The following is a 268,055-nucleotide window of genomic DNA, read 5'->3' as shown; positions in this document are numbered from 1 at the left end:
TGATTATAGAATTTTTCAAATGTACACAAAAGTAGAGAGAATCGCTTATGAATCCCCATCGAGTCATCATCAGTTTCAAGAATTACCAATATTTTCCCAATCTTGTTTCATCTATCTTCTACCAACTTTGTTTGTTTTACCAGATTGTTTTAAAAGAACTTCCAAATATCCTGTCTTTCACCTATAAATACCTCAATACATCTTTTTAAAAATTTTTTTTATTGAAGTATAGTTATAGAAAATGTTGTGTTTCAGGTATACAGCAAAGTGATTCAGTTTTATATATACATATATATGTATATAAACATATATATATATTCTTTTTCAGATCTTTTCCATTATAGGTTATTACAAGATATTAAATATAGTTCCCTGTGCTATAGGTCCTTGTCGTTTATCTATTTTATATATAGTAGTGTGTGTCTGTTAATCCCAAACTCCTAACTTATCCCTCTCCCCCCTTAACCAGTTGACAAAGTTTATTTAAAGGGCCAAGCAGTAAATAGTTCACACTTGGCAGGCAACCCTCTCTCTGTTGCAACTACTCACCTTTGCTGTTGTAGCACGAAAGTCACCATAGACAGTATGCAAGGCCATGGGCAGGATGTGTTCCAATAAAAGTTTATTTTTATCTGCAGCTATTGTTTGCTTAACCTTGCTCTAGCAGATAAGGATTTTTTTAAAATCATAGCTAAAATACCATTATCATAGCAAATGAAATTAATGAAAAGTCCTTAATATCAACTAATAACAGGTTCATTTTATTAAAAATCTCCCTAGCTGTTTCAAAAAAATATTTTACATTAGTTTTTTCAAGTCAGGATCCATAAAGGTCCATATGTTTACACATGCCTGAAACATCACTCTAGTCTCTTTTAACCTATACTGTTTCACCCATACACACTTTTTTTCTATGACATTTATTTGTGGAAGAAATTGAGTCGTTTTTCCTACATAGTTCCTCAATGAATTTAGCTGGTTGAATATTCATGGTTATGTTTAATTTGTTCTTATATTTTCCATATTTCCTGGAATTTGGTAGTTAGACCCAGAAGATAATTAGAGTCAGGTTTAATATTTGCCCAAGATAATTTATGTAGCCAGTCTCCCAAAGGAGAATTTAGATGTGGAAAATAATACACTGAGATTCCAGCTCCAGTGATCAGTAATGAGACTAGATTATAATTGCACACTTGGCATTAGTTTTAATCACCCACTCCCACCTCAAACCCCCAGAATGACAGAAAATTACTTCTACAAAGAATTGGGAAACAGGAAAGAATATCCTTGGTGAACCGGAAATTATGAGGCAATTCTGAAAGACAGAAAACAGATGGGATCAGACTAAAAGAGAGAATAGTAGCCCAAAGCAATTGTAGAAGAGGACTGATGGAAAAGGTAGGAAGGGTTCTGGGGGAGCTCCAAGCTCAGAAGGAGCAGATAAAGGGGCAAGAGAGAATCTTAGCGTTAATCAACACTAGGGTGGAGGCTACCATTGCCAATGAGAGTACACAGACTTAGGGGGAAGGGAGCCAGCTCAAACCCTGGCCTGGCTCTGCCTCTGACCAAGGCTGAGGCAGCCATTGCCAGCACGCACATTCCTGCCCACACTTGGGAGGAGGGGAACTAGCTCCAGGTAGGAGACCACCGAAACCAGCGGGAGCGAAACCAGCTGAGTAGTGTGGCAACAGCCTCACTGGCCCTGACCCAGCCTCTAACCAAGTCACACATACCAGGGAAAAAGTGAAGCCAGCACAACAGTGCAGCCCCAAACCCTCAGGCCCTGGCTGTGATGCAACCAAGGGAGAGACTACCACCACATCTGGGAGAAACCCAACTCCCTCAGGGCTCCTGCTTCAGCCCCTTGGGTCCCAACTCCACTCCCGACAGGGTGATAACAGCCACTGAGCATAGGAGAAGCTCCAGCTTGCACCTGCCTCTGGCTCTAGCTGCTCCAGCTCCAGCCCTACCTCCTACCAAGGTGGGGCTGCCAGCACACCTGTGGGAAGACATGCTCATTTCATATCCAGCTCTCCCACCAAAGCCACTGGGTACCAGAAACTGTACAGGATTCTCCATTCAAGGACACCCCTTCAAGACCACAATAAGTAACTGTTTCACTAATTTCATGGGGACAGAGAAAGTTAAACAAATTGAGGAGACAAAGGAATTTGTTTAAAATGAAGGAACAAGAAAGAAAAAAACCCAAATGAAGCAGAGATAAATAATTTACCAGATAAAGAGTTCAAAGCATTAGTAATAAGAATGCTAACTGAACTTGGGAAAAGAATAGATGAACATAGTGGAAATTTTGACAAGGAACTAGAAAATATAAAAAAGAACCAGTCATCACTGAAGAATACAATAACTAAAATGAAAAATATACTAGAAGGAATTAACGGCAGATTAGTTGATACAGAAGAACACATAAGTGACCTAGAAGACAGAATAATGGAAATCACCCAATCAGAATACAATAAGAAAAACAAATTTAAAAAATGAGGATACATAAGGATAGCTTAAGGGACTTCTGGGACAACATCAATCATACTAACATTAGCATTATAGCGGTCCCAGAAGGAGAGGAGAGAGAGCAAGGGGTAGAAGGTGTATTTAATGAAATTGTGGCTGAAAACTCTCTGAACCTGAGGAAGGAAATAGATTTCCAGGTACAGGAAGCACAGAGAGTCATCAAGCAAGATGAATGCAAAGAGACCCGTATAAGACATCTCATAATTAAAATGACAAAAGCTAAAGAGAATTTTAAAGGCAGCAAGAGAAAAACAAAGAGTCACATATAAGGTAACCCCCATAAGGCTAACCGCTGATTTTTCTGCAGAAACTTTGCAGGCCAGAAGGGAGTGGCGTGACATATTTAAAGTTTTAAAAGGAAAAACCTACAACTTAAGATACTATACCTTCAAGGTTATCATTCAGAATTGGAGAGATAAAGAGCTTCTCAGAAAAGCAAAAACTAAGAGTTCATCAGTACTAACCCAACCTTAAAAGAAGTGTTAAAGGGGCTTCCCTGGTGGCGCAGTGGTTGAGAGTCCGCCTGCCGATGCAGGGGACATGGGTTCGTGCCCCGGTCCGGGAAGATCCCACATGCCGCGGAGTGACTGGGCCCGTGAGCCATGGCCGCTGAGCCTGCGTGTCCGGAGCCTGTGCTCCGCAACGGGAGAGGCCACAGCAGTGAGAGGCCCGCATACCGCAAATAAAAAAAAAAAAAGGAAGTGTTAAAGGGTCTTCTTTAAGTGAAAAAAGAAAAGGCTACAACAAAAAAATAAGAAATCATAGGAAAGGAAAAATTCCACTGGTAAAGGCAAATATATAGTAGAGGGTGTGGATCAACCACTTAAATAAGCTAGTATGAAGGTTAAAAGACAAAAATTATAAAATCAACTGTAACTACAATAAATAGTTAAGGGATAAACATAAAAATGTAAAATATGATATCAAAAACACAAAATGGGGGAAGAGAGTAAAAAATGTAGATCTATTAGAATGTGTATGAACGTAAATGACTACCATTTTAAAACTAGTAGATATAGTTATAGTTCAATGTATATGAAGTCCACGGGAACCACAAATCTAAAACCTATAATAGATACACAAAAACCAGAGAGAAAGGAACACAAAGATAACACAAAAGGGGCTTCCCTGGTGGCGCAGTGGTTGAGAGTCTGCCTGCCGATGCAGGGGACATGGGTTCGTGCCCTGGTCCAGGAAGATCCCACATGCCGCGGAGCGGCTAGGCCTGTGAGCCATGGCCGCTGGGCCTGCGCGTCCAGAGCCTGTACTCCGCAAAGGGAGAGGCCACAGCGGTGAGAGGCCCGCGTACCGCAACAAAAAAAAAAAAAAAAAAAAGATAACACAAAAGGAGTCACCAAACCACAAAGGAAGAGACTAAAAGAAGGAAAGAACAGAGGAGAACTACAAAAACAATGAGAAAACAAGTAACAAAATGGCAATAAGTACATACCTATCAGACATTACTTTAAATGTTGACAGACTATATGCTCCAATCAAAAGACATAGTGTGGTTGATTGGATTAAAAAATTAGACCTGTCTATATGCTGCCTACAGGAGACTCACTTCAGAGCTAAAGATAAACAGAGACTGAAATTGAGGGAATTAAAAAACATACTCCATACAAATAGAAATGAAAAGGAAGTTGGGGTACCAATACTCTTATCAAAGTAGACTTTAAAACAAAATAGATAGATAGATATAGATAAATGTACATGTGTTCTATATACTAACCCACTGGTAGGACCTAGAAGTCGTGACACCCAAATAGCAATGAACACAACTAGTGTCCAGATTGTTGCTTCTAAATACCATTGCCAGAAGGAATGAGGGCTCCTTGCAGAAGTGACTGATTTTAAGATTAGGGCAGGAGGGAGTTCCCTGGTGGCTTAGTGGCTAGGATTCCAGGCTTTCACTGCCATGGCCTGGATTCAATCCCTAGTTGGCAAACTGAGATGCCACAAGCCATGTGGCACAGCCAAGAAAAGAAAAATACCCCTAAAAAAAAAAAGACTAGGGCAGGAAAAATGCAAAATAAACCTGGAGCACCTTGTGTTGACAGAAGGTAATGAAGTGCTCAAAAACAAACAAAAAAAAGTTGGGGACATGTCAGAATGACACAGAAGCCAACCTGAAAGAACTCCCAAATGGTTAAAGCTGGGAGAAATTTAGCAATAAAATAAATAATGAAACTTAAAGAATAAAGTAGATATCCGTGATTCCATACCAAAATAAATGTGATTAAATATACAAATAAATGATGGAGATGAGATAACACTTCCTTATAGGATAATCCAATTAAGAAGTGTAGAAAAATGCAGGAAAAAGAAAATGGCTATGAGAACACCAGAGTAATAATTTTTACAGACAAGATCCATCAATTAATGCTAAAATTAGTGGGTGACAGTTTAAGGACAAACAGGATGTTTGTACAGTTTCAAAGTATCTCCCCTTGAATGTTTATTATTACAAAGGGAAAGTAGTCATTTAAAGTGGAAAAGCCTCCAACACCACCTTAACCAGATAACTAAACCTAACTTCACCAGTAACAAGACATATTAACATCCTGTATCCCCTCATACAATGTCTTGAGAGGGTTTCTTCACCTATGTGATATTTTTCCTTAATATGCATAACCTCAATCTCATCATGAAGAAACATCAGACAAAATCAAATTGAGGGACATTCTACAAAATACTTGACCAGTTCTAGGAATAAAGTTGGAGGAACTAGTGAGACCCTATGAGAATTAGCTTAGGAGATTCTATCCTAGGTTGAAGGACTAGGAAATGAAAAATGTTTGAAGTTACAGAGATAATCAGTAGAGGTACTGATGGGGATGGAAAAAGATATTCCATGCAAATGGAAATCAAAAGAAAGCTGGAGTAGCAATACTCATATCAGACAAAATAGACTTTAAAATAAAGACTGTCACAAGACACAAGGAAGGACGCTACATAATTATCAAGGGATCAATCCAAGAAGAAGATATAACAATTGTAAATATTTATGCACCCAACAAAGGAGCACCTCAATACATAAGGCAGATGCTAACAGCCATAAAAAGGGAAATTGACAGTAACACAGTAATAGTGGGAGACTTTCACACTCCACTTACACCAATGGATAGATCATCCAGACAGAAAATTAATAAGGAAACACAAGCCTTAAATGACACATTAGACCAGATAGACTTAATTGATATTTATAGGATATTCCATCCAAAAGCAGCAGAATACACTTTCTTCTGAAGTACACACGGAACATTCTCCAGGATAGATCACATCTTGGGTCACAAATCAAGCCTCGGTAAATTTAAGAAGATTGAAATTGCACCAAGCATCTTTTCCGACCACAATGCTATGAGATTAGAAATCAATTACAGGGAAAAAAAACTGTAAAAATCACAAACACATGGAGGCTAAACAATACGCCACTAAAGAACCAAGAGATCACTGACGAAATCAAAGAGGAAATCAAAAAGTACCTAGAAACAAATGACAACGAGAACACGACAACCCAAAACCTATGGGATGCAGCAAAAGCAGTTCTAAGAGGGAAGTTTATAGCAGTAGAGGTGCTGATACCATTGATAATGGAAGGAGGTAGAGAACAAGGTAGAGAGTATTGTAGGTGAGCCAACTCTTCGTTTATCCTAGCAGGAAGTCAGATAATGTCGGATTGATAAAACGAGAAACAATAGTATAGGCATATTGGCTTGATTGACGCTGACACCTTCAGAAGACCTAAAAACAGAAATAGTAACAAGGGACAACCTCAGAGACATTGTACTAGAGGAAGAGAAGTGTAGGTCAGGCGATTTGCTTCTCATTATAAACACTGATTATATTCATATTCTTTAAACTATGTGCATTAATTGCTTAGATTATTTAAAAAACTAAATAACAGGGGGAGGGGCAATATAGGGGTAGGGAATTAAGAGGTACAAATTATTAGGTATAAAATAAGCTACAAGGATATATTGTACAACACAGGGACTATAGCAAATATTTTATAATAACTATAAATGGAGTAGAACCTTTAAAAATGGTGAATCACTATATTGTACACCTATAACATATAATGTTATACATTGACTATAAAAATAAATTTTAAAAAATACAAAAATAAATAACAGATAGTATTCCATAAAAATTGGGACTCCTATGTTTTTGAAAGACTCAGAATAAAATTGTTTAAAAATCAGATGTTCCCCATGCATAGAAAATGAGATTTAATAAAACAAGGAAAAAATTATTTGTGCAAATTTTTTTCAGAAAACTACCTATTGCACAAATGAAGTACACGTGTCTTTCTGAGAGCATCTTTTAAATGATCACATAGCCTTTGTTTTTGTAAATGAGAAAAAAACAACAGAAATGATGTGGGAAATTGTTCCTTTTGTGCTTGAGTCACATGAATTTTTATTCAGCCAGCAGATGGTAGACCAGATGTTGGATAATATGTTCTGAAAATGACCTTGTTTTATTAAGTGATGATAAGTTAACCATTATAGAAATAGAAGACTTTCCAGCCTAGAATTCTCATGGAGGCTTTGTATTTGCAGTAATCGCACATTGTTTTCATGTTTGCTAAAAATGCCATTATCTTCTTTTCTGTATTTTTATAGAATATAAAATTTTGTGTATGTGCTTACATATACACATATATCATACAATGCAGTCCCAGTTAAAACACATCTTATCTAGCACCTTTAAATAATTGCAGTTTAACATTGGGTAGATTATTCCATCCAATTGTTTAATGTATTAACCTGACCGCAGTGTAAATAGAGCTCACAGCAGAGAAACCAGTGACACACTCCTGGTTTATGTCCTAATATCTGGGCAGACTCATGACTCAAAACTCACATTTGTTACAAAAGACATGAGTTATCGCCTCCAGTTCCATATTTCTTTTGAAATAAATAACCAAATCTTGCGGTTTGTGATAGGGCAGATGTTTGGTAAGAGTGGGAATTGCACAAGAACCTTCTGCAACTTCTAAAGAGATCCTAAATTACTCAGTCACTCATTCAGCTTAGAAACAAACATTATATAGAGCAGTATTTCTCACTCTGATTCTGTGATCAAGGATCCTTTTTCATTTCAAACTGAGCAGAGAATGATACTGTGACCAGAGAATGATACTGTGTTTTATAAAACACAGAAGCACACGCTTAGATGTTATGGCAATGTCCACCTGCCATTGCAAACCAGGACCGGTCTGCAGAGCCCCTAATAGAGAGGACCGTACATTCAGAAATGTAGATTTCAGTCTCAGCTTTGCCACAAACTAAACCAAGAGCTTCTGGGCCAGTTGCTTAACCCTCAGGGCTGCTGCGAAGACCAAAGGAGTTTTTATAGATGACAGCTTTGTAAAGAGAGGAGAACTATATTCATATTAGTTATTATTCTGAACCTCTCTGGACCTCAATTTCAATCAGACTCCAAGAGAATTGAAGGAGTGATCTGTATAGTACTTTAAACTTTAATGATTCTGTATATTGATGCATTTGTTTAAATAAAGCCAGAAGGGTGGACAGTGTATGGATACAGTGTAGTGCCAAGAGGTTTCTAGGAGCTGGGCATAGAGCAGATCGTGCCTGGCCCGTTCTGTCTCCTCCCCCTTGGCTCCCTGGGTTGACTGATAAGAAGACATCCGAACAAAGGCTGCTCTTGGACACTTACAGGCTCCACTTGGAAGAGAACTTTTGTGAATCCTGACCAGCAAGTTGGCCACGGGACTTGGCATTACCACGGGAGTAAGAAGTCCTACATCCCACCACCCAGTCCCCTCCATGAGGCCTTTTTGTCCAGAGGAACAGTGTCCTGCCTTGATTCTGCCTTGTTGCTTGTAAACTTCTTCCCCAGTGAGAAGGCCCTGTTTCTCAGCTACAGGGAAAAGAGTCTACTCCAGCTAGTTTAAAAGTAAGGAGTTCATCAGTAGCTCCCCCAGTCTCTGGAAGAGCAGGAGGAGCCGACTCAGAGGCCACAAAACCAGGAGTCTGCAAAAATGAAACCTGGATTGTCACAACAGAGAACCGTTTCAGCGAAACACCACAGGACCCTGCTCCCCACCACTGTTAAGAACTGTAATCCAGAAACCCACTACCTTTGCCCCAAAGGACCAGATGCTTCTGCCATATGCATGCTGAAAATACCATCTCCCCAAACACGGCCACCTCTCTCATTGCTCCAAGTTTTCCAGGATGATCTGCTCCATTTTCATATGGACATGCCGTAGGCCACCACCAACCTGTCTCAACCAGTGAGAAGGAAGCCATGTAGGCCTTAAAAAAAAAAAAACCCAAAACAAAAACAAAGCAAAAAAACAAACTCAAACAAAAAACCCATCCCGTAGCATTACATATAGGAGGTAATCAATGACACAGGTTGATGAGTTCACTGCTGATACTGATCATGACTTTGCTTATGCTGATTCCACTGCCTAGAAATCTCTCCCACATTCTTCACTTGTGCTTTGAGATTCCTCTCAGGTATCATCTCCTCTTGCAGGACTTCTGTGACCTCCCCCATCCCCTCCATGCTCAGTGCCCATCCTCTGCGCCCCCCAAAGCGCCCTGTGCTTACCTCTGCCACAGCACTTACCACACCGTGAAGTGAACTGCTGACCTTCTAGGCCCCTTGAGACCATGATCTCCTCAAAGGCAGGGGCTATGGTTCATACATCTCTAGCCACAGAGCCTAGCACAGTGCCTGGAGTACGGTCGGCACTTCACACGTGCTTGCTGAAATGCAACTGTGATTTAAATTGATTTTTTAACTATCCTTTGGCTTAAGGTCAGCTGGGCCCGAGATTTGTCAGGAGCTCGCTAGGCTGGGAGAAAGATCTGAGCTGCTCATCATCTGTGTAGCTGATTAAAGCAGCAAGCCAACAAAGAGAGCGAAGCCTCTGATCATTTACTGAGATGGTACAAGAGTCTGAGACCAGAGAAAACACCACCTCCCCCTGTTGCATTTTCCCCCATGGAACAGCACACCTGTTAAGGGTCAGGGGGACCAGCACCGATGGCATCATCTCACCGTTGAGGGAGCCTCCAACAAAAGGCTCTGGCTGTCAAGAGAGGGCAAGGGAGCAGGGCCAGGAGTGGAAAAGTACTGGGTCCTGGGTCAAAATGGGGTAAAGTGTCTTCAAGTTTTCCTCTTCCTCCTCCTGATAAGGAGGTCTCCACAGAAACACCTGGAGGGATTCTCTAGCCAAGGCTTCAGATAAAGAGACCTAGGAATGTAGGCACGGGGCCAGGAATGCAAATGTGCAAACAGTACGAGTGGCCTGAGGGCCTGAGTCCTTGACTTCACCTCCCTCCAGAGATAGCAGTGCACGACCTGTGCACCAGGCCTGGTGTAGGGCGGGCAACGTTCCCTGTGAGGCCTGCCAGGAAGAGCCTATGGAACTGCCTACGGGCGGGCCTGAAAAAATTCACACATAAGTTTTTAACTAGGACCCAACCTCCTCAGTATTAAAAAACCAAAACACAGAAGCAATAACCTAGAACGTCACAGCTGCCTCCCAGGCTTTCCAGGGATGTGCACACGGTAGTATATCCCTCTAGGGACAAATTGCTGAGAGAGGCGTCCAGACCCATAGCTCAGCTAAAGGGAAGGAGGAATGCATGCTCCTGTAGTTAATCAGGAGAGGCCAACAAAACTGACCTAGAATTTACCTATACCTTGGAAAAACTGATGCAGTTCTTCTGTAAAAAAGAGTAATTAAGAAAAAAAACCCAAAAGTTAATATGTGAGTTTTTTCTTCTCAACACCAACAGCCAATTCTCTGACACCAACTGGGTGACCAACAATTCAATTCTATTCTGACAGTAGCTACCAACTTAGCACCGACTCCACAGGTTAAGGGCTTGGTCTCACAAGACTGTCTCCACAGCAGTTGCCTGTCACAGGTGCCAGAGGGCCACCCATATTCTGACTGAAGCTGTAATCCAGAGGTTCCCATGACTCCCTTCTCAGGGTCCATAATTTGCTAGGACAATTCACAGAACTTGAGAAAACACTTTATGTTTACCAGTTTATTATTGTTAAAAAGAAACAACAGGCCCCAAATGGAGTCATTTGTGCTAAGCCCATGTCACCGAAGTAAGACTTAATACCTAACCTATTGGAACTATAGTCCCAACCCCTCAGGAAACTTCAACTAGTCGACCTGGAATTACCTAGTCAGCCCTAAGTGAGGTAATCCTCCCTATAGGCTCTTCCATTCCCTTTAGGAGGTGACCTTGCCTGAAATAATGCATTCTTTGCTAATAATTTTCCCCCTTTCTGCCTTTAAGAATCTTTCCTTTTGTACAGCTTAGCAGAACTCCCTTCTATTTGCTAGATGGGATACTGCCTGATTCATTAATTGTTTAATAAAGCCACTTTGATCCTTAAATTTACTTAGTTGTATTTTTGTTATTTAATAGTTTGATGGCAGCAGCGGGACTGAGGGAGACTTTCGACAGCTTCAAAGACAAGGAGAAACACAGGAGTGGTACCCTGTGACCTGTTTGAGTTCACTGTCTTTCTCACCGTTTCCAAGGCCCACGGGTAAGTCCCTTCTTGGTTCTCAGCTCTGCCCTCCTTGCACGGAGCTCCTAATCTAATTGGCTTTTTCCATAGTTACTTATTTGGTTGGAAACCCCAGCCCTTGGTTTTGTCCCCAGATCCCCAGTTCCACGTCGGGAACTGCAGGTAGTTATTGGCCAGAGTTGGGCTGGGTCTGACTTAAAAACCGGACTAGATCTGGATTCAGACTAGATCTGATTTAAATGGGACTGGGTTCAGTGTGAGGCCTTGAGTGAATAAAATTTTAAGTAAAGGCTACAGCTAATGGGAATCTCAGAAGAAAAAAAAAAAATCACAGAATTGGTGAGCATGGGAAGAGCATTTAATAGAAGCTGTTAGAATATTCACCACCTAACCCAAAGACTCTGGTGTTAGGACAAGTTGGTCACAGAATGGGTTAGATCAACACTAGGTCACCTGCCAACCTCAAGAAAATTTCTGTGCTGTGAGGTACCCTGCAAAACACCACACAATCCCCAACCCAGGAGCACATCCCTTTTATGTATTATTTTGGCTCTGAAAGACCCAAAACTTTCTCTTAAAAAAAAAAAAAGAAAGGGAATCCTTAAAACCCAAAGAGTTAAGCATGCCACCTTCCTACATACCTGCTTAAGAACTGTGGTCCAAGAAGCTATAAATATCTACCAAAAATGGTCAAAATCTCTCTAAAGACAATCTAGAATTTTGTGTCCTGAGAACTTGCCTTGGTAACCATCAGGTTGGGGGCCCCAAAATATGGCCAGACAGAAATGTGGCTAGATATGCCTGGGCAGAAATGTGGGTTGAACGCCATTTGGTAAGGGTCCTACCAAACTGCCGCCGGCCCTCAGGGAAATCACAGTGGCCACTACGAGGAATGTTCCAGTTGGATAATATCATTTAAGAAGTGCATTTAAACACAAGGGATACATATTTTAATTGGTATGAAGAAGCCTCCAAAATTCCAAAATAGCCCATTAAAAGATTCATTGCAAAAGGCTAAAATGAAAAAAGTAAGGACATAAAAGGTACCTAAAACAAAAGACTGTAGGACTGATGTAATTCCTACTGCTCCGCTCTATCCTCATTTATTTGAGGACTTATTCTAGCAATCCTCTGTCTGAATTGCCTTTCTATGCTGAAAAGACTTATTAAACAGTTACCTTTCAAAGAGCTTGGCCTGACTTTCTGCCTCCCTGGGACATGCAGGCTGTTGGTTCTTTCTTTTGGCTATCTTTGGGAGTGACTCGATCTTGAGAAGGCAGTAGTACCTTTTTCACCCTCTTTGAGGATGCCTTTGGGTCCATGAAGTTGTTTAATTTTGCTAGAAATATGTAGTTAGTCCTGGCTGAAAACTGACAAGACCGTTAAAAGAATTTTTAAGTAGCTCTGTGGTCAAAAGTTGCTCAGAGATTAGAAGCTGATATTCAGATCCTGATAGGAATTTTTTTAAAGCCTTCTCCCCTAAAGAAATGAAAGATAATGCAGTTGGATGAGTAGATCAATCCATAATATCATTTAAGCCTCAACCCAATTTCTTATGGAATTGAGAACAACTGTCAAATCTTTACAAACCTAGGAAGACAGCTCTAGAGGCAATTCCAAAGTTCACTGTTCCTTTTTATCAATCCCCAAACCTCCCCGATTTATCTTCAAAAGCTTGTAACTGACATTGTTTCCCTCTGTCTCTGAGATGTACATGTTGAAGCACAAACTTCAGGGAAGTAATTCTTATCATAAGAAAAATGAAAGGGGGAAGATCATTTGAAACAGGATCAAGAAAAAAAAAAAAACCCCAACAACTTAGATCCAACTTCTTCAATGACTAGTGAAATGAGAACTATTAGGTCTCTTTGTGTTTGGCTGTGTTTCTGTGTTGTAGATGTGTGGCATTTACTACCTCTGGACGGTGTTACTAAAATTAATAGTTTGTAAAAAAGCTCTATTTAATTGGCTTAAGTGCTTCTGTAAATTTAGTATTCATAAAAATTCTTATAAATATAATAGAGACTAACCGAAATGCGTTTCAGGTTCACGTTATCTGGGAAAATATTCAGTATTCACGCTAGTTTAAGTTTGCTGGTTTAATGAAAGCAAGCATGTCTTTAGGGTTATCAACGTTAAATGTAAAACTTTTACTCTACCTGGGTTTACTAATCAAATAAGGTCCTATGATCTCTGTTACAAAATTTGTCTGCCAGAAAAATAACTTTGGATGATGGATGACTGTCTACTGTCCCATGAAGTTCTTGTGGGTAGCTTAACCTAAATGTTGAGAACAAATAAATTAAATAAATAAGAGTTTCTAGGTAAACTTTCTAAGCCATTTTTTCCAAATCTTTCTGATAACCTAAAACCTTAGAACTTTGCTAAGTTAAATTAAATGAGGGAAATTCATTGAATATTTAGATCATTTCTAAATAAAAGACTGAAATATTAATTACTGACATAAGTTTATTCACTTTCTGTTTCCTTTTTTATAGAGGAATTAGACATGCTTGGATCCATTAGTAAACACGTTTTGTGCCAAGCTGAGAAATTTACTATAAAAAGCATGCCTCCAGAAATTACAGAAAGTATAAATTTGCCAGGCCACAGAATGCTAATATAAAGGACCATTTACAATTGCTTACTTCTTAGCTTTTACTAAAAATTAAGGGCTTCTAAGGATTAAAAATAATTCTAGTATATGTGATTGAAGCTACAAGAAAAGATACGTGTTTTCAGTAAACTAGGTATAAGGAATGGAAATGCATTTTGTTAAAGGAAAAGAAAGTAATTTTGTCCTGGCTGGGAATAAGGGAAAAAATAGGACAAAAATGAATCCAAAATGTATGCATGCAAAAAGAAAATTTGGAAGTTTGTGGAACAGGAATACTCGAAAAAGAATTTTAGGTGTAGTCAGGACAGTCTATGAATTAAAATAAATTTAATTAAGTAAATGAGCTTTCATATCAAAATTAAGCTGGTTCAAAATTATAATTTGGTTTTCTCTCTCTTTTTTACAAAGTTTTCTTGAACTTTTGGTCTGCTTTTGATAATAACAGATTGTAAAAGATTTTTCTTTATCTTTTAAGTTACGTACCCAGAAAACAAAGATTTTGTCTTTTATCAAAATAATTTCCTGTGCTTCATGTTATCTTTATCATTGGATCTTTGATTACTTAAGTAAACCTATCTTCTCAGTATTGAAAAGAGATAAATTTTACTCAGAAGTGTATAATTTTCTTTATTTGCCTCTGAAGTCTTTGTCACTTTGGTTAAGTAGATAACTGAGTATAGTTTCACAGTGACCTATGATCTTATATTTGACCAAGTGCTTTAAAACATTTTTGACAAACTTTTCCAAAATTCAAATTCTAAATAATGTCTTCTTGACCTTGAACTAATTTGGGTTTTTCCAACTTAGAAAAACCCAAGTTAGAACATCTGAAAATATTCATTCTTTCTCCTTATAGAAAGAGATATGTTACACTAATTGGACTTATCCGGCATATTAAATTACATGAGAAGCATTGTTAAATAAGTGATGATCAACCTTAGGTTATATTATGTGGGTGAATGTTACTAATATAAGTGTTATAGACATTGTATAAAATTCCTAAAATTCAAATATGTCCTGCCATAATGTTATCTGTCATAAATCTAGTTATCTTGAAATGTTATGTGTCACAGAAATAACAAGAAATTTTCTTGTCAATTCCATTATAATGAACTTTCATCAGATCTTTAACAATGGGCATTTTAAGCCTTTTGTCATTTACAGGCAATTGTTGTTTACTACAACAATTTTGCAAAAGTGTTCCTACAAAGGTGTTTGAGCTTTAGAAAAATTCATAGAAAGTACTCTGACAGGTACTGTAGAATACAGGTTTCTGATCACTTTAAGATCATAAAACTGAACTGGGTAAAAATTTCCAGAATTACTGGGAAAACAATTCAAGCAGAATAAGAATTAATAACATGAGGTTAAATGAAATGATGAAGATGATTATAAGTTTTACGAATTTTGCTCGTTCTTTTATGTTTTGCTTTTCCAGATTTAAGGAAACTTTTCTCTTAAAGCTATCAAGAATTTAGTAAGATACGCCTTTGGAAACAAAGATGAAACATTTACTTTTTCTTCCTACCTAATCCCTCTAGAATTTGCAAACTTGTTAAGTATTCTTTTCATGGCAAAAGAGTTAGTTATTTGCCAAATTCGGTAAGAATCTGTTCTCCTTGTAACAGAACACAGTTGGAAATACTGACTATATCAACAAGGCTTTGACTGGAGTATCAAATTTGAGACAGATATGCATAGACTCAGATATGACCAGACAGCTTTAAGGAACTGCTTGAACTTTGGATTGGCTACGTGACCAGGAGAGATTTTTTAAGAGTTCGATCTATTATTCCTTATAAAAAGTCCTAGCAAAGCAGTCTTTAAGAAGCTTATATGGTCAAGCACTATAGTCTTGCTGCACTCATGTAAATAATCAGATGAGGTTTAATGCAAATAAATTAGTTTTATTTTGATTAAAAAATGGGGGCAAGTGTAGAAAAAAAAGTTATTTTTGTGCCTTTTTAGATATCAGATTTTAGTCTTTAATGGTTTTGCTATCTCCCTGTAAACTGGACTGGATCCTGAATTCTTCTAGTTTCCTCAAACATCTGGCTACAACTTTCCAAACTAATGTTTCTCCCACCCTTCTAATTTAGAATCACTAAGAACAGAGGCTACTCTTGAATCTCCTTAGAAGGGACTGTACCAGGTCCTCCTTGCTGCCCAGATGGCAGCCAGACTCAATCTCCAGTCCCTCTCCTCTCCCCAGAGGTGGAGGGAGGGGCAAGTCTGAAAGTTCTAACCCTCTAATCCCCTGGTTGGTTTTTCTGGTGACCAGCCCTCATCCTGAAACTATGGAGGGGCCCCCAGCCTTGGATCATCTCATTAGCATACAAAAGATACTCTTAACTGCTCAGGAAATTCTCAGGGTTTTAGGAGCTCTGTGCCAGGAACAGAAACAAAGACCGAATAGTTTTTTTTAATTATATCACTGTCAGGCTTGCTGAGGGGGGACATCTTGGGAATAGAATTAGGAGCTAACTTGCAGCTCCCAGAAACTGCTATCTTAAATATGATGCTCAACAGATGGAAGATAGTAGTAGCAGTAGTACTTATACTCATTATTTATGATTGTTGACTGGGTACTGCATTGATTCCTAGGACTGCTTGGAGCAAAACCATAAACTTGGTGGCTTAAAACGACAGAAATTTATTCTCTCACGGTTCTACATAACCGGCATCTGAAATTAAGGTGTCTGGGGGTTGTGCTTCCTCTGAAGTCTCTGAGGGAGACGGTTCCTCATCTCTTCTAGTTTCTGGTGGAGTGATCTCTGCCTCTGTTTTTACATGGCCTTCTCCTCTTCTCTCCAAGTCTATCCTCGTTGTCTCTTGTCTCTTAAAAGGACACTTGTCATTGAATTTAGGGCCCATCCAGATAGTTCAGAATGATCTCCTGTCAAGATCTTTAATTTAATTACATCTGCAAAGATTCTTTTGCCAAATAAGGTCACATTCACAGAACATGGACATATCTTGGGGGCCATGATTTGACCTACTATAGATACATCTTGCGCTACTCATATAATTTCAAAAGGGGGGCACAAGCCTTCCCCTTTTACTTTATTCATTCGCAAGGCAGAGAAATTTAGACACAAGTCTGGATGAAAGCCAGTGTGGAACCAGAGAGCATCCCTGCAGGAGACATGAATGCAGATCCTTGTTCTTTTCTTCCTCCTCTTGACTCTCTTGCTCCAGACTTCTGTGACCAGGAAGGCCCAGAGGACAAGGGTAAAATCCATCGAAAAGTACCACACTGCTCGCTGCTGGAGATAGGAAATGATTAGGCTTTAGGTGAGAAGGGTGAAAGAAATTGAGATTCCTAAGTCCAGCTCCACTCATAAGAATGGCAGATCGGATAGAAATTTGAACGCCCCTCTGCCATTTTATCAACACTGTCTCATGAAGTTTCATGGCGATACTGCATTTTGTAACTGAGAAAACTATGGCTCCGGGGACTTAAAGCAACAACTTGCCACTACCAATTGGTGGAGACAGGGCTTGAAACCAAGGCTGCCTGTCTGCAAAGTCTCTAAATGTGTCAAGCCCAGCAGGGAAATTGAATAGCATTCTGTGAAGAATGGTGATACTCAGCGGAAGTAGCCGTCTATGGAGTTGTAAGGGGAAAACCTCCTAACCACAAGACATCTAAAACTGTGGGATAACCATTTCCCTTTTTCCAGAGATCTTACAAAATTAGAAAGGCCTTTTCTGGGACTTCCCTGGTTGCACAGTGGTTAAGAATCCACCTGCCAATGCAGGGGACACAGGCTCGATCCCTGGTCTGGGAAGATCCCACATGCCGCAGAGCAACTAAGCCCGTGCACCACAACTACTGAGCCTGTGCTCTAGAGCCCGTGAGCCACAGCTACGGAGCCTGCACGCCACAACTACTGAGCCTGTGCTCTAGAGCCCCCAAGCCACAGCTACTGAGCCCGTGTGCCTAGAGCCTGTGCTCCACAAAAAGAGAAGCCACTGCGATGAAGAGTAGCCCCCGCGCACTGCAACTAGAGAAAGGAAAGACCCAATGCAGCCAAAAATAAATAAATAAATGAATAAATAAAGATCATTCACTTATTTTAAAAAAAAAAAAAAAAGAAAGGCCTTTTCCCAACTCATCCATTTCTGTCTGCAACCCCAGCTTTCTTCAGTTTTCCTATGTTTGTTAAACATAGCTACTAGGGATATCCTTTAATTTAATCCACTACAACCTCTTAAGTAACCATTATCCTTGCTTTACAGACTCTGTAGCAATAAAGATGAGCAATTTGCCTCACATTAAACAAGTACTGAAAGTACAGGCCAGTATTGGGACATAGGTTGCCCAGATACCAAAGCCAATGACAGAATTGAAACTTTGGGGTTATTATTCGCTCTCTCTTCTCAGTACTACTCATTTGGCACTTGTATTTATTCTTTAATCATATTGGAGATATATGTACACAGTCATCATTGATTGGTCTAAAAGTTTCTTGCAGGCAGGACATTTGTCTTACACCTCCTTCACTCTTCTGTCACGCAGATACAGAAGTTTAGAGAGATAAGTTTCTTCTATACTTCTCTGGGCTGGATATCTTCTTTCTGTTCTCCAGATCCAATCTGCCTAGAATGGCGGCATTGAGGATGAGAAGCAGTCAGATCCTCGGTGTATTCTGAAGGCAGATCCAGCAGGATTGGCTGACAGTTTAGAAGTGGAGATAAAAGAGTGAAGGTCAATTCGATCAACTGAAGGTATTTGTCCTGAGGAACTGTAGGAAAGGAGTGGCCCTTTACTAAGCTGAGGAGGACTGAGGGAGGAGCAGTTTGAAGGAATCAGTAGAGGTGATAGCAGTGCTTGAGCGTGAAAAGAAGATGGGGTCAAATCACAGAGGGCCTTGAACTTTACATTCATGGCTTTGGCCTGGTTTTTGTAAAGTAACGGGCGATCAGAGAATGACACAAAGGAAGAGAAGTCTACATCAAGGAAGATGCAATAAAATGGCAGAGAACAAAAAGCCTCTTTCCTTTTCAGCATCTGTGAGCACACTGTTACCAGAGTCATGTACCTGGTATGAGAGCAATGAGAATTTGAAAATCCAAATAGAGAATCGACAGGATTTAGTGACTGATTAGAACTGGGGGATGAGGAAATGGGAAAAGTCAAATGGAACTCCAAGTTTTTGCGCCATTATGAGTGGAAGATATTACATCCCTGGTGGAACACAGAAGTTCTTTTACCTCCGGAGACATGACGTTGAGTATGGCTTTTGAGCTTTTGCAGGGTGGTGACCTTGTTTTATTCACCCAAATACATCCCAAGCGCATGATAGGAAGCCAAAAGTATTTGTTAAGTATTTTTAAATGATTGAATAAACAAATTAGGAGATGATGGAACAGATTGGAACTTAATGCTAGAATGGAAATGATAACAAGACACTGTAAACTTAAATATTTGCAAGGTATTACTTGAGGTCTGTAGTGTAAACCCTGACAGATGTTTCTTTTTTTCTTCTTTGTACTGCAAGTGCCTGACTTACGCTTTGATTGCTGAGGCAACCATTTCAAAGGCAGATATCCCGAATAAACACACGGCCAGCCACATGACTGGATAAGAGCCAGACACCTCCCTGCCCTGAGGCTCCTTTGTCTTAGAGGTCTTGACTGATTTCAGTAGCTGACCATTGGAACCACTTGTTTTTTCTCTTCTCACACTTTAAATTCCTGCTCTTATGTTTTAAAGTGACTGATAAAGAGTGAGCCTGCAAAGCCCTAGGACCCCTACCCTAGACCCCAGTAAAAACAGGACGCCAGCCTCTCAACTGTCTTTCTCTACCCGTGACCGCACTGTGCGGCCCCTGGTGTGCTGTGTAATTTCTAGGTCCTGTAAGCAGTGAGGCTTTTTTTTTTTTTCAGAGTTTCCTGATGGTTATTGCTGAAGGGCATCTTGAGATCACAATAAGAACCACAACAATAACATTGGTTATTGATAGGCTGAGACCAGCACAGACAAGGTCACTAAGACAGATGAAACCTCTGTGGAAAATGAAGGACGAGAACAGGAACTTGAGGTCCCCTGCCTATAGAGGCAGGAAGCAGAAGGTCAATGAAAATGAGTGAAAGAAAATAAGAGGTGGCCTCATAAACACCAAAAAAGGAGGATGTTTGAAAATAGGGACCTGTCACCTGAGCCAGACACTGCAGGGGGCAAATCGAATCCAGATTTACATTAAAAAATCAATGGTATGGCAATGAGCAGTAGACTTGGGAACTTCAAGAAGTTCCTGGAGAATGGGGGAAGGGCTCGCTATCAGATGGGAAAAGACTCCTGCCTGCCCTGAGACCTTGGTGTATCCTTAAAATCATAATTTACGTTTTAGCAAAGAATTCCTCCTACAGAATGCATGCCGACAGAGAGAATTACAAAGTCGTGCTGCAGTGCTGGGTCTTTGGGACCGTCTGCTGACGTCCTCCCCTTTGCTCTAGACTTTGTGCCTCAGCGAAACCCCTAATGACTACATGTCATGGATATTTGGGACCTGTCTTTGATCATTTAAACTATGATTACTGAATCCACAAATGGCGGAGGTCTTCTGTATATCAAAGGAAACCACTCTGGAGCCTCCTGATTAAGATCTAACAAGGGTTGGGTAAAGGCTTTTGCTACATGCCCAACAAATCTACCTGAGTCAGTGGTTCTTGGTCTTTAATTAGATTCCCAAGCCTTACTGTAGCAATTCTGATGTCATAGAGACCAGGACTCTGTATTTTTGATAAGGATCTCAGGTGATTGTGATGCTGGTGGTTGTTAGAACTGGTATTTGTGATATAATCAGAACTTTCCTAATGTTTATTATTTTTTTAAAAAATAATGCCCTGAGAGTTGTGTCTAAGTTTGTTTTCTTGCTACAATTTCAATCTTAGACTAGTGATCATTCTTTCCTATGTCCTGTAGAGTTCTCTCTCTTTTTTTTTTTATACAAGGAACTGGATTGTTTTAACTTGGCTCCAAAACCAAGGAGAGGATTTTGAAGGAGGACACAGGGTGGCCCTGAGGACAAGGGAACAATCTTAGGTATGAGCTCAAAGATGCGTCTCTCAAGCATGCATGCCATCAGCTCAGGGTCTAGCCCTTTCACCTAGCTCCCCTTGACTACCCAGTCGCCTGCCTCATAACCAGGATGAGGATCCTCTGGACTAACCCCAGGTATGAGGGCCCCGAAGGGCCAGAGCAGGATTTACTCCACTGTCACACAGCCCTTTTCGACTTGGGTTCATCGTCTAAACCACAGGATGCAGAAAATTATTTGAGTGACTATTTTCTTAATTCCCCCAAAGATGGTACATAACTAACTCCGTTCTAGATGCATGAGAGAGGTTAACTCATTACATGCAAAGGACGTCTTTGGCCCTTTAGGGCTAGATTTTCTCAAGGAATCCTGTTGAAAAAGTCTGGAAGATATCTGGGATACAACCATACTCACTCACCCTTGTTAGGCTTCTACACTCCTTAGAAGTGAGTCCTAAGAGAACACTCACCCCGACCCTGGCTCCCGGTGGAAAACTTCGTCACTTAATTGTCATACAACTTCTAATTGAAATCAAACTAACGTCTGTAAATTGGCCCTTATATTAAAATCCTTTTTTTTTTTTTTGGCCATGCCACGCAGCATGGGGGATCTTAGTTCCCCTACCAGGGATAGCACCTGTGACCCCTGCAGTGGAAGCGCAGAGTCTTAACCACCGCCAGGGAAGTCCCTAAAAGTCATTTTTAATTTGGCAAAGCAATATATACTAGGTTCCGTTCCATACATAAATATAAATAATGTAGAAAATGAAATTGATGTGGCCTACTTTAAATGCCTTAGTATACATTGGAAGCTCCACCCCACAACTTTGCTGAGAGAAACATGCATTATAAAAGGCCGCATCCCACAAGTTGTGAGAAGTAGCATTTTCAGTATCACGGAGTTCTAAGTATTGTCAAAGTTCCCTTATGATTTCTTCTGTCATCCATGAATTATTTAAATGTGTATTTTAAAATTTTTTAAATGTTTGAGGGAGGTTTTTGTTACCTTTGTGTTATTGATTCTGATTTAATTTTATTGTGATCTATTAATTCTTTGTAAGTTGTGGATACTTGCTTGATAGCCTAGAACGTGCTCGATTTCCATAAATGACTCTAGTGTGCTCGAAAAATAATGTGTGCATTCTTTATGCAAGATAAATATTTTTGTTGCTGGCTCTGCCAACAGGAGGGGCATTTAAAACTCCTACTAAAAATAGTCCCTTCCTGTTTTTCAGTGTAAATGGAAAAGAAATTCCTTTCTGTGCAGCAGCATGGCCCTTTCTACATGCTTTTAAATACACCCCTTTCCACTACCCTTCTTAGTGTTCCCTATGGTCTTAACCTGTTCACATCTAACACCATCCAAGCTGCACTACTATTAGCTGTTCCAGTGAATGTGGGAGACATTCAGTCTTTTTTCTCTCATGCTACTTTTTTCTAACTTTCTATTTCTTTATTCCATGAGTAGCACATTTTTATTCTAGAAAATTTTGAAATCACAGATAAAGCAAAAAGAAAATAAAGAACATCCATGTTTTCACATAGGTTTCTTTATATAGGAAAACCACTCCTAATATTTTATATATACATCCATACTTGTGCATCCACACTTAATTATTTTATGTAAATGGATAATATGCATAATACTCTGAATTTATGTTAATATGATTTATCTAGCTCTCAAAGGTTCAGAGATATCCCACTTTCACAGCCAACGTGGCACTAATAATTTGGCAGGTATATGTTCCCTTGCTAATTTCTTTCCCCTGATGTCTCAACATGACCTCAGCTTATGATGCTGCCTCAGCAGGTGGTATTTGTGTCTATTCCAAAATACATTCTGGTTAGATGCTTATCTGCCTAAGACCTACCCCTGTTGCCCGAGATCTCATCTTTCAAATAACCGCAATCATGAGAATTTTTAAATCTAAGAAATCACACAGATTGAGGTTTTGAAGAATCAGAACAGGAAATTGAGTCCATGTTCTGAACCAGGCAGCCGCCCACTCTAGCTAATTCTTTTTGTTCTGACTTCAGGAGCTCAAGACAACTGCTTAGCCTGCCTATATGGAGCATGTGTACCAGTCACGACAACATGGGTATTTCAGTTTGCACGAATTTCCTATCTCTTATTATAAATGAATGCATTGTAGCTTTTACTTTCATCTCCTCTTTTTATTTTATTTATTTACTTATTTATTTATTTGTGGCTGCGTCAGGTCTTCACTGCTGCGCACGGGCTTTCTCTAGTTGCGCCAAGCGGGGGCTACTCTTTGTTGCGGTGTGCGGGCTTCTCATTGCGGTGGCTTCTCTTGTTGCGGACCCCGGGCTCTAGAGTGCAGGCTCAGTACTTGTGGCACACGGGCTCATTTGCTCCGTGGCGTGTGGGATCTTCCCAGACGAGGGATCGAACCCGAGTCCCCTGCATTGGCAGGAGGACTCCTAACCACTGCACCACTAGGGAAGTCCCTCATCTCCTATTTTTAAATTGAAGCAGTCCTCAAGAGATTGGTCTTCTCTTATTAGCTGACAATCAACTTCCTGCACCTTCAAAGCTGAGGACCATGTGACATCACTTAGGCAATTTCATCACTGGTAGTACCCTATCTGGGCTCCCAGCCAGGAGGTTCCTTGAGATACATTGTATCACTCTGTCTACAGCAATTCCTGCTAAGTTCCACTCCCAATGAAACAAAAGTTTTGCCTCATCCTTGTATTATCACTTAATACCTTACTCTTTACATATCATTTGAATGATAGGCCAATGAATTTCATATAACTTTTTAGTAGTACAATTTTTTCAACTAAATAAAGCATGGAATTCTCGTGCTTTTGAGTAAACTGTGTGGACAGAGGAACTTCAAAACCTTTCCCCTGTCTGCCTCCTCTTTCTTCTTTTTATTTTTTACTTTGTTTTATTTATTTTTTTTTATTGTGGTATAGTTGTTTTACAATGTTGTGTTAGTTTCTACTGCACAGCGAAGTGGAGTTCCCTGTGCTATACAGCAGGTTCTCATTAGTTATCTATTTTATACATATTAGTGTATATATGTTAGTCCCAGTCTCCCAGTTCATCCCACCCACCCCCCTCTCCCCACTTGGTGTCCATACGCTTGTTCTCTACATCTGTGTCTCTATTTCTGCCTTGCAAACTGGTTCAATTGTACCATTTTTCTAGATTCCACAAATGCGCACTAATATACAATATTTGTTTTTCTCTTTCGGACTTACTTCACTCTATATGCCAGTCTCTAGGTCCATCCACATCTCTACAAATGACCCAATTTGTTCCTTTTTATGGCTGAGTAGTATTCCATTGTATATATGTACCACATCTTTATCCATTTGTCTGTCAATGGACATTTAGGTTGTTTCTGTGACCTGGCTATTGTAAATAATGCTGCAGTGAACACTGGGGTGCATGTATCTTTTTGAAACATGGTTTTCTCTGGGTATATGCCCAGTAGTGGGATTGCTGGGTCACATGGTAATTCTACTTTTAGTTTTTTAAGGAACTTCCATACTGTTCTCCATAGTGGCTGAATCAATTTACATTCCCACTAACAGTGCAAGAGGGTTTTCTTTTCTCCACACCCTCTCCAGCATTTATTGTTTGTAGATTTTCTGATGATGCCCATTCTAACCGGTGTGAGGTGATACCTCTTGGTAGTTTTGATTTGCATTTCTCTAATAATTAGTGATGTTGAGCAGCTTTTCACGTGCCTTGCGGCCATCTGTTTGTCTTCTTTGGAGAAAAGTCCATTTAGGTCTTCCACCCATTTTTGACTGGGTAGTTTGTTTTTTGATATTGAGCTGCATGAGTTGTTTGTATATTTTGGAGATTAATCCTTTGTCAGTTGCTTCATTTGCAAATATTTTCTCCCATTCTGAGGGTTGTCTTTTCATCTTGTCTATGGTATCCTTTGCTGTGCAAAAGCTTTTAAGTTTCACTAGGTCCCATTTGTTTATTTTTGTTTTTGTTTCCATTACTCTAGTATGTGGGTCAAAAAAGATCTTGCTGTGATTTGTGTCCCGGAGTGCTCTTCCTATGTTTTCCTCTAAGAGTTTTATAGTGTCTGGTCTTACATTTAGGTCTTTAATCCATTTTGAGTTTATTTTTGTGTATGGTGTTAGGGAGTGTTCTAATTTCATTCTTTTACATGTAGCTGTCCAGTTTTCCCAGCACCACTTATTGAAGCAACTGTCTTTTCTACATTGTATATCCTTGCCTCCTTTGCCATAGATTAGTTGACCATAGGTGCGTGGGTTTATCTCTGGGCTTTCTATCCTGTTCCATTGATCTATCTTTCTGTTTTTGTGACAGTACCATACTGTCTTGATTACTGTAGCTTTGTAGTATAGTCTGAAGTCTGGGAGCCTGATTCCTCCAGCTCCATTTTTCTTTCTCAAGATTGCTTTGGCTATTCGGGGTCTTTTGTGTTTCCATACAAATTGTGAAAGTTTTTGTTCTAGTTCTGTGAAAAATGCCATCGATAGTTTGATAAGGATTGCATTGAATCGTAGATTGCTTTGGGTAGTATAGTTATTTTCACGATGTTGATTCTTCCAATCCAAGAACGTGGTATATCTCTCCATCTGTTTGTATCATCTTTGATTTCTTTCACCAGTGTTTTATAGTTTTCTGCATACAGGTCTTTTGTCTCCTTAGGTAGGTTTATTCTTAGGTATTTTATTCTTTTTGTTGCAGTGGTGAATGGGATTGTTTCCTTAATTTCTCTTTCTGATCTTTCATTGTTAATGTATAGGAATGCCAGAGATTTCTGTACATTAATTTTGTATCCTGCAACTGTACCAAATTCATTGATTAGCTCTAGTAGTTTTCTGGTAGCATCTTTAGGACTCTCTATGTATAGTATCATGTCATCTGCAAACAATGACAGTTTTACTTCTTCTTTTCTGATTTGTATTCCTTTTATTTCTCAAATAAACAGTCTAACCTTATACCTAAAGGAACTAGAGAAAGAAGGACAAAGAAAACACAAAGTTAGTAGAAGGAAAGAAATCATAAAGATCAGAGCAGATATAAATGAAATAGAAACAAAGAAAACAATAGCAAAGATCAATAAAACTAAAAGCTGCTTCTTTGAGAAGATAAACAAAATTGATAAACCGTTAGCCAGACTCATCAAGAAAAAGAGGGAGAACACTCAGATCAGTAAAATTAGAAATGAAAAAGGAGAAGTTACAACAGACACCACAGAAATACAAAGCATCATAAAAGAATACTACAAGCAACTATATGCCAATAAAATGGGCAACCTCGAAGAAATGGATGAATTCTTAGAAAGGTATAACCTTCCAAGACTGAACCAGGAAGAAACAGAAAATATGAACAGACCAATCACAAGTAATGAAATTGAAACTGTGATTAAAAATCTTCCAACAAACAAAAGTCAAGGACCAGATGGCTTCACAGGTAAATTCTATCAAACATTTAGAGAAGAGCTAACACCCATCCTTCTGAAACTCCTCTAAAAAATTGCGGAGGAAGGAACACTCCCAAACTCATTCTATGAGGCCACCATCACCCTGATACCAAAACCAGACAACGATACTACAAAAAAAGAAAATTACAGACCGATATCACTGATGAATATAGATGCAAAAATCCTCAACAAAATACTAGCAAACAGAATCCAACAACACATTAACAGGATCATACACCATGATCAAGTGGGATTTATCCCAGAGATGCAAGGATTCTTCAATATATGCAAATCAATCAATGTGATACACCATATTAACAAATTGAAGGATAAAAACCACATGATCATCTCAATAGATGCAGAAAAAGCTTCTGACAAAATTCAACACCATTTATGATAAAACTCTCCAAAAAGTGGGCATAGAGGGAATCTACCTCAACATAATAAAGGCCATATATGACAAACCCATAGCAACCATCATTCTCAATGGTGAAGAACGGAAAGCATTTCCTGTAAGATCAGGAACAAAGCAAGGATGTTCACTCATCTTCATCTTGGAAGATGAATAGACAGGCCAGTGGCATAGAATAAAACCAAGTACTTACTTTATGTTTATTTCCATATTGAATATGTATGCTTTCATATTTAGTCGCACAAACCTGCCCCTCTGATAACATAATTACACTTACAAAAATAATAACAGGTAACATTCATTGGGCATGTAGCATGGTAAGTAGTTTTATACCCATTAGTTCATTTAATCCTCAAAACAACGCTGCAGGGTTGCTATTGTTATTTTGAATTTTCAAATAAAGAAACTGATTTCAGACCTACACATATGTTGTATTGCTTATATTGCCTAGCTCAGCACAGGCCGGCAAGTCTTCTGTTTCACCTATGGCACGAGCCCCACAGATCAAATGTAGCCCCAAAGCCCCGGTACACTGTGGTGGCCTGCAGCTGTCTCCATATTTTCTTCAGGCTCTCCCTCTTCTCAGTAACTGTATACTGTTGCATTCATGAAGGTTGTCTCTAATTAGGCTCACAAAATCCTATGACCTAAGAAATTAGGCTATGAAGGAGAAGAGTACAATATGGCCGTTGAGCAGGTTTACATGTTTTGCCAAGAGTCAAGAACGAGGCCAAAGATGGAGAACAGAACATAAACACTTGATAACGTTAGGTTGAATTCGGGGTAAAAGGCAAAGAGAAGACAGAAGGACCAGACACAAGTGGTGATGTTGATCTTGCATGATGAGAAGAAGAATTCCTCCTTTACTGTGACAGCCTGGAATGACAAGATGGGCGGAAATCCAGGTGCTGTGTAAGCTTGCAAGAGGGAAGATGACATTTTGACTTCTACTTTCTCTCTGTAGTAGGAGGTGGGGCCATCTGCTCAGAACAAGGGAAATAACAAGGGAACTAGGAAGAGAGTGAAGAAAGTCTGAAGCAGTTTGAAGGGAGAAAGCCAACTGACAACCATAATAGCTTGGCTAGGTAGAGTTGAGGGTCCGTTTGAGGTTGAGACTTATGAATACTTAACGGCACCAAACTTTTCTGCTGGTTGGTTTTCTCCTTCAGAGCTCAGACAGTGGAGTGGAGACCCAGACCAAACATATAGCTGGATTCATCCAGGTATTTTGTCAGCTGGGTTAAGCTGGTAATTATGATGCCTTTAAGAATGTCTCATTAGGTCCACAGTGATGCACGGTCGTCCTGCTGAAGCTCCAGCAACTCAAAGGTGCCAGTTCAGGCTTTTTCAAGGCAAACCATTACAATGCAAAGAGTTTCATTTAGAAAAGTATGAACATAAAATAGAACCATAGCAAACCTTCACCACATTAAACAACAAAGATCTAAGGACTCAGCTACTTTGACATGTATATATATACTTTTAACATCTTTATGGGAATATAATTGCTTTACAATGGTGTGCTAGTTTCTCTAATGGAGAAACTTGTGCTTTCATTTATCTATGTTATATAAAATCTAAAACTATCTTACTCACCACCCTGTCTCTGGCACCAAGCACATTACCTGACACATGTTAAATATATAATAAGTGTTTAGTGAATGAATGTTACGATATGACTTGCTGTTGAGATAATAAAATTATTCTTAGAAACCAGGGTCTTGGATAAGATGACTCAACATCATAAGGATAGTAGTTCTCTCTAAAGTAACATAAAATGAACACAAAAATAAACAAATTCAAATTTCAGTAAAATACCAACAAAAGTTTTTTGGAGTTAGATAAGTTTTTATTAAAGTTAAGTTTTATTAAAGTTCATATGAAAAAATAAACATTCAAGAGTAGATAAAACAGGGAATTCTCTGGCAATCCAGTGGTTAGGACTCTGCACTTCAACTGCAAGGGGCCAAGATTCAATCCTTGGTCAGGGAACTAAGATCCTGCATGCAGCGTGGCATGGCCAAAAAAAAAAAAAACATAGATAGCACAACACAAAAAGAAACAAAAGTAAAGAGGACTAGCTCAATCAAATATTAAAATATATTACAGAGCCTCTATAATTAAAACAATGTGGTAATTGGAAGATGAATAGACAGGCCAGTGGCATAGAATAAAACCAAGTACATATGGAGATTAGTATGGATAAAGACGGCATCTCAAATCATTTGTAATAAAGATGGACTTTTATAATAAATGATTCTGGGATAACAGCTAGACCACTTGGAAAAAAAAATTATATGCATGATGAATGGTACATTTACTCATGAAAATGAGTACATTCACTCATGCATATGAGTAAACTTCAAATGCATGAGGAAAATAAAAGTAAAAAACAAAGACATACAACTATTAGAATAAAACATGGGTAAACTCTTCTTTAACATTAGTATAGGGAAAACATGTGAAATTATCAAAATTATTAAATTATCAAAATCCAGAGGCAATAAAATTAAAGATTCATAAATGTGACTATGCAAAAATACAAAATTTTGCATGGCAAAAAATTCACCATAAAAAAAGCCAAAACACAGCTACAAACTGGGAAAAAATATTTGCAACACATATTACCAATAAAGATCTAGTATCCGTAATACATGAAGACCTCTCAAAATTTGAGGAACAAATGACAAAAAAACCTAATAACAAAATGAGAAAAAGCTATGAACAGATAATTAGCAAAAAGATATAAAAATGACTCAAATATATGAAATAATGTTCAAACTTATTCATAGAGATATGTAAGTTACAGTAATGCTGAGATACCAACTTTCACCTGTCAGATTGGTACACATTCTGTTGAAAAGGCCTTGTGGAAGCAGGCACCTTCTTATTTGGTGGTGGAAATACAAACAGGTACATCCTTTTGGTGGGGAATTTGGCAAACAAGTTAGTATAAGAAAACTACCCATGTACTTACCTTTTGACCCAGCAATCCCGCTTCTAGGATTTCCTAAAGATGCACTTCCAACAATATGAAAATAGATATGCACATTGCACCTTCGTCTGTAATTGCAAAATATTGGAAATAACCTAAATGCCCATACATTGAAAACTCTTTTAAAAACTATGGTAATCCAGAAAATGCTGTAAGAAATAATGGTCTCTATGAACTGCCATGGATATATATATATATACTTTTTTTTTTTTTTTAACATCTTTACTGGAGTATAATTGCTTTACAAAGGTGTGTTAGTTTCTACTTTATAACAAAGTGAATCAGTTATACATATACATACATATGTTCCCATATCTCTTCCCTCTTGCATCTCCCTCCCTCCCACCCTCCCTATCCCACCCCTCTAGGTGGTCACAAACCACCGAGCTGATCTCCCTGTGCTGTGCAGCTGCTTCCCACTAGCTATCTATTAGGTTCTTCATGATCTTTTTTTTTTTTCTTAGATTCCATATATATGTGTTAGCATACGGTATTTGTTTTTCTCTTTCTGACTTACTTCACTCTGTATGACAGACTCTAGGTCCATCCACCTCACTACAAATAACTCAATTTCACTTCTTTTTATGGCTGAGTAATATTCCATTGTATATATGTGCCACATCTTCTTTATTCATTCATCTGTTGATGGACACTTAGGTTGCTTCCATGTCCTGGCTTTTGTAAATAGAGCTGCAATGAACATTTTGGTACATGACTCTTTTTGAATTATGGTTTTCTCAGGGTATATGCCCAGTAGTGGGATTGCTGGGTCGTATGGTAATTCTATTTTTAGTTTTTTAAGGAACCTCCATACTGTTCTCCATAGTGGCTATATCAATTTACATTCCCACCAACAGTGCAAGAGTGTTCCCTTTTCTCCACATCCTCTCCAGCATTTACTGTTTCTAGATTTTTTGATGATGGCCATTCTGACCGGTGTGAGATGATATCTCATTGTAGTTTTGATTTGCATTTTTTTAACACCTTTATTGGAGTATAACTGCTTTACAACGGTGTGTTAGTTTTTGCTTTATAACAAAGTGAATCAGTTATACATATACATATGTTCCCATAGCTCATGGATATATTTTTAAGTGAAACAAGCAAAGTGTAAGAGTATTTAGTATGATATCTTTCAGTAAGAAAAAAGGAAAAAATGGGTATATCAGCTTATTTATAAAAAAAGAAACAGGAAGGATTAACCAAAACCTAATAATACTGGTTATATACAGGGGGTAGATGGGGATGGAGTGTAAAAACATGTGGGAATTGGAACAAGATAAAAGGGAGGGGAGGGGAGGTGTGACAATTCTCTGAGTATAACATTCTATGTCCTGACCTTTAGAACCACGTAAAGGTTTCATCTACTCAGAAAATATATATAATTTATAAACCAGGATTAGGGAGGGAGAACAGACTAAAACTGGAATAACAACAGTGATAAAGGAACTTAGATGTATTACAAATTAATGGCATAACCACGATGAAGGAGTTGGCAAGGAAGAAAATGAACAAACAAGGCAGGGGAGCAGGGACGGGGGAGGGGAAAAAGGAGGGAAGGAGGCAGGAAAGAAACACATTCACCAAATTTTGCCTAGTGTACAAAAGTTAATTTGTTATAGTGTACAAAATTTGCATAGTGTACAGAAGTTAATTTGTAAATAAAACTTCTAGATGAAAACATTGGGCTTCACCAAAATTAAGACTTTCTGCTCTTTGAGAGGCACTGTTAAAAGAATGAAAAGACAAGCCATAGACTGCAAGATAACTTTGCAGATCTAATATCTAGTAAAAGTCCTATATCTAAAACGTATAAAGTGGGACTTCCCTGGCAGTCCAGTGGTTAAGACTCTGCACTTCCACTGCGTGGGGCATGGGTTTGATCCCTGGTCGGGGAACTAAGATCTTGTATTTCACGTGGCACAGCCAAAAGAAAAGAGAAAAGAATAAGGGAGGTAAGAAGGATAAGAAGGGAAGCAAAAATAAGTCATTCCCTAGGCCATCAGATCCTAGTGTCAACAAGAGTTGCTTGATGGAAAACATAATGGCTCAAAAGGCAGAGTGTCGTTCTCTTAAGAGCTTCAGGATGTAAATACATATGTGAAGCTAGTGAAGCAAAATGTGGTTGAGAGGAAGAGCCAGGGACCAATCTTGGAGATCCAAGAGCAAGCTCATTGCTTTTACCTAGCTCATTGTTTATTTGCAGAGACTCAGTGGAGTCTCTTTTTTAAAGCTTGGGGCATTTAAAGTCATTACTCCAGTGGAATGATTGCATGACTGTCTTCCACACTGTTATGTAATCCACCTAAGCTGGAATTCAATTCCATACAACCCAGGTACCCTACTGTTTTGGGCTACTCTGGGGGAAAACAAAATTCATTTATGACTTTCCCTTGATTTCAAGGTGTTTAAGGAAAGTACAAACACATAAAACACACATGAAATAGAGAATAAGGGCCAAAATTAGTGGTATAAATAATAAGTGCAACAATAGTTCAGGGAAGGAAAAGGTCAATATGGATGAAAGCAGCTTCAGAGTAGAGCTCATTCCTCCCTCTCTGAAACTCATAGAACTCCTACTTGCATTGGCACTTAGTATTATTCTGTCTTGCATTGTAGTGATTTGTGTTCTTACCTAAATCCCACTACAAGATAGTGAGTTCTTAATCCAAGACAGTAGCCACAAACTTTCTAACCGGAACTCTTACAGTATCTAGCACAAACTTACTTTTTACCAGGTGTTCCAAAATGCTTGTTTGAAGGTGTCTGATTTGGGCCTAGAGCTGACCTTTAAATGATAGATTGTTTGGAAAGGAAGAGAGGAAAGGGATAAGCTAGGAGAACAATCTCATCAAAAATGGAAAGAAAGGGCAAGATATTTCAGATCCAGTGGTCAAGCAGGAGGGGGTTCACCCAGGAAAGATAAAATGAGATAGAAAGGCATGTAGAGTCATATTGCTAAGGCTAAGTTATGAAATTTCAACTTTCTCATATGGGCTGGTAACTTTCAACAACACAGGCTAGGGGAAGTTCTTCTGAGGTTTTTGAAATCCCAGCCCAGAGAAGATCAGGTTGATAGCAGGACATTAAGCAACCATGATTATTCTGAAAATGCTTCCTAGATGATTCATACACCCAGCTTTTGCTTCTGGCCATCGAAAGGCTTTGAAATAACAGCGTAACAACAACTACGAAAATTATATGAATGGAACTGTTGAAGCGTTTATTCAAAGTGAAAAGGCTTGATCTGAAATATACTTTATGTGTCAAAGTGTACAATAGCCAATTTAAAACTCCTGATTCTAGTTCGAATCTAGTAAGAGGGTTTGTTCAGTCAAGACACCTTCAAGTATTTTTTAATATAAAATGATATTTCCTATGGATATTGCAAAATTAAAAGTTTAGATGAGAAAGCTGCCACATTCTTGTCATTGAATTTTGGGAAAATACTGACAGGTGGGGGGAAAAATCACCCCCAAGCCCACCATACAGAGACATCCATTATAATATGCTCACCTAATTTTTTTATACATCTTCATTGGAGTATAATTACTTCACAATGCTGTGTTAGTTTCTGTTGCACAGCAAAGCCAAACAGCCATATGCACACACAGGTCCCCGTATCCCCTCCCCCTTCTTTCCTTTGCTTAGCCAGCTTCGCTTCCCCATCCGCATTTAACAATGATATCCATTTGGGTAGATAACAATGTATATATAAACGTGTGCAGTAGAACAAACCTGGTTATCATACAATTTGCAATTGATTCCCTTCCTCCCCCCGGTCACCATTATTCATTGCATTAACCTTGCAAACGGGTGTCTGTGATATTAAACTATTTCATTTTGGGACTCTTTTCATAGCATTACCGTAGGGTTTCCATATATATCCACTTTATCTTAACAGTGTCAATGCAGTTGGGCTCCCCATGCAGTTTTTACTTAGTGGAAGCCGTGCTTTTTTTCTCCACTCCATGGCCCATGCTGTCATCCGGCATCAGAACAAAGCTCTAATGGCCCCAAGTATCAAAAACTCCTTGAAATCTGTTTCTTCTGCTTCTGCCTGAGACCCCTTTCTCTTTCAAAAGCTGAAACCAAGTTAACAAAGCAGGCAAATTATGGAAGAGACACCATGCTTTTCTCTCCATCCCCTCATCCTTCTCTCCACCTGCTCTGCTTTCCCCCAGCTGCCCACACACAAACCTGCTTTTCCAGTTTCCTTCCTCAGTACAACCCGATTCAGGCAGATGGGTACATGTGGACTCATGCATTCACCAGACACATCCAAACATGAATCCTAGTTTAGCTCAGCCAAAGGACCCACACTACCTAAGCATAATTTAAAATATTGATCATTCCCTAGAAGAACAGTGAGAGAATGAGCTTCATGACTGCTGATAGATTGCCCCTGAGTCACTTGCTTTTCATAGCCAATTTTTAAAAACATGATGCACTATTCAAGAGGGGTTGTCAGGATGTAGAAAATCATTGCTCAGTTTACTTGGCGATGAAAATGGCCATTATGGTTTTTATGCAACTTTCCTTCCGTTATGTAATTCTTGTTGAAATACTGTTTCAACCAAATTACTTGGTAGCAAGTGCTGAGCAGGAAATCACCTACAAGTTATCAACCACAGCAAGGACTCAATCTGGGTTGTACTGTGAAGAATGCAGCTTGAGAAATACACCTTGTGTCACTGGGCAAGAAGGGGAAGCAGAAAAAAACACAGTCTTGCTAATGGAATCACTGAAGGGCAAGCTGCTGCCTAGGTTGAAGACTCCACCCGAGAATACAGAACCCACTCAATTCCTAAATGTGGGGTGCTGAAGTTATTAAACTGACTGAAAGATTCTTCTCTAAATTCTTCTCTAAGTATATCAAAGTAATTCTTTCAAAAATGATTCCTAGAAGTTCTATTTTCTAAGTCCTTAAACATTTGCTACCATAACACATGAACTAAAATTAACTCAGTATAAAATTTCATGGTCACAACGTTTTCTCTCAACAGAGTCTGCAGATGATTCTTCAACGGCCACATCAATCTGATTTTTACTATTTTGCAGGTAACATTTTCCACTTTCCCTTCACTGGAACGTTCACAGTTCCTTTTTTTTTTTCCCCCCTTATGTACCAATTCAGAGACTACTATTTTCTTAATAGTTGGTATGCAGTTACCCCTAGGGAGAGACTTACCTTTGTTGAGCAAAGGTTTTGATAAGCCTAAAACGTAAAGGTTTAACCTCCAGGACCAGGGCCCATAGACTGATGGGTTTAGGCTTGAGAGATGGGGTATATTTGACTGAACATGTCATGTGCCTATGAAGCTAGCCCCAGCCAAATGTGATCCCCATGATTTGATTTAGGTGAAACATTTTTGCCAAGACTACTACGTAGGTGATGTTGTGCACCTCCCATCACATCATATCAGGAAAAAACACTAAGGTTTGTTTATTCAGTTCAGGAAAGTTTTCTTGATAGTGTTTTGATCAGTGCTTCTATTCAATATTTAATTTGATTTAATCTTCAGTAAGAATATCATTTTTAGGCTGGACTTTAAATTCTTTTGTGTCTCTCACCTTGACATTCCTTTTCCTTTTTATCTTTCCCCTCTAATTTTTGGAGGGCCTCATCAATTTTTCCTTCAAATGACTGACTCAGTTTTCAACAGTGTCAGTTCCTGCTCTTTGCTATTAGCCTCCAATGGAAATATCAATTCTACTATGAAATTTTTAGTTTTCTATCAACCTTTTCTTATTCTATCCATCTCCCCTTTCATCTCATGCATTTTCTTCTCAACCTGTTTTTCTTTATAAACATTCTTCTCTTGGGAAAGAGAGGCTATTTTCTCATATCCTATAGAATATGCTAAATTTTTTTTCTAAAATTCCTTTAGGTGCCTAAAATTGGGAGCTTCTAGAAATCTGAGCTTTCAGGGTGATGTTCCTTTCCCCTCGGTCTGCAATATTTTTCAGACTCCATGTTGTGGAGTTCTGGTTCTTGTTTCTGATTTAAATTGAAATCTTTACATTGAAAGAGCTAGCAGACAGTGTATGTTTCTCAACAGAGACAGTATTCAAATTTCTCTTGGCAACACTCCTCAGAACTCCCTTCTCAAACTGCAGTTTTCTGAAAGATTGATATGCACAGTTTATATCAAAATTCCCTGTATCCAGGAGATGTTCATCTAATTTACTCAGCTAGACTGAATTAGGATCTTTTCCAAGTAGCATTATCTTGAGTTTTGACCCCGGGTTATATTTACATGTTAATTTGTAGCCACTTTCCAAGAATTAACTGCCTATGATTTGTGTTCTTTCTGTCTTCGTTTGAAAATTATCAATAGCAAACTGGACTCACCAAATATTGATCAAGCACTTTTCATTTATTCATTGTTACACACCATTCAGGCTTAAATCCTTCCTTATAACCTGAAAGAAGATCGGGGACATTTAACACAGGAATATTTTGCATCCGTAGTCAAGGTTAAACACCACTAAGAAGGGGTTGTGTTTTGCTAATTGTTTTTATTTGGCATTTGTACTTCTGTCTGTAGAATGAGGAGAAAATGCTAAGATGTTAAGAGTGGGAGAAGAAACGTAAATTGAGGAACTTGGTGGCAGCTACTCCAGGATATAGCCATTTAATTTAGAAAAGAGGTAGAAAAAGAGAAATCATGAAAAAAAAAGAGCTGTCAGGCAAAAAAAGATTACATCCCTTAAACAATGCAGAAAATGTTCTTGGCCCCAAAAGTATTCAGGAGTGCCTTTCTCAGCCTCTTTGGAAGTAAAGATGGAGACCAAGATGCCTGTCAGCAGGGTAGAAAGTGTATAGTTGTCATCTGTAGAAAAAAAAATAATAATAATAAACCATCTAATTAGTATTCAGCTTGTACAGAAACTTCTCTCTTAACCTCTGCTCCTTCTGCTTCAGTCAGGCTTGATTCACATCTCGCCCCTATACCATTGTCCCAAAGCCAAGACATGCTAGTGGCCTTACGATCACTGACCAATGGCAGCCCCACTTTTCTGTACCCAATTTACAAGACACCTGCAGTCTGGAAATTATAATGGATTGCAGCCTTTTTAAAGCACGAGCAAATGAGTCGAAGAGAGGATAGGCAGACAGCACAGAATTGCACTATAAGTCATCAAGGGACTTCCCTGGTGGCGCAGTTGTTAAGAATCCGCCTGCCAATGCAGGGGACATGGGTCTGATCCCTGGTCCGGGAAGATCCCACATGCCATGGAGCAGCTAAACCCGTACACCACAACTACTGAACCTGCACTCTAGAGCCCGCGAGCCACAACTACTGAGCCCACGTGCTACAACTACTAAAGCCCATGCGCCTAGAGCCTGTGCTCCGAAACAAAGAGAAGCCACCACAATGAGAAGCCCACGCACGGCAACAAACAGCAGACCCCGCTCGCCGCAACTAGAGAAAGCCTGTGTGCAGCAAAGAAGACCCAACGCAGCCAAAAATAAATAAATCAATTAAGTAAAAAAAAATAAGTCACCAAAACAAGCTCCGCAGGCATCAGGCTTGAGCCCAGGATTTCTGAGGAATGTCCATTTTTTTCTTTGGTTCTGCAGCAATTTGAACTCAATATTCTGATCCCCAAGTACCAAATGATCGGTTTAACGACCAAAACAACCTGCACACACACAAATGGAGGAAAAGAACAAAAAAGAAAGGGAAAATTAACTACGGAAGTAAATACACAGAAGAGAAGTTGAATAGTAGTCTAAAATATTACCCTACACACTTTTCTTCTGAGAAATTCATGTTTAACTTAGTAAATTTTGCACTACTAGGTTAATTCGGAGAGGCTGAGGCTTATTGCTCAAGGAAGAAGAAAACAAAAAGACCAAAGAGTAAAATTTGTGGTCTTGCGTAGACACAAACCATAATCTTCAAAGCCATTAAAATGTAAGGTCTGTGCACCTGAGAAAGAAAAATGTTTTGAAATATTCAAAAGCTTGGCTTGGACGCTTAAAAGGCACAGTTGAAATAAAAGGGCATAAAGTATATTCAAGAGCAATAAAGTGGAATAAGGACATATAATAAGGTATTTAGTAGATAATAAATGTCTGTAAGGTAATAATTTATAAGGATGTATAATAACTCTTATCCAAGCAACTAAAATGTTTGAAGAGTGGTTAAGAGAAATACACAGCAGTTTGATGCAAGGACCAGCGCCATCCTTCCCCTAGGGGTTGAGTTGCCTATTTGATGGGTGGGGTAGGATGTGGGAACATTTGGTAATAGGAACTCCAGTTAGGTCTAGAGTTACCAGAGCAGAGGAGGTTATGTTTAAACTTTCCAGAATGTAGCTCATGAACTTGCAAGGAGTTAGGTCTCCTACATGACATCTGAGTTGTAGAAAAGCAATGACCGAAGGTGGCATCTGGGGAGACTGGCTGACACACACCAAGTCGGAGTATCTTTGACTCCCTACTCCACACACTCCCCCACAGGGCTCAGGTGGGTCTGATAGTGAGCCAGAGGGCCCAGAAGAATCCAAGTCTGGTTGGAGAGGTTGCCAAGAGTACCAAAAACAGCTGGCTGACTTCCAAAAAAATGTGTGTTTTATTTCCGTACTGAGAGGTGACATCCCAGCTGGAGGCTGCATTTCCCAGCCTCTTCAGCATCTAGGTGTGGCAGTATGTCTAGTTATCGCCAGTGGAATGAAGCAGGAGAACTTTCCCATATTCTTTCCCCTTCTCTGGCTGGAAGAAAACATTCCAAGACCCCGAGTGATTGTTCCTGCATACAGTTTGACAACCACAATGAATTCACAAGGGGTACCTAGGATATACTAAATATTCACAGGAAATAATGTTATCAGTAGGACATACCACAGGGGACTAAAGGGGGCACCTGAGATATTATAAATCTTTGAGGAAAACATAGTACCATCTGGGACACCGAGTACATTACTACTTCTAAATTGTTTGGCCCTAACTAATTAATGAAAGAAACTGTTAGATATTTCTTTGGGCCTGCAGCCCCAAGATTGTATTACTGAGACGCTCGGGGCACTATATGAGCGAGGAAAGATTAGAACATCTGCCTTAGAGAATGGTGGAACCACAGGTGAAAGGACACTGGATTCTTACATTTCTACATGAAAGAAAGCCAGCAACTAAGCAACTCCCACATTGGTCTGGAATATGAGTCAGAAATACATTTTGGTTGCATTAATCCATTGAACTTTGTCATTACCTAACTAATACACAGAGCACATAGGAATCCAGGCCTGAGGCCAAGAGCCTCAGATGTCAACAGTGGATTCCTGCCACTGTTGTACCACAAGGAGGACGGAAGAGATGAACTTCATCTCACTGGAGTCCACCAAGCCAAGAAGATGGCTCACAGAATAGATGCCTCCTATTCAATGCCCAGTCAATACATAAGCCCCTGAAATGACGATCAGCCTCAGGAAAGGGGGAAAGAATAAGGAGGAGGTGAAGTTTGCTTAGAATTTAGCCCAAATGAGACGGAGTAACCTTAAGTTTGGTATTCTCAAATTTCTACCATCGATGGATAAGTGTTTGAATGCTAAGCTAATCATACCTTTTGGAAAAAAAACAAATTTACATGATGTACATTTTATTCTGGAACTGTAAGATTTTGAATCCACCACATATATGTTACAGCAAGGGAAGAAACATAGACAGAGGCCACTGTCTCTGTTTCTACAACTGGTCCCCCAGCTCTAGTTATTCATGACTTCTCTTTTCCTGTTCCCTTTGCTTTGGGCCAGCATCCCAGCTGGTTGGCGTTCTTTGCCTATTGGAGTGAGGGGCCTGAGTCACTGGAGGGGCGGCCTAGGAGAGGTGACAGCACTCTAGTTAACCTTTTCAGGAGGACATGGTGATACAAGGGACTCTCCTGAGCTCCTTCTACTGCCCCCTCCTGCTGAGTAGCAGTGCTATATTCATTCAATTGTCAGGCTCACTCACTCTGACCAACACTACAATCCTATTCTTGCCCGTTTCCTTCACAGGAGCCCAATAAAGGCCAGGCAGAAATTTAAAATTCCAATTCAGTGAAACAGTTATTGTGTCTCTTGGTGGAAACATATCTCCTCCCTTGCTCACTGAAACTTCAAAACCAATAGGGTCCAGATTCATGAAAAATTGGTAATAGGAACTGGGTAATGAGTGGTGAGTAGCCCAAACCACACGTGTCTATCTGCTACAGAAGTGATAAAAACATTGCACAGTCAACGTCTTCTTTGGTCCCCCTCCCCTCAGCTTTGCTGAGTTTAGCTGCTCATCTCCCTCCTGGATATGTAAACTGACAATTTAAAGAAGGCAAGATCTATCATCCTCGAATTCAGTGATTCTCGACTGAGGGCAACTTTGCTCCCTAGGGGAACGTGTGGCAATGACTGAAGACGTTTCTGATAGTCACAACTTAGAGGGAGGTTCCAGTGCATAAAGACCAGAGGATGCGTAGGACCACACCCACAACGAAGAATTGCAGTGGTCCAAAATGTCTCGGCACTGAGGCTGCTAAACTCTGATCCACTTAATTTGTTTACATGTATAACTTGCTTCCCGCACTAGAACGCAAGCTCTGTGAGGGCAGGGACTTGGTCCTGTTTACTGTTCTGTGCCTGGAACGTGGAATTCAGCAAGTATTTGATGACTAAATAATAGATGAATGAGTGTCTCTGCATCTTACACATGATCGCATCCAACCACTTGCTTCTTGGATTGGAAGGGTTATAAGGTGAAGGAGGGTGGTGGAGGGTAGCATGACTGAAATATTTGGGGTGACACAACTTCCTTTTTAAATTTTTTTTATTATCTATTTTATACATATTAGTGTGTATATGTCAATCCCAATCTCCCAGTTCATCCCACCACCACCACCCCGCTTTCCCCCCTTGGTGTCCATATGTTTGTTCTCTACAACTGCGTCTCTATTTCTGCCTTGCGTTTTTCTAGATTCCACATGTATGCGTTAATATACGATATTCGTTTTCCTCTTTCTGACTTACTTTCTGACTTCCCTGAATGTCCTATTGTAGCTCTCTTCTCGACATGGCACAATCAAAATGTTCATCATTTTCCTTCACTATTATTTTCTAACTTAAAGAAAAACGGACATTGCAATTTTTACAGTGTCCTCAATTCCTTCATTCATGTCTATTCATTACATGATATTATCATCCAAGTACTGTGATAGGTGTTGTCACCAAACAAAATTATGACTTAGGACTCGTGTTTAACATTTTGCACAGAGAGTTGATGTAACTGTTCTGTATCTCTTCTAGCGATTACAAATGTGTTTCCCCTTCTAGGAAATGTGCCTCTTTTCCTCCCTTCCCATTAACACTTCAGTTAAGCTTGGAAGAAAGATGGAGAAGAAGGGAGTGTCTAGGCCCCCAGCTGGGTTCCCTCACAGACCCTTAAGCAGAGCTTTATTGCGGCAATAACGTCAGCTTCCAGTACCTGTTTATTTACACAGTTTTATCCCTACTTGCCTGTCATAGACATGCTGTTAATGGTCTTTATATCACTGGTACCTGACACAAAAGGTGGGCTCAACAGATGCTTACTGAATAAATAAAATGCCTTTTGCCTACTTCACAGTGTCACCCAGGGCACCCTCTGCCGACTTCACAATGTTACCCAAGGCATAGTTTTGCCTACTTCACAATGTCTCTTTCAACTGGTCCTGCACAGAAATGGGGACTTCACAGGGGGTTTGGAGATATATCTGGTTTCAGACCCATCTGAATCACTCGCCAGTGGTGGATCCAGCCAATGAAGAGAAAAGCAAACGATCCAAAGTCTTGAGCAACAGTCAACGGATTTAGGTTAAACAGCCTGAGATGGAAGGGCACTGACCTGGAGTTAGAAGGACCAGTGAAGACCTCTCCAGAATGGCGAAGAATCGGAGCTGCGTGTAGGCAGGGGTATGCATCTCTCCACGGCCAGGGGGTCTCCTCCCAGCTGCTGCAGACGAGTGGCCGGCCCTAGAGGCTAGCCGTGTGGAGATGAACTGATTTGTTCCAGCCCAGGGCCGCCAAACCGCCCGACGAGTGAGGGGAAAGCAGCACGTAGCCTCGGCAGGCCCCAGAAGTTGAGCAGGGGAACTGTCCCAGCCCTGCCCACAGGGCGCTAGAGGGTCAGAAAGGTCCCGCCCTTCCCCGACTGGGGCCCAGCAGGGCGAAGGTTGTCGTCAAGGCCACGTGAGCCTTCCTCGCCTCTAAAAGCCCCAAACAGGTCGGGCTCATGAGAGAGGAAAGTTAAGGACGCTCCAACCTCTGCATCGCTGCGCCCCACCACCGGCAGCAGAACCGCTCTGCCAACAGCCGCCTGGTCCAGCCGAGCGGAGATCGCGGCCGCCAAGCGATGTCCCGCCGCAGCCCGGACGGGAGCCTCGGGCTGCTCTCGCCGCCGGCCCTGCTGCTGCTGCTGCTGCTGCTTCTGGCCGCCGTGGTGCCGTCGGGCCTGGCAGGTGAGCAGCGCGCCCCGCGGGCAGCCCGGGCGGGGGGCGCCGGGAGGGGCCCTGGACGCCCGCGCGCTCCACGCTGAGCCCATGCCGCTCGGTGAGTTCCAGAGTCGGGTCAAGTTTACTTCCCGCGGGTGTGTCCGTCTGGCTTCTGGGTGGACGCCAAGGAACGCGCTTCTGCCGCGGTTGCTCCAGCCCTGCTGGAGCTCGGGGATGGCCCCAGACGAGGGCATAGGGTGTGTGCTTCTGCGAGCTTAAGAAGCGCTGGCCAGAATTCCTGGCAGACAAATCGGTTCGCTCCTGCACGACTCTTGGCTTTGCTGAGCCTTGGCTGGTCCTAAAAGCGTCAGCCAAAGGACATCTGAATATATTTATTCGCACCATAGAGAGGTATGATCCCAGAATGCCACTTTTTTTTTTTTCCTTAATTGACAATGACTTTGGTTTAAAATGATGAGAAGTGCAGCCTGGTATTGTCAGTTTGATATGTGCCAGGCAGCGTGCGGAAGGATGTGTGTTCTTTCATATAATGCTCACTACAATCCTAAGTAGGCTTATTATCCCCATAATACAGATGAGAAAGTTTGAGACTGAGAGATTTCAGTAATTTGCATAAAGATACACAGCCAGTGAAGGCAGAGCTGAAGTGCAAAAGGCCATTTACTTGACTACTCCCCTCTTAGTAAAACAGGTTTTAAAACTGTTTTATTCCTACAGGTATGGACACTGACCCTTTGCCTAAAAAAGAAAAAAAAAGTTTGGGCTTTGTCACTTTCATTCCCAATGAGTAAAACCAACATTAAGTTAAAAAAAAAAAACTTGAAAGACTTGAAAAGTAATATTAAGAGAGGATTCATTTCATTTTATTTCCTAATCCCTTTTCTGTGCTGACCTTGTGAAAGACTAGGGTGGGGTTTGGGAGAGCAACCCCTTCCTAAAAGCACCTACTGGTTCTTGTTCCTCCACCTTCCTTCAGCAAGTGTGTGCAGTCCAGATTTCAAGACCTTTGCTTTCGCAACTTGCCCACTTATCATTCTTAAATATTTCCAGTCTTTGAAGCTGCCTGGGCTTCTGCGCTCAGAAGTGACCAATCCCAGGCTCCTGACCCATGATTTGCCTGCACAGTCTGGAAGTGGTGGAGTCCCCATGCCACCCCTTAGCCCATTGAGACTGCTTATTAGGACACACCTGGGACAGGCTAGGGAGCGCCCTGGAAATGGAAATGGCTTCTGTGTCTGGAGTGCTGGCGGAATCTTCTCTCCCTTTTCTGTTCTTCTTTTGGATTATTGGGATTGTTTTAAATGTTTCTGTAGATGTGAGGGGCAGCCTAAGGAGTGAGGTGGAGACGTTGTTTTTCTGAAGATGGGGCACCGTTTATTCAAGAAAATATCAGCCAACAAGAAACAGCTTCTTAAACTGAGCTCCCCAAATAAGAAGCTGAAGCCATGCCAGGTGGAGGGAGTCAAGGCAAAGAGTGAGGGCACTTCTGCTGCAACTGGTCCTGATGGCACTGTGCCCAGCCATCCAGAAAGACGTCTTATCATGGCATTGATAAGGAATGGTGATGCCCACCCCGACTGTCTCAAAAGATGCGATCTCTGTTTCCTTTGTTCCACCCATATTAACCTGTATTCTAGTGCAGCTTTTGGGGTCTTTGTCTTACCCTCAACTGCTGGACTGCCAACAACTTTTGGGCAGAAAATGGGGCCTTTGCTACCCCTTGCTTTCCATGTTCTCTCTGAAATGCCCAGCTCAGTACTCAGCATTTAACGAGTGCCCAATAAACACTAAAGGGATTGTATTTTCAACCCCCTGGAATGAATTTTGTATCTGCTAACATACACCTCTTTATCCAAAACCAACTTCCTTAATTTTTGAAAGTTACGTTGTAGTTTCATTATTCTAGAAATCGGCAAACAACTACCAATTCATCCTAGCCATATATTTCAAACTATTAAAGACTTCAGACATATAATCGCATTGCCTTTATCTTTCCAGACTTTCAAGCCCCACATGTGTTTTTAGGATGTCTTGTATAATTTTTCTTTTCTTTTCTTTTTTTTTTTTTTTTTTTTTTTGCTGCATAGCTTGCAGCTCCTACCAGGGATTGAACTCGAGCCCTTGGCAGTGAAAGCTCGGAGTTCTAACCATTGGACCACCAGGGAATTACCAGTTTTTCTAAGTCGTATGTATAGTGCAGTCAGGTTGTCACCAGGGAAAGAGGTGGGTTGGTTGCCAAGAGACTCGTAAGGTGGCATGTGCCTTGTAAAACTGGTTCCAGATCTGGCCCCGGGACTTGCAGGGCTAGACTCCACAAATTCATTCTTTCCAGTTCTCCAGAGCTGATCAGATACAAGGAAGCTGATTTGTCCTGATAAACACACGTCTATTCATCAAAATACTAATTGTTGTTCATTTTTATCAGACTGGTTATTTGTGTAGCCTGCTCCAGGCACATCCTCACTGCAATCAAACTACACAAGATAAAAGAATATCAGGGATTCTTAGGCTGGGGACCTGATTCATCTGCATCTCACTAGGACTGGACACTTCAGTCAGCCCATGGGTCCTCCTTACCAGACACTGCTTGCCCAAAAACCTGGTCACCAACTCCTTTTCCACTCTCCCATGACTCACCAGTGCCACGTGAGACTAACAGATTGCCTCTCTAAAGAAGCTAATCCCTTTATGTGGCTGTTGAGGAGTTTACAGTCCTGGGAGTTGTTCAGTCTCCTTAACTGATGTAGCAGACCTATGGCTGAGGCCAATCTCAATTGATCCTTTATCTCTGAGAACTTTCTTGTTTCCAGATTCCCTGAGGAAGTTGCTCCATATGTTCACTCTTTCTATGGCAGGTCTTCATTCTTGGAAGTCAAGTATTAGAGAGATATGATGGAATTCCAAGACAGAAGCTGTAGAGCCAGACTGCCTATGTTTGAATCCTGGCTTCAATACTTACTAACCACATGACCTTCGGTCAGTTATCTAACCTCTCCATGCCTCAATTTCCTCATCTGTAAAATGGGTATTATAATAATATCTATATCATAAGTTTGTTGTGAGGAACAGTGCCTGGCACATAGTAGGGGCTATAAAATTGACCAGCCATTGGAATTGCTTTTCTCTGAAAAGGCGTCGTGGATCTCTTGATAAGGCAAAAGGATTGCAAAAAGATTGTTATAAAAACAGAATTTTTTCTTAATCATGGCCTAACATTGGGGTCCATACCAGCACATTAAGCAGCTGTTTCAGAAAACACTTTCCTTGGTTATAACTGTCTGAAATCATCTTGATTATTTTTGCCACAGTGCAATTTTTATTAACCATGGCTGCTTTAGAATTTCCCAACACTTTTCTGTCTTTCTGAGACTCACTAAGTCTTCCTACAGCTCATTCCCATTGTCTTAGTGTTTTAGACCCAAAAGAAGACAGTGCTCTGTGTGAACTCAAACATTTTCTTGTGCTCTTTCTATACTAGTTTTTTTTAATGTGGTATCTTTTTTTTTGAACTTTTTATTTTATATTGGAGTATAGCTGATTAACAATGTTGTGATAGTTTCAGGTGCACAGCAAAGTGACTCAGACATACACGTATCCACTCTCCCCCTAACTACCCCCCCATCCAGGCTGCCACATAACATTGAGCAGAGTTCCCTGTGCTATACGGTAGATCCTGGCTGGTTACTGGTTTTAAATATAGCTGTGTGTATATGTCAATCCCAAACACCCTCACTATCCCTTTCCTCCACCCTTAGCCCCTGGTAACCATAACTTCATTCTCTAAGTCTGATTCTGTTCTGTAAATAAGTTCATTTGTATCATTTCTTTTTACATTCCGCATATAAGCGATATCATACAATGTTTCTCTTTCTCTCTGTGACTTAGTTCACTCAGTAAGACAATCTCTAGGTCCATCCATGTTGCTGCAAATGGCATTATTTTATTCTTTTTAATGGCTGAGTAATATTCCACTGTATATATGTACCACATCTTCTTTATCCATTCCTCTGTTGATGGACATTTAGGTTGCTTCCATGTCTTGGCTATTGTAAACAGTGCTGCAGTGAACATTGGGGTGTGTGTATATTTTCGAACCATGTTTTTCTCTGGATATATGCCCAGGAGTGGGATTGCAGGGTCATATGGTAGCTCTATTTTTAGTTTTTTAAGAAACCTCCATAGCGGCTGTACCAATTTACATTCCCACCAACAGTGCAGGAGGGTTCCCTTCTCTCCACACCCTCTCCAGCATTTATTGTTTGTGGACTTTTTGAAAATAGCCATTTTGACTGGTGTGAGGTGATATCTCACTGTAATTTTGATTTGCATTTCTCTAAAACTTCGCGATGTTGAACATCTTTTCATGTGCCTCTCGGCCATCTGTATGTCTTCTTTGGAGAAATGTCTATTTAGGTCTTCTGCCCATTTTTTGATTGGGTTGTTTGTTTTGATGATATTAAGCCACATGAGCTGTTTGTATATTTTGGAGACTAATCCCTTGTCGGTCACATCATTTGCAAATATTTTCTCCCATTCTGTGGGTTGTCTTTTCATTGTGTTTATGGTTTTCTTTGCTGTGCAAAAGCTTTTGAGTTGAATTAGGTCTCATTTGTTTATTCTTGTTTTTATTCCCATTACTCTGGGAGATGGATCGAAAAAGATATTGCTGCAATTTATGTCAGAGAGTGTTCTGCCTATGTTTTCCTCTAGGAGTTTTATAGTGTTTGGTCTCACATTTAGGTCTTTAATCCATTTTGAGCTTATTTTTTTATATGGTGTTAAAGAATGATCTGATTTTATTGTTTTACATGTAGCTGTCCAGTTTTCCCAGCACCATTTGTTGAAGAGACTGTCTTTCCACCACTGTATAGTCTTGCCTCCTTTGTCATAGATTAATTGACCATAGATGCATAGGTTTATTTCTGGGCTTTCTATCCTGCTCCATTGATCTATATGTCTGTTTTTGTGCCAGTACCATATTGTTTTGATTGCTATAGCTTTGTAGTGTAGTCTGAAGTGAGGGAGCCTGATTCCTCCAGCTCCGTTTTTCTTTCTCAAGATTGTTTTGGCTATTCGGGGTCTTCTGAGTCTCCATACAAATTTTAAGATTTTTTGTTCTAGTTCTGTGAAAAATGCCATTGGCAATTTGATAGGGATTGCAATAAATCTGTAGATTGTCTTGGGTAGTATAGTCATCTGGACAATATTGATTCTTCCAATCCAAGAACACGGTATATCTTTCCATCTGTTGGTGTCGTCTTCAATTTCTTTTATCAGTGTCTTATAGTTTTCAGAGTACAGGTCTTTAGCTTCCTTAGGTAGGTTTATTCCTAGGTATTTTATTCTTTTTGATGTGATGGTAAATGGGATTGTTTCTTTTTTTTTTTTTTTTTTTTTTTTTGCGGTACGCGGACCTCTCACTGTTGTGGCCTCTTCCGTTGCAGAGCACAGACTCCGGACGCACAGGCTAGCGGCCATGGCTCATGGGCCTAGCCACTCTGCAGCATGTGGGATCTTCCCGGACCGGGGCACGAACCCATGTCCCCTGCATTGGCAGGTGGACTCTCAACCACTGCGCCACCAGGGAAGCCTGGGATTGTTTCTTGAATTTGTCTTTCTGATCTTTCATTGTTAGTGTATAGAAATGCAACAGATTTCTGTGTATTAATTTTGTAACCTACAGCTTTACCAAATTCATTGATGAACTCTAGTAGTTTTCTGGTAGTGTCTTTAGGATTTTCTATGCCTAGTGTCATGTCATCTGCAAACAGTGACAGTTTAACGTCTTTTCCAATTTGGATTCCTTTTATTTCTTTTTCTTCTCTGATTGCTGCGGCTAGGACTTCCAAAACTATGTTGAATAAAAGTGGTGAGAGTGGACATCCTTGTCTTGTTCCCGATCTTAGAGGAAATGCTTTCAGCTTTACACTGTTGAGTATGATGTTAGCTATGGGTTTGTCATATATGGCCTTATTATGTTGAGGTAGGTTCCCTCTATGCCCACTTTCCAGAGAGTTTTTATTGTAAATGGATATTGAATTTTTATCAAAAGCTTTTTCTGCATCTATTGAGATGATCATATGGTTTTTCTTCAATTTCTTAATGTGGTATATCACACTGATTGATTTGCAGATATTGAAACATTCTTGCATTCCCTGGAATAAATCCCACTTGATTGTGGTATATGATCCTTTTAATGAATTGTGCTTTCGAATTGCTAGTATTTTGTTGAGGATATTTGCATCTATGTTCATCAGTGATATTGGCCTGTAATTTTCTTTTTTTGTGATATCTTTGTCTGATTTTTGTATCAGGGTGATGGTGGCTTCATAGAATGAGTTTGGGAATTTTCCTTTCTCTGCCATTTTTCAGAACAGTTTCAGAAGGATAGGTGTTAGCTCTTCTCTAAATGTTTGATAGAAATCGCCTGTGAAGCCATCAGGACCTCGACTTGTTTCTTGGGAGTTTTTCAATCACAGTTTCAATTTCAGTGCTTGTGATTGGCCTGTTCATATTTTCTATTTCTTCCTGGTTCAGTCTTGGTCTATATGTCTATTTTTGTGCCAGTACCATCTAAGAATTTGTCCATTTCTTCCAGGTTGTCCATTTCATTGGCATACAGTTGCTTGTAGTAGTTTCTTATGATCCTTTGTATTTCTGTGGTATCAGTTGTAACTTCTCCTTTTTCATTTCTAATTTTATTGATTTGAGTCCTCTCCCTTTTTTTCTTAATGAGTTTACTAAAGGTTTATCAGTTTTGCTTATCTTTTCAAAGAACCAGCTTTTAGTTTCATTGATCTTTGCTCGTCTCTATTTCATTTATTTCTGCTCTGATCTTTATGATTTCTTTCCTTCTACTAACTTTAAGTTTTGTTTGTTCTTCTCTAGTTGCTTTAGGTGTAAGATTATGTTGTTTGAGATTTTTCTTTTTTCCTGAAGTAAGATTGCATTGCTGTAAACTTCCCTCTTATAACTGCTTTTGCCACATCCCTTAGGTTTTGGGTCATTGTGCTTTCATTTTCATTTGTCTCTAGGTGTTTTTTGATTTCCTCCTTGATTTCTTCAGTGATCCATTGGTTGTTTAGTAACATATTGTTTAGCCTCCACGTGTTTGTGTTTTTTACAGTTTCTTTTTTTCTTGTAGTTTATTTCTAATCTCATAGTGTTGTGGTTGGAAAGCATGCTTGATATGATCTCAAATTTCTTATATTTACCAAGGCTCTCTTTGTGGCCCAGCATGTGGTCAATCCTGGAGAATGTTCTGTGTGCACTTGAGAAGAATGTATATCCTGCTGCTTTTGGTTAGAATGTTCTATAAATATCAATTAAGTCCATCTGGTCTAATGTGTTATTTAAAGCTTGTGTTTCCTTATTTGTTTTCTGTCTGGACGATCTGTCCATTGATGAAGGTGGGGTGTTAAAGTCCCCAACTATTACTGTGTTACTGTCGATTTCTCCCTTTATGGCTCTTAGTATTTGCCTTATATATTGAGGTGCTCCTATGTTGGGTGCATATGTATTTACAATTGTTATATCTTCTTCTTGGATTGATCCCTTGATTATTACATAGTGTCCTTTTTTGTCTCTTGTAATAGTCTTTATTTTAATGTCTATTTTGTCTGATATGAGAATTGCTACTCCAGCTTTCTTTTGATTTCCATTTGCATGGAATATCTTTTTCCATCCCCACTTTCAGTCTCTGTGTCCCTAGGTCTGAAGTGGGTCTCTTGTAGACAGCATATATATGGGTCTTGTTTTTGTATCCATTCAGCCAGTCTGTGTCTTTTGGTTGGAGCATTTAATCCATTTACATTTAAGGTAATTATCGATATATATGTTCCTATTACCATTTTCTTAATTGTTTTGGGTTTGTTATTGTAGGTCTTTTCCTTGTCTTGTTTTCCTGCCTAGAGCAGTTCCTTTAGAATTTGTTGTAAAGCTGGTTTGGTGATGCTGAATTCTCTTAGCTTTTGCTTGTCTGTAAAGCTTTTAATTTCTCTGTTGAATCTGAGTGAGATCCTTGCTGGGTAGAGTAATCTTGATTGTAGGTTTTTCCCTTTCATCATTTTAAATATGTCCTACCACTCCCTTCTGGCTTGCAGAGTTTCTGCTGAAAGATCAGCTGTTAACCTTATGGGGTCTTGCTCTTGTGGGCAGGGATGTGCTCAGTAAAACTTTAGTCCACTTGTCTGTTGATGGATGTGGCTGTGTTCCTTCCCTCTTGGTTGTTTGGCCTGAGACAACCCAGCACTGGAGCCTACAGGCTGTTTGGTGTGGCAGCCTCTGGGAGGGCTCATGCCAATGAGTATTTCCAAGAAGTGCTGTTGTCAGTGCCAGTGTCCTTGTCCCTGTGGTGAGCCACAGCCGTCCCCCCCCAACCCCCTCACAGGAGACCCTCCAACACTAGCAGGTAGGTCTGGTTCAGTCTCCTATGGGGCCACTGCTCCTTTCTCCTGGGTGCAAATGCACACAGGCCTTTGTGTGTGCCCTCCAAGAGTGGAGTCTCTCACTGTGGCTTCTCCTTTGTCTCTGGATGTGGGTATCTTTTTTGGTTGGTTCCAACGACTTACTGTTGATGTTGTTCAGAAGTTAGTTGTGATTCCAGTGCTCTTGCAAGAAGGGGTGAGTGCATGCCCTTCTACTCCACCATCTTGAACCAATCCAAGCTCTATACTAGGGTGCTTATAAGAATGTATACAAGATAAGTTCCAGAAATGGGAAGAGCTTCAACTAAAGTGATACATAGGGAAGAAAAGGAAATAGATAAAAGCCTGAGGACTTGGTAAATGGCCAGGAGGGATGACTTCCAGATCAAAGTGGTGGATGTTTCTTGCCTTTATCAAGGTGAGAACTAAAGGAAAAGGCACTTTTTTGAGGACTGGGAACAGGGTGACTTTAGTTTGGGACACATGGAGTTTGGAATATTTTGAGAAAATTTAGGGAGGTTCTCTCATAAAGATTAACCTACACATATTTTGACCGAACATTTATTGTAGACTTTGACAGGGCAGAGACAAGCGTAACACCACGTTTATTGATTAGACCTTAGCAAAAAACTTTTTTTTCAAATAGATAAGTTCCAGAAGAATTTCTGGGAGAAGTACTTATGAATCTTTATTATTAAATTTTGTTTCCTGGTCCTGAATCTGATAGCAAAGATCAAAAACTTTCTCTGGAAGAAAATTTAAAAGATCTTCCTTCAGTATTGAAATTGAGGTAGAACATTTTAAGTAACTATTTCATGGTGATTTACTTTCCATGATATATTAACTGTTTATCACGTGAACTTCATCTTGGGTCTTGGTTCTGACATGCAAAATAGAAACTTTAGTTTTCACACTTATTTAGACATTATTTTTACTTTTGTCACCTGTTATGTTTTGTTGGATTCCAAATTTCAAAGCATTACTATTGAAATAGCAAAAAAGGTAGTAGCAACAATAATGGAATGAATCTCAAGGGATTAATTTTGTTTAACATTTAAGAGTTTTTTAAAAAAATGCATTTGTTTCACCTTTATTTTTAATAGAGAAGATTCCAGTTGCTCCTACAACTTATATTTCACAATCTTTTGATAATTTGGCTTTAAGATGTGGCTAGAAAATGTATTAATAATGTTATTATGTAGGTTTTTTGTACTACTGTGAAACAGGAATTTACTTAATGTGGTTAAAAAATGAAACTAATAGAGGTAGTGAAATTATGAGGAAACCTTGCGTCGAAAATTTGAAACTCTCTGTCTGTATAGACAACAGATATGTTATCATCTTCTTGGGGAAAATTGTGCAAGTCTCTTGATTGAGAGAGACAGGCTTGCTCTGAAATTTGTCCTTCAGTCTTGCACACACAGCTACAATTCCAATATAAGGTAGTGTCGAGTTACTCAAACCAGACCTAAGATATCAAAATTCTAATCTGCAATTAGAAATTAAGAATTAATATACTGTAGATGTGATGTGAATCTGTCTCCAATGGTGACCCTCCAGCCAGTGTGAAAGTTGGGGATTTACGTGGCCATATAATAAAGCATTGTGTTAAGCCCAAAGGAGCCAATACAATGAAATTTAAGATGCTACCCCTCATTCTTAAGAAGTTTGTAATGAAATTTATTGGACCAAATACACACAAATACATATAACTGAAGAGTGATCTAGATGAGCAGTGAGCTGGGTGCCGAATCAGAATGGGGCAAAGTTGACTTTCTGTTGATAAGACTTTTGGCAAGAACTCTGAGTTAAGCCAGCAATGAAGAATAGGTACATTTTTAGGAGATGAAGGAAAGAGATCATTCCAGAGCCAAGCAAATCTCCAGCATTTTAATGTATTAGTATTTTGTTTCCTTGAAGCTCTTTTTTTTTTTTTTTAAAACTAATCCCTTTCAACCTGCCTTGTGTATCAGGCACATTATTCATCCCACCTCACATCTTCTCACCCGCCTTTTATTCTAGTTTCTCGTATATAAGCTGAGGCACCTCACCTCAGCCAGACTGCAGGAGCCCCCTGCTTTCTACCTCAGAGCTCCTCCGAAATCATAACTGTTTAGCACTGGAGCATGTGCAAACCTGAGAGTGAAGGATTTAGCACCTCATTTAACACTCCCTTTGACCTATGTGGGATGGGAGCAGTTGGATAAATGCTCCCTCTTCCATCCCTGGGATGGGATCTTCAGAGGCTTATTCTGCACACCTCTTTGGACCATCTCAAAATGCACCCTCCTGCTTTCCCTCCCTCCCTGTTTCACTCTCCTGGCCCCCTACTCCTGTTCTCTGGGAGCACTTCCCCAAATAATTCTCCTTTCATCAACAATCCCAGGCTCTGATTTCTGGAGGGAGTGAGAGCTAAAATACCTACTTACAGTTTTGCTGCCTAGAGGTTGATTATTCATGAATCAGTTATTTTCTTAATGACTCTGATGAAGAGACAAAGCAAATCTAAAACAAGGTATCAATTTACTGAAAGCCCTTTCGAAGAAGGAAAGGTGCAAAGCCAAGGTACACAGAGGGATGCTGAATGACCATGCTCATTGAGCATAAAAGAGAAAAGCAATTCAAGGATCACAGTCAGTAAACTATTAGCTAAAACCAATCTGGATAGATTAAGTTGCAATTTTATTGTTTTTATATTTTTCTCTGACATATTCTGCCTCTGCTTTCTCATGCTTCTTTTTTTCTCTAACTGACTGACTACATCAGGCAAAAATTGTATTGCTCAGGGTTGAAAACTACTTCCTCTTTCATAAATGAGGTGCTAGCAAACTTAGGTTCCAAATATGGGAAAGAGTGATTTAGGCCACTTATGATTATTTTACAAATTCTAAGACAGGGTTAGGAATTATTTTTCAACTGAAAACAATTAACTCATAGGAAATATTAGAATAAACAGGTAAATAAAAGAAATTCAATTTGGGTGTTTGGGTTTTTAGAGAGAAATAGGAAAATGATGGGACCTCTTTCATCTTTATTTACAGAAGAAAAATACTCTGCTTTTAGAAAGTAATATTCCCATTCATTCAACAAATATTTATCAAGTGCATTGATTCTAAGGATGTTAATGTTAAAAATGTTTAAATCTGGGACTTCCCTGATGGCGCAGTGGTTAAGAATCCTCCTGCCAATGCAGGGGACACAGGTTTGATCCCTTGTCCGGGAAGATCCCACATGCCACGGAGCAGCTAAGCCCGTGCACCACGACTACAGAGCCCGCACTCTAGAGCCCATGCTCCGCAACAAGAGAAGCCACCACAATAAGAAGCCTATGCACCGCAGCGAAGAGTAGCTCCCACTTGCCACAACTAGACAAAGCACGTGCACAGCAATGAAGGCCCAACGCAGCCAAAAAAAAAAAGTTTAAATCTCATTTTCATTTTCATGACTCCAGAGAAAATATCAACACGTGGCCCTTGTCCCTTGGGCATCTGAACGTCCTCTAGGCTCCTTACCCAAGCACGAAGACATATGACTTGAGTTATTTTAGATTAACTTCCGTGAATGTTCAGATAAATTTCACTTTTGGGTCAAGAACACACACAATTAAACGAGATTCATCAAAGAAACATTACTGTGCCAGCTACAGCACTCCCAGGATATAGGGTCATAAGCAGAAGAGGTCCCTGCCTTCACAGAGCTTGTATCGAGCTAGACTGAGATTAGAATTATGTGATATTTTTCTACCTTTTTGCTATTGCCCTTTCCACACCATTCGCCTCACAACATGATGTTTTTTTAAAAATAGAAAAGCATAAGGCTTAAATTATTCGAGGATTTAAGAAAATCAGAAAAAAGCATGGGACTGGGCAACCAGGAAGAGTTGATACATGGAGAAAACATTGAGGAACGGAGGACATCAATTAGGGGTAGCAGGAGAAACTCAGATTTTGGCTTAATTCTCAAAGCATTTGCTAAATTGGTCAGTGTGGGGCTTCCCTGGTGGTGCAGTGGTTGAGACTCCGCCTGCCGATGCAGGGGACACGGGTTCGTGCCCCAGTCCGGGAAGATCCCACATGCCGTGGAGCGGCTGGGCCGGTGAGCCGTGGCCGCTGAGCCTGCGCGTCCGGAGCCTGTGCTCCGCAACGGGAGAGGCCACAGCAGTGAGAGGCCCGCGTACCGCAAAAAAAAAAAAAAAAAAAAAAAAGTAAATTGGTCAGTGTGTTAGCAGTAAATTTTTCTCATTGAATTCTCTTGAGGACTGGGTAAAAGATTTTTTTTCCATGCATGGGGGCACATGAGTGTCAAAAAAGCACAGATTTACAGAAGTTTATTATTTGTGGTCAGAAAAGTAGGTAGTACCAGTAACAGTGAAACAGCCACCCTTTTTCATTTCCTACAAAGCTCACTGGAGGTGAGGGTGGGAGAGAATGCATGAGAAAAGCTGGAGAGGGGCTGAGGCTGTGTCCCAAAATCAGTTTGGAAAACATACTTATTATATTTGGGAGGAGAAGAAAGGACATATCTATGGATGATGCCAACAATTGTCCAACTGTGGTCAATTGACTTAGTAACAGTTAGACTCATTCATCACCAGCAGCCTGTTGACATGTATTCTGCGCCTGCCTATGTTTATCAGTGCCATTACTTCCACGTTACCGTTTTTAAAGAAATCCAATATGGATTTCAATATGGTCATGACTCAGTTCAGAATAAATTGACTTTCCTGCTCAAGATCATTCTTTAAGGGTCATAATCAGCATTAGCTGATTAGCGTCTTGACCAAGTCCCAGTGTATCACCCTCTTGGGCCAAGGTGCCACGATGCTCTAGTATTAAGTTTCTAATTTTAGTGCTAATTTTCATAGACAATCTTTGCATCAAAAAAGATAAAGTACTGAGTCAGTTTTGAATGTGGAAAATAGATAACCATAGATAAATATTTAATCTGAGCTTTATAGTATCTTAACCACTAAAAACTTAGTGTGTCCGAAACTAAACTCATATTCCCTCCCAGACCTGTTTCCCATCTGCTCCCTCTCTCAGTGATGATACAACAACCATCCACTGAGTCACAGCCTAGAATCTGAGTCGTTCTGGCCTCCTCCCACGTCTTTGATGACCTTAATAAGTTTGTCTTTAACCTGAGCAGCTGTACAGTAGTTTCTTAGGCAGAGAGATAAATGCACTACATACCATTTCTTTTCTTCATTTCTTCTTTTTTCTTTTCTCTCTCTTCCTAAGTCTTCCTTCCTTTCACAGATGTTTATTGAGCACCTGTTGTGGGTCAGACACCATATCAAGTGCTGAGGAAACAATCTCTGGCCTCGAGTTCACAGGCTAGAAGCAGGGGCAGACATATAAATTACGTTACAATGTGATAAAACTGGAAGAAGACCTGCTTTCAAGGTACCTGGAGCTTGTAGAGCAAGTCAGTCCCTACAAAGGGGGTGTTGCTTCCTGAGTCTTAAATAGCAATTTTGAGATTGCTAGGTATTTCACAAGGGAGAAAATGTCAGACATAGGAAACAGCATATGCAAAGTCAGAGGTGCTGGACCAGCTCATGGCAGGTTGGAGAGCTGTGTGTGCAATGGTTTCAAGATCACAAAGTGCATGGAGTGGTGGATGAAACTAGATAGGTAGGCAGAAAGCAGGTCATGAATGTCAAGAGGGTAAGTCAAAGAATTTTAATTCTAGGAAGTAGAAGCCATTGAAGATTTGGGGTAATTAAGTAAACAAATCAGTTTTGCATTTTAGAAAGGTCACTCTGGCAAAGTATGAACAATGGTTTAAAGGTCAGAGAGACCTGGGAAAAAAGCCTCTTCATAGTTCAGAAACTATGAGAAAACTCTTTGCATTGCTGTTTATCAAGAAGATCCAGACTACTTATGGAAATGTTTGCAATCTGTGAAAAGGCCAACCTACCCTGGAATTAAAGTTGTCATGGTCATAGATGGAAATTCAGAAGATGATCTTTACATGATGGACATCTTCATTGCAGTCATGGGCAGGGACAAATCAGCCACTTAGATCTGGAAGAACAACTTCCACATGAAGGGTCCTGGTGAGACAGATGAGTCACATAAAGAAAGCTCACAACATGTCACCCAGTTGGTCTTGTCCAACAAGAGTATTTGCATCATGCAAAAATGGGGTGGAAAAAGAGAAGTCATGTCCACGGCTTTCAGAGCACTGGGACCAAGTGTGGATTATGCACAGGTTGGTGATTCAGACACCATGCTTGACCCTGCCTCATCAGTGGAGACAGTAAAAGTTTTAGAAGATCCCATGGTTGGAGGTGTCAGGGGAGATGTCCAGATTTTAAACAAGTGTGATTCCTAGATCTCCTTCCTCAGCAGAGTGAGATACTGGATGGCTTTTAACATAGAAAGGGCCTGTCAGTCTTATTTTGGATGCGTCCAGTGCATCAGTGGACCTCTGGGAATGTACAGAAACTCCTTACTGCATGAATTTGTGGAAGACTAGTACAATCAAAAATTTATGGGCAGGGGACTTCCCTGGTGGTCCAATGGGTAGGACTCTGTGCTCCCAATGCAGGAGGCCCGGGTTCTGTCTCTGGTTGGGGAACTAGATTCCACATGTATGCTGCAACTAAGGATCCTGCATGCCGCAACTAAAGACACGCGTGAGCCAAAAATAAATGATAAACAAATAAATATTTAAAAAAAATTATGGGCAGCCATTGTGGTTTTGGAGATGACAGGCATCTAACAAACTGAGTGCTGAGCCTGGGCTATGCAAGAAAATACACAGCTCGATCCAAATGCCTTACTGAAACACCTAAGGGATATCTCAGATGGTTAAACCAGCAGACCTGTTGGAGCAAGTCCTGCATCCGAGAGTGGCTGTACAATGCAATGTGGTTTCATAAACATCACTTGCGGATGACCTATGAAGCAGTCATCACTGGGTTCTTCCCTTTCTTTCTCATTGCCACAGTAATCCAGCTCTTCTACAGGGGTAAAATTTGGAACATCCTCCTTTTCTGGTTAACTGTCCAGTTAGTGCGTCTCATAAAATCATCTTCTGCCAGCTGCCTTAGAGGAAATATCATCATGGTCTTCATGTCCCTCTACTCAATGTTATACATGTCAAGTTTACTTCCCGCCAAGATGTTCCCAGTTGCAACAATAAGCAAAGCTGGGTGGGGCACATCTGGAAGGAAATCCATTGTTAATTTCACAGGACTCATTCCAGTATCAGTTTGGTATACAGTCCTCCTGGGTGGTGTGATTTTCACCATTTATAAGGAATCTAAAAAGCCATTCTCAGAATCCAAACAGACAGTTTTAATTGTTGGAACATTGCTCTATGCATGCTATTGGGTCATGTTTTCGACACTGTATGTGGTTCTCATCAAAAACTGTGGCAGGCGGAAGAAGGGACAACAGTATGACACGGTGCTTGATGTACGATCTTACATTTGATGTTTGTAGTTACAGATGCAGACACACACAAAACCTTACTTCCTCTAGGGACTGTATGGTTGTGGCATCAGATAATGCCACCAAAGGAGACACATCACTGCTGCTGGGACTTGAACAAAGACATTTGTATGGGTTTATTTTAATTCTGCCAAAGTAAAATGATACATGAAGAAGAAGAACTCACATTTAATCTGATACTTCTATGAAAATGGGAAGAATTCTTTGTTTATGCACTTTTTCCTTATTGTACATCCACCTAACAGTGTTTTGCCCTATATACCTCACTAGTCATGCTTTATGTGGGTAACCATGGAAGAAGAGGATTTTGGAAGCTCAAGGAAAAGTTCTTTCAACATATACAACCTAACTTATGGACTGTGTTGATGCTAATTTTTTTTTAAGGAAGGGTTTTCTGTTTAACTCTACCAAATGAAAGGCTGAAGGAAATTTTACAGGCTGTTGTCTGTGCTATATTTTTATATAATTGTACTGTGTTTTAAAATTTTGTATGCAAATTTTAAAACAAATTTTGTATACTTTATATTTTACTTCTCTGCCAAAATACACCTGTTCTTCCTTTTTTTTTTTTTTTAAATAAAATAGGTTCTGAAAAAATTCATACTTAAAAAATTTCTACCCAAAATGTGAAGCTTGGTTGATTTATGTTGTTCATGATAGAAAGAATAAAATGTTTCTCTCTCTCTCTCTCTTTAAAATTGAATAGTTTGTTTCTGTGAAAAAGTATTTAAACTTTCAATATTTTAACTTTTTTTCATTTCTTTAGAAAAGGCCAATATACCTGTCACACTTTGGGAGGAGAAATTCATACTTATGTGTACAAAAAAGAAGTCACTGAAAACCAAGGCCAAAGGGGTAGAAAAGTACAATTTTTTCATAAGATTGAAAAAAAAGGGAATGCTAGTTCTCAAAAGAAAACACTAGGCATCCAGCAGTGGACAAAATCTGGGTATTAAAGATAGTCTTTGGAGATTCTCACAGTGTTTTCCCAGGCTAAGTAAAAAGGAAAGTGGGAAAAATTATCTGTACAATTTGGACAAATACAAAGCAGTTCATCATTTTGTTCTGTGACCTGTATTCACTGGATCCTGTCTATATATTGAACATACTTTACCTACCCTTTTTTTTTTTCCAGCTTGTCAGTTCACTTTACATGTTAGTATGAGGTTTATACGGGTGAGTGGGATAAATTATAATAAGGCTAAGGCATACGGATTTAAAATTGGAAGAATCAAGCTCCACATGTCCTCTTTAACTTGCTAGGGAAGATTTTTTTCTGAATTATACAGATAATTGCTTCATCTCTTCTGTTCCTGGCCTACATAAATGTGTTTACATAGTAGACATGATATCAAGGCTTAATAGTTATATCAAGAATTGGCACAGGGCTTCCCGGGTGGCACAGTGGTTGAGAGTCCGCCTGCCGATGTAGGGGACACGGGTTCAGGCCCCGGTCCGGGAAGATCCCACATGCCGCGGAGCGGCTGGGCCCGTGAGCCATGGCCGCTGAGCCTGCGCGTCCGGAGCCTGTGCTCTGCAACGGGAGAGGTCACAGCAGTGAGAGCCCCGCGTACCGCAAAAAAAAAAAAAAAAAAAAGAATTGGCACATAAAAAATTGATGGACCAGGTATCCTCAGTCTTGTTAATTTAGCTACTCTGGGGTCTTAGTTATCCAGTTTGACTTTTGACATGACCCATCTTGCCTTGTAGCTGGTGCTGTGTAGACCTGTGTTTAAAAACAATTGAACACATGAAGAGTCGCATAAAAAGTATTGTGAGGAAGCATAAATGGGGAGAAGTATTCAACCATGTGTTTCTTGCCTTTCTGCTTCCTTTTTATGCAGACACCTATATTCCATCCATCCTGCTTAAGAAAAAACTGCACATTCTACCTTCAGAGTACAAAAACTTACATAATGTTCTACAACTTAGACTCTCACTGATTGGAGAGCTTGTGAGAAACGAACAGACCATGCCATTAAATGAGACTAAAACTTGAGTTTGCCTTTTTGACTTTTTATGTTCTAAGTTAAGCTTTGATAACATTCAAATGTCAATTTCTCTCATTCTCATAAAACATGGAATTAATTGCCTATATTTATTCTAGCAATTATTCAATGTATTTCCAGTGTAGGATGTACAGTATAATTGAATTTTTTTGTAAATAAGGTATTTTTGATAAGGAAAAACAAAAAGAATTAAGCAGGAGAGATAGGATAGAAAGTGAGAGAATACGGGTGCTTTGGTCCAACTATTGAGGGGGATGGAAAGGGTTGCAGACCAGGGATGTGAACCCTATTCTTGGTTGAATGACAAGGTGGGTGAGAGCTCCAGCTCCTGCCTTGCCCAGAATCCCATCTCTAAGGATGAAGCACTTAGACCCACCTCTTTGATGCTCCAGCTACGCCCCTACCTTTGACCTGGTTCTTTGTGCTCTAGGCTCATCCCCCTTGGTCAAGGCTTTGGTATTTTCCCACTTGTAACAAGGACAAACTATAGCGTGGCAGATTTCCCAATTCTGTTGTAACAGAACAGAACTCTTTAAAAGCAAATGTGCTGGAATTGTTGGTTACAAAGAAAAAAAAATGTATCAGCAGTTCAGTTCAATGACATCCTATCATTATTCGTTTTTCTTTTTTTCCAGGGGTCTACTATGCAACTGCATACTGGATGCCTACTGAGAAGAGAATACAAGTCCAAAATGTCCTAGACAGGAATGGGGATGCCTATGGCTTTTACAATAACTCTGTGAAAACCACAGGCTGGGGCATCCTTGAGATCAGAGCGGGGTACGGTTCTCGATCCCTGAGCAATGAGATCGTCATGTTTGCAGCCGGCTTTTTGGAGGGTTACCTCACTGCCCCGTAAGTACCCAGTCGTGGTGGAGAACTGCCAGGCAACCTCTGTCCTTTTCTTTGCCCAACAGTGGTTTTTTCTTCCTGGCATTGTACACTAGAATTGAAAATTTGCCATGGTTTTTCTCATACGATAGAAAGATTATCAGAATTACATTTGAACCTGTAGTAGTCATACCTGCCTAGAAGGAGCAAAGCCCCCAATTGTGACACATTTTAAAATCTTTCCCTCTCATGAAACTCTTTTAAAAGACTGCTATGTCATTTCATCATACTAGTCATTTATTGTCAGGTAGAAAGCAAATGGAGGTGGTTTGGCTCTTTGAGGACCACAAACAGAGAAGATTAATTCAAAATAAAAATAAAATGTAAGAGCATTTATTTTCAACCATCTTAGAACAATACTTTCAAGTGGGGGAAGATTTTAAATTGAAATTTTAATGTCTAACATGAATGTTCTTTCCAACTCTATTGTTATTTAATTCTTGTGTTCTTCCCTTGTCTTATGGAAATAACAAAATATGTACTTATAATAATGCAATCATGACTCATCCTTTTTAGAGAACAGATCTTTGAGGAAAGGAAAGTTGCAACTCATTTAAACAAGCCTCATTCTTCCTTTGATATAAAATGTCTTGAGGACGTGGTTTTCTTCTTTTATGCTCTGTGACCTAGATTGTTGAGTGCAGTTTAACCAAACCTTATTTTGCACTGTTACCATCTTAGTCATAGTAAATGCAGTGCTGATCTTAATCTGTTTATGATTACTGGCAATTGTATCAAATGTTGAATGACTAATTGCTGGACTCTGGCTGCTCTTTTTTAAAATTTAAACGAAAAATTCCTGGTTTTGTTTTTATGCCAAATTTTTGTTACCTTACCATACAAGTCCCCTTAATAGGGGACTCTCAGTTTGGAGATGTAGAAAACTTTATAAACTAAATACGATTTAAAAAACATGTTTAAAACTGTATTCAACATGTAAAAATCTGAACTTCTTCTTTTCCCCTACAAATCTTTATTTCGGGATCCACTGGTTTCTGACTGCATTCTTGAAATTGAGTTGCAAGTTTGGAGAAATAATTCAGATTGAAGTTGTGTGAACGTAAATATATTCAATGAAGTCATGCATAAGATACATATGAGTTATTAAGGGAAGCTATGTAACTTGAGTGGAGCATCTCTAATCTGTGTTAGAGATGCTAACATAGATTGAACGTTGAGAGCCTAAGCTTGTCTTCCTTGGACTTTGTCATCAGTACTAGAGAGCTCAGGGAGTTTGACCGAGGAGACTTCTGACAAAAGTGACCCTTCTGTTATTCTTATGTCTCAGGAAAACCTAAGTTTTAACATCTCACTTTGGGAAGTAGCTTTATGATTTCTGCCTTATTCATAATATAAAGTACTGACCTATCCTTGAGTTCCTTTATCCATAACCACAAGCTGTGCGGCTAAATAAATAAATAAATGCTACTATGTAAAAAAAAAAAAAGAAAGAAATACAACCAAAACCATCTTTAGAAGGGCATTTCCCAGAAGCTCCTTTTCAGAGGCTGTCATTCTGACTGCATTGCTGAAAAGTCCAATAAGTAGGGGAATTTCTGAATCAGCATGCATTCAAAGGCTCTGCTCTGTGCTTCACTCAAAGCTCAGAACAGTGGGATGTGACCCGGCAAGCTTAAAACAGACCCCTGGCAGTGGGTTGGGGAAGAGGGAAGAGACAGAAGTGGTTACCAGTTTCCTGCCTTCCTCTTCTGATATGGTCTAGGAGGTGAAGGCTTACTACACATTCTGTTGCCCAAGAGTTTAATTTGGAGGAAGGAGAAATGCCAAATGGAGTAAAGAATCAGGGCTCACAGAGACAAGAGCTCTGGCAGGGAGACAGGGCAGAGGGGAGGCTGGAAGAATTCATGTGCTTGAGACTCTCAGACCCAAGGCGCCACCCAGGAAGGACTGCACCAATAGGCACCCCGTGCACTGTCTCAACTGAGCAGAGAGGCAGTGGGGCTCCCTCCGAGCAAAGGTATCCAGCATTCTCTGAAGCAAAGCAGAAGAGCTTAAAATGTCAACCCTCTGGAAGTTGTGACTGTAGCCACAAACCAATGGCGGAGAAAGAATACAGGTCATAGGCTAGAGTTTTTTGTTTTCAGCTACACAGGGACAGTTGTATGAGAAGCAATAGCATCTTCATACAGACATCATTTTATCAATTTAAGACATATACTGCTGGGGACTGTTTTGCAAAGGACAATTCCACGTACCAAGACACAGCCTTGGAGCCAGGGCAGAGAAGGTGAGTTTGTGCCAGAGGCCAAAAGAAAGAACTGCCTTGTTTTCCTCTCATCTTGCAGAGCTGCTCAGGCAGCTGCCAAGAGCAGTGGGAAGTATAGGGCTGCCACGTTTTCCCACATCACCACATTTAAAATGCAGTGGTGTGCCTTATATTCTGCCGCACTTCGGGGGGAGATGTGTGAAAGGACGAACATCGTGCGATGAACGACTGAGATAGGCAGATAAGGACGTTGGTTTGACGGCCTCAGAAAATATAATTTGCTTTTACCAACCTATGAAACGCTCGAGAGACCAAATCAAAACACAAAGAAATACGCTCAAATCCTCCATCACTGCCTTCGAAGCACGCAGCAATTTGTTGCTTCTTTGAGCTTTTACGACACTTTTACGACACCTTCCCGGGCCCGCCCTCTGTCCTGTATCCGGAAGCTCCTGGCGGTGTACGTGCGCGGCTCCTGCAGGGTTATCTCGCCGTGCGCAGCGGAGGCAGATCCACCAGGGCCACAGCCTCGGGTAGGCATTCACAATTTTCAGGAGCTTCTCTCGCTGTCTTGCTCTTCTTCACACTCTCTTCTCCCTCTTCTTCCACTGCCCCACCCCCGGCCCCTGAGGAGCCCCTCACTGCGTGATGCACCACGCAGACATGCATTCGGAGGGCCCCCTGAGGCTTGCTGTGATGCCCCTTCAGCCTCCCGCACAGCCCCATCCTAGCATCTCTTAGAACTGTGATTCCTGAGAGCCAGATGCTGCCTCTTCCGTCTCCACCTATCAAAATCCTGCGCAGGGCTTCCCTGGTGGCGCAGTGGTTGAGAGTCTGCCTGTCTATGCAGGGGACACGGGTTTGTGCCCCGGTCCGGGAAGATCCCACATGCCGCGGAGCGGCTGGGCCCGTGAGCCATGGCCGCTGAGCCTGCGCGTCCGGAGCCTGTGCTCCGCAACGGGAGAGGCCACAACAGTGAGAGGCCTGCGTACTGCAAAAAAAAAAAAAAAAAAGATCCTGCTCAACCTCCAAGACCCATCTCAGATGCTCTCTTCTTTTTGTTTTATGCCTTTTTTTGAAATTACAATATTTTGTATTGTGTGTCAATATGATGCTACATCATATAGCTGTTAGAAATGACCTTTTTTTTTTTTTTTTTTTTTTTGCGGTACGCGGGCCTCTCACTGCTGTGGCCTCTCCTGTTGCGGAGCACAGGCTCCGGACGCGCAGGCTCAGCGGCCATGGCTCACGGGTCAGCCGCTCCGCGGCACGTGGGATCCTCCCGGACCGGGGCACAAACCCGCGTCCCCTGCATCGGCAGGCGGACTCTCAACCACTGCGCCACCAGGGAAGCCCAGAAATGACCTTTTTTAATACATCTTTATTGGAGTATAATTGCTTTACGATGTTGTGTTAGTTTCTGCTGTACAACAAATTGAATCAGTTATATGATGCTCTCTTCTTGATGAAGCTCTTTCTGATTCCATTTCCACTGGATCAGAGCCCCATCTCTCCCCTCCACCACCTGTTAGTGCCTTGAGGACAGGGTCCCCATCTTATTCATCTTTATATACCCCAGGCGCCTGGCATAGCACTTCTGCCCCCCCCCCCCCACAGTGGTTACTTAACTACACGCTTATGAAGTTTAATTGAATCCTGTTGTTCCTGTTTTATGAGAGATGAATCGGAAGTGTCAGCTACGTATTTCCATGTAATGCATCGTCTAGCAGCCTTGGCCAAATGGAATTTCTGTCTTCATTTTTTTTAACTCTACTGGGTGGCTCCCTAACAGTTGCAAATTAAGAGTCTCTGATGCTCACTAATGATGTAAAACCTGATAAATAGTCATTGATAGTCAATAAAATAAGTCAGGAAACCTTTCTGGAAAGAATGGTGATGGGGGTGTGAGGACCTGGTCTGCTCTAGTTTTTAACAAAGTGGCTGATCTCTTGTGTTGCTGAGGCACATGTAGAAATGACCTCCTCTGGAATTACCTAGCCAGTTTGGATGCCACAATTCAATGCGACACACCCTCGTTATACTACCTTGTGCCGGGCTCTGGGGATAGAGAGACAGTGGGGAGTGAGTTCCTGAGTACTCTCCCCACTCGTTTTAAGGTAATGTGTTGACACAGCAGTTGGTAAAACTATGATGAAAAGAGGTTCTAGCAAGATTATGGCACAAGTAGAGAGACTAGTCAAAGGCGGAACCTTTTTGGGTGTTTGTCTTACCATCGAGAGATACTTCAAGAATCTCCTCCGTACCCCCCAACTTGCTCCTTCTGATATTAGAAACTGAATATGGCTCCAGGTCAAGGCTGTAGCCAAAGCAAAGATAAGTAAGACACAGTCACACCCTCAAAATTATCAAATGACCCATCAGTTGGTAATTATTTGGGACTTAACATGAAGCACAAAATAGTGATGATGATGATGATGATGATGACGACTAGCATTTATATTTATATATATATACACACACATACACACATATATATAATTTAAAATATGCCGGGCATTGTTCAAAACATTTTATATATGTTAAATTATTTAATCCACAGCCACGCCGTGAGGTATATATTATTACTATCCCCATATTACTGAGAGAAAACTTGGGCACAGAGAGGTAAAATAAGTAGCTGAAAGTCACAGAGCTAGTTAGCAGCAGCCAGAATTGGAGACCAGCTGTCCAGCTACGGAGTCTGTGCAAATGCACACACACACACACACACACACACACAAGTGGATTAATCACAATGGGAAATACTAAAGGAGCCTGATACGGTGTCAGACCCAGGAAGTAGGAAGTTGAAACAACTAGGAAAGAGTAGGAGAGATCACCTGACAAGCACTAAATGATATGGTATTAACATAATGCAAAAAGACGCAGGGAAAAGTAGGTGTCCATATGTCTTTGTGATTGTCACAAAGTGTGTGTGAGAGATGGAAAGATGGGCAAAGTCTCGGCCAACTTAGGAGGAAACTTACTGACTTTACACACCACAGGAGCTGAAACGAAATCTAACACATCCTTGACATGGAGACTGGTCTTGGCTCTGTTCGATGAGAATTCGGAAGCATGGTGAAGTTGGGAATCCTGCTTATGGTTGTAGAGCCTACAAGGAGTGGATCAAGCTTTGAGTTCAGAATTCAAAGCCTCTGCTCTTATCTGCTGTCCTGTGTTGCTCCAGCACGCTAAGGTATAGGGCCCCAGGCTCAAAGATCAGAGAAGGGCCTCAACCTTCGCAAAGGTATAGGGCCCCAGGCTCAAAGATCAGAGAAGGGCCTCAACCTTCTCAGGGGACTGTGAATGGATTATGTTCCTCAGGGCCTCTGGGTGGGGCAGGGTCAGGTGAAGCCTCCACTTCTGGTCTCAAGGTGCAGGTTTCTCTTCCGCAGCTCTGAATATCAGAATCAAAAAGTTTAGCCCCTCCCCCTCCCCCCCAAAAAAGAAAGAAAAAATATTAGTAATTCTGGCCTAGTTACCCTCTTTTATCTACATCTGTCTTTACCGTTACATGGACCTCCACAGCAACCACCCCCAAGTCAGGATGAATGTTCCTCTGTTTCAGGGTTTCTCAACCTCAGCACTTTTGACGTTTGGGATTGAATTATCCTTTGTTGTGCATTGTAGGAAGTTGAGCGGCATCCCTGGCCTCTACCCACTAGATGCCAGTTGCACCTTCCACCCCCCTATTGTGACAACAAAATATGTCTCCAGACATTGCCAAATGCCCCTTGGAGGGAAAAATCACTCCGGTTGAGAAACAGCCCTATATTGAAATAGAATGAAAAATCGAGAGGATCTGGAGCTCTGGGTGGAGCTGGGCAGGGTGCAGTGATGGAGACTTTAGGTAAAAAGTACGAATTTTTGTATCTTTACCTGAGTGCGCATTGGTAGGTCAATAGCCCACAAATTATTTTTTCCCAAAACAGAGAACTTTATTTCCATTTAAATCATTCTAATTTTAAGAGCCCATTCCTCCTCATGGCAGGAAATGTTACCATAGTCATTTCTATAGGGACAAAATCTCATTGAAACTGAGTCAATTCAGAATGTTCCAGTCCTCTTCCAAACACTTTTTTCCAGAATGGATTGGTGTTACTGAGGCATCTTGGAGGGAGGGGGGATGTTTAAGCAGTGGTTGTCCTGTGTCCTTCTCTGGCACGTTTACTGAAGTGGAACAGTCTCATTGAGTCTTTAGCTGGGGTGTTTCCCCACCTGACACCTGATGAGGCTTCCATGGTCTCCCTGGTCTCCAGTTGCAAAATCAATGCCATTGAGGTTGCAGTAGTCACCCCAAGTATAAGTCCTCTGCCCCCAGGAGGTCCATCAACTCCCAATGTCCTCTTATTCCACCCCAGGCCAGACAAGAAAGCCTTTAGCTGCTCCCTGAAACTCATGGAGGGGGGCAGGGGTGCTGCATTTGGCTTCTGAGCCCAGACAGTCCTGGCAGCCGTCTCTACTTCCCCATGCAACCTCGGAGGGAAAACTGAAGGGCTTTTGCTTCCCTAAGCAACTAAATCAAGCTGTCCCACTCACCTGGAGTTTCTGCATTCCATTCACCTGAAATATGAGGCCAGGGCAGAGGGTCCCTTCCCTGTCAGCCACATACCTGTCTAGCTTTATTGCTGTTCTTTCCCTCAGTTTTAGAGATGATAGAAAAGGGGCCAACTTGATAGAAGAATAGGTGTGGCAGCATAAAAGATATATAAACAAATATGATAATTCAATTTTAAAAAAATATTTACAGATAATTTGAAGGAAAAGCACTCATGAAGTTTGTTGAATTCAAGGACCATAAACTAAAAAATTTCAAAGGATTTTAGTGTTCTTTGCCTCACTGGCAATAAAACTCTATTCGCATCAATTTCAGTTCTGGAAACTATTAGATAAAGATATCTAAAGTTCCACAGTGCTGGGGGCCAAATTCCCATTTTTGGAAGCCGAGTCACCTCCTGCTTACAGTGCTGACCTCTAGGTCGATAAAAAGCATCAAATAAAAACCAGAACTCAGACTTTAGGTAAACTTCCAGTCCAGAGGGTGCAAGGGGCTCACAATTTGACCCACTTTGCTCCAAACTTAGAGCAAATAGTAGATAAAATGTATAGAAAGAGAGCATCATGGTAATATAGCTGGACCCCCCAAACAAGATTAAAGATCTCTTGAACCAGAAATGAAGCAGAAAAGCACTGGGGTCTGGATCTGCTGGGCCCTTGGCATGAAGCAGGCAGAGACAGCCACCCCGGCTGGTGGGTGAAGGCCTCTGTGACCTGAGGGAGCTGAATCAAGGCTGGGAAGCAGAAGTAACCTTGCTGCTTTGGACTGTTTGGAAAATAGGAGGCCACAGAATAACTTCTGCTGATGTGCACTCTGGTGTAGAGATTTATAAGAAACCGTGAGCTTGACGGGAGGCGGGGTGGGCAAAAGAACCAAATCATCCATGTGCTGGTTCCAGGACACATATACGTGCAGCATTCCATAGGAAAGAAGTCCCCCAGAGCCGCTACAAGACCTGGTTCTCAGGGAGTCTGATGGAAGTACCTAGAAGGAAATGAGAGGCAAGAAAGAGGGAGGGAGAAAGGAAGGGGGTGGGGGGGGAAGAATTTAAGAATGTAAACAAACACATAACTTAAAATGCCTGAATACCAAGTTCAAAAAAGCACAAAGACATTTTTTTCTTAAATTCCATATATATGTGTTAGCATACGGTATTTGTCTTTCTCTTTCTGACTTACTTCACTCTGTATGACAGACTCTAGGTCTATCCACCTCATTACAAATAGCTCAATTTCGTTTCTTTTTATGGCTGAGTAATATTCCATTGTATATATGTGCCACATCTTCTTTATCCATTCATCCGACGATGGACACATGAAGAACCTAGGGATAAGACAGGAATAAAGACACAGACCTACTAGAGAATGGACTTGAGGATATGGGGAGGGGGAAGGGTAAGCTGTGACAAAGCGAGAGAGAGGCATGGACATATATACGCTACCAAACGTAAGGTAGATAGCTAGTGGGAAGCAGCCGCATAGCACAGGGATATCAGCTTGGTACTTTGTGACCGCCTGGAGGGGTGGGATAGGGAGGGTGGGAGGGAGGGAGATGCAAGAGGGAAGAGATATGGGAACATATGTATATGTATAACTGATTCACTTTGTTATAAAGCAGAAACTAACACACCATTGTAAAGCAATTATACTCCAATAAAGATGTAAAAAAAATGATAAAAAAAGCACAAAGAAACTGCTAAGAAAAAGCAAGATCAATAAAGTAAGTCATTAATACACTCCAGATGAATTTTGTAGATGGTTTAACAAAGACTTTAAATATGCTTAAGGTACTCTAAGTTTTAAATGAAGGAAAACTTGGAAATTCCCTGGTGGTCCAGTGGTTAGGACTATGCGCTTTCACTGCCGAGGGCGCAGGTTCAGTCCCTGATTGGGGAGCTAGGATCACTCAAGCTGCAGGTCCCAACAATGACAACAAAATATGTGTATACACACACACACACACACACACACACACACACACACACACACACACACACATATATGAAGGAAAACTTGAAAAATTTATGGAACAAAAAGGAAGAAATAAGACAGGTAGATATTTTAAAAGAAACTGCTTGAAATATCATAAATGAAAATTATGGAAATTAATTTTTAAAAATATCAATAAGTGGGCAAACCCTGGTCTAGACCAACTCAGAGAAATAATTTCTGAATCAGACATTAGTATTGAGGGATTTATACAGTACACTGCCCCAAAAGAGAAAGGGGTAAAAATAATGAGAAAGCAACTCCAACATATGTCTATTAGGAGTCCCAGAAAAAGAAACTGGAGGGAATTGCAGATAAGCAATAGTTGACAGGGTAACAGTGAGAATTGATCAAAATTGAGAAAGACACGAGTCCTTAGTTGGAATACACAGCCTATTAAATTGCTACAACACAGGATGAAACTACAGAAATTTGAGGATAAAGGGAATACTTTTAAAAGCTATCAGAAAGAAAAACATTGATTTCAAAGGCATCTCAGCATGACTGCCAGCATACCTCTCATTAGCAACAATAGACCTAGAAGGTGAGGATGATATTTTTAAAGTACTGAGGAAGAATAACTAACTAGAGTTTTAAAACCGTTTAAATTATCCAAGAGCAAGGGCAAAACAAGGATATTTTTAGATATATAAGTTAAAATATTTTACCATTCACAGACTTCTAATAAACTATTATAGGACATACATTAACAAAAATAGCAAGAGGGAACATTTGGGATATAAGGAACAATAGTTAACACAAAAAACAAAGAAGTTAATAAAATTTGATTGTAAAAGTTAAACAATAAAAATTATTTTAATATTTTTTTAATTGAAAAGGTAAAACTAAATCTTCGAACAATAACATGATGGGTGATGTCAATGGGTAAAGCTTGCTAAAATATGTATGTTTGGAGGAGGAGAGAAATAGAAAATTCATTTAGATTTTATATAAGAATTCCCTGGCAGTCCGGTGGGTAGGACTCCATGCTTCCATTGCAGTGGGCACGGGTTGATCCCTGGTCGAGGAATTAAGATCCTGCATGCCACGTGGTACTGCCCCCCCCAAAAAAGTCATTTATATTTTATAATAAAATGCATAATAATGAATGTTTTCACAATTTTTAATGATGATCACTAATGGAATAGAAATGCAGCTGACCCTTGAACAATGCTGGGATTAGAGATGCTGAGTCCTCACCCCCAACCCTGCACAGTCAAAAATCCTCATGTAGACTTATGGTCGGCCCTCCATATCCAAAGAGTATGTATTTGCTGAAAAAATCCATGTATAAGTGGACCCTTGCTGTACAAAGTCATGTTGTTCAAGAGTCAATTGTACATTTTATATAAAGCTTCTAAATTAGCAGAAGTAAAAAGAAGGATAATGAAAATGTTATTTAAACAGAGAAACCATAAAAGAGAAACAAAAAAAAGGGATGGTAAATGGAAAACAGAAGGAACTGCAGAAATAAATCCAAGTATATGAAAATCACAACAGATGTAAATGGATTATTTTCATCAATTCAAAAACGTTTAATTGAGGAGATGTTGTTCAAGGATACAGACTTGCAGCTAGTAGATAAGCCCTGGAGAGCCAACACACAGCATAGTGATTATAGTCAACAATACTGTATTATAAACTTCAGAGTTTCTAAGAGATTAGATCTTAATTGTTCTTACCACCAAAAAGAAATTACAATTACGTGACATGGTAGAGGTGTTAGCTGATGCTATGGTGATAATCACATTGCAATATATAAATGTATCAAATCATTATACAATGTTGTATGTCAATTGTAGCTCACCAAAAATGTTTACTGTATAGCGTATGAGGGACATTTAACTTTTTAAATAAGTTTTAAAAAATCTCAAATAGCCAGTAATGCTGAGGGGAATGGAAATTAAAACACAGAATCATTTCACATACAACAGACTGTTGAAAATTTGAAAGTCTGACTGTGCCAAGTGTTGGCGAGGGTAAGGAGCAAGGAGAGATCTAACATGTAGTTGGGGAGAACGTAATTTGGTACAATCACTGTGGAGAACAATTTGGCAGTATCTAGTAACTATAGATGTATAGAATATTCAACCCAGAAATTCTACTTTTATATGTATATGTATATATACACATACATACTAGAAAAACAAATGTGTAAAAAGAGACATTTACAACAATGAAGTTGCACTGTAATAGCGGAAAATTAAAAACCAGTTAAATGTCTATCATAGGACTGCATAAATGAATTTTTATATAGTCATAACATGGAATACCATCAACACATGAAAAGAATAAGTTTAAGCTGCAGATGATAACAGATAATTCTTTTAAAATATCATGTGGAGAAAAATAAACAAGTTAGGGTGGTAGATAGTATGATCTTATTTATATTTGTCCTGAAACATTATTAATAATAATATACATTATTTATGATTAAATATATATATAGAGAGAGATGGTATAAAAATGTGCATGAGAACAATAAATCACTCATTCAAGACTGCAGTTGCCTCTGGGGAGAAGGGAGGACAGTTAGTGTCAGCGGTTGAACTCTATCTTATGTTTTATATCTTTTTTAAAAAATATGAAGCAAATATGGCAAAATATAATGATTTTATATAGTTGGGTAGTGGATACTTGGGTGTTTGTTATATTCTATGCTTTTCTATATGTTGGGAATATTTCCCAATTTTATTTTTTTATTTTTTTAAAATTTATTTATTTATTTATTTTTGGCTGCGCTGGGTCTTCACTGCTGCGCGCGGGCTTTCTCTAGTTGCGGCGCAGCGAGCAGGGGCTACTCTTTGCTGCGGTGCGCGGGCTTCTCATTGCGGTGTCTTCTCTTATTGCAGAGACCTGGCTCTAGAGCACAGTCTCAGTAGCTGTGGCGCACAGGCTTAGTTGCTCCACGGCCTGTGGGATCTTCTCGGACCAGGGATCGAACCCTTGTTCCCTGCATTGGCAGGAGGATTCTCAACCATTGCGCCACCAGGGAAGTCCCAATATTTCCCCATTTTAAATTGTGCATTTGATTTATAAAAGAAGATAGGGAAGGTTTGCCATAGGGAACATCCCAGTTAGCCAAAATACTGGATAATTTACTGTGATGGGAAAATCCAAGAAGAAAAATGGAAATGTAACAATTTTCATCTCTCCTTTCAGACATATGTTTGACCACTTCACAAACCTCTACCCACAGCTGATTAAGGAACGTTCCGTGTTGGATAAAGTACAGGAGTTTTTAACGTAAGTATTCCTCTTTCTTTAACGTAAGCTTTCCTCTTCTCATTGCTGTTGAGGCTTCAGGGCTTGAATCTGTCATTTCAAACAGCAATTTCTCCTTCACCAATTTCTTTTCCATCTCTTAGGCAGGACTCTGGAGTAATTCTTGTAGTTAAGTATAGCACCTTTTGGTGATGGCATGAAAACTGGTTGTGGACAAATGCCTTCTAATTTGTGCTCTTTCAGAGGTCAGGTTGAATATCCCATTATCAATTGCTGACGCAGCTAGAGGAAGATCTCACCAGTGCAAGACAGGCAAAGTCAAATCCCCGGATCCCTTCCACCTGGGGGCTCCTCTCCTTGCAGAAATCATTCCTTCTCCCTCTGAAAGGTGCTTCCATTTCATGGACTTGGTGACTCTTCTTAGCTGGGAAGTTAGCTCATATCTAAAGTTATAATTCTTAACATCCTCTGAGAATATTTCCATTTTAGTAAAGTTTTCTGAAGACTAATAATTCTCAATATTCAGAAAATATGTTTTATATTTGTGGGATGACAGACTATGAGACTAATTTGGGGATAAAGGAGCTCTTGGTTTGGCCCTCCAAATTATATACTAAGCAACCCCTTCATCGGATGCTAAGGTCCTACAGAGCATCTGGGCTAGATCCCATGAAGCAGTGACACTGTATTTTTAAATTGATCTAGAGATAGCCTGAACACATCAGAAATAGCTTTTAGTATACAAATTTATATCAACTCATCCTGCATAAAGTGCAGACAACAAAAAGAGAAGAGAGAATGAAAGGACTATTAAAAAAAAAGACTTTTTCCTAGGACAGAGGCATTGAGGCTGTTATTAGCGACAACTGGAATAGGGCAAACCATAAACTATGAAAATGATCTGAGAGAAATACAAATACAAACCACCCTGTCCTTAAGAGCTTTTGTTTTTTTCCTGTTGTTTATCACTTCTATCTACAAAGTAAAGTTAATCAACTTGTCCTTACCGATTTAGTGAAACATGATTTTATATAAGATATATTTGAACCAGTCTATCCTCAACTTTCTTAGGTCTCAGTATCACAGATAAGTAAATATTACACCTGTGTTTCTAGATAGTTCTAGATAGAGCATGGGGGAAGTTATAATGGAAGAGTCCTAGTCCTTGGGAGAAATTGAAAATCACTTAGGATTTGCTCTGATATCCTTTCAAAGTGATTGGAATGTTATAAGATCCAGAATTTAAATTATACTAGCTAACATAAGTATCTGAATATATAATCTCTAAATACCTGGGTTTAATTTAGCTTTGGATGAACAACCATGGAGACCTCTAGTACAAATCTAATTTGTCTTCCAGGAAGCAAGATCAGTGGGCCCGGGCTAACATCAAAAATTACAAGGATGACCCGTTTTGGAGACACACAGGCTATGTTATGGCACAAATGGATGGGCTATATGTAGGGGCAAAGAAGAGGGCTACAGTAGAAGGAACAAAGGTAAGATCTTTTAAAAGCTACTCAGGATTTATATGGTATGGCAAGAATATTGAAAATTATCTTTAAAATTATTGATACATTCCAATTAAGGAGAAGATCAAATTAGGACTAGAGAATAAATTTCTTGCACAGAAGAACTGTCTTATCTATCTCATTGCTAGCACCTGACTCAGTGTCAGGTTAACTCACAAATAAACCAGCTTGTTGCTGTGTTCTTTCAGTCTCATTCATGCTATTCTCTGGGGTAGGTTAAAGAGCCCCATATGAATGTACTGGCTATTTAATTAACCTAATAAAGCAAGTATTTTAGACAATACGTTTGTTAAGAAAAATGTCTAAGTTTTATAAAATGTACAATAATATTCTATGATTATATATTATTATATATTATTATGTATAATATTCTATTTTTTAAAAACTGTGAGGTGGGTAATAGGAGTTTATTATTTTTCCTTAAACTGTGCATATACATCTTTATTCTTTCATATGTATGGTATCATTCTTAATTTTTAAAATAAAGGCAAAATATTTAAAAGCAAATTACAAACTGAAAGATATATTGCAATTCATCTCGGAGACAATGAACTAATCTCTCTAATACTTAAAGAACTCTTAAAAGTAGGTAAACAAGAATAACCTGGTAGAAAAACAGATAAAGCACATTCACAGTTCACAAAAAATAAATCCAAAGATTTTTAAACATATGCTCAGCAGTGCTCATGGTAGAAGAAATGCCAGTATAAACTACAGTGAGATACTGTTTTTCACCTATCAAACTGGAAATAAACTAATTGTTTAATATGTTGTTAGGCTGTAATAGTATAATTGAAATAAGCCCTATGAAGACAATTTGGAAATATCTATTAAAATCAAAATCATTTCTAGAGCTCTGTCCCACACACAGACTCACACACATACAAAATGATGTGTCCAAGTCTGACTATTGTTACATTATTTATATTAGCAAAAGACTAGAAACCACCTGAAAGTCTACCAATAAAATACTGGTTAAAAATATTATAATGCATCCATTCATTGGAATACTATTTAAAAGAATGAGGAAGATTTTTATATCAAATATGGAAAGGTCCCCAAGATATGAAAAGATATTAAGAGAAAAAAATCAAGGTGAAGAGAAGTACATATAACACACTATCGTTTATGTTAAAAAATGTATTTGTAAGACATTTTTAGAAGTCTAGAGATACGCAAGAAACCAATAAAAGTGGTAGTAAGCTGGAGACAGGGTGGGTCTTGAGTGAACAGAGGATAGGAATGAAGAGAATTTCCACTATAGATCTTATAATTAAAAAAAATATTGAATAATGAATGGATTACTTATTCAAAAACAAAACAAAGAGAATGTTTATATAAATAAATAATCAGGTGTTTTTTCTTTTCTTGCTTTTGCTTTTGTTAAAATTGTCATGTGTATTTGTCTTCTCACCACCTCTGCCCGAAAACCAATTTGTTTGTAGATGCCTAGCCCTGGGCGACTCTGGTGGTTTGAATCTTGCTGGAGCAGTGCTCTCTAGTTAACACAGAGTTCATGTTCAAGCCTGATAATTGCTTCAGGTTTAATGCTGTCAAGTCTGTTAGTCCTGTTTTAAACATACGATCAAAATCAAAAGCACCTTAGTTGAATATTTTCGCTGTAAAGCAGTGCTTCTCAGCTAAGGATGACTTCTCACCAGAGGACATTTTGCAATGCCTAGGCATTTTGGGTTGTCAAAATTGGGAGGGTGCTACTGATATCTAGTGGGTAGAGGCCAGGGACGCTGCTAAACTTCCTACAATGCCCAGCCCCCCTGCCCAAAAAGAAAGACTTATTTGGCCCCAAATATCACTAGTGCCAAGACTGAAAAAACCTGCTGAAGAGGAATGCAAGCAGAGGGCTCTGTTCATTTTACTCTCATAGGACCCACTCCCCAGATCTGTGGCTAACAGGCTAAAATGTCTCACAAACTATAAAGTAATAAAAATCATTTTATAAACTACAATAAAATCTAGTGTATCTGTTACATTAGGGAACTTTCACAAAGGAGTAATGTAATGGATACCTAGCAACAGGAGCCCTCACAATAGAAAATGACATCTGAGTGTCTGAAATCAATGTTAAGTGCTGTCTCTCTCTTTTCCCAGCCCATGACCCTGTTCCAGATTCAGTTCCTGAATGCTGTTGGAGATCTGCTGGACCTGATTCCCTCACTTTCTCCCACAAAAAACTCCGGCCTGGAGGCTTTTAAGAGATGGGACATGGGACATTGCTCTGCTCTTATTAAGGTGAGACATGCGACAGCCTTTCTCTTCGTCCTTCTTCTGGTCCATATGGACTTTTTCTATATGTCACCCAAGTATGGTAACATCTCATCACTCCCAGCTATAGTTACATATCAGCTCATGGGTTCCTCTGTCATAGAAGTTAAGAACTAGAAGGAACTGATGGAGGGAATTGGATGTACATGATGTTACCCGTTTCTTCCATCATTTTTCCCATGCTGTATGTACCTGCCACTCCCACCATCCAGAATCTTCCATTTTGGAAGCTAGGACAGACTCTGTTTTGTGCACATTAAAGGTTAATTTTCCAGTAACAAAAATAGCAGTAAACGCCTTAATAGACATAATCCCTCTACACTTCCTACATTTGTAGTCAGTTATCTGTATACTTCACTATGATTCTGGCTATAGGTTCTTCCTGGATTTGAGAACATCTTTTTTGCTCACTCAAGCTGGTACACGTATGCTGCCATGCTCAGGATATATAAACACTGGGACTTCAACATCATTGATAAAGACACCAGGAGTAGTCGCCTCTCTTTCAGCAGTTACCCAGGTAAATAAATTTAGAGAGACATCTGAGTACTCTGAGTACTATTACAGGATAAAACCTTAGTGATTTAACTGGAATGGAAGAAGAAATGTTTAGTGATTAGCATACATTAATCAAAATTGGTTTTTAGAGTGCTATGAAATATAGCTCTAATACTTGTATTTAATAGAATGTCATAAACTATGTTAATAGGGTTGACAAAACTTTACTTCAACAAATGCCAATTGAGTATTTAAGCACAAGGCACTTGCCTAGGCTCTGCAGTAGAATCAAAGATGAACGAGGTAGATCCTGTCTCAGCATCTCCTTGAGAGCCTGTCTCCATTTCTCTTTTTTTATGATTTCTTTTTTTTAATTGGAGTGTAGGTGATTTATGCATTTCTCTTATTCTTTGCAATATCCACAGCAGTTTACCTAGTATGTGGCACCTAGTACTTAATAAATTTTTGCTGAATGGATGGGTGAATGAATGTACGAGCTTATAGATCTTACACAGACAAGATAAGTACTATACAGATAAGAACAATATTATTACTGGATACTGTTTAGGCTACAAAAGAAGTGTAAGAAATGTTGTGAGTATTCAAAATAGGGACAACTCACATCTGATTGTTGGGAAAAGGAAAAAGGTGGACATTTGAGATGAACCATGAGCGATGACTAGAATTTGAGCAGGTAGAGATGGATGGGAAGGATGATCTTTGTAGAGTTGGGATTGCAAACTCCTATACCTAAAGGAGACAGAAGATGATGCAAATGAATAAAGGGGCTGGTATAAGAAAATAGAAATGGAAACAATTTTAGCAAATACATGGTCCACTGACAGGGAGCCAGTCAGTTCCCACTGACTATTGTCACCCAGCCATGTGGAGATCAGTATTTCCATATCCTCTAGCTTCTCAAGAGAGAAATATGGACTTGAAAAACAAAACCCCAAAACGTGTGTCTGCTAGCTGGAATTGCCCTCAACTGCAGGTTTGCACCCTCTTCAGGAAACATCATGAGCAAAGGCAAAGGGGAAATTCTTACCAAACATCTAAGTGTCCGATGCAGATGTGATGTGGACACTTTTGACCTTTAATTACATATATGCAACTTACAGGGCGGTTATACCAACCACCTGTCATATCTAGCTTTGTAAGAGTATTTGTGTCAGAGTATTATTGTCCCTTCTGGCACTGTTGTTCTTGATAATATTAACATCACCCTATTGGGAATTCTGACCAGGGGAATAAAGTGATGTCTTTCTGTCCTTGTGACCTGATCCTTCCTTTGAGACCACTTTGATTTCATCTTTGTCATAGTTTGCTTAATTGTTTTAGTACTGAGGGGGACTGAGAACTCCTTTCTCCAAGTTAGACTGTGCTTCGATTCTTCTGTGTTCCTTTGCACTGAAATGTAACGACGGCAAGATACTGGGACAGTCAAATATTCGTACTCTTCCTCTTGTTTGTGATAGAATGCAAAGTCCAGCTGTTACCTGAAACTTTTGCTTTGAAATCTCTGCAGAATGGTGTTCTTCCATAGTCTTAATAGTCTTGAATCCCAAAGGTAGTGGTGGAGAAGGACGTGGAGGGATTACCTGTGAAACTTTTGACCTTGCTCATATTTGCATATATATCTTCCAGAATAGATAGATTTAGAAGTAGACATATAGATAATAGAGCTCTTTTTTTTTTTTTTTACTCCAAGATGTTTTTGCAGGAGCCAGTGGAGCAATGTCATTCATAATTTCTCTAACTGGACTGCTTTGTTCTTAACAGCAAACATGTCGAATTTTATTTATATTACAAAGAATTGTTTAGTTATGGGATCAGCCACACGGAATTCATTGCATAGACATAAAACTAAGCTTTACCATGAACTTTATGCCATGTGTATGTGCTGTTGATGCCAGAAATAAGCTAGGTGACTTGTTGTTTTTCTTTGGTGCAGGAGTACCGTGATAGATTGAGTGGGTTAGGAGCGTGGTGTCAGTTTTGTATTCAAAGGGGCAGGACCTGGAGGCTCTTCCTGATACGGACAAGGATATTAAGAGTTATTGAGTCAGAACCGATAGATCAAGTCATGATATAATTTATTCAGCTACAATTTTCTATTAAAATGTCCTAAGCAGAGTATTTGTGATGAAAAACAGGACAAATGCAGCCCCTATTCTAACAAACTTTACATTCTGGTGAAAAATAGACACAAATAAAAAAGCAATGACTAAAGTGTGATTTGGGTAATAATAGAGAAGCCTAGTTTGGGGATGAATAGATAGCTTTTAAGAGAAAGTAAAATTTATGTTGAGACACAAAGGCCAGTGTAAATTCCCTGGGATAATGGGGTGATAGAATGTTCCCTGTGGAACAAGCAGCACATGTAAAGGCCTATGGGCAAGAGGAAGTGCGGAGAAGGCCAGGGAGAGGGAATGAAGGGCAGTGCAAGACCATTAAAATGACAAGTGAAAGTGACATTAATAGATTTGCATTTTAGAATTACAAAATGTCTGGCCCACGAGAGGAGGACTGGAGAGGCTTCCCACAGAACATGTAGAAGCCTGAGGCAACAGTCCAGGCAACTCAAACCACATAAAGTTTTGCAGATGGTCAGTCAATATACGGATGGAAGATTGATATTGTAATAGTGTTCCTGTTGTCCTTGCCAGAATCCTTGAGGGATAATTGCCTAATAAGAATTGTTGGAAGGGCACTCCCAAAACTGTACTCTAGCATAGAATAGGAGGAATAATAGTCATCCTTCACAATACAGTCATCGATGTTGCAAAAGGATTTGCAGACCCCAGCTCACCCAGGCTTATCTAAGCCAGTCTCATGCTCTGTGTTCACGAGAGTCCCAGCTGACTCCGTAAAAATACAGGTAGTTATTCAAGGAAATAATATAATAACCTCCATCCTAATCTGGAAAGGATTTACGGTGGGGTCCAAGGTGGCAGAGTAGGAAGATTCTGAACTCACCTGCTCTCACAGGCACATTAAATCTACAGCTACATTTGGATCATTTCCTCTGAAAAAGATCTGAAAGTGAGATGAGCTGATTCCCACAACAGAGAATGAAAGGACCACACTGAGACAGGTAGGAGAGGTGGAGACATGGTCTTGCAAAAGACCCCACTTTGTTGTGTGCAGCAACACGCGATAAGGAGGGATCTCATGAGACAGGTGCTTCTCCAGGAGGAGCAAGGGATTGGTGACGCCCACCAGGCACCCCAGCCCCTGCGATCCGCACCAGAATGATGAGCTCCCAAAACGTCTGGCTTAGAAACCCAACGGGGCTGATGTCCAAGGGTACCAAAGTGCTATAGGAGACTGAGATTCCCCCAGTAAAGGATTTGCATGTGGCCTTACACACCCCAAGACCCAGCAAAATAGCAACAGTTTGGAAAGTGCCAAATGTGAGGAAGATTCATTTGCCCATCTAAAGGCTGGAGGGGCCGGGGACAGCCGAAACGGTCTGCAGGCAGAGGCACTGGCGGAAGCCATTGGCGCATTCTCCACCTAGCGTGCTAGCACAGGTGGGTGAGCCTGGATGCAACACCCTCCCACTGCCTAGCGAAGCGGGCAGCGGTGAGTGGTCGTTGCAGTGTCCTACTTCCTTGCTGAAGTCTGCACGTGCAGTGGTTGCAACACTCCCCTGCCCCCTGGGGGGGGCTGAAGAACTGCCTTCCTGAAGCCAGTGAGCGGGCCCCATCCCCTCCACTCTCCAGCTGCCCTGCTAAAGCCAGTGAGCACTTTCAGTCCACATAGGGGACACCTCTTGATCCCCCGGCCTTGCTCGCCAGGGGCCCTGGCATTCCTGAGCTCCACAGGACGGTAACGGTCAGAAAGACAGCTCTTGGCAGGCTACCACGCCCAGGGCACTGCACAGACAGCAAGCTGAAATAAAACCCAAGTATCCCTGTGAAAAAGACCTATTTACTTAGCCTGATGCTTCAGCTTCAGACAGACTTCAGGTTTCCCACGCATCTAGAGGCTAAGGAGACATTGCCAGGAGACATAAGCTGGGAGACACCATCCTTGTACATCCCCTTGGCCTCACTACAGCTCGGCAACACTTCCCAGGTAAAAAGCTTATTCACTTGTCTGGAGCCCCAGTTTTTGCAACTGTCACTAGGCCCTAGGCTGCCAAAGGTCACGCTTACCCTTGGGCTTAAGCGTCTACTTTCACCTGTGTTCTCAGTGCAGTGCTGCTTCCTTTCTACCCAAGGGCAGCAGGGGAGGTGACAAGTGAGCTTTACTCCGTATGCTCCCCCACTGACCCCTGTGGCAGTCATGGCACCCCCTGCAGGCTCTGCACCACGTGTTCAGCAGTGCTGTGGGGAGGGCTGGCCCTGGCCCCTAAAAGGGCTTTAAAAACCTTGCTTTCGGGCTTCCCTGATGGTGCAGTGGTTGAGAGTCCGCCTGCCAATGCAGGGGACACGGGTTCGTGCCCCGGTCCGGGAAGATCCCACATGCCGCGGAGCGGCTGAGCCCGTGAGCCATGGCCGCTGAGCCTGCGTGTCCGGAGCCTGTGCTCCGCAACGGGAGAGGCCACAACAGTGGAGGCCCGCGTACCTTGCTTTCTAACACAACCAGGCCTTTGTAACAGATCTCATGCCTCCAGCTGATGAGGTGACTTCCTGCTTTCACGAGTCGGTTACAAGTTGGATGGATATTCTGTGGAGCAGCTGAGACTGCTCATCTGCCTCTTGCCTCAGGCTTCTCACCTCTCCTACCCACAGGTGGGAGTGTATCAAAGGTAGGGGTATAGGCAGCATGGATAGAGATCGCATTCTAGGAGAGCACTGATTATAGCATAAGAAGTCTGAGAGAAGACAGACAAAAGTTGGAAATACGTTGATGTATGTTTACTGTATAAAATTCTGAATGTAATTAATGACCAGGAAAAGAATTATCATTCACATTTTTCTTAATACTGTGGGTAAGACTTGCTATTGTGGTCATGATTAACAAAGCACAGTAATGATTTCTGAGACAGTCATTAGAATTCAGTATTCATAGGCGACATGATAAACGTTGAAGAGTCATTAAGTAAATGGTGTTAAGGAACTGCAGAGGCAAAGAAATCTATGTTGTTTCAGTGCAAACAGGTCACAAAGAGTCATGGCTTTGAGAGTAATAATAGTATTGCTGCTTTTTTCTCATGAAGGGAGATATAAAATTTTCCAGAAATAATGTATCGGACTATAAAGAATACAAAGAGGTGGTACCTGGACATTACAAAGCATCTTCACATACGCTGATTGGGTGATAGACAAATACATTAGTATGTTTCTCTGCTCATTATTCTAAATCTTCATTAATAAATCCCTACACTTCACATGGGCCCTTGAATTTTGTCATCTATTTCTTAATCAAATTGTTTATTTAGGCAGGGGCCCTGCAAAAATTACTTGCCTGAAGCTCTGAATACTCTTAAGAAAGGTGGCCCTGTATTATTGAAGCAAAAAAAGAAGGTTTTGAATAGCCATGGTCTGTTTTACCTAAGAGGTGATAGGGCAAAGAAAGATAAAAGCCCTGGCCAGTCCTCCGCCAGGATACTGTATACAGACAACTCTTGATTTGGCTGTGCAGTCAAGAATCCCATAGGGAATGACGGCATTGAAAAGGTGGGCATTACCACTGCATGAACACTGCAGTGCAGAGATCTCCTTACCATCAAAAAGAACACAAATAACAAATGTTGGCAAGGATGTTGAGAAAGGGAACCCTCGTACACTGTTGGTGGGAATGTAAATTGCTGCAGCCACTGTGGAAAACATTATGGAAGTTTCTCAGAAAACTAAAAATACAACTACCATATGACCCAGGAATTCCACTCCTGGGTATATATCTGAAAAGAACAATAACACTAACTTGAAAAGATACATGCACCCCAATGTTCATAGCAGCATTATTTACAATAGCCAAGACATGGAAGCACCCTAAGTGTCCATCAACAGATGAACGGATAAAGAAGATGTGGTACATATACACAATGGAATATTACTCAGCCGTAATAAAGAATGAAATCTTGCCATTTGCAGCAACATGGATGGACTTGGAGGGCGTTACACTAAGTTAATTATTTCACTTATGTCAGACAGAGAAAGACAAATACTATGTGATATCACTTATGTGGAATCTAAAAAAATACAACAAACTACTGAATTTAACGAAAAAGAAGCAGACTCACAGATATAGAGAACAAACTAGTGGTTACCAGTGGAGAGGTGGGGGAGGGGTTTATAGGGTAGGGGGAGTGGGAGGTACAGACTATTGGGTGTAAGATAGGCTACAAGGATGTATTGTACAACATGGGGAATATAGCCAATATTTTGTAATAACTGTAAGTGGAATGTGACCTTTAGAAATTGTATTAAAAAATAAAAATAAATAAAATTTGTTCATGTCAAGAAAAAGATCTGCTGATTTCCATTGCATTGAAGGTTTAAGTCAATCAGAGATAATCAACCTGTCAGTAATACTGAGTCTTCCAGCCCACAAATATTGTTTCTCTATTTATTTAGATCTTCTTTAATTTGAGCGATGTTTTGTAGTTTTTAGTATATGGGTCTTACATACCTTAAATTAATTTGAATCCTAAATGATTTTTGATGCTACTATAATCAGAATCAATTTTTTAGTCCTTTTTCCAATTGTTCATTGCTTGTATATATGCATTATTATCTATCGCTACATAACAAATCACCCCCAAAATTAGTGACTTGAAATGACAGTAACCATTTAGTATCTCATAGTCTCTATGGGTAAAGAACTTAGATAGGGCCCAGTGAGGAGAGCTTGTCTCTACTTCACTATATCTGGAGTTTTAGCTGAAGACTCAGGAGACTGAGGGGCTGAAATCTCTGGTAACTTAACCAAAGCTAAAGGATGTACTTCCAAGGTGACTCACTTCCATGGTCAAGAAGATGGTGCTGGGAAATTGATTCCCCTCCATGGGCCTCTTCACAGGACTGCTCAAGTATCCTCAGGGCAGGATTCCTGGTTTCCCCCAGACCAAGTGATCTGAAAGAACACGGCAGAGACAGCAATACCTATTATGACCTAGTCTCAGAAGTCATATACTCTCACTTCCACCACATTCTATTTGTTAGAAGGAAGTTATTTTGATCAGCCCACATTCAAGAAAAGGAAATTAGAATCTATCGTTTAAAGGGAAAATTGTCAAGGAATTTGTGGAAAGTTAAACACCACCACAATATAGAAATATTATTTTTTTGTATATTTACTTGTTCTCTTGAGAACTTTCTAAGTTAATGTATCAATCTAATAGCTTTTTGTAGATTTCTTGGGATTTTTCTAGTTACATAATCAGGCCATCTTTGCATAAAGACAGTATTACTTCTCTCTTACCTTGTATGTCTTTGTTTTCTTTCATGAATGTACTGGATAAGACCTCCAGGACACTGTAGACTAGAAGTGGCATGGAAATCTTTGCCTTGTTCCTGATCTTAAAGGGAAAAGTATTCAGTCATTCACCATTAAGTATGATGTTAATTGTAGGTTTTCTGGATACCCTTTATAAGGTTAAAGAAGATCCCATCTCTTCCTACTTTGCTTAATGTTTTTATCATGAATGAGTGCTGCATTTTGTGCAGTTCTCAGCTTCTATCTATGATCATGTGATATTCATCCTGTATTAATATGGTGAGTTCCACTGATTAATTTTCAGATATTAAATCAACTTGGCATTTCTGGGATTAACCCCACTTAATCATAATATATTATTCTTTTTTATTTATTTTTTATTCAACATACTAATATTTTGTTAAGGATTTTTTCATCTAGTATTCATGAAACATATTGGACTGTGGCTTCCTTTTCTTTTAATTGTTTTGGTATTGGGGTAAGCTTGTTCTTATAAACTGAGTTAAGAATTATTTTTTCCTTCTATGTTTTCTGAAAGAGTTTGTGTAGGACTGCAATTATTTTTTTCTTTAAATGTTTTAAAGAATTCATTGACTAAGCCATCTAGACATGGAATTTTATCTGTTGGAAAGTTTTTAACTATGAGTTCAATTTCTTTCATTAATATAGGTCTATTCAGGTTTTCTAATTCTTCTTGAGTCAGTTTTGAAAATTTGTGTCTTTCAAGGAATTTGCCCATTGACTCTAATTTATCATGTTCATTGATATAAAGTTATTTATAATATTTTTATTTACTTTTTAATGTTGGTAGGATCTGTAGCTAAGTACCTTTAATCATTCATGATATTATGTCTTTTTTTCTTTATCTGTCTAGCTAGAGGTGTATAAATTGTATTGATATTTTCCAATAACCAGATTTTCTTTTCATTGATTTGTTTCCTATTGTCTATTTTTCTTCCTCATTGATTTTCATTCTTATCTTTGTGATTTTCTTTTTCTCTACTTACTTTGTGTTTAATCAGTGTAGTTTAATAGAGAGCCAAAGGTTTTGGCAGGGACTAGCTGAGATTTTAGAGCTAACTCTCTCTGTGGTTTTCTTGTTTCTAAGGTTTTCTCTAACTTTCCACTTGTTCTTCCAGCTCTGGGCTTTGCCCTTTGATAGCTGGAGCAGTCTGAGCTGTGTGTGAGCTCGGAGCAGAGCACCCTCTGTCAGAGTTGCAGCAGATTTGTATATCTCTCCAGTAAGAATTCGGTCTTACAAGGGTAAATCTCTCAATTCTTTCTGGTTTTATCCCAAGCTCTTTGGCATCTCTCACATCCTTGCATAGTTAGTGGTCAGCCAGGAAACTAGGCAGAACTTATGTTCAGATTTTGGATCTCTGCTCTTCTATACTTCTCTCTTGCTTTCAAAATTTCCCCCTTTGGGACTTTCCTGGTGGTCCAGTGCTTAAGACTCCCTGCTTCCACTGCAGGGGGCATGGGTTCGATCCCTCGTCCAGGAACTAAGATCCCGTATGCTGCGTGATGCAGCCAAAAAAAAAAAAAAAAAAAAATTCCCCCTTAATTTCTCAGATATCTACAGCACTGAACTTCGCATACCATCTCAAGTCACTATGGCTGCAGTTCCCCACCACCAGAGCTGGCAGTGGGGGATTAAGGAATGCACTCAAGCAATGAAGCCACATACTCATATTCTTTTTTAAAAAAATTTTTGTTTGTTTGTTTTGCCGCACTGTGCAGCATGCAGGATCTTAGTTCCCCCACCAGGATTGAACCTGTGGCCCCTGCAGTGGAGGCGTGGAGTCTCAGCCACTGGACAACCAAGGAAGTCCCCGTACTCATATTCTTAACTAATAGGATCACTGCTCAGTTTTTCCCTGCCTTTGGTCATTTTCTAGTACCTTCAACTAGTTATTTTACATAATTTTATACAGTGTTTATCCTTTTTACTTGTGGGAGAAATCATCAAATTTCTTTGTGCTGCCACTGGAATACTCACCCTTGGTATGAGCATTTTTATTGCCTTTTAATGCGTTTTACCCAAATGTTTTCCATATTAACAAAAGTATCGCAAGAGCTCCTGGTCGAAGCCTTCGCTAATTTTCAGGCTGAGTCAGCTACCCCTCCTTTCAGCTTCCTCGGTGCCTCGTGCACAGCTTCTTCAGAGCCCAGGTTCTGTATTCATGTCTGCATCCTCAGGGCCAGCAGAGCCTTGCACGTTGTAATCACTGAACAAATATTTATGCAAGGAAGGAGAAAAGGAAGGAAGGAGGAAAAGATAATGGGAAGAAAAAAGAAAGGAAACAGGCAGACAGGTTACAGATAACCCCTTCTGATGTGGACAGGTGGAAACTGGAGAAAGACAGACGGGAAATGCAGTGAGAGGTGGAGGAGGGGCTGCCTGAGAGAGCATCATCTATCAACATATCACAAGCTCATTGTTTTCTCTTCATCCTGCCCTCCCTTTTATACCCTTGATTTGAAAAGAAGAGTCCGAGATGTTCATGAATTGGTATCAAGGCATCTCAGATGCAAACCTGTATGTTCAGCACAGGGATTGGACCTTGAAGCCAATCCTTTGCAGCCACCCTGACTATGAATGACATGAATAGGACCCAGCTAGTTTTATGGGAATTGGGCAGCACCCAAGATTTAAGTAAGTTACCTTAAAATCGTTTCTGCTTAACTTGTTATTGAAATAAAAAGAAAAGTAATGTTTGTTTAGCTTCTATTTATGTGCCTGGCGTTATAACTGACACCCTGTGTATGCATAATACACATTTGGTGTGTATCATGTCACTTAATTTTCATAATAAACCTAACAAGGAGGGTATTGTATCAGCATTTTTCAAATAAAAAAACAGGTTCAGGGAAGTTAAATACCCAGCTCAGGAGTTGGGCACTGGGGTTCAAACACGATGTATCTGACTATAAAATACCCAGTGTTCGTTTTCAGAAATGGTTCTGTTTGTATCTAAGTTAAATGGCTAACGCTAAAAGAGCCATGAACTCAAAGGACCTCCTGGGATGCCAGGTGGGTGGAGCTTTTGTGTGGGAACAAAGTGTTTTAATTGAGGATTACAGTAAATAATGATGATCCCTAGGAGGCTGAGGCTTCATGCTTAACTATCTGTAAGTGGAGCTCTCTGGAACACACTTAGTGTGTTTCACCCAGCATGCATGTGTTCCTACTTTGCATCACATCTGGGCATCCCATCACCTCCCACACACATGTACATACCCCTTAAATTTTCCTCTGGAGCTTGCTAAAAATGCGGATTCTAAAGTGCCATCCGTAAGAATTCTTATTTAGTTGAGCGGGGCTGGTGCATTTGTAACAAGCACCCTAGGTGATTCTAACATATTGGGTCCAAGCCCATCCTTTCAGACTCTGGCAGTCTTTCTGGTCTGGGTAGCCATGACTTTGCTCAGCCTTCTCCTGTTTGAAGTTCAAATACTTGAAAGTAGGTGCACAGGGAGATAAAAGAATAGTCTCAAGGCCCCAAGAAAATGTCGTCAAGTCTCCTTCGTAATCCATAATGTTATTACTTTCATGTGTTATTAAATTGCCTCTGTAGTTGTAAACATTTTTAATGTAATTGTATAATTACTTTTATTAATTTCATGTTACCTCTTTTATCTTAGATCCTTTGATCATAAGGCTGAAATATATACAAACAATCTGTGATTTAACACATGCCAAGATTCATATCTTCTGCCTTTAAAAAGTAGAACCAAAGGAGAAGAAATAAAAGTAGAACTAGGGCATCCATTCCAAAGGACCATAGATAGATTTTGTAGCACTTCATTTCTGCTTTCCTAAGTATCAATACCTTCCTTTTGTTTTGTATTCCTCTTTGGCACCATCCCAGGATATTGATGACTTCTGCCAGGCCACAGCTGTCTTGAACATCTTTCCCCACCTAGCTAAGGAAGCTTCCTGCCTTCTATCTTTCCAGAAATCCCACCTTATTTTCCACACTTTTCTTGACTGACTGGTCATAAGGTGATTTTCCCCAACTCCACCCTGTCTAAACATGCAACCCCCCATGATTTACTCTCTTCCCAATTGCTTTGAATGCATTTGCTCTATTGTGTAGAAGTGTTGTCACTGTTTGCCATGACTACCTATCTGTTTCCCTCACATCTGTCAGGCGTATGTTGTAGTGGAAAAGGCATGTGTTGAGGTTCAGTCCTAAATTTATTCCTGACAATGCTGTTTATTAGCTTTAAATAGCTAAATATTTTTTAAATTAGCTCATCTAAGTGCTCTTTTTGTGAAGATCAAATGATAGTATCCATCCTTCTAAAGCAGGGTTTCTGGTGTGTCATAGGTACACAGTGAATGTTAGTGACCACCATCTCTTTCTTCCTTGGATTTAACAGTTATTTATTGAGCACCTACTATGTGTCAAATCCTTTTCTGGCGCTAGAGTGAACAAGACAGAAAAAGTTCCTGCCCTGGTGGAACTTACATGCTATGGGATAGATGGAAAAGGAAACAGTAAACAAGCAAATAATATAACCTAAAATAAATAATTTATTATTGAAGAAAAACAATTTTATGTGGATAATAACAGAATATTGGTTAAATGTAAGCCACCTCTTCATAATTACTTTCTATAATCTTTAAGAGATTATTATTATTATCTTAGAATTAGAATTATACTAATTCTTTTATTTGGACCACTGCAGGATATTCAAACTCCCAAGTATGGCTTCATGTGCTTGACTATCTAATAGTATGAATCCTTCATTGATCACCTTCCTATTGCAGGATTAAGCAGAAATCTGCTAAAAAAAAAATACATACTTGATAGAAGAATAATTACTGGAAAGTGAAGGGGAAATTTATTGGTTCCAGTTAGGGTCTTGGCAGGAAGAGAAGTAAATGAATGCCATTCTGGAAGGTAGGAAGACTGAGTCCATTGCAGAGTAGAGTAGACAGAATAAACGGCTGGAGGATTTCATGTCCTGGGGTAACAAGGAGAGCACAGGCTGCCTTTTCTTAGGCAGGAAGCGGAAGATTTTCCAGCTGTAGACAGTAACCTTACATAGGAGTTCTGGTGGAGACTCAGAGGGGAGCAGAGGTGGGCAGAGAGGGCAGTCTGGGCATATGCCTTTTGAAGAAGCTCCTGAGGGAATTCTGATACAGTCTCTGGGCTGAGACCCATTGCACAGTGCTTGAGATACAGTAAGTGTTTAATAAAAATCTATTGACTGTCAGACTGGCTTAGAGAAATCAGACAGCCCAGCATAGGTGGGTGCTTTTCACAGGTCTGAGAAGTGATACAGTTCCTCTTCAGCTGTGGGAAAAAGCTGAGCAGAAAGGCTGAGTATGGCGCCAAGATGTTATTTTGTTTTTTCTCTTTTTAAAAAAAAAGAAAGAAAAGAGTTCCCAAAGTGTCACATCCATCTGTGTTAAAATCAAATGGCAGGGCTTCCCTGGTGCCGCAGTGGTTAAGAATCTGCCTGCCAATGCAGGAGACATGGGTTCGAGCCCTGGTCCAGGAAGATCTCACATGCCACGGAGCGACTAAGCCCATGCGCCACAACTACTGAGCCTGTGCTCTAGAGCCTGTGAGCCACAGCTATGGAGCCTGCGTGCCACAACTACTGAGCCCGCGCACCTAAAGCCCGTGCTCCACAACAAGAGAAGCCGCCGCAGTGAGAAGACCGCGCACCGCAACGAAGAGTAGCTCCCGCTCTCTGCAACTGGAGAAAGCCCGCAGCAGCAGTGAGGACCCAGCGCAGCCAGAAATAAATAAATAATTTTTTTTAAAAAAGAGAGAAAAGAATCAAAATAAAATAAAAAATCAAATGGCAGTAAGACATTTCAAAGCAAAATATGTTGTATAATTGGATTATTATTATTATATTAGCTACTGCTGAACCTCCAAATTTTGTGCTGGAAACGTGATTATTATTGCTTTTGAGTCCACACGTCAACTAAATGGTTCTTTCTGGTGTCTCCGCTGGGCACATCGTGGGTCTGAGGTTGGCTGGGGTTGGGTGTGCAGCTCTGCTGACCTTGGATGAACTCTGTAGCACTTCGGGGGACTGGCCAGCTAGAGGCTGGCCCTCCTGCACGTGGTCTCCCATCCCAGAGACCAAATTAGACTGGGCTGGTTTACACTGCTGTAACAGGGTTACAAGAGGTGAGAAGAAGTATGCAAGGTCTCCTGAAGCCTAGACTCAGAAGTGGCGCATTTTGTTAGCCGAAGCGAGTTCCGGATCCAGCTCAGATCTAAGAGATGGGGAAACAGACAATGCCTCTTTCTGGGAGATGTTGCAAAGTCCCGTTGCTGAGTATGGATAGAAGGAGGGGTGAGGAAATGCAGCACAGCTATTTTTACAATCATAATCCACGCTCCTGACCCTGAGTTGTATGTCATTTATGTCCTTTGTCAACGCTGAATCTACTCTTTTGGAAGGAAGGAATGTGTGTGGTCTTCAGAGGTTTGGAGCAGCTAATGCATGTGATATGCAAATAAGCACATTTTAAGTTTTTTATTTTATTTTTTAATGGTTTATAACATGGTATAAGTTTTTTGTGTACCTACGTATTATGTTTCGACTTCTCTATATACTACAGCATGCTCATTCCCAAAGGTCTAGCTTCCATTCCTCACCATGCAGTTGACCCCCTGTATCCATTTTGCCATCCCCCTGCCACCCTTCCCCTCTGGTAACTGCTGCTCTGTTCACTGTATCTATGTGTTTGTTTTTGTTTGGTTTGTTCACTTATTTTTGTATTCCACATATGAGTGAAATCATATGATATTTGTCTTTCTCCATCTGACTTACTTCACTTAGCATAATACATTCTAGGTCCATCCATGCTGTCACAAATGGCAAGATTTCATCTTTTTATGGCTTAGTAGTATTCCATGATACACACACACACACACCACATCTTCTTTATCCATTCATGTGTCTATGGGCACTTAAGTTGTTTCCATATGTTAGCTTTTTTTTTTTTTTTTTTTTTGCTGGTACGCGGGCCTCTCACTGTTGTGGCCTCTCCTGTTGCGGAGCACGGGCTCCGGACGCGCAGGCCCAGCAGCCATGGCTCATGGGCCCAGCCGCTCCGCAGCATGTGGGATCCTCCTGGACCGGGGCACGAACCCACGTCCCCTGCATCAGCAGGCAGACTCAACCACTGCACCACCAAGGAAGCCCCATATGTTAGCTATTTGTAAAGAATGCTGCAGTGAGCATAGGGCCGCATATATCTTTTTCCAATTAGTGTTTTCATATTCTTTCAATAAATACCCAGAAGTGGAATAGCTGGGTCATATGTTAGTTCTATTCTTAATTTTTTGAGGAACTTCCATATTGTCTTCCACTGTGGCTGCACCACTTTACCTTCCCACCAACGTATGAGGGTTCCCTTTTCTCCACGTTCTGTCCATCACTCTGGAAGGAGAGAACCATTCTGACAGGCATGAGGTGATATCTGACAGGCATGAGGTGATATCTGACAGGCATGAGGTGATATCGCATTGCGATTTTGATTTGCATTTCCCTAATAAGAGTGATGTTGCACTTCTTTGTATGTGCCTGTTGGCCATCTGTATGTCTTTAGAAAAATGTCTTTTTTAGCTTCTCTGCCCATTTTTAAATTGGGTTGTTTGTTTTCCTGTTGTTAAATTGTATGAGTTCTTTATATATTTTGGACATTAACCTGTCATTTGATAGATGATTTGCAAATATCTTCCCTCATTTGGTAGGTTGTCTTTTCAATTTGTTAACGGTTTCTTTTGCTGTGAAGAACCTTTTTAGTTTGATGAGGTCCAATGTGTTTATTTTTGCTTTTGTTCCTCTTTCCTGAGGAGACATATTCAGAAAGATATTGCTAAAACCAATATCAAAGAGCATCTTGCCTATGTTTTCTTCTAGGAGTTTTATGGTTTCAGATCTTACATTCAAGTCCTTAATCCATTGTGAGTTGATTTTTGTGTATAATGTAAGATAGTGGTCTAGTTTCATTCTTTTGCATGTGGCTGTCCAGTTTTTCCAACACCATTTGTTAAACAGACTATACTTTCTCCATTGTATGTTGTTTGTTCCTTTGTCATAAATTGATTGTCCATGTATATGTGAGTTTATTTCTGGGCTCTCAATTCTCTTCCATTGATCTCTGTGTTTTTCTGCCAATATCATGCGAAATCAAGGAGTGTGACACCCCCAGTTTTGTTCTTTTTTTCTCAGGATTGTTTTGGCTATCTGGGGTCTTTTGTAGTTCCATATAAATTTTAGGATTTTTGTTCCATTTCTGTGAAAAATGTCATTGGAATTTTGATAAGGAGTGTACTGAATCCATAGATTGCTTTAAGTAATATGGACATTTTAATAATGTTAATTCTTTCAGTCAGTGAGCACAGAATATCTTTCCATTTGTGTCATCTTCAACTTCTTTCAACAATGTCTTATAGTTTTCAGTGTACACGTCTTTCATCTCCATGCTTGAATTTATTCTTAGGGATTTTATTCTTTTTGATGCAATTATAAATGGAATTGATTTCTTAATTTCTCTTTCTGCACAACAGATTTTTGTATACTGATTTAGTACCCCGAAACTTGACTGTATTCATTTATTATTTCTAATCGTTTTTAGGTGATGTCTTTAGGGTTTTCTATACATAGTATCATGTCATCTGCAAACAGTGACAGTTTTACTTCTTCCTTTCCATTTTGGATGCCTTTTATTTCTTTTTCTTGCTTAATTGATCTGGCTAGGGCTTGCAATATTATGTTGAATAAGAGTGGCAAGAGTGGATGCAGAAAAAGCTTTTGACAAAATTCAACATCCATATGATAAAAACCCTCCAGAAAGTGGGCATAGAGGGAACATACCTCAACATAATAAGGGCCATATATGACAAACCCACAGCTAACATCATATTCAATGGTGAAAAGCTGAAATCATGTCCTCTAAGATCAGGAACAAGACAAGGATGCCCACTCTTACCACTTTTAGTCAACATAATATTGGAAGTCCTAGCCACAGGAATCAGACAAGAAAAATAAAAGGAATCCAAATTGGAAAGGAAGAAGTAAAATTGTCACTGTTTGCAGATGGCATGATATTATACACAGAAAATTATAAAGATGCTACTAAAAAACTACTAGAGCTCAACAGTGAATTTGATAAAGTTGCAGGATGCAAAATTCATATACAGAAATCTGTTGTATTTCTATACACTAACAACAAACTGTCAGAAAGAGAAATTAAGGGAACAGTTCCGTGTACAGTAGCATCAAAAAGAATAAAATACCTAGGAATAAACCTATCTAAGGAGATAAAAAGACCTGTACTCAGAAAACTATGACACTGATGAAAGAAATTGAAGACCACACAAACACATAGAAAGATATACCATGTTCATGGATTGGAAGAATTAATATTGAAATGACCATACTACCCAAGGCAATCTACAGATTCAATGTAATCCCTATCAAAATACCAAAGGTATTTTTCACAGAACCAGAACAAATAATTCAAAAATTTGTATGGAAACACACAAGACCCTGAATAGCCAAAATAATCTTGAGAAAGAAGAACAGGGCTGGAGGAATCATGCACCCTGACTTCGGACTATACTACAAAGCTACAGTTATCAAAACAGTATGGTATTGGCACACAAAAAAAACAGATACATGAATCAGTGATACAGAATAGAGAGTCCAGAAATAAACCCACACACTGATGGTCAGTTAATCCACAACAAAGGAGGCAAGAATATACAATGGAGAAAAGACAGTCTCTTTAATAAGTGGTGCTGGAAAAACTTGACAGCTACATGCAAAAGAATGAAATTAGAACATTCTCTAACACCATATAGAAAAATAAACTCAAAATGGATTAAAGACCTAAATGTAACACTGGAAACCATAAAAGTACTAGAAAAAAACATAGGCAGGACACTCTTTGACATAAACTGTAGCAATATTTTTTGGATCTGTCTCCTCAGGGAAGGGAAACAAAAGCAAAAATAAACAAATGGAACCGAATTAAACTTTTGCACAGCAAAGGAAACCACTGACAAAACAAAAAGAGAACCTACTGAATGGGAGAAAATATTTGCGAATGATATGACTGATAAGGAGTTAATATCCAAAATATATAAACAGCTCATATAACTCAACATTAAAAAAAAACCCAACTTGATTAAAAATGGGCAGAAGACTTGAATAGATGTTTTTCCAACAAGACATACAGATGGCCAACAGGCAGATGAAAAGATGCTCAAAATCATCAATCATCAGAGAAATGCAATTAAAACCACAATGAGATATTACCTCACACCTGTCAGAATGGCATCATCAAAAAGAACACAAATGACAAATGTTGGTGAGGATGTGGAGAAAGGGAACCCTTGTACATTGTTGGTGGGAATGTAATTGGTGCAGCCACTGTGGAAAACAGTATGGAGGTTTCTTAAAAACTTAGAAATAGAACTACTATATGACCCAACAATTCCATTCCTGGGTATATATCAAAAAAAACAAAAACACTAACTTGAAAATATACATGCACTCCAATGTTCATAGCAGCATTATTTACAATTGTCAAGATATGGAAGCAACCTAAGTGTCCATAAACAGATAAATGGATAAAGAAGATGTGGGATATATATATATATATATATATATATACACACACACACACACACGCGCGCACACATATATGATGGAATGTTACTCAGCCATAAAAAAGAAATATTGCCATTTACAGTATTACTAGAATCTTCCCTCTTGATACTGCTTTTGCTTCATCCCATAGATTTTGGTAAGCCATATTTCCATTTTCATTTGTGTCTGATTTTTAAAAATTTCTCCTTTGATATCTTTGTTGACCCAATAATTGTTCAGTAGCATGTTGCCTAGTTGCCACATATTTGTGATATTTCTGGCTTTCTTCTTGTAGTTGATCTCTAGTTTCACACCGTTTTGATTGGAAAAGATGCTTGATATGATTTTAATCTTCCTAAATTTATTGAGACTTGTTTTGTATCCCAACATATGGTCTATCCCTGAGAATGTTCCACGTGCACTTGAGAATAACGTGTATTCGGCTGCATTTGGATAGAATGTTTTATATATGTCTATCAAATCAATCTGGTCTAAGGTTCATTTAAGGCTGCTGTTTCCTTGTTGACTTTCTGTCTAGATGATCTATTCACTGATGTAAGTTGGGTATTAAAATCACCTACTGTTATTTTGTTGTCTCCCTTTAGGTATGTTAATAATTGCTTTATATATTTTGGTGCTCCTATGTTAGGTCAGTATATATTAATAACTGTTATGTCTTCTGGACGAATTGTCTGCTTTACCGTTACTTAATGTCCGTCTTTGTCTCTTGCTACCATTTTTGCCTTGAAGTCTGTTTTTTCCCATGTGGGAATGGCTACACCCACTTTCTTTTGGCTGTCATTTGCTTGGAGTATCAACTTCCATTCCTTCACTTTGAGCCTGTGTTTCTCTTTAAAGCTGAGATATGTCTCCTGGAGGCAGCATATAGTGGGGTCTTATTTTCTAATCCATCCAGTTATTCTGTGTCTTTTGATTGGTAAAGTCAATCCATTCACATTTAAGGTGATCGTTGATAGATGAGGACTTAGAACTGCTATTTTATCTTTTATTTTCTGGTCGCTCTGTATCTCCATTGTTCCTTTTTTTTTTTTTTAACATCTTTATTGGAGTATAATTGCTTTACAATGGTGTGATATATAACAAAGTGAATCATTTATACATATACATACATCCCCATATCTCCTCCCTCTTGCGTCTCCCTCCCACCCTCCCTATCCCACCCCTCTAGGTGGTCACAAAGCCCTGAGCTGATCTCCCTGTGCTATGCGGCTGCTTCCCTCCATTTTTCCTTTTTCCTTGTGTTTCTGTCTGCCATTTTAGTATGGTGGTTTTCTATGATGTTTTTCCCTATTTCCCCTTGTTTTTATGTTTCCTCTCTCTGCTCTAGATTTGTGTTTTGTGGTTACCATGAGATTTGTATGAAACCTATCATGGATAAAATTGTTCTTTTTCTGCTGATAGTATCTTATCTTCATTTGCCTACATGCGTTTCTTCCTTTTCCTCTCCCCTTTTTACTTTTTTGTCGTCTTAAATTATTCCTTTTTGTGTTGTTTGTTACTAAATTAAAGTAGCTAGAGTTATTTTTACTGCTTTTTTCCCTTTAATCTTTATGCTGTAATTAAGTTTTTAACAACCTATTCTGATATAGAATAAGTTGCAATTTTTTTATTCTGTCTGTCCAGTTACCATTTTACTCAAAGTTTTGTGTACAGTACTTTTCCCTTTTCATTTCAGGTAGAAGAGCTTCTTTCAACGTTTCTTTTAAGGCACATCTAATGTTGATGAGCTCAGTCAGCTTTTGTTCGTCTGGGAACGTCTTTATTTCTCCTTCATATCTGAAGGATAACTTTGCTAAATAGAGTATTCTTGGGTGATGGTTTTTATCTTTCAGTATTTCGAGTATGTCCTTCCACTCTCTCCTGGCCTGCAGAGTTTCTGCTGAGAAGTCTGCTGATAGACTGATGGGGATTCCTTTGTAGGTTACCATCCTTTTTTCCCTGGCTGCCTTTAGAATATTCTTTCTTTGTCATTGACTTTTGACAGTTTTAATATACCGTGTCTTGAAGAAGGTCTTTTTGTATTGAGGTAATTAGAAGTTCTCTTGGCTTTGTGGACTTGTCCATCCAGTTCCCTCCCCAGGTTTGGGAAGTCCTCAGCTATTATTTCTTTAAATAAACCCTCTGCACTCTTCAGTCTCCCTTTTCCTCCTGGGATACCCATTACCCTAATGATGCCCTTCCTAAAAGAGTCAGATGGTTCTATAGGATTTCTTTACTTTTTAGATCTTAATTCACTCTCCTCTTCTCCCTGTATCATTTCCAGATTTCAATCTTTAAGCTCACTAATTCTCTCTTCCATGTGGTCTGCTCTATTTCCAGTGCTTTCTAATGCATCCTTCATCTCATTTATTGAGTTCTTCAGCTCCAGAATTCCTATTTGGTGCTTTTTTTGAATTTCAGTCTCTTTGGTAAAGTATTCCTTCTGTTCATTCATTTCATTCCTGAGGTCATTGAACTGCCTTTCAAAGTTTTCTTGTAGCTGGTTGAGTATCTTCATGACAGCTATTTTGAATTCTCTATCAGATCACAACATTCCGTGACTTTAAATTTGGTTTCTGGAGGACTGTCATTTTCTTTTTGTGGTACTGTGTTACCGTGGTTCTTCATGGGGCTTGATGAGTGCTCCTCTGCCAGTGCATTTGAAGTGGTGAACATGTTTCTTCTTTAGGTAAAGCTTTTTTTTTTTTTTCCTCACTTGCTTGTAGCTATTCACTAGGTTAGTAATTAGGTGCCTTTCTTTTGTTTCCCAGTAGGTGGCGCTATAGCACAAGTTTTTGGTTTCTCTTACCCGCGCTGGTTATTTTTGAGAGCTGGCACTTTCCACCCTCCACTGTCCGTGTCAGAGGTGTCGCCTGGTGCCCTCCTTGTCACTATTTCTGTCTCCAGGGTTGTCGGTTCCTTGCTGCTGCCGGTGTTGCTGACAGTGCCACCTGGGGCACGGAGATGGCCAGCACTGCCTTCACCGTCCCTCTGGTTCCACCTACTTTATGTGTTCCAGTCCACCCACCCTTAGATGACAGAGATGTGGAACTCTCCAGCATGCTGCTGTGTTGGGCCGAGGAACCTTTGTTGAGTCATGGAAGTTTTACTGGTTTTACTGGTCGTAGATTGAAGGGGAGAGACAAAGGGAGTGTCTCACACCCCCCATGATGTTGATGTCACTCTGCCAAATGGGCACATTTTAAATACATTTGATAGGATCGTAAGGGTAAACTTTTCTGTGTTTTACTAAGCAGTAGGTCTAAATGGAATCAGAGGAAAGTGGTCCTTGTTCATGTTTACAATTCAAGCGGTCACATATTTTTTAAGTCCTGAAAGATGCTTTATTAACGGTAAGGGTTCTCTTATTTCTTGATTAAATTTAGCAAGAAGCTTACTATGAAATGTTACTTGCTGGCTGGCTTTCATACTGAAGTGTTTCACTTTACCCTGATCTAAAATAGTGTGCCTTCCAAAGCTACTAGTGACAGATAAGAGTAGGAATACAACTTTACACAGTCAAGGAACATTTGTTTCTCTTATAATGCACTGTTCCAGGACTTTGTCCCCTCTCTGGGCCTTTTCCATTTTTTAATCTTAAACTCTGAACTATAGAGTTAAACTCCTTGACTAAAGTTTTCTGTAAGACAATTTATCTTCTTTGTTTCAGAACTCTGGGTGGCCTACATTTCTTTTGTCTTCAACAAACAGTCTTGCTCTTGAATGAAGGACTGCTCCTTTCATGTTAGTATTAGTCACTCACACATATGAAAGAATGCCTGCCCTCTTGTGTCCATAGAGACTGCTACAATAAGGAGTGAATTAGCAAGTTTATCATGCCAGAAATACAGAGTTCTCTCCTGTGGAGATTTGTTACCAGAGTTTGCTCAAGGCTGCCAAGTATGGCTGTACAGTTCAAACACTGCAGAACAACCTCAGCCCAAGAGCTGAATGAACAGTCATTGAGGGACTTCCCTGGTGGCGCAGTGGTTAAGAATCCGCCTGCCAATGCAGGGGACACGGGTTCGAGCCCTAGTCCGGGAAGATCCCACATGCCACGGAGCAACTAAGCCCGTGCACCGCAACTACTGAGCCCGCACTCTAGAGCCCACGAGCCACAGGTACTGAAGCCCTGGCACCTAGAGCCCTTGCTCCCCAACAAGAGAAGCCACCACAGTGAGAAGCCTGGGCACCACAAAGAAGAGTAGCCCCTGCTCACCGCAATTAGAGAAAGCCCGCGTGCAGCAGTGAAACCCAACGCAGTCTAAATAAATAAATAAAATTTTAAAAAAAGTCATTGAAATTCATCTCATACTTTGCTTGTCAATCACGCCTCCTATGTCTAGACTGTGTCTTCTCAGAGGGGTTGCCCATTAAAATTTCATTCAAGGCTGCCATCCCCTCATAAAGCTTTGCACCACCTGAAGTGTGCCTCCTTCTGTCATTTATGCAAATCTCTGTATTGGCTAATGACAGCCTCGTGGAGGCTCATTGTGAGTTAGTTGTACACTGCTCTCATCATGTAACTTTGCTACTCAGAAATTTCCAGGAATTAAAATTCAGAATTGGAGGTGAATGACATCACATAGTCCCAGGTTATCAGAGGAAGGGAATAAGGAACAGAGAGGCAAGAGAAGTGCTAAATTTGTTGGTGGCGATGCAGGGAACTAAAAGGCCGGCCTTCTGACTCCCAGCATATACGCTCTGAAGTCTTAGGCGATCCCGTTGTTTTACCCCACCCCACCTATCCCTGTCAGGTCTAGAGTAAATGCACAATAGTTTGTTTGTTGAGTGAATGAATGAATGACTGTCTTTGCCCGGCTTCCCAGAACACGCACTCTCCTGTGCTACATCTACTGCTGTGCACCTTCACTCATAGTATTGTTCCCACCTGTGATGCTCACTGCTCTCTACCTGGTCAGCACTTACACCAGCTTCAAGACTCAGATCCACTTCCTCCATGAAGCTCTCCTCTTCCAGCCTTCATTAAGCCAGAAGAGGGAGCGCCATGGAGGCTGAGCATAGGTGTTCAGACTTAGCAGAAGAGCCCTGGACTGGATCAAGGACCTGCATTCCAGGCCCAGGTCTGCCAGGAGCTGGCTCTGTGATCCTGGATAGATCCCATCACCTCTCCTCTCGGAGCGCCATTGGTGTTGCTCAGTGCAGGACATGCATAGTTCTAGTGAGGTGACATTAGGGACTTCCTGAAAATGTATTTTCTTGCATGTTAATAGAAATGTATTTGCTTAAATGTACTGGTTTTGGGGGGAAAAAGCCCCCAAAACATTAGACCCATGGTTCCTTGGATATTATTTTATGTGATAAGGCTAAGTATTTTAAGTTTAAAAAGAGAGCTCATGTAAGGAAAAATATTAAGTAAAGCATGATACAAGTAGTAGTCAGACATGGCAAAAATAATAAAGTAGTATAAAAATGGTGGGAGTTTGCAAAGCCCTGGAGGAGCTCACCACCCTGGTTCCTTTTAACTCTCCCTGGGCTCTTCTCTGACCTTAATGTAGCACCGCCAGTTTGTCCATCACTGTTAGTTACTGACGACAATATAGCCTCTCTCGTTGTTACAGCTGTGTCTGATATTCCTTGATCTCTACCACACTCATCACAAAATAAATCACACAATAGGCCTTTAAAAAAGACTTGTGGGCTTCCCTGGTGGCACAGTGGTTAAGAATCCGCCTGCCAGTGCAGGGGACACAGGTTCAAGCCCTGGTCTGGGAAGATCCCACATGCCGCGGAGCAACTAAGCCCGTGCACCACAACTACTGAGCCTGCGCTCTAGAGCCTGCGAGCCACAACTACTGAGCCCGCATGCCATAACTACTGAAGCCCACGTGCCTAGAGCCTGTGCTCCGCAACAAGAGAAGTCACGGCAATGAGAAGCCCACGCACCGCAACAAAGAGTAGCCCCCGCTCGCCGCAACTAGAGAAAGCCCGCACACAGCAGCGAAGACCCAACGCAGCCATAAATAAATAAATAAATAAATTCATTTAAAAAGAAGACTTGTGGCTCTGCTGATTTTCCAACATTTGTAAAACACATTGACCCAGAGTGTCAAAACCATGTTCACTTTTATAAATGTAGATACTTTTTCTACTTAAAAAAATTAAGTAGACTCATTACATAAAATGTGGAAAATACAGAAAAGGAGAAAGAAAGAAGGCATCCGTATTCTTACTGTCCAACAATGAATCCTGCTAATATCTCCCCCTAATTAAAAGTTTTCCTGGAAAATCCTAGCAAGTGAGGATCTACTCTATTCGTCATTTTGGAAACTTGGAATAGTCCCAAGTTAATGTATTCTTGTCATCCCAAATCATAAAATCAAAAATTTTCAATGGCAGATCCAGGGATGGAGGTCCACTGGCACCTTTAGAAACGGCAGTTGAGTAACTGCCACAGAGGGGAACCAAGGCTGGGAGAGGATAATAATCACGGCCACTGCAAAACGCACTGTGTACACGAAGCTCTGTGCTAACACTGATGGCTCAGTATTTTGCATATGTGTTACGCTGATTTGTATATTCGTGTTTCCTGTAGGGTTTTTGGAGTCTCTGGACGACTTTTACCTTCTCAGCAGTGGTTTGGTATTGCTGCAGACCACAAACAGCGTGTATAATAAAACCCTACTGCAGCACGTGGTACCCAAGTCTCTCCTGGCCTGGCAAAGAGTCCGGGTGGCCAATATGATGGCAAACGGAGGCAAGCAGTGGGCAGAGGTCTTTTCAAAATACAACTCTGGTAAGTGGCCCTGCAGAGTAACTTTTAGGCATGTACGTACGTTTAGATCTGGAGTTAACCAGTAAAGCCATACCCATGCCCTGTCTTCATGTCTCCCGATATTTCAGGCACGTATAACAATCAGTACATGGTCCTGGACCTGAAGAAGGTAAATCTGAACTACAGCCTTGGTAAAGGCACTCTGTACATCGTGGAGCAAATTCCTGCCTATGTAGAATATTCTGAACAAACTGATGTTCTGCGGACAGGTATTTTCTTCATGCTAGAAGTCTGGAAGTCTGGTGTGTGTGTGTGTGTGTGTGTGTGTGTGTGTGTGTGTGTGTGTGTGTGAGTGATGGGTAATATGTGCTGTGTGAATGTATGATGCGGGGAGTATATGGTGGGGAAGGAAGGAGGGGAATGCCGTTGCTAGTCACACAGGGAAAAGAATGACCAGGTTCAGCACAACATGTAAAACCTGCCCCTCAAACTCTTACGTGACAGCATGATCTACCTTTATGCGTAGACTGGGACAGAGCCAGGCATTCACAATCTTATGACTACTTATGGTTCCAGTATTACCTTCTCTGCTGGGTTCCCAAGTAAAATTTTAGTTCAGCAACTATTTATGGGAGTGCTACTCCGGCCAGGGACTGGAAAAGCGTGGATGTAGAATCCCCAACACACAGTCTGATAGGGAAGCAAGGCACCTAAAGAAGCTATTAGAGCCCAGAAAGCAAACAGCAGTGATGCGCTCTGGTGTAGCAAACCTGGTGGTGACGCCGTCAGTGGGAGGGATGAGAGAAGGCGGTTCTGGAGGGCAGGGTCACAGCCCAGACGTTGGAAGTACTGGTTTTGGAGTCACATTGCCTTGATTGGACTATCTGTTCCTCAAAATCTTATCCACTCTGTCCAAGCCTCACTTTCTTCATCTGTAAATCCTGACAGTAATGGTACAGGTCCCTAGTCACTTATTCGTAATTACAAAATCTCAAAACTCTGAAAGTTCTTTGTTCCTTTGTCTTTTGTCCTAGCTCACTTGTGGTAGCCAAGTATGACCTGATCTGAACTCACTCGGCAGCAAAAACTAACTTGAACTATTTATGGCCTCTATTTATTCCCTCTCCTCTGGAGAGAATTTATACGTCAGGCTACAGAGTTATCAATGTCTTTGATTATGAGGGGCTCCCCACAGAGACTGCAACATCATCTGTAATTTACACACCATTGCTGTTCTACAATCTGGAAAACCCTGAGTTCTGAAACACATCTGGCCCCTAAGAGTTTTGCGATGTGGGAGTGTAGACCTTTGCAATTTCACAGGGTTGTCACGATAATTAACTGAGATAATTTTTGTGGATTCTTGAGCACATTGCCGACACTTGGCAAGTCCTAACATCTTGCATTGAACGTAGTGCTCAGCACACATAAGAAGTCCTCACTGAATATTTGTTAAATAAATGAAAGAGAAGATGATGTCTGCGTGGAGGTTTACAGGCTAGAAAGGAGCTCAGCCATTTGACAAGGGGACAAGGTCAAACAAATAGAGGCATGAAGACCATGGTGTGAAGGAGAAACTATTAGCCCAAGACAGCTAGAGAGAAGGCTGTGACATGGAAGATAGGTAGTCAGAGGAAAATACAGCCTTTGGATCCTGATGAGCAGTCAGTTTAGCCTTTATACAAAGTCCAGAGATAAACCCATGAACCTATGGTCACCTAATCTACGGCAAAGGAGGCAAGAATATAAAATGGAGAAAAGACACTCTCTTCAATAAGTGGTGCTGGGAAAGCTGGACAGCTACTTGTAAAAGAATGAAATTAGAACACTCCCTAACACCACACACAAAAATAAATTCAAAATGGATTAAAGACCTAAATGTAAGACTGGACACTATAAAACTCTTAGAGGAAAACATAGGCAGGGAAAACATAGGCAGAACACTCTTTGACATAAATCACAGCAAGATCCTTTTTGACCCACCTACTAGAGTAATGGAAATTAAAACAAAAATAAACAAATGGGACCTAATTAAACTTAAAAGCTTTTGCACAGCAAAGGAAACCATAAGCAAAACAAAAAATCAACCCTCAGAATGGGAGAAAATATTTGCAAACGAAGCAACCGACAAGGGATTAATTTCCAAAATATACAAACAGCTCATGCAGCTCAATATCAAAAAAAAAATAACCCAATCAAAAAATGGGCAGAAGACCTAAATAGATATTTCTCCAAAGAAGACATACAGATGGCCAAAAAAAGCACATGAAAAGATGCTGAACATCACTAATTATTAGAGAAATGCAAATCAAAACTACAATTAGGTATCACCTCACACCAGTCAGAATGTCCAACATCAAAAAATCTACAAACAATAAATGCTGTAGAGGGTGTGGAGAAAAGGGAACCCTCTTGCACTGTTGGTGGGAATGTAAATTGGTACAGCCACTATGGGGAACAGTATGGAGGTTCCTTAAAAAACTAAAAATTAGCCTTTATCCTTTAGAAAACTGGAGCCTTTGAAAAGGGAGAACGCACAGGTCAGAGAGAAGACAGGAGGAGAATTAGGAAACTGTTGCAATAGATCAGCGGAGAGATGAGAAGGAACAGAACCAAGACACGGTATGGATCCTGGGGGTCAGGGCCGGTCCTTCATTTCCCAGGTCCTCGAATCCATTTTGTAAGGACACCCAGAGGGAACCGCCTCACTCCAGGGTGGCTCCTGCCAGCTAAATGCATAGAATGTGCATAAAACAGAATTAATTAAGGGGCAACTTCAAGAAGATCCGATGCTACCAAGTAGCGGACCTACCTCCTCTTCTTGTTGGAAAATCCACCTGAGAAGTCAGATGGTTAGGTGGCTACTTGGTTGGCGTGGCAGTTCAAAACCGAGAACCTAGCTGTCTGACTTGGTTCTCAGAGCCTGATAATCATAGGAAGCCGCTGATTATATGCTGGTAGATTCAGGTTCTTTGCAATCCCATCCCTAGATCCCATGAAGAAATCTACCCTGGGACTAAAACAAGTTGATGCTGATCTGTCTGTAGTTTTGTTTTGTTTTCCCCCAGAGGCAAGAAGAACAGAGAGTTAAACTCATTGAGTGTCTACTATATACTTGACATACCTTTTACTTATATTCCTTTGTTTGACCTTCATAACGTATTTCCAGATAAGTAGTTTCGTTACCGTCTTACTGTAAGGGAAGAAAGGCTCAGAAAGAAACATGTGATTTTCCTAAATAATTAAGCGATATCATATAGCCATTTAAAAAAAAAAAAAAAGTCCCGCAAACCTCCTAGTATTTGGAAGCAGCTGTGATATGCCGATAGAAGCCCTGGGTGATTTTAGTCAGAAGGAAGGTATTCGACCTCTCTGAACCTCTGTTTCTTCCTTTAGAAGGAGGGATGCAATATTTATACATCAGCAGGTATTGTGTTGTTATATAAGATACTCTATTTTAAATCTTTTCTTAGTCATGAAGCTTTATGTGAAGTATAAAGCGGCCATTTTTATTATTCATTTGAGCTATTCACATAGAGAATTCACATAGAGAACTATAATTATAAAAGTTAATATTCATCTAGTGCTTACCAAGTACCAGACCCTGTTGTAAGCTACTCCATCTGTTTGAACTCATTTAACACTCACAATGATCCTTATAAGGTAAGTACTATCATTGTTCACATTTTATAGACTGAGGCACAGAGAGGTTAAAAAATTCGTGTAAGGTCACATACCTAATAATGGCAGGACCAGGCTTAAGGTCCAGGCAGTCTACCTCCCAAGTTGTATAACCTAGGTACACTGCAATAATAAATGTGACTTTTAGCCTGCACTTTCAATGTTGTCTTTATCTCACTTCTTCCTGATGCTGGCTCTGTGCCCCAGAATCAGCAAGGTTGAATGTCTTGTCATTTGTTTTCTCTTAATAAGTTCACCCCCGAGTAGGGGATCCTATAAAACAGTAAGAAGGGAAAAAGGCAGACAAGGGCTAAGAGAATATGGGAGTGGGAATTAATCCCCGAATGCTGAAGGTTGACTGTCCTATAGGCAATACCCTAGGCCACTGTAATCTGAGCTGTTCCCAAAATGTTGATTTTACTAAAGTTGTGTCACACGTTTGACGCCTAGTGTCGTTGGCACACTGTGAAGCTCTGAATGCAGCTGAGCCTTTATGAATGTTGAGCGTCAGAGGAGTTAAATGCCTACTGGAACCATACAGACCATCTCCATTCCCCTCACATTATGAACTCTTCCTTTCCCTCCTCCTGCTAAAAAAAAGGGGTTGGGGGAATGAGGTTAACTGCCTAAGGTCTAGTTATTCAACCCTGAGCCTAGAATTCAGATAATCTTTTGCTTAATAGATTGCTTTAAGAATTTGGGGTGAAAACCCAAAGAACCCTGATGCTTTTCTTCCCCTCATGGAATAATCTAGAGGTCTACCGAGTCTGTAAATGTCAAAGGATCTGTTTGATTGCCAGGGTTCCCAGTCATTATTTTCTATGTAGTATCATTTTGTAATTACACAGCTGTGCCAATTTTCAAAAGAAATTACCACGAATAACATTTCTTTGGTTTCCTCTCTCTTCTGTCTTCCTCCCTGTCCATCCCACCCTTCCCTCCCTTCCACTCCAAATTAGGCTACTGGCCCTCCTACAACATTCCTTTCCATGAAAAAATCTACAACTGGAGCGGCTATCCAATGCTGGTTAAGAAGCTGGGTTTGGACTACTCTTACGATCTGGCTTCACGAGCCAAAATCTTCCGGCGTGACCAAGGGAAAGTGACTGATATGGAATCCATGAAATATATCATGCGCTACAACAGTACGTAGCACATTTCTCAAGAATCATTCTTCAAAACTCCTTTTCTTCCCCATGGATAAAGAATCCATGTCATTTTATCATCTCTGTACTAGAAGGAATTATAAGAAGTTATTGAATTATTTAGTATTCAATTGATACTATGCATATTATATACACAACAAATAGAATTTTGTCCTCTTTTATAAAAATGATAGGGAAGAAGATTCTACATTTTTTTTTTAACTGAAAAAGTTATATGTAAAACACAGAAGAAAAAACCCATGTAGGGTACTTTTTATACCCTACCGTCCCAAACACAGATTTCCTTCCAAGGAGAAAAGCAGCTACTAAAACAGCAATTATTCATAAACACTTTATTTTTGATGAACAGTATCGAGTCAGATTTGTATTTATTTTGTTAAAAAAAAATGTAGTACATTTGTCCTCTGTTACCTTTCTTCCATCCATTCTTCACTGTGCGAGGTTCTTGAGACCAGGCTGAGCCTGGAGCAGGGGACTTGGTGGTTGCCTCTTCCCAGTACAAGTCGGAGGTGACTTCTGTATATGGGAGCAGGCTGGGCCGAGGAGGTCTCTGGGGTATACGCTCTGATCATCTAGGCTTTAACAGGTCCAGTTTACTGTGGATAAGTGGATCTCAGAATGGTCAGTGCTCACTCTTTTCCCCATCACTGTTTCCTAGATTACAAGAACGATACTTACAGTAACGGTGATCCCTGCAATACCATCTGCTGCCGTGAGGACCTGAACTCACTTAATCCAAGTCCTGGAGGTTGCTATGACACCAAGGTAACACGCTATTGGTTGTTTTGGTTTTTTCTTTTTTAAGTTTTTGTTTTATACTGGAGTACAGCCAATTAACAGTGTTGCAGTAGTTTCAGGCGCACAGCAAAGTGACTCAGCCATACGTAACATGTATCCATTCTCCCCCAAACTCCCCTCCCATCCAGTCATTACTGGTTTTTGAATTTAATTTCTACCAGCACCTAGGCCTTTTCAAAGGCAGAGCTGCAGAGGTTTTTGTGGCATAAAACACAATAATGTCTCTAAACACAAACTCAATTCAGGAATCAGCTTTTTCAGAGATTCTGGTGGTAGGTCCTATCGCCTAACTTCCAGTTCCTGCTCGGCCACTCAGCCGTAAACCACATAATCTTTTATGCTTCTGTTTCCTCATCTGAAAAATGGAAGTAAGAGTACTTGCCTCAAGGGTTGTTGTGAAGAATCAACACTTAATAGCTATAAAATGCTCACAGCAGTACTTAGTGGGTTGTTTGTAAATATACACGATCATGATGATGATGACGGTGATACTGTGGAGGTTTTAAGGTTTACCAGACCGGCCCAAAGTCCAAAGAACATACCGAGAGCAGTGTGATTTCACGTTACACAGGAATTGAATGTAGCCGAAGGAACAAGTATTGGACCAGATGCTCAAGCAATAAAGACTTTTCACTATGCTAGAATTGTTAAGTGCCGTAATGTGTCCACAATATAGGTAATAAGAAGTTTGCAGTGGGGCTGAAGCCCACTCATATAGGCTTGTGAGAACCAGTTGTTAAAATAGTTGACACCAAGTTGATAGCTTGAAGTGGTGGAATAGTTACATCGTGGAAATCAGCAAACACTACAAATTGGGGTCTTTTTCCCTCAGAGAGCTAGTTAGTTAAAAATTTACCAGGATTTGGGATGTCCAAGGTTGTGAGTTAGCCATTTAGTTGGTGGAAGGAATCATTCTACCACATCCTTTTGCACTTTTGGCTTGGGCATATGTCTTTTCATTTGCATCTCCAGTCCTAAATTCTAGAAGAAATCTGTTACAAGCGGAGTTAACTGTTCTGTCTGAAGCTCTGATAACTGTAAGAATGCCAACCCCCCATACCTTATTTTTTCTATCAGCTTAATGTCTAAACAGAAGATGCCTTAGAAGAGTTTGAGCCAAGCTTTAGCCTTAATGACTCTCAAAATGTTGTGTAAGAAAAATTTAGCGGATGTAGCGAGCCTGGCACACACGAAGCCCCAGTGAATGCTTTTGCATTTATTTCTTTTTAATGGCATTTGCAAACATTCAGTAAAGTGTGTGAAAAGTGTTATATCCATTCCAGAACACACAAAGAGAATGACTTGAACTGGGGAGAACCCAAGCCAGGCTTCCATCTGCCAAGTTTTACTTTCTTCAGGAGACAAGAGCCTGCCAATTTTTCATCAGAAAAGTCTCTGTTGAAGCATATACTTTAAAAATATCATTTCTCTTGAGCCATTTTGAATATGAGGAAAACCAGAAGTTATGAGACGTTTCCTGCTTTCCCCTCTAGGCTTAAGATCTGCTGCTCCCCAATGTTCAAGTGTTTTTAAGAACCACGGACCTCACTTTTCATCGAGTTCCTTCTACTTTAATACTCGTTAGTGCCCTGATTCATAACAACTTTTACTGAGGAATTAATCTATTCCAGGCACTGCTTCAAGTATTTGCTCTCATTAATCCTTATGACAACTCTTCTATGAAGCAGAGTTTTTTACAAATGAGAAAACGGAGTCAAAATACGTTTTGGAGCTAGAATTCCAAACGTGAGTAACCTGATTCCAGATCTCACACTTTTGGCGGTTAGTTTAACACACTTCTACTAGTCAGTGCACATTTGAATGCCAGATAGATGCAGAAGAACGTTATTGTGGAAGCCTGTAAGATTTCACTTTAAGGGGAGCTAATATTGTGACTTTGGACGAGGAGCAGGAACGATAAGTACAGCAGGGATGTAGTCTAGCTTTTGCCCAGCGGTTTCCTAAAATGTCCCCCTCTCCTCTCTTTGCAGGTGGCAGATATCCACCTGGCGTCTGCGTACACAGCCTATGCCATTAGTGGGCCCACAGTACAAGGTGGCCTCCCTGTTTTTCACTGGAGCCGTTTCAACAAAACTCTCCATGAGGGCATGCCAGAGGCCTACAACTTTGATTTTATTACCATGAAACCAATTCTGTAACTTGACATGAAATGGAGGGAGGTGAGATACAAAGGGCACTATTTTAACTACGTTTTCCCATTCAGACTTAGTCTTAAAATATATTCAGTCCAGTCTATCACTTGCATTTTTCACTGCCAATTTTGTCATGTTTAAAACAAGCTTTTACTACAGGGTGGAGCACCGTAGAAGAAAACATTACATACGATGAACGACAATACCGTTTTAGCGCACAAGCTTATACACAAGAAAGTATGGTAGAAGCTGCTCCCTCGCTCACCAAAATCCATTCTCTGCTTTTAAGCCTGGGCCCGCAGACCACACCTCCCAGGCTGCCCTGGGCAGCTGTGCCACGTGGCGGAGTTCTCGGGAGCGGACTTTTTCCAGGCCTGGCCCCTAACAGCCTGTACTGCTCATGCTGTTTCCCCTTCTCCCAGCTGGATGTGCTTGATGACAGAGCTCTAGGGGGTGGTGGGACCTGCAATAGGAATACTCCAATAGTGTTCTTTTCCTGGTCATTAGGAAGCAACAGCTGAGTCTTCTTCTGGCGAAGGATAGGCACATAATACAGCAAACTTTAACGTTGTCTCCCATTAGTTAAAAGCAGCATATCTAATCTGGGAGCAACTCTGCATAACAAACTTTCCTTTCAAAGCTGGAGAACTATATGTGGTTTGAGTACCATGGTACTGTCAAGTTAAGTTAAACGAGCCATACTGAACGGTGTAACAGTGACTCTCAACAAGGTGAAAGACTCCCAAAAGAAAAAGCAAAGAAACACAAGGGCTGAGAATAATCAGAATGAATCAGAGTACACAGGATGTGAAAAACCCAGCAGTTTATTTCAAAGTATAAATTTCAGGCTTGCTGAACAAAATCCCACTACAGTTAACACTTATACAGACAACACTCTACTGTACATTTAAAAAAGAAAAACCCCACAAAAACCTTCAAAACCTAATAAAAATAGGGCAACTTGCTATAGCCCAGTTTCTATTAGACATTAGGAAGGTCTTACATTGTCTTATTATTTACACTTTCAACTGCAATAAAGAAAAATCAGGATGCAAGTTTACTACAAAGGAATTATTTTTATATTTAAATTTGAAATGGTTGATAAAACACTAAAGCCAGGATTTCCCAAAAGGTGTTTGATTGCCCAGTTACCTTATTTACAAACAAAATTTTTTTAAAAGATGGCAATTAAATATAAATGATGGGTATTAACTGACTCTACAAATAAAAAAAAATGAAAAACTTATTTAGCATGATAAAATAATTTGACCAGAAGACAAAGCATGTATTTGTATCATCCTATTCCTCCCCACTGGCTGGCTCAAGGGGAATAAGTTTTAGGAACTGGATAAACCTGCCGCACTAACAAAACACCGTATAGGAATTGTTCTAATCTTTTTTTTTTTGTCCCAAAATTTTAAAAAAGGGGAGGGAGCCTCATTTGCCCAGTAAATAGTAAGGCAGGCAGAATCATACACTGGTTTTAGATAGAGTTATTTTCAATAATCTAATACTGGGACATGGTATTTCTGGAAATTAAAATAAAACAGGCCAATGATAAAGCTAAAGTAATGAATAGCCCAAGAAGGAAAGTCCCGGAGAACACTTGGAAGTGTTTGCCGTAACCTACTGTGCTAAGATCACAGTGTATAAAGGTGAGTGAGGAGGATACCACAGGCATTATTTTCTTAATCTTGTACAGTACTGGAAAATTCGCAGAATAAGACAAAAGTGTATGCAGTATTAACACCTTGCTGCATAAAGGATCATTTTGAAAGTGTAAGCAAAAGAGCAAACAACAAAAAAAACCCACGTTAACACTTAATCCGATATAGCAAGAGAACTGTATGGTGCGGCCCACCTAAGGAGTTCTGCTGACAGGTGGTCCTAAGATTCCAAGCTCCTTGCTTTAGGTCATTTTTTTCAATTAAACCTTTCATTTACTATCTGGCAATGGGGGTCAGGAAAGTGGGGAACACCTCTCTGTGAGGCAAATGGTATCCCAATAAACACTCACTTCTCAAGGAAGAAAGCTCTGCTCTTCACTTCTCTCATAAACTTCTACTGTGTTAAACAGCACACAGTTTTCTGCATATTTTAAAAAGTGAGTCCAGAGAAATAGAGGGATATAGTTACCTCATAAAGTTACCTGTTAACAACAGATGTCTTTGTATGTAATTTATAAATTTACTGGCAAGAACATAATTTTAAAATGTGAGGCTTACACTTAAAACAGGGTGAAGATTACTCTGACAAAGTGCAAAGCAGAGAGTAACAAACATCACAATTACCTTTAAATGTCATATAAACATCCTATATTTCAGGCTGAAGTATCAGAAGTTCCCAGGATTTCCAATAAGGCAATACTTACACAAGTATTGTCAGGCTAAAAAGGTAGCAAACTTGCATTCCCAAAATGGGATTATCAAGTTTATTTATAACACTCTGTGAAAAGATATTGTGAAATAAAAAAAGGTACCATGGAGTGTGAACTGCTATTAAAAAAATCTGTAACCAGTAGCTATTTCTAGTTGAGTCCTCCATTCTCTGTCCCCAAAGAAACAAACCAAACAAAAAGAAAGTACTCCTCAACATGAAAACCTGCCCCAAATAAAAGCCTAGAGTTCTAGCCTAGCACCCATAAGTAACTCCAATATAGCTGCTGCCTATGAATCCCATGGCAGGCTAACTGAAGGAGACCATCTCATAATATCTTTTCCCTCAAATAATCACAATTTCTCTTTGTACCTTCCCTCCACCACCTGTAATAAAGTTTTATTTTACTGTAGAAAATCTATTTTTAGGGTTACTATTTAAGTATTTTTTTTCTCTGACAGAAATGACACAATATAGGCTAAAATAATATTTTCATTCTACTGGGCTTTCTTCACCTGATTATATAATGCTATGAAAGCTTTAAAAAAAAAAAAGAGGATTAGTAAATATAAATAAAAAACGTTCACCAAGGGCACCTTTCTAGGCTAGGTAAGCAAATTATTATCAAGTGACCACAAAACCGGTCAATAAAGAACAATTTTGAACGTGGGCTTTCTATTCTGTAGACAGGAATGATCTTGAACACATAATTAATACTGCAACCATTGCAGGTAAAAACATATATACATGCAGATATAAGATAGGTGCTCACACACATCTAGAAGATCATCAGTTTCTCCCTTTAAAGTTTCATTGGCATGACATTGGCAACTTCTTTACCATCATCATTAGTACTAGAATGGGTAACGTCTACATAGTTGGTTGGCAAATACAATTAGTGGAAACTTTAATTCTTATTGTGGTCTCATTTTCTGAAAGCAAAAGGAAGATTTTGGATTTACTTTTGGCAATCTGTAGGCTTTCTTGAGCATCAATCAGACTTCACACCCAACACGACAGTACACTGACCGGTAAAAGTCTCTAAAGAGTTTCTTTACAACTAGAATGCTTCCTTATTACAAGCCACCGAAGTTGCAAACAAAGCAGCATTAATATTGAAGCCATAGCTCCTGCTTATAATTCCAGGAAAAATTAATGACTGACTTATTTAAGAAGGTAGGAGTATGAATTCAAATATGATATGGGAAGATGACCGGAAAATTTGTTTCACAAACTCCACAAATTCCTTTCCACGTATGGCCAACCACGCTCTCACCCCCCAGATTACACCACCTCTCCTGTCTTAAGCTATCTACACTCAAACATGTACCTGATACCACGTATAGCTGGCACTCATAATGAAAATCCATGACCTAAGCTGAACTTGATTAAAACTTTGAAGAAGAACAGAGATGCACAGAAGTTATATCTAATTGTTACATAAAATGACTCCAAAGGATATACTTTAAAAATCCTATCCAAAGCTGACATACAGTAAATCAGACAAAACTTAGCACCATCAAAACAAAGTTAAAAGATTAAGACAGGAAGAATGACAGGAGCATAAAGAAGAAACGGAGCTTTCCCTTTGATAGTTTACTCGCTGTATTTTGTGAATTTTACTATTTACTTCCTTTGAAAGAATACTATGCTTTGGGTGATAAGGTAAACTAGAATTGCTTTCATCATCTCTAAAACCTTGTGCAACATAGATACCAAAATATATTTGAAGGAAAATTTTCTTCCACAACGTGGTGCAAAAATAAAAAGCATTTATGTTCTTGGAAGAAAAGAGCAAAAGTCAAATTGTTGGAGTTAAACGTAGCGATGTCACTGATGAGACTATTTATAAAAGGCTTGGTCTAAAATCTACTTGAGGGAGATGTGCTACGTTTGGTGGAGATAAAGGAGAGATGAGGGTGAAAGGCTGTCAGGGAAGAGTAAATAATAATGGACAAACGGCCCTGTTTACTTTTGTCGTTAATCTTTAAGGCACAAAATAAATGGAAAAACCAGATTAGAAAAGGGAGGGCCCATTGCAGATCTTTTTCATCTAACTGACAACCCAGAAGAGACAAAAGAAAAGATGAACAGATCCTTTCCTGTGTTCAAATTAACCTATTTTAAACTATTTAACCATTTTGCTTTTTATTTTTTCTTTGGGTTCCATTTAGATTCAGTTTAAATCATTTATCTATGAACCTACAGATCTCTGAGAAGCAGAATCATGCCAGATACATACCTCAAATCCTTTGATCTACTTACTTCACACTGGAAGAGAGGTAAATTTGAGAATGAAAATGGGAGATTCCACTGCAATAAACATATAAATACAGAAAAGCACAAACACCCACACACATACCCCAGCCTCAGAACTAAAGCAAGGTGCAATTTACATTTCAAAACCTTGAAGCGTGAATTGTTCAGGAAAAGATTCTGCTTTATGGGCTGAGTTTATTCTGATTATAAACAAATGTAATGTATATACACATCTGTCCAAGAAATCTTGCACAGTGTGGATTTTACAATGGGTATCATGCACAAGATTAAAGCGAGACCCAAATGTGGAACTTTTGAAGAAAGAGGAAGAGATAAAGGCCCCAAGGTTTAACTGCTCTGGGAAGAAGAGATCACATCCGTTGACTGAGGATCACAGAAAGGTCCGAAACGTCCATAAATATCCTTGGCTCGTACTGCAAAGTAGTATTTGCTTCCAGATACAAACTGGGTGAGAGTGCATGCCATGGGCAAGGGAAGCGCCTTTACTTCTCCAATCTTCTTCCACTGGGAGGGCACAGTGGCACTGGGCTCCTCATGGTAAGCGTACAGATGGTAGCTGTCGACGGCGGCACAGCTTCTGTCCACCTCGAGGACGCTCCAGGACAGCACAATGCCGTTTTGACTCTGCACCCGGGCTAACTTCAAGTGCGGCTTCTGAGGCGGAGATGTGCTGGCGGCCTCTGGGGGCAGGCGCTGCGGCTGCGGGGCTTCTGGTAAGGGCGCCGGGTGCACAGGGCGTGAGGGGGGCTCCTGGAGGAGGAAGAGGCACGCCAGTTTATAATGGCCACAAAGAGGGCCGCTGCTGAAGGGAGAGCACAGCATCCTAGAGAACATTTAGAGGGGCTTCACCTTACACCAAGAACCCTGGGAGACACCAGACCCCATGCCATTTCTGGCAAGTTCTAGTTGATGATTTGTAACCAGTAACGCCCCGCACGGTGAGAGCTAAGTTTCCTCCCACTCTACGTCTGAGGTCTAAAATACTGAGTTTTCCTTGGGAAACAAAAGCCCTTGCTGCTGGAACATCATCTTGATAAAAACTGAAATAAGCATCTACTTCTAACAAAATAATTTATGATTTGATGATCTGTACTACAGATACTTATTTTAATATAACATAACATTTTTAAATAACGTGTGGCAGTCTATCATGTAAAATTTGAGTATCAACTCTACTTTCATTTTCAAACTGCTTTCCCAAATAAAGACAGCAGCGTATTCTCATAAGTAAGCACATTTAACGCTGAATGTATATATTTTTTCCCTTGGTCAGCACGAAAAAGGTGACGTTTATATTCGACTGTGAAAGATAGAATTTAGAAATGTAGCAATAGTCACAGACCTTTCTGCCAGTAGGTAAAAGCATGAGCAAGGGCATGGGGATAGGCAAGTGAGGGGATTTATGGGCAAAAACAAGTATTAACTTTTATTTAGATATCGGGTATGTGAAGAAGAACATACACATTTGGAAAGGTAAGTTAAGGCCAGATGACGAAAATGTATGAGGTGTGACCTTGGGCTGGTTACTCAACCCCTCTGTACATTAGCGGCCATACCTATAATAAAGGTATTAAATAAAAACTAAAGTTAGAACATGAAAAGATACTTTTTAAAATATCCTTTTTAATACTCCAAAATGCTCTTTTTAATTTAACCATGAGTTTAAAATGGTCTATTTCACTTTGCATGCCCCAGATACGGACTCTTTTTATACACTGTTCACCACCACAAGCAAACTCAGCAATCCTCAACCATCATTCCCTACAAACATTTGCTCACAATGGTAAGGTCTATTTTCTTCAATAAACTTCTGCTGGAGACACAGAAGATCTGTCATTTCCTTTTGATATAACCAGTTTAAAGAAAAAGGTACCAATTGCAATGATATTTGACGGCTTTACAGGTGAGAATTTTGTGAAACCAAGCATCCACACTTACAGTATGCACTTGTGGTGGTCGGTGATGCACTGTGAGCTGAGGTCCTGTTGATCCCAGGGTTAATCCATTGTTTACAACGTATGTAGTTGCTTGAGGCACTCGAACTGTAACACCTATAAAAGAAAATTCAGTGACAAAATTAGAATTCTATTCCAAATTTGGTAGAACACTGAATTAAACATTTAAAGTCAGTAAAGTGATGTTTTTAAAATTCAAAAGGAAAAATATTTCTATTTTTCCATAAGTCTATACTCAGCTAAAGTATTATTTGAGCATGAGGATAAAGAAATTCTCACATATGCGAGCTACCAAAATAAAATCTACCTCTGTGAACTTTTCCTCAAGTAGCCACTGCAGGATATATGCTCCCCAAATGAGAGAGAAAATCAAGGAAGAGGAGAACAGGAGACTTAGTGGACAGGAGAGAAATAAATGCCGTCCCTACCAAAAGGACTATAACCGAAAATCCTAGAACGCTGAAACACTGGAGCTGTAGACATGTACAAGGCAAACAGGTCAGAATGAAGCAGTTTGACTCTAAAGAGAGAAAACTTGAAGCTAACTTCACAAAGATCGCGGCCGCCTCCAGGACAGGGAAGTTATCCTTGCCTTGCGTTAATGAGGTTCCTCTTTCTTTCCATGCCCTGCTGATCAGCTGAGGATACTCATTTCATCCAACAGAAAACTCTTCTGACATACATCAGGGCAACAAAAGCAGAAAACTTAGAAGCCACCCATGCCTCAACCATATTCCTGCCATATATTCAGTACCACCATGTACCCTGACTGGGGTGAGCCCAGTTTCCCAGAATTCATTCATGACACAGTTGACTGATCTCCCCAGAGAAAGCTCTTGTAAACTTGAGAAAGCTGAAGCCAGAATGTGAACCAAAGACTCTGCTTAGTTTATCTTCTCCTAGAAGCCATCACCTAATAATGGCATTACTGAAGTTTCTTTAAACAGATGGATTTGCCCTTGCTATTAAATTTTGCAAAACTAAATATTTTTAGTGATACATATATAGATTGCAAAACCATACAGAAAAACAGAAAGTAAGTAAGGATGATGGTTACCTCTGATAGAAAGGGAGAGGGATGCAATTAAAGGCGGGCATATAGTAGACTTTTGGATACTGATAAAGCTCTATTTCTTAGGCTGGTGGGGAATTCATATGTGGTTCATTTTGCCATTTTTCTTTAAATTTTAAATATATCTTTTACAGAAACTTGTTTGTATGATATATTTTACTACTAAAAATATATATATATATATTTTTTCCATTTATATACACATACATATACATATGGAAATTACAAGTTACCTTTAACATTTTCCCATCTTTTATTTCTCAGCCACTTTCCATACCTTTAAGACTCTCTCATTGGAGGCTATCTTTTACCATTATCTCCATCTGGGCTAAGTCACAATTGATCATTCCCACTTTAACTAGGCAAGGTGTCTCAACAGAGTACAGACCAACATCAAATAGGGTACTGTGATAGTACAGGCCATAAGTAATTAAATTGAAGACAACACCCAGAACACATATCAGATAATATACAAGTCCAATTTTTCTGGTTAACTCTCCTAAGGGAAGAAAAATGAATTAATAATAGTTTTAATATGATATTTAGCACTTTTTGCTAAATCTAATGTCAATATAAGCTACTCCAGCTAAGTGCTAAAGAACTACGTGTAACTTGGAGCCATATACAGGAAGAGTCTCTTACTATTTTGGGGATTGACCTGCCGAACAGCAGGAGCCTGCATAACAGTTCCTCGCAGGGAAGCCTGAGCTGGTGGTGCGGGGAGAGCTGTATAAACCACTTGATGGTTTGCAGGAGCTCTTGGTACAGGGAGCCTCGTGGTCACCTGAGTTACTGGACGATGCGTTACATTCACGGTGGTTGGAGCTAATGAAGAGCAGAAAAATATATTAAAAATGCAGTAAATGTTATGCTAAGTAAACAGTATTAAATGATAATTATACAAAATCTGATTTACTATAATAAAGAGAACTAGAGACAAGCGATTCCTTTTGTAATCGTGGAAGGTAAGAATGACAGGGCCAATCAAAATTAATACTACTACAATCCAAGCTTCAGAAGAAAAGAGTACCTCAACCAGGTCCAACGCCCTTCCTACTCTAGTTTAACTAGATTAAATAAGCAAGTGAAGATGAAGAAAGGGTTTAGACCTTGAGAGTATGATCTTATAGGAGTGATTTAAAAGAGTAAATTTTCCCTTCCTCAGTGTTAAATTATTCTTAGCAGAGTGGAACTTTCGGCCCTCCAGGCCTTCTACCGATGGGTATAAATCCAAGAGAGTAACTCTGTGTTCCCACAGTTTAAAAAAACTGGCTATTATAATTGACATTTTCTTCAGATGAGCCAAACCATTTCTTACTCAAAACAATAAAACACCCATTAAAATACAGGCTTCTTCCTTCTCTACTGTGGCATTCCTCCTAATTTATGTTCCAGAGAGCATTAATGCCTTGAGTGATATTAACACATATTTATCAAAATATGAGTCCTAGATGTTCACTGACAGCACAGAAATACAGTAATGATTTCAGGAGTTAACAGTTTCTTGGTAATAACTCTCTGAATTAGAATTTCATTTTATAAATGACCACATATTAACTATATAATAAAAATCAATAATAAATATACTTTCATATGGAAAAATGGGCTCTATAATAAAATAAATTTGGAGGTAAACACTGGATATAATAAAGAGACTGCTTAGTCTTTACATATCCTAACTTTCAACGTGAGTCTTTCAAAAGCGGAAAAAAGTAAAGTATACAAGGAGGAATACTTATCTCTTCATCTCCTTATTCCCCATTTTACTATCTGTATTGTTCATGGGTTTGCATAATGACATTTCCTTCTAAATTATCTAAATTAGGTGACTGTCATTTTAATTTATTTCACTGGATCAGATTCCATGTGAGCTCAATGTATACCTTAATGAGAAGAGTGCTTATATAAGCATTTTGCAGCTCAATCTCTTAAGCAATAGGCTATTTTTTGAAGAAGACAACCTGTCTTGATTGGCTTCTAAACAGATTAGGAGATACAGGCGACATCTTGAAAATGTCTGATTTATAGTTTCTTGAGAGGTAGCAGGTAAAATATTAGAGGTTCTGACAGTAGTGTTAGGCCAGTTAAAACTATTTCTAGTTAAGAATCATTTAAAAATTCTTGTTTGATCAGTCAATTATAACTTCTTGGTTATAATCAGAATGAATCATTACACTCATCCCTTCCAGAGAAACTATATTCATTTCTGCTGTTTACAGTGGCAAAGACATATATAATTGAACTCTTCTTTATAACTATTCTGTATCAGTGCTGCTACTTGAGACTGTCCACGAAATTAAGTCATACTGCATTCAAAACATACATTGCCTTCAAAGTAACAATGAGGACTAGTCTTAATTTTCTGTCTAATCTTTTTTTAAAATACTTTATCGTTTTTATAACTTATTACTAACATAATTAGGGTTAAAATCCAATTCATCTCAAGGGAATGAGAAGACAAGCCCCAGACTGGGACAAAATATCTGCAAAAGACATATTTGATAAAGGACTATTATCCGAAACATACAAAGAACTCCTAAAAATCAACAATAAGAAAATGAACAACACGATTAAAAAGTGGACAAAGAATCTGAACAGACACCTCACTAAAGAAGACAACAGATGGCAAACAAGCACACGAAAAGATACTCAACATAACATGTCATTAGGGAGATGCAAATGAAATACCAATGAGATTCCACTACACCTATTAGAATGGTGTAAATCTAAAACACTGACAATACCAAATGCTGGATGTGGAGCAATAGTTCCTCACACTCATTGCTGGCAGAAATGCAAAATGGTACAGCCACTCTGGAAGACACTTTGGCAGTGTCTCACAAAACCAAACATATTCTTCCCGTATGATCCAGCAATCACGCTCATTGGTATTTACCTAAATGAGCTAATTTTCTGTCTAATCTTTCCATTCAATTTCACAGTCATATTTCACTGCAGGCAAAACTAAAGTTTCAGCTTAGTGATTCAGCATATTTACCTGTAGGTAGTAAGTGTATGGTTGTCTGAGATGGTCCACTTGTTGGCACCCCAGATGGCTGAAGAGGTGGTGCTGGCTGGATGGGTTGCAGTGGTCGAGATATAGGCTGAGAAGAGCTCATGGTTGACACAGGAGTGTGATTTATCTTTTTAGGGTCTGTTAATTAAAAGTGAGACAATATGATTATTGATAGAAAAAAATTAGAAATACAAGTTTATCCTTGCCATTCATCACACGTACCCCTAAGAGAACAATTTCTTTGTATTTTAATTAAGTGTACTTTTGCCAATTTGAAAACCAAGTCAGGACCTTAAACAATTCACTGTTGGCTCTATCACAGATTCTAATTCACATTTAAAGAAAACACAGTTTTACTTTTTTTTTTTTTTAACGAAAGAATCCTACTTCTAACTCAATACAACAAATTCAAGGCTTCAGCAACTGCTACTTTAATACTTGAGTGTTGATGAAGAACAGTGCACTTTAGATGGGAGAATTTAAGTAACACTCAGTGGTGGGGCAATGGAACGAGACTCCAAGAGGCAGGGGTGATAGAAAGGGAACTGACAAGAGCACTGATAACAAACTTTGCTTACTTTACTTTTTTATCTAGAACCAGCCTTACCTGTGTCTTCTCAAAAATAACCTGTATTTATTTTTGTGCTCTAGGAAATTCCTTCCATTAAGATTTCTCTATTAAAAAAAATAGTAAAAGCAATACAGAAAATCTGAAACTTTTAACCAATAATCAGACGGGCATGAATTCAACCCTGACAAATGATGGCACAAATCTTCCAATTTTACATCAGTTTTATACAAAAAAAAAAATTGACTTTAATGTCACATAATGAATTGTATAGCTAATTAATTTTGTTTTCCTAAAACCAACTTAACTGTCTTGTTCCCTAAAACGTAATTTTTAAAAATCTTTAGTTTTAAAAAAAATTTAATGTCTTTAAGGTAAAATAATTAGCACCTGATCCTATTAGATTTTCCACATGTATTATATAATTACCACCACAAAGTTTTACAAATATGTCTGTGAACAGTTATTCTCAAATAAGTTTGAGAAATACTTTATAGCTTGAATCATTCTTGGAGATTTACACTGTAAATTAGCATAGCAAAGGCTCGGAGAAATCTGTATTAAGGAAAAAATCCATATAATTTTAACTCAGCATTTTCCAAGCATATTTAACCATGAACTTTTATCACAGAACACCTATTAACACTGTGGAAGAATAACTGGGAATATTGGTTAATATCTAACCAATATAATTTCTAAATATTATAACTCAGAATAATATTGAGAATTCTGGGTGTGCATGGTTTTTAACATTACTTTCATTTAACATCTACATTAAAACACACACACACATGGAAAAAACATTTAATTTAAAGTCAAAAGACTTGGGTTTAATTTGCGCTCTGAATCTATCCTCAACTCTAAAATGAGCAGTATAGGGTTATTGTAAGGATCAAGTGAAATAACATATAAAAGGAGAGGTGTTCCACAAGTCAAATATTCTCCTAGTTGCTCTGTTTTCCTTTATGCCTTGTTCATATACATTCAAGATTTGATTTCTATTTTTTAATTCTAATCTTAAAAACCCTCTTTCTAAAAAGGACACAAATAATGGGGTAGAGATCTGTATTCACTGAATATAATGGATTAAGAGAGAAAAATGGTATCAAAGCATTCCTTAGTAGGATTACTTATATTTAAGTACCTTGTGAAGCTCCACTCTCTTCATCATCCATTGTCAGATCAATGACCCCACCTGAATCGTTGCCTGTGGCTTTTCCACTCTGAAAAAAACAAAACATCTGCATTTTGCAAAGAAAACTCTGGCAGACATAAGGAAAATAAAATAATACTGAGGGGAAACAAGGATAATGCACAGCCTGGTTCAGTTTGGACACCTAATGGCTTCACCTGAAGAAAGAGTGTTTGTCAGATAAATGACCCAAGGATACTCATGAGCTAAATATGTGCCACATAAAAACTTTGAAATCCTTTCACAATAAATTCTTTTTTTTTAAATTACACTGTCAATTGCATAGAGCTATTAAAGTGATGATCAAGTGTGTTAAGTGATTAAATGTAAACAATTCATTTTCTTTTTTTAAAATTTTTTTTTAACTTTTTCTCTCTTTTTTTTTTTTTCATGTGGACCATTTTTAAAGTCTTTGCTGAGTCTGTTACAATATTACCTGTTTTACGCCTTGGTTTTTGGCCCCGAGGCATGTGGGATCCCATTACCCCGACGAGGGATTGAACCCACACCCCCCACATTGGAAGGCGAAGTCTCAACCACTGGACTGTCAGGGAAGTCCCATACAATCCATTTTCTAACATTTAAATGTTGACCAATCCTACACTAAATTATCAACGTTAATTCACAAAAACACCAAAGGCAACTTTAAAGCCAGAATTAGGTTACATAAAATAATATATTTTCCCCTGAAGAATGCTGTCGTTTGATAGGATGTGATGTGCTGTAATCAACTGCCATCTAAGTTGACTGAAGTCCACCCACTGCCCAAAATCATTAGAAATGTAATTTAAAAATTTAACTACATAATAGCAACAAAAAAGGAAAGCAGTACAAAACAGACCTGAAGAGCCAAGATCTTCAAGTCAAAAAGACTGAGTGCATCTTTTAGTTCCAACACATACAAGCTATGTGAATTTATGTTAAAAGCACATTTCCTCAATTTCCAAAATTTGGATATGAAGTCTATTATAAGAATTAATGCAAATATGCATACAAAGAGCTTAACACCAAGCATGATACATGGTAACTACTTAATAAATGCTAATCATAATTACTTTATGATATATTATATCAACTCCAAATGATTAAGGCTTTCATCTATAAAACTCCAATTCTGCAAAATTAAAGAAAATAATTCTTTGATGTTATATTCAGGCCAAATCCAAACACAATGATGTAATTCTAAATCTTACACTTATAAACCTTTCTTTGATAATGACTTCATAGAAAATGACTTGTTTACAAACATCACAGATCTGAAAAATCCAAAATGAAAAGTTCTTAACAAACCTTGAAGAATATAACAGAATCCACTTGCTACAACAGATCTATATGGTCCACTTTTCAAACTAAGGTCCACTTTTAAAATTAAGTTTTAAATTCATCAAAAATTACTAGACAAACATGCAAACACCAGTAAAGTAGAACCCAACTAAAGACAAAAAGATAGTCAATAAAAATAACTCCAAGTGGAGCCAGATGTTGAATTCAGCAGACTTCAAAGCAGCTGTTAAAAATATGCTCAAAGAATTACTAGAACAAATAATCCTAAAATTTATATGGAATCACAAAAAAACCAGAATTGCCAAAGCAATCCTGAGGGAAAAAAACAAAGCTGGAGACCTAACACTCCCAACTTCAGACAATAAACAAAGCTACAGTAATCAAAACAGCATAGTATTGGCATAAAAACAGACATATGGATCAATGGGTCAGAATAGAGAGCCCAGAAATAAACCCACACACCTACAATCAACTGACCTTTGACAAAGGAGGCAAGAATGATACAATGGAGAAAAGACAGTCTCTTCAGTAAGTGATGTTGGGAAAGCTGGACGGCCACATGTAAATCAATGAAGACAGAACACTCCCTCACACCATACACAAAAATAAACTAAAAATAGCTTAAAGACTTAAATATAAGATATGATACCATAAAACTCCAAGACAAGAACATGGGCAAAACATTCTCTGACATAAATCATAGCAATGTTTTCTTAGGTCAGTCTCCCAAGGCAACAGAAATAAAAGCAAAAATAAACAAATAGGATCTAAAGAAACTCATAAGCTTTCACACAGCAAAGGAAACCATAAACAAAACGAAAAGACAACCTTTGGACTGGGAGAAAATATCTGCAAACGATATGACTGACAAGGGCTTAATTTCCAAAATATACAAACAGCTTATACAACTCAATAACTAAAAATCCAACAACCCAATCAAATGATGGGTAGAAGACTTAAATAGACATTTCTCCAAAGAAGATGTACAGATGGCCAATAGGCACATGAAAAGATGCTCAACATTGTTAATTACCAGAGAAATGCAAATCAAAACTACAATGAGGTACCTCAAACTGGTAAGAATGGCCATCATTGAAAAGTCTACAAACAGTAAATGCTGGAGAGGGTATGGAGAAAAGGGAATTCTCCTATACTGTTGGTGGGAATGTAAATTGGTTCAACTGCTATGGAGAAAAAGAGGCTCCTTAAAAAACTGAAAACAGAGTTGCCAGATAATCCGGCCATCCCATTCCTGGGCATATATCTGGAGAAAACTCTAATTCAAAAAGATACATGCACCCCAATGTTCACAGCAGCACTATTTACAATAGCCAAGACATGGAAGCAACCTAAATGTCCACTGACAGATAAATGGATAAAGAAGATGTGGGATTATATATATACACACACATACACACACTCATATATACATATACATACATACATACATATAATGGAATACTACTCAGCCATAAAAAAGAACGAAATATTGCCATTTGCAGCAACTTGGATGGACCTAGAGATTATTGTACTAAGGGAAGTAAGTCAGACAGAAAGACAAATATATGATAACACTTATACGTGGAATCTAAAATATGATACAAATTGACTTATTTACGAAACAGAAACAGACTCACAGACATAGAAAACAAACTTATGGTTACCAAAGGGGAAAAGGGGGGGAGGGATAAATTAGGAGTTTGGGATTAGTAGATACAAACTACTATATATAAAACAGATAAACAACAAGGTCCTACTGTATAGCACAGGAAACTATATTCAATATCTTGCAATAATCTATAATGAAAAAGAATATATACATATGTATAACTGAATCACTTTGCTATACACCAGAATCTAACACAACATTGTAAATCAACTATACTTCCATTTTTAAAAAATGAAAAAAATCTGTCAAAGAATTAAAGGAAAATATGATATTAACAGATGTGCAAATAAGAAATCTCAAAAGTAGAAAATGAGAAAAACAGGAAGACAACAGAAAAATTAAGATAGAATATTAAAAAATCAACACAAAATAAAAGTAGGAAAAAAAGTACTCAGAAACAAAAAAGCAGATGACATATTTTTTAAATTACAGAACAGCAGACCGAAATTCAACCATATCAACGACTATACTAACTAAATGCAATGAAATTTCCTATCAAAATTAGGGATTGTCAGATGAAATAATATATCAAGAAATCAAGAAATCACTAGTTTTCTTCTCCTAGATACTCACTTTAAATACAAATACACAAACACTAAAAAAAGCAAGCATAAAAAAACTGTTGTAATCACATTAATGTTAGATAACATATAAGGAGGTAAACCTTATAACGATAAAACAGTCAATTTGTTTATTTCTTTTATTGTTTTCACTCATGTTTTGATGCTCTATTATAAGGTGCATATTTTTCTATAATGTATAATATAATAGGAAGAGAAGATCTATAATCAATGATGTAACCTACATTATATTTTTATTTACCATAACCTGACTGATAAAATTCATCTATTATCACATACTACAGGTAGTTTCCTGGTTATATTTTCTTCTTGAGAAATAAAACTGAATTATTTCAATAACTATTAACAGCAATTATAAGACAGTCATGATAGCTGGCACTATTCCCATCAGGCTCTGTGCTAAGTGTTTTATCAATACATTCATTAACAAATTTAATCTTTACAATAATCCTGAGGTTGAGACCAGCATTAGCCATATTTTATAAGTAAGAAATCAAGGTGTTAGATAACTTATTCAAGGCTTACACATTATTAAGTGACAGGAGGCACTGTCTGACTCTAGAGCTTATTATTTCTATGCCACTAGGTGCAAATTTATATATCTTCACATTTTTTCTGCCATCAATTCTGAGAAAACTTATGTAATCAGAGACATTACATGCCTATATCTGCATTTACACACATTACAGAATTACTCAATTTGAAACCATTAAAAAAACATCTTAGTTGTATCAAATAGGTTTTAATACTAAGAATCTATTTTATTAAAAAGTTACTTAATCATGTGTCCTTCCCGCAAAATGAGACCACTCTCATTAAGTGAACACTAAGAAAATTTCAAGAAAGCAAAGATACTGGCTTTGTAGGTTTTTTGGGGTTTTTTTGGTTTTTTTTTTTTTTTTACTGAAACAAATAACAAGAACATATTTGAAAGGCTAGAGTAGGGCACTTCAACAATTGCAAGGGAAGTTATAAATACAGAAGACCTGGTTGTTCACTCCACACACATCTCTCCAAGGGGACTTGGGAACTACAGGCAGGCTTGGGTGGCTACCAGGAATGTGACCCTTAGAAAGTTTACGTTAATAAATGATAATTTTCTTATGTACTCCTTAAACAGTGTCATACTGGCTTATCAGGATTGATTTGCACAGACATCAAGTCTGATGATGCACACCTGGTTTCATTGTTGGGGTCCTGAGTTTTGACTGCCATGGCTGGTTACAAAGAAAGAGGCAGCTATATAGTCAGCTCAGACCCTGATACTCAGTCAGTCTTCTCTGGGCAAAGACTATTGGCACATGTCCCTGCAGTTAATAACCAGAGAGACAGCACATCCTGTGCAGTGCTGGACAGGAGAGAATATGGAGGCCTCAGCCTGACCGCACTTAATCCCACTTGATGCATATATTTTTCCTGCTGTTTTTGCTCTCTACCTTTTGCTGTGATAAACCATAACCATGAGTATAACCTGTCACAGGTCTTATAAGTCCTTACAGCAAATAAACAAAATTGAGGCTGATCTTGAGTCCCTCAAAAAAGTAATATAAAACTACAGATGTGGCAGAAAAAGATTTCTATACTGTTTTACAACATACGATGATACTTCAAATAAATAATGTTTTTCACCATATGAAATATATTAGTAATGTACTATATGAAATGAGATCTATGAATAAAATATGTAGTAATAACTCATTATATGGAATATGTTAATAAATACTTATTTGGAGGACATTAGAGAAATCTTCAAGGACTACAAAGAGAATATTTTACACATTTAATTAGTTTCAAATTAGCTATGTCTGAACAACGATCATTTCCATAAAAGTCATCCAGATTCCTTCTAATTTATAATAGCCTTAAAGTGTTCAGAAGTACAACTAAGTAAGATTTGGCAGAGAAAAAAGAAGCTGGCAGAGTATACTTAGAAAGTTAACAGTCTAAAGAATCACAAGCTACCTGTTTCATACCAGAGTCTACTTGCTACTAAGCAACATACAGGGGAAAAACCTAACGATCATTTCTTAATATATCTTCAAAAAACAATAGTGTTGGGGCTTCCTTGGTGGCGCAGTGGTTGGGAGTCCGCCTGCCAATGTAGGGGACGCGGGTTCGAGCCCTGGTCCCGGAGGATCCCACGTGCTGTGGAGCGGCTGAGCCCGTGCACCACAACTACTGAGCCCGCGTGCCACAACTACTGAGGCCTGCACGCCTAGGGCCCGTGCTCCGCAACGGGAGAGGCCACGGCAATGAGAAGCCCATGCAAGGGAGAGTAGCCCCGGCTCACCGCAACTAGAGAAGGCTGTGCGCGGGAGCGAAGACCCAACGCAGCCAAAAATAAATAAACAAAATGAATAAATTTATTTAAAAGAAAATAGTGTTACCTTAATCAAGGTATTCAGCACAACAACAAAAATTTTATTTGTAACCCAAAAGAGCCAGTAAAGCATCAATTTATAACTGGCAGCACATATATATTTCTTATCATATAATAAAGCTTGCATATTATATTTATTATTTAAATCCATAACTGGTACTCATTCAAAGCTGAAAATCTTTTTTTGACCAGGCATGACTTTGGCAGGTTAGCTCCCTAGTCATGCTACTTGTATGTGTTTTTCATACAATGGTATTGAATTACTCTTCCTGTAAGCCAAATAAGATAACCACTGAGAGCTTAATATTTGGCTGCACTGTCTCTCTGCTACCTGATGCAGTCTCTCACTATTTCAGGCGTCTTTTGGATCGATTGGTTCATGAAAATGTAAGTTATACAATACAATGTAAAGTAAAACATTTTAGATTCTAAAACCTGTGAAGTGGGGAGTAACACATGATGTTTTAGAATTTCTAGAACATAATAAGCAGCTGGGTGTTACTGGATTTTATATTATTTTGCTTTGTTGTTTTTCTTTAATTTAAAAAGGATATTTTTAAGTAAACAATTTTAAAAGTCTAGCAAACTTTTATATCAATTTTAATTTCACCTAGATGTTTACAATATTACATACACTTTATTTCAGCAATCCAGTATAACTTTCTGCAATGATGAAAATGTTCTGTATCTTTGTTTTCCAAAATGGTAGTTACTACCTATATTTGGCTATTGAGCCTTGAAATGGGGCTACTCTGATATAGGAAGTAAATTTTTTATTTAAGCCTAAATTAAATTAAATTTTAATTTAAATGGCCAACATGTGATTAGTGGCTACCACATTAGACAGTACGACTTTAGAAGAATCATCATTTTTTTTTTTTTTTTTTTTTTTGCCGTACGCGGGCCTCTCCCTGTTGTGGCCTCTCCCGTTGTGGAGCACAGGCTCCAGACGTGCAGGCTCATGGGCCCAGCCGCTCTGCGGCATGTGGGATCCTCCCAGACCGGGGCACAAACCTGTGTCCCCTGCATCGGCAGGCGGACTCTCAACCACTGCGCCACCAGGGAAGCCCAAGAATCATCATTTTTAATAAGATAAAAACACAGCCATTACAATGTCCATTTTTGTGTCTTGAAACATTACCTAGTATGTCCAGACAAACAAGAAAAAAAATTACTGAGGGAAATAAAGTTGTTTGTAATTTCTTTGTTTACTTTTAGGTTTACTTTATAAAGTAAGGCTAGACTTCCTATAAATGTTCCATAAAAGTCACTGAATATATCAACATTTCCTATACCATGTGTCTTCCAGAAAGTACTCCATATACTTTTAATTAAAAACACAGCTACTATAAGACATCCTCAGAAGCAATCAAAACTCTGATCTTTAATATCATATAAAAAGACTGCTAAAATTTGTAAGAAATAAAATATTTCTAATAGCTTTCTATAAAGCATGGTGTACACCTATCTTTGGTTAAAAATCCATCATTTTAAAGGAAAACAGTCAAAATTAAAGATTATGCCCTTGTTTTAAAATTCATGTAATTTATTCATGCCCGACTTATTCAAGATTTTTTATTTTTCTAGGAAAAATATATGCATTTCTTGATATGATTAAGAGGAAGGGAAGAAAATAAAATTAGACTATCAACAACCTAATGACTTCCCTATAAATCTATTACACCTAAAGCAATATAGTAAAAGAAGTATGATGAACATTGTCAATTTAATACAGGAAAAAAGTAGTTACTCCATTCCTGAGTGATTTAAATTTAACATGAAAAAGTACCAGCACTGGCAAAGTGCTAATAAGCTATCAGAAAGACCAAGATTTTCTTTCCATAAAAGCTATCTCTGATCAGCTTTGAAGAAACTAAAATGATGTCTCCGTGTGTGTTGGCAATGGCAGGACAGAGGACTGGGTGGGGGGATCCCCGCGGGGGAGGTAAACCAGAGAGACCTTCTTAAAAAGATGGGCCAGGAAGAAATTACACATGGAGACTTAAAACTTCACAATATATGAACAAAAACAAGTAGACTGCCGATTATATATAATCCAAGCAGTTAGTTAATTTAATAAACATATTATTTCTAAGAGAACTACTAAGCAAAAAAACTCAATTCTTGTCAAACAACACAGAGACACTGAAAATTTTTGGACAGTTGTAAAAAGCAGACTTAGAATAATTTTCATTTTACCAAAGAATATTGATAGAAATTCATTCTCTTATGGACTATAATTAGAATTTTACTTTGAAACAGTAGGAAAAATCTTACCTGTGATGTGCTATCAGCTGCTTTCTTATTAACAGAAGCATCTATTGTTTTGTTTGTCTGGTTTTCTGAGGAGTCAAAAAACAAAACAAAGCAAAACTCAGAGCTATTCTTAAAGGCACCTACAAAATGTGAAAGGATGGGTTGCTTTACATACAACAATTCATGTTAATTTTCTCCAATTTTTTTTTTGTCTGTCAACATGTTACATATGTAAAGAGATCCTCTCATAGACCACCACTACAAAACCTTTCAGAAGGACAAATTCATAATAGAGATCAAAACACTTCACATACTCATTAACCAGAAATTTTAACTCTAACCTAAGGAATATTGCAGGGAAACAATTTAAGACGTCTGTAACTTAAATGCTGAAACATGAATAGTTAAATAAAATATAATCCTTCCATACTATATACCTTTGGAGAAAAAAAATTTAATAGCATGGCAAAAACGTAATAAATTCACTAGAAAAATAGTTACAGTGATTCTGATGAAATATACATGGATGATCTCAGTAGGTCAATCACAGATGATTTTTCTTTATTCAGTTTTCAATTAACTTGTGTTGAGTTTGTGGCATATGTATGTGTGTGCATGCATGTATGTACACACACACACACACACATGAAAGTTGGATGTATAGAACTACAACTATATAGTTGTAAAAAAGATAGCTGAATGAAAAAACAGCACAGAAAAGAAACCAAGTAGGTTTTTCTGCCTCAATTTCTAAAGAGAAGGTATTAAATTTTATCAAATGTCTTGAGCATCTACTGAGGTGATTAATCAGCTTTTTCTCTTTGGTAATGTGGTCAATTATATTAATAGGAATTTTCTAATGTTGAAACATTCCATCCTTGCTTTTTTGTCAAAAAAAACGTTGGTCAAAATGTGGCACTCCTTTCATCTGTAAATCTTCATAACACACATATAAAGTAAACCATTTATATTACAAAAACAAAACAGAAACAGGAGACATAACCATGTATTTCTACATATAAATCTGTATGTCAAAAAAATCAGGATAAATATCTACCTATTAAAAAAGAAGGTTTTCTAGGCTAGGCACGTAAAAGGAGGCCCTTACAATTTCTCCCTACCCTATCTGAATTATCTTAGTTCCTTTCGTAGGACGAATATATACAATATATATAAATATATATATATATATTATATATATAACTCTAACCTAAGGAATATCACAGGGAAATAATTTAAGATGTGTATAACTTAAAAAAGATATATACATATCTTTAATACCTTAAAATTACTTCATTTACAATGAATCAGCTTCTCTTCTGGACTGTGAAGTTCTTGAAATACTACTTAATAAAAAACAAATTCCAGGGTACTGATCCTACATGGTTGAGTATTAAATTACACTTATGATATTACCAAAACATCATCAATTTACTACCAATTTTTTTAATACATATATACAATGTCAATACATTCATTTGGAGTTAAAAGACATTTTCATTTCCAAGTGAAAATAAAAGGTAAATTCAGAAGCAAAGTAGGTGAGGGAGCTTCATTTTTATTTTCTGTTGAAATATCCTCATACAATTATCCTCAAGACTCAGAGAAGATTTAGACTGCTTAATAAAATGTTTTACTTCTTTACACACACACACACAAACACACACACACAAATACTAATAACTATGAGAGTTTTGTTATCCAGAGTGATTCTTTGACGTAACTGTCTCAGGAAAAAGGGTTAATTATTCACAAAGCTGTAATAATATTCCTTATTCTAGATTTTCAGTTAACTTCCCCTACCCCTTTATTACAGATTGTTTTCTTGATTCTTAATCATTTTATAGTCTCACTGCATCTTTTGTTTTCTTTTACTATAATATCTACTTTAAATAAATTCTGGTTTTGTTTTTGTTTTTTGTTTTTTTTGCGGTACGTGGGCCTCTCACTGTTGTGGCCTCTCCCGTTGCGGAGCACAGGCTCCAGACGCGCGGGTTCAGCGGGCATGGCTCACGGGCCCAGCCGCTCCGCGGCATGTGGCATCCTCCCGGACCGGAGCACGAATCCGTGTCCCCTGCATCGGCAGGCGGACTCTCAACCACCGCGCACTAGGGAAGCCCCACCCTGCCAATTTTATTGCTTGATAGATTGATTTGTAACTTTTTATTTTCAGAATTTATCTAAAGTTGGGGCGCCTGCCGATGCAGGGGACACGGGTCCGTGCTCCGGTCCGGGAGGATGCCACATGCCGCGGAGCGGCTGGGTCCGTGAGCCATGCCCGCTGAACCCGCGCGTCTGGAGCCTGTGCTCCGCAACGGGAGAGGCCACAACAGTGAGAGGCCCGCGTACCGCAAAAAAAAAAAAAAAAAATTGTACCTCAAATTCTTTCTGTCATATGGGAAACATCTCTATCTTTTTATGTTGAAAAGATACTGTCACTTTTTACCAACACTGCATTTTTACCAGAATAATAAAAAGGTTTTACAGGAGTGCCAATTAGTAGTATACCCCAGTAGGTGCTGGATAATGGTATGAAAATGAATGCAATGCAAGACCTTTAAATCATTTTTACAACACCATCTCTCATTCAGATCACTCCAAGAGCCTCCTAACTCGTCTCCCTAACTCTGTTTTTCCCCCTCTAATCCATTCCCCTCACTGCAGCCAGGGTTCATGGATGTCACACTCCTTCCTCTCTGTAAAAATCCTTTAAAACCTTATTTCCCACCATCTTTTGATTCACTCCATTCTCATACCATCCCAGATCTCCCATATCCTCTCACAGAAACCGTCATATCTTTACACTCATCACATTGATAATTAATTATTTATTTAATATCCAAGTTCCGTATTTGATTATGAGCTTGGTTAGAATAGGGACTATTTTGTACATTTCTGTGTATCTGCAGGATTTTAGAACAATACAAGCATTTGATATTTTATGAATAAATGATATAAGCTATAATTTGGTCTCTAAATTTCCAAGTAGTCCTTAGAACAATTTTTACTTTACATTTTACAAAAAATATTGACTTACTCTATGGGGATATATGTATATAAAATACATACAAATGCATGTCTAGTTATACAGTATATGTTCTCATTAAGTAAATAAAACCTACATAAGCATAGGATTTAAAACTAATTACTTTAACACATTAGGGATGTATTAAAGTTTGGTTCAACCTTCATATTTAGCCAAAATTTGCTATTTGGCTTCAGCTTAGGCTTTGGCGAGCCTCAACAGCTAAATGCCTACTTTAATGCCATTTATGGCGCCCCTAAAATTATGCATGATCAAAGAACATATCATCTCATAGGATCTCATTCTAATTAACATTATGAACAACATAAAAACAAAGCTTATCATTAACATTTTTGGTTAATATCTAATAATTTACTTTCAAAAGTAGGTAAGCATTCTAAATAGAACTCAAAATGAAGATCTCCTTAATATAATTTATGTATTAAAGTACATATAAATGTGTTAAATATATGTTAAAATATAAAATTTTAAGTGTAAGTATAAATGTATATTATCACAAAAGCAGAGTGATGTTCTAATTAATAATAACGGGGAAAACTATTAATTTTATATACAAAAATAATCAAGGACAGTCAAGTAATTAAATAAATACAAAACAGACTAACACTCATTACAACTAATAAAGCGCACTAAGCTAGATAACTTTGGGAAAAACATACCTTTTGTGCCAACAGATGTTCATACAATGTTAACAGGATAATGAAACTGAATTACAATTCTGATACTGTAGAAGTATTTAGGGTACTTGCATTCATAACATTAAACAAAATAATCTTTTAAGTTATTTATTTCTTTTCAGGCCATGGTCTTTCAGGGAAAGTTCTATATTTAAGAATATATCTTATCTTGCGACCATGAATTAGAAACAATGTCAACTAGGCTCAAAATTTCATAAAGAAGAAAAACTCCAGAATCTCATAAAAGAATGTCCAAGATAATCATCTCCCACCTGACATATTAAAAAACAGTAATGACTGGAAGAAAAATAAATTAGAGAAATATGAAGTAACCCCCCAAAATCTTGCTCATCACTGACCTCAATTAAAAGTAAGCATCTTTAGCATATAAGGATGTGATAGCAGATAATGCTAAAAAAATATGGTCACTGTACCACGCAAATATTTAATTTTAAATACTAATAATTCTATTTGAAATTTCAGATTTACTCTTATATCCCAGATGTTAATTGTATGAGGATGATATTCAGGTTCAGTCCAATATTAATTTTTAGCTGCCATTCATTTACTCTCTCAATAACTCTATGAAACACCATCACTATCTTATGAGAAAATATAGTCAGAGGGCAAGTACACTACTGAAGACTACATGAGAACTTAAAAGAAACAAGGCTTGTATATCTCACTTGTAAGAGTAATTTTGTACTTTATAATCTGTTTCTTATATTCCATGGTCACTTCCTACATCAGTAAGACAGATACTATTGGCAATTTCATTATATACATGATGCCTAGGCTCTCTTTCCTGTCTTTCCAAAAGCAGTGGGGATAAATGTGAAATCAGAAAAAAAGAATAAGCAAGTTCAAGAATGCATAAAAAATGTATGCTTTCGAAGAACAAGGAAGACATAGAGTTTTACAGATTTTAAAAACAGGAGCAATCAAGTTCTCCTTTTTGCAACACTTCGAAGTATATATACATATGCAAACATAATCATATGTCATAACGGAAAAATATATAAAAGAGAAAACAAAAAGCAAGCAAACATTCTGTAGTAAATTAAAGAGGGAAGACCTAGTTTTAAACCTCTCAAATTTGCAAGATATGAGTGATTGCACAGAGGATTTTTCCAAATGGGTAGGGAAGATATGTGGTTTTTATTTTCTTCTTATTAGCATATATTATGTCAATTAGATCCTTTAAAATATACTTGCTCTATTCAGATATATCTGAAAAATGTATTAGAAAAGTAATTCATAATGCTTGCTACAAAGCCTAAATTAAAGATTCGCACAGATTAGGAAAACCAGTAAAAGATAAATTACAAATGCTAACTTCTCACTCAAAATAAACTCTCTCTCAAATCCCACTGTAACAACATCATTTCTCTTAGGTAACAAAAAACTTACTAAAAATAATCTCCGTGAAAATTCTATTTACTCTGCTCTTCCAGTAATGGTAGTCACTTACACACACAAACACACACACACACACTCACACATGTTCAATTACCTATAGACTATTAACATGCTTGCATTTCTATTATTAAACCTCCATATTGACTTACCAATTCTTGTGGTGGCCATGCTGCTCTGTTCTGCAGGAGATGAAGTACTAAAAGCAGAAATTGGAATTTTCATCTGTATAGGGCCTCGATTATTTGATGGACTATAGAGTCCTGATGGGCCTACTGTGGGTAAAGAAGTCCTTGTGGCTTGTACAATAGAGTGCGCTGTTGGAACAGCCTGTACAGCAAGTGTTGTTCCTAATGGTGCAGCACCGGCAGGAGAATTCCTTTGAATACTAGGACTGGGCACAGAAGGAACGTTGTTTGGTTTAGTGGGGTTTGGCAAGGATGGCAAAGATACTGGATTTTTGGTTAGACCACTCATTGTAGGTGGGCTTTGTACAGAAATGAATTCAACGTTGCCAGATGGTTGATTGGTCACTAAAGTCCCTGGATGGCTCTGTAGGAGCTGAGGTTGGGAAGATACAGCAACAGGTACATGCAAAATCACTGGTAAAGACTGTAAAGAGATTGTAGGTTGGGGATTTCCACTAGGCACCTGAGTAGAAGCAACTACTGTAGCTGTGTTGGGTGCAGGAAGAACTGACGTTGCTGTCAGAGAACCCGACGTCACTGGAGGCTGCAATTTAGGTTGACTACTGACAACTGTTGGAGGAGTGACAAGATTGGTTGAAGATACTATAAAAAGAAAAAAGAAGTCTCAGTTTAAATAGCTATCTTTATCAGCTAAGATAATATAATACAAATTTGATGTATTGCAGTATATACACGCAAGTCTCTCATAATTAAATTTTTAATTCAAGATTTAAATCCTTGAACTCTTAGATTATCTGTAGAAGCATTTTTGCATCTGTATTTGGTACATTATGAAAATAGCACATGTTTTATGATTAAGGCAGAGGACTGCTATCTCTGTATAAAAGGAGTCTCTGAAAATTATTATACTTAGTTCAGAGTAACTAGTTGGAAAAACAACTAAAAAACACTGAAAACTAGGTAAAATTGTATAGACAATTTTGAAAGTACATTAAATATATTATAAATGCCTTAGAACACTGGCAATACATAAACTCAAATAGAAAATCTAGAAAGAGTACCATTAATGAATAACAGGTAAACCTGGTGATGGTATTTTGTCATTTGGACAATGTGAAACCTCTATCTGTGGATCAAAAATTTTACTGGATTCCCTGGGGAGGAACTGGTGAGGAGAGGCTGTCTCTATTAACACTCTATTGACATTATGTGATATGGAAAATAGCGCGGTGAAGATGGGAGATGAATTAAGGAGTAGATAACAAAGAGCAGAGAAAATCAAAATGCTTGTCACTGTAGTTTTACAGTCATTTTAGTTCAACCATTTGTGTTTATTCTCATTTGAACAGGTTTAAAATCAATGACCAAGTTTCTTCTCAATGATTTGTAGTCTTTCCAAAATCATAGGCACGCTAGAGCAGCAATTCTCAAGGTGCAGTCTAGGGAGACACCTGGGGATTACTGAGACCCTTTCAGGAAGTTTGAAATGTCCAAACAATTTCCATAACAATAAGAAAACATTATTTGACTTTTTTACTGTGTAGATATTTACAATGATGGAGCAAAAGCAATGGTGAGTAAAACTTTTGATGTCTCAGTATAAAAATCAAGGTAGTCGTACCAAACCATCACTGCACTCCTTAACACCACATGTGCACAGTAAAAGCCAAACAAAATCAGTTTCATTTAAGAATGTTCATTATGGGGCTTCCCTGGTGGCACAGTGGTTGAGAGTCCGCCTGCCGATGCAGGGGACACGGGTTCATGCCCCGGTCCGGGAAGATCCCACATGCCGCGGAGCGGCTGGGCTCGTGAGCCATGGCCGCTGAGCCTGCGCGTCCGGAGCCTGTGCTCCGCAACGGGAGAGGCCACAACAGTGAGAGGCCCGCGTACCACAAAAAAAAAGAAAAAAAAAAAAATTAGAACTTTGGAAAATACGTCTACCTGCCACTGAGGGCATGACAGCTTCCCAAATCTTTAAAGACTTGTCTGAGAAGAACTGATAGTGAAATAAATAAATACGATTTTTAAAAAAAATTTATTAATGAAATGTGTCAACATTTGGAACACTCAGAAAACTCAGTGAATATTTTCCAAATGATCAATGATATTAGTAAAAGATCCATCCAAGTACAAGACAGACAAATGAATTTTAATGAAAAATTTAGAAAAGTTTATTGGTGTGGTTTCTGATTCCACTTTGCAACTAACCTGTAAGAAACTACTACTTGCTGTATCAAAGAAGAATATCCACAACTCACTAAAAGGGCTAGGCCTTTTCCAACTACATATTGGTATGAGGCTGAATTTTCTTCACATATTTCAACTATAACAACAAATTGCAACAGATTGAATGCAGATGCAGATATGAGAATCCAAGTATCTTCAGCCATCTTAATGTTTTAAGTGAGGTATAAAAGAGATTTATAAAAATTTAACACAATAACACTCTTTTTGCTAATTTTTTTAAAGCTTGGAAAAGAGCTACTTTTCATCAAAACATGTTACTTATGGTTCATAATATAGGTTTGTAATCATTTTAAAGTGAATAAATAAACATTAAAAAAATTTATGTTTTAATTTTCACCATAGTAAATATCAATTAGTATACCCACATAAACAAAGCTCTTTGGATTCTTAATAATTTTTAAGATTATAATAAGGGGATGTGAAGACCCAAAGGTTTGAGAACCACTAGAGTAGAGATCTGAATTTCTGTATTTTCATGCATATCTGCGATCCTGATTTTTAAATAAACTTTGTGCTTAGCACTCAGTTTTACATAACTGTGCTCAGTTTCTTAGTCCATTTCAACCTCAAAAGAACGTAAGAAAAGAGAACCAAAACCTTTAATTCCTAAGAAAATGTATTTCAGTGTTAAGAATATTACCTGTATTCACAGGGGTTTGAAAGGATGGCGGTGTGCTCTCGCTTATATTTCTTTTGGACTCCAACATCTGTCTCACTGTGTTTGCATTTCTATGAAATATATATACACACAAATGGTCACTCGATATGCCATTCTAGGGAATATCTATTTATGTATAGAGAAAGCAGTGGCCCCTTGGAAAAAAGGGTGGCTAGACTTGGATATTAAAGCATTAAACTGAGAGTGAAGGCAGTGAAGCAAAGCTGGCGCAAAGACTTCGGAATGCTGAGGTCTACAGCATTAGGGGAGAGTCTTCCTTCTATATTCTATGTCTTCAATACTTGAACCTGAGAACCAAATGTAGGTCCGAATATCTGCACACATTAGATTTTATCACCCCTGACGAAAGCATTTCTCAATTACTTAATACTATTTAACACAAGTGGTTAAAGAAAGCCTTATAATAAATTAGCAAAATCAATATCCATAGGTGAACAGTTACAACAAAGCAAAAAGGAAGCAAATATACTTAACCCACTGCACCAAACACTTACCTCTACATAAATACACAGAATCACGTTCCAAGATTTTCTGCAAAGAAAACCAGAACCTTGTTCTCTTAATTAAAAACTTGATAAATAGACTGTTTACAATTCTCACCTGTAGGGCACACTGTTATTGCTGCCGCCATCAACTACAGACTTTCCTGGTGATACAGGTGGGTTTGGTGGATTCTAGGGGAGAAAAATACCAAGGTAAAATAAAACCCAGTTCACAAGGGATCTTTTAAAATAAGACCTTTAAATGCCTTGTCAATATGTTATCTGTTATTTCTCTAATATAGTGGAAAATCTTACTGAGAAAAAAATTTAAATCTTGGCATTGCCACTTGTTAAACCCCTTACACAAATTACTTAGTCTAAGATGACACAACTGCTTATCATATGAAAAGTGAATAGAATAATTCTTAAACCTCAGTTTTTGATATGACTAAATAAAATAGAGAATATGAAAGTAGCTTATATGTTCTAACGGTTCAGTAAACATTAATATGAATCTAAAGAATAATTAGACACTCATTCAATAAATATCTAGTGAATGCCTCCTATATATCAGGCAGATCAGGCACGATTACAGGCAGAAACTCAACAAACAAGGTAAGTATTTATTTTTCCCCAGAAGTAATTGATTGCCAATTAAGTGGTATCCTAGGTCACAAATCAAAATTATTTTTACAATTTTTGCTTAAAAAATAAATACTTGCCACTATGTGACTTACAATTTCATAAAAAGATGTCCCAATTCTAAACTTCAGAACAAACTAATTTAACCCTTTTCGGCTCCCCAAAACAGGGAATATAGAAAGAGAATTCTAATATTTATATGCTAATCACCATTATTTGGGCCTCCATCATTAATGACACTATCATCATTTATTTCTTAAATTGAGAAAAATAAATAACTCCACTCAAGAGTTAATTAAGTATAATAATACATATAATACTAAACAAAAGGTGGTAAGTGCTTAGGATCACATCAAGCAGATGCCACTAATCACTCTTCTCAACAACAAATATATCTTGCTGCTTGTTATAGGATAAAAGGATGATTTTAACCAAACAGTATAGTGTTGTACTAGTTATCTGTGTAGAGGAGACAAAAGATAAAGAATTAAGATAAACTCTTCTAACCTGGCTGTGGATGCAAAAACATTTGAAATAAATAGAAAAGCAAATGAAAGTAACACTGTAGTATTACTCGAAAAAGTTTAAAAATTTTAGGGGAAAGAAATGCATCTTCTAACAAGTCTTTGAGTAATTAGTACACTCAAAATAGTTAAAATGAAGGTAAACAACATTGCAGGGAAAACAAAAAAGGAGCAGTATACGCATAATAAATAAGTATAACAGGGCTTAGAGTCATCAGAGGGAAGACCTTAAACACTACAGTGCGGTGACATCAGCAAGACGGCAGAACTGGAAATCCTATGCCCTCCTTACCTCATGAGGACAATGATTTAGCAATATAAGAACAAATTTCACTGGTAAGAAGTCCAGAAACCTGTTGAGAGATTATAGAACCCCAAGTGAAAGCAAGCCCCAGGAGACATATGGTAGTGGGTAGGAAAGTCGGCTGCCCCTACCCACCATGCTCCATCCCCTTCCTCGCACAGTGTGGTGCAATCAAGAAAGACTTCCCAACAACTGTCCTCTCCTTTGGGAAGGAAAGAGAAGAGTGGAATTTGCAGGCAATATTCTGGCTTTTTGGGGGTACTGATAAGGCACTGGCTTCCGTCTCACCTGACTTGGATAAAGCAGCACAAGCTGGACGTCTGGGGACTAGATGAGAACAAACTTGAACCCCTTGGCTTGGTACCAAACCAGAAAAATTGCAGTAACACAGACAGAAAACAGCGGTAACTCCAGTCATGGCTTGCTAAAGCAGCATAAGACTGTAATATGGAAAGTAGATACCAGGTGAGGGATGGGAAGTTCCCAAGTAGAAAGAGATAAACCTCTTCAGATGAAAGATACATGCACAAGCTCCAAGAAAATGCATCTTTAAAAATAGGTTTGAGAGGACACCAGAGTATCTACCCAGACTGACTAGTAAAGGTCTTCATCTGTATACAGATATTCCAAAAAGATGGGGAGGTTATTTTTTCAAATGCCCTAATTTCAACAAAAGAGAACCAGACATACAAAAAAACAGGGAAATATGGATCAATCAAAGAAATAAAATTCCAGAAACTGAAGAAACAGATCTATGAACTACCCAACTGAGAATTCAAAATGACTAACATTAAGATGCTCAATGAGATAAGAAAGGACAGAAAATGAAATGAAATCAGGAAAACAATGCAAGAAGAAAAAGAAACTTTATAATAGAACCAATAGAAATTCTGAAGCTGAAGAGCACAATAACTGAATCGAAACCTTTAAGAGAGGGGATCAAAACCAGACTGTAGGGCTTCCCTGGTGGCACAGTGGTTGAGAGTCCGCCTGCCGATGCAGGGAACACGGGTTCGTTCCCCAGTCCGGGAAGATCCCACATGCCGCGGAGCGGCTGGGCCCGTGAGCCATGGCCGCTGAGCCTGCGCATCCGGAGCCTGTGCTCTGCAACGGGAGAGGCCACAACAATGAGAGGCCCACATACCGCAAAACAAAACAAAACAAAAAAAAGACTATCAAACTATCAGCAAACCTGAAGACAAGTCACTTGAAATTATTGAGTTAGACCACCAAATAGAAAAAAGAACGAAAAATGTAAAGACAGACTAAGGGATTTATTAGACACCATCAAATGGACCAATATACAAATTTGGGAGACCAAGAATGAGAAGAAAGAAAGTGGGCAGAAAGCCTACTTAAATAATGGCCAGAAACTTCCCAAATTTGAGGGAAAAAACTGACAAATTCAAGAAGGTGAAAAACTTCCAACTGGAATTAACTCAGAGACCTACACTAAGAAACATTATAGTCAAGCTGTCAAAAGTCACAAAGATTTTAAAAGTAGCAAGAGAAAAACGACCCATCACATTTAAGGCAGCTCCCATAAGATTATCAATGGTTTTCTCAGCACAAACCTAGCAGGCCACAAGGGAGTGGAATGACATACTCAAAGTGCTGAAAGAAAAAAACTGCCAAGCAAGAATACCATAACCAGCAAAACTATCATTCAAAAATGAAGGCAAAATTAAGATTGTCCCAGTAAATAAAAACCTGATGGCATTCATCACCACTAAATCCACCATACCAGAAACGCTAAAAGGAGTCCTTAGGTAGAAATGAAAGGACACTTGGAGGATTCCGGGAAGATGGCGGAAGAGTAAGACGCGGAGATCACCTTCCTCGCCACAGATGCACCAGAAATACATCTACACGTGGAACAACTCCTACTATCCATACCCCCTTTCCGGGGAGCCTGTGCAGCCCGCCACTGCCAGGGTCCCGGGATCCAGGGTCAACTCCTCCGGGAGAACACACGGGCCTCAGGCGGATGCAATGTCAAGCCGGCCTCTGCTGCCGCACGCTCACCCGGCATCCGTACCCCTCCCTCCCCCCGGCCTGAGTGAGCCACAGCCCCCGAATCAGCGGCTCCTTTAACCCCGTCCTGTCGGAGTGAAGAACAGACGCCCTCTGGCGACCTACATGCAGAGGCGGGGCCAAATCCAAAGCTGAGCCCCTGGGAGCTGGGAGAACAAAGAAGAGAAAGGGAAATCTCTCCCAGCAGCTTCAGGAGCAGCGGATTAAAGTTCCACAATCAGCTTGATGTACCTGCATCTGTGGAATAACTGAATAGACAACCAATCATCCCAAATTAAGGAGGTGGACTTTGAGAGCAAGATTTATGATTTTTTCCCCTTTTCCTCTTTTTGTGAGTGTGTATGCTTCTGTGTGAGATTTTGTCTGTATAGCTTTGCTTCCACCATTTGTCCTAGGGTTCTATCCATCCGTTTTTTTTGTTTGTTTTTTTAATTTTTTTCTCTTAATAATTAGTTTTTTATTTTAATAACTTTATTATATTTTATCTTACTTTATTTTATTTTACTTTATCTCCATTCTTTTTTTCTTCCTTCCCTCCTTTCTTCCTTCCTTCCTCCCTCCCTCGCTCCCTGCATTTTTTCTTTCTTTCTTTCTTTCTCTCTTTCTACTTTTACTAATTCTTTCTTTCTACTTTTTCTCCCTTTTATTCTGAGGCGTGTGGATGAAAGGCTCTTGGTGCTGCAGCCAGGAGTCAGTGCTGTGCCTCTGAGGTGGGAGAGACAACTTCAGGACACTGGTCCACAAGAGACCTCCCAGCTCCACATAATAGCGAACGGTGAAAATCTCCCAGAGATCTCCATCTCAACACCAGCACCCAGCTTCACTCAATGACCAGCAAGCTACAGTGCTGGACATCATATGCCAAACAACTAGCAAGACAGGAATACAACCCCACCCATTAGCAGAGAGGCTGCCTAAAATCATAATAAGTCCACAGACACCCCAAAGCACACCACCAACGTAGACCTTCCCACCAGAAAGACAAGATCCAGCCTCATCCAGCACAACACAGGCACTAGTCCCCTCCACCAGGAAGCCTACACAACCCATTGAACCAACCTTAGCCACTAGGGACAGACACCAAAAACAACGGGAACTACGATCCTGCAGCCTGCAAAAAGGAGACCCCAAACACAGTAAGATAAGCAAAATGAGAAGACAGAAAAACACACAGCAGATGAAGGAGCAACATAAAAACCCACCAGACCTAACAAATGAAGAGGAAATAGGCAGTCTACCTGAAAAAGAATTCAGAATAATGATAGTAAAGATGATCCAAAATCTTGGAAATAGAATAGACAAAATGCAAGAAACATTTAACAAGGACCTAGAAGAATTAAAGATGAAACAAACAACAATGAACAACACAATAAATGAAATGAAAAATACTCTAGATGGGATCAATAGCAGAATAACTGAGGCAGAAGAACGGGTAAGTGACCTGGAAGATAAAATAGTGGAAATAACTACTGCAGAGCAGAATAAAGAAAAAAGAATGAAAAGAACTGAGGACAGTCTCGGAGACCTCTGGGACAACATCAAACGCACGAACATTTGAATTATAGAGGTTCCAGAAGAAGAAGAGAAAAAGAAAGGGACTGAGAAAATATTTGAAGAGATTATAGTTGAAAACTTCCCTAATATGGGAAAGGAAATAGTTAGTCAAGTCCAGGAAGCACAGAGAGTCCCATACAGGATAAATCCAAGGAGAAACACGCCAAGACACATATTAATCAAACTGCCAAAAATTAAATACAAAGAAAACATATTAAAAGCAGCAAGGGAAAAACAAAAAATAACACACAAGGGAATCCCCATAAGGTTAACAGCTGACCTTTCAGCAGAAACTCTGCAAGCTAGAAGGGACTGGGCAGGACATATTTAAAGTGATGAAAGGGAAAAACCTGCAACCAAGATTACTCTACCCAGCAAGGATCTCATTCAGATTTGATGGAGAAATTAAAACCTTTACAGACAAGCAAAAGCTGAGAGAGTTCAGCACCACTAAACCAGCTTTACAACAACTGCTAAAGGAACTTCTCTAGGCAAGAAACACAAGAGAAGGAAAAGACCTACAATAACGAACCCAAAACAATTAAGAAAGTGGAAATGAGAACATACAGATCGATAATTACCTTAAATATAAATGGACTAAATGCTCCCACCAAAAGACACAGATTGGCTGAATGGATACAAAAACAAGACCCATATATTTGCTGTCTACAAGAGACCCACTTCAGACCTAGAGACACATACAGACTGAAAGTGAGGGGATGGAAAAAGATATTTCATGCAAATGGAAACCAAAAGAAAGCTGGAGTAGCAATTCTCATATCAGACAAAATAGACTTTAAAATAAAGACTATTAGAAGAGACAAAGAAGGACACAACATAATGATCAAGGGATTGATCCAAGAAGAAGATATAACAATTCTAAATATTTATGCACCCATCTTAGGAGCTCCTCAATACATAAGGCAAATACTAACAGCCATAAAAGGGGAAATCGACAGCAACACATTCATAGTAGGGGACTTCAACACCCCACTTTCACCAATGGACAGATCATCCAAAATGAAAATAAATAAGGAGACACAAGCTTTAAATGATACATTAAACAAGATGGACTTAATTGATATTTATAGGACATTCCATCCAAACACAACAGAATACACATTTTTCTCAAGTCCTCATGGAACATTCTCCAGGATAGATCATATCTTGGGTCACAAATCAAGCATTGGTAAATTTAAGAAAATAAATTGTATCAAGTATCTTTTCCAACCACAATGCTATGAGACTAGATATCAATTACAGGAAAAGATCTGTAAAAAATACAAACACATGGAGGCTAAACAATACAGTACTTAATAACGACGTGATCACTGAAGAAATCAAAGAGGAAATCAAAAAATACCTAGAAACAAATGACAATGGAGACACGACGACCCAAAATCTATGGGATGCAGCAAAAGCAGTTCTAAGAGGGAAGTTTATAGCAATACAATCCTACCTTACGAAACAGGAAACATCTCGAATAAACAACCTAACCTTGCACCTAAAGCAATTAGAGAAAGAAGAACAAAAAAACCCCAAAGTTAGCAGAAGGAAAGAAATCATAAAAACCAGATCAGAAATAAATGAAAAAGAAATGAAGGAAATGATAGCAAAGATCAATAAAACTAAAAGCTGGTTCTTTGAGAAGATAAACAAAATTGATAAACCATTAGCCAGACTCATCAAGAAAAAAAGGGGGAAGACTCAAATCAATAGAATTAGAAATGAAAAAGGAGAAGTAACAACTGACACTGCAGAAATACAAAAGATCATGAGAGATTACTACAAGCAACTCTATGCCAATAAAATGGACAACCTGGAAGAAATGGACAAATTCTTAGAAATGCACAACCTGCCAAGACTGAATCAGGAAGAAATAGAAAATATGAACAGACCAATCACAAGCACTGAAATTGAAACTGTGATTAAAAATCTTCCAACAAACAAAAGCCCAGGACCAGATGGCTTCACAGGCGAATTCTATCAAACATTTAGAGAAGAGCTAACACCTATCTTTCTCAAACTCTTCCAAAATATAGCAGAGGGAGGAACACTCCCAAACTCATTCTACGAGGCCACCATCACCTTGATACCAAAACCAGACAAGGATGTCACAAAGAAAGAAAACTACAGGCCAATATCACTGATGAACATAGATGCAAAAGTTCTCAACAAAATACTAGCAAAAAGAATCCAACAGCACATTAAACGGATCATACACCATGATCAAGTGGGGTTTATTCCAGGAATGCAAGGATTCTTCAATATACGCAAATTAATCGTGATACACCATATTAGCAAATTGAAGGAGAAAAACCATATTATCATCTCTATAGATGCAGAGAAAGCTTTCGACAAAATTCAACACCCATTTATGATAAAAACCCTGAAGAAAGTAGGCATTGAGGAAACTTTCCTCAACATAATGAAAGCCATATACAACAAACCCACAGCCAACATCGTCCTCAATGGTGAAAAACTGAAAGCATTTCCACTAAGATCAGGAACAAGACAAGGTTGCCCACTCTCACCACTCTTATTCAACATAGTTTTGGAAGTTTTAGCGACAGCAATCAGAGAAGAAAAGGAATCCAAATTGGAAAAGAAAAAGTAAAGCTGTCACTGTTTGCAGATGACATGATACTATACATAGAGAATCCTAAAGATGCTACCAGAAAACTACTAGAGCTAATCAATGAATTTGGTAAAGTAGCAGGATACAAAATTAATGCACAGAAATCTCTGGCATTCCTATACACTAATGATGAAAAATCTGACAGTGTACTCAAGAAAACACTCCCATTTACCATTGCAACAAAAAGAATAAAATATCTAGGAATAAACCTAGCTAAGGAGACAAAAGACCTGTATGCAGAAAATTATAAGACACTGATGAAAGAAATTAAAGATGATACAAATAGATGGAGAGATATACCATGTTCTTGGATTGGAAGAATCAACATTGTGAAAATGACTCTACTACCCAAAGCAATCTACAGATTCAATGCAATCCCTATCAAACTACCAATGGCATTTTTCAGAGAACTAGAACAAAAACTTTCACAATTTATATGGAAACACAAAAGACCCCGAATAGCCAAAGCAATCTTGAGAATGAAAAATGGAGCTGGAGGAATCAGGCTCCCTGACTTCAGACTATACTACAAAGCTATAGTAATCAAAACAGTATGGTACTGGCACAAAAACAGAAACATAGATCAATGGAACAGGATAGAAAGACCAGAGATAAACCCATGCACATATGGTCACCTTATCTTTGACAAAGGAGGCAGGAATGTACAGTGGAGAAAGGACGGCCTCTTCAATAAGTAGTGCTGGGAAAACTGGACATGTACATGTAAAAGTATGAGATTAGATCACTCCCTAACACCATACACAAAAATAAGCTCAAAATGGATTAAAGACCTAAATGTAAGACCAGAAACTATCAAACTCTTAGAGGAAAACATAGGCAGAACACTCTATGACATAAATCACAGCGAGATTCTTTTTGACCTGCCTCCTAGAGAAATGGAAATAAAAACAAAAATAAACAAATGGGACCTAATGAAACTTTAAAGCTTTTGCACAGCAAAGGAAACCATAAACAAGACCAGAAGACAACCCTCAGAATGGGAGAAAATATTTGCAAATGAAGCAACTGACAAAGGATTAATCTCCAAAATTTATAAGCAGCTCATGCAGCTCAATAACAAAAAACCAAACAACCCAATCCAAAAATGGGCAGAAGACCTAAGTAGACATTTCTCCAAAGAAGATATACAGACTGCCAACAAACACATGAAAGAATGCTCAACATCATTAATCAGTAGAGAAATGCAAATCAAAACTACAATGAGATATCATCTCACACCAGTCAGAATGGCCATCATCAAAAAATCTAGAAACAATAAATGCTGGAGAGGGTGTGGAGAAAAGGGAACCCTCTTGCACTGCTGGTGTGAATGTAAATTGATACAGCCAATGTGGAGAACAGTATGGAGGTTCCTTAAAAAAACTACAAATAGAACTACCATATGACCGAGTAATCCCATTACTGAGCATATACCCTGAGAAAACCATAATTCAAAAAGAGTCATGTACCACAATGTTCATTGCAGCTCTATTTACAATAGCCCGGAGATGGAAACAACCTAAGTGTCCATCATCGGATAAATGGATAAAGAAGATGTGGCACATATGTACAATGGAATATTACTCAGCCATAAAAAGAAACGAAATTGAGCTATTTGTAATGAGGTGGATAGACCTAGAGTCTGTCATACAGAGTGAAGTAAGTCAGAAAGAGAAAGACAAATACCGTATGCTAACACATATGTATGGAATTTAAGAAAAAAAATGTTATGAAGAACCTAGGGGTAAGGCAGGAACAAAGACACAAACCTACTAGAGAATGGACTTGAGGATATGGGGAGGGGGAAGGGTAAGCTGTGACAAGGAGAGAGAGAGGCCTGGACATATATACACTACCAAATGTAAGGTAGATAGCTAGTGGGAAGCAGCTGCATAGCACAGCGAGATCAGTTCGGTGCTTTGTGACCGCCTGGAGAGGTGGGATGGGGAGGGTGGGAGGGAGGGAGACGCAAGAGGGAGGAGATGTGGGAACGTGTGTGTATGTGTGGCTGATTCACTTTGTTGTACGGCAGAGGCTAGCACACCATTGTGAAGCAATTATACTCCAATAAAGATGTAAAAAGAAAAAAAAATGGAATGGAAGATGGCACAGGTGACATAATAATACAGAAACCTAAAAGAATATATGTGATCTATTAGAATTAATAAGTGAATTTAGCAAAAGCATTGAGATACCAAAACAAATTGTATTTTTACATATCATTCAAAAAGAATTTGAAAATGAAACTTTTTAACATGACATTATTTTTAAATGATACTTATACCCAGAAAATGAATACAAAGAAATAAATGTAATCAAAGATGTTCAAAACTCAATATAGAAAGCAAAAAAGCATTACTGAGAAAAACTAAAGATGTAGAGAGAAATTTCCTAATTAAGTAATGAAAGACTCAGTGTTGCAAAGATGTCAATTTTCCTCCATATTGACCTATAGATCTCATACAATCCCATTCAAAGTTCTCCTGAAATTTTTTAATGGAAAATGACAAGGTGATTCTAAAATTGATATGAAAATTCAAGGGCTCTACAATAGTCACAGCAATCCTGAAGAACAATGACATTGGTAGAGTGATGGGAAAGTATGATCTTTACATTAAGTATTTCTTGGGTGAATGAGACATCCATATTTTAAAATATGAATCTTAATCTCTATCACATAGGATACACACACACACACACACACACACACACACACACACACGTTAATTCCAGATAGATTAGATCCAAATGTGGAAGGTAAAAATATAAGGTGCCTAGATGATAGCATAAGACATATCTTTATAACCTTTCTTAAACAGAACACAAAGAGTAATAAGCATTGAAGGAAAGATCATAAAGACTACATTGTTCTGTTCATCAAAAGACAACTTTAGGAGTGAAAAGTAGAAGATGTTTGCAAGCCATATATTAGACAAAGGACTTATATTTCAAATATATAAAGCACCACTGTAAATCAATAAGAAAAAACAGCAACCAGTTTTATTTTTTTGTATCTTTGTTGGAGTGTGGTTGCTTTGCAGTGTTGTGTTGGTTTCTGCTGTGCGGCAAAGTGAGTCAGGTATGCGTATGCATTTGTCCCCATGTCCCCTCCCTCTCGCATCTCCCTCCCACCCTCCCCGTCCCACCCCTCTAGGTCATCGCGGAGCATCAAGCCAATCTCCCTGTGCTATAGCTTCCCACTAGCCATCCATTTTACATTCAGCAACCAGTTTTAAATAACTGACAAAAGGCATAAAAGAGGACATCCAAATAACTGATAAACTTACGAAATACTGTTGAGCCCTACGTCAAGGACACCCTGTATCAAGGACACAGGACAAAAATTCCAGAATTAACCAAGCCCCCACTGCAACTGTTGCCATGGGCTCTCCTAATCTAAACCAGAGAGCCCCCCGACTCCGTATTAAGCAAAATAATCACCATGTAGTAACCTCAGAGCATCCTGACAAGAATGACCTAATGCCATCTTGCCAGCAGGAATTTTCTTTGTCCTGAGGCTATAAGTGGGCTACTAGCTCACAAAGGGGATCGGCTCTCCCCGGTCTGTCAGGAACTCGGCCCGCTGTATTTGCACACCCCTCACTAACTCTGCTCTTTGTTCTCAAGAAACTCACTCTTTTCTAAAATACTTCGTTTCTGGAAATTCTTCTTCCAACCCACACTCAGACCATGATAAATACTATTCAACATCATTAGTGATTAGGAAAATTCACTTTAAAACCACAGTGGTATATCATTACACACCATTATATTGGCTATTTTGTTGTTGCTGTTCCAAAACAGACAATAGCACGTATTTGTGGGGATACAGAATAATGAAAACTCTCCAGCATTGCTGGTATGGATGCAAACTGTGCAACCACTTTGGAAAACTTTGTCATTATCCACTCAGTCTGAAGATATGCACATCCTTTGACCCAGCATTTCCACTTCAAGTTATACAGCTCACAGAAATACGTGCTTGTGAGCACCAGACACTTGCACAGATGCTCATGGCACATTATGTGAAATAGCCAGAAACTGAAAACAGTACATATGTCCCTCAACAGCAAACAGGATAAATTGTGTTACATTCAGACTAAAAATGAATTAACTACAGCTATTCAAAACAACACATAAAAATCTGAAAAGCATAATGTTGAAAGACAGAATCCAGGCACAAAAGATTAAAAGCTCTATGAATCCACTGACATAAATCTTATATAAAGACAGAATAGGTTACCTTTCGGGAAAGGGTAATGACTGGGAGAGAGCAATGGGGAAGTTTATAGGGTTGTAATAATGTAGTTTTTAACCTCAGTGATAGTAATATTGGTATGTTTATTTGGTAAAAGTTCATCAAGCTAATATATATTATATATATCTATGTGTGTATACATGTGTATATATGTGTGTATATATGTTATAGTTCATAAATTATGTTCACAAATGCTGTAGGAAAGAAGATTAAATGTTTACTGAAGAAAAAAAAAGAAAGGACACGACAGCAACTTGAAAGCAAATGAAAATATGAAATTCTCTGGTAAAAGTAAATACACAAACCAATGCAGAATCCTGCATTACTGTAAAGTTGGTGCAAAAAACATATAATTCTGGTACAGAATTTAAGTATAAAATATAATTGTAAATCTATGTTAAAGTATACACAATACAGGGCTTCCCTGGTGGTGCAGTGGTTGAGAGTCCGCCTGCCAATGCAGGGGACATGGGTTCGTGCCCCGGTCTGGGAAGATCCCACATGCCGCAGAGCGGCTGGGCCCGTGAGCCATGGCCACTGAGCCTGCGCGTCCGGAGCCTGTGCTCCGTGGCGGGAGAGGCCACAGCGGTGAGAGGCCTGCGTACTGCAAAAAAAAAAAAAAGTATACACAATACAAAAAGATATTATGTATGATATCAATAACATAAAGTAGTGGGAGGAAACATGTGACTGAAGTTGTTACTAGTTTAAAATAGGTGTAAACTTAAGATATTTTATGTAATCCCCATGGTAATGACAGAGAAAATACCTATAGAAGATACACAAAAAAATGAGAAATGAATTAAAGCACTGACACTACTAATTAAGAAAATAAACAAAACACACAGGAAGTAAGAAAAAACTGAAGACAGACAAAACAGCTCCAAGACAAACAGAAAATATTCAACAAAATGGCAATAATAAGTTTGTCCCTACAATAATTACTTTAAATCCAAATGGATTAAATTCTCCATAGAAAGCTATACCCTGGCTTAATGGATTCAATAAAACAACAACAAAAACAAAAAAACCCAAGATCCTGCTATATGCTATCAACAAAAGGAACACTTTAGGTCTAAAGACACAAATAGGCTGAAAGTAAAAGTAAGGAAAAAGATATTCCATTCAAATGGTAAGCAAAACAAAGTAGAGGTGACCATACGTATTTAAGACAAAATGCATTTGAAATCAAAAACTATTACAAGAGACAAAGAAGGACACTACATAATGAAAAGTCAACTGACCAGATATAACATTTATAAATATATATGGACATATCATCTATGCCTCCAAATATAGGATGTAAAAATTGGTTTTTTTTTACAGAAAACCAGAAACACCATAATAGTAGGAGTCTTCAGAACATCATTTTATATAATGGATAGATGTTCCAGACAGAAAATCAGTAAGGAATCCCTAGAAATGAACAAGACTAAAGATCAAACAGACAAATGTAGAAATTTTCACCCAACACACATTCTTCTCAAGCACACACAGAACTTTCTCCAGTATAGATCATATATTAGGTCACAAAACAAGCCTGAACACATTTAAAACAATGAAAACCATACCAAATATCTTTGTGAATCACAATGGAATAAAACTTGAAATCAACATCATAAGGAAAATGGAAAAAAGTCACAAATATGTGGAAAACTTTTAAAAATCCAGTGAGTAAAATAAGAAATCACAATGGATACTAGAGAATATCTGAGATATATATAAACAAAAACACAACATACTAAATTTATGGGAAAATTGATGCAGCAAAAGTAGTACTAAGAGAAAAGTTTGTGGTCGTAAATGCTTACAAAAAAACAAAACAAAACAACAACCCTCAAATCAACGGCCTAACTTTATACCTCAAGGAACTAGAAAAGAAAAAAACAAACTAAACTCCAAGTTATAAGAAGGAAGGAAACAATAAAGATTACAGCAGAAATAAATGACATAGACAATACAAAATCAATAGAAAAAAATTTTAATTGGTAAAACCTTATCTAGATTACCTAAGAAAAAAGAAAGAAGGCATAAACAAACAAAATCATATATGAAACAGGAGGCATTATAACTGATGTCACGGAAAGAGAAGGATCATAAGACACCACTGTGGCAACAAATTGGATAATCTAGAAGAAATGGATAACTTCCTAGAAATATGCAACCTACTAAGACCGAATCAAGAAGAAATTAACTTGAACAGACCTAAGCAAGTACAGAGATTGAATCAGTAATCAAAAACATCCTAACAACCAAAAAAGTCAAGTACCAGATGGCTTCACTGGAGCATTTACCAGACATTTAAAGAAAATCAACAATAGCCCTTCTCAACTCTTCCAAAAAACTGAAGTGGAGGGAACACTCCCAAACTCAGTTTATGAAGCCCACATCATCCAGATACCAAAGCCAAAGACACCAAAATAAAAGAAAATTACAGGCTAATATCCCTGATAAACATATATACAAAAATTCTCAACAAAATGCTAGCATATAAAATTCATCAGCACATTAAAAAGAATTACACAACATGGCAAAGTAGGATTTATCCCTGGAATACAAGGATAGCTCAACATATGAAAAGCAATCAACGTAATACTCCACATTAAAAGAATAAAGGGAAAAAAACCCACATGATCTTCTCAATTGTTGCAGAAAAAGCATTTGACAAAATTCAACACCTTCTCATGATAAAAACACTCGACAAGTTAGGAAACTACCTCAATATTAAAAAGACCGTATGTCAAAAGCCCATAGCTAATATCATACTCAATGGTGAATAACTGAAAGCTTTCCCTCTAAGATAAGGAACAAGGTAAGTTTGCACGTTCTCACCAATTTCTTCAACATGGCACTGGAAGGGCCTCACAAGAGCAATTAAGCAAGAAAAATAAATAAAAGGCAGCCAAATCGAAAGGAGTAAAAGTATCACTGTTCACAGATGACATCTTATATTTAGATAACCCTAAAGAAGCCACACACACACGAAAAAGTCTGAACTAATAAATGAATTCAGCAATGCTACAGGATAGAAAATCAACACGAAAAATCAGTTACATGTGGAATGTAAAAGCTAAGACAAATTAGTGATTATAACAAAAAAGAAACAGACTCATAGACATAGAGAACAAACTAGTGGATACCAGTGAGGAGAGGAAGTGGGAGAGGGGCAAGATAGGGACAGGAGATTAAAAGGCACAAACTATTATGTATAAAATAAATAAGCTACAAGGATATACTGTACAGCTCACGGAATATAGCCAATATTTCATAACAACTATAAAGGGAGTATAACTTTTAAAAATTGTGAATCACTATGTTGTACACCTGAGAGTTATATAATATTGTAAATCAACTATATCTCAACAACAAAAAAGAAATCAGACGTACATCTATATACAAACAATGAGCAATCTGAGAAAGAAATTAAGACAATAATCCCATTACAATATCACTAGAAAGAATAAAATATTTAGGAGCAAACTTAACCAAGACAGTAAAAGACCTTTACACTGAAAACTACAAAACCTTGTTGAAAGAAATAAAAGGAAAGACATATTCATGGAGATTGAAAGACTTAATATTGTTAAAATGTCCATCCTTTCCAAAGTGGTCAAAAGTTTCAATGCAATGCCAACCAAAATCCCTGTCATTTTTTGCAGAAGTAGGAAAAAGCATCCTAAAATTCATATGGAATCTCAAGAAACCCTGAATTGCCAAAACAATCTGAAAAAAGAACAACGCTGAAGGCTTCATACCTTCTGATTTTAAAAGGTTACAGTAATCAAAACAGTTCGGTGCTGGAATATAGACAGACACATAAACCTGTGAAACAGAATAGAGATCCCAGAAATAAACTCTTATGTATACACTCAAATGATGTTCTACAAGGGTGCCAAGGCTACACAATGGGGAAATGACAGTCTTTTAACAAATGGTGTGAAAACTGGATATCCAAATGCAAAAGAATGAAGTTAGGCCATTAAACCATATACAAGAATTTATTCCAAATGGATTAGAGACCTAAATGTAAAACCTAAAACTATGAAATTCCTAACAGAAAGCCCAGGGGGAAGCTTCATGACAGTGGATTTGGCAACGATTTCTTGGATCAAAGCAAAGGCAACAAAAGCATGAAAAGACAAAGAAGATTACATCAAACAAAATTTTCTGCACATGAAAGGAAACAATCAACAGAGTGAAAAGGAAACCTATGGAATGGGAGAAAATAACTGCAAATCATGTATCTGGTAAGGCGTTAATGTCCAGAACATATAAAGAACTCCTACAACTTAACAACTAAAATACAAGTAACCAGATTTTAAAATGGCCAAAGGCCCTGAATAAACATTTCTCCAAAGAAAATATGCAAAATGACCAACAAGCATATGAAAAGATGCTCAGCATCACTAATGAGAGAAATACAAATCAAAACCACACTGAGATACAGCCTCGCATCCATTAGGGTGGTCACTAACACAAAACAGAAAAAAAGCAAGTGCTGACAAGAATGTACAGAAATGGGAACCCTTGTGTCCTGCTGATAGGAATGTAAAATGGTGTGGCTGCTAAAGAAGAGTCTGGAGGCTCCTCAAAAAACTAGTCACAGAATTACCATATGCCCCAGCAAGTTCACTTCTGGGTATGTATATCCAAGACTTTGATCTCAAAGAAGTCAAAGAGGTCACACCAATGTTCACTGCAGCATTATTCATAAGAGCCAGGAGTTGAAAGCAGCCCAAATATCCATCAATACATAAATGGATAAAGAAAATGTGGTATATACATACAATGGAGTATTATTCAGCCTTAAAAAAGGAAATCCTGTCACATGCTGTAACACTGATGAACCTTGAGGAAATAATGTTTTGTGAAATAAGGTAGTCACAAAACAACAAATACTGTATGACTGCACTTATGAGATATCTAGAGTAGTCAAAATCATGGAAACAAAGTAGAACAATAGTTTCCAGGGGTTAAAAGGGAGGGGAAATGGGTTCTATGGGTACAGTTTCAGTTTTGCAAGATGAAAAATTTCTAGAGATCTGTTACACAACAATGTTAACAAAGGTAACACTACTGAGTTTTAGAATTTAAAATGGTAAATTTTGGACTTCCCTGGTGGCACAGTGGTTGGGAGTCCGCCTGCTGATGCAGGGGATGCGGGTTCGTGCCCCGGTCCGGAAGGATCCCATGTGCTGCGGAGCGGCTGGGCCCGTGAGCCATGGCCGCTGAGCCTGCGCATCCGGAGCCTGTGCTCCGCAACGGGAGAGGCCGCAGCAGTGAGGGGCCCACGTACCACAAAAATAAAAAAAAAAGAACAACAACAACCAAAAAAAAAGGTAAATTTTATGTTAACTATTTCTATCATAATTAAAGTAAAAAGAATTTAAAATATTTTTTAATAAAAAATTGAAATGTAGGATTTAGATTCAATCTAAAATTTGTTTGAGAATCAATTATGTCATTGATTTTCATAGATAAAGGATGAGAAATATCTTGATATTTATTTTGCAGTAAAAAACTAGAAAGGATGAAAGTTAAAGATATCAGTCATAGAGGAGTAAAATAGATTAGATTATGCGTGTGGTCTTAATAGCAAACTGCCTATGAGGATTTTCTATTCTTTCCGAAATTAATAGAAAATGTTTTAAGACAAACCTGAATAGTGGGGTTCACTATTAACTGGTTAATATCAAAGGACCAAGGAACAAATCTAAATAGAAGAAAAGCATCTGAAGTGCCATTGTTTGTTTAGTTATTTTCAGCATAAAGTTCTAAACATTCTTTCTACATGTCTTATTTTTAAAACAGCAAGACACAGATGTAAAAGTACAGTGGATACCATAATTAAAGGGAATTAAACACGAAAGAACAAAATCTTTGAAATTTCTACACATCTCTCTCACAAGAAGAAAACATTAACAAGAATGAGTTAGAAAGATGTCCAAGTTTTGAAATTTAAAATTGGCCTTGTTCACAAACTAAAGAAGGAAGGAACAAAATTTGAAAAACTGAATACTACACCTTAACATTTCCTTCAAGTGCCACATATACTAACTGTCCAAATTAATCTTTTCCAATCTTTAGGAATTACACAGTATTTGTCCTTGTTTCCATACCAGTTGTAGCCCTTCAAGACAAACTTTTCATGGATTGTAATATTTTCATTTTTATTCCTTAAGATCTCTGCCTGTCTTCTTTAACTAAACAAACAAGACTTGGAAAGTAGATACGAGAACAAATTTGATATGCATAAACACTGGAAAAGTACACGGTGGGCAGCACTGCTTAGTTCAGACACAGGATGAAAGGAAAAAATGGAAATTCATATTGCACAAAACAATGGAAAAATTTCAAACTCCTATATTTGGTTGATGCATAGCAAATAAAGGTTAAACGAAGATTTATACCAATTTTCTAATGTAAGAAATAAAACAGCTTAGTTTTTATACTGTGACAAAAAAACAAAGCTGAGAAAGTGGAGTTTAAAATCAGAGAATTAATTACATCATCGAAGAGGACCATAATTAAAAAATCTTTGGCTGTGGCCAAATGAGGGTTTGATGAGAATAGCCTGTGTAAACAAAGATAAAAACTATCAGTTGGGCTTCCCTGGTGGCGCAGTGGTTGAGCGTCCGCCTGTCGATGCAGGGGACACGGGTTCGTGCCCCGGTCCAGGAAGATCCCACATGCCGCGGAGCGGCTGCGCCCGTGAGCCATGGCGGCTGAGCCTGCGCGTCTGGAGCCTGTGCTCCGCAACGGGAGAGGCCACAGCAGTGAGCGGCCCGTGTACCGCAAAAAAAAAAAAAAAAAAAAACAATAGAAGAGAGATAAACCCATGCACATATGGTCACCTTATCTTTGATAAAGGAGGCAAGAATATACAATGGAGAAGAGACAGCCTCTTCAATAAGTGGTGCTGGGAAAAAAAAAAAAAAGAATACAGAGATGCAGAACAGATTAGTAGTTGCCAGGGTACAGGGAGTGAGGGTAGGGTTAAAGCAAGGTTGAAACTATAAAAGAACAGCATGAGGGAGTCCCTTTATGGTGAGGGAACAGTTCTGTATCTTTACGGTGGTGGCAGGTTATATAAATCTATACATGAGATCAAACTGCGTAGAAACACACACACACACAATTAATTCGTGTAAAAACTGGTGGAAACTGGTATGGTCTACAAAACTATTTAATAGAATTGTAACAATTTCTTGGTTTTGATATTGTACTACAATTATAGAAGATTTCACCATTGGCGGAAGCTGAGTGAAGGGTTCATAGGAGTCTACGTATTATTGCTGCAACTTCCTATGTATCTATCATTATTTCAAAGTAAATTTTGTTTTAAAAAGTCAAGTAAAGAAGATATGAAAATGATTCAAGACAGAAAAATCCTACAGTAATAATGACTACTACTGAAATAATTATTATTGGCAATTACTATGTCCCAGGCAATGAAGATATCAAGACACAAAGAAATGTAACTTGCTCAAATGATTAAAAAAAAAAAAAGAGGAGGAAAAGAAAGAAATTCAACTAAAAGCAATAGTGCAATGTACAAGTGCTATACTAAAAATACATACTACTGAATAACTAAGGAAACAACAAAAGCAAAAGTGTGACTACAGACTAGTTTGTGTGCTATGCTATGACACTTGGACTAAACTACATGGGGGAAAAAAGGAAGAGGAGAACCAGGCTACTTGAGGCAGTGTATACTAAAACATTTTGGAGGAAATAATAGTCTAGACTAGGATACTGGCAAATACAGGCATACCTTGTTTTATTGCACTTCGCAGATACTGCATTTTTTATAAACTGAAGGTTTATACCAACGTGCATCAAGCAAGTCTATAGGTACCATTTTTCCAACAGTATTTCCTCACTTTGCATCTCTGTGTCACATTTTTTGGTAATTCTTGCAATATTTCAATATTTTATATTATTATTATATTGCTATGGTAATCTGTGATCAGTGATCTTTGACATTACTCTCATTGTTTTTTGTTTTGTATTTCTTAATTAGGTATGTACATTGTCTTTTTAGACACAATGCCATTGCTCACTTAATAGACTATAGTGTAGCGTAAACATAACTTCTACTGTTTTTTTAACGAAAAAATTTTTTACAAATTTGTGACTCGCTGTATTGCAATAATCGCTTTACTGCAGTGATCTGGAACTGAACCTGCAATATCTCCAAGGCATGCCTGTATGTAAAAAGAGAAACAAGGTAAGGCAAATCCCCAAAACACAATTTTAAAGATGGATAGAAAATACAATTTCAAGAATGCCTTATATAAATAGATTAATATGTACCGATGTATGAAAACAGTGAGGATTAGAAACGATTAATAATTAGTTCTAGAGTAGCAGCTCTGGAAACAACATGCAGGAAGTGCACAGTATGAAAGCAAATTTCCGACCTGTAATAAAGAGTTTCCTCCTAAATCAGCACTTCCTAATATTACCACTTAAGGCTAAATATTAATTATGCAAGAATAGAAATTCTTACTTCTTGTCTTTTCTTAAGATCTTCTTTGGCTGCTCCAAAGCGTTTGGTTAACCTGGCTATCTTGGCCTAAAAAGAGCAAAAATGAGACGGAAATCAAATGGCATTATAGTATTAAAAAGAAACCCATGCATACATAACAAGAAACCCACAGGTAATAGGATCCTCAGAAGATAGCTAACAGCAAAGGAAATAAGGCAAGTTGACTGTAAAACATATATCTGAAAAATACAGAAAATCATAACAAAAACGTAAACACTCTTAATTTTGTAAGATTGGCTTTTTTCCTCCTTGAACTGTGGTTGTTTGCTCACAAACCAGTATATTTCTGAATATGTGTGCTTGCGTTTGTTATTTTTTAACACAGTTGTAACCACACTTAATTTTCTCACTGAGAAGTGTATAGTAAGCATATCTATAAATCCCTTACTGATAGTACATATGAGTATATGTATGATATATTGAATCATTAGTTATACAGTCTCTTTCCTACTGGATGTGTTCAGTTGTTTCTTAACTAACTGTGTAGTCAAATAACATGCAATTAATAATTTTGTTCTTTCAGATTACTTACTTAAGCTACATTCACAGAGGTGGAATTCCTGAGACAGAGTGTATTTTTAAGGCTCCTATCTAAATGCTTTTCAGACAGGCTTTGTTAATTTACACTTTCAATAGCAATGTATATAAATGTTCACATGATATTACTCTTCGAAGTATTTAATTTCATATTGTGTTAACCTTTAAAAAACTGACAAAAATGTTACCTTCTTAGTGTTAACATTTGTGAGATTATTTTATTAATCATTTGTACTGCTTATTAAACACTGCCTGATCACATATTTTGCCCACATACATATTCATAAAAATTTAATACCAGAGGCAGAAAGGAAAAAAACAGAAAAATTACCCCATCACCACATGAATATTTTCTTTGTATTTATTTCCTTTAAGTCTTTTACCAAGGCATTGCTATGATACTCAATTGTTTTTCTTGTGGCTGTTGCTGTCATTTTACGATAAATATATTTTTAAGAATTTTAAACTTCTGAGTGCGTTCATGAGGCCTGCCTAAGGAAGTGCTCTTCCAAATAATTTCAATTAGCCAATACAATCATATCATAAAAAGAAAATATTATTTACTTTTAAACCCTTTTTTCCCAAAATAGTCACTTCTAAAGAAGACCCCAAAACTTAAGAAGTATTCAAGTCCACCGATATGGGCTAGGCAATCAATTCCTATGACTCCCAAGGTGAAGATTTTCCTCAGGACTTAATTATTTATGCATATTATTAACACCCAAGGACATGTACAGCACAATTTTTAAAATTCTTAATATGGATTTACCTTCCTGTAACTAAAATATTTCAAGTAATTTTTTCAAGAAAGGTATATATGAGAAAGTGTTTTCTGTACTCCAACTTATACAAGAATGTCTTTCATTTTTTCTTTTGGCAGGCTATCTAGTAGGTATTCTATAAATTGCATAATATGTATACTATTATTATTTGCCCTTAAAAATGAAAGCAAATTTAAAACATTATTTTGTATATGTTATATATGGGGAAAGGTCTAGAAGAATAAACACCAAAGCTAACGGTGGTTACCTCTAGAGGCTATGATTGGCAGGCAGTGTAAAGAGAGCTTCAATTTCATGTCATATACATCTATAGTATATTCAAATATTTCTTAAAAAAATTTTTTTATCACTTCAAAATTTAAACTACTGGCAGAGGAAAAAAATAACAAAATTTAGACACAGACATGCTTTCTTCTGCCATTTAATATCATAAAAAAGAAATCAAAGAGCAGACTTTTTGTGTTGTTTTAATCTAGGGAAACTACAATTTTTTAATTATAATTCAAAATATCTGTCATAATATGTCTAAGATTGGGTCTCTTTTTCTGGCAAGTATTCTGTGAAATCTTTTAAAAAACTCTATAAACAAGTCATTTTTTTAGTGAAGGAGGTAATATTCTATTACTATATCTTTGATTACTACTACTATTTCATTTGCTCTTTGTTTCTTAGGCATATCTATCATTTCTTGTATAATGGCACAATGGTACCTGTTTACATAAAAGTTGCATAAATCGTTGGGATTCAGACACACTGGGGCCTTGTTTAGCAAACTATGCAAACCAAGAATTTCTTTGTTATTTACCAAGGAATATCTCAGGAAATAATTCTGTGTGGGGAAAAAAAAAAAGTAATCGTATATCGTTTGCCTAATAACAAATGTTAGCACTCAAAAACGCTAGTGAATAAACAGACACATGGTATTCATTATTCAAAATTCTCTCGTGGATTAGGCAGCCACAGATTTACTCATTGAGGGAGGCGAGTGGGAGGAGAGACTGAAAGAAAAAACTGAAAAAGCTATTTTCAGTTAAAACTACTTAAAATGGCATTTTATAAATCATAACCAATGGAACATTGGATTCCAGAGTGTGTTGACAGTTTTTCCATAAAAAATCCAGTTGAAATATTGAGTATCCTGAATTTGCATAGTGATTTGAGAGGACTCAAGTCTTCCTATCCAGGACATGGTAGATCACTGTTGACTCGTGCTTTCTTTTTCTGTCCGTTTTCTTCATAATGGTCTTGAAATTTTGTTTTTCGGTTTATTCTTACGTATTTTCTTATTTTTAAATGTCTACCATATGTGAAACTGTTTTCTCATTACAATTTCCCACTGGTTGTTGCTGATGTACAGCAAGGCTACTAGAATATGTTTTCCTTTTATCAGTTAGTTGCTAAGCATTACAGTTTATCATTTACCATTATTACTCCTCATGCCTTTTTCCTGTTTTATTTTATTGCCCTGTCACCAAAGTTCTAAATAGCAGCACAGATAAGGCATCCTTGTCCTAGTCTCAACTCTAGTGGAAATATTTCCAAAGATCCACTATTAAATATGATATTTATAACAGGTTTCTGATCATCTTTATGAGATTTAAGGTACTTCCCTCCTATTTTTTCCAACACCTGGTCAGTTTTAGCAAATCCTCCTTGTTTGGTATCTACTGAGATGATCACACAATTTATATCCTTCTTCTGTTAGTACAGTGAAATATAATGGTTAATATTGAACCAGCCTTACATTCATGAGAGAAACCAACGCTGGAAAATAAAACTGGCCTATATTTGTTCTTTTCTAACGCCACAGAATTCCACAGTTGGGTGTGCTTCATAAAATGAGGCCTCATCTTTTCCTATACTCTGGAAGTGTTTATAGGAGAAGTGAATTACCTGTTCCTCAAATGTTTGTCAGAATTTTCTGGCAAGGCTTTTGGGGCCTAATGATTTCTTCAGAAACAGATCTTTCACTACAAGTGACTACAATTTTAACAGAGTTCCTCATAATTTTCAGCTTTCTACTTTCTTCTTAGATAAAATGGACTTCACAGGTATAAGGTTGTATATAATAATGTTCTCTTAACTTAAAGAATCTCCTCTAGATCTTTATTTCTTGCCTTTTTGAATCCTTATACAGTTTATTTGTACTTTTCTTTGTAGATCAAAAATGTATCTACTTTTAAGGCTTTTCAATAAGCTTTTGTCTTTATTGCTCAATCTTCAAAAAGGGTCGGCTTTTTTGCTATTTCTATTAACTCCTTCCTCCTTCTCTGGGTTTTAGTTTGTTATTGCTATTTTTCCCTAGCAAAGGAGATGCACATATAATGCTTTTTTATTTTTCTGTTTGTTAGTAATAAATTAAAGTTATAAATTTCCCTTTGAATACTGCATCAGCTTTAACTTACAAGTTTTAATATGCAATGTATTATTATAGTTCTGACCTAAAGAGTTGAGAATGTCCATTTTTAAATTCCTCTTTGTAATTACCTGGAAGTATGTTTTGGGGGAGGGTACCATCTGGGAGAGGAGAAAAGCTAAATATCTGTCGATAATTTCTAATTTTACTACATAGTTACTACTGAATCCACAACAAATGATGGTGGTTAGCATTTTAAGATGCTCTTAGAAATCACTACATTTCTAATGTGACAATGCATTAAAGATATATAAACCTAAAAATTATATGTTTTCCTACTTAAAAAATAATAAAACTCGTGGACATAACTGTTTGGATTTACCTTACAATTTGACATCTCTGAAAAAGTGAAAATACATAAAACTTTTTCAAGATTCAGAAAGCAACAATCCCTAAACTAACACAGAAAATAATTATATAATGAATTCTCCATATATTCCAATGTTGACAATTTTTTCAGCTCTTATAAAATATGTTTATTTAGTACACAGAAAATAAGCTAATAATTACAAACAGGCTTTATGGACAAAAGTCATAATACACAGTGAACTATTATTTAAAACTTAAAAATGACTTTAATCAAGAACTAGTCCATTGAAAAAATACATAAGAATGGCAACTAATTTGAAAATCCATAAAAATCTAACTTCCTTTATCTATAGAGAAATTTATACATTAAAAATTATAGCAGAATAGAGACCTTCATGAGTTCCTTCTAGAGGTAAAGTCCACATTACTCAATTCTATCCTCTTACCACAGTTTTTAATGTATGGTAAATTTTTATACTTATGGCAAAGGATCACAAGTCCTTTAAAAGTCTACTTTTTTGTAACTGCAGAGTTAAAAAAAAGAAGAAGCCACTAATACTAAAATTAATAATATTAAATTATGTATTCCTTAAAGCAAAATACCTACTAAGCCACTGGTGATTAATTATTTGCTTTCAATTGTGTTTTGACTTTGAATGCTATAAAACTCATACTGGATTCTGCCAAAGGAAGTCAGGTATAATAAATGAATATATATGCATATCAGGAAGATGTACTCATCTACTGCTATGATATGAGATACAGAAGTACTATATACACACTGCAATATTTTCAAACAGTTTACTGTCAGCTCTACCTAAAAATAGTAAATTATTTAATAAAATACACAGTTATCTGCTGAAGCATATGATGAAGTAGGCTTTAAGTTGAAGAACTTGAAAACAATAATTATTAAAATATTGAAAGAGTAAGTGACATCACCAAAAATGCCTGAGTGGAAATTCAGGGTTGTCTCTTCCCCAAAGCAACTAATTAGCTTGCAAGCATTGTTGGAATCTATTCAAAAACTTACAATAGCTAAGGGAAGACTTAGGGAATAATAAAGCTGCACTTTGCAGTATGACAGCACTGAGGTCTTTTAAAATTGTCCTTTATGATTCCCCACACCCAGATCAGCAGCAGCTATAAGGATGACAGCTGGGATACCTGAAGCAAGTTATGAGTGCCACAGGAAGCAATATGCACCTTATTTTCTCTAGTAACTCCCTCAAGAAACAGCACAAAGGCTGGCCTTTGATTCACCCAAGTCTGAGTAATTCCCAAGGCTGGGGCAGCATTCCAGACAGATTTTCCCAAAAAGATTTAAAGGTGCTGGTACTGGCACAGCAGCTTGAGGCATAGAACAATTTGGACAAAGAATATAAAGAAAAGCCTGGGATAGAAAAGGGCAGAAAAAAGACACACAGCAAAAGGGGGCTTTAAAAGCTCTCACCCATGTCAGGAAATTGAGAAGAATATCTGAATGCCCAGGGCAGAAAGCATGCTCAGAAATGGGCTGAAAAAACCCTAAGCTTTCACCTCTGACTGGCTTTCAGAGTCTGTGCAAGCAGGAAGAGAAGGATAAGGCAAGTCTGATAAAGCAGGTTGTAAACGGCCTAGATTAAGTGTGGAAGGAGTGCTCCAACACAGGCAATCTGCTAAGACCTGGGAGAGTAATTTTTTTCCTTCTTTAAGCTCCAGGCATTTAAGGTAACTGTCAAAACACAAGCTGAAGACTAAGCTAATAAAACAAAGACTTTAGTGGTCACACACAATAATGAATACATACTTTCCAAAAATAGTTGAGAAAACTCACTAAGCAAGCAAACAACAAACCACAACAAGCAGCAACAACAAACCCTGCACAGGACAGGAAAACCTGATTTTCTGAACTGCCACATTACAATATTCAAAATACCCAGTTTTCAACAGTAACAACAAAAAAAATTAGGAGGTATACAAAGAAATAAGGATGGTTTACTCACAGAAAAAAAAAGAATGAACAGAAATATAGCTCAGGCATAGGACTTACTAGACAAAGACTTTAAACACATGGTTTTAAATCTATTCAAAGAGCTAAAGGACACAACAGAAAAAGAACTTTAAAAAAAAAAAGGAAAATAATGTCTCACCAAATAGAGAATATCAATAAAGAGACAGACATTATATAAAGAAAACAAATATAAATTCTGGAGCTGAAAGTATAATAACTGAAATTAAGAAATTCACCAGAGAGGTTCAACAGATTTGAGCAGGACAGGGCTGTAAAGGAACAGTTTTGTATACTATTGAAGATAAGTAGGTATTAATTCAAGATGTTAAGTGTAATCCCCAGAGTAATCACTAAGGAAAAAGCTAAAAAATTTACAGAAAGAGAAAGACAAAAAGAATCAAAATGGTTCACTAGAAAAAAATCAATCACAGAAGAAGGCAGTAATGTAGGAATTAAGGGGAAAAAAGGTGGAAGACAAATAAAATGGCAGGAGTAAGTCTTTCCTTATCAGTAACTAATGTAAATGTAAACAGACGAAAACTGTCCAATTAAAAGGCAGAGACTGGCAAAGTGGGTAATAAATCATGACCCAACTCTATGCTGTCTACAAGATTTCATCAAAATTTGAAACTTCTGTGCATTAACGGACATTATCAAAAAAGGAAAGTGAAAAAACTTACACAGTGGGTAAGAATATCAATAGTTATAAATCGTGTATTTCTAAGTGTTCAGTATCCAAAATATGTAAAGAACTCTTACAGCTCAACAATAGAAAGGCAAAACAAACAAAACAAAAAGAACTTGAATAGATATTTCTCTAAAGAAGATATGCACATATTCAACAAACACAGGAAAAGATGTTCAACATCATTAGCCATTAGGAAAATGCAAACCAAAACCACAACAAAATATCACTTCACACCATTAGGATGTTATAATAATAATTTTTAAAATACACAGTAACAAGTGTTGGCAAGGATGTGTAGAAATGGAACCCTCACATTGCTGGTGGGGAGTAAAATATAAAATGGAGTAGCTGATCTGGGAAAAAGTTGAATGTTCTTCAATAAATTAAACAAAGAATTACCATATGACCCAAAATTCCATTCCTAGGTATATGCCCAAAAGATTTGAAAACAGGTATTCAAACAAATACTTATATATGAATGTTCATAGCAGCATTATTTACAATATCCAAAAGCTGGAAACAACCCAAATGCCCATCAAATGTTCATCAGCCAAAGAATACATAAACAAAATGTGTGTGCGTGTGTGTACACACACGTTAACATCTTGAATTAATTCCTACTTATTTTCACTAGTACAGAAATATAAATATTACTTAGCTATGAAAAGGAATGTAGTATTGATACATGCTTCAACATATATGAACCTTAAAAACATTATGCTAAGAAAAACAGGCCAGACACCAAAAGTCACATATTGTATAATTCTGTTCATATGAAATATGCAGCACAGGTAACTCAGTAGAGACAGAGAGCAGATTCATGCTTCCCGAGGGTTAGGGGGAGGGGGAAATGAGAAGTGACTGTTCAGTGGGTACAAGGTCTTCTCCTGGATTGATGAAAATGTTGTGGAACCAGATAGAGATGATGAACATACAACAGTGTGTATGTACTAAATGCCACTGAAGTGTAAACTTTAAAATGATTGTTATCTGAATTTTACTTCCATAAACAAAGAAAGAGATGGGAACTAAATTGGGCTGAGTAAAATTTAAATAAATGGCATGGTAAGGGCAGATCATAAATGAATGGGAGAAGCAATATGAAGTCAGAGGCCTGAAATAAAAATACTATGGACATTAATACTCTGTAGAACAGTGAAGCAACTGGTGGGTATTAGGAAAAGTGGATCAAAATCTAGGAGATCCAAATTACAAATCGAAGAATGAATACAGGTTTAAACTGGTACACAGTTGAGCAAACTGGACTATACAGAAGAGAATGAACAAGAAGTATTTTAGAAAGATGAGTACAATCCTTGAGAAGGACCAGCAAAGACTTAAAAAGCAGTACCAAAGTGGTCATGTAAAAGGTTGTTACTATAATCAAGAAATTGGGTAATGATGGCCTTGCAGATAGAAGCAAAAGATAGACTTTTATAAGAAACAAAAATAGTTGTAATTTGGCAACCCACTGTGTATATGTGAAGTGATACAGAGGAATCAGTTTCCAAGAACTAAAAAATTGTGAATAACAGGAACAATGGGAAGATATTCCTTGAAGATTTTTCTAAGAATTCAAGAATCGTGAGTTAAGAGGAACAATGTCAAGGGGGACTTATTTGTGGAGAAGATGATTGGTTTGATGCTGGAAAGATTCTGAGGCTACAAAGAAATATCCAAGTGCAAAGGTTTATTAAATGTTAGATGCAGACTTGCATCTTAAGCAAGACTATAAGAGTCAAAATCTCAGGTTCTAGAAACACAAAACCATCGATGCAGCCACGGGAGTGATAACAAACAACGAATGAAATTACTTTCTTAAATCTTCAGACATTTTCAATTTCTCATTCAAAATTCTTAACAGTACTAGTAAAATAAAGTTTAATGATGAGACAATGCTATCACTATATAAGGACCTGCTAAAGGTAAGAAACAGGACTACTGGTGTCCTAAATGATACATTACAAAATTATTAATAATAAAGTCTTTGTAGTAAAGTCTCACTGTAAACAAAACTAACAATATGAAACCAGAAAAGTAACTTGTAGGCTGCCAAATATAATACCTAAATTCTAGTCACATTTGGTTGCAATTTGCTTTTAACTGTGAAGAAGCGACTTTATTATCACAGACCACTTCTCCCTCATTTGTAAAAAAGGCTCTATAAGTGGTTTGCAAGTCAGCGTCTGAGACTATGCTTATATAGAATGAATGTACTGATAAAATTTTCCAGTTTCTTAGTCTTGGAATAAAATGAATTACTGCACCATGGTACCGTGTGCTCATTTCAACTGATTAGAAGCTCTAGCAGTACATGTTAACATACAGATGTATTTAATAAAAAATTAAAAGTAGTAATTATTAATAAATATAGATTAACAAGCTAATATCTTTAAAAAATATGATTCGTGGGAGAAGTAGATTAAAATAAAAAGAATCACAGCAAATATTATTTAGTACTCATGACATTTTAGATGATGCCAGCCTTTCTTCACTGAATGAAGAAATATTTAAGATGCACTAAGTTAGATTATTTCTGAAGCTCTGCTATGGGTTGAACTATGTATCTCAAAAGTATTTGGAAGTCTGAAGCCCAAGTATCTCAGAACATGACCTTATTTGGAAAGAGGGTCATCACAGAGGTAATTACAGCTGACTCTTGAACAACATAGATTTGAACTGTGTGGGTCCAATTATACATGGATTTTTTTTCAATCAATATAGTACCTATATTTTCACTTTACAGATCTTTAAATTAAGTGTGGGGAAAAGTTTGTGTTCAGTTAGAGATCACCAGACGTGAAATCAAAAGAATAAGGGCTTGAGTTCCGATTCTATCTGAAGTGTTTCAGCTACTGCCTGGGGTGAGTCATTTATCAACTCCTTCATTTTTTTTTTTTTTGCGGTATGCGGGCCTCTCACTGTTGTGGCCTCTCCCGTTGCAGAGCACAGGCTCCGGACGCGCAGGCTCAGCAGCCATGGCTCACGGACCCAGCCGCTGCGCAGCATGTGGGATCTTCCCGGACCGGGACACGAACCCGTGTCCCCTGCATCGGCAGGCGGACTCTCAACCAGTGCGCCACCAGGGAAGCCCAACTCCTTCATTTTTTGAAGCAGATACCAGTGTACAGATTTTCAACTGCAGCGGGTGGGGACAGCACCTCTAACCTTCACATTGTTCAAGAGTCAACTGTAGTTAAGACGAGGTCATACTGGAACAGGGTGGGTCCTAATCCAATATGACTAGTATCCTTGTAAAAAGGGAAAATTTGGAAACAGACAAACATACAGAGAGAGCACCATGTGAAGATGAAGCCAGAAATCAGGGTGATACTTCTACAAGACAAGGAATGCCAAAGACTGTCAGTAAACCATCTATAGCTAGAGTAGACATGAGGAACAGATTCTTCCTCACAGCCCTCAGAACCAATCCTGACGACAGCTTAATCTTGGACTTTCAGCCTCCAAAACTATGAGACAATACATTTCTGTTGTTTAAGGCATCCAGTTTATGGTACTTTTTGTTAATGGTAGCCCTAGCAAACTAATAGAGGCTCCTTTTATTTCTAATACTTAAAAGTTAAATATACTTTATTGTCAACTTCAAAAACATATCCCAGAAAGTAAGTTATAAAAATGATGACACACGGATATGCAATTCAAGTCAGTGTACAAACCTGTAGTTCAGTTAAAACTGTTTTATGCCTCTTGTTACACTCAATCTTTTCCACTCGTGTTTTCAATTCTGCCAATGTCTTATCAAATACACCACACTGTAGCGCACACAATTTTTCTTCCAGCAACCACTGTACAACCTAAAAAAATACATATGCCTTTGTTATAGCAAAAAAGGAATTTCAAGCAAGCAGCAAACAGTAAATATTCTGAAGTACTAATAAGATAGTACTAATATATTAATTAAAAAAAAATATTGGCATCCATAACACAATGCTATCTGCTGAAATCCTCCACTTCTACATATATAATATCTACTATAACACAATAAAATGTACTAAAAATAGAAAATTTCCAGAGGGTGAAATTTTTAAAACATTTTGAAATTGAAGTTTTCATATTTTCTTCCCACACCCTCTACTGTGATTTAAAAGAAACCAGTTGAAGGTAAGGAGCAGATTTTAAATTTTCTAATCTGTTACAGATGATATTTTTGTGAGACACTAAGAATGTCACTGCACTATGAAATTCCTATAAAACATTTCTAAATGCCTACTCACGATTTCCATATTTATCTCATTATGGACCCATAACAAACAGGACACACAGTGCAGCCCATAGACCATCCCCAAATTACACTGCTCTAGAGGAGTAAACCCTCAGTACACACAGAAGTATATTTCAAAATGCTTTCTCATAGCTATCTTCATATTTCTAATAGCTCTATAAGAAAGACTAAACAAGCATTATTATCACCATATGGTTAAAAGAAAAAAGACACTGGGAGGAAAAAAAAGCCACTTTTGTACTGCCTCTCTGTTCCTTTCTCTAATGGGGGTATTTATACTTTATCTGAGTAGAGGAACACTGGCCTAGAGTATTTATAATTTCACCATTAAATCTATAAGACCTTGAAAAATTTTCACCTGAGTCTTCTATTCTTCTCTTAAAAAGGCATTTGTCATCAATATTTGTGAACACATCTTAAAACATATATTAAATACTTTATATTTTCATTATTTCTATCTCTAGTCTAACACATATAGGGGGAAGTTTCCAAAGTTTGTACTTTAAATATTCCCTTTCCCTAGTCATTCGAAAGTCTTGTCCATACCATTTTTAATACTAAGCCTAAGGTACATAACAAAGATTTTAGAACATAGGGACTTATAGCCATGAAACCAACTTATGACAAAACTTACAAAAACTAAAATGTTAACATATAAGACTCTAATGTTTCCATTAGAATAAAGTTCAATATAGAAGAAAAAATAAAAGCTAAAAACTGGTATTCAGTTTTGTTACTAAAGCAAATAAGAAAAGAAGCCATGGGCTTCCCTGGTGGCGCAGTGGTGAGAGTCCGCCTGCCGATGCAGGGGACACGGGTTCGTGACCCGCTCTGGGAAGATCCCACATGCCGCAAAGCAGCTGGGCCCATGAGCCATGGTCGCTGAGCCTGTGCATCCGGAGCCTGTGCTCCGCAACGGAAGAGGCCACAGCAGTGGGAGGCCTGCATACCGCAAAAAAAGAAAAGAAAAGAAAAGAAGCCATAATTTCTCTCCCATTTTTAAAATTACTACCATATCTAAAAAAACAAAACAAAACAAAAAAACTATTTAGCTTCAAAAGAGTCATAAGGAATTTTAGAATTAAATTATTAAGGATAATAAGCTTAACCAATTTCTTCAAGTTCTTTCTATGAAAAAGCTGAATATTTCAGTAAAATACAGAGTAATGTCAAAAATCTAGTAGAATAAAGATGGTGGTGTTTTTTGTTTAATATGGTTTTAACTTATAATCTCTAACACCTTTTGTAGCTTCTGGTTTATATCTCCTTTGGCTGTAATCTTTACTTGAAACTCTGCCTCATATTCTTCTTCCATATATCGACGTCGTTTGGACTGTACATTGTCCATGTCCTCTGACTTAGAACGTTTTCTTCTAAAAAATTCACCTGAGAAGAAAAAGCATAATGACCAGTCAGCTGTTTTTATTATACGTAGACCTTAATGCCTCTTCTCCATCCTCAGGAAGATATTATTTCTAGCTATCAAAACAGCACTCTCAATAAATTATTTTATGAATTGTTTTTGTGATCAGAAAAGTAAATAGATAACTTTTACCTTAAACTTGAAATGATTTTCAATATGCTAAATAAGAACCTCCGAACACTAAATAAGTAAATGTACAAACAACATGAACAAAGAACATTTTTTCCTTGAAATCTTCGTATTAAGATGGAAGCTCAACTAACAATATGGGATGAGAAGAAATCATCTCAAATTCATTCCTTTCAGTAAATTCTCTAGTGTATATGAATTCTCTGACAAAATACAGTATTCATTCACAAGTCACAGATTTCTCAGTATTTATTCTCACATCACATGCTTCTACTAACTGTGCATAGCTTTAATTATTTAATTCTTCATCCTCAGTAAATTTTCTTCCTCAGTAAGTTTAGGAAAAATTCTTTCTTAATCACCAGCCTTAGGAAAATAGTATTAGTTATTCTTAACATATCCTAATAAATTTCAAATATATAAAAATAATAAAATTAATGTCATTATAAAGGTAAATTTGGTAAAGAACAAACATTCAAAGACCTTCACTTAGAAAATTTGTTTCAAATATTGGTAACACTCATGAGATCATAACATATTTTATATGGTTTCTTTTTCAATATAGAAACAGGGAAATATTAAAATATTAAAATCTCCACACTATCTATGAGCCTATTATTAAAATCCAATTCTATTCTACAATTTCCCTTGTATCAAAACTTACATAGTCACAGAGAGATAAGGTCAAGATGGCAGAGTAGAAGTAGGTACGCTCATCCCTTCTTACAAGAACACTGGAATCACAACTGCAGAGCAACCACTGACAAAGAAACACTCGAACCTACCAAAAAAAGATACCCTACATCCAAAGACAAAGGGGAAGCCATGGCGAGACAATAGGAGGGGCACAATCGTGATAGAATCAAGTCCCATACCCACCAGGTGGGTGACCCACACACTGAAGAACAATCATACCACCGTTCTCCCACTGGAGTGAAAGTTCTGAGCCCCATGTCAAGCTTCCCAACCTGGGGGTCTGGCAACGGGAAGAGGAGGCCCCAGAGGGTCTGGCTTTGAGGGCCAGCGGGATTTAATTGCAGGACCTCCACAGGACTGGGGGAACCAGAAACTGTACTCTTAGGGTCTTGTGCACATCAGGACCCAAGAGAAAAGAGCAGTGATCCCACAGGAGACTGGGCCAGACCTGCCTGCTAGCACTGGAGGGTCTCCTGCAGAGGTGGGGAGTGGCAGTGGCTCACTGCAGGGACAAAGACACTGGCAACAGCAGTTTTGGGACACACTCATTGGCATGAGCCCTCCCAGAGGCACCATTAGCCCCACCAAACTGCCTGTAGGCTCGAGTGCTTGGTCACCTCAGGCCAAACAATGAAAAGGAAAGGAACACAGCCCCACCCATCAGCAGACAAGCAGATTAAAGTTTTACTGAACTCTGCCCACCAGAGAGACACAACCCAGTCCTACCCACCACCAGCCCCTCCCATCAGGAAGCCTGCACAAGCCTCTTAGATAGCCTCATCTACCAGAGGGCAGACAGCAGAAGCAAGAAGAACTACAGTCCTGCAGCCTGTGGAATGAAAACCACAATCACAGAGAGGTAGACAAAATGAAACGGCAGAGGATTATGTCCCAGATGAAGGAACAAGATAAAACCCCAGAAAAACAACTAACTGAAGTGGAGATAGGGAACCTTCTGGAAAAAGAATTCAGAATAATGATAGTGAAGATGATCAAGGACTTCAGGAAGAGAATGGAGGCAAGGATTGAGAAGATGCAAGAAATGTTTAACAAAGACCTATAAGAACTAAAGAAGAAACAGAGATGAACAATACAATAACTGAAATGAAAAATACACTAGAAGGAATCAAAGCAGAATAACTGAGGCAGAAGAACAGATAAGTAACCTGGAAGACAGAATGGTGGAAATCACTGCCGTGGAACATAATAAAGAAAAAAGAATAAAGAGAAATGAAGACAATCTAAGAGACCTCTAGGACAACATTAAATGCACCAACATTCTCATTATAGGGATTCCAAGAGGAGAAGAGAGACAGAAAGGACCTGAGAAAATATTTGAAGAGATTATAATTGAAAACTTCCCCTAACATGGTAAACAGTCACCCAAGTCCAAGAAGCACAGAGAGTCCAAGGCAGGATAAACCCAAAGAGGAACACACCAAGACACATAGTAATCGAATTGGAAAAAATTAAAGACAAAGGAAAAATATTAAAAGTAACAAGGGAAAAACAACAAGTAACATGCAAGGGAACTCCCATAAGGTTATCAGCTGATTTCACAGCAGAAACTCTGCAGGCCAGAAGTGAGTGACACGATATATTTAAAGTGATGAAAGGGAAGAATCTACAATCAAGAATACTCTACCCAGCAAGGATCTCATTCAGATTTGACAGAGAAATCAAAAGCTTTACAGAAAGGCAAAAGCTAAGAGAACTCCTCTAGGTGGGTAAGAGACCAGCAACATAAAACAACCTTCTACATATATAGACTACTATATCAAAACCTCATGGGAACAGCAAACCTAAAAACTACAATAGGTACGCACTCAAAAAAGAAAAAGCAACCCATACACAACACAAAGGATGGTCATCAAACCACAAGAGAAGAGAACAAAAGAGGAAGGGAAGAAAAAAGACCTACAAAAACAAACCCAAAACAATTAAGAAAATGGTAATAGGAACACACATATTGAGAATTACCTTAAACGTAAATGGATTAAATGGTCCAACCAAAAGACACAGACTGGCTGAATGGATACAAAAACAAGATCTGTATATACGCTGTCTACAAGAGACCCACTTCAGACCCAGTGACACATACAGACTGAAAGTAAGAGGATGGAAGAAGGCATTCCATGCAAATGGAAATCGAAAGAAAGCTGGAGTAGCAATACTAATTTCAGACAAAACAAACTTTAAAACAAAGACTGCTATAAGAGACAAAGAAGGACACTACATAATGATCAAGGGATCAATCTAAGAAGACATACCAATTGTACATATATATGCACCCAACATAGGAGCACCTCAATATATAAGGCAAATACTAACAGCTATAAAGGGAGAAACCAACAGTAGCACAATAATACTGGGGAATTTTAACACCTCAGTTTCATCAATGGACAGATCATCCAGGCAGAAAGTCAATAAGGAAACACAGGCCTTAAAAGGCACATTAGACCAGATGGACTTAACTGATATTTATAGAGTTTTCCATCCCAAAGCAGCAGAATACACATTCTCAAGTGCACATGGAACATTCTCCAGGATTGACCACACGCTGGGCCACAAAGGGAGCCTCAGTAAATTTAAGAAAATTGAAATCATATCAAGCATCTTTTCTGATGACAATGCTATGAGATTAGAAATAAATTACAAGAAAAAAACTGTAAAAAACATAAGCGTGTGGAGGCTAAACAATATGCTACTAAACAACCACTGGATCACTGAAGAAATCAGAGAGGAAATCAAGAAGTACCTAGACACAAGTGAAAATGAAAGCACAATGACCCAAAACCTGTGCAATATGGCAAAGGCATTTCTAAGAGGGAAGTTTACAGAAATATAATCCTACCTCAGGAAACAAGAAAAATCTCAAATAAACCACCTAACCCTACACCTAAAGCAACCAAAGAACAAACAAAACCTAAAGTTAGTAGAAGAAAAGAAATCATAATGATCAGAGCAGAAATATAGAGACAAGCAAAGATAAATGAAACTAAAAGCTGGTTCTTTGAAAAGATAAACAAAATTGATAAACCTTTAGCCAGACTCATTAAGAAAAAAAGAGAGATCACTCAAATTAATAAAATTAGAAATGAAAAAGGAGAAGTTACGACTGACACCACAGGAATACAAAGGATCATAAGAGACTACTACAAGCAACTGTATGCCAATAAAATGGACAACCTGGAAGAAATGCACAAATTCTTAGAAAGATACAGTCTCCCAAGACTGAACCAGGAAGAAACAGAAAATACGGACAGACCAATCACAAGCACTGAAACTGAAACTGTGATTTAAAAACTCCCAACAAACCAAAGTCCAGGAACTGATGGCTTCATAGGCGAATTCCATCAAACATTTAGAGAAGAGCTAACCGCTACCCTTCTGAAAATGTTCCAAAAAATTGCAGAGGAAAGAGAACTCCCGAACTCATACTATGAGGCCACCATCACCCTGATACCAAAACCAGACAAAGATACCACAAGAAAAGAAAATTACAGGTCAATATCACTGATGAATATAGATGCAAAAATCCTAAACCAAATACTAGCAATCAGAATCCAACAATACATTAAAAGGACCATAAACCACGATCAAGTGGGGTTTATCCAAGGATGCAAGGATTTTTCAATATCCGCAAATCAATCAGTGTGATACACCACATCAACAAACTGAAGAATAAAAGCCATATGATCATCTCAATAGATGCAGAAAAAGCTTTTGACAAAATTCAGTACCGATTTATGATAAAAACTCTCCAGGGCTTCCCTGGTGGAGCAGTGGTTGGGAGTCCGCCTGCTGATGCAGGGGATACGGGTTCGTGCCCCGGTCTGGGAGGATCCCATATGCCACGGAGCAGCTGGGCCCGTGGGCCGTGGCTGCTGGGCCTGCGCTGCGCAGTGGGAGAGGCCACAGGGGTGAGAGGCCCGCGTACCGCAAAAAAAAAAACAAAAAACAACTCTCCAGAAAGTGGGCATACAGGGAATATACCTCAACATAATAAAGGCCATATATGACAAACCTACAGCTAACATCTTACCCGACGGTGAAAAGCTAAAAGTATCTCCTCTAAGATCAGGAACAAGACAAGGATGTCCACTCTCACCACTTTTATTCAACATAGTTTTGGAAGTCCTAGCCGCAGCAATCAGAGAAGAAAAAGAAGTAAAAGGAATCCAAATTGGAAAAGAAGAAGTTAAACTGCCACTGTTTGCAGATGACACTATACATAGAAAATCCCAAAGATGCTACCAGAAAACTGTTAGAACTCATCAATGAATTTGGTAAAGTTGCAGTTTACAAAATTAATACACAGAAATCTGTTGCATTTCTATACACTAACAACAAAAGACAGAAAGAGAAATTCAAGAAACAATCCCATTTACCATCACATCAAAAAGAATAAAATACCTAGGAATAAACCTATCTAAGGAGACAAAAGACCTGTACTCCAAAAACTGTAAGACGCTGATGAAAGAAATCGAAGACGACACAAACAGATGGGAAGATATACCATGTTCTTGGATTGGAAGAGTCAATACTGTCAAAATGACTATAGTACCCAAGGCAATCTAGAGATTCAGTGCAATTCCTATCAAATTACCAATGACATTTTTCACAGAACTAGAACAAAAAAATCTTAAACTTTGTATGGAGACACAAAAGACCCCAATAGCCAAAGCAATCTTGACAAAGAAAAACAGAGCTGGAGGAATCAGGCTCCCTGACTTCAGACTACACTACAAAGCTATAGCAATCAAAACAGTATGGTACTGGCACAAAAACAGAAACATAGATCAATGGAACAGAATAGAAAGCCCAGAAATAAACCCACACACCTATGGTCAATTAATCTATGACAAAGGAGGTAAGACTATACAACGGAGGAAAGATAGTCTCTTCAAGTGCTAGGAAAACTGGACAGCTGCATGTAAAAATATGAAATTAGAACATTCTTTAACACCATACACAAAAATAAGCTCAAAATGGATTAAAGACCTAAATGTGAGACCGGACACTATAAAACTCCTAGAGGAGAACATAGGCAGAACACTCTGACGTAAATCATAGCAATATCTTTTTCAATCTGTCTCCCAGAGTAATGGAAATAAAACCAAAAATAAACAAATGGGACCTAATTAAACTCAAAAGCTTTTGCACAGCAAAGGAAACCATAAACACAATGAAAAGACAACCCATAGAAGGGGAGAAAATATTTGCAAATGATGTGACAGACAAGGGATTAGTCTCCAAAATATACAAACAGCTCATGTGGCTTAATATCATCAAAACAAACAACCCAATCAAAAAATGGGCAGGAGACCTAAATAGACATTTCTCCAAAGAAGACATACAGATGGCCAAGAAGCACATGAAAAGATGTTCAACACTGCTAATTATTAGAGAAATGTAAATCAAAACTACAATGAGATATCACCTCACACCAGTCAAAATGGCTATCACCAAAAAAATCCACAAACAACAAATGCTGGAGAGGGTGTGCAGAGAAGGGAACCCTGCTACACTGTTCGTGGGAATGTAAATTGGTACAGCCACTATGGAGAACAGTATGGAGTTTCATTAGAAAACTAAAACTAGGGCCACCATATGATCCTTCAATCCCACTCCTGGGCATATATCTGGAGAAAAACATAGTCCAAAAGGATACATGTACCCCAATGTTCACTGCAGCACTGTTTACAATAGCCAGGACATGGAAGCCACCTAAATTTCTATCGACAGAGGAATGGATAATTAAGCTGCAGTACATATATACAATGGAATATTACTTAGCCATTAAAAAGAATGAAATAACGCCATTTTGCAGCAACATGGGTGGACCTAGAGATGGTCATACTGAGTGAAGTAAGTCACGACAGAGAAAGAGAAATATCGTACGATATCACTTATATGCATAATCTAAAAAGAAATGACACAAATGAACTTATTTACAAAACAGAAACAGACTCACATTCTTAGAGAATGAACTTATTGTTACCAGGGGGTGGGGGAAGCGTGAAGAGAAGGGATACTTAGGGAGTGTGGGATTGACATGTACACACTGCTATAATTAAAATGGATAGCCAACAAGGACGTACTGTATAACACAGGGAACTCTGCTCAATATTATGTAACAATCTAAATGGGAAAAAAATTTGCAAAAGAATTGATACGTGTATATGTATAACTGAATCACTTTGCTGTACACCTGAAACTACCATGACATTGTTAATAAATACTCCAATATAAAATAAAAACTTAAAAAAAAGAAGATGGAAAAAATTTAGAACTGTGTCTGGTACATAAAGTGTTATCAACACAGTTGCTTTTATTATTATTAAGTAGTAGTAGTATTGAAAGTTTTAAAAAATAATAACTTACATAGTCACAGATGGAGAGCAGTATGACAGGGAGAGTTACAGAACCCAACCTAATGACATTCAGTAACATCGTTTCCCCTTCTCTTACAGCTTAAGAACTTTAAGTAGAGATTGAGACACATACTTCCATTTGCCTATATCATCCCAGACAAAATTCCTATGGTCCAATGCTCTAAAAGCAAATCTAAAACAATTTCTCTCAAGACATTCAGATAGCACCTTACTAAATAGTAAGCTTAAATCTTTCTATGGAGCAATGGAAAGAATAAATAAACAATAAAATACATGAAATAATTAATACTTTCAAAGATCCTTGGGTTAGCCATCAACAAAACGATTTAACTGTGGCTTACTTAAACTGAAAAATTTTACAAGCATCTCATGGACAGAAAAGTATTTTCCACAGCCTTAAAAGCAGAAACAATTTTTAAAACTATTTCAGGTTTGTTTGTACATGCTTACTTTTCTCAGGTCTTTCATCTTCATGTATCACTTGCTCTTCTTCCTCAGGTTTGCTGCCCTTTTCATTACTTTCTACTTCTTCTGTAACAAAAATAGAAAAGGAAATTTTCTTCCATCAGAATTTGTAACAGTTCATTATAATTTATACTTTTGGTGTAATTATCCAGTTGATAATATTTTAGGAAATCAGAGTCTCAAAATGTAAAATATTAGGAATAAAAAGGGAGCATGAACTGGTGGAAATAAGTGGACAAGTCTAGTTTTAAATGTTTCTGCAAGTTCATAATAAACTCTTAACATGGAAAAAAATTAAATAATACAGATTTTAAAACAAAGAATCTTAGTAATTTACTGTCATCAATAGATTAATAAAATGTGAAAACAACTACTATAAAGCATTCAGACTCCTTTACATTCAATTATTAAAACTAAAACAGTGGTTGTGGCAATTAAAAAAAATTATAAATTACTGGTGAACTCAGAACATCTAATATTTTGACCAGACAGGTTGAATCATTAGGTTATTTTAATGGTTACGGATAGGGAACAGCTATCCTAAAGATAATAAAAGTTTTACTTAAAAGTAATAGCTACTTTGATACCAGTGCCAACAACTAACTTAGCTCGGTGCTTGACATTTATTAGTTCATATCCCCCCAAAAATCCTACACTATAAACAGTATTTTTGCCATCATATATATAGATGAGGAAAGTAACGTTCAGAAATGTTAAGTAATTTTCACAAAAGGCACATAAAATCTAACAACTAAAGAGTGCTACCAAAAAATATTGCTAAAAATAGCCATACAGTTGCATTGTTACAACAAATAAAATCCCAAAGGCACCGTAAATGGTCTTTGGTCAATCAATCTATAGCTCCTCAACTAACTTAATCATTTAGGGGAGAAGAACAAGTCACTAACATGTTTGGGTTTCTATTTTCCCCCTTACATCCCTGCAAGTGGCTCCCCTGCAGCTTCAGTAAAGCATGCCGTATTTCATCATATTCTACAACCACAATTAAATAAACAATCATGGGTATATAGAACTATATAAAGATTTTGATATGGCATCTCTGCTCCAAACACCAGGGTTTTAATTTCAACAGCCCTGATGGTAGAAGCCAAGGTTAAAAAAACTTAAAAGAATTTTTAGGTGAAAATAGGCAGAGACTAGGATCATTGATGAACCTATTACAATGTTTTTCACATTAAGATAAACAATAAAGCTGTAAAACGTGAACACAGTAATACAAAAGGACATTTACACAGTACATATAGAGATCACTGAGACTATTTTTAAACTTTAACATAAATGAATATTAAAAAATTAACTTTCCATTTACCACCCTATGCTCATTAAGAAATTTTTTTAAGATCTCATCCCTCAACACCAGTTCAATGAAATGAAAGTTTGTTTTGCTCCCCTGTAGACTGCACACTCATTACATAGCATTTTTTCCTATATATACTTTTCCAAGTTTTCCTGCCTTTAATACTGAGGATGGTGACTCCTATAGTTTCCTAGTTTCCAGAAACACAGAGAAATTGGGTTGCTTAAGATGAAGGTTTACTTAGTCTTTATTTAGCAAACCACCCTTCTACCCAAAGAACAAAATTAGCCCTGGCTCCAATCAGGGTTACTTCAAGGCAGATCAGAAAACAGCAAAGCAAACTGGCCTGGTTTGGTCTGCCTCTTTTATGCATATGTTAGATCCCTCTCCGCCCACAGACATGTCAAGCTTAGCTCCCAATTCCTTCATTTTATTCAAACAACTCCTCTTATCATCAAATTCCCATTTTCCAGGTATGTTTAGAAGATATGACTGGATTCGCAATACTTAAAACACTTATTAGGAGTTTGAAATAGACAAACAGAATTAAAATTTAGCCTCGAGTTTTATATAATAAAGAAGTTGGGATTTTAAAAAATGGTACTAACAGAGTCTACAGAAGGGAGTAAGGCCCTATATTTCTTTAATTTTTTTGTTGTTGTTCACAAAGCCTGTAGAGAATCTAAGTGAACCTCCATCAACTCAGAATAATAATCAGAGGCTCAGGTACACAGTGTTTATATATATATATAATTTCAAGTAGTTTCTGGGACTCCTAAAACTCATCCAAATACTTGGGTTAAGACTGTCTTTTTTAGAATCTGTCTTCATTCAGTTTCTGCTATAATTCCTCCCATCTTGAGTATAGCCTCATATGTTGGCATACATTCACAAACAGTTCTATCTGTGGTATTCTTTCCTTTCAACCAGACTAGACAGTAAGCTCCTTAAGAGCAGGTACCAAACCTTGTAATTTTGGTAACCCTAAAAACTCTGGGGAAGAGCTGAGACAAAGTAGATATTTAATATCTTTCTAATGACTGTTATCTTTAATAAAATTCATTAAATGAAGGTGGAAAAACTGTATTGTAGAGGATTAGAAGACAGAATTTACATTAGGGGTTGGTTTCCCATTTTCAGAATTACATAGAACTTTATTCCAAGAAAATACAGACAAAACCATTGCCCTGGATCAGGGGTTGGCAAACATTTTCTGTAAATGGCCAAAACAAAGTATTTTCGATCTTGTAGGCTCTAGGGTCTCTGACACACTACTCAATTCTGTCCTTATGGTGGGAATTGATGATAAACAATATGTAATATGTAAACGAATAGATGTGGCTATGTTCCAACAAACCTTTATTGACCAAAAACAGTTAAGGCCTATAGGTCACAGTTTGCCAATCCCCTGTCTTAGATTAATGGCTCTACGAGAATACTTAAAACAAAAAATTCCTACAGACTAACTGAAGACAATATATCCATCAGAAAAAATGGGCAAAGAAGAGGAAGAAGCAATTTATAGATAAGGAATACAAATGTAAGATTCTCAGCCTCACAAGAGGAATCAGAAAAATGTGGCATTACTGGCAATGTGACTTTTCCAGAAAATTTTTAAAAGCTTTATTTAACTAATACAAATCTCTAAATAGTATCTTCCACAGTAAGTTTCTGTGCTCCCTTTTAAAGCAAAATTTGGGGGGTAAGTTACATTTTATTATCTCCAATTCTTCTCCTCCCCTTCTCTCTGAAACTCAATTATCAACTAGGCTTTCAACTGCACTGCCCCCTGTCAAGGTCATAAATGATCTCCAGGTCATTAAATATTTCTCTTCCATCTTAACTGAACAAACGCCTGCATTTGATACACAAATAGAGTTACTCCTTCCTCCTCAAAACATTCTTTACTTGACTTCTAAGACAACAAAATCTCCTAATTTTCTTTCTAGCTGAAGTTTTTTCTTGGTCTCCTTTGCTGGTCCTTCCTCATATCTTCAACCTCTAAATACAGGACTGCCAAAGACCTCAGTTCTCGCATCTCCTCTCACTGAATTATACTCACTCTGAGGTGATTTCATCTCGTCACTCAACTTCGACTAATGTCTATATGGTATCTACCCCTAATTTTTTCTAGACAGTCCAAGCCTCTGCTCTAAAATCCAGACATATATCTAACTCAGGCAACAATCGTCATTTGAAACTGATCTTCCTCCCACACTCCCCTTTCCAAAACTTGCTTCATCTTTGATCTCACTCAACTCTGAAAAGAAAAATCTGCAACTTCTACAACAATGTACAGGAATACAAGATTCCATGAAGAAAATCCAAGTACGTAAGACACAGTTGAATATAAATGGGCTGAGATAATAAAGAATTTTAGCTGAACACATTAAATAGTGAAAACAAAATATCAATAAATTTTAATTATGTAAACCATGGCAATTCTACCACTATTAACCTAAAGCAAAATTAGACAGAAACCTTAAATTCTATTCCCATGCAATTATCCTCATTAGCATTTACGTTCATCTAATTTATCTTAAGGATCCAATGAAAGGGAAAAACAACCAGATATTTTTAAAATCTGAAATAATATTTGGAAGGAAATTATGTCAGAGGTTAGGGTAAAATCTTATTTACTTTGAAACAGATTTTTCTCCTCAAAAATATTAAGAAAAAACAATGTTTAAAAAATTTAAAAAGCCGAGTAGAAAAGAGCTCTCCCTCTCATTTCTACATAAGAAACAAAATGAGAAGGGCCAAAAGGGAAGGAAATAGAGAATGCAGTAGACTGAAAGCTAAGGAGAATCTCAATAGGGAGGAATTGTTATTAAGAGGTCATCTAAATATGAGAGAATAAAGACAAATAAAGGATGCCCCTGGATTTAACAACATGAGCATCAATGTCACTCCACTGAGAACAATTAGGAAAGAGGCTGGGAACGTGGAAATCACCATTCAATTAAGTTAAAGAGTAAACAGGAGAAGATGAAACTGTGCTAGCTTTGTTAACATAACTTGAAGAATGGCACTGAAGGAGAGGAAAGATGGAACAGTAGTAGAGGAGAGTATATGGTATGGAGAATACATGGAAGGTAACTAATACGTGTGCCTCCTCTGGTGTTGTTTGAATGTTCCCAAAGAGAAACCTTTATTTTCCTAGACTTCTTAAACAGACGATGATTGTAAACATTTAATGAGTATCAGGTATTATACAGTATTAAGCAACAATATGACAGCGTCCTCAGGCCTACTAAGGAACATCTGCAATCGTTTTTTAGGTCTTTCATCTATCTTTGTAAACCTGAAATCGCTTTTCCATTTGTTTTCAGATACCTTTCATTATTTTTTGCTGCTGCTCATATCCATAACTGCTATATTTAAAACAAATTTGCTAAAGTGTCTGAAATAATAGAGGTTTATGTTTTCCTACTAGTACAGCACATAAATGTTAGTACTTAGAGGGAAAAGCCAGACTTATAATCCTGTGTTCTGAAAACATTAAAAATTATTCAAGAATAAAGAATCTGAAGAAAGTAATACCTCAACAGATGAACAACAGCAAATATGACATGTAACAGATTCTACTACCATATAAACAGAACAGAGAACCGTTTAAGAACCAATGAAGAAACCATACTTCAACTTACAATACACAAAATCTCCTTTGGGTCAGGGGACAGAAAATAAAAGTTCAGTTACCAGCTAAGAAATTAAATCTATCACTAAACCTACTCTAGCAGCATACAATCAAATAAAAGTCTAAAAGTAACCAAAAATAAACCGAACTCTGAATTTTCAAAGTATACAATAGGGATGGTTTAATATTCATCTTTCTGCATTTAACCACTGGGTGGGAGGGATGGTCTCCAATCTCCAAGATTCTGACATAAAGGTATATATATATAATGTATAAACTCATTAAATAATTAAGCTTCAATTTGCCATGACTTTCTTATACACACTACCAAAAGATTTTTTTAAGGACTTACCCCAGTATTACTCTCTATATTCTTACTGAAAAATGAGTGAAGTTCTCCTTAAACATTGTTATTTATTATCTTTCCAAAATGTAAATTTCATCGTGTCATTCTTCTCTGCTTGAAATCATTCAATGGCTCCCCGGTGTTAGTATGTTTTAGCATTGTAAGCAACGTCCTCCATAACACTCTTCTATTACCAATTAATTAATTCTACAAACATTTACTGAGCACTAACTGTGACCCAAGCATTTTTTTGGCCTGATTATGATGGCTCAAAGCAGGGGTGATAGCAGTGAAGATGGTATGAAGAGACTGCATTCTAGATCTGTTCTGAAAGTAGCACCAACAGGATTTCCTGACAGATTGGATATGGACTATGAATGAAAAAAATAAGAATGGCTCCAAGATTTTTGGCCTGAGCAAGTAGTATGGAGCTGCAATTAAGAGGGATTATCTTCCTTAAAACCCTATGTTACACAGAGTGAAAGGAAAGTGCTTCCCTGAATACATCTATATTCTCAAAGTTACTCTCCTCTAAACTCCCAGCATACCAATTTAACATTACTACTGTATTCACAACCATGTATTTAATGGCTTGCAATTTAATTCTTGTCAGAATCCTCAGGGCAAGTAATGAACTTTATCTTTAAATCCCCAAGCCAAGAAAAGCTTGGCCTTTCTATATATACAGGTTTAATAAATGAATGAATGCTCTTTGGAAGTGAAGTCATTTTTTAATAAGAAAACGTTTCTATCTCCAAAAGTAGGTATGACATATTGGGGGTGGGGGTGGGTGGGAGGGAATCCTCTGTGTCTTCTAGGCTTTTTTTTTCTTTGAACAAACTAAAAACCAGATGTTGTTTTTCTTATTACAAGGTCACTCCACTCACAGGGCTCTAAGGCTAAGAGAATGTGACACGATGGGAACATAAAGGTATTCACACCAGTCTGAAAGTAACTGAGAAAGTTTCACAAAGTTTCAAACAAGTTTCACACATGTTTGAGTTTGACCATGAAAGCAAAGTAGGATTTTTCTCATTCGCTCTTTTTTCTCTAGTAATAATAAAAGAGATGGAAAAGACAGATATTGACCAAATCATGAAGTTTATATAGCTTTTATATAAGGAGTTTGAAATTACCCTAAAAGTATTGGGTTGGCCAAAAAGTTTGTTCAATTCTAACTAAAAATAAAGGACAAGTATTTCATTTTCACCAAGAATTTTATTGAACAGTGCATTCACTAACCAAACTAACTTTTTGGCCAACCCAATAATAGTGATCTAATGAAAGAGAGGAACACAGTCAAATAAAAGAGATTTAAGTTATTGAGAGATCATTCAGAAAATGAGGGGAGTACGTTAGGTAGAATCAAGAAGGCTTAGGAAGCAAATGGATAAAGTCTTTATCAAACATATAATTAGACCTCTAGGTTTTTGGCTTCCAGCAATGGTGGTGCTATTCCCTGGACAAAGAATATTAAAAGAATCAGATTTCAACTGGAAAATTAATTGTAAAATGGAATTTGTTACACTTGAAGCAAATAAACTTGTAGGCTTTTAGATTCAAAGTTATTTGGTTGCTAAGTGATAGCATGAACAATTGCTAGGATTTTGATCAATTATGTACTGGAAATTGTTATATCATGGTGTTAAACTGGTCCATCTTATCTCTATTCCCAGTCTATAAGTCCCTTACGGGCAAGTGCAAAATTTTCTACTTATTTTATCTCCCTTCTCAGCACTTCACACAATGCTGCTCTCAGAGTGGTTCTCTGTAATTCTAAATTCTGTGAAGTTAAGAACCTGTGAAGTTAAGAGATCATTCTAGTCACCATCATTCTCAACTTTCTCTGTAACTAAAAGAAATTTAAACTTTAAGAGAATGTTTTACTAAGCAGTTTATCAAAGCTAATCAAAATCTTTAGAATTTAAATAATATGCTAACCTGGAGAGCATGTCTCATTTTGTGATACAACTTCAGACTCATCCTTTTCACCCGAAATATCCTCTTCATCAGAGAGGACCAAAAAGGCTTCTTTTGGCAAACTCTCACTACTTTCTTGTTTAGATGGTGAACCAAAAGAACCTTCCATCTTTTCTTCCAAATCTGGATTTGTCTCATCAATTGGAAGGAGAGAAGCTTTAGAAAAGCAAGTAAGTTCATCTTCAGCAGGTGCAAGCTTTTCCAAAATAGGAATGATTTCATCTGTCTCCATAGAATCTGTATTTTCTAAGACATTCTCATTTTTGTCATCTTTCATAACATTTTCACTAATGGTTTCTGCAAGGTCTGCAGAATTTTCTTCTTCAGTCTTTTCACTTTGGTCAATCTCAATACTGCTAGATATAGCTTCCTCTCCAAGAGCAGATTCTGTGATAGCATCTTCTTCTATCTTCTTTTCAGGAGACACATCTGAACAAATAATTGTATCATCTGTTTCTAGAGCTTCTGCATCAACATCAACATTACTATCAGCTTTATTTTTCTCATCAAATGGGAAAATTTGATCTAACTTTTCATCACCTCCATTTTTTTCAAGAAAATCATCACCTTTATTGCTACTAGGCTCTGTACTATCAGTTTCAGGAACTGGTTCACAGACTGGTACAGAATTTGGTTCGAAGGTGGGATCGAAGACTGACTCAGAAGTTGGTTCATCAGAAACTGGTTCATCGGAGGCTGGATCACCAGAGGCCGAATCACCAGAAGCTGGATCACCAGAAGCCAGATCACCAGAGCCTGGATCATCAGAGGCCAGTGATTCAAAAGCATGATCACCAGAGGCTGGATCATCAGATGCTGAATCACTGGAGACCAGTTCAGTGGAGACCGATTCACCAGGGACTGGTTCAACAGGGACTGGTTCATTGGAGACCAGTTCATCAGAGACTGGCTCACTGGAGACCGGTTCACTGGAGACCATTTCACTGGAGACCAGTTCACCAGAGGCAAGATCACCAGAGACAGGATCAACAGAAGCAGAATCACCAGAGGTGGGATCACCAGATGTTACTGCTTCAGAGGCCAAGTCTCCAGAGGCAGAATCCCCAGATACCAGACCTCTAGCAGCTAGTGCACCAGAGGCTGTATCAGCGGAAGATGGTTCAGCAGTCAGTTTAGAGGCTAGTTCAGGAGTTATATTATTAGAAGACACAGGTTCACACTTTAAATCATCATCCTGCTTGTTTTTTACATTAACGTTTAAGGTAGAGGGTGTTTCTTTCCATTCTGATTTACTTTTTTCGGAGTCAAAACAAAGCTCTTCAATGCCATTCACCTCGTCCTTGTCACTAATATAATCCATACTTTCCAAAGGCGAGGTTGGGTCCAAGTCTCCATTTTCATGGTTGCCATTTAACAGCTTGACATCAGTTTTCAACAGTTCTTCTTTGACCTTGTACACTGCTTCAAGTTGTTGACGATCACTCACTCGCATTGTTTTTCGAGCCTTAAAGACTTTTTTCTGAGGTTCTTCTATACTATCCATTTTGAATCTTTAAAAAGAGAAAGAGAAAGACAGAGTTTAACAATTGAAACCGAAGCCACCTAATTACAGACTTACTGCAAACTGATCTTATAAGCAAGCAGCCCTTTATGTAATTTTGAAATAATTACATATAGAAAGCATAATGATCCTTGCTGTGTGTTAATTTTCACATTTATTGAATTTATATAATATAAAATTGATAGCAGATACAGTTCACAGGAGATCAAATACTAGGCAGTATTAGGAAAAAAGTGACTAATTTCTAGTTTTCATTCTCAGTAAGCTAATGGATTCACAGAGTCCGGAGGAGATAGCATTAAAAAAAATACATGAAGTAAAAAAGTAGCTGTCAAAGGAAAGATAAAATTATAAGAGAATGAAAGCAGTAGGGGAATGGGAGAGAGGTATAGTGATAAGGGGAAAAAAAGAAGGGAGAATTAAGGAACATAAGGAAAGATTACATTTGCAACCAGGAATATCTAAATTAACAACTGTAAACACATTAATAAGAGGTTACTATCAAGAAAGTGAAAAGACACAATAGAAGGAAATGCAGTCAACCCTTGAACAACAGAGGTTTGAACTTCATGGGTCCTCTTAAACTTGGAATTTTTTCAATAAATACATACTACAGTACTACCTGAACCACAGTTGGTTTAATCTGTGGATGCGAAGGGACAACTATAAAGTTATACGAGGATTTTCAACTGTGCGGAAGGTCGGCCCCCCTTAACCCCCACATTTTTCAAGGGTCAACTGTATTTACAAATCATACATTTGCAAATAATGTATCTGATAAGACACTTGCATCTGGAAAATATAGAATATAAAATATTGTTGCAGTTGAAAAGTAACAACAAAAAAACCAATTTTAAAATGGGCAAAGGACTTGAACAGACATTTCTCTAAAAGATACACAAATAGCCAATAAGCAAGAAACATGAAAAGATGCTTAACATCATTTAGTCACCAGAGAAATGTAAATCAAAACCGAAATGAGACAACAGCTCACACACACCAGGATGGCTATATCAAAGAAAATAATGAATGTTGGCAAGAATGTGGGCAAATTGAAACTCTCCTGCAATGGCAATGGGATTGTAAAATGGTGCAACTGCTTTGGGAAAACAGTCTGGCAGGTCCTCAACATGCTAAACATTAATCATTAATTTTTAATCTTTCCCTTTTTTTGTAAGTGTATCCATGTAAAGCTATAAATTTCCCTCTAAGTGCTGTTTTAGCTGCATCTTACATTTTAATGTGTCATATTTTTCATTGTTGTTCTACTAAAATATTTTCTAATTTCCATTGTGATTTCTTCTTTCATCTGTGAGTTACTTAAAAGTATGTTTCTTTAAAAGGTAATACACTATGACCATGTGAAGCTCATTAAAAAAAATACAAGGTCAATTTCATATTAAAAAATTAAGCAATGTAGATTTACGAGTGAGACACGAAGCATTATAGCTTTATTATAGGCCCAACCAAGATGTCCACTTGATAAAAATACATTAGAGCCCTAAGCCCTAATTCCTCAAATTGTGACCTTATTTGAATAGGGTCTTTGCAGAGATAATCAAGTTAAAATAAGGTCTTTAGGGTGGGCCCTAATTCTGTATGATCAGTGGCCTTATAAAAAGGGGAAAATCTGGACACACACACACACACACACACACACACACACACACACACACACACACACACACGGGAGAACGCTGTGTGAAAAATGGAGTTAGCCACAAGCCACAGCTGGGAGAGAGGTGTGGAACAGACCCTTCCTTAGCTTCCTCAGTGGGGGCATGGCCCTGTCAACACCTTGATTTCAGACTTCTAACTTCCAGAAATGTAAGACAATACATTTCTGTTATTTAAGAAAAAACATTTTTTTCAAGCAGTGTGATTTACCACAAAAACAGAATATAGGATGAAAATAAACAACAGATCATCTCAACAGACACAAAATATTCATTCATTTGACAAAATTCAACACTGACTCATAAACTCTCAGAAATCTAACAGAAGGAAACAACTCAAATCTAATACAGATTATCTACAAAGAAAACTGCAGATATCATACTTAATGGTAAAATAAGATCAGAACTAAGATAAGGATATTCTCTATCATTGTTTCTGTGTTAACATCTGGTCAGTGCAGTAAGGCAAACAAAAGACTTGGTCCTAGAGAAAGACAATGTTGCCAGTCTATAGTGGAATAAAACAAACGTCCTTTAAGGACTAAGATATACAGAATCAAGAATATTAATTTTACATTGGATATTCACTTAACATCACCATTACCAGTAGGAATGATGTTAGGATATACTTGCTTTGGTTGGAGAAGGGAAAAAAGCAGCCTCGGAAGTCTGGGAACTTATCTAAGGCTCAAAGCTCACTGTTGTTATAAACTGATTTGATGCTTATAGCTAAATCATGTTGGACATAAAACGACTTCACCATTCAAATTAGACAAGGTCACTGTGCAACCCAGCATCCCGTAAAATACTAAACATCTCCCTCTCTGACTAAGTGATAGCTACACTTTTTTATCAATTGCAGCTTTATCCTCGCTGTAGTTTGTCCTCCCTATAGATAACAGTTGCTGAGATACACAAGCATAGAATTGCCCCTGCTTTCTGATAGCACCTAATACAGAGTAAGGCTCTACTGCCTCAACCCCCACCCCCAAAACCCCAACTATACTATAACTGAATCTTTTACCAGGTTTTTTTCTAACATCCTCCTACTGATATGCCTCGCTGTTTCCCCATGGTGAACATTCTCTCTCACTGCAACAAATAATAAACCCAACTTGTTCAATTACAGGTGTGTTCTTGGTGTTCCACTGTTCCTCTAGCTGAAAGGCATAAAACTATGGCCCAGCCTATTTGCTGGAGGCCAATAAAGCCTGAGAACCAACTATTTTGTCACAGTACTTCTAGACTGTGGTATAAAATCTGCATTCATTCTCTTACTTTAAGCCAATTACTTATGTTTCTTGGTCTTTCTAGGTTTTTAATTTAAATTATGGAGCTGAGTGAAACAATTTACAGAAATTACCTTAAAATTGAGAAGAAACGTCAACGCAAAATTATCATAGGCACTATTTTAAGGGTTATTAACTGCAGCTAAAATTTAAACTTCAAAATTTTTCCCATCTACCATCCATTTGAAACTCACACTAACTGAAAAATTTTCTGCAAAGATACAATGCAAATTTTTTAGTCACTTTTCCTTGCTGACTCCAAACATACAAAAGGATTAAATTTACAGTACAAGGAGTATGGTTACCCTTTAAATATTTTCAAATACTGAACTGCAATTCTTTGGGACTTTGACCTCATAACAGCCACATTTCTCAACCATTATGCAGAAGTGGCAGTTATTGCCAGTTGCAGTAAAAGCAAACACTCCTCTTTTTAAAAAAAAGTATATTTTCATAATTTTTAGTAATCCCATTAAGAACATGAACTCTGCAAACAGAAACATGGATTTGAATTCTAGCTCTCCGATATACTATGTGACAGACGGCAAGTTACGTAGCCTTTCAATGTTTAGTTTCAGCCACCTTAAAAAGGGAATATCAGTACCTGACACAGAGGTTGTAATAATGATTAAATGAGATTCTATACATTAAGCACCTAGAAGGTAGTAAGCACTCAATAAATGTTATTATCATAATTGTCTATGTATATTCACAATGTCTTTAGGCATAAACTAGAGAATCCGAAACAAATTTCTCTTAAATACTTCTGGGATTTTTTGTATATGAATTAGAAAATCCAACACGCAAACATCACGTTCAGTGTTAATAGCCACCACCAAGTAACATTTAATAAAAATAAATGTTATCGAAGCAAGCTGGTTTTATCAACAAAACTGCCATTCAATTCCTTTAGTACACTAAAGGACTACCTATACAAAGAATTACAGAATAACTACCACCTATACCCACAAGGGTGCACACTACAGCCATTTACAAGATTTTTTATGGGTTCTAAGTATAATGAATAACAGACAAAGCAATAAGGAAGTAGCATGAACAACCGTAGCATGAACAACCAGTTCAAACTAGTTCAGCCATATCTATGCAAACCAATCAGCAGTTAAGTTTTTAAAAATCTATTTTGCATGAGCAATGTATATTTAAGAAAGATACACATTAGAGAAGGGTGTGTTTACCTGAAAACAAGTCTCCATGACTGTAGTACCGGAACAAAACATTTCTAAAGATCATTTTAAATACTATCATCTGGAACTGAGACGCCATTCACAAAACTATTTGACAAAAGAAATATTACTTTTTTAGGTGGCAACACTAGAATCATGAAGCTCTCACAAGACTGTAATTTATTTTCACAGGAAAAAGCATTTATATTTTACAGCAGAAAATGTCTGCCATATCTAGAAGTAAATGTGTAAAACGTGATGAACTACTTTCTCCTGAAAACATTTTTTCATGAGAAAGACAGTAAGAAAAAAGTGCTTTTAGGTCCTTACTCTATATATTCAGATTCAAGAACTCTAGGGAAATACTATCACTATAAAAAAAAAGAATCTTTTTCTACAGCATTAACAAGGATTTCACCTTTACTTAAGGAATTTATATTTAAATAACCAAGAAGGATGTGTTACCTGCAAATAAGTCTCTATGGCTTGGAATTTTTTTTTGAAATTTGTGTAAATTATTTTTAAGTAAAGCCCAATGAGCCTCTTCTTCTTTAAGTGAAACCATTATTTTCTATTCTGCTTCATCCCCCTCCACCCACTCCCTCCACACTCTTCTTTCTAGCAAAGAGATTATAGCTATGAAACAACAAAGAGAAGTATTACCAAAAGCTGCAATGTCTTAGCCTACAATCTGCCTGCTCAAAAAGCTCAAGAATTTAAGTGGCTATTCAAGAGCTGGTCACAAACTCAGCCAATCAGTAGCCAGCATTCTGATTCCTGCCCAGCAACAGGAGACAGACAATAAGGTCAGAAAAACATAGTTAAAACCTGGATTCACAACACTTCAGTGAGGTTCTTTGTCTGATAAAAGTAATCTAGAACATAATTGCAAAGAATTCTAAGTCCATAATATATATTAAATATATCATATAAATAAATTAAAATAAGATAAAAAGTATAAATCTTATTTATTTTCATTTAAAGAATGTTTCCAGAAATATAAATCCATTCCCTACCTGGGGAATCAGTCAAACATGGACAATGCATAACAAGAACATACTTTTCTACACAATGGGTTAGAATCTGCAAAATTCAAATGTAAATTTCTTTTTAAAATTCCATAGTCCTTAATGTTTATAAAACATTTATACTAAAAATCCAGCAAAACCTTAAATCCAAACAACTAACAAGATTATTTTCACACTCACCTACCTCTATTGTTACAGATTTCCAATTCCAAAAATTAATTGTGTTCTGGACCCAAAAAAGGTTTACTATGGATAGCATTATAAAGTGTTTTGTTGTCTACTGCACTGAACTGATTTAGTTTGATTCATCTAATGAAATTAAAATGTGATTCTTGATAACCTGTATTAAGTGTTGTAAGTACAATTACTACATTATTTTCTCCTTAACTGCCCTTGGCAGCAGGTTACAAAAAGGTTATGAGCTCTCCCCTTTTGAAGAAATAAAGCAAATGTGTATATTACATAGTAAATACTCATGTAAACTAAAGGCAAATTTTTCCTATATTACATCATTCTACAGTCCTTTAAATGTAAAATTATAAAATAAAAATAGGAAATCTGTCATCAGAATTTTTTTCTCAAATTTACTACCTATAAAATTTTCTTAGTAATAAACAAGTTTTTTAAATAAACCTCACGTTTTTCTCCTTCAATTACAGATAAACCCTGTAATTTTTCAAACACACCCAAGAGGGAGCTTGCTGCAGCCATACTCTTAGTTTATATAGTCTCCCCATAGGAAAAATAAATCAGCAGCTGCTTGAATGCTTCAGTCCTGCGAGAGAACTGAAATTCACTGTCTGATTGGCTCAAAGCCGTAGTTGCCTAAACCAATCAGACATCAGCATCACGTACCTTGCCCGGCAACAAGGGAAGCAGATGAGGGCAAGTGCTCTACCAAGAATCCAAACGGTGTGAAATTAAAGGTGAATGATGAAACTGACACATATTCGTAATATACCCCCAGATTCTTTGCTTCAATAACAGGTCTATGGTGGGGTTTTTCTGAGTAAATAAACAAGGATCTATACTACTGCTTTCCAAGAACTGCCTTAACTAACAATGTACCAGGACTGTTGGGTCAAAACGCGCGCACACACATAAACACTATGTTAATTCAAAGTATGGACACTTGATGAAGTGTATATAAAAATAAAACTTTAGCAAAAATTTTCAAAATGTTAAGCAAAGCTACTTAAGTGGACTTGACACTTCTATCTTTGACACAGTTACTCCAATTAAATTCATGCTGTTAACTGACATTAGTATAACATTATTCTGAATAATGGGATGCTGAAAATAATTTTTATTCAGATCTGAGTTTGTTAAATGGCTTAAATAAATATTAGTCAATAGGCTTGACTAATAATGGCTTACTCCTAAAGAATCACTTTATGCTGAGGATTCCTAGCCTCTGTAGAGGCTCTGCTACTGAGTTCTTTGAGAATCCCATTGTCAGTTGAGAGCTCTGTGATTTTACTTTGCACTCCTAAATTTTACTTGAGAATTCTGCAATAGTCCTGGCAATAAAACCATAAAGAATAATCAGTGTGTTGCACAGTAAACGTTAATAATCTGCGTATGTTTACTGCCCATTAATGAAGACTGGTGAAACTGCTAGTGCAGTGATTCGTCCTCTTGATACTTATCTGCTCAAATTTAGTATACAGACTTCCTAAATTTTTCTCTTAAATACTGGATATCTTGTCATCTCTGTCAATAATTATTTTTCTAAAACTGTAGTGAAACAAAATCACTACTTCTGTTAAAAATCCCGCAAAGATTTTCATCTTGTTTCCAAACTTCTCTCTCCCAGCCACTCACAAAGCACTGGCAATATTTACTTGAGGATCCAGAGTCCCTTATAGTTCACAATTCTTCATTTCTACTATGCTATGGTTCTTCTCTCACATGCATAAAAACACTGTCAATAGCTATCCTACCACACTTTAAAAAACATTAATAGGTGAAATCTGTTCCTTACCTAATACTCACAAATTCAGTAAAGTATTGAATGTTCATAATATTTGACACAACAAATAACCCCTTCTGCCTGTCATCAAGCTAATGATATAAAAATATGTAATGGAATATCCCCTAGGAAACAGGGAGTTTGCTTTACCAACAATTCCTTGGACAAAGCAGGAGCAAATCAATATTGGTTATGCACATCAAACCAGAATGGTCACTACAGTCTAACTTGTTGCATTCACTGATATTGATCTTTTGAGAAATTCTAAGGTAGTCTACATGAAAAAATGCAAGATACCTTAAAATCACTTCTCCAAGTACATTCTGGGGATCATTCTGTTATACAGGCAAAGTCAAATTAATTGACCTGATCCAACAAATGCAATTTTAGAACACACTTACCAAATTACACCCCCTTAGAAAATTAGCCAGTTATCCATCAGAGCCCTACCCACTAGCTTATCTCACTCACCAAATTCCACCAGCAATGAGTAAAGTTACAGAAGGCCATGTATTTTATTTCCTCAGGAATTTAAGAACCACTTGTCCAAAATTTTTCACACTTTACCTGGGTGAATTACAACACCCAGAATGATTTAGGACAAGCTGAAAGATGTAAATCCTTCAAATGCCAGGAAATAGCTTTTACTTTTCTTATTGACCCAACCTAAGTTGAAAGAACGGAGAGCTTACTTTCTGTGTCAGTCAGCTTTCACTAGGTGATAATGCAGTATGAAAAAAAAATTTTTATTGGCTAATAACTAAGATTCTTCTTCATTCTAAGTCATAGGCTGAAGGAGCAGCAACTGTCCCCCCACCCCCTGCAATTCTAGGTCTTGTGGCAGAGAGAAAATCCACAATGACAGAACCATACAGTACACAATGGTTTTAAAGCTTTTTCTTAGACATAGTACTTACTTTCTTAGACACAGCACTACTTTCACTCACATTCCATTTGGCTAAAGCCGAGTTAGACATTAAGAGGGCAGAGAAGAAAAAAGCTCTCATGGGGAAAGACTTCATGTCACATGGCAAAAGGCAGGGATATATAATCTTACCAGAACAAGAATAACAGTGAGCTATATAATCTACCACACCTCAAAAATACATAATTATAAAAGCTTAGCACAACAAAGATTTCTAAACTAACAAAACTGAATCTACTCCATGTTCCAGCATTACCGTAACAGTTGTCATAGGATAAATCACCCAAACTCTCTAGATTTCACGTCGCTCAACTGTAAAACTGAGGTTAGACCAGATGGTTGCTAAGTTTGATTCTAGCTCAAATTTTGTATTATTTTACTAATGTCTAGCTATACTGATGCTCTTTTATAATTAATTTTTCATTATGAAATACACTGAACATGCAAGATATAAAGTCTGATATAATGAACACATGTGTATACATTATCCAGATAAATTAAAAACAAAGCCCTCTGTGTAACACTACCAGATAGCATGCTCCTCCTTCCCCATCCCCAACTCCTTAACACAAAGATAAGCATACTCTTGAATTTGATGTTTATTAGTCCCAGGCATACCTTATACTTTTTCTATAAATTCCCCTTTTCATTAATGAAAAAACACACCTTAAAGGGATAAAAGGAACTGACATTTATCAAGGGGTAATTATATGTCAAGCCCTAAACCAAGGCATATTCTTTTCCCATTTATTTAAGTGACAAGTTATACAAATTCAACTTTACATCTGAATTAATACATCAGTAACCACGCTGCTATCATTCATCTCATTACACAGATAATAATTAACTTAATAAGGTCAACAGACACCCAATTTCAGCATGGAGTTGTCTCCATTGCATATGAACATTTCTTATGCATTTCATCCTTTAAATTTTGCAACCAGGGAGTGTTCTAGCGTTCAAAATGCTAAGCGATAAACTATACTGTATTGGCCACAATTTTCTTCTCTATCTCTCTGAAAATGGAAGAGTCATTTGATATAATTGCTAAGGCCCATCCACACAGTAATGAGTTCTGACAGTACACACTCAATTTAACCACCCTGCACACTGGTTCATATATTAGCTCCAACAGGATTACCAAGAGGTTCTTAAACATTCAAGTATCTTTTTAAAAGTAACTTTTCATTAAGTCATCCAAGCAAATAACAACAGAACTCACTCAACAAACCAGAGAGTTTCCTCAATCTGATACAGAGCATCTAAGAAAAACCCACAGCTAACATCATACTTGATAGTGAAAGACAGAAAGCCTTCACCCTAAGATCAAAAACAAGACAAAATGTCTGCTCTTACCGCTTCTATTTGGCACTGACTAGAGGTTCTAGCCAGGACAATTAGGCAAGAAAATGAAATAAAGGTCATGCACCTTGAAAACAAAAAAGTGAAACTACCTCAACTTGCAGATGATAAAATCCTGTACATAGAAAATCCTAAGGAATCCACTAAAAATTGTATTAGAACCAGTAAATGAGTCTAGAAGGTTGCAAGATATAAGATCAAGATATTAAAAAATCTGTTGTAGGGCTTCCCTGGTGGTGCAGTGGTTGAGAGTCCACCTGCCGATGCAAGGGACACAGGTTCGTGCCCCAGTCTGGGAAGATCCCACATGCCGTGGAGCGGCTGGGCCCGTGAGCCGTGGCCGCTGAGCCTGCGCGTCCGGAGCCTGTGCTCCGCAACGGGAGAGGCCACAGCAGTGAGAGGCCCGCATACCACAAAAAAAATAAAATAAAATATAAAAATCTGTTGTATTTGTATATACTTGCAATGAACAATTTAAGAATGAAATTAAGAAAACAATTCCATTTACAATAGCATCAAAAATAATAAATTTAATAAAATGTACAAAACTTAATACTCTAAAAAACTACAAAACATTGAAGAAATTAAAGAAAACCTAAATAAGCAGAAAGATAACTTAACCTCTTGAATCAAAAGTCTTAATATTAACATGTCACTACTCTCGAAACTGATCTACTGATTCAAGGCAAAGCCTTGGCTAGGGTTGAGGGTTGGGGAAGAAATGAGGAATGGCTGCTAAAGCGTACAGGATTTCTTTATAATGTAATAAAAATGTTCTAAAATTAATTGTGGTGATGGTTGCACAAGTGTATGAATATTTCAAAAACCACTGAGTTATATACTTTAAACGGGTGAATTGTATGGTATGTGAATTACATCTCAATAAACCTGTTTTTTTAAAACAGCAAACTAGAGTTGAGTATTTTTTCATTTATTTTTAACCTATGACTTTTACTGAGTCACACTTTCATGATGGACAAAACAACTATACCAAAAGAACTGAGTACCGGTTCCTACTTTAGGGAATTTACATTTCTAGGCCAACAAGTATACGTGTAATTATACTAGTGATAAAGGGCAATATACAGAAAATAACAGCAATCTTGTTCTCCACGTGTTCATCTTAGATAAGCCAATTACTTTTTTTCCCTTTCCTAAATGGGACATCATTCTATGATGTTTATCTCACAGGATGGTAATAATGGGCATGAGATACTCATATAAGATAAACGAACAAAACAAATTTTATCAACAAAAACAGTACTGAGCATGGTGCAAATGAACACTCCAGGTACATATACGAATAAAGTCTTCCACACACGGAAAATGCAATTAACCATCTTTACCAAAAGGACTAGGAAGTCTTAAGTGAAGCAGGAGCATTCCCTTTTATTATAAACTGGCACTATAATCAAAAGGCCTTACACGTAATTAATGATAATATTTATAAATGAGGTATACTTACTGAACTTTCTGGAGTTACATAAAGCTTTGTCACATTTTATCAATACTGTCTTTATTCAATATGAAGTGTCTTGCCACTGTATTTACCAGTACTTTACACGTATCTTTCTAGAAATAATTATTAGGGGAGGTAATGGGGGGATGGGTAAAACAGGTGAAAGGGATCAAGAGGTACAAACTACAAGTTATAAAATAAATAAGTCACAGGGAAGTAATGTCACTGCACAGAGAATACAGTCAATAATACTGTAATAACTTTGGTGTGCAACATATAATATCGAATGTTTTATACCTGAAATATATAAAATTGTAAGTCAACTACACTTCAATTTTTTTAAAAAAGAAATAATTAGTATAAATTGACTGGAATACCTATGTTTAATGAAACACTTTGGCACATCTCATCATGTATTTAGTATAAGATTAATACATTTTAAGTGCCCAAGCTTCGTTGTCAGAAAACATCTTAAAATATGCTGGTATCATTATGACGTACTTCAGAGGTCATTTAACAAAAGAACAAAAAATAAAGTAAGTAACCTGGAATAATATTTATGAGCTACACAGTGTCTGGCATATAGTATACACTTAGTAAATACTGACTAAAAGAATAATAGGCTATATACATACAACTAAAATCAAAAATAATTCTTAAGCGAAAAAACTAAATTATTCTTTATAAAGCAAAGGTAGTAATCTAGAATATTTCTGACAGAATTGCAAACTAACATGCTGGCATGTTCAAATACAGCAGGTTTACATACAAAGGTCAACCTTCCTTTGAGGAGTCAGAATGCTTATTTACTAACAAAAAGTAACATATGCCTACTTACACAAAATGCTGCCTCTGACAGGGTGCAATACATAGCACCATTAAAATTAATCTAATCTGACATGAGAGACATTTTTCAAGGCTCATAAATCTTGTTTAGATAGTTGATTTTACATTTCAAAAACTAAAATACTGTTTCGAAAGAAATCTACTTTTGCTTATTACTACATAATGATGAAAATCCTCTAAAATAATAAACATACCCCAAAGGAAAACCCCTGCAGCCATCTTATCAGTTCTCTCACTGCAACAGAAACTGAAATACAATTTGCATAGTCACTGTGGTTGGCTAAAGAAAGCAGGTTCATGTAACCAATCAGAAAGCTAGAAATTGGGCAATCATAAGGGGAGAAATTTTTAATCTGCCCGGCAACAGCCTAAAAATAGAAACAATATGCTAGTATGAATCCCAGAATAGATGTGACTATAAGAGCAAAACCACCAGCAAAAAACCTTTACTTTCTTGGGGAAAAAAGATGCACCTTGCATTTCATCATCTAGAATATTAAACTTGCAACTTTTTCTTACTAAGTGGCAGTTAAAGAAAAACGAATGCTAAGCTAAATTAATGGGCCACTTTCAAGTTACATGCCATTATCCATATTATTTTACTTATATACATATGTGTGTGCATGTACATATATATTTAAGCATTCTTTTGTCAGGAGAAAAATTAAGCACTTTAATCATAGTTCTTACATCTCTAAACCTCTAAAAATCTCTCAAATCTGAACACCACTGCATTTTTTCCTATCACTTTTCCCCTGCAATCATTTGAGAATCTTACTTAAGGGTAAAAGACTATTTACTATGTATTAAAAATACAAAGATTAAATAATTTATCAAAGCAGATCTCTAAATAGGGTGGCGATTATGCCTTATTTATTTTTGACACAAACTTGTTCCAACATACAGTAGTGTCTTCCATATGGTAGACATTCAATAATTGTTTCCTCAATCAAACTAAAACAATTCCTGTCAGTGAGGAAAACAAACCATCTTATTGTATATGTCAAGTAAAAGTTAAACATGTAAATATATAATCTGTAAAATACTGCTATCTTTGGTTTTTCAATTTTGTCTAATGTGGGATAATATTAAAGTTGACAACACTTGACTTTTCTTATTCTGTCACCCAAGTAAAAGAATGTTTTTCATCATTCTAACTTTCCAACCTAAGTATGCTTAGTATGCATGTTTCCTTGTACATAACAAATTTACTTTGGAGAAATTTTAATTCCTAAAGATGGCAAACAATGTGCAGTCTAATGTAATAACTATGAAGATTATGGGCTACTGAGGAATGACCAAATTTAAAAATAAATAAACAGAAAGTAAAGAGAAAAGGAAAAAGAACTTTTTAATTTCAAAAATTTAAATTATAGCTGCTGAAATGAAAGGCTGGTTAGACAATCAAAGCATATTAAAACAAATGCTATTTATCAAATTTCACGTTCTATACATTTCTTACATCAAACCCTCCATCAGTATGTTTTAGTGATGTAGTAAATTAACTTTAAAATGTTTTCTTTGGTCAAAAAATGAATTCATGTATTTGATACTAGGAAAGTCTTAAAAAGTTCGTTATGAAAATTACATGTAAAGGACTTATTTTAATAAAGCTTAGAAACAATGTCTCTAAAACATATAAGAACGCAGAACAGTTTTAAGTAACAAAAAGAGCTCCTGTGAAGGATGAAGAAACATCAAATGAGCAATCTATTGAGCAGTATATCCTTTTAATCTAGACATTTAAAGATAGGTAGATTTTAAAATTAAGTTTAACCATGCCTTTTTAAAAACATAAATACTATTATTTTAAACATTCGTCTGAATGAAAAGTAACAGCTTATTGTCTTCACTTTTCTTAACGTTGTATTCACGTGACTTGGATATACAGATCTAACTACAACTGTATTCACATCTTTAAGATAACTTAAATATTATAGGTACATAGATCTTGTTTACTTATCTGAACAAATAAACTATGATCCTCATCACAAAGGGAAGCAGTATGAATTAACCTATGAGTTACAATTAGTGGGGGAGAATATAACAAATGGGTCAAAATTTGATAACAAGGCACAAGTGGGAAAAAGTATTTTATAATTCCAGATATGTAAGTCAAATATCCCTTTAGATATACATCTCAGCACTTCGTATTTTCTTAGGTATTATTTAAAGCAGTTATAATACTTTTTATTTTTACTTACACTAGCCAGTTTCATTTCAAGAGAACAGAAAAAGCATGAGGTTTGCAGAATATTATTCAAAGTAAACATTTTATCACACACCAATAGGAATTTGGGGGGGGATTGAATAATCAATGGCACCTTAGTGTTAAAAATTAGTACAGCAACTAAAATGCCCTGGACAAGTTTAGATGTGTTCCAGAAACATCACCCTCCATCTCTCCATTCTCTGCCCCATCTGTAGACCCTCCCCTCCAACAACCCACAGGAATTTAAAATGTCAGCTGAGAACCAGATGTTCTTGTGGCCCTAGCCTATGGGTACAGAAGTCTAACTTTAATAACAAATATAACTAAACTAAAAGAAGAAACCTAATCTTCTTTCATATCCCAGAGGAAACTCAAATTCTTCTTTGTACCTATAATTTTTCTCTTCTGTAGCAAAGCAATATTGCTAGTATGTTATCCCTTTGCAGCTCTAACTAAAATTCTATTTACCACAACTTTTTGAGCTGATCTTATCTGCAAATCTGTATCTTTCTTCAGTTAGAATTTCAGGGAAAAAAAGTTATGCTTTTGATAACAAGATCTCTCCTGGGCATACAACTCAGAATGGACCAGCACCCACCCCCAACCCCCCCAGGGAGCAAAAAAAGAAAAATTACGTTCCTAGTCTGAAATCTTTCTGGCAAACAATACGTGAGAATATAATCTACTTGCTTCAGGCAAATGTTCCTAAAAAGCTGAGTTAATACAGGTTGGGCTATCAGAAGCTACTATCAAAAGTTTGTGATGTATTTTAAGAAAATACAGAGTTCCTTTACCCAAAATCAAGGATTATCACTTTGTTTCCTCTTTCAGAACCTAAAAAAATCTGCAGATCTGACCAAAAAACACTATACTTTGGAAACTCTCTTAGTCTCTCTCCTCTTAACCATCAGACCAAATGAGCTGATGTTTTCCACACATTCTATGAACATACAATTGATAACCACAAGCATACTGAGATCTCATGTTCTTCTACTCTCATCTAAATCTGTTCATATTAGTTGTGCTTGTTACCGAATTCAGTTGTATGTTTCTAATTCAAATTACAGAATACAATTAAACTTCGTATACACTGATGAAACATGAATGCAAAAAAAAAAGCTGTTAGATCTGTATCGGTAAGAGAATAATGCAGAAAAAACGCAGATTGGAGAGATTTGGGTTAGGCAAATCATTTAAAATCTTTAGGTCTAAAGTTTTCCATCTGGAATAAATGGAAAACAAATTAGAAGACCTGAGAGAATACTTATATTTTGATTCTTAAATAAAATTTTAATAAATTCCACTCTAAAGTCCACTGCTCTACTGAGAAATGGCGAAGATAGCTTGGTGTATTCATGCATTTATCAAATGTCTACATGGTCACTATTAAAGGACAATTTTTAAGACACTAAAGAAACAATGTGATTAAAAGTATAAAAATATAGCCAAAATTTAAGTGTTACAACATGTAGATTTTAACATAAATGTGGGAAAAAAATATAGGCAGTAATACTATGTGTGGTCATCTTTCCACATGAATGACCACGAAACTTAGGAGAAGTACTCTATTTTCCACTAACTGCCATCTGTCCAGTATAGACTATTCAATCCTAATAATCAAAAAAAGGCTTTCAGATGTGTGATTACAAATAAACCCCTACAGAGCCCTTACTGTCTTCCTGATAGGGTTAGTACACCCAAGTTTTATGAGCCAGATTTCTAAAAACTGACTCTGCATAAAGAATAACTCAAATTTAAATGGGAGGGAAAAAAAGAGTATGCCTTTCTTACCAATCTCAATTTCAATTGCACTTCTGCTCATAACCCTATTTATAATTCAGTTAGTTACATCCACAAGACTTCACAAGTAGTTGCTTAGAAACAGCAACATGCTGAGTTCAGGGCTACTGGAAATCTGGCTGTCTGCCACATTAAAATATTTAACTGAGCCTAGAGCCTCCAGAATTTAAAAAAGAAGAAAGGAAAGAAAGGGAAAAAAAAAAGGAGATGGGGGATAAAAAAAAAGCCCAAAGAAATACAATGATAAATGCAATACACCACCAAGCTCTTTTCAAGGGTTCACAAATTCAGAATCAAAGACCTTATTTTGGTATTTTCAAATATTTGTTATATTTCTCTAGGAAATTTTTTATCATCTTTTAAATGTTGGAATAAAGAGTCTGAAGCTATTCTACTGGAGAACAGAAGAAATGTGATTAGCCACCTCACTGTTAATGGCATAACTGACTCAATAATATACTGTGCAAAGAATAGCCCCAGTCTGTAGGAAAATGACTGAGACTTCCTACACTAGATCTTGAAGGCCCAGAGACAAAAAACTATACATTCTCATCAAAGTACTCTATCCCTGTAGGCCTGGTTAAATACTAAATGAGAAATTTTCTACCCCAAACTGCACTGTTTTTCCATTTTAAACACCTCTAATAATTAAAAACTTAAGCATATTCAGAAATGTATTAACAACCTAAAAATTAACTGTCATTTTTCAACAGAACCTAAAAAGGCACTGAATACGTTTCAAGACTCATTTACTGATAAAAATGAAAATTAAGAACATAAAGACTGTTCCTTTAGCTGATAGTGGCTACTTCAAACCAACAGGAAACTTCACATTTAGTAGTAAAACACCATAGGCATTTCCACTAAAGGCAAAAACAAAAGTGTAATACTATATTCACACATTTATTGTTCTAGAAATCCTGACCAAAGCAGTAAGAGCTCAAACAAAAAAGATATAAAGAAGAAAACATTTAATTCAGAACAGCAAGAAAAAAAGGTATCTAGAAACATTAACATATAAGAAAAAGATTCATGAAGCTATGAAAATATGTGAAATATTAGAACTATGTTGGGTATATGACTCAATGTAGAAAAATATCAAAGGCACAGAAAAGTACTACAAGTCACCACACGTTTTGAGAAATACGTGAAAGATAAAAAACATAGTGGGGTTGCACTCCAGCCCTTCCCAGCTGGACCTTCCTTCCCTCTCTGCTCGCCCTGTCTTCTGTGAGTGCTGATCTGCTGATCTTCAGATCTTCAGATCTTCCGTGCACACCGGGTACTGCACTCAGTCAGGGTGCCTCGCACGTGCTGGTGGGCTGCAGGTGGCCAGCTCCAGGCTGTGCCACCGAATAGCCGGGGAGCGCGGCCCGGGGTTGGGAGGCGGGTCTACTGCACAGCCGCAGTGACAGAGGAGCCACTCCCAGTTTAAAAAAAAAAAAAAAGCGTAGTGGTATGGAATTAGTTCCCAGAATAAAAAAGAACATCTATTAGTGAATAAAAAGGACAAAAAATTCAAAAGAAAAGTAAAAAAAGAATCAAACAAGTAACTCATTAAAATAAGTTAGAAAAAATGTTCAACTTCAAAATAATCAGGGAAAGACAAAACAAAGAGAAAATATATATATATATATTTTTTTTTACATCAGATTGGCAACTACTTATTGTTAGCAATAATGTACAGCAATGAGTAGCACCATACATTGCTGGTAGAAGACTTCACTGTCATAACTATTTTCAGGGGCAAATAAGCAGGAACTGTGCACCACTTTGACACACCAAAGACACTTTGAGATGTATCTTAAATACACTAATAATATGTTTTAAAAAGGTAATATATCAGGATACCTACTGCTGCACTGTACTAGCAAACAATCAAATTTAACAGCCATCACTAATAGTTCAAAAAAAAAAAAAAACTTCAGCATCCACAGTAAAGAATAAAGAACACTGGGCTTCCCTGGTGGCGCAGTGGTTGAGAGTCCACTTGCCGATGCAGGAGACACGGGTTCATGCCCCGGTCCGGGAAGGTCCACATGCCGCGGAATGGCTGGGCCCGTGAGCCATGCGCTGGGCCTGCGCATCCGGAGCCTGCGCTCCGCAGCGGGAGAGGCCACAACAGTGAGAGGCCCACGTACCGCAAAAAAAAAAAAAAAAAAAGAATAAAGAACGCTAAGAAAAGTAAAGAATGTGGTAGATCTCTTTTAAAGGCATGAATATTAAGTGTACAAGCAGCTACAGAATTCACAGTACTTAACAGTACAAACACTGAAGGCAGACATACCTCTTTGAATATGGTATGATCACTTCCTTGTGAAGTTACCTGTCCAAGATACTTATTCTCTCCTTGCCTCAGTATCCTCATCTACGAAATTGAGACTATTATAATGCCTGTCCTCATAAAAATGTTATGGGGATTAAATGAGAATGTAAGTAGAAAGTTCTCAGACATATAAGTAGTCAGTAAGTGTTTCCAGTTTTTATGCAATTATGTTTTAAAATGCAAAATAATATATTTCTAAACATTTATATATCTCAATATATAATCTCTGAAATATCTCAAGTGATATTTCAAAGTCTGGAAGGATAAATGCCAAACTAGTTACAGCAGTTCACTTAGGGAGAAGACAGTAGAATATACAGACTTTCACTTAGACTTGCTATATCAGTTTCAATTTTAAAATGAAAACACATTCATGTGATTTTTATCTTAACAGTTAAGCTCATTCCACTTCCCCCAATCTCTTTAATGCTAATGCTAAACCAGGGCAGCAGTGACATTTATGAATGTGGAAAGGGTAGTGACCCACACAAACCCAGAAGAGACAGGGAAGGAAGGCTACCATTCAAAACACAAATTCCCAGCATATGCCATGAGAGGAAGTACCACCTCCTTCACAATCACTTGGGTCAGCATCTACCCAACATAAAACAGGAAAACTCAAACACAAAAAGGAGTACAATCAATTAAAAATTCAGGCTGGGGGGGGTGGGTAAGGATTATACAAAGGAAAAACAGAAAGAAAGGAGGCATAGGGGATACACCCAGAAGCAACAACTTTCACCAAAGAGGATTTATAGAAAAAAAGAACTGAGAAAAGAAGGAGAGAAGAAAAAAATTCACAGATCCCCCCTCCCAAAAAAAAGTTTTCCATAGAAAAGGCCTACTAATTACCAAAACAGACTAAATTAAAATAAGAAAAAAAAAAGTTTTTAACACTTAGACATACTGTGTTAAGATTTCAGAAAAACAATATGAATAAATACTAATATCTTAGAATTTTTAAAAAAATCATTTTTAACTACAAAGGAATAAGAATTAAACTGACATCAGACTTGTCATCAGCAATACTGAATGCTAAAAGAAACAACAATATCCAAAGTTCAGGGGAAAAGTTATTTTTAGCCTAGAATCCTATTGCCAGAAAATCAACAAGGATAGAAAAACTAAAGGTATTACTTCTGAGCAAAGTCTGAGGAAACAGATTATTGCTAACATAATTATATAAAGATATACTACAGACTCAAGACAGCAAAAGGCCCTAGGAAGAAACTCAGATAAGGGAAACAGCAATGCTCCATAAAACAAGTAAAACTCATGGGCAGACTGAAATATCTGAGGACCCACCATCTTTAAAACAAATATTCTGGAATCAAAATCCAAGATAATTACAAAATGGGAGTTGATGGACTTAGAGATTGTGGAATATGGCACAAAAATAAATAAAACTATCATCTAAAAATAACTTAGGTTTCAAGCTGGGTAAAATATAAATATCATCAAATATGTGCTATAAAAAAGAGACATACCTTAAAAGAGCATAAAACGTTGAGAACTAAGAGGTGGAAAATGATACATGACGCAAATGCTAACCAAAAATACAAAAAAAAAAGTTAAGTATACATATAAAGCCTATATGTAACATATTAAAAAAAAAAGTTCAAATTGAAGATCAAGTAATGGGACAAAAAAGATATTTCTAATTAATAAATGGTACAATCCACTAGAAACATTATCTTTGATATATCTAAATAATATCACTTCGAATAACATAAAGAAAAAACACGTTTTTAAAAATTCAGGAAAAGACTAATAAATCCACAAAGACACACCTTTTTCTAAAATCTACAGATAAAAACAAAAGTAATATTAAAAAATGCATTTCTCAATTAACATGCTAGAAAAACAGAAAAATAAATAGAATTGTATATCAAAAAACCCAGAATATGAATTTTTTATGAACAAAACCAACATACATTAATATTGACTGTGCATGTGGTGACAAGGAAATCATAAATTCCAAGACCACCCCCCCCCAAGAAAATTCCCACAAGGCCACATTCTCGGGCCATAACATAATACATTTAGATAAACAATAATGAAATGAGAGGGAAAGTTATCTCCTTATAAATTAAAAAAAAAAAAGAAAAACAAAACAACTTTGGATTAAGGAGGAAATCAGTGGTAAAAATAATAAAAACGACAAAGTATTAACAAAATACAACCCAGGGAATTCAACTAAAATGATACTCTGGAGAAAACCTTAAATGCACGTATTAATAAAAAAGCACAAACTCAAAAATGCTAGTAAAAGTTATAAACCCAAAGCAAGTAATTACAATAAAAATGGAAAATTATCATGGGAAACTCAATAAAACAGCAAGCAATCAATGAAACCAAAAGCCAGTTCTTTGAAAAGACTACTAAAAGGGGGAAAATATAGCAAGGAGAATCTAAAGAAAGCATAATAAACAATACTAGAAATCATGAAGAAAATATAACTACAAATATAAGGTAATACTCTTGGTTCAAATATTTAAGTATATTAAATGTTATCAATGGAATACATGAAAAAGACTGAGGGATTTTAACTTACCGCAAACTCAGTAAAATTCAACAGTGGGAGGAGGCTGCCAAAAATGTCAATGCAAAGTTAAACTGCAGAACAGAAGTACACAGTCAGAGGAAAGGGATATTTTTTAGTAATACATTTACTTATGAGCATCACAGATAAAGAGAGACTTTTAAGAACAGCAGGATGACCAGGCTAAAGAAGGACCTACAACAATGTAGTGTATGAGGAAACGTTGGAAAACAGAGGATATTTAGCCTAGAAAACACAAGGGAATTTTAATGGCTTTCTTTAAATAGTGCAGATCTGTCATGTAAAAAAGATAGATACACAGAGAAAGAGACAGACACAAGGTAGAGGGCAGGAACAAAACAATGAAAGGCCAATTTTGTCTCAAAATCTGCAAATGTTAATTTTTTTTCAGATATCCAACAAAAGAAGGAACTGCCTTAAGAAATTAGAGCCTCTCTCTTCTGTCATTAGAAAGGTTGACGCAGAAACTAGATAATTACCTGTCAGAAATACCAAACAGTAGACTCCCATGCAAAGTGTGATGTTAGAACTACTAGATCACTTAGGCCCATTTCACTTTGAAGATTTCATAAGTCTACACTGCTTGCTAAATAAATTTTGTTGCCTAAGAGGAACACAAAAACTAAAAATGCAAATTTTATCCCCCAGATTTTTGGATCACGCACACTCAACCTCAGCAGTCTCAAAGATTACACATCTTTATGCTCATGGCCTTTATTTTTTTGTCTTACCTGCTTCCTTTTAGGTTTATTTCTCTATAGACAGAATACTCCTCTGTCTTACTTTCCATCATCTTTCTCTTCCATGACCCCCAACTCTAATACCAATCAATAAATTCCTCTGTTTTTTGGTCTAACAACTCCTTGCCTCTTTACCTATATATATAAACCAGTCAGTCTATTTCCACCATCTTCCCAGCCCAATATTCTCCTAAACAATGGCTCAAGAAAAGTCTGAAAATATTTCCCAACCATGCTCTCCACACCAGGAGAACACATCCAACCTCATTCTTCCATCCAACCTCAAGCACATTAATCGAAATTGATATATTTCTACTATCAGCATTTCTCCAATCCTAAGGAATTTGTTTACTTAGAGGAAATACACCCACAAACATACATTTTTATACTTCAACAGAACATACGTTAAAACAATCATTTTAAAAATCCCAAGCAATATTGTCAAAGGGCGACAGGAAATAGTTCATGCCCCTGAAACATGAGTGTGCCTTCTATCACAGCTGGCCTCTATAGTTTTTTTTAAGTACTCAACTACACAGTAGTAACAAATGACGAGCTACCGTTCAGAATCTAGAGAACTGAAGTCCCACCTAAAACTAACACTTTCAGTTTGCAGAAAGAACCTGCTATTTAACTCCCAGAAGGCAAAGGCAGAGAACTGCCTAATCTAATTCATTTCCTCCACTTCTCTAAACTAGCCTCTCTAAACTACCACTAGAGTGGTAGCCTCTAAACTACCATCCTTCATTTCATCCAACTTCCTCACCTCCCCCTAAAATTATTATTAGATCAATCAGTAATATATTTTATCATTGGCCATACTGATATCAGTATGCATTTCTTTATAAACATAAATCTTCATATCTTTACAGTAACAATTATATATTCTTTATTTTATATAGTTTTTTACTTCAATGAGATTTTTTTGTATGCAATTTTTCAGACATACAAAAAAAGAATAATATAACAAATGCCTATGTACCTTTCACCTACCTTAAGAAATAAAATATTAGATTCAATGGAATTTCTAATTAATACACTCATGTTAGTTTTAAATTCTTAAATTCACTTTGTAAAATGGTGATACATTTAAATATGTGGAAATGGAAACGATGAGGGTGGTAGAGAAAACTTGACCATGTTTTATATATATATATATATATATATATATATATAAAAATACACATTATCTAATGTATGCCAATGAGCTCCTTGTAAAAACATAAGCATTCTGATTTTGATGAAGTCAAAGGGGTACATTTAAACTAAAACTTTATAGTTTAGTAAGGTTACAAAATGTCATCGCTCCGTATGTACCAGTTGGTGTCACTACAACGGAGAACACAGTAACAGGACTATAATGATGAGAGACCTAAAACTGATTTCTATGTAATGTGAATATATTGTATGCATGAGTAATGTTCACATATGACACCCACTGTTAATTTCAATTCGAAACCGAGGAAAATTAGAGAAGGTGAAAATAATATTTTTTTAAAAATCAAATCCAAATATGACATTCAGAATCTCCTGAAAATTAACATTAAACAATCTAGTAATCCTGGTATTACTAAAACTAAAACAAAGAAAAACTTCCCAAAGGTGAGAGACAGATGTAAGGCCTGAGGAGGGAGGGGAGGCAGAAGGGTTATCACAGAAAAAGGACCTGAATCTCTTACCTGTGGACAGCTTGATACTGTGAAAAAGATTTCCTCTTCTGTTAACCACTGCTACTCAGTTCATCTGTATAAGCATTAAAAGCTAATGCAGATTTCTAGATCAGCCTTTTTGAGCCTGAATTCCTCTTTTGGTACATATTCATTAAAAATAATAATAATAATAGGAATACAGTAGATTGGCTACATATTAAAATTCCTTTCAAACAGTGGTTCACATCTGTTATGTAGTTTGTGCAGCAAACATCCCATCAGCCACAAAAGCCAGAAGACATCAGACAGCGTGTCAATGAAGCTCACAGAACACTCAACATACATCTTCCAAAGGACTGTTGCAAGTGAAGATGCCTAGAATCAGAATTCTTTTGTATGGCTTTCTATGCTGCCAACTATTAGGTCTGCAGCAACTGTGTGCAGTTAGGTACCTCCCACATATTACCCAATAGTATCAATAGGCATGAATCTGTAAAAGCAGAATAGAAACTTAAAAGGCTTATAGCTTCTTACTATTCCACATATTCACTGGCAATTGTTCAGGTCTCAGTATTCCTATTCTAATGCATCAACTCTGCTCTTTCAGTCCAAAAGGCTGCATTCTTATACATTCCAAACAGAAAATCCATGACACATATTATTTGCTGCCCTAGTACAGCCAGACTGCAGTTACAGCTAGCTGGCGCCAGAAAGAACAATTTACATAAAGCAGTCCTCATTTCATGACCAAACTAAAGAAGAATACTGCTGAGTAAACCCTCCCCCATCCGTTCCCCAACAGGCACTGACTGGTTCTAGAATATATCTAGTTATCTATTTATTAATATGATTAAAATCCAGGTAATAAGAAAAAATCAACTTGTAGCTCTTATATAACTGAAATCCCACCTCCACCCCACCAAAAATATTTTTAACCCCCAGAGATATTCAAAAGCCTTAGTTTATTTGTGGCATGGGCCAATATAATTACATAAATCCAATGACTGCTATTTTTAACAATCATTAAAAATATAAACTATAATTCATATTAGCTAAACGCTGTCCTCATTCTACTCTACAGCTGCCTTTCAAATTTAACTAATCACTAAAATAGTAAATGATCATTAAATAGGTGTGTTCTTAGAACCAAATTGCTTTATGTTTCACCAAATATAACAGGACAATACATCTTCAGGTATCACTGTTGTGATGTTTAAATAATTCAACATATTTACCACTAGTTAATACTACTAAAGCATGCACTGAATATCAAAACTCAGGCGTGTTATATTACAAATATCTACACAAGAACATATTTTGTGTGGCATATTCTTTTTTGAACCTAAATCATTTGTGTATTGTTTTAATTGGCCAGATCTGACTGGGCAAGAGTTGAATTATTATCTATGAAAGTCCTCTGTTTAAAATTTTTTTATAGTTACTTTATGACCTACTAATAAATAGTTCTATACCTCCACTTCTATTTTTCCACTACTTTATTGAGTTTAAATATATTAAATTTCATTTTCAAATAATAAATGCGAAACTAGTTTAGTGCCACATCTAAAATGGTAATAAAATGAAAAGTATTTAATACGCTAACTAGGGGTTATCCAAAATATGTTCCTTATTTTTTAATCTTATTTTCAGCTGTCTTAAAACATAGGTCTTAAATTATCCCTATCACACAATAAGGATAATAAGGCCCTAGATAGGGGAATGATAAAGTTACGTATCAACAGGAATTGGTGGACTTCTAATATGTGGATAATCTTAAATGTTACCCACATTATCTTTGATAAGCTGTAGTAGATTTCCTCAAACAACTATACTCTCTTCTTAGGATCTGTGCCCCCACCAGCGGCAGATGAAGGTACAGGGACAAATGCATAATAAGACGGTGTAACTTCACATAGTAGACCCTGTATAAGCAACACTTTGTGGGAGGAAAGGTCTTATACCAAAACAACAATTGATCATAAAATCTCAGAGTTGGAAATCATCTAAGTATTGTATTCCTTCCATTTTTAATTTTGCTTCCTCCTTCTCTCTTTCTACTTTATACACCCAACTATTTGAATAAAAGTACTTTAAAATCAAAGGACCTAAAATCCTTTAGTCCATCAGAAAATATAATGTTAATGACAAGTATTTAGATACTGTTTTTGAAAGTCAAATAAGTTAAACAATCCCCTCACAATGAATTAATCATAAGAAGCTCAAATTCTCTACAGCCTGCTTAAGTGCCAACAATGGAAGTTACCATCTAGCTGAGCATTTCTCAAACTAACAATGGTAAAGACCCAATGTTTTATTTCCAATCCATTACATACCAATATTCTTGTAAAATACAATGAAAATGAATTATTTGGGGGAAAAAAGGCATATATAAATTAAGCCTTTTTCTTATTTGATCTGATATAAAATTATTTTATTAGACTGATGTGAAATTTCTAGACACTTTTTTTTTTTCTAGACACTCTTAATTTCAGTTATCTAATGGAGAACCAGGAACAGATGAACTGAGGAGAACTGACCTTGAACTGATCCACGGAACACATTCTGAGTAGGGCTCACCTAGGCACTACTTATCCCATCCTATCCCCGGCATTCTCAATCTCTCAGCATGTTAAGCATCTCATATTTACTTCTCTCTTCCTTTTTTCCCTGCCCCAATGTAAACTCCTTGAGGGCAAGGGATATTGTGTGTCTGCAATCAAAACAGTGTCTGGCAAATAACAGGGGCATAATAAATATTTGTTAAATTTGTTGAATCAGTTGATCAATTCACAGTCCATTTTTGTTCTCACTCTATCATGCTGCCCTAGCACAAATAAGAATGCTTGTTTTGTCCCCTTTAGGTTCTTTAAAGTCTTCAATTTGAGATTTAAACACCTTGCTCTCCGGCATTTTTACTGTATTATCAGCCAGGTCCCTAACAATCCCCTCTCCCTAAAGATCCTTTTCTAAAGTATCCAGTACCCCAGATTTCCCCCCCAATTTCATAATGATTGAAAAAAGAAACAGAGAAAAAAAAAATCTGTGCTGGAGGAAACCTTGTGAGGAAAAATAACCAATCTTACTCACACTTAATTTGTATCACACATACACTAGGTACTTTGTTATGCCCATTTAAATCCCAGTATCAACTCTGTATGGTACTTTATTCCCATTTTAAAGATAAGAAAGCTAAAGTTCTGAAAATAAGCAACTAGCCTCATCCCATAAAAAATAATGCATAAGACCTATTGAGCACTTACTGTAAATAACCATTATACTTTGAGCACTATTGTACGCTTTTCATATAAACTTCTAACTAGTGAGTGGAAGAACATGAATTCACCTTGACTCCAAAGTTCGTGTTCTTCCCTGTAGTCTAACCACCTCCCTTGTTTAATGGTCACAGAATGGCATTAAGAGCTTAAATAATTTATCCAAACTATACAACTACTCACTAGCAGCACCAGAACTATCACTTCTATACTAATACTTTCCACTTTGCATGCGATGATACTTGTATGTCAGCAAAAGAAACGCCAGTCAGATGACTCCACTGGGCAGCAGTGCCTGGTTTACTTCAGCAGGGAAGGTAGAAGCCCTCAGGAAGATGCAGAAGCAACTCTTTTCTCTGGTGTTAAACTCCCCCCTTCATTAAACTCAAAGAAAACTCCCTCCTTCATTAAACTCAAAGATTCGTTGAGTCAATAAGCACTATTTTCATCATCTCCATATTCACACATTAATGTCCAATAACAGACTGTTACAAATTACTGATGAGAACACTTAGTGAAAGCTCTAACCTGAGCAATTTATTAAAAATCCCTTCTTTGAATAAACTTTAAGCTTTCTCCCAAATCACTTTCTCTTTCGGGAGTGTAAGAAGTGGAAAACAGGGGAGCCCATCAGTGTTTCCTATGCAAGTTAACCGGTGTTTCAATTTTCGCTAAAGCTTTCTCTCTAATTTGAAAGCCATTTTCCAAAAATGAGTAAATTTCTTTTAGCACTTCCCTAGAGTTACCTATGTCATGGTATTACATGAATGCTAAGAAGCTGGCTTTTACTCTGGAAAATGTGGAATTCAAATTTAAATCAGATCATTATTATACACCGCCAACGTTTCACGGATCATGAAGGTAGTCTTCACGTAGTTGAGATGGTCAATGTTTTGTAAACAGAAGTGATATTTTTACAAAAATAACAGCCTCTGAAATTATCTAGTCTAGTGCAGTTAAGAACACTTTCTTTTAGGAACTTACTCATTTTAAGTGCTAAAATTTCTTAGCTCAATCAATTTAGGCAAAAATCTTTTATAAAGCTCATTTCATTTACCTGTTCAGGAAACTGCACATCTTGAATATAATTTAACATTTTTTTATTCAATATCATCACTATGAACATCAAGTCAACAAATAGTGATGTCTTTAATAGTGATAACATGTAAAGAAATGAGAATTTATTATCACATTAAAAGACCTCAAGGAACTTGTATGTTTCTAGTTTGTATTTTTTTAATCGCCTCACTTTCAACCAATTGTCAGTTTTTCCTGTTGTCACTGGATCTCCTTCAATCAGCCACCAATGGTACTCTAATATAAAAATCAGGACAAGAAAAACGTTAGCAATGTGCCGTATCTTCTAAAGAGCAAGCTGACTTTATATATGCTCTCTCTCCTACCAAGTGAAGTAGGTTAGATTTTACTTATGTTTACTTTCTTCTGGATGAGAAGCTGTATTTTAGATATTAAAGGTTGCCAACAATCTGTCAAGTAAGTGGAATAGGGATTGAAAAGGAACAGCTCTCAGGGGCCCAGAATCAATGAAGAGGACCAGCTGTGTGGAGTAGGCCCTATCTGAAGGAGACAGTAGCTACTCAACTGGAGGTTATTTTTCTCAAGCAAAAATACATTTCTAGCACTGCCCAATATTCTATTTTCTGACAGATGAGACATGCAGATTTTTGTGTAAAATCTGACAACTTTAAATGTTAACTAGAGAAATACGGCAGTGGTTAAAGGACCAAAGAAATCTGCTGGCTGCCAGTTTGTGGCCAGTGAAAGAGAACTATACTGTAAAGACTTTCATTTGTACTGAAACATATAAAACTCTAGGCCCTGAATTCACATCATCCCTTTAGAGAAGTTATTTTCTCACTGCATATTTGGACTACTCAGCCAGACTAGAACTGAAACATTTCTCCTACTCTGATTCTGTAATGACAACATTCTATATTGGCTTTACTTAATAAACACATCTGCCACTACCCACATACAGCAAAGGATGGCTAATTTATTTAACAGAGTAGAACCCAGGAGTGCAAACATGAATATATCAATTACCAAGTGGATGCTTGGTAATTACATCTTGCTTCTAAGCATGAGTTCTGCTTCTTGCTACTTCTTGCTTCTGAGCATGAGTTCTATGAGAAATTTCCCATTCTTTCTAAACATACTACATTCCCTGATCCAATCACATTTGATAAAGTATATGACATCTGAGAAGCAAAGAAACTGAAGAGCATTCAAATACTACTGGAAAATTAGCATGCCAGATATTTGTAGAGTATTTCCTGGTACTATTCAGAAACATTATATAAACTAATCATCAACATATCCTTGCCAAATAGATAGGATTTTTTCCCTCCATTTTGTACATAAGGAAATGAGAGTCAGAAAATGGAATGGCCAATATAAGAAAAGGGTAGCAAAAACAGAATTCAAATTTTGATTTGAACTCTTGGTTAGTGTTCTTTTCACTACCTCAACATTTCTCTTAAAGGTTTATGCTAGTGAAATGGCTTGTGAAAAAGGGTATTTCCTGGTACTATTCAGAAACATTATATAAACTAATCATCAACATATCCTTGCCAAATAGACAGGATTTTTTTCCTCCATTTTGTACATAAGGAAATGAGAGTCAGAAAATGGATGGCCAATATAAGAAAAGGGTAGCAAAAACAGAATTCAAATTTTGATTTGAACTCTTGGTCAGTGTTCTTTTCACTACCTCAACATCTCTCTTAAAGGTTTATGCTAGTGAAATGGCTTGTGAAAAAGGGTAAACAAATGGGGAGGACAAGAAGTGACAAAATAATAACATAACACCTCAATTACCCAGCACCCAGATTTATTATGCCCTCAATTATTCAGCGTAATAGCTAACCTGGAATTCAGCACAGAAAATTTGAAAACTGTCACCAACCCCAAAAGTAATAATCCCAGTGAGGTCTAGTTTATGTTTATAGTTGCAAAAATGCAACATGGCACTGAAAGAATTAGCAATAACATCCTGAGTAAACACAGAGTGTTGGTGTTTCCCCATGTATAAGTAATAATCAGTGGATTCATCTTGTGGAGGGGAGGGTGGATGTAAATATTACAGTCCACAATAGAAGGCAAGAAGAATGGATCATTAAAATTTCCCTGAGGTCCTACTCTGAAGGTTAACATAAATTGATCAATAATTTCAACCTGGCCAGTTTCTCTCCAGCAATAAAGAATATCAAACCAAGTAGCTGGTTTACATGGTATGCAATTTTTGAAATCCAGTGAGCTGTTCATACTATGAGAGGCAAAAAAAATAAGAGTGATTAGAGTCACAGCACATTCACTTTCCTATGTCATACTCACTCTAGGGCACAACCTTACTGAAGTGAAATGCACGATGGATAGAACCTCTCACATATATTGGATTTGTCATGCATATTGGATTTGTTATTCTTTTTCCCTTTCAGGAGCAAGCTCCTATATACATTTACATAAAGAAATGTTCAGATTATGAGAATCCATTATTATCACATAAAATAGTCCTAACAATGTCACAAAGTAGTAAGTTAATGGAAGTAAAATAAGCATACTACAGCTGTTGATAAAACTGAGCTAATTATTCCAAAAACATTTTAGGCCACTGAACAAATAAATACTGATTAACTTAGGAAAAACAATAATGTTGCTAAAAGAATTTTAAAATAAGAACAAGTAAAAACACAATTTGGGGGCAAGGCAGCAATTTTAAACTGTTAAATCATGTAAATATAGAACTTATATACTACCTTCATGAAAATTTGTAAGTCAAAAAAGAACATGAAGAATATATGTTCTAGAATACTTCTCAAACTGAATTCCATAGTCCCTTAGCGCCTGGATGTCTACAATTAAGTGACCTAGATCCTGACACTAATAATAAGATCATAATTGTCATACGTGATCTGGTTTCAAACCTTTATTTTCATCGTAACAGCCTAATTGTTCTCATTTTATTAAGAAAATTAATAAGTAAATGTTATAATTTTACATTATAAAATAATTACACAATAATAAAATACCATACATATATCCCTTTAATATTCTGGGGTCCTTCATAAGAATTTAAGGTGCAAAAAGTTACTGTCTTTTAAAAGTTTCTGTATTTAGAAAGATCAAAACTTACTGTTCTATGTCATATTAGTCAGGGATATATTCATAATACTCTATTGACAAAGCTAGAGGAATGCACAATACTATTTAGAAAAAAATTTATTAAGTACTGCGATCCAAACATCAGTGCTTTAATTATAACTAACTGTTCTGCTATCTGAAATAATACGTGAATAAAAATTTCATTCTCCTACTTTCTGGGTCACTATGGACTTACAATATCTCAATAAACTTTTCTATTGATACTTCAGAACAATGTTAAGAAAGCTTTTTGAAAATTTTGAAACTAAATTTACAAAATTATTGAGTCATTACTTTTAAATATATCACAGATTTTAACTAAGATAAGGTGGACATCAACAGTTCATTTCACTTAACTAAAAAACCGAGATTTACTTCAGCCCTGTTGTATAAGCATACATTAGATACAAAGAAAAAGGGTATCCAGACCTAGAAGATGTGAATTATTTCTAAATTCAAAATCTGAATCTGAATGCCAATTTAAGCAAAAAATAGTTAGGATGAAAAGTTAGCCCCATCAAAAATGTGAAAAATTGGATGGCTGGGAGGAGGCAGCATAATGAGAAAGAACTGAAACCCAGTTAAAAAAAAAAAAAAAAAAAAAAATCTAACAATGTTAAAAATTTGTTTATTTTTGTAACTGTGATTTACATCCAGAGAATTAACATTCTTCCCAAAAAGCTACCAAACAATACCTCCAAAACACACACACACACACACACACACACACACACACACCCAGAAAAATCACAATCTTCATGCAAAACACGGCTTACTTATGGCTTCTTTTTAAAAAAATCTACTGAGATAATATATTGTTTTTAATTTCTACAAATAAATATCAAGCAAACTAAAATATCCAACATAAAAGGAACATTAAGTTAATCAGGGCCAGAAAAGCACTACTGTGGTGATCAATTGTTCTGGCAATGTCAGAACATAAGACGGTGAGAAATTACAGGAATTTAACCTTTGACCTCACCATCCTATGTACTGTTTCCATAACAGAGGCTTCAATGTTCTATCAGCAAACATTTCAACTTCTTAGCAAGCAAGCTCTTAGTTCGCCTTCCTATATAAACTTAGTAAAATTCAAATGTTTTTTAATTAAAATGTTCAGAGATAAAGAGTAATGTGGTTCTTACCTCTGGTCCTGATGCATGTGACAAATCTCCTCAGTGGCATAGTAGCTGCCTAAGCAGCTACAAAGACTAGGTTAGCAGCCATTTTGAGACAGCTGCACTGTCTCAGTTGCACTAAAGTGTAATTAAGATGGCTCCAGTGTGCACTCAAGAACTCACACAGTGGAAACTCAGCTATGTATCAAACAAAGCCCCTCCCACTTTGTCAGCCTGCAGGAAGCTGAACACTGACAACAGCTAATGCATATACTGCAACAAACAATGCAGCTACTCACAACACAGCAAACAGAGAAGGCAGCAAGCCAGTTTTGTAACATAATGCCTGTGAATCCCGACTTGCAATACAGAGTTTGGGCACATCCTGATCCCAGACAGCTTGAAGTCCATGCCACATATTAGCAGTTACAGAGATAGAGCCAAATCACACACAGCAAACATCAGGGAATTTGCTTGAAAGAAAGCCTCCATTTCAGTCCAGAAAAAAAAAAAAAAGTCAAACTATGCTCAAGGTCCTTTTTTTTTTTTTACTCTTTTATAGTACTTTTTACATAAAAAGAGTGCCAATTTTTATAATTTCTAGAAAGTTAAGTTGTTTAAATCCTGATAATCGATTTCCATTTATAGAAGGCTAATTAAAGGTTTTTCCCACAGAATCTAAGCCCCAAAGTGCTCAAATCTAGCCGAATGGTTAAAGCTTGCAATCAAATTATTGAATCTTGACAATAATTTTAAATAACTGCTGGGGAAGACTAGAGACATTAGAGCTACAGTGGCAACAAAGCTTATTTTGAGTAATCTGCCATAAAGATAAAGAACAATTTCTTCTCTTCTGTAGTCCAGATGGTCACAAAGACATCTCCAGGTGAGTGGTTGGTCCCAGGGCAAATTAAATTTCATGCAGTGGCTCAGACCTCCCAACATTCTGATATGGGTGAAAAGCAAATAAAATAAAGAATGTAGACACCCCCGGGGGAAAAACAAATAGGAAGAACAAAAGGGTAAAACTCAGTCTGAAAGTGGGTGTATTAAGAAGACAAATTTGTTTTAACAGTAACCAACCATCAAGAGAAGGACAAAAGCACAGAAAGAACCTGTTTGCTTGATAGCTCACATCAGCTAGGAAATCCATCTTTTCCTTTTGTCTTACTTGGTTTACCATCCTAAAATTTAGCTGCCTTGTGCTGTTTTGTCTCTATCTACCACTAGATGTAGGTATTTATTAAAACACGTTAAGGGTGTAAGGGGGTGGTAGGGGTACAGCAAAAAGGAGACTGGCCCCATAAACTGATGATTGTTCAAGCTGAGTGGTGGGCACATGGAGCTCATTTTTTCATTCTATTTCTGTATATATTTGAAATTTTTCCATAATAAAAGTTAAAAAAAATACTCAGCTTTTAAAAAGTCTTTATTTATTCTCCCTGAGGTAAACCAGATAACGTAAACTGCTTTAAGTACTGTATGAGGGAAAAAAAAGTTTATAGTTGATCTAAGCCACATTAATTCTTCAAAAATATAATGGATTCTCTGAGGGTGGCTCGAATCTATTTGCTAAAAGCAAGAGGTAAACTAGGAAAGATTCGAACAGGATAGACATTACTGGAGCACTAGAATGTGGCTAAGGTTAACGGAGAGACAACCAACCAAAACATTTAGAGCTGCCTGATGAAGAGCAGCTGATATTCAAAAAGCAGATTCTTTCGGAAGCCTGTTCCACAAAGGTTTAAATTATGTAATATACCTTCAAACGTGCGGTGCTCCCCACACCTCCCTCAGCCTCCCCCGTCTCGCCAGACACCTTCCAATGTAAATACTAAATACTTTTTTCTCAGTCTAAGCTTTCCCGGGCAAGCTAAGATGCTGGCTATTGGCTATAAGATCTACCTTTTCACCCAATTTAGACTTCAAAATAAGAGACATAATCTAAGTTCCCTCCTTATACCAATCCTCCTCCAGCCACTACGATCATTTTACTACTAATTTACTATATCCTCTCTATTATCCCAAGGCACGTAAGTCAAATCAATATAATGATTGCCTACTTCATGCAAGGGGCTTTAGAAGACAAAGGAGTAGGGAAGTCCATTAATATAAATCAAGGCTTCATATAAGTTTTTATATACATTGTTTAAACTAATTCTCACATTAACCCTACAAGATAGGTTTTATCTCCAATTCGTGATCGAGGAAACATGCTCAGAAATTAAATAACTTCACGAAAGCGCTAATAGCTAAAATACATCCTAGACTACACTCAGCCCAAGCCTACTGGAGCTTTGTCTGTCCCTTCCCACACTGGTTCTGTTTCTGTGCATCACGGAAACAACTTAGGAAAGAATAACGGTTAGGCTGTTAGTCAGGTAAGTGGTGTCACTGCCAATGTTTCATTCACTCTTTATCCCAAAGAGACTATCCCGGTTCACCCAATAAACCCTACTCATGATTCAACCTAAATTATCTTATCACTGACAATCTCTTCCTTGCTCTCCTTTCCCCTTACTATGCCCAACCCACAAATTGCTGGTGTAATTGCTCTCTCAAGGTCTTTTATATATACCATCATTATACTTAGCATATTTCACTATTTATATCTTTATATATGAGTTCTTAAAGGACAGAAACAACTTAATTCACTTTCCACTCACTTTCATAGTGTGAAATAGTATTTATTTGCTCAATAGATGGTGAGTTGAAAGTAATTCCCTGTGTTTGCATTTCTACCACAAAAATCTCCGAAAATTCTACATCCTTAGGAACCTTCATTTTTAGGATCTCAACTCTTACTTTCTAGCAAGAAGAAGAAGTCAGCTAAGTTTTTAGTCTTGACCTAAACAGCTCTGTACTTCAAAACCCAAGGTGGAAAAAAATACCTTTTGCAGGGCATTTTTCAGTTTTTAAAGTGTTTTTAGAGGCACTACATAGGAGCTAATATGTGTTAGAATAAAGTCTGAAAAATGTCTATAAAAATTATAGAAATATATTATTTACTTTAAAAAGTTTTTAACATTACTAAGAAAGAGTACAGCTTGATTATATAATGTCATAGGTTAAAAGAAATTTGGTTTTGGAAGGGTTAGTCAGAAAACCCAATCATTGCTTATTTGTGAAAGCAAAACACATTTGGAAGGCATTTCTAATGTAAGGTAAACATCTCCATGATTACTCAATGTTTTACCTCTTCCTAAATAAAACTAGCCCTTTTCATATAATTTTTTCATTTCACTCTTACAATGACCATGTAAAATAATAGTGCTATAATCTCAAATTTTTCACGACCAGAGAATGTAATCATTTGCCAGGGGTCACACAAGTAGTAATGAAAAAGAACTATAGGAGAATTAAGTTTAGTCAACTATTACACTTTTTATATATCATATATCACACTATTAGAAAACTCTGGGGCTTCCCTGGTGGCGCAGTGGTTAAGAATCCGCCTGCCAGTGCAGGGAACATGGGTTCGAGCCCTGGTCCGGGAAGATCCCACATGCCACAGAGCAACTAAGGCCAGGCACCACAACTACTGAGCCTGTGCTCTAGAGCCCACGAGCCACAACTGCTGAAGTCCACGTGCCCTAGAGCCCGCGCTCCGCAAGGAAAGAAACCACCACAGTGAGAAGCCCGCACACAACAAAGAGTAGTCCCCACTTGGAGCAACTTGAGAAAGCCTGCACTCAGCAACGAAGACCCAATGCAACGAAAAATAAATAAATAAATTTATTTTTTTTTAAAAAGAGGAAAAAAAACTTTGCACATGCAGAATATTGAAAATTCCATGGAACCTAAAAAAATGGTTTCAGCGTATTAAGTAGAAAGTAAACACACTTTTCATTAATTTAGTTAATACACTTTAATTACACAAGTTACTATCAACGTTTTATATATATATATATATATATTTTAAAAGAGAAAAGGAACATTAGAAGGTTACTAAGATGATAAACTGAAAACACCTAACTTCACTCCCTCAAATCCCACTAAAACTACAGTGGAGGTATTTTTTGAAGGCATAAATCCTCAAGAACAAAGAGAAAAGTAAAAGGGACAATAGCTACATGATTTGCGGAGCTGGAAAATAAGCAGAACCACTGGTAACTAAGTCAGCAGTTCCCAAAACACTATATTCTAAGCTGCATTGGGGATAAATTAAGAACCAGTTTGATTTACATGGCAGAAACTTCAAAAGACATAGAAACTAGAAGAACTAAGCACTTTGGAAATTGGGGTGAAGGGAGCAAATAGTAGGATTGTATGACTAAAAAAGAGAATACCAGTGAAAGCTGTTTGTGAAGCAGTAAGATACCGTAGATGTCCCTCATCACATTCCACTGAATGCCTGCTCTCCCCAATCCTAGCAGAGGTCTGAAAACAATATCCACAGTTAAAAATGAGAGTAGCATACCAAAAAGACGGACTGAGTGCTCACTGAAGAGAATCCAATCCTCTTCCTCCATTAATCTCCCAGAATGCTAGCAATCCGATCCTTACTATGTATGAAAATGTAAGACTACTCTCTGAGGGTAGTTAACAAGCACAAGACACAAGGCCTTAAGGTCTTGGGAGCTCTCCAAAAGCAGCCCACCCAGATCAGCCTCTATAATGAAGTCCAAAACTGACAAATTTAGATATGCTAATCAACTTTTTACTCTTCCACAACATATTATATACAGTCAGGCAAGGAAGAGAAAGGCAACTAAGAAAAGTCTAAGAGTCTAAGATGGAAGACAGAAATAAAAAAAAAAACACAAAGCAACAGACTACACAGGAAGAAAACTTCAAAAATAAATTAATATCTATATATATCAAAAGATGCTGCATTCATTTGTCAAGAATAGAATACTACAGGCAAGGATTACAAAACAGAAATTAGGAATATGATAGAAAAAAATGAAAAACTCAATAAAAGGACCTGATGATAAGAAATCTACCTGAGGGCTTCCCTGGTGGCGCAGTGGTTGAGAGTCTGCCTGCCGATGCAGGGGACACGGGTTCATGCCCCGGTCCGGGAAGATCCCACATGCCGCAGAGTGGCTAGGCCCGTGAGCCATGGCCACTGAGCCTGCATGTCCGGAACCTGTGCTCCACAACGGGAGAGGCCACAACAGTGAGAGGCCCGCGTACCGCAAAAAAAAAAAAAAAAAAAAAAAAAAATCTACCTGAGCAAAACGACAAAGCTGTCAACAAGAGAGAGAAGAAAATTTGAGTATCCATCCAAAAATTCACATTGGAATGATAGAATGGCAGAAAATATCACCAATGAAATCATTTAAGAAAAATTCCAGGACTGAAAGGCAACAGCTGCTAAATTGAAAGGGCCTGATGAATTCCAGCAAACAATAATAAATAGATCCATTTGAAGGAATTAAAGTGAAATTTCAGAACACCTGGAAACTAATAACAGATTCTACATGCTTCCATTGAGGGAAAAAATCAAAAATAAGCACGGCTTCAGATTTCTCAGTAGTAACAGAAGCAAAAAGCTAATGGAGCAGTGCCTTTAAAATTCTAAAGAAAAGTGATTTCCAACCTAGCTTTGTATACCTAGCCAAACTATCAATCAAGCATTAAAAATATAAAATGACAATTTTCAGACACACATAAGTCTCAAAGAACATATCTCCTATATATTCTTTCTCAAAAAGCTACTAGAGAATGTGGTCCACTCCCCCTAATGACAGAATAAGTCAATAAAAAGACATAGCACATGGAAAACAAAGGTCCTACACAGAAGAGGGGTGAGAGAAATCCCCACAATGGTGAATAAAATTCTAAGGATGAAAGCGGTATACCAGATATAGAAAGCAAGTAGGCTAGCCTGGAAAAATGAAAATCAAGAAACAAAAATGAGTCACGATCCTTGCTGCCACTGTACCTGAGGAGGAAAAAAAGTGTCTTCTAAATAAACATTAAAAAATCCTTAGTAAAGGATTGTACCAAATCATCTCAACTATTACTATTACATGGATGAGATTCATGGATACAGGCATCCTGGTATAAAATTACCTTCATGGATGGACCTCTGTCATAACTGTATCAAGAGAATGAGTCATGATTTCCATAATTCTGTTATAGTTCAGGGCAGACAACTTTGTGTAAGTAGATTACTTAACTCTAGATCAGGAAGATAAGAATTATTTAGGACTAAATGAAATGATTTAATTGTGGTTAACATTTTCTTTTTAATGGTCATATAAGAAAAATACTTTCTTCTTAATCTACCTTTAACCCTCAATTTAAGATATATTTTGTATAAATAGTAATTTAAATAGTATCTTGATCCAATACCCTCAGAATTCCGGGGGGGCGGGGGGGCAGAATATCCTATGAAAGACCTTACTACAGGTTTTAAGTTAATAATCTATGAGAATATTTTAAGAACAATTCTATAAAAAAATACTGAATATATTGATTGGCCTTGTTTAAAAACTACTTAGAAGAATGATTAAATCTTGTATAAAGTATCATAACTGAGTCTCTCTACTTTTTATGAACCCACTTACATAGTTTCAATGAGAATCTGTTTTCCTTCCTTTCAGAATAAAATGGATAAATCAAATTTGTAACCATGACCACAGAAAAATGCAACGTTTAAAAACAAATCTCTTTTAATTAGCTATGACAGGGAACAAGGACTGCATCTCAAATGTAGAAATGATGCCTTCTAGGTCTTCACAGGAAATCAATATAGTATCTCTTTCATAACTTATGGATTCCCAGCTTTAAGAGGAATAAAGAATATCACTTCCTGACAGACAAGGAACACTGACAAATGTGGGACTCTTAGAGAACCCACTTACTTACAGTTTTAAGTAATGCAGGCAAAATCTCATTGAGATAAATTAAATGGCTCTTGGTTCCTAATCTTGTAATCAAGCAAATAAATAAGTAAATTATTATGCTTTATAAAACTAGACAGAACTTACCTCTTATATCAAATGGACATAGTTTTGTTAAGCAGACAAAGAGAAGCCTTTCTATACTTAACAATACGTCATTAGTTCAATAAACGAGTCAAACAAAACATCGAAATAAAGAATCAGAAAATTATTAAACAAACTTATATGATCAAATCTGTACCTTAGGGGCAGAAACTTGGCCACGGGAAGGGTTATGGAAGAAAACTGACACTTTGTTTTGCCTCAATTTTAAGTGAGCATGCCCAGCAAGTTCCATAGCTGAAGGGTAAATAAGGGGTGAGGGATCACCCTGCACCCTAAAATTACAAAAAGAAAACAGGATAATTCTATGTGGATCTAGCTCCCAAAATAAATGACTTCATCTCTAACTTTGGCAATAATGACAGTCTGAAGAATTATGACAAACCTTGAAGATAAATAATTAATGTGAGAAAATGGCTGCTTTTTCACCATGATGAGGCTCAGAGATTTAGTAATCTTTGAGGGGTTTTTATTCTTAAATACTCTGGTAGTGCTTTTTGGTTTTGTTTTTGTTTTAATTTAATGAATAAGTCCTAAAGCTGGACTCTCTCACAAACCTTTGCAAATAAACTACGTTTCTAAATTCATATTTTTCCTACTAGTAAGGGGCATGATTAAACCTACTTTTCTAAGTTGCTTTTTAAATGTATGTAAGTTCTAACTCCAGTAAGGAAGAATACTGTCATTTTCCATATATCTCCTTGTACTGCAGGGCTCCCTAAAGCTTCACGTAGCTGCCTCTTAGTAAATATTCATGTCTTACTAATAGATTCATCAATTGGTTGAAGCCAGAGATTAAAAGTGTGTCAGGAACAAATGCTAACATTTTATATAATTAATCTCATTTAATCTCTCAAAATAAGCCTACCAGGTAGGTGGTATCACCATTTTATATGTAAGAAATACTGCTGGGAAACACAAATTGGCCAGGTTCCAATACAAAATTACTGTACTTTCCCCTTCATGATATTACTAACTGGTTTTAGGAAAATTCTTTGTCTTTTCTTTTGTTCTTTCTTTTTCTTCTGTCAATTTGCTTGCATATTTTTAATTTGCCAACTATTATATCACTTAAAATATGTTTGATGGAGAAGAGAATTACACAACTCAAAATAATTATGTCATTCCATCTTTTCATCAAACCCTTATTAATTTCATACATATGTCCTTCAGAATTATATTTTAGAAACTTCTTATTAATAGGTAAGCAATGGTGTTTTTAAAATTTTTTCTATTTCTTAATGAATGGGATTGAAGAATTTTTTCCAAGTTATTTTACTGTTTATAATTTTCCAGATGCAAAGTGTCTGTCAAATCTTTTGACAATTTACCCAGTGGATGCTTGCTTAAGTAAACTTCATGGTTAATTATTTAAAAACAACAACTAAAAGTTCTGACATGTAGATTATCATGCATTAAATGAAAGGAGCTAGAACATCTTACCTTTTTTTTTTTTGCACCTAAAACAAAGGGGTTCTATTCTTTCAATAAGCAAATATTTATTGAATATTAAGGTAGGTATTGTGGAATGCAATTTTATACTTTTATTAGCAGTCTTATTATACCTAATTAGAAAGGGTTTGTCCTTAAAATGCGACATTTGCCAGATACATCAGTAAGATAAAATTCCTAACTGCAGGAAGCTTATAAAGTACTACACAAATAATCATAAACATAAAAGTTGAAAGGAATAAATGCCTTTAAAAGAGATACAAAGTAAAAAGAGAAATTAGAGAACTTCCAGCTGAGGATAACAATATCCTTTATTAGGTACATTATGTAGGCACCATGGCATCAATGATTTTTTATTTACAAAAATCAAGGATTTATATCAGAATATGTTCTCCTAAATGTAATACTTTCTTTCCCACCTCTGAGATTTTGAATACCCTCTTTATTCCCTTTACTAAGAATATCCTTGTAATTCTTCTTTTAAAATACAACTCTTCTGGGATATCCCTGGTGGTCCAGTGGTAAGACCCTAAGCTCCCAATACCGGGGGTCCAGGTTTGATCCCTGGTCAGGGAACTAGATCCCACGTGCCGCAACTGAAGATCCCACGTGCCGCAACAGAGACCCGGTGCAGCCAAATAAATAAATAAATATTTTAAAAAAAATTTTTTTAAATACAACTCTTCTAAGGTTTCCTTGACCTCCCCCCAACAGAGTCCCACTTTCTGTGCCTTACACAGATATCTATTGTGTTACACTTATCATCTACAAAGAGCTGTTTTTAATTAGTTACTTATTACTTATCAGATAAGTTTTACTTGTAAGCAAAGAATTTATGACCACAGTTATTTTTTACCTGTGTATATTACAAGGCCCTCAAAAATCACATTTTCCATCTTGAGAAATCATAAACTCAACTTTGAAACTAAAAGAAGCAGTTCAAACAATTGTCAGAGTTTACCTACAGTCCTTCATCCTTTTAAAGTAAGTTAACTGGCAAGATTCAAAGATAGTACACTGAATTCTTGCAAAACTAATCATGATTTAATGTTTTCAAAAGCAAGCAGAAAGAGGAAAACCTCTGCCTAATAAGGTAAATATTTATAGTAACTACAATCTGTCAGGAATCATGATTACAAAGCTCTCAAAATTCCATTTCAAAGGAAGATATATAGTTACAACTGGATCTAATTCTTAAAACAGAAAACCAGTTTTCAATATCAAATTATGAATTAATTAGAGACCACTTCTCCAGCTGCCTTTAGTAGCAGAAAAGGCTAACTGTTCTCTAATACCCATTTCTCTCCTTCTTTTATAAAATTTTCTAATTTTAGCTGAACACATGGTTGTCCAGCCAGATACTACATTTCCCAGCCAAGTATGTTCCAGTGATTAAATTCTCACCCATAACACATGAATCTAAATGATAGTACTACTTCCAGATGAGGCTCTCAAAACAATGAGCGTGCACTCCCATTGTTCTTTCTCCCTTGCCCCTGGCTGGTGAAAGCAGCCATGTTCAACCCAGAAATCATGTTCAACATATGGAAACCATACATTAAGCCAAAGCCACTTACAAACCTGAAGAGTTTTTCTCTGTATTATTACACAAGAGAAATAAACATCATCCTTAACAGTAACAGAGTGTCTCAGAGCAGTTTAGCCTTTACTGTAATCCAATCAGCTCCTGACATTGACTACCTAAAAGGAAATAAAAGAAGTTCAAAAACAGTCTCTTTTCCATACTCTTCCCCATTTCTTCCTTCTCTTGAGACATTTAATCTAATAATGGTAACAGGGCAGGTACACTCCTAAGCTGGCAAGTCTTAGTTGAAAATGAGCTGAAGCAGTCAAGTTGTTCGTTACTGATTCACCAAAATCTCTTTTTCTTTTGCTCCTGGTCCTCAAAACAGCAGAAACTCTTCCTACCTTCTAAGTTTACCTTTCCACAAAATGGAAGACATCATCTTGGACAATTACTGGCTCAAGGAGAGATCCTTTTACAGCCCTGTCCGTTCTCAGAACCACTATTCCAACATACAATTCAAGTTCCTCATTAGAATGTAAAAGTGCCATGCACATAATTCCTGGGTACCTACCAAGACAACAGTTCCCAAAGTAACACAGGGCTACACAAACAACAAAGAAAGGGAGAAAGGATTATACGGTTTGACATAATAACACTACTACCTCACATCATCATCATAAAAAGGGGTCTCTCTCCCAAACTAAAGGGAATATATCTAGTTATTCCTAGTTACTAGAACTATAACTGATAATTGTTTTTTGTATAACAAAAAATAACACAAAATTCTTAATAATATTCTAAACAATGAAAAATTGCAGACATGAATAAGTGAATATTTCTGATGGTAAAGTTAATATTTCTGATGGTAAAGGTCATCTTCATTTCCCAGACATTCATGTTTACATAGGCCCAATTATAAAGACTCTCAGGAAGATAATATCAACTGTACCCTTAGGCCTGCCACATTTTTTGGAAGGTGACCAAGGAGATGCCCGGGTCATTCTCTTAAAGACTCAAAAACCCAAAGATCAAAATTCAAAACTGAAAACGTTCACATTGTATAAATAAACACTAGCGCCCTGGTTTTCTCACTTTGCAGCACTTAAAAAACTGGAAATGCTGCCCAGCAATCATAGTGTCTCCGATACAAGATGGATTCCACCGTACAACCTGAAGCATATATAAACGGTTTAATTTTGTGGAATTCACTTCTCTGTTTTGAAAAAAGTAAAATAACAGAAAAAAAACACTGATTTCCTCTGCAGATTGCATGACAATCTAAGAACACTGAGAAGTAATTTTTAGTCTTGGACTCTCTAAAGAACATAACAAGATCAAATGGGCAAGGATTTTAAAAAAAGAAGCTCCACTAATGGATAGGTAGTTTCTAGATACTCTAGGAAACTAACAAGGACAATGCTCCCCAGAGCTACTTGATATTTTTTATAATCTACTGTTAAAATATCACCTTATTTTTATTTATAATGCCCTACAGCTGTTAGGAACTCAAAAGCAAGAACTTTACTCTCAAACTTCTTTCTACATGTGACTCCTTTGAAAAACTTGGTATGATAATGTATGAATTTTCCATATACCTCAAAACTTAAAAACAAAAAGTATAATAGAAATCTTTCTAAACCAAATCATACACCTCTCTGTCTTCTTGAACAAATTTAGCATAATTAAATATTCCTATAATTCAGAATCATAAGATCATCTATTACCATAATGAACATGCTATAAATAATGTGTCTTTAAGAATAACAATTCCCAAATTAAGTAACCTCAAAACTAAGTTTTTTAATTCTTGTTCTAACACTTGGAATCTGACAGCTCTTCTCTATCAAGATGCCAGCCATCTCTTCTTGCCCCTATCCATATGCATTTTTCTAGTAGCATTTCTCCTGTCCCTAATTAACTATTATAGTCTGAAAACACAGATACCACAATACATCAGAACTATGAAAAGTTCTCAGGTAAGGGCAAAGGTCATACACAAAAAAATAAAAATATGCAAACTGCTATAAATGGATTTGCTTGAAAAATATCCAAAGACAAAATTTTTTCATTAGAAAAAAAATGCTGAAGAAAAGCCAATAATATCTTAACACAATTTCTACCTATTTCCTAGAGTTATTTTTATAAAGCCAATAATATTTTACCATTTGATTTCTATCTTTAACTTCCTTGATTTCTTCTTTACATGCAACCACCAATTTTTCAAGTTTAACTATATTCAACAAAAATATTTTTACAATAATCTGACATTCTTTCCTGTACCTAATATAAAAATAATTTTTAAAAAGTAGGATTACAACTAAAATACACTATCAATCAAGATTATACTTTTCACTGCAATCAGCACAAAGAATAGATTTAATAGAGAATGAATGTATACTAATACTTAGGGAAACATCCTTATGAGAGGAATATTTAATGTTACCAAAAGAGACTAAAATGAAAATTTTTTACCTTAATTATATATTATTTATTAGGCTCCACACTGGCCAAAAAATGAATCAGATAACTTTTCAAATTTTCTCTGTTTAAAAAAAAAAAAAGGTCGGGCTTCCCTAGTGGCACAGTGGTTAAGAATCCACCTGACAGAAGACCTAAATACACATTTCTCCAAAGAAGATATACAGATTTCCAACAAACACATGAAAGAATGCTCAACATCACTAATCATTAGAGAAATGCAAATCAAACCTACAATGAAGTATCACCTCACACCAGTCAGAATGGCCATCATCAAAAAATCTACAAACAATAAACACTGGAGAGGGTGTGGAGAAAAGGGAACCCTCTTGCACTGTTGGTGGGAATGTAAATTGATACAGCCACTATGGAGAAGAGTATGGAGGTTCCTTAAAAAACTAAAAATAGAACTACCATACGACCCAGCAATCCCTACTGGGCATATACCCTGAGAAAACCATAATTCAAAAAGAGTCATGTACCACAATGTTCAGCAGTTCTATTTACAATTGTCAGGACATGGAATCAACCTAAGTGTCCATCAATAGATGCATGGATAAAGAAAATGTGGCACATATATACAATGGAATATTACTCAGCCATCAAAATAAATGCAGTTGAGTTATCTGTAGTGAGGTGGATGGACCCAGAGACTATCATACAGAGTGAAGTAAGTCAGAAAGAGAAAAGCAAATACCATATGCTAACACATATATATGGAGTCTAAAAAAAAATCGTTCTGAAGAACCTAGGGGCAGGAGACGAATAAAGACACAGACATAGAGAATGGACTTGAGGACATGGGGAGGGGGACGGGTAAGCTGGGACAAAGTGAGAGAGTGGCATGGACTTATGTATACTACCAAATGTAAAATAGATAGCTAGTGGGAAGCAGCCACATAGCACACAGAGATCAACTCAGTGCTTTGTGACCACCTAGAGGGGTGGGACAGGGAGGGTGGGAGGGAGACGCAAGAGGGAGGAGATATGGGGATATATGTATATGTGTAGCTGATTCAATTTGTTATAAAGCAAAAACCAACACAACATTGTAAAGCAATTATACTCCAATCAAGATGTTAAAAAAAAAGAATCCACCTGCCAATGCAAGGGACACGGGTTCGAGCCCTGGTCCAGGAAGATCCCACATTCCACGAAGCAACTAAGCCCACGCACCACAACTACTGAGCCTGCACTCTAGAGCCAGCGAGCCACAACTACTGAGCCTGCATGCTACAGCTAATGAAGCCCATGCGCCGAGCCCATGCTCCGCAAAAAGAGAAGCCACCACAATGAGAAGCCTGTGCACCACAATGAAGAGTAGCCCCCAATCGCCGCAACTAGAGAAAGCCCACACACAGCAACGAAGACCCAACACAGCCAAAAATAAATTAAATAAATAAATTTGGAAAAAAAAAAAAAAGGTCTACGTTAAATACACAAGAAAAATTCTGTTTTCAAATACTGTAGAACACTATCTTGGTAACCTATTTTTCTCATTTCTAACTTCATACTTGCACTATTTTCATGATGCTATATTCTAAAGCAGATTAAAACTGGAAATGTTGTCCTATATCCTCTATCATGTCATCCCTATTAACATTATACCATTATAGGAAACCAGTAAGATAACACCTTAATAGAAAGTAACAGTACCACAATTTTTCTCAGAGTTCCTAAAAACAATACATTTTTGTAGGATCTACAGAAAATGCATCATATTCGTGAATTAAAAAAAAAACTAACAGTATAAAGATGTAAACATACCCTAATTTAGGTTTTATGCAATTCTAAACAAAACTTCAAATAGTTGGTTTTTAAACTTTGCCAAATGTATGTACAAAAGGAGGGAAAATTAGCTTAGAAAATTGTGAAAAGGAATGATATCTACTGCCCCTTCATATATTTATATAGTCTATAGCACTACAGCAAATAAGACAATGCAGTACTGCTATATAAACAAGGCCCAGTTCCAGGGTTGTTAACCTGCTTTTAGATTTTACATTACATATTCTTGTGAGAAGCTGATAAAACTGTAACTCTTTCCCCAGGAAAAAAAAGCACATATGTACACTCACACAAAATTGCGTATATCATGGAATCCACGGAAGTTTTTTAAGTATCTCTAGAACCCCCAAAGGTCAATGGACCTCAAGTTAAATATCCCTAGTAAATGAAGCAGAATTGATAGCTCAAAGTAAGTTATGATCAAAAGGAGAAATGTATCATCAACATAAAATTCTAAGAAAATTAGGAAAAGATGGAAACTAGCAACCCATCTCAATGTCAAAATAAACTCCATATAGGCCAAAAGGTATTTTTTAAGATAATTAAAACATCTAGAAAAAATAAACAGAACAGACGAACATTTAGTTCATCTTACAATATTTTTTATGCAGAGAAGTCCTGGAAGAAATAACACATGAAAAAGCAGTGCATTTGACTTCATAAAAATGTAACAATTCTAAATATGTAAAACCATAGCAATTAAAAAAAAAAATCTTAACTAAAAAAAAACTTCAGGGCTTCCCTGGTGGCGCAGTGGTTGAGAGTCCGCCTGCAGATGCAGGGGACACGAGTTTGTGCCCCGGTCCGGGAAGATCCCACATGCCACAGAGCGGCTGGGCCCGTGAGCCACGGCCGCTGAGCCTGCGCGTCCGGAGCCTGTGCTCCACAACAGGAGAGGCCACAACAGTGAGAGGCCCACGTACCGAAAAACAAAAACAAACAAAAAATAAAATTCAAAAAATATGAAAAGCAAAGGGCTAATATCCATAAATAACTTACACATAAGGAAGACATTAACATTTACCACAGAAAAAGATACACAAAATAACCTCAAACAGCAAAGTCACAAAAAATGAGAAAGTTGCATATATATTAAATATTTAAAAGTTCAATTTCACTAGTTATCAGAAAAAATGCTAACCACCAAATTGATGGTGGTATAGGAAATGCTTTTCAATAAAACTAAGTTTTTATCAGTTTTGTAAATTACTTTAAAAGTCCTTTGTAACAGTAATTTCAAAAAAATATTATGAGATGTAGATCATGACTCATGTACAAGGATGTTCACTGCAGCTTTATTTATAATAGAGAAATGGGCAACGAAATGTTCAATAAGGAAAGAAAGATTTAGTAAGTCACAGTACATTCTTATTAAAGACATCAATATTACATAGCCATTTAAAAATATATTTCAAGAACATTTGATCATTTGGGATATTTTCACAAAATAACTATTATGTAATCATTAAAAAAAAATTTCAAAAGAATAATGAAATGGATAAATATCCACAATAAAATACTAAGTTAAAAGGGCAGGAATGAAATTATGATCCAAATGATAAACTAATTGATCAATCAATAAATGGAAATGTCACAAAAATCAGCAAAAAAGTGTTTATTTCTAATTAATTTTCAATACTTTCCAAATGTGCTATAGTGAAAAAGATTTTAAATGACTCCCAGTAACTTGCTATTCATTTGGTAACCTAGTCTTAATATTAACTGAAATTCCACAACATGCTTGTTATTGACAGAGTACCAATGAACAAACAGTAGATGTTCAGACAATTCATTAATCTTAGTTTTAAATTTATAGAACTATATTTGCCTTTCTAACAAATGTAACAGCAAGACTGTCCTACCAATACATATTTACATAGTACATTATGTTCTTCAGTGTTTCAAGTGCCTCTTATGATCTTCCACATTAACCTAAGAGGCAATCATTTGTATATGCAAATGAAAACATAAGCTTAAATATATAAACCAAAATATTTCACTTTTTTGGAAGTGCAGAATGAACCATGCCCTATAATCAAAGTTCTTTTCTTAACCTAACACATACACACACACACAGACATAGACGTAGATACAGAAAATACAATGTATTTCCAACTCTACAACACCTGAAATAATGTCTGGAGGGTGGAGGCGGTGTGCTGGGTAATTAGCCTGGAAGCATAAAAGGGAAAAGATTACACAACTGCCCTCTAAATATATTTCTCTGTAGAAGACTTCAGGGGTTCAAAAATTATATCAACAAATTTTCTGTTGAGAAAAAAAAGAATTATTCCCTTCACTTCATTCTATCTCCTTTGTGATGTCATTTTTTAAAACTCCACCAACCAAAAGTACTCCCTTCAATTACATCTATTTGATACTTAACCAGTTCTTGTAGGCAATAAAGTCCCTAAACCAACCAAGATTATAAAGCAATAGCCACTTCTTCATCTGACAAGTGACTGACTTAAACTCAGAGTTACATAACCAACCAAGAAAACAATTGTTGTATATACAAACCACAGATGAAATTTATGACAACCATTTACAAGTTTTCAGCTCAGTAAGAAATAATTTACACAATGGTAGAATTATATCAAATGTATAAAACTTCTCCCAGGGGTTTATATAAGATTTAAATATAGTGACACTACCATTTTAAAGTAAAATAATCAGTAACATACTTATAACTACTTTAAGAAACTAAAACCAGGAACATACAATTTTTTAAAATCTAACACAATTGTATCTTACACACATGTATATATGGCAGTTTGGTTTTTTTTAATCAACTGATTTATCAATGATTCACAATTTCCTCATAAAGGCCTCAGTGTAGTTGGCAGTTCTTTGTAGAATTCTTTATCAGAAAAATTTACCAAGTTTAAGTACTATACTTTATATATCATTACAAACAAAATGGTAAGGAAATGATTAATTTTAAAAGTCAAGGTACCAAAAATAATCTAACTGAAGCAGTAATGGACAAGTGATCAGAGACAGAAAAAATGTAAAACTCAAATGCAAGCAAGATCAGAGGCACACACTGATTAAATTAAAACTTCACCGACTGAGGATCAAATTTTTTTTAAAAAAAATAAATACCCAAGGAGATTGAGATTTCTTTTTAAATGACATTATACAGATTCTTCCAATGCCCCCTCCCCTTCATTTTTCCAAAACTCAAATTGTTTCTAGTTTGAAAACATTCCAACAGAACTGGTAAAGATAGGGTTAAAAATGTATTTGCAAATATGCAGTTCAAATAATTGCACTTCCCGTGAGAACACCACTAGGTGCTGATCTTCCGCTCCCTAAATACAAACTTGAATCCAGCAATACCCTTAAAGTGAAGTAAAAATCGAGAACCACAAGGGGACAATCATTTTTACACAAAATTAAGTCCACAGCTTCTCAGAGAATCGGAGAAATACAAGAAAGGAGTTTGAGGTCGGTACGGGAATACAACATAAGAGAAATGTTTTCCATTTAAAATATAGGAATTCGAGCGTAACAAAACGAAACCCCTCAAGAATGAGGAAAATTAAATCTAGAACCCGAATGGCGTCCAACAAGAACATTCTATCTTGAAAATGAATATTGCGCTTGCGCAGCCACCGCCCCGCCAGCTGCACAACTGCAGCTAGAGCCCGACCCCGCAAGATCACGTGCTCCCATGCAGCGCCCGCCCGCAGCTCCGCAACCGCGCAGGCGCAAACACAGCTCCCGCAGCCGCCATAATGCGGTCTCGACTCTAAAGAAATACAGTAATAATTTAACAAAATGTGGTTATAATAGACCCTGGGACTCACATATACCTTTCGAGGTGGGAGAGGAGGGAGGGGGAACCAAATTCCTTCCTACAGAGCCGTCCCGCGCCTCCGTCCCCTCCGCTGCAGCCTCAGTCTCGCGCGCTCCAGTCGCCGCGCCGCCGCCGCCGCTGCCGCCGCCGCCGCCGCCTCCGCAGATTCAAAAACAAACCCGCTTCTCCCTTGCACGCGCCGGGGCCGTTATGCAAATTATCGTAGGCGGGGCTCGGCGGTCGTAATATTGGTCACGCCCACCATGCTTTTAGCCAATGGGCTCACGGACTGGCCGTTCCCCATGCAAATCTTCTGGTTTTTTATTTGAATGAGAAAAATTGGCCCCGCCTCCTGCCGTGGAAAAGAGAAGGAAGTCTGAGGTGGTGGCGCTGCGCCTTTCAGTTGCAGTGAGGTGTGTTTTTTGAGTGGAGCCTTGCCCAACCAGTGAGTAGCGCTTTGTGAGCGCCCTCTATGAGCCTCAGGAAGGAAGGAAGGGAGGAAGGGAGGAAGAGAGGAAGGAAGGAAGGAAGGAAGGAAGGAAATAGGTGAAAGTTAAAGAGCTGAGGTAAAGATTTTCGAAAAAGGCTGGAGTATGTTAGGTTGTTTATCGTTTATATTAAAAAGTCAGAAAATATACCTCAAACTGTGTAAGTCACGAGGGAGTGGCACAAACACATCTTTTCTTTCCGTCCTGTGGCAGAGCAAGCGCTTCCAGTCATACCCTTCCACCTGTTGTATCCCTGTTATTCAGTTTTATTTAGGGAGCCAACCCTTCATGAAGGCCACAGAGTGTAATGAAAAAGGTGCCCCTGTATTTGTTGGGATATCTGGGCTTACGTCCAAGGACTCCTGCTTACGTGCCTGTTCCTTGAAATAAGTGTGTTACTCAGTTTTCTCTTCTCTAAAATGGTGATAATGGCTATAATTCAAATCAGTTGAGAGGGCTAAATGATAGGATAAATATAAGTGTGTTTTGCAAAGCAAAAGCAGCCTAGCAAATATATGGTGAGGTTTGGTTGTCGTTTTTTAACATCATTTCTCCCTTAAATTAATCTATTCGTTCAATATTTATTTAGCAATGCTGGTGTTCCAGACCTGTATTAGGTGCCTGTCCTCAAGAAATCTCTACTACAGTGAAGGAGACAGAAAAGTAAACAGGAAATTTTTGTAAGTAATAAGAAATTAGTGCAGGGTGGTTAATACTTATTTCTATAATTTGGGGCTTTCAACTTAGTTGAAATACTGCGTGGCTTTTAGGAGGATCACCTAATCTAGACTTGGAGAATCAGTAATGCCTTCCTAGAAGAAGTAATCTCTAACATGAGAACTGATTTAATAGATGTCTTGCCTAAAAGCTGGACTTCATTGTGAAAGCAATGAGGAATCACTTAAAAGGTTTTAAGTTAGGAAATAACACAATTAGATTTGCATTGCTTAATTGCTAAGCTTTGTAAAGTCCTTAGCACAGAACATAGTACATGGGTGCTCAATAAATTACAAATAGAGGCTCAGTTATAACAAATTATGTATTGTAATTTATTTAGTACGTAGTGCTCAATTATAAAATAGATGCTCAGCAAATTATAAATAATATCAATATTTAAAATTCCATTCTATAAAAAGAGAAATGGGATAGGAATAACAGAGTTCATTAGGTTTCTCTTTGTCTTCTATAAGCAAATAGAAAGGAATCATTTTTATAATAGTTCACTCTCAATTGTCTTGGCTAATGGCAAAGGGAAAGTAATTGAACATGAACTCCAACTGATCAATTTTCTTTCTTGCTCATATTCTAGACTTGCCTCCCTAAAACTCCAGTTAGACAGTTTTTATTGTGTTTGAATCTCCTCAAATATCCTCAACCATGTGTTTACAGTCTCTTTAGCTGTCTACCTGCTGGTTAATCTAACCAATCATTCATTGTTTCATTCAACAAGTACAGCCTTTATTATTTATTCACACACTGTTCTAAACATTGGGGATGCCCAGAGGAAATGACACTGCCTCTGGTAAGGAAAGAGTCATATATACAGATATACATTATGAGATCATTACTATCAGGGAGGTATATACTAAGTATATACTAAGTATAAAAGAAATGTAAAACAAAAGAACCTAAAACTTCCTCATGGAATATAGGAAAATTTCACAGAACAGGTGATGCTTGATCTGACTTATAATGTAGAACTTAAAGTGGCTGTCAGAATAGGTACAAAAGAAGGAGAATTCAAATTAGGTAAAACAGAAATGCAAAGACACTGAAAAAAGAAAAAGACATGGCTTCAATTTATAGGTGGGAAGATATTCAGAATGTTTATCAATCCTTGTGGTACCAGACACTGGTCCATTAGAATACAAGAAGGTTTGAAGACCCCCTATTTTATCAAATGTTAATCCTCTAGTTGTAGGATTGTGGAGAACCCAGGGGTTCTTCAGCTGGGCACCAAGACAGACTGGCTGGTAGGAGGGGTATTCATGGTAGGGCAGCTACTTACCAATCAGTACTGAAGGATTTCCATATTTTACCCACCATTGTGGGCTTATTTATATATACAGGCTGAATAGACTTCTAGAAAAAAAGTGCTGGAGTAAAGCAGTATCACAAAAAAAAAAAAATCCAAAAACAAAAAGCAAAAAACCCTAAAATAATAAACAGTTTTAAATGAATTTCAGTAGTAGCAATTGAGCAAGGAAAACTGAACTTTTGAAAAACAGTATAAACTTGAAAAAGGAACAACTGAAGAGGAAGACTGAAGTTTCTAAGTACTATAATATGAGACAGTCTAATTTAGTGATTACAAAAATGGGCTCTGAAGATTTACTACCTGAATTAAAATTTTTTCTCTACTTCTTACTTACTGCCTGTTCTAAACTTCTCTAACCAAATGGTTCCAGAAATATCAAATGCACATGAAAAAAATAGCCCTTATCTGGTAAGGTTTTTACAAAGATTAAATTCTGGTAAAACACTTCAAGGAATACTGGGTATATAGTAACACTTTGATAAGTGTTAGCTAATAGTAATCATAGTAGTAATAGTAGTACTAGTACTAGTAGTACTTGTCAGAGTAGTAATGGTACAGGCATAGATCAGCTTGAGCAGTTTCTATCTGTACATCCTATACTACCATTAAGAAAGAAAATGAATTAACCATAACCTGATAATTCTTATTATTATCCTACATTTCTCAGAGAAGTTTACTGAGGTGTTAATTAGGCAAACCTGGGAAAACTTAAGAAATAACTTTCTGGAATAGGAAGTGTGATAAATAGAATTCTAAGATGATCTCCACCCCTTTGCATTCACACCCTGACTCTCCCCTTGACTGTGGACAGAACCCATGACTTACTTCTAACCAATAGAATATGGCAAAGGTGAATGAATTTTCCAGATGTAATTAAGGTCTCATAAAAATTGATTATGAATAGATAAAAGAGAGATTATCTTGGATGGGCCTGACTTAAACTGGAAAAAGCCCTTTAAAAAGGAACTGGGACTTCCCTGAGGAGAGAGGTTCTCTTTAATGGTTTGATGAAGTAAGCAGCCATGTTGAAGAAGCCCACATGGAAAGTTACTACAAGTGGCCTATAGAATCTTTGGACAGCCTCTAGAACCTGAGGGTGGGCATTAGCCAACAGTGAGCAAAAAAGCCAAGACTCTCAATCATATAGCCATAAGGAAATGAATTCTACCAACAAACAAAATGAATTTGGAAGTAGATTCTTTACCAGTCAAGCTCTCAGATGAAAATTCAGCCCAAATAACACCTTGATTATAGCCTTATGAGACTCTGAGCAGAGGATCCATCTAAGTCAGACTCAAACTCCTGACCCACACAAACTGAGATAATAAATGCCATTATTTTAAGTTACTGAATTTGTGGTAATTTGTTACTAGGCAATAGAAAACGAATACAGGAAGTCATCAAAGAAGGGAAGGGATACCTTAAAATCTTCAAAGGTAGATAGGTAACCTAAATGGATAAAATGGGTCCTAAGTAAAAGATATTGCCTGGCATTCGTAAAAAGGCTAGAACTAGTACTGTAATTATAGCTGGGCAAGAGGGACCTGTGTTTGGGTCCTCATATTTTAGAAGGCCCCTACATATAATAAACATACACACACACATTTAAAAGAACACATGAATGCCTTTGTCACTCAGAATATGACAATCAGCAGTACCACATGGGGAACTGTGATCTTAAATATCTGCTCTCCTAATACTTTTCAAGGCCTCAGGGGAATGATTCCCCATATTTCTTGCTCTGTGTCCTCAAAAACAAAAGGAAACTATCAGAATGTTGTGAAGGTTAGGGAGTAGAGTTACACACACAGCTTTAGAGTATGCAAATATTTGAGCAGCAAGATAGGTAAGAAAAAAACTTTAACTTCTCAGATGCTTCTCTGCTATTAGTGCAGACTTAATAGATTTTTGCACAGCGAATTCACTTGCCAATAGTGTCAAACCTCCATTTTCTTGCTTTTTTGAATGTTCCAGTTTGTGGTTCTGTAGATACTCAGAATTTATTGCAGTATTCCTAACATTTGGGGAAAAAATTTAATATTAAATAATCCATGTTATTCTTATATTTGTATACCATACATGTAGATGTTGATGGAACATATATGAAACATGATATTCAGTTTTTAAATTAGCAACTAAATTACACTAAGTTCTAGAATTATAAGTAATTCTATTTTCATAAAAATACTTCATTCCTGAGCAATGGGTCAAAAAAGAAATCAAAGAGAAATCAAAAAATACATTGAGACAAATGAAAAAGGAAACAAAACATACCAAAACTTATGGAATGCAACAAAAGGATTTTCTAAGAGGGAAATTCATAGTTATAAATGCCTACATCAAGAAACTAACACAACATTGTAAAGCAATTATACTTCAATAAAGATGTTAAAAATAAATTAATTAATTAAAAGAAACAAGAAAAATTTCATACAACCTAACTTTATACCACGAGGAACTAGAAAAACAAGAACAAATGAAGCCCGAAGTTTGTAGAAGGGAGGGAATAACAGAGATCAGAGCAAAAATAATTAAAATAAAGGCTAAAAAAGAAATATTTAAAAGATCACTGAAACTAAGAGGTAGTTTTTTGAAAAGATAAAAAAATTGACAAACCTTTAGCTAGACTCACCAAGAGAAAAGTCTCAAACAAGTAAAATCAGAAATGAAAGAGGAGAAATTACAACCTACCAAGACTGAAGCATGAAGAAATAGAAAATCTGAACACACCAATTAACTAGTAAGGAGGTTGAATTAGTAATCAAAAATTTTCCAACAACAAAAGTCCAGGACCAGACAGTTTCACTGGTGAATTCTACCAAACATATAAAGGCAAGCTAATTCCAATTCTCTTCAAAATCTTCCAAAAAAATAGAAGAGGAAGGAACACTTTTAAATTCATTTTAGGAGGACAGCATTACCCTGATACCAAAACCAGAAAAGGATGCCACCAGCAAAGAAAATAACAGACTAACATCCCTGATGAACATAGATGCAAAATCTTCAAAAAAATATTAACAAACTGAATTTGATTAGCAAACAACACATTAAAATCATAGACCATGATAAAGTGGAACTTATTTCAGGTATGCAAAGATGGTTCAACATCTGCAAATCAATCAATGTGATACACCACATTAAAAAAATTAAGGATAAAAATCATATGGTCAGCTCAACAGATGCAGAAAAAATGTTTGACAAAATTCAACATCTATTTATGATAAAAACTCTCAACAAAATGGGTGTAGAGGGAACATACCTCAACATAATAAAGGCCATATACGACAAGCCCACAATTACTATCACCCTCAAGGGTAAAAAGCTAAAAGCTTTTCCTCTAAGATCAAGAACAATACAAGAATGCCCACTCTGGCCTTTTTTATTAACACTGTATTGGAAGCCCTAACCAGAGCAATTAGACAAGAAAAAGAAATAAAAGTCGTACAGATCAGAAAGAAAACAGTAAAACTGTCATTATGACAGTTTTATGTAGATGACATGATATGATATACAGAAAACCCTAAAGAGTCACAAAAAATCACACACATACACACACACTCACACACCTGAATAGCCAAAGCAACCTTGAGAAAGAACAAATCTGGAAGCATCATCGTCCCTGATTTCAAACTATATTACAAAGCTATAGTAATCAAAATAGTATGGTACTGGCATAAAAACAGACATATAGGTCAGTGAAACAGAATAGAGATCCCAGAAATAAATCCATAAATATAGAGTAAATTAATTTACAACAAAGGAGCCAGGAATATACAATGGGGAAAGGAAAGTCTCTTCAATACATGGTGTTGGGAAATCTGGTTAGCCACATGCAAAGGAATGAAGCTGGATCACTGTCTTACACCATATATAAAAATTAACTCAAAATAGATTAAAAACTTAAGTGTAAGAACTGAAATCATAAAACTCCTAGAAAAAAACATAGGTTTTAAACTCATTGACATTAGTCTTAATGATGATTTTTTTGGACTTGACACCAAAAACAAAGGCAACAAAAGCAAAAATAAATAAGTGGGAGTATATCAAACTAAAAAGCTTCTGCACAGCAAAGGAAACCATCAACCAAATGAAAAGGCAACCTACAGAATGGGAGAAAATATTTGCAATTTCATAATTGATAATGAGCTAATATTCAAAATATATAAAGAACTCATACACTCGATAGCCAAAAAAAAAAAAATCCAATTGAAAAATGGGCACAATATCTAAATAGACATTTTTCCATGAAGACATACAAGTGGCCAACGGTACATGAAAAGGTGATCAAATCACTAATCATCAGGGAAATGCAAATCAAGACCACAATGAGATATCACCTCACTCTTATTAGAATGACTATCACCAAAAGGACAAGAGATAACAAGTGTTGACGAGGTTGTGGAGAAAAAGGGAACCCTTGTGCACTGTTGCTGGGAATGTAAATTGGTGCAGCCACCATGAAAAACAGTATGGAGATTTCTCAAAAAATTAAAAATAGAACTACCATATGATCCAGCAATTACACTTTTAGGTATTTATCCAAAGGAAATTCAAATACTAACTCAAGAAGATATATGCACCCCCATGTTCCTTATAGCATTATTTACAATAGCCAAGATACGGAAGCAACCCTAAGTGCCCATCAATGGCTGAATGAATAAAGAAGATGTGGTATATATAGAGAGAACAAAATATTATTCAGCCATAAAAAAAAAAACGAATGAAATCCTGCCATTTGCAACAACATGGATGGATCCTGAGAGCATTTGGCTAAGTGAAATAAGTCAGAGAAAGACAAATACCATATGATCTCGCTTACATGTGGAATCTAAAAAACAACAAAAAAGCAAAGTAGGACTTCCCTGGTGGCGCAGTGGTTGAGAGTCCACCTGCCAATGCAGGGGACACAGATTTGTGCCCCGGTCCGGGAAGATCCCACATGCCGTGGAGCGGCTGGGCCCGTGAACCATGGCTGTTGAGCCTGCACGTCCGGAGCCTGTGCTCCACAACGGGAGAGGCCACAACAGTAAGAGGCCCGTGTACCACAAAAAAAAAAAAAAAAGTAGTTGCCAAAGGTATGGGGTAAGGAGGTGAGTGAAAGGGGTCAAAAGGTACAAACTTCCAGTTATAAATAAGTCATGTGTATGTAGTGTATGGCTTTGTGACTATGGTTTAAAACACTGTATTATGTATTTGAAAGTTGATAATAGAGAAATCTTAAAAGTTCTCACCATAAGAAGATATTTGTAACTATGTGTGGTGATGGATGTTAACTAGACTTATTGTGGTGTTCATTTTGCAAGATATACAAATATTGAATTATGTTGTATATCTGAAACTAATGAAATATTATATGTCAATTATTTCTCAATGTTTTTAAATTAAAACTTTTTTGCATCAAAGGACAATATCAAGAGAATAGGAAGACAACCCACCTAATGGGACAAAATCTTTGAAAATCTGAATGAAAATCTAGAATTTATAAAGAATTCCTATAACTCACAACAATGACAACAACCATACCCAATTCAAAAATGGGCAAGGGACTTGAATAGACACATCTCCAAAAAAGATATACAAATAGCCAATAAGCACATGAAAAGATGCTCAACACCATTAATCATTAGGAAAATGCAAATTAAAATCACAATGACATACCACATTATAGCAATTAGGAGGGCTATCACCAAAAACAAACAAATAATAATAACAAGGGTTGACAAGAATGTGAAGAAATTGGAACTCTCATGCATTGCTGGTGGGAATGTAAAATGGTATATCCTCTGTGGAAAACAGGTTGACATTTCCTCAAAAAGTTAAACGTAGAATTACCATAGGATCCAGCAATTCCATTCCTGGGATATAAACCCAAAAGAATGGATAGAGGGAATCAAAGAGATGTTTGTACACCCATGTTCATAGTAGCATTTGTCACAATAGATGAATGGTGGGGAAAAAAAAAAGTGTCCATCAACAGGTTAACAGATAAATAAGACATGGTATATACATACAGTGGAATAGTATTCACCCATAAAAAAGGAAGGAAACTCTGATACCTGCTACAATATAGGTAAGCCTTGAAAACTTTATGCTAAGTCAAATAAGCCAGACACAAAAGGACAAATACTGTATAATTCCACCTATATGAAGTACCTAAACTTGGCAAATTCATGGAGATAGAAAGTAGAATAAAGGGTTACCAGGGACTTGGGGAAGTGGGGAATGGAGAGTTACTATTTAATGAGTTCAGAGTTTCTCTTTGGGGATGATGATAAATGTTCTGGAAATTGATAGTGGTGATGGTTGCACAAAATTGTGGATATATTTAGTGCCACTGAATTGTATACTTAAAAATGGTTAAAATTGTAAATTTTATGTTATGTATATTTTCCCATGATAGAAAAAATAAAAGAACAGAGGACAAAACACGATCTTGGATATTATAAATATCATCACCAAACTTTTAAAATTAAAGTATTTTTGGAATAAGTTGTCAAGTTCAAGAAAGAAAAACAGTGGAAAATAGGAGAAAAAGAATTCTTTAAAAAAGGATTGCTCCAGAAGGTCCAGCATCTAACTAATAGTTCAAAAAAGAGAGAAAATATCTAAGAGAGGGGAGGAAATTTTCAAGATATATGAAGAAAGAATTTCCCAGAACTAAAGGATACAAGAGTCCTAATTCATAGTGTTCATTGCAATTCAATACAAAACATAGAACATGTACCTAGGCCCTTCACTTTGAAATGTCAAGATCTTGGGAAGAGAGGAAAGATCGTAAAAGCTTATGTCAGGGTGGGTGTAGGGGGACAATAGACCACATATTAAAATAAATAAAAGTGATATTAGTCTTCTTCTATATTGGAAGCCAGACAAAATTTTGAAGTATTATCTTAAAATTTCTGAGTAAACTGCTTCTCAACATTTAATTTTATAACTAAGCTATCAATCAAATATGAAGCTAGGATAGAGACATTTTCAGAAATGCAAAATGTCAAAACTTTACCTCTCATATGCAGTTACACAGGAATCTTAATCAAGGATGCCATCTACCAAAAAGAGGACATTAACCAAAAAGAAGTGAGTAGGTTCCAGGAAAGAGATCCCAATATAGTAGAGAGACAAAGAAAATTCAGAGGATGAATTAAAAAGGAAAAGAAGTCATGATCGGAGCAGGACAGGAGACTGCTTGAGAGAGGTCTTGAGAGAGAAATACTGGAAATATTAGATAATCTGATACATTGAACCATGTGAAAAATTATCTTTAGAGGATGTTTAAAGATGGGGTAAGAAAAAAAAAAAAAGATGGGGTAAGATAATCCTCGATAAAAAACTGCTCACCAACAAATGAAAAGCAGGGCAATTACTATTCATAAGAAAAATTAACTTAGACAAGGATATATAATCATAGGGTACTATTTGGTTCAACAACAAATAATATTTACCTGGTCTTACTAATGTAAATACTGGATGTTCAATTCATAATGCTTTAGCTATATTGAGAGAATAAAGGGAAGGGTAGTTTGGAGGAATGGGGTATAAGTGAGGTTAATTCTGATCTACCATACCAGTAGGTTATAAGTCAATGGGTGAACAAAGAGATAGTGATATATGAATGTCACTTAGAAACATGTGGCCAAAAAACAGAAGAACAGAGCATCAAAATTTTAAGTGGTTGTTTTTGGAGAAAAGGTTAGAGTAGGGAAAGGAGGAATAGTAGAGTGCTTTTTTTACTATAAGACTTTTAACACTATTTGATTTTTTAAACTATAGATCTGTATCTGGTAAAAATTAAAATGAATATGTTAATAAATAACTTCAGCAAATAAAAGGATAAATATGGTAATATGATAAAAAGATAGGATAGGATAAAAAGGATAGGATAGGATAAAAAGGATAGGATGAGATAGGATAAAAAGAATAAATAGGATAGAATAAAAAAGAATAAAACTATTAGATGTTCAGCTATCAACAAATATAGAGCTTCTACAATCACTAGTAAAATGACAGCACTGCAGTAAATTATGTATGCAGCAGTTACCCTTTGGTGGGAAGAATTTCTTAAAGCAGAATCTTTCTAGTTCTTTCCTTTTATACATGCTAAGCAGTATTCTTGATTAATTATATTGAGTTGAAGAATATAGAATAATTATCAAAGCATCTTGTCCCTAATTTTCATATGCCAGGTCTCATTCAATCTGTACTGATAAAATCACTTTTAGAAAATTAATTCCTGAAATCAATCTCTCTAATCCCCCTTTGTAGAATTATAGTGTTTTCAGTCACAGTATAAATTTAAAAATGACGGTACTGCTTTTGTATGGAAGGAACACTGTGATAAATGAAAGAAGCTGCTTATGGTCTGTGAAGAAAAAGGTAACTGGGGTTCCAGCTGCCCCAGACCCAAGCTGACTGTACTGATAGCTGAGAGGATCAGTGTATCTATACATCTGTAACCCACACATGGCACATCAATGAACCTTAGCATATCATTGTACCTTGGTACATCAGTTAGGAAGCTCTAGTCTACAAGACCCAAATTAATATTTTTTTCTAAGAAGAAGAAGACCTGTATTAAAAGTTTGTTGGAGAAGAAAGGAAACTAGAGGGGGAAAAAGAAGGTTTTGGGGGATGTTAAAGAGGGTAATACATATATTCAGCAAGGAAGTATTTTTAATTTATTTCTTTTTTAATTTTAATTTTATTTTTGTCTGCGTTGGATCTTTGTTGCTGTGCACGGGCTTTCTCTAGCTGTGGGGAGCAAGGGCTACTCTTTGTTGCGGTGTGCGGGCTTCTCATTGCCATGGCTTCTCTTGTTGTGGAACATGGGCTCTAGGCGCGCAGGCTTCAGTAGTTGTGGCACACAGTCTCAGTAGTTGTGGCGCACGGGCTTAGTTGCTCCATGGCATGTGGGATCTTCCCAGACCAGGGCTCGAACCCGTGTACCCCGCATTGGCAGGCAGATTCTTAACCACTGTGCCACCACGGAAGCCCAAGGAAGTATTTTTAGAAAGGGGAAGCAATGAAGAAAATAATATACTATATGCTGGGCCCTATATAGGGTGCTTTTAAAAATTATAACAAATTATACATAATAGATATTATCCTAATTTAAAATAATAAACATTTAGTTTCCAAGGTAAAATAACATAAGCATTAATGTGGTAATTTGAATCTGTATGACTGTAAGGTTGAATTAGAGATATTAAGCACAAAGCCAGCCAGTCCATATCCCTTCTAATGAAAGTTCCTAAAGTTCACAATAGTTGTTTTTTTTGTTTTTTGGTTTTTTTTGCAGTACGCGGGCCTCTCACTGTTGTGTCCTCTCCCTTTGCGGAGCACAGGCTCCGGACGCGCAGGCTCAGCGGCCATGGCTCACGGGCCCAGCCGCTCCACGGTGTGTGGGATCTTCCCGGACCGGGGCACAAACCTGTGTCCCCTGCATCGGCAGGCGGACTCTCAACCACTGCACCACCAGGGAAGCCCCACAATAGTTGTTTTTGTCTGTCCACAGATATTTCTCCTCCTTCTGGTTAGAGAAGTACATCATTCTGGGTTCAGTGAAGGGAGAATAATCACTAATAAGTGTTAGAATAGGATAACAATTGGTCACATGCTTTCAAGTGATAAAAGCTGATCACACGGTTGTAAGTGGTATTCATAACTGAATTCTTCTACTACTCATTACATGTTGCTATTCCCCTCAAATGGTTCTGTTTCCCTACCTGTGATGATCCAAACTTTTGTTTCTGAAGGGTTTGTTCCATTAATGGTCCTGATTTTACTGGTTTGTTGTAGTGTTCCCATTAATTTTATCACAGGATATGGGTGTACTAAGAGACACCCCCAGAGTAACTCCTGTGTTCCAGACATACTTCTCTTTATGTCCATTATGTAGCAACAACCTAATTTCCCCTTAATAGTATTAATTACCCCCAACCAGTACAGTATCATTCACTGGCACGAGTTGCCTAAAAACCAGGTAATTTCTCGTTTAATAAAATCAATGTATTCGCTGGTGGAACAGTCTTCACTTGGGAACAAATACCTCCAGATCAGCAGAGCCTAAAGTTGTGGGATAGGAAGCAAAGAATTCACTAGTGGAACATTAAGTGTAATTGCAAAAGGCGGCACTCGCATATCCAGCCTTTGATTTTGAGACTCATGAATCCTACTTTTGTCACTGAATCAGAGTATATGTCACAAACTGGACAACATTATCTCAGCCCCACAAAGTGTTGCCACCCAGTTGACATCATAACTAAGCCTTCAAAAGGCCATTCTTGGCTTCCAGATTTAGCTCAGAAAGCTGAAAAGAGTGTCACCCTTACAGCAAAATAAATTATCTGTGCAAATTAATGACTTTTCTTGAACCCGTTTGAGAACTGCAGCTATAGGGCAAACAACTAACCTGAAATCTGGAGAGAGACAGAGAAAAACAAGGTCTGAGCACTTTTTTACCTTGGCAGATGCTTCCAGATATCATTTAAGCCAGTAAGAAGATGCAGCTAGCAATTTTTTACCAAATGGCTAAAGTCCAGGTATGGGCTAAAATGAGTGTGAGGCTCCTGAGGGACATAGACATGCAGGGGATTGCACACTCTTTCAGGCTTTTCCTCCAGGAATCCAACCACTCCCATGAGGAAGAGTGGGGGAATCCTGAGAAAGATTGCTTCACAGCGCCGGCTGGGAGAGGGGAACACAGCCACTGCTGAAACCTGTCTCTCCTATCTCCTCTGTGGAACAAAAACCTTAATTTGCAGTGAAAAAAGCAACAAAAACTAACTGTAGGACAAAAAGAATGCTCTACCCCTATAGGAGGAGCAGGAAGACATGCTAGGCCTAGTATATATTTGCAAGAGACACAGAACACTTATGAAATCCACACCCCAAGACCCAAGTTTACAGTGCCTGCTTAAAGCTATGACTTAATCTCCACATTATATCCCCCACCCTTCCCCACCACCTCATGCTAAAATGATTTGACTTTTAAAATAACAGTACAATATGGCTGGGAGAGCTAAAAAAAAAAACACAGTAATGGAGGTGAAGAATGCTGTAAATGAGCTTATCAGTAGACTCAACATAGGTAAGCACAGAACCAATAAACTTGAAGATAAGCCAACAGAAATTACCCAAAGTAAAATGCAAAAAGAAAAACAAGAATGAATGAACAAACAGAACAGAATAACCAAGAGATGTGGGATAGTATCAAATGGTGTGATATATACATAATTATAATCCCAGAAGGAGAATTATAATCCCAGCTGAGGTCACAAGGCAGAATATTTGACTAAATAATGGGCAAAATTTTTCCAAAATTAATGACAGACAATAAGTCATATATCCAAAAACCTCAGAGAACCAAGTAGGATAAATACCAAAACCCCACAACTTAGACATATCATATTGAAAGAGCTGCAAACCAGACAAACAAAAATCTTGAAGTCATCCAGAGAAAAAGATACATTACTTACAGAGGGGCAAGGCTTAGAATTATAACATATGTCTCATCAAAAACTATGGAAGCGGGCTTCCCTGGTGGCACAGTGGTTGGGAGTCCACCTGCCGATGCAGGGGACGCAGGTTTGTGGCCCGGTCCGGGAGGATCCTGCGTGCCGGGCAGCGGCTGGGCCCAGGATCCATGGCCACTGAGCCTGCACATCCGGAGCCTGTGCTCCGCAGCAGGAGAGGCCACAGCAGTGAGAGGCCCACGTACCGCAAAAAACAAAAAAAACAAACAAAAAAAACTATGCAAGCAAGAAGACAATAAAGTGACATCTTTCAAGTGCTGAAAGAAAAAAAAAATCAACCCATAATTCTATACCTGGCAAAGGTATCCTTAGGGCTTCCCTGGTGGCGCAGTGGTTGAGAGTCCGCCTGCTGATGCAGGGGACATGGGTTCGTGCCCCGGTCTGGGAAGATCCCATATGCCGTGGAGCGGCTAGGCCCGTGAGCCGTGGCCGCTGAGCCTGCCCGTCTGGAGCCTGTGCTCCGCAACGGGAGAGGCCACAACAGTGAGAGGCCCGCATACCGCAAAAAACAAAAACAAAAAAAAAAGTATCCTTAAAAATGAAGAGGAAATAAAAATGTTCTCAGACAAATCAGAACTGAGGGAATTCACTGTCAATAGAACTACTCTAAAAGAAATGTTGAAGAAGTTCTCAGGGACAAAGAATATTAGGTGAGAAACATGGATCAACATAAAGCAATAAAGAGTATCAGAAATCAATAAATGAAGGTAAAAGAAAATATTTTCAATTACTCTAAAAGACAACTTAGTCTTTAAAGCAAAAGGCCATTCTACCATTCTATTAGGACAGTTGTTTTAGGTGATGGGGACATGGTAAGACTAGTGAATTCTATGAGATGAGCATATCACCATACGTCATTTGCTGTAAAATGAGTTCCTTGGTTGGAAATGCTATTCTTTGGAATATTATGATGAAGGCATTCTGTAAATCCACAGGTTGTAGTGATTTTGGCAGAAGTAGTGTAGGTAGGGAAGGTAAATATGCTTCCAAATTATATTAGTCTGAAATAGTCTGTTTCAGTGAGAACAGTGTGTACCCTTTGAATGATGGAATTAATCTAATGTAATCATCCTCCTACCAAGGTTGGCTTATCCTCCAGGAATGGTTCTAAAGCAGGAGGGTCATTGTTGATCTCTACTGTTGTAGCTTGGGCTCACTGCAATGGTTTTGGTCAGTGGAAATTCATGTTGCTAAGTCTATGCATAACCTCCATCCCTGACCACATGACCACTTTGTGCAAAAGCCCATTTAACAAGGACAGGGATGTCTGAGGAAAAATGATGCCTGACATCTGCAGAATGGGTCATCTTTTCTGCCTTATTATAAATATCCTCTTTTGTTGAGGTTGCCCTTTGGTGGTATTCACATCGGATGCAAATATCTCCATACCCTGTCCTCATTTGGAGAGGTCCATTCACATACCTCTACCCCAGACGCTGTGTCATCAGTCTTCCAATTCTGTATCATCCCTGACCATCCAGCCAGATGTCAGCAAATGCCCATGAATGTAGATCCATACTTCTGGCCAACTATTTGGTCCAGATACAGTAGACAGCTAAATGTACCACTTGAAATCCTGCCCAATGAGGTTTTTCCTTCACCAGTACTCTTCAGGTCCACCCCAGGGTGTGGCTGTGGGACTGCAGCCATCCAATTTCAGGTGGTGCCAGCATAGAATTCAGAACCATCTGTAACCCAGGCCCAAATTTTTCTTAGTTATAGGAATTTTCAGTGCATTCACAGGTGCAAGAGAGAGAAGAGGCAATGTAGCAGGAGATGGAACCAGACTCATAAAACTTACTACTTTCTGTAGGAGTTTCTCAAGACCAATCTAGATTGATGATAGAGTGCTGCTGTGCATACGTAATTTTAGGGTTTTATGTGTCTTACAATACTCAGTTCATGATGGGCAGCTGAGGTCACATGGTAACTTAGTGGCTTGTGGTCAAGCTATCAGTCTGTATTAGGGCCAATAGCAGGACAGAGCTGTTTCTCAAAGGACAGTAGTCATCTGCAGAAGATGGCATAGCTCTGTTTCAAAATCCTATAGGAGCCTGCCAAAGGCTTCATACAGTATCCCTATCCATACCAAAGAAAGCACAAGCACAATCATATCTGCTGAGTTATATGGCCCAAATGACAGAGCAGGTTGTGCAGAAGCCTCAATCTGATGCTGAGATTCTTCCAGGATCCACACCAAACCAGCAGGCTTTTGGGTTATCCAGTAAGTGGATCAGAGTATGTTGTCTCTAAAATCCAAAGAGGCCCAATAGGCATCCTTACTGGTAGGAAGAATCAGATGAAACAACTTGTACTTTATCTTGGAAGGGGTACCTTCCAAGTCCATACCCTGGATCACTGGACCCTATAAATCAACCAGTTCAGGAAAGGTCATTACTGGTTCTTCAGACAAGGGGAGACTAATTTACAGAGACAGAGTACAAAAGGCTATTTCTGATGCAAAAGATGCTTGACAAAATTTGGGTTCTTAGCCTAAATGGAGTCTCCTCTATGTTCCCACCCCAATTCTCTCACTCCTTCCAATCAATGTTCTAACATTAATATAAGAGACCATTTGATGTTATAATTTTAATTTGCATTGTAACCTAGCCATCCACATGACTAGACTTTGGGCTTGGTCAGAAACCTTGACACTCTGCAGCTAAAAGAAATAAAGGTTTATTTTAGGGCAGTCATAGAAGCCATCTTGTTCCTTACCTGGATCTAAAACTGGGAATTTAAAGTTCTGAACTAATCATTTTCTTTCTTCAAGTTCTATAGTGCATCTGGAAGCAATCAACCAACACTATTGTTTTTCCCCTAAGATAATCTATGGTATCAGCTATTTCTATAGGCAGTTGATTTCTCATGACCATGTGTTATAATTTAAGTAACTATTTTGCCACTTCATGCAATAGGCTACCATTTTATTACTGGCAACAGGGTCATTAATCCCAAATTTAGGTAGATCAGAGAATCAATTCTAAAGTCCCATCATCATGTTTCTGTTCCCCTGGAACAATTTTCAGTACCAATAACAATATCAGCTGAGTTTAGTGAGAGAAGCAGAGATCTTAATAAGTCTTATGGAATAAGAGATTTACTATAGGATTTAAACCTTCTACACCTGTAGTAGGAGCTGGGGAAGTAACAGCCAGAGAAGGCTAGTTGAAGGAACAGAGAAGGAGTCACCAACTAACTAATCAGAAAAGTAAAGCATATATAGCTGCCTAAGTGGGACTGCAAAGGGCAAGCTATTGCCTCTGCGTAGTTAGTTATTGCCTCTGTGTTTAAACCAAGTGTCTGTTGCTCATCAACAGGTTTGGCAGATAGGAAGACAAGTTGGAGGTGAAGTGAAGGAGAGTGAGGACCATCTGGAACTTGTCAAGGTCAATATATGACCTCTTTGTCTGTTCATCACCACATTTGACTAAGATAACCTTCAGAGAGCAATGGCCAGTGCTTCACTTCAGCTTGGTATGGGCTTAAGAGGGTATATATGCCGTGGTGGGTATTTGGTGGGTAGGTGAAAAATGGAGACACAATATGCTATATTTCAAAGAACAAAAATCAAATTAACATCAGACTTCTCCTCTGTTATATTAAATACCAAATACTTAATTGAGCAATATTGTAAGAGTTTTGGGAGGGAAAGGATGGGCCATTAGAAATTATGTTTAAATTGTCTTTCATGTAGAAAAGTAACAAATTTTATTCTTTGATATGCAAAGGTTCAGAAAATATATGACCTATCTACCCTTTTAGAAGAGCTACTGACAGTTATAGACCTATTTATCTAAGAGAGTCACCAAAATTAATACCTCCATAATTAGAAGGTTTGGGTATTAGTTAAAAAGATTTGTTTAAAAGAACTATTTATAGGCACAGCACACAACTCCCAACAAAAATTCTGAGAATAATAATTTAAGAAGCCATAATGAATTGACTTTACCATCCTAATGATCTTGCAAGAATGCAAAAGTGTGGATGCCTCCTTCTCAAAGAAAATTGGACAAAATTTAAAAACAAGCAGTCTCATTATAAATATTATTTTCCTTTAGGATTTGACAAAAAAAAAAATATTTTTTAGGTAACCTCACCTCAATCAAAGTATATACTTACTTTTAGAATTTCAATTAAATAATGAAATAATTATAAACTATCTAGCCCTAGGATAATTTCTGTAAGAAAATACATGAAAATAATGATGTAGCTTTATTGAAGTGATGGCATTTTGATTGAGTTTTGTCTTTCTATTTGGAATTATTTTCCAAATTATCTTTCATAAGCAATAATAAATTTGTTAATTGCAGGAGTTATGCTTCCAGGTAAGATGTAGTCAGTCTCACAATGCCTAGTCTAAAAGTCCTGCCAGAGGAATGGGTATGTTATACACACAGGAGAGAACTCCAGATTTCACCCTCAAGATGTTTGAAACCTGAGGTGAACTCAAACAAAATAAACTTGTAATCTAAACCCAACAGAGCATAATCCTGATTGGATCAAAGTAATGTTTCTCAGTCTAGCTTCCTGACAGTAGAAAAGACACGCACTCTCTGGGACAAAATAATATTTCAGTTCCCATAAATTTTTAGATATATAATGTTCAGCATACAATAAAAAAAAGAAATGAGACATGCAAATATGAAGGAAAGTGTGACTTGTCAACAGGGAAAACACAGCCATTAAAAGCAGAACCATAGATTACCCAGATGTTGGAACTGGCAAACAAGAACTTTTAAATTACTATTAGGAATGTGTTAAGGAAAACAGGGGAAAAGACATATAAAACAGTTAAAATAGGGCTTCCCTGGTGGCACAGTTGTTGAGAGTCTGCCTGCCGATGTAGGGGACATGGGTTTGTGCCCCAGTCCGGGAAGATCCCACATGCCGCGGAGTGGCTGGGCCCGTGAGCCATGGCCACTGAGCCTGCGCATCCGGAGCCTGTGCTCCGCAACGGGAGAGGCCACAACAGTGAGGGGCCCATGTACCGCAAGAAAAAAAAAAACAGTTAAAATATAGAGAACTTAATAAAAATAAATTTCTAAAAAACAAGCAAGTATATATTCTAGAACTGAAAGATACAATAATTGAAATTAAGAATTCATTGTATAGGCTTAGCAGCATACTAGATGTAGGATAAAGGATCAGTGAACTTGAAGAAAATCAATATATATTATCCAAGCTAAAACACAGGGAAAAGAAGAAGAAAAAAGAGATGAGAGGGCTTCCCTGGTGGCGCAGTGGTTGGGAGTCTGCCTGCCGATGCAGGGGACACGGGTTCGTGCCCCGGTCCAGGAAGATCCCACATGCCGCGGAGCGGCTGGGCCCGTGAGCCATGGCTGCTGGGCCTGTGTGTCCGGAGCCTGTACTCCGCAGCAGGAGAGGCCACAACAGTGAGAGGCCCACGTACCGCAAAAAAAAAAAAAAGATGAGAGAGTGGGAAGAAGTAAAGGAGAAGAGAACAATTGGAAGAATTTTGGAAAATTTTCTGCTGTTATCTCTTCAAATATTTCTTCAGACACTTACTTCTCCTCTCCTTCTGAAACATCATTTAGATTCATATTAGACTTTTTCATTATGCTAACATTTCTCTTATGCTCTTTTCTGTATTTTTCATTCTTTTTTTCTTTCTGTGCTTCAGAAAATTTTTCTGTTTTCAGTTCACTAATGATCTCTTTTGTGCTAATCTACTGTGGGACCCTTCCATTAAGTTGTTAAGTTCAGTTACCACTGAGGTGAGATTCTACAGTTTAGAATTAGAAATTCCATTTGATTCCCTTATATAGATTCCAGTCTTCTGATTAAATTCTCCATTCTTTCATCAGTTTTGTCCATCTCTACTGTGATTTTCTTGAACACATTAAAGTTCTTGTCTGCTGTTTTCAATATCTGGATCAGCTGTGGATCTATTTCTGTCCTCTATTTCGTCTTCACTTATCTATTTTATGTTCTTGTCTCTTGGCGTACCTAGTAATTTTTGACTGGATGCTAGATATCATGTATAGAAGTTGTAAAATCTCCAGATGATATTGTTTCCTTCAGAGAAGATTTACCCTCCCTTTTTCTTTGAAGACAATAGGTGCTCCTTTAATCAAGGGGCCACCATTTGGGTAAGGATTTTTGTCTGCCCTTGTTTTTTCCCCTATGCTTATGGTATACTTCTCCAGGACTTTCAACGAAATGCCTGATATGTTACCCTGAGCCCTTCCCCAGAAAATTCTAAATTCTAATCTTTACCTCCTTAGTACCTTGAGATTGCAAAACTCTCCACTCTAATTTTTGGAAGCACTCTACTTTGTTTCTTAGCTTAAGAATTGTAAAACTTAAGAATTTAGCAAACGACAAGGGGAAACTCTCTGCATGTCAACCTCAATTCTCCATTCCTCTCTTCTTACTGGCATCTTAGCTCCTCATGCCTTCATTTGTGTTTCTCTAGCAAAAACTGTGACAAAGCTCTGTTAATTTCTCTGTTCTCCAGTATTGGCTCTCTGGGTAAATCCTGGAATATCAATCTCTTGCTTTGTGTCCAGAAATAGAAACTTCCTCAGTGCAAAAGCACCAATAGACATCATCAATCTATAATAGGATACTCTATCATGTCCCTCAGATGTTTCACTTTAACTGAAGAACAAGCAGAACTGATTTAAGCAGAAGAGGGAGAAGATCAGATTTACATTTTAATATTAATATTTTACAACCTCTAATGAAATAATAAATTCAGGGAATAATCATCAATGGCTACTAAATTCATAGGCTCAGTTGTTCTCCACTTTTTTCTCGGGGATGCCTCACACTTTTAAAAATTATTGGACACCACAAGGAGGTTTTCTTTTTGAAAGTTATATATCTCAATATTAATTACACTAGAAATTAAAACTGAGAAAAATTTAAAACACAAGAATGTCATGTAGCATCTGAAAATCTCTGCTGTACACTTGTGAGAATATAAAGAGGAAAAGCAAATAATGTCTATTATTATTTTGAAATATTTTGACCTTGCAGACTCCCTGGAAGAATTTCAGAGATCCCCAGAGTTTATGGACTACGATTTGAAAACTATGGCATTAGCTGAAATATTGTTAGGAAACTCGATGATGAATGAATTAGGCTAACAATACCTGAACTCAAAGCCAATCTTGTCCACACAAAAAAGGGCATTATTTGACTCATGATGCAATACAATATGAAGTATACAGCACACATGCTTGCCAAAGAATATTGAACCCTAATCTAATAAAATTTCTAGATTTAACAAGTTTACAGGAAATACAAGGAATAGAAGAACATGTTTGCAATTAGCAAAATCTATAAAATGGGAAATTCTACATACAAATAAACCAGCTTTTTAAGCAAACAAATGGCAAAAAGAGGAAAAGGGAGGCAGGGATTATCGATTTTTTTTTTTAAACTGGAAGTTTGTACTTTTTGACTCCCTTCACCCATTTAGCCCACCCTCTCCACCCCCCTGTCTCTGGCACCCAGCAATCTGTTCCCTATATCTATAAGTTTCATTTTCTTTATGTTTTTTAGCTTCCACATATAGGAGAGATCATATGGTATTTGTCTTTCTCTGTCTGACTTATTTCACTTAGCATAACGCTCTTGAGGTCCATTCATGTTGTCATAAATAGCTAGATTTCATTCTTTGTTATGGCCGAATAATTTTCTATTGTTTGTACATACCAAATTTTCTTTATCGTTCATCTGTGGATGAACACTTAGGTTGTTTGCATATCTTGGCTATTGTAAATAATTCTACAGTGAACATGGGGTGCATATATCTTTTCAAGTGTTTTTGTTTTCTTCAGATAAATACCCAGAAGTGGAATTGCTGGATCATATGGTAGTTCTATTTTTAATTTTTTGAGGAATCTCCATATTGTTTTCCATATTGGCTGTACCAACCCACATTCCCAGCAACAGTGCACTGCTGTTCTAGCAGGTATAAGGCTATAACTCGTTGTAGTTTTGATTTGCATTTCTCTGATAATTAGTGATGTTGAACTCTGCCTATCTTTGAAGACTTCCATTTTGCCAGACTCATGTGAATATACCTTCCCACTATATGAAAATAGTCTTGTTAATGTCAATTAGTGTTGAAATATAACATCATTACCATATATAAACAAGAAATGCCCCAGTAGGACCAGGATACAGTCTCATGGGACCTGCAATCTACAGATGGTCAGATAATAAGGGATATAATGATATCCCTTATTATCATTATATAATCACATATGGTAGGAAGAGAAATTTTAACAAAATTACATATGTTAAGCTAGACTGAATCTGGTGTACAGGTATCCAGTGGGCTCCTGATAACATTTCATATAGAGAGATGCAAAAGACCGTGAGAACTTTGTCAAATTCCTTAAAATTTGTGACTTGACCATGTTTGTAGTTTTAGTCACCTTATCTGTTTCTTTACTGCCTTAAAGCCCTTAGTACATTCCATTTACTGAGGGTTTCCAGTGTGCCTAGTACTGTGCCAGGTATTTTAAATATTTTGTGTCATGCAGTCTTTACAACCATGATAGGTAGATATAACCTTCATAGTGGAGGAAATTAGGAATCAGAGAGATTAAGTGACAACCACAAAGCTAGTAAGTGGGAGGGACAAGATTTACATACTTGACTCAATATACCATAATCTTTTCAATACAACTGAGATCTCCAATTATGAAGTACATAGGAACTAGTAGAAAGCTGATTAAAAAAAGAGAGAGGAAAAATCTCAGGCCCGCCCCCAGACTATTAAATCCACATCTCTCTGCTAACTGCCAATCTTCGCCACATTTCAAACTCCTTAGTCAAAATTACAGAGGAAGCTAGGGTGTTTGTCTTAGATGTTTACAATCACATGTTTAACAGGTAATCTCATAGGTTATAAACTAGCTTCCCTCCAATCATGTACCTACCCTGATCTAATCATTAATCCTGAAATGCAATTCAAGGTGGCTTCCCTGAGTAGGGCTTGAGTTAAAAGAGGTTAGTGGGGGTGGTAGCTAGTATGACTTTATGTCCTGTATATTTCACTTTTTGGGTGTAATGCATGAAACGTCTCCTTATGATCTATCATGTGAAAAACTATAAATGTATTCAAATTGTTGTTAATACACAGTTTAACTACTCTATCAAAAAGTGATATTGGGGCTTCCCTGGTGGCGCAGTGGTTGAGAGTCCGCCTGCCGATGCAGGAGACACGGGTTCGTGCCCCGGTCCGGGAAGATCCCACATGCTGCGGAGAGGCTGGGCCCGTGAGCCATGGCCGCTGAGCCTGCATGTCCGGAGCCTGTGCTCCGCAACGGGAGAGGACACAACAGTGAGAGGCCTGCGTACCGCAAAAAAAAAAAAAAAGTGATATTGGACTTCCCTGGTGGCACAGTGGTTAAGAATCCGCCTGCCAATGCAGGGGACGTGGGTTAGAGCCCTGGTCTGGGAAGATCCCACATGCCGTGGAGCAACTAAGCCCATGTGCCACAACTACTGAGCCTGCGCTCTAGAGCCTGTGAGCCACAACTACTGAGCCAGCGTGCCACAACTACTGAAGCCTGCACAACTAGAGCCAGCGCTCCGCAACAAGAGAAGCCACAGCAAAGAGAAGCCCGCGCACCACAATGAAGAGTAGCCCCCACTGGCCACTAGAGAAACTAGAGAAAACCCACGTGAAGCAGCAAAGACCCAACAGAGCCAAAAATAAATTAATTAATTAATTTTTTTTAAAAAGTGATATTAAGACGTGTAGTAGGAGAAAAAATGTCCCCTCCCCTAAAAGGTGTATTTACTTCCTAACCCTCAGAACCTGTTAATACTAACTTATGTGACCAAAGAATGAATATTACCATGTATGGCAAAAGATGTGATTAAATTAAGGATCTTCAAAGGAAGAGTCTATCCTGTATTATCTGGGTGGGCCTGAAATACAATCAAATGTATCCTTATAAGAGAGAGGTAGAGGGATATTAGAAAGACACACAGAGGAGAAGGCAATGTGAAAACAGAGGCAGAGTTCAGAGTGATATGGCCAAGAGCCAAGGAATGCCAAGGAATGGCAGGCAACCACGAGTAGCAAAACGAGGCAAGGAATCACATCTCCCCCAGAGCCTTTGGAGGGAGTGTGACCCTGCTAACACTTTGATTTTGCACTTCCGAACCCCAGAACTATGAGAGAATAAAGGTGTGTTTGTTTTAAGCCACCAAATTTGTGGTGATTTTTTTATGGCAGCCACACTAAACTAATACAAGGGGTAATTTTCAAAGTTGGTTTTTCCCCTTCAGTTCAAAATCTCCAGGCATTTTATGTTAGCCCTCTGATTCCTTTGGGGACCTCTCCAAGTTTTACTCCTTGCTCTTCTTTAGTCTTTGGACTAAATTCTAAATGTAAATACCACAAACATTCCCTGTTGATCAGTGGTTTACAAATACTGGTGGCATAGGAATACCCAATCTTCACTCATCACTAATAAAGATTCTTGGACTCTACCGTAGTCTTTAGAATCTAAGAACCTAAGCATCTAAGAAACTAAATTTTTTGACAAGTAGCACAGATCATTTTGATAGGCCTCGGACCACATTTTATTTTTATTTTTATTTTTGCCACACCTCGCGGCACGCGGAACTTCCCTGACCAGGGATCAGATCCATGCCCCCTGCAATGGAAGTGTAGAGTCTTAACCACTGGACCACCAGGGAAGCCCAGACCACATTTAAAAAACCAATTATTTGAAATAGTGGAGGAAACATGAAACATTACTACATAAAGTCAGGCTCAGCTGTGAGTGATGGAAAATCAATAATACTGACTTTTAAAAGATAGAAGTTTATTTCTCTCACACATAAAAAATAGTCAGAGGTAGGCAATCCAGGGCTGTCACAGCCCTCCATTATATAAGAAATTCAGTCTTCTTCTAAATTGTTTCTCCTTGTATCTGACAGCAATATCATCCTCAGCATGGACCTTTTGCCTCATGGGACCAAAATGGCTGCTTGAGTGCCAGCCATTATGTCCACATTTGTCCTATGGGAAATTACCTTGATGCAACAGTAGACTTTAAGTACACTACCATGCAAGCTGTCACAGAAGTCATGAAACAAAAAGGTCTGCAGACCAAGTAAAGATGCTCAAATTATATGGTTTATTAAATCAATTTAAAACAGAATGAAAAACAAGGAAAATGAAATGGGATAACAATTTTGCACATTTAAGATAGGATGCAAGTGGGATGGAAGGACCACATTATCTGAACCCTGGGTTACATAATGTTCATATATTCTCTTTTTCTCTCTACCACACATATCTTCCCCTTTGATGGTGTGATTTTGACGAGCAGAGCTAGGATTTGAGCAAGGGAGCTTGGCAGACAGGAGGTGTCTGGAACCAACACACTCATGTGTTCTATCAGCAAGAAATGGGTGAGTATGCCTGGCTACCAGTGTAGCTCCCTAATTAGCCTGCTGAACAATTATGTGTGTTATCTATGTTTGTAGGGTAGAGCACATGTGAGGCCAGAATGATACCATAATGAATATCACTAATGAGTAGCTGTATTCCTTTCCTATTGTTGTGTCTCAAATTACCACCAATTTGGCAGCTTAAAACAATACCCATTTAGTAGTCACAGCTCTGTAGGTTAGAGGTCTGGCACCGCATGACTAGGTTCTCTGCTCAAGGCATCACAAGGCTGAAGTCAAGGTTCAGCTGGGCTGAGTTCTTGTCTGAGGCTCTGTGGACAAAACCACTTCCAAGCTCATTCTTCTTGTTGACACAATTCAGTTCCTGAAGTTGCAGGACTGGGGTCCCCTTTCCTCAGCGACTGTGAGCTAGGGGCTGCTCTTGGCTCCAGCAGGGTGCTGACATTCTTGGCAACGTGTCCCCCTTCCATCTTCAAGGCAGGAATGGTGCATCAATTCCTCTTGCTTTGAATCTCTGGCTTTCCGTCTCTGATCTCTAGGCCTGTGTGTAAAGGGCTCTAGTAGTTATAGGTCAGGCCCACCTGAATAGTCCCCCTATCTCAAGGTCAACTGATTGAGGATCTCAAATACATCAGCAAAATCCCTTCACAGCAACACCTAAATCAATGTTTGATGAATAACTAAGTGAAGATGTGTAGATAACCAGGGGCCAGAAATTTGGGGGGCCATTTTACAATTCCGCCTACCACAGCAGCCGCCTGAAGGATGGCCTCGCTGTTAGCCTAGAGATGTATCTACACCTCGTGACTTGACCTTTTTACCCCTTTCTACCTGTGACTAGCATTCTTGTTTGTCCTGTCATACACTCCTTTTTTTTTTTTTTTTTTTTTGGCCACACCATGCGGCATGTGGGATTTTAGTTCCCCCACCAGGGATGGAACCTGCTCCCCCTGCAGTGGAAGCACGGAGTCTTAAGCACTGGACCACCAGGGAAGTCCCTATACTCCATTTATTATATGTAACTTCAACATGTTTTACAAGTTACTAACTTACCTAAAATCTATATTTAACACATTTTATAAATTCTGCCCATGTCTCACAAGCTACGTGCTTACACATTATCTGTAGTTAACACCCTCCACGAGTTTCACCTGTATTTCATAGGCTACTAGCTTACCTGGTGTTTAGGCTTAGTACTTCTTAGGAGTTTCAAATATCTCATTTGTTTGTCTTATCCTGAATGTAAGAATTGAATATTCTCAAATAAGATGACACACATACATTCTTTCAGTCAGCAGGAAAAAGAAGGAAGTGAAAATGGTATGTCCCTACTACCCCCACTTAAGGACTTTCACAAACAGCATTTCTCCTTATATTCCACTGGTGAGAATGGGGTCACGTGCACATACCTAGCTTAAAGAGAGATGAGGAAAAGCAGTCTTTATTTTGAGTAGTCATGTACCTAGATAAAAACTGAATGTTCTGTTACAAAGGAAGAAAGGAATAGTGAAGGAAAATTTGTAATTTCTATTACAATTAGTAAAAAGACAAAGTAGCAATAATAATAAATATGATGTAGAGACTATGGCTAAAGCTGTCACGTCTGCAACTGGTCATGAGGCACTAGCTGGTGTTGACGCTTAGTAACTGACCCCTCCCTTTACCTAGACTGTGTGTGCTTTGCCTTCTGGCGGCACCTCAGCTTGTAGGAGTCTACTCCTCCTTTCCCTCTCCTCCCTCGCCTACTCACCCAACCCACAGTTGAGTGATTCAAAGCTTTAATTCTGAGAGCAATGAATCATTTGTGATCCTGCCTGTGCATGTCTCTGGTACTCTGGTACCACTAGATAACAGTAAGAGGAGATGCCCCCAGGAGTTCCCTAGGATTCTTGCTGTACTCTTCATTTCTCCTTTATAATCATGATCCATCATCCAGCTAAAGTCATTACTTCCTTTTCTGCCTCTTGCTTTGGTGTCATAGGAGCCTGAATTAGCCAGATGGTAGCTGCTTCTTCAAACTTATTTCCACTATTACTACATCCCATCTTCTTGGTTACTAAGGCTTGAGAGCTGAGAAGTCCATTGTTTCAAGCTCAGGAAACAAAAATTCTGAAACAATTATTAGGTGCCATGATGAGCAGTGCCACTCTCAAGTACACTGCTTGTTTCCTAGATTCATTCTTCCTTATAGGAGAGAAAGTATCTTTGTTGGTCACTGGTTCAGTACATTTATCACATTCTACAAGACAGGACTCTAACTTTTCAAAATGGGGTTCCCAATTTGATACCCTGGTTGGATTTTCAATAAAATATTCTTCTTTCTTCTAAAGCCAACTTGTGGGCACAACAAAGTATGATAACAATACTGTGGGCTTCAGCCTCATTTGTTTTGCTGTGAAGAGCTATGTGAGACAATGTGGATGGAGTGTCATAATGATGCATAATGCATCCAATAACTTTATATATGATGTCACTATAACTATGGAACTGAATACACAACCAGAGTGAGTCTAGGTGAGGACAAGACATTGTCCTCTACTTGTCAGGAGAGCTTGATGAAGTTGACTTATAATCAGGTAGACTGCTTCCCCTTAAAGCATGGATGGGCTCTCTCTCTATTTTCCTCTTAATTGTTCACTGATCACTGTGGCTTGCCGATTAAATCCTTAGCAGTGCTAGCAGATGAATTAGCCTTGGTGAAGTGAAGTCCAGGTGATAAACGCATGATGGCCTCCTTCACTGCCACCATTGCTGCTTTGCTCATGGGCCCATTGAGCAAGAACAAGGCCAAGGATGATTGACAATCACAATATGGGTCGTATCATCCAGCTAAATAATTAGCCATCATGTTTTAAGCAAGAATGAGTTCAGAATCAGACTGAGCCAACTGGGCATCAAATTCATTGCTAACTCTCATATCTCTAAGCCCATATTCTGACAAGTGGAATTAGTGATGTCCTGGGTCCTAAGAACTTGGTATGTTAGGTCATAGCCAATATCAAAAAGTTTTGCTATTTGCCCTCTCCCGCTGTGTGATGTTATATCATCCTTTCTGTGGGGTTTCTCATCTCACATATATTCAGATATTTCACTTTTAAACTTGTCAGAGAACTGCCCAACTGCCTGTAATTCTATTACTGTGGTTTAAACCATTCTTTGTTATGTCTAGTGTTTTTCTGAAGTACACATTAAGCAACCTCTTAGTAAGCTGGTTGTCAGATTTTTCTTGCAAATCCCACTGCTCTAAAGTTAAAACCATTGATATCTGGAGTGAGGCATCTTTTGGCAGGACTCATATTACAGTGTCTAATTACCCACTGCTTTTCTTTTAACTTCTGCGATTGCTGTGCCTGGACCACTACACCCGTTTTATTTTCTTAATAGTTGCCACTTGGTCTAGGTCAACCCCAATTTCTCCTAACACTGTAGTTACCAATTGTATTTTGGGTTTTGCCTCCATATCAGTTGGTATGGAAAATTAGCTTTCAAAGCCTATTTTCAAAATGTGTTCTAAGGACCTTGTGCTTAAGAATTCCCTGGGAGGTCTTGAGTAAAAATTCAGACTCCTGAGCTGATCTCAGTTCTATAGAATCAGAATATCTGAGTACAAGGCCAGGAATCTTCATTTTAACAAGCTTCTTAGGTAAGTCTACAATAAGAACCATTGCCTGGTTGGCCTTCTGTTATCAATTGAATCCTAATGGATAGAGAGAGGGGTGGATAATTGAATCTTGATTGATGAATTGGTTGGGACAGTGAAGAACCAGTAAAATATTCCTTCTTGGGAAAGAATTTATATTTCCTTTCAACATAAAACCAGATAAAGAAAGTGAGGCAAAAAGAGTTAATGTATTTATCTAAGATCACAAGCTAGAAGGAGTTATGCTGCTTTCTTAAACCCCTGTCCTATGCGACAGACATAAGGTCTTGGAGTAGACCACAGAATAAATACCTCAAAACATATAACTAAGTTGTAATTGAGTGGAAGAGCCAAAAGTAAGTTTTGCATATTATACAGGCATAAATAAATGTAAAAAAATTATTCATAATTATTTGTGAGGCGGCCTGAAATGTGGAAGTTATATTAGAACTTGATCTGCTTCAAACTCCATTTCTCCATTTTTAGAAATTCAGCTAAAAGTGTTCCTATTAAAGAAATATTAGCATTTATTTGCTTAAAAGGAAAGTAAAGGTATTACAATTCTTGCTTTTGCTAATAAATTAGGGAAAAATTCTCAGTGAAAGCAGTTTTAGGTGACCTGCAGGGCCCCCTGGCTTGGGATCGCAGCAAAATGCAAAAATGTGGCAGAAGTGACAGAAATAAATGAAAGTCTAGAGAAGAAGTAAATTTGAACTAATTTTTTTCACACTTTACTCTCATTCTTGTTAAGAAAATTTATCCAACACTTGGAACTAAAGCAGAAGGTTAATGTATGTCCTTTCAATGTTATACTTCATCCTGTTAACAGGTTGTCTCTAGTTCTAAGATTAAGTACTATGGTTTAGGACTGTAGAGGTACATATCACCATGCAGATTTTTTTTTTCTGGCAGA

At 37.6% G+C, this 268,055-nt stretch overlaps 2 protein-coding genes, 1 long non-coding RNA gene and 1 pseudogene across 4 annotated transcripts; 2 read left to right on the top strand and 2 right to left on the bottom strand.

Annotated features, from left to right (window-relative positions):
* Positions 1 to 35,967: 35,967 nt before the first annotated feature.
* Positions 35,968 to 41,590, bottom strand: LOC132433512 (uncharacterized). The gene is made up of 3 exons (XR_009521154.1): positions 41,453 to 41,590; positions 37,105 to 37,242; positions 35,968 to 36,428 (listed from the first exon to the last, which is right to left on the bottom strand). It is a non-coding gene; the product is annotated as an uncharacterized lncRNA (long non-coding RNA).
* A 261-nt stretch (positions 41,591 to 41,851) lies between these two features.
* PLBD1 (phospholipase B domain containing 1) lies at positions 41,852 to 110,541 on the top strand. Its single transcript, XM_060024329.1, has 11 exons — positions 41,852 to 42,065; positions 60,593 to 60,812; positions 72,787 to 72,870; positions 74,210 to 74,348; positions 76,491 to 76,631; positions 77,040 to 77,184; positions 101,749 to 101,949; positions 102,057 to 102,197; positions 106,569 to 106,754; positions 107,434 to 107,540; positions 109,565 to 110,541. Exons 1-11 carry the CDS (start codon positions 41,960 to 41,962, stop codon positions 109,730 to 109,732), a joined length of 1,638 nt encoding a protein of 545 aa, XP_059880312.1. The 5' UTR covers positions 41,852 to 41,959; the 3' UTR covers positions 109,733 to 110,541.
* Positions 56,140 to 57,930, top strand: LOC132434194 (hyaluronan synthase 2 pseudogene; annotated as a pseudogene).
* Positions 110,533 to 238,182, bottom strand: ATF7IP (activating transcription factor 7 interacting protein). 2 transcript variants are annotated; one of them, XM_060024327.1, is made up of 15 exons: positions 238,047 to 238,182; positions 186,884 to 188,433; positions 179,624 to 179,704; positions 171,768 to 171,913; positions 169,962 to 170,099; positions 159,521 to 159,586; positions 139,173 to 139,246; positions 138,534 to 138,622; positions 135,647 to 136,285; positions 130,377 to 130,441; positions 122,138 to 122,216; positions 120,408 to 120,563; positions 118,052 to 118,234; positions 116,321 to 116,433; positions 110,533 to 115,132 (listed from the first exon to the last, which is right to left on the bottom strand). In XM_060024327.1, the coding sequence occupies exons 2-15, from the start codon at positions 188,424 to 188,426 to the stop codon at positions 114,710 to 114,712; spliced, it is 3,795 nt and encodes a 1,264-aa protein (XP_059880310.1). In that variant the 5' UTR covers positions 188,427 to 188,433; positions 238,047 to 238,182; the 3' UTR covers positions 110,533 to 114,709. The 2 variants fall into 2 exon arrangements, with proteins under 2 accessions (XP_059880310.1, XP_059880311.1); XM_060024328.1 differs by lacking the exon at positions 238,047 to 238,182 and adding an exon at positions 200,380 to 201,509.
* Between the last annotated feature and the right edge of the window lie 29,873 nt (positions 238,183 to 268,055).

This window comes from Delphinus delphis, chromosome 11 (genome assembly GCF_949987515.2).
Source record: "Delphinus delphis chromosome 11, mDelDel1.2, whole genome shotgun sequence".
Lineage (NCBI taxonomy): Eukaryota > Metazoa > Chordata > Mammalia > Artiodactyla > Delphinidae > Delphinus > Delphinus delphis.
The sequence above is the reverse complement of the archived record's forward strand: the minus strand, read 5'-3'. Positions and strand labels throughout refer to the sequence as shown.

Coding starts and splice junctions, on each gene's coding strand:
- PLBD1 (XM_060024329.1), top strand. CDS start 41,960: ATGTCCCGCCGCAGCCCGGACGGGAGCCTCGGGCTGCTCTCGCCGCCG. Junction 42,066..60,592: donor GGTGCCGTCGGGCCTGGCAG/GTGAGCAGCGCG, acceptor CTTTTTTTCCAG/GGGTCTACTATGCAACTGCA. Junction 77,185..101,748: donor CTCTTTCAGCAGTTACCCAG/GTAAATAAATTT, acceptor TGTTTCCTGTAG/GGTTTTTGGAGTCTCTGGAC.
- ATF7IP (XM_060024327.1), bottom strand. CDS start 188,426: ATGGATAGTATAGAAGAACCTCAGAAAAAAGTCTTTAAGGCTCGAAAA. Junction 179,705..186,883: donor AAATGAGACATGCTCTCCAG/GTTAGCATATTA, acceptor TTTTTGTTACAG/AAGAAGTAGAAAGTAATGAA. Junction 120,564..122,137: donor AGAGAGTGGAGCTTCACAAG/GTACTTAAATAT, acceptor TTTAATTAACAG/ACCCTAAAAAGATAAATCAC.